We start from the raw sequence: 288,358 nt of genomic DNA on the forward strand, positions 1-288,358 counted from the left end.
TGGCATCTGGAACCGGGACAACTGGCCATTTTCTACTAGTGGTACTGCATTTGCCTAACAATGTGGGGACCCCGACTTACGAGTCGAGATCGCCGAATGAACGTGCTCAGTGATCGCAGAGATCAATGCTCACCGAGCACACATATACTGAATATTAAGAGTCTTACATCCAACATACCGAAATAGTACATAAAATGACAATCAAGGTCAAGTTCACATAGGTAGGGCCTATAAGGCCAAATCACACCGACACATCTACTAGCGGAAATCTTGGGGTTAAGTAGGTGCCCATGCGATGAGCCTACACCAGCATGCATTCTGACTAGGAAGCATCTTAGTTCGCAATTCTGTCTCCGATGACGAATTCTTCTCCAAACTCCGGTCCTTCCATGTTTGGTCAATAACATAACCAGTGGCAAGCGAGTGAGTACTTTGAATGTACTCGCAAACAACCCATGATATAGTAATCCAGTTGGTATGATAACAGGTAATATGCAGTATTGGTGGATAGCAACTTGATTGTAAATAAACATGATCATAGATGGATGTGCAACATAAGCTAGATAATATTTAGAAGAACAAGTTACATATATCATATCCGCTCTGGGCTGAACACTTTGGGTTCACCCAATATTCCAAGTCACCAAACTTGGTCATATCAACTCTTACTCACATAACTCCTTGAACACACACACACACACACACACACACACACACACACACACACACACACACACTCACACTAGGTTTATGCGGAAACGACTGGACGTAGTTTAAGCAGGATTACCCAACTATCCTTGACCGTGGACACGACTATTCGAATAGTTTTACACTATGCAGAGGTTGTACGCTGTACCCACGAGATCTGGGAAACTTCCGTGTCATCCATGACTCGCGGTATATAACACACTCGAGGTAAGTACCCAATCAATGCCTTTCCCCTGACGATACTAGACAAAGATTACCACTATATTGGTACCCAACCCACATGATGTACGTCTTACGAGCACCGATTCTGGACAGTACCATCCATGCGGGGACCAACGGTGTGCCCGGAACACGTAAAAACGGCATAGTCGACCTACGTGGTACGACCCCGTCACGAGAGTGACCACATATCACTCCCGCCACTAGTAATGTGGCTCTTTGCTAGCACCCACCAAATAATCAACAAAGCCCCGTCCCATAAAGGGGTAACATGGTCGCACATGTAAGGTTGGGACGGTCGGTACATCATAAATCTAATATTGTTTCTGAAATCACTCACACCAAAATATTTCCCAGTGCACCACTTCTCCACAAGTGATCACCTAACTCATCATCATGCTAGGGCATTAGTGGCACCCGACGGGGCATCTCCAGTATGCGTAGCACTACTATTTATTTGTCAACATAATATTGGTGTGACCCTCTGTAGCGTCTAATATGCGATCCTTTCCGATTTAGGGAACGAGGCCCTGAATTAGAAAGAAGCGCATCTAAGCGTTTCGCAAGCACGGTAACATAGCACATACATAATAATAGTAGAATGACAATAAGGGATTCAACTGCCATCTCATAAATATATCAGAGCTACATCACGCATCCAAACAAGGTAGTTCCGCTACGGACTACAAAACATGAGAAATGACTATGCTACCCTGCATGCTTGCCCACGATCACGACCACGCCTCAGTCTTCTGGATAGTTCACGTATAGGCGGTCGTTCTCCTCATCGTACTGCCACGCCAGCTGTGTGCCGTCGGGATCACCTGTCTTGGGGGTACCTGAACCTGTTCGGGTTTTGAAGGAATCTATGAGCCACGGGGACTCATCAATCTATGACCTCAGTGCCAGAACTAGTCAAGTTATTAGGTTAGGAAGGTGGAGTATTTAGGTTGCAGCATCCTAAGCATCTATGGTGGCTAACTTACGTAGAACATATATTGGGGGTGGTCTATACTAGCGGTCGATGATTAGCTGATCACTAAGTGATCCTGAACACCTACTTACGTCAATCATAACCCCATCGTGTTCCTGATCGAAGAGAGGTCTTCGAAGGGGACAGTCACGGTTACGCACACAGTTGGCAATTTTATTAGAGTTATGTTTAAGTTATCTATAACCGGATGTTAACAAATATTCCAAGTTGCCACATAACCACGGGCATGGCTTTCCAAAAGATTAAACCCTGCAGGGTGCTCCAACTAGTCCATCACAAACGGTCACGGGCCATAAAGTAATCCTCTATCACGAATCTCGTGATCTCGTCGGATTCCTTAGAGGAAAACCTCAACTCTGGGAAAACCAAAGCTTCACCGGGATTCCTATACGCAAGATATATCGCTAAGGTAAGACAAGACTAGAAGGACCTCCCGTTGTGTAGACGACCACGATAAGAGTCGCGTATCTCAGTCTCAGGACACGACGGATGAGCTACACGCACGATGGCCTGATAGAAATCACTCAAGTTGCCCTGAGTTGGCCCCGAACAGTGCTCAGTTTGGACCAACACTCATGAGGAGCACTGGCCCAGGTTATTGATTAATTCCTCGGGGTAGCTATTCCCTATGCAGATTATTATTAAGTGATTAGAAAATTAACACCAATGTTGGTTCGTGTCGGACAAGTCTTAACACTACACAATTTATCAAGGGGGTCCCCATAACAACCCCGAACATGTTAGGAGCGATCATTATGGAATCAAACACTGGTAGCCGGTAACTATGGCGGAAATATCGGAACAAAACACCCGGAAAAAGGCTAGGCCTTCCGTTATTTACCAAGTATATAGGTGCATAAATTTAATAACAAATTTAACATAATGATATCAAGCTCATGTTATCACGTGAGATAAAGCACCTGCAACTAGCAACGCTAACGTTAGAAGCTTAGCAAAGCCTACTTGGCCATTCAAGATTTGCTAGCAGGGGAAAAGTGTTTGGGTTTCATGGCAATATCAGGAGGCAATTATTTTAGTGCTAGGTAGCGATCATATGACGAAGAAACGTGAATCTAGCAAAACAAGTCTAGAGATGGAATCAAGGTCATATCATTTTGCCTGTGATGTCCTCACCTTGGAACTGCTCTTGTTCGTCCTGCACGTACTCTCCCGGATCCACGTACTCGTTCTCTGATCCCGGTGCTACCCAACATAAAAATAGCATCCAATGAACAATATCACCACAAGATGCAACAAACACATGATGCATGAGATGAAAATGAACATGCATCTCTATTCTAGTCACCAGCACAAGCATGAGAAGAAAATACAAGTTCCTGGACAGAACTGCACTCTAAGCTATCTTGACATGCATTAGGATGACATGAACAGATGCGTCACGTGAAAATGATGCAAAAACATATAAAGATCATTGCAAACGGAGGTACGGATCAACGGGATACAATGAAACAAGAAATGAAGTCTACATGTCAAATCCATCACAACACACACCAATGGCATAACTCTGGTATTCCCAGGTTGCCAAGACACAAAACAAACAAACATGGATGGGGTGGTGCAAGGAATATCACCACACCATCATCTATGCACTCACAAGCATCAAAACATCAAAACTATACAATCTGCCATAAACAACATCATAGCCTTTTGAGAGCTACATGCAAAGCACCTACAACCACCCAAACATGCCAAATAGGATATGTGGCAGAAGCTAATCAAAAGTACTACAAGCACAACCAAAAAGATAATTCAAAGGAGTTTCACCGACAAAGTTACACAACTGCTAACTTGGCCAAAAGGTGTAAAAATTCCAGATTCTCACTAGCTGTTTATGCTCTGAAGCATTTTGACAGCACCCAAAACAATATCTACAGGACTCCAAATGGAATGAAAATTTACAAAGAGCTAGACAAACACAAAAGCTACAACTTCCCAGTTGATAGCAAGGGCTGATTCCCAACACATGGACCTCTACAAGCACAACAACAGGAGAAGAAAATATGAGCAAATTCTCACACTTGGTGAAAATCACAGATTTTCACTAAACTGGAGTTCCAGCCACATGCCTACTTTGACTAGGCACAACTTGCAGACATGAACTAGCAAGCATGAAACAAAACCAACATGCCATAGAGGGGGTCACCCTCTAATGCTACAACAAGGACCCGACCTCTTGGGCTCACTACATCTCATGGAACCAAGCTCCAAACATTGAACAAATCTAAAATATGAAATTCCTAGAAAGTGTTCCAAAGGCAAAACTGACTTCGCCAATGGATTCCTGGGATGATTCTACCCCAAAAACATATATAAAACGTGGGCACTTGCATAGAATAATTGGGCACAAACTAGAAAAGAAAAACTACATGGAATCACATAGAGTGAATAGTGCATCATCACATGTGCTATTCACTAGAACAACACCTACACAAGCACTTGCACACCCTCTCAATTCCAATGGTGACATGAGGGTTTAGACCTCATGCATGTGTTCCATAGCACATCACCATTCCCACACACATACAACAAGCACAAGCATCACAATCACCTACACATGCTAAAAGAATACTCCACTAACTACACACACATCATCTTGCCTCTCTACACTACACATACAAGCACATGTGCTTATCATGGCAAATCATGCCATGACATGTGTGAGACACACACACATGAGCACACACACCTCACACACACACACACTCACACACTTGTTCCTCAAAGGGCACAAGCACATCAGCTCTACATCTTACCACAAGTACCACATACACACACATGCATAATTATACTAGTGCACACCCACAAGCTAGAACACAACCACACATAGTATCTAGCTCACATGGCTCATATGCACAACTTCTAAGCATGATCATCCATCTACATAAGCTAGCAAAATTCTATCACACATGTTGTTTGAGAGCTGAAATTAATACCACAAGAGATGATATAGCACACCCTCCAAACAAAAGAAAACAGCAAGAAATGCAAAAGGAAAAATAAAAATGATTGGGGGGGGGGGGGAGGTACGAACCCTAGACCCCTTGGTCCAATCCATCGACCCATACCACTCTGCTAACATGCACTAGCTCGACAGGGAATGGAAGCCTAGCAAGGTAACTGCTACTGAACCCACATCTTGCTACTGTACCAAAAAACATGAATTAAAAAGGGGGCAAAGCTGGGACTCAAACCCACAAACACTTGCAACTACCCCAACATACAAACCACTGGGCTACACTACGAGATTTGACAGAACACAGGGGTATGACTAGGTGATCTACCACGAGCACCAGATGCTCTGCTCTGAACACAGAGACGCCGGCGGCAGAGAACATCACCGGATCATGGCCTCGCTACTGCTACTACTACGCAAGGGGGAGATCTACTACGGCTACCACTGCGTTGCGAGGGATGCTAGCTGGGCTACATAGCTTACCTTGGGGAATTTGAAGATGGATGGAGATGGAGGGAGGAGTGGCGGCGCAAAGAGGGAGGCGCTAAACCCTAGGGAAAGGGGCACGGACGCCGAGGTTATATGGGGCCTCGATGGGATGGACGGCATTATCTCTCTCGCTCTCTCTCGGAGCACTAACAGAAAGCAAGCGCTGAGGGGGACGCCGTCTGAAGAAGAAGAGGGTCACGCGCCTCGGACGCCGAAGGAAAAGAGAGGAGGGGTGATGGGCCTGCTAGTGGGGGAATCCCACTAGTGGCGCCAGATAGAAGGAAATTAATTCCGTGGGGTTTTCCAAATACAAAATTACCGGAGAAAGGAAATAAAGCAAAGACAAATCTGTTGGGGTTCAAAAGAAAACAAAAATGCCCCTTCTCATAAGGAATTATGACCTATTTGAATAAATTATAAAAGGAATATTTGGAGCAACTAAATATTTACAAAACAATATTATTGGATCTGTTTTTTAATTATTTGCACCATTAAAACACCTTTTCAAAACAGCAAATCCACATCTCATGGAACCACAAAACAATGCTAACACATGGGCATTTTTAAAACAAGGATGGGATAATGGAAACTTGTTCTTGAGATAAATAAGAGGAAGAGGGGTTTGAAGCCTATGCAAACCACATAGTTACCTACTATAAATTGCACCACTCCTCTTATCAACATATACCAAATCACATCACAACTCATATCATCACACACCACAAATGATCACAAGGCAACAACCAAGGACATGAAATGATAGTGATGCATGCATGCAAAGGAAGAACAATGCAAGGTGACACATGAAATCATAACACATAGAAGCTCTCATATCAATGACAAGTAGGACCCACATGGAGAAAGGTTCCAAAAAGGGAAAGATACACTCTTGGGGCATTACAAACTCTCCCACACTACAAAAAGATCTCGCCCCGAGATCTAAGACTGAAAGAACTCCGGAAATTGAGAACGGAGGTGATCCTCGCGTTCCCAAGTAGCCTCTTTATCGGAATGGTGTGACCACTACACTTTGAGAAATTTGACAGTCTTGTTGCAGGTCTTGCGCTCAGTCGCCTCGAGAACCGCAACTGGATGCTCACGATAAGATAGCTCAGGCTGAAAGTCGATGTCTTGAAGTTGAACAGTGCGCTCGGGGCTCTTGAAGCACCTCCGGAGCTGAGAGACATGGAACACATCATGCACATTTGCAAAGTTTGACGGGAGCTCAAGCTGGTACGCAAGGTCGCCTCTCTTGCCCACAACTCTGAACGGACCCACGAAACGAGGCGCAAGCTTGCCTTTGATGCCAAAGCGATGCATACCCTTCATAGGGGATACCTTGAGATAGACGAAGTCATCCAGCTCATAAGACATGTCACGATGCTTGCTATCATAATAGCTCTTCTGACGGGACTGAGCTGCTCTGAGGTTATCACCAATGACCTGACACATCTCCTCAGCTTCTTCTATCAAGTCATTCCCAAGAATCTGGCGCTCGCCGGTCTCGGAACAGTTGAGCGGGGTACGACACTTCCTGCCATAGAGAATTTCAAACAGAGCCTTGCCAGAACTAGCTTGATAACTTTTGTTACACGACAACTTAGCGAAAGGCAGGCAATCCTCCCACTTCATGCCAAAAGAAATAACATAGGCTCTCAGCATATCCTCAAGAACTTGATTGACTCGCTCCACTTGGCCACTAGTCCGAGGATGAAAAGATGTGTTGAAGCGTATCTTCGTGCCCATCGCAGACTAAAAAGAGTCCTAGAACTTGGAAGTGAAGATACTTCCGCGATCCGAAGAAATCATCATAGGCACGCCGTGCAAAGACACTATCCTGGAAGTGTACAACTCTGCAAGCTGAGCTGCCGAAATGGATTCCTTGACTGGAAGAAAATGAACCACTTTACTCAACTTGTCGATGACGACGAAGATGGCATCATTAACCTTCTTGGACTTCGGAAACCCGGTGACGAAATCCATCTCAATGTGATCGAACTTCCACTCGGGAAAGGGCAAAGGATGCAAAAGACCTGCTGGACGTTGATGCTCCACTTTCACCCTTCGACATACATCACATTCATTTACGAACTGAGCAATCTCATGCTTCATGGTAGTCCACCATAAGGTCTGTTTCAAGTCCTGATACATCTTGGAGCTTCCTGGATGTATGGAGAGCAGAGAGTTATGAGCTTCTTCCATGATTACCTTTCTGAGATCACTTTTCAGAACGACAAGACGATCCTCAAAGAACAATGTGTCTCTGGCATCAACACTGAAGCACTTATATTTGGGAAGACTCTTTGCCACGCCAATCTTGACTTTCTTCACCATTGCATCAAGAAGTTGTGCTGCTCGGACCTGATCTTCCAAGGTAGGAGATATCTGAAGGTTTGCAAGAAATCCCTGAGGTACTAACTGAAGGTGAGCTTCCTGAAAGACTCACAAAGGTCAGGCTGGAGAGGTTTCAGAATGAGACTGTTGCAGTACGCCTTCCTGCTCAAGGCATCTGCCATTACATTAGCTTTGCCTGGCGTGTACTCAACACTTGGATTAAAATCTTGGTGCATTTCCACCCAACTAGTTTGCCGAATATTCAGGTTTGGCTGAGTGAAGATGTACTTGAGACTATTGTGATCGGTGAACACTTCAACCTTCCATTCCAACAAGAGGTGTCTCCAAGTCATCAGAGCGTGTACCACAGCTGCTAGCTCGAGATCATGCACAGGATAATTCTTCTCCGCTGGCTTCAACTGCCTAGAGGTATAAGCAACCACTTTCTTCTCTTGCATTAGAACTGCACCAAGACCCTGGAGAGAAGCGTCGCAGAACACCTGGTAAGGCTTGGAATCACCCGGAGCAACCAAGACTGGAGTAGAGGTGAGCTTCTCTTTGAGTGTGTCGAAGGCCAACTGACACTCTGGAGACCAAGCATACTTCACACCTTTCTGAAGAAGACTTGAGAGCGGCTTCGCAATCTTGGAGAAGTTCTCAACGAACCTTCTGCAATAGCTTGCGAGACCGAGAAAGCTTGGAAGCTGCTTCACATTCTGCGGAGGCTCCCATTCAACAATGGCCTGCACCTTTGACGGATCAACTTTGATGCCCTCGGCAGAGATAATGTGACCAAGATAGACGACTTCTTTCAACCAGAACTCACACTTGGAAAACTTGGCATACAATTTGTACTCTCTCACCTTATCAAGCACCAATCTGAGATGTTCTTCATATTCTTCCGCAGTTTTAGAAAAGACCAGAATATCGTGGAGATAAAGCAAGACGAAGTCATTCTTGAACGGAGAGAATATGTAGTTCATCAATCGACAAAATGTCGGAGGAGCATTTGCCAGACCAAAAGACATGACCGTATACTCATACGAGCCAAATTTAGTCGTGAAAGCAGTCTTCGGAATATCCTCTTCGGGAATGCGAATTTGATGATAGCCCATTCTAAGATCGAGCTTGGAGAAAATCTTAGCCCCTTTCAACTGTTCGAACAACTCACTTATGTTCGGAAGTGGATATTTGTTCCTCATTGTCTTCTTGTTCAATGGACGGTAATCGACACAGAACCGGTCCATGCCATCCTTCTTGTTGACAAATGGAACTCCACATCCCCACGGAGACGAGCTCGGTCTGATCAAACCCAAACACTCCTGCTCATCGAGTTGCCTCTTAAGTGCCTTCAATTCTTCTGGACCCAATTTGTATGGCCGTTTGCACACAGGCTCAGTACCTGGTTCAAGCTCAATGAAAAATTCAACTTCTCGGTGCGGAGGCATACCCGACAGCTCTTCTGGAAACATATCTTCATATTCGCAGACCACTGGGACTTGCAAAATAGGATTAATCTCACCCTTTTCATTCAAAGAGAACAGACGGATTGTATCATCGCGCGCCGCGAATGTAATCACGTCCTCCGAAGAGTGGGTAAGCTTCACTTCTTTAGCTTCACAATCAATCGATGCCTTGTTCATGGCCAACCAGTTCATACCAAGGACCAAATCAATGTCGTAATTACCCAAGACAATAGGAGACGCCAGAAAAGAATAACTACCCATCTCGATAGAAACATCCGGAATGACCACATTAGAGCTCATCAACATGCCCGGGGAAACCACACAAAAAGGTTTGTCCAAAGTCTTAGAAACGAAATCATGATTCCATGCAAATGGTCTAGACATGAACGAATGAGAAGCACCAGAATCAAATAACACTCTAGCAGGAATATCCTTAACGAGGAGGTTACCCATGATCACATCTGATGAGTTTTTTGCCTCAGCCGCATTCACCATGTTGACTCGAGCTGACCTGGGGTTGAACTTCGCGAGAGCATTGCTTGGAGGTTTGCCTGGATCAGGAGGCAGCAGACGGAGCTGAGAAGTGCACTTGTTGGCATAGTGACCTTTCTACCCACACTTGTGACAAGTAACATATGTTGGCTGATGGTACTGTGTGTGCGGAGGCCCTTGCTTCGGATGCTGGAATCTCTGCTGAAAGACTGGGTTGGGTGGGAGGGAAGAACCACGGCCACCCGAATGCTTGAACTGCTGTGTGTGCGGAGGAGGAGGAGGAGACACCCAAAACTTCTGTTGCTTCTGAACCACCTGAGCAGAGGAAGAGGAGCTGGAATCTCTGAAGCGCTTCTTAGAATTCTCCACCCTGAGCGAGGCTGTCTCTGCCCTGAGAGCTAAGTTGTAGAACTTATCGAACTCCTCAGGGTCGTGCAAAGCGAGCGTTAACTGCAAATCTTCTTTCAAGCCACCTCTGAACTGATAAATCTTGCTCTTCTTATGAGGGATATCCTGCAAGGCGTATCAGGCTAGCTCGTGGAACTCGACATTGTACTTGTACACAGAGTTAGCACCCTGCTTCAAGCGCTTGAACTTCTCACGCATTTGCTCCACGAAGCTGGACGGAATGTAGTGGGATCTGAAGTCACGGTAGAACTCATCCCAAGTGATCACTCTAGCGCCCCTGGAATCCTTCAACTATTGCCACCAGGTAGATGCTTGCCCCTTCGGCTGGAATGCAGCAAACTTGACCAAATCCTCATGACGAACATTGCTGCATTCAAAATGCTTGTTCATGTCACAGATCCAATCCTCAGCATCAAACGGCTTATCACAGGAAGTGAAGTCTTCGGCTAATTCGATAGGAACTGACTCAGATTAGCAAATTGATTGCCACCATGCTGGAAATTGCCTTGCTGCTTATTACCCCTCTCTTGCAACAACTATAGCAGCATCTGGGTGTTTGCATTTGTAGCAGCCATCACCGCTTGCCAAGCCTCTGCAGGAGGAGGCGGTGGCGGAGGAGGATTCTCCAAAGGAGGCGGTGGTGGCGGCACATCCTCACGCCCTGGATTCTGACGAGTTGGTGGAGCCATCCTGAAGACGGACAACACATTAGCCCACAAAATAAGTTGACTGAATAGCTGAATCAAAATGGCAGGAATATCTGAATAGGAATATTAACAATTGCACTCGAACAAAATAGTAAGAATGCTTCCTCAAAGTGACAGTTGACAAAATTCTGATTAAGACCACTTGCAAACAAGTATGAGCTAGAACTTCTCGGAACAAACATATGATCGAGATTTCATCCGATATCTTCGTGGATAAGGTCGCATGGGCTCGAATTTACAGTAGCCATCCTGTGCAAGATAGAGTACACGACTTACGAAGTATCCCCGAGTCGTAGCGAGCTACAAGGACTCTTTAAGACACAACGAGAACCGCTGTAAGACGACCATGAACAAACATACCAACTGAACATCGAATCCCAACCTCACATCATACATCTGTAGGAAGATTGTCCTATAAGTTACTACTTGATATCCCACCTATGAATTCCCGAAATATCTGGTCATGCAATCTGGTACACGGATACAAGGAGAAATATCACACAACTCCTATACTAACCCATCACCTGTATCACATCCATCAACACATAACCAGAATCTCGGACCTTCATCTACAACAGACCCTCATGATCACAACGATACAAAGTATGGCAGTACTCCCGAACAATCTGCACCAGTACTGGGGACATCGGGGTTATCTCGCCACTACTAGTATTGAAGCAATTACGAATATCCTTCGTTCTTAGATACTCAGAAATCTGAATGATGGCGATGTGCACAAGAATCCCCCGGAGCTCAACTCCCCGGAAGAAATCAAGGAAGACAGGAGGCACCAAGACAGAACTCCGTCACATCGTAATCATATAGATTTCACAAATACTCGCATGATCCTAATTTTTTTTGAGCAAGAAGAGGAGTAGAATTAAGATTTCCTAAGTCAGGAACCTCACCAGAGCATGGAAGAGGAGAAAAAAGAATCCTACTCTCCGATATAACTAAGACTCAAAACATTTAACTAGACTCGACTCGGCCAAGTACGATCACACAAAGGCTCCTATGGTCGTAAGGCTCTCATTACCAACTTGTAACGTCTAAGATGCGATCCTTTCCGATTTAGGGAATGAGGCCCCGGATTGGAAAGAAGCGCATCTAAGCGTTTCGCAAGCACGGTAACATAGCACATACATAATAATAGTAGAATGACAATAAGGGATTCATCTGCCATCTCATAAATATATCAGAGTTACATCACGCATCCAAACAAGGTAGTTCCGCTATGGACTACAAAACATGAGAAATGATTATCCTACCCTGCATGCTTGCCCATGATCACGACCACGCCTCAGTCTTCTGGATAGTTCACGTATAGGCGGTCGTTCTCCTCATCGTACTACCACGCCAGCTGCGTGTCATCGGGATCACCTGTCTTGGGGGTACCTGAACCTGTTAGGGTTTTGAAGGAATCTATGAGCCACGGGAATTCAACAATCTATTACCTCGGTGCCAGAACTAGTCAAGTTATTAGGTAAGGAAGGTGGAGTATTTAGGTTACAACATCCTAAGCATATATGGTGGCAAACTTACGTAGAACATGTATTGGGGGTGGTCTATACTAGCGGTTGATGATTAGCTGATCACTAAGTGATCCTGAACACCTACTTACGTCAATCATAACCCACCGTGTTCCCGATCGAAGAGAGGTCTTCGAAGGGGACAGTCACGGTTACGCACACAGTTGGCAATTTTATTAGTTATGTTTAAGTTATCTATAACCGGATGTTAACAAATATTCCAAGTTGCCACCTAACCGCGGGCACGGCTTTCCGAAAGATTAAACCATGCATGGGTGCTCCAACTAGTCCATCACAAACGGTCACGGGCCACAAAGTAATCCTCTATCACGAACCTCATGATCTCGTCGGACCCCTTAGAGGAAAACCTCAACTCTGGGGAGAACCAAAGCTTCACCGGGATTCCTATGCGCAAGATATATCGCTAAGGTAAGACAAGACTAGCAGGACCTCCCGTCGTGTCGACGACCCCGATAAGAGCCGCGTGTCTCAGTCTCGGGACACAACGGATGAGCTACGTGCACTATGGCCTGATGGAAATCACTCAAGTTGCCCTGAGTTGGCCCCGAACAGTGCTATGTTTGGACCAACACTCATGAGGAGCAATGGCCCGGGTTGTTGATTAATTCCTCGGAGTAGCTAATCCCTGTGCAGATATTACAAAGTGATTAGCAAATTAACACCAATGTTGGGTCCTGCCGGACAAGTCTTAACACTACACGATTTATCAAGGGGGTCCCCATAACAACCCCGAACGTGTTAGGATCGATCATTATGGAATCAAACACCGGTAGCCGGTAACTATGGCGGCAATATCGGAACAAAACACCCGGCAAAAGGCTAGGCCTTCCGTTATTTACCAAGTATATAGGTGCATTAATTTAATAACATATTTAACATAATGATATCAAGCTCATGTTATCACATGAGATAAAGCACCTGCAACTAGCAACGCTAACATTAGAAGCTTAGCAAGGCCTACTTAGCCATTCAAGATTTGCTGGGAGGGGAAAAGTGTTTGGGTTTCATGGCAATATCAGGAGGCAATTATTTCATTGGTAGGCAGCGAGCATATGAGGAAGAAACGTGAATCTAGCAAAACAAGTCTAGAGATGGAATCAAGGTCATATCATCTTGCCTATGATGTCCTCAGCTTGGAACTGCTCTTGTTCGTCCTGCACGTACTCTCCCAGATCCACGTACTCATTCTCCGATCCCAATGATACCCAACATACAAATAGAATCCAATGAACAACATCACCTCAATATGCAACAAACACATGATGCATGAGATGAAAATGAAGATGCATCTCCATTCTAGTCACTAGCACAAGCATGAGAAGAAAATACAAGTTCCTGGACAGAACTGCACTCTAACCTATCTCGACATGCATGAGGATGACATGAACATATGCGTCACGCGAAAACGATACAAAAAAATATAAAGATCGTTGCAAACGGAGCTACGGATCAACGGGAAACAACAAAACAAGAAATGAAGTCCTACGTGTCAAATCCATCACAACACACACCAATGGCATACCTGTGGTATTCCCAGGTTGCCAAGACCCAAAACAAACAAACATCGATGGGGTGGTGCAAGGAATATCACCACACCATCATCTATGCACTCACAAGCATCAAAACATCAAAACTATACAATGTGCCATTGACAGTATCATAGCCTTTTGAGAGCTACATGCAAAGCACCTACAACCACCCAAACATGCCAAATAGGATATGTGGCATAAGCTAATCAAAATTACTACAAGCACAAGCAAAAATATAATTCAAAGGAGTTTCACCCAGAAAGTTACACAACTGCTAACTTGGCCAAAAATATCAGTTTTCAGGGACTTAGTGAAAATTCCACCTTCTCACTAGTTGTTTATGCTCTGAAGCATTTTGACAGCACCCAAAACATTATCTACAGGACTCCAAATGGAAGGAAAATTTACAGAGAGCTAGACAAACACAAAAACTACAACTTCCCAGTTGATAGCAAGGGCTGATTACCAACACATGGACCTCTACAAGCACAACAACATGAGAAGAAAATATGAGCAGATTCTCGGACTTAGTGAAAATCATAGATTTTCACTAAACTGGAATTCCAGCCACATGCCTACTTTGACTAGGCACAACTTGCACACATGAACTACTAAGCATGAAACAAAACCAACATGCCATAAAGGGGGTCACCCTCTAATGCCACAACAAGGAATCAACCTCCTGGGCTCACCACATCTCATGGAACCAAGCTCCAAACATTGAACAAATCTGAAATATGACATTCCCAGAAAGTGTTCCAAAGGCAAAAATGACTTCACCAATGGATTCCTGGGATGATTCTACCCCAAAAACATATATAAATCATGGGCACTTGCATAGAACAATTGGGCACAAACTAGAAAATAAAAACTACATGGAATCACATAGAGTGAATAGTGCATCATCACATGTGCTATTCACTAGAACAACACCTACACAAGCACTTGCACACCCTCGCAAATCCAATGGTGACATGAGGGTTTAGAGCTCATGCATGTGTGCCATAGCACATCACCATTCCCACACACATACAACAAGCACAAGCATCACAATCACCTACACATGCTAAAAGAATACTCCACTAACTACACACACATCATATTGCCTCTCTACACTACACATACAAGCACATGTGCTTATCATGGCACATCATGCCATGACATGTGTGAGACACACACACATGAGCACACACACCTCACACACATCACAAGGAATGTGTGTGTGTGGGGGGGGGGGGAACCCACACACACACTCACACACTTATTCCTCAAAGGGCACAAGCACATCAGCTCTACATCTTACCACAAATACCACATACACACACATGCATAATTATACTAGTGCACACCCACAAGCTAGAACACAACCACACATAGTATCTAGCTCATATGGCTCATATGCACAACTTCTAAGCATGATCATCCATCTACGTAAGCTAGCAAAATTCTATCACACATGCTGTTTGAGAGCTGAAATTAATACCACAAGAGATGATATAGCACACAGCATCACCACACCCTCAAAACAAAAGAAAAAAACAAGAAATGCAAAAGGAAAAATATAAATGATTGGGTGGGGGGGGGGTTTCGAACCCTGGCCCCCCTAGTTCAATCCACCGACCCATACCACTCTGCTAACACGCACTAGCTCGACACGGAATGGAAGCCTAGCAAGGTAACTGCTACTGATCCCACATCTTGCTACGGTGCCGAAAAACATGAATTAAAAAGGGGGCAAAGCTGGGACTCAAACCCACAACCACTTGCAACTACCCCAACATACAAACGACTGGGCTACACTACAAGACTTGACCGAACTGAGGCGTACTACTAGGTGATCTACCACGAGCACCAGATGCTCTGGTCTGAACACAGAGACGCCGGTGGCAGAGAACATCACCGCAGGATGGCCTCGCTACTGCTACTACTACGCGAGGAGGAGATCTACTACGGCTACCACTGCGCTACGAGGGATGCCCTCAGCCACGACGAGCCCGAGCACAACACACAAAACACACATCACACACCTGCATGAACTCCTCTCGGGTCAGAGGTACGACGACGAGCCCTAGGCCGATCTAACGAGGGGGAAGGGAGGAGGATAGCTAGCTCACCTAGGGGAAGGAGAAGGGGGCGCCGATCAGGAAGGAGGCGCCTGGGAGACAACGAGGACGCCCTGACGATGATGGCCTGCTGCAGACCGAAGCAGGGGAAGATGACCAACGGGTGCATGCCGTAGACGAGCTCCTGCTCGTCGGTGAGGTCGCTCCCCAGCCTCACCGAGGATGGGAATGGAGCGCGGGCACCTCTCCCGGGCCCTGGACATGGTGTGCGGCGCCGGAGACGACGGGAGCAGGGTAGACGACGGCGGAGTGCTTCTCTCTCTCTGCTAGATGGGCTACAGAGCTTACCTTGGGGAAGAAGAAGATGGAGGGAGATGGAGGCAGGAGTGGCGGCGCAAAGACAGAGGCGCGAACCCTAGGGAAAGGGGCATGGACGCCGAGGTTATATGGGGCCCCGATGGGATGGACGGTGTTATCTCTCTCGCTCTCTCTCTCGGAGCACTAATGGAAAGCAAGCGCTAAGGGGGACACTGCATGAAGAAAAAGAGGGACGCGCGCCTGGGCTGCCGAAGGAAAAGAGAGGAGGGGTGATGGGCCTGCTAGTGGGGGGAAGCCCACTAGTGGCGCCAGATAGAAGGAAATTAATTCCCTGGGGTTTTCCAAATACAAAATTACCACAGAAAGGAAATAAAGCAAAGACAAATATGTTGGGGTTCAAAACAAAATAAAAATGCCCCTGGTCATAAGGAATTATGACCTATTTGAATAAATTATAAAAGGAATATTTGGAGCAACTAAATATTTACAAAACAATATTATTCGATCTATTTTGTAATTATTTGCACCATTAAAACACCTTTTCAAAATAGAAAATCCACATCTCATGGAACCACAAAATAATGCTAACACATGGGCATTTTTAAAACAAGGATGGGATAAGAGAAACTTGACCTTGAGATAAATAAGAGGAAGAGGGTTTTGAAGCCTATGCAAACCACATAGTTACCTACTAGCAATTGCACCACTCCTCTTATCAACACATAACACATCACATCACAACTCATATTATCACAAACCACAAATGATCACAAGGCAACAACACAAGGACATGAAATGATAGTGATGCATGCATGCAAAGGAAGAAGAATGCAAGGTGACACATGAAATCATAACACATAGAAGCTCTCATATCAATGACAAGTTGGACCCACATGGAGAAAGGTTCCAAAAAGGGAAAGATACACTCTTGGGGCATTACACTCTCATAGGTGGTAGGATCATGCCCAAATGCAAGTGCTCCGAAGGAGCCATCGGTAACATCATATCGATGATTTACCGAATACTCACGATCATATGCAACGGGAATAATTGATCTACTTAGCATGCAACATAATATTTTTCTCAAACATGGTCAAAGGGCTGCTTGCCTTGATCAACTAAGTATCCGGGGTCTTCAGGTTCTTCGAGTCCAACTCCTTTGTCAAACGTGGAATTTATCGTCGTAGTAATAATAACAAAATAAGTAGCTCACTCAAAAACAGAACACAAACTCACTTTAAAAATGTTAACCTATCCTGATAAATCTATATTATAGTTTAAAAAATATTTGTCTCTGGTTTTGGTGAAAAGATTATTTTTAAAATCAATTTAACAGAAGCTAAAGTATTCAAAAAAGCCCTTTAATTATCACTAAACAGAAAATTTGTCATAAAAATTTGTCAATTTTAGAAGAATTGTGGTGGAAAAATAATTAAATTCAATTAAACAACAAATTCTACGAAAATCTTTTATAATAGAAATAAAAAAATGAAAAAGGGCTCAGCACTGGCCTGGCTCGACCTGTGGCTAAGCCGGCCTAGGTGGCCAGCGAGCCAGCCAGCCCAGGCGCGCGCGCCGTGAGGTTCAAACCTCACGCGTGGGCCCCTACTGTTAGCGGCTAAGAGAGGAGAGAGGGAGAGGGATGTGCCACTGACACGTGGGGCACACCTGTCGGGGTCGTGTTCCACGTCTGGACAGAGTGGAGGGGAGGCACGCCGGCGGCGACAACGATGCCCTCAAGCCCCAATGACGACATGAACAGAACCAACACGTTGCCGCCTACCCGCTGGTGGTCGAACAGACGACGAGGAGGCCTTGGGTCACCGGCGTCGAGGTGGCAGCGGCAAAGCCGAATTGGGAGGTGGATGAGGTGGGTGCTACGGGCAGGGATTAGCTCGGGGAAGAGGTGGGGAAACTCCCTGAGCTCACTACAGTAACGAAGGAGGAGAGAGAGGAGCGCGAGAGCTAGCATGTTGCCCGAGATCGACGGAGCTCCGAAGCGGTGGGGCCTCGGTCGATCTCGAGAACCGGAGCTCGCTGTGGTCGACTGGGGTGGCTAGGGGCTCAATTTAGGCTCTGGAGGAGTGAAGTGAGGGTGCTGGACTGAGGGGAAGGCGTATTTATAGGCCCTCGACAGTACACCGGGCGGGAAGCGCCGGTGGTTTCACCGTGGCTCGAAGGAGAAGCAGAGAGGGATCAGGGTCGAAACCAAGGTATTGTGGACATTGTTTAGGAACCCTGTGACTCACTCAGAGGGAGAGAGAGCGAGGAGCACGGGAGTTGCGTGACTGTGTTCTTTTGGCTGGATCTGGCGCGGGCGGCCACGCGTCGCGCCAATCAACAAAAAGCGGGAGGAGGGGGCCCTGAGGCTGCCCTCGTGCAGGAGGGTGTCAGGGATGTGGAGGGGCATTGAGGGGAGGCTTGAACCGGCCGGGGCTAGACACCTTTGTGTCGGCTGTGCCCTGTAGCACACCCAGAGCACTATTTTGGCATGCCACATCATGCTGGTGTGCTCTGGGGTGCTTTGGCCATGTCTGGTCTGTCCTGGGGTGGGGTTAGATGATACCTAGCCGTTTGACAGCTGAGAGACTCACTGCGGGTCAAAGGGAGTGATTAAAGAGATGATGCCAGACTTGAGCCAGGAACTAAAATGGATATTTTGGCTCTTCTTCTTGGAACCAGAGAGGGGCCACTCGTCTGCTGCTGAGGAGTTGTGCCGGTTGCTTCTTCTATGAGTTTGAAGGAAAGTGCATGGGTGTAGAGTGAGGTAAGTGTTGTTTTACTAAGCTGACGGAAGGTGCTCGACAGTTGTTTGGGGTAGCTAGACTTCACCACTGTTGGTGAATGTTAACAAGATTATGTTTGATGCAAAAATAGGATGGTCCACCAAATTTGAGCTTCATTGGACAAGTTTGGCAGTGCAAACTTGAAATCACCCCCAATATGGGCAAATATGCCCCTTCCAAAGGGAATGTGGATAAATTAATCCCTACAAATACCATTTTTAGCAGAGGCTCCTCATTTGGGGTCTTGAGCACTCCTGCAAAGTTTCAAGCCATATGAACAAACTTTGCTATGTAGAGTTGCTTCAACTTGATTCTGGACACATAGGGTTTTAGGATTATTTGGTGAACCAAACCACCTTGGAATGAGGTGAAACTTGGCATGGCCACCAAATATAGCTTGGAAAGGTTGCTGGAATTTTCTGGGAATTTATTAGAAATATTTCCTTTGGAAATATTTCAAAAGGTCAAAACAGACATAATAGGTTTTCAAGGATTTGCTCAATTATTTTGAACATAAATAGGGGTTGAAAATCTTATGTATGGAAAATATATGTCCTCTTAGTTTCTCCAAATTTGTTAGATTTTTCTAAGGAAGGAAAGTAATTTTTTATACAGAAATATCATTTCTCGCCTCAGAAATGCACATGCAAATAAAATAGGAAAATATTTTGTAAAATATTTATTTTATGATTTTGGGGAGTTAAAATAGTTCTAAAACCATATTACCATCTTTGGGTGAAGGCACTCCCTTGTCATCACGGACTTGTAGTGCAACCCAAAGCAAGGCCTTGAAATAGTCCAAAATGAGAAAAAGGTTTATATGAAATAGTCATGTCATAAAAACTATTTTTGGGGGTCCCTCAATCAATCATACACATAATCAATGACAATCATGGCACTCATAGCATTTGTTTAAATAGTTTTAATAAATTCAGATTTTGAAACTACAGTTGAAGTGAGATAAAAACAGGGTGTGACAAATAACTAATAAAATAGCATAGGGACTTCCCGGACCCCATGGATAATTAATCAACAACCCGGGCAAAGCTCCTCATGAGTGTTGGTCTAAACTAGAGGACTGTGCGGGGCCACCCCGGGGCAACTCGGGTGATGTCTATCAGGCCGTGTACAATAGCTTATCCGGTCATGGCTTGAGAACAAGATAAACGGCTCCTATCGCGTTTGTCGATACGTCGGGCGGCCTTGCTGGATTTCTTTTAACTTCTATGAAATATCTCGTCCGAGGGATTCTGAGGATACTTTGGGTATCTCGAGGTTGAGGTTTTCCAATAGGAACCCGAGGAGATCATGGGTTATCCGTGCTTGACATTATTCCGACGCAGCGTGTGGTAGTTTGTGATGGACTAGTTCGAGCACCCCTGCAATGTTAAATCTTTCGAAAATCCATGCCCACGGTTATGTGGAGAACTTTAACATCCGGTTCTAGATAACTTGAATTAAACTTAATTAAATTAGGCGAACTGTGTGTGTAATCTTGACTGTCTCTTCTAGTGAGTTCTGCATCCGGAGGAGGACACGGTGGGGTTATGTTTAACATAAGTAGGTGTTCAGGATCATTCATTTGATCAACAGTAGTTCACGTCCATTTATGTGTAGATCACCCCCCTCTTATTCTTGTACTCGTAAGTTAGCCACTGAAATAAATGCTTAGTTGCTTGTTGCAGCCTCACCACTTAACCATACCTCACCCATTCAGCTTTGCTAGTCTTGATACCTTTGGAAATGAGATTGGTGAGTCCTTGTGGCTCACAGATTACTACAATAATAGTTACAGGTATAGGTAAAGCGATAACTTCACGTGAGCGCGATGATTATGCAATTTGGAGTTTCTTCTTCTTCTTCTTCATCGATCTAGGATGGGTTCCACGCCGGCAGCGTGGGATAGCAAGGATGGACGTCGTTCTTCTACTGTTTGTTTTTGTCTGTAGTTAGACTCTGCTCATCTTCATGGTGATCGAATGTATTGTTGTATTGTGTTGTTCATGTTGTAGCTTGTGGCGAGTGTAAGCCAATTCCATATACTCATCCCTTCAATATGTGTACTTGTAACGATATCCATTCTTGCAAAATGACGAGATGCTCTTCTATCACTGTCGAGGCCCTCATCCCAAAAATAAGGATAGTATCGTATCTTGGGCATTACACGGACCCTCTGAGATTCATATATGGTCTCACCAAAAAGCCTACAATTGCCACATTTTGTACAAGTTGATGAAACCGAGTTCTTACTTCGGTTACACCGAGTTGGGCAATAATGGTCTAACAGTTAGATTTTTGGAGATTCCTATATATACCCCTCCACCAACCACTCATCCACAGTGGAATCACCCAGAACGAATCAACACTTTCCCCATACATTTTTATGAGAGATAGACACCTACTCATATGTTGAAATCAGATATTCCATTCCTACCATATGAATATTGATTTCTAGTCTCCCCAAGTTGCTTTCCACCCAATCAATCTCTTCTACCGAAGCCAAATCTGTGAAAGAGTGATTGAGTGTTGAGACAATATTTTGAAGCACAAGAGAAAGGAGTTCATCATGCCACCACATCTATTACCTTTTGGAGAGTGGTGTCTCCTAGATTGGTTAGGTGTCACTTGGGAGCCTCCAACTTCATGTGGAGTTGAACCAAGAAGTTTGTAAGGGCAATGAGATTGCCTACTTCGTGAAGATCTACCCCGAGTGAGGCCAGTGCTTCATGGACGTAAGCCATGATGGAATAGACAAGGGTGCTTCTCCATGGACCCTTCATGAGTTGACCCCTCCGTGGACTCTCGCAGCCATTACCCTTGGTGGGTTAAAGTCTCCATCAACACAGAGTACGATAGCACCACCTATTAGAACCACGCCAAAAATCTCCATGTCAATCTTTCCATATGATCATCCTATCCCTACCCTCTACTTAGATGTGCATGTCTTTACTTTCCGCTGCTATACTCTTCGACTTGCATGTGTAGGGTTTTCTTGAATTGCTACAATTGCTAAAACTTGCCCATGACTAAATTTATGAAAAGTCTATGTTTTTGTTGGTTTAACTAGTATAATCACCCCCCCTCTAGACATACTTCAGATCCTACCAACAACAATGTTGGGGATACCCCACGGTATGACCTGGCCAAGGTATGACCGGCAGGTAAGTGCCGGTCATAACCAGAGTCATTATATGGGCCCTAGAAGCCCTGAAGTTCAAGGCCTAAGAGGCGGGTCATTAAAGAAGTTTGACTCATGGACCAGTACTTGACGGACCGGCTCAAGGAGGGGGTCGTAAGGAATTTCCCTTACTTAAAAGGCAAGGAAAGTAGAAGTATACTAGGACATGGGTTGTACTATGACCGGTATTCTACTGTAACCTCCGGGCCTCAACCTATACATATAAAGGGGAGCCCCTGAGGGAGAGGGATCAGGTAAGAATTCCTCGAGAGCTAGGTTAGTGATTCCACACCCTTGTAATCGAGATCATCATCATCAATAACATACAACCAGGACGTAGGCTTTTACCTCCCTCAGAGGGGCCGAACCTGGGTAAACCCTTGTCTCTCGTTCCGATCAACCCATCCGAGAAACCACCTAGTTGTGATGCCTCCGAGATATAGTCCTCACGCAAGGCCATCTGCCATGACACAACCATGACAGTTGGCGCCCACCATGTGCTAGCACACAATGGTGTTGAGTTCTTGAGGGATCTCTCCCAGGGATCAAGGGATACACTTTCGTCTGGATGACAAAGAGTCATCGCAACAAACTCTACATCGACCATTTAGGCTGGGATCCCGAGGCTGGCACAATTGAGTATAGGTATTGGGCCCCCTTCGACAAGATCCATGTTTTCATAGGCAAGATCGGTGAATCAAGACCAGAGGTGGACATCTGCACCGACATCATCGAGGCGGCTTGATGCAATCGACTCGGCTGGGTTCAAGCTAGTCGGAGTCATATATTTGTCGGCTTCACTCTAGGGGCCAACCTCGTAGATAACTCTAGGACAAGCGGAAACATTCTCATCTATTCTCACAGCGAGTCTTCGGCTAGATACACCAAGTCAATCAGCCCACTTCTCGATGGTAGGCTTGGGGCCTACCCCGATGATGAGACTGCTAGGGAGTCACTGGAGCCGGCTCGGCAAGCCGCCATCTACATGGCAGGGACCACAACGACTATCAACTCAATGACGGCTGGTGCAGCAAATAGTCTTGACGCCTTGGCCCTAGCTACAAATGCGGACAAGTCAAGTAAAAAACTAGCTCAAGCTATGACCAACTTGATGACCGAGATGACGAAACTTTTAGAAACACGAGTAACCACGAAGAATCAGGATGAACGCAACATAGAGTTAACCAAGATTCACGTGCATATGGCTAAAGTTGAGGAGGAAATCAACGTCGAGAAAACTCTTATGCAGAGTTACAGGCTCACATCCACAATGAGGCCGAACGATTGAAGGCACAAGCTTGGCAGCTAGGCCATCGTCGAGACGCCTCGGAGGCAGTTCATCGGAGGAGCCATGAAAGCCGCCTAACCACTAATCTCGAGCTAACATGTTTGTTCAATACCCCGCAACATAGGCCGGGGACCGGACAACCATGCGTGGATCAACTTCGTCAACCGGCTCAGCAGCACGAGCCCGCTTATGGATTCTTGAAAATGGCTAACCAGATTTTTGATTATGGATTTCGGTTGCACCGAATGCAATGTTGTTGGCACCGGGATGCTAGGGTTTGGCATGGGACATGTGTGGTGGAAAACTCGGTATGGCCGAATAGAAAGTTGGTGCCACCGAATTTTTGACTTTGTGGATTTTGATAGAATATTTGTGGGATAATTTCATGAGTATTTATGGTGGCTATCTCTAAGAACTTGAGCAACCAGATCATCATAGTGACCTCATCCCCTTTCGATGGTATTGGCTTTCCTATGGACTCAAATGTGATTTCTCACAAAATATAAAATGTAGAGTCTTCAGGATTGTTGCCAATAGATGTTCCTTGCATCTAGGGGTTCTCCTTAGAATCCATAGCTAATGCATCTTTGAACTTTTCTTGAAATAAACTAGAAAAAATCATTACTTCAATGACACATATGTTGTTATTAATTACCAAAACCACCTTATGGAGAAATTGTGCTTCAAATCTCCCCCATTTTAGTAATTGATATCAACATATAGATTAAATCTTTGAGATAAGATATAATCAAAGAATAGCATTGTCGCTTCGAGAAATATGTGAAAGCAAGATCTCCCCCTAAATTTGTGCATTATTTTAAATTTGTGTTTGAATACAAATGCACAATCAATTAGGATCATGGGTCACTCTTCCATGTCGAATACAATTTGGTGGTGAAAATAAGTGATATGAATTAATAGTAATGGACATAACACCAAACAAATGAGTGAATGATCACCATATGGATAGATCAAAGGATATGAAATAGTACCATCAACAATCAAAGTGTATGATCAAATACAATAAAGTTAAAAACATCCAAAAGAACAAATGTTTTTGAAAACCCAAGAGATTAATAAAAAATGCACTCTCTCTCGAAGCCCTATTGATCTAAACATTTCTCACCCTTTAACAACAAGCTACCAAAAAGTTCAAAGGTCTAGAACTAAGCATCGCTCTGGGCTCGATCTCCTCTGGTAGCAGTTGATGGAGTCGACATGAGATCATCGGTGAAGGCTTCAACAGATGTCCTCTAAGGTGGTGGTGTAGACACTGGAGGTGCAGGAGCTGGTGGAGCTGATGCTTGGGGTGATGATGACGGTATGGATTCCGAAACTGTCACTGTTGTAGATCTGGCCTGGGTCCTGGACCGAGTGGTAGTCGGGAGAGGCATATCATCATCAGAACTGATGGAGCTAGGAGTGTGCACTACATCAACTTCATGCTTCAACTGAATGATAGTTGTTCTCAACTCTGTAACCTTTGTATCCAGCTCATGGAATTTGGTTTCCATGATCCTATGAAGACTCTTCTGATTCAGCAAGATGTCTGTAATGGTCTTCTCCATCCCTTGGAGGGTGCTGATATGAAATATCATTTGATCCTCTCTAGTCCTCAAGTGTGGAGCTCTAGCTGCTCTAGCTTCCTCTGCCTCTGCCTCAACATGTATTTGTGCCCGTGATGTAGCTGAACTGGGATGGCTGGGGTCCATCACAACTTCATTATCTTCAGAGTCTGGCTGGAGTGGTAGGTATTGACAATCAAGAAGATATAAATTCTTCCCAATCTTGGAATTGATCAACATCTGAATGTGTGGTGCAAATCCACATGATCTCTTCTGATCAGCAGCAGTCCTTTTGGTTGTCTCAACAATCAGGTCCATTACCCTAATCGTGGTGTGGGTGTCAAAATGGTGCAACAAGTTTGTAGAATACCCCCTAATCATCTTATCATCACTTGATTTCGGCATCAAGTTGTACCTCATAATGGTGTTGGTGGTGGGTATTATTGCTTGCACGAAATAGACAGAGAAAAGCTTGTGAGTCTTCAGGTACTTCTAGGGCACTTGGTTATACATGTTGGCAATTGCATTGTGATTCATCTTGGCCTCAGTATAAACATCAAAGTCACGCTCTAGTGCCTTTCCTACACCTAAGATGCTTGCCCACTCCTCCATTATTGATTGATATTTGTTGCCTTCACTCATCCATACAATCCTACCATCAGGATAAAAGTGTGTTGAGGAGTAGAATTGCATGATCATCTCGTCGTTCCAGGATGTCATATTCTTGCCAACAAAATTTTCAATGTCGATGGCTCTGAACTTTTCACACACATGAGGGAAGTTATCCTCATATCGTTGGACTCTTGTCCAATAGCACTTACTCATAGAAATCCTCCTGCACCTTTGTATGGAAGCGAGTATCGACGAGCGTAAGGATTAGCTGCTTTCCAGTTTCTGAGCCCTTGATCCTTCATCTCTTTCATATTTTCTTCCACGGGGTGTTCATCGTTGTGCTTTGGCGAGTGAGTTCGCACCTTCCTCAAAACGGTAAGATCTTCCTATTCTGGAGCAACATCTCTAGATGCACAACCATTGTTCTTTTCTGCTATATGTATATCTCTTGTAGTCATTTTGGGTTTAGGAGCTATAGGCTTCTTAGCCTTTAGAGCAGTAGTCTTGGACTTAGTTGCAGGCTTGTTGGTCATAGAATCTCCCATTAAATTCTTCTTATTGGAAGTAGGTGGATTAGCACGTACCTCGTCCTATTCTTCCTCGGCTTCTGCTGGATATTCATACATGGAGGTTGGCCTTCCAACAACATGCAGAACCCTCTTCTCGAATCTCTTCTGTCCTGGCTTCTTAGCTAGCTTGGAGGTTTTAGCATCCACTAGAGACTTAGCAACTCTAGCTGTCTCAGGGGCTCTCACTTCATCAGGATTGGCGTACTCCTTTCTCACAATTTTATTGGAAGTGACTTTCTCCTTCTACTTGTTAGAAGTGAATTCCTCAGGAATGAAATCAACAACTTATTCATATGAGTTTAGCCTCTTCCTGGACCTGGTAGCTTCCTTGGGCAGATCATAAGAGTTGGGAGATCCTGGATCAGAATCACTACTCTCACGACTAGTGTGTGAGTCCACTTCGATGCTCTGCTCTCTCCAAGCATTCTCACTATCTTTAGACCTTGACATGCTGACAAGCTGACAAGTAGACCCTGTGAATTGATATAGAATAGTAGGACTGGATGAGCATGACAAAACACAAACGTATTAAAAAATTTGGACACAAAATTTTAGTCGTAAGTATGAGTTATGTGCGTTTTGGTCCCACCGAGTTGCAAAAATTGGAGCCTCAGAGACTAACCATCTCCTTAATAGAAAATTGACCATACTTTTTGGTTGTACCGAAAAGAGAAACTCTGGTCCACCAAGAAGGTTCTCAGAAGCCCGAATCCATGAATCCATGACACCGATCAAAATCCACTCGGTAACTCTAAGACGCACAAAGCAGAGACCTAACCCGAATTTTTTTCGTTCGTCTAATCTACAAGTTTCGTTTTGTGGTTGAAATCAATCTCAAACAATGGCACGATGAAGAACAAATCCTAATGCGCATGATTTGAAAAGTAGGAGAGCAATAGGGGCAGGATCTTTACCCTAACTTGGTGATGATCTCCTATGACGGCGACAACACGTGAGATTGCAGTCGACGACAAGGACTCCTATGGTGAGGGAGCGCGAGAGATGAAGGGCGATGACCTAGAGATACGAGCATGGCAGTAGTGGCTTGAAGTAGGCAAGAATTAAAGGGTAATTTCAAAAGTCGGGTCCACTAGGTATATATATCCACACGCTGTCGGTGACACCGATTCGGTAATTTTGGTGCCATTGAGTTTCTTGACTACCTAGGTCAAATAAACTCAGTGAGGCCGAGATTGCAAAGTCGGTTGTACCCAGGTTAAAATAGCAAATCAAACCTAGAGCTTCGGTGGGATAGAGTTTGTGTAGTTGGTCACACCGAGTGGCACATGGGAAGTTTTGGAAGTTAGCTCTCTCGTAAGATGGATGTCTGAGTGCTCCTTACACAGAGTGTCTGAGGAGTGCTTCCTCAAATTTTGTGATGAAGAATGAATAGAATTTGAGATGAGAAAGGATAGATAGTTAGAGAGGGGTACTTAGGCAGTCTTCTATATCCCATTGGCCAGAGAAAATGAAATACGAAATAATAAAAATTGGATATCCTCGAATGAGCAAAAATATCCATACCAACATGCTGACACAATAAGATGTCAAATAAAATATGGCAAACATGCACAACCACTCTAGTATCTACCAAGCACTTTGGCGATGATGAAGTAATCTATTTATGAGTATATTGACTCAGGAGCCAAGGAAGAATAGTTGATCATATGTTATACTCATTGTTTAAGCACAATTGGGGTTGCCACTTTTACATAAATATTCCAATATGTGCACAACTTAAAAGATGATTTAACTCAAGTCTTAGTGTAAATCTCCCCCTTGATGTGACATCCCCCCTAAGAAGGTCAAACTAACCTTGGGTTTTGTCCTATAAGACTTCATGTACGTGTAGTAGTGGTGGATGCTCATTGTTGGCGAAAATCATCTTGAGTTGGGAGCTATCCTTGTGTTTCATACTCTTCTCACCTACATGGGTTAGTCCCAGACAAGGAATAAGTACATGGATATCTATGGACGTGGATTGAAGTGCTTATGATATGGTGTCCATTGATACATTAATTCCCTTGTCCCTTGCTTACCTTTGGGGGAATGTCTGAGTCCTTGAACTAATGCATATGGTTGAAGTTGATTGCAAATAGTTCTTGCCAAAATGAATATGAGTGAATTTGATTGGCACAGTCACCCCTCAAGAGCTTCTCTAGTTTTTCTTCTTAGGGAAATTGATAAGGATCCTTGGAGTTAAGGTAGCGCTTGATGAAGTAAAGCTAGTGGTGGCCCTGGGAATTCACTTGACCATGGCTTGGGATTCATCTTAAAATGAGTCAATCTCCTCTTGAAGCTTATCCTTTCCCTTGAGCTTGCAGTCTTGTGGTGGAGGGTCATCTTGAGCATTTGTTCCCTTGGGGAGAGTAGGATCATACTTCTCCTTCTGGGGAGCAAACTTCGGGTTGGGGCATTCACGTTGTCCCATTCAACTCCATTGGCATTGAAGTAGCTAATGCCTTGTTTCTTCCGATATCATCCTTGCTTGCGTTCAATCTACTCGAATTTCCTACTTCTGGCAAGAGTCTTGAAGACATCTCTCTCTATTATTCCTTTCAATAAATCATTTTCTTTCTCAAGTGTAACTTGGTAAGAGAATCATTAGTGGAATCAAGAGAGTAACTAGTAACAACATCATTAGATTTAGCATTAGAGTTGTTATTTCTATATGAGGAAACTTTATTGACTTTGCTACTAGTTTGCTTGGATTTAACTTGTGGAACAAAAGTTGTCAAGAGGAATCATTTGGCCAGATAAGAAGAACTCTGCTTTCGAAGATCATCATTGATTGCTTTTAGAAACTCATGCTCTTGCTCAAAATTTAGCTTCTCGAAGCATAGCATCTCATGAGTTCTTGCAAGATCTCTATGATCTTCTAGAGTAGATTCATCGGATAACTTAAGAGTATTTAATTATTTAGCTAGACACTCAATCTCCTCCTTCTCATTATCACATGACTTATCTTGACTAGCATGGTTATCATCAAGTTCATTTGCATTGTTATCACTAGTTTATCAAAGGTCAAGTCATCATCTCCATGTAAGTCATCCTCATCACTACTAAAGTAAAACTATTCCGGGTGTGTTACCTTGGGGCCTTTAGCCATGAAGCAGTATCAAATCCCTTCATTTGGTCAATCAAATATGTCATTGGAGTTGGAGGATAGGAGTGCAAGACCGGGAACACCTTCATCTTGACTATAGTCAGAGTTGGAGTGGTAGCTTCTCTCCAATTGGTTGTCGTACCCGGAGCCGGATACCCATTCACCAACATGAGATTGATGTCTTATTCTTGAGTGGCTCTTTGTGTACTTGTCCTTGTTCTTTGATTCCTTGCTTCTCTGGGAGGGTCTTCCTTCATAACGATCTTCTCTACTCCTTGTCTCTCTTCGAGGTGACTCATCTCTTGAGCTTGTCTTCTAGGCGACTCTTCTCCTCTTTTGTGGGGGGGGGGGGGGGAGCACTCATTGGAGTAATGTTTGGGCCTTCCAAAATTGTAGCAGTTTCGTTCACGACTAGATGAACGCTTCTATTCATATCTTGAATTGGATCTTCTCTCTTTGCCTCTACTCTTGTATAACTTGTTGAATTTCTTGACCATGTGGCTTATCTCTTCATTGATGACAAGGTTATCATTTGAAGTAGAGGGAGTATCAATTGAGGCTTCGTAAGCACAGCTTGACTTGTTATGAAGCTCTACTTTGTCCTTGAGTGACATTTCATGAGCAACAACCCTTCGAATGACCTCTATTGGCTTGAGATCTTTGTAGTTTGGCATTATTTGGACCAATTTCCACACGGTGACGTATGTTCCATCCAAGGCTCTAAGGATCTTCTTGATGATGAATTTGTCGGTCATCTCTTCGCTTCCTAAGCCGGCAATCTCATTTGTGATGAGGGCAAGCCTAGAGTACATCTCAATGACTCCTTCACCATCCTTCCTCTTGAACTCGTCAAACTGACTTTGTAGCACATCGAAATTAGATTCCTTGACGGGTTCGGTACCTTCGTGCATATGAACCAAAGTATCCCAAATTTCCTTTGCATTATCAAGACGACTAATCTTGTTGAACTATTTGGGGGATAGGTAGTTGAATAGAATGTCGCATGCTTGAGCGTTGGCTTGCAACATCTTCAATTCTTCCGTGATCGCTTCACGATACGATTCACTTCCATCTCCAAAGAATTCACCTTGCAAACAAACACGAACAACATCCCAAATGGTGGGGTCATGACTAAGAATATGCATTTTCATCTTATGCTTCCAACTAGCAAAGTTTGTACTCTCAAAAATGGACCTCTACATTGGTAATTTCCCTCACTAGACGCCATACTCTCCTAGGTTGTGAAACCAATGCAATGGAGACCAATGCTCTAATACCACTTGTAGGATGTGAAGTATGTCTAGCGGGGTGTGTGTGATTAGATTACTTGACCAAATGAAAACCTATTCCTTTTCCCTATTTTAGTTGTGGGGAAGTTTTAGAAATTGTAGTAAGTCAAGCACACTCTACATATGCAAGTTTAAGAGTATAGCAGCAGAAACTAAAGACATGCATATGTAAATAGAGGGTAGGGAGAGGAAGATCAAACACAAAGATTGACACGGCGATTTTTGTCGTGGTTCCGATAGGTGGTGGTATCGTACGTCCATGTTGATAGAGACTTCAACCCACATAGGATAATGGCCACGCGATTCCATGGAGGGATCAACCCACTAAGGGTCCATGGAGAAGTGACTTTGTCTATTCCATCACGGCTTACGTCCACGAAGGACTAGCCTCACTTGAGGTAGATCTTCGCAAAGTAGGCGATCTCCTTGCCCTTACAAATTTCTTGGTTCAACTCCACAACACGAAGTAGGAGGCTCCCAAGCGACACCTAAGCAATCTAGGAGACACCAATCTCCAAAAGGTAATAGAAGCGGTAGTCAAGCTGGGCATTCGGTAAACCAAAATTTTAGTTATACCATTCAGTTTGTGTCCAAATTCGGTTAGCTAAACTATAAACCGAAAAAAGCAAGTCAAACTTGCTAACCGATAGTTCGGTTAACCGATTAATTAGGTTCAATTTTCGGTTTATACCAACCACTTCTTACAAGTAAGAGCGCAGCAGCGAGCGCTCCCCCTATAAGTTATCAACACCCCCACTTTATTATATATCACCCAACGCCTTGTCCCCTGACCACATCAAGTAGAGTGGGACTTCAAAATATGCCAATGTTGTGCTGCACACTCCACTGAGTGGATAGAAGTACTCGTTTTTGTGTTCGGCCTGTTCATTAGTGAAGGACCCAACTAACAGAATGACAGGATGCGTTACATTGGGTCGTTCGTACGCGTGTGGCTGGACGTGCGTACGCTGCCACCAACGTTTGGCGATACACGCGAGAGCGTAAGTACAATACGAGTCATGCGGGAACTAGCTGCTTTGGTTTTTTGTTTTGATTATCGGTTTAACACCAAAACAACCGATTTAAATTTGGTTATTAAATGTAAAAACCAAATTTAATTGTGGCAGCATAAAAAACCAACAATTCGGTTTATTCGGTTTCGGCATCGGTTCGGTATTCGGTTGATTGGTTTTTATGCCCACCCTATGCGATAGTACGGTGAACTCCTTGCTCTTGTGCTTCAAAAGATAGTCTCCTCAACACTCAATCATTCTGTCATAGATTTGGCTTGGGTAGAATAGATTGATTCGGTGGGAAGCAATTTGGGGAGGCTAGAAATTATGATTCAAATGGTAGGATTGGAATATGTTGATCTCAACACATGAGTAGGTGGCACTCTCTTAGAAAAATGGATATGTGAAGTGTGTGTGTGTGTTGTGAGTGCTTCCGCTGTGAATGAGAGGTCGTGGATGGCTATATATAGGCATCTCCAAAAATCCAACCGTTAAAACATTATTACCCAACTCAATGAAACAAAAGTAAAATTCGGTGGCACCAACTAGTGCAAAATGTGGGAACTTTTGTCTTTTTGGTGAGACCGATATATAAATCTTGGTGTTACTCACATGGGTGTCCTAGGAAATTACCTAATCTTGATGAGACCAATTTCCAAAACTCGAAAATCCGATTCTTGAAAATGGCTAACGAGAAAGTTGGTCACTCATTCTGGTTGCACTGAATGTAATGTTGTTGGAACAGATATGCTAGGGTTTGACATGGGATTTGTGTGGTGGAAACTCGGTAGGGCTGAATGGAAAGTTGGTGCCACCGAATTTTGGACTTTGTGGATTTTGACAGAATAGTTGTGGCAGAATTTCATTAGTATTTTTGGTGGCTATCTCTAAGCAGTTGAGCAACCACATCATATAGTCACTTCATCCCCTTTTAATAGTATTGGCTTTCCTATGGACTCAAATTTGATTTCTCACAAAATATAAAAGGTAGAGCCTTCAAGCTTATTGACAATAGATGTTCCTTGCGTCTAGGGGTTCTCCTCATAATCCTTAGCCAATGCATCTTTGAACTTATCTTGAAATATACTATATAGAATCATTAGTTCAATGACACATATGTTGTTACAAATTACCAAAACCACCTCAGGGAGAAGTTGTGCTTTCATCACCGTCATCGCAGGTCATTTTTAGGGTTACCAGGTTGGTCATACTGATCGTCGACTCAATGAGGCCGCCGATGCTTTGTCACGCCTAGACTCTTAGCGTAAGCAGGCCCCCCCCCCCAATTTGTTCCTTGATGTCCTTCATAACGCCTCAGTCAAATTGCCATTAGAAGAAGATATAGTTATTCCTGACCCGGAGGCAAAACTCACTACTGTAGGATGGTCCAAAGACAACACAAAATTCAGAGATCCTTCCACGAAACTGTGTCCGATCCATCAATCGCAAACGGAATAGTTCAAGCTCCGCTGCCAATGACATGAACTGTGTGCAATGGAGGATCCATCAAATATGATTCAGAAAAGAGATGTGTGAGCGATACGTGGCATACAGTTGGTTCTTAGGAACTGTTTGTGATTAGCAGAGATTACACAAACGGTTCAAAAAACACATATGTGTGTGAAGTACTCCATACAGTTCACTCACATAAACCATTTGCGTTGATCCAAAAGAACACAAAAAAGTTAGCATAAGAAGGTTTGTGTCATACCCAACAAATAGTTAATTCATCAGAATTTATGTGCGAAGACCAATAATAACCAAAAAGATACATCTAGACAAGCTGTGTGTGTTGTGGGCACACAATTTCTTCTAAACATTTGCATGAGATTTAATTTGCTTTGTTTCCACAACATCTATGCCATGTCTACAGAACACCAACATTATTGTTGGATAACCAACTGTAGGGCCTCTCGGACCGGGGGTATCCAGGCTCGTCTGCCTGCATGCCCGGGCGCAACTCATGCCAATGGCCGAATGGGGTCCATCCTCACACCGTATGACCAAAGCCCTCATGGGGGACTCGCCTCACTAGGTTTGGAAATATGCCCTAGAGGCAATAATAAAAAGGTTATTGTCATATTTGTTCATGCTATAATTGTATTAACAGGAAATCGTAATACATGTGTGAATAAATAGATCACAATGTGTCCCTAGCATGCCTCTAGTTTGCTAGCTCGTTGATCAATAGATGATCAGGGTTTCATGATCATGGACATTGGATGTCATTGATAACGGGATCACATCATTAGGAGAATGATGTGATGGACAAGACCCAATCCTAAGCATAACACTAGATCGTGTTGTTCGTATTCTAAAGCTTTTCTAATGTCAAGTATCTTTTCCTTCGACCGTGAGATTGTGTAACTCCCGAATACCGTAGGAGTGCTTTGGGTGTATCAAACGTCACAACGTAACTGGGTGACTATAAAGGTGCACTACGGGTATCTACGAAAGTATGTGTTGGGTTGGTACAAATCGAGATCGGGATTTGTCACTCCGTGTCACGCAGAGGTATCTCTGGGCCCACTCGGTAGAACATCATCATAATGAGCTCAATGTGACTAAGGAGTTAGTCACTGGATGATATTCTACGGAATGAATAAAGAGACTTGTCGGTAACGAGATTGAACAAGGTATAGGGATACCGACGATCGAATCTCGGGCAAGTTCTATACCGGTAGACAAAGGGAATTGTATACGGGATTGATTGAATCCTTGACATCGTGGTTCATGCGATGAGATCATCGTGGAACATATGGGAACCACCATGGGTATCCAGATCCCGCTGATGGTTATTGGCCGGAGAGGTGTCTCGGTCATGTCTGCATGCCTCCCGAACCTGTAGTGTGTACACACTAAAGGTTCGATGACGCTAGGTTATAGGGAATTGTTGTACGAGTTTACCGAAGGTTGTCCGGAGTCCCGGATGTTACAAGGAGCTCCGGAATGGTCCGGAGATAAAGATTGATATATAGGATGGATGGGTTTGGACGCCGGAAATGTTTCGGGCACCACCGGCAACGTGCCGGGACCACTGGAAGGGTTCCGAGGGGCCCACCGGGAGGGGCCACCAGCCCCGGGAGGTTACATGGGCCAAGTGTGAGAGGGAACCAGCCCCTAGGTGGGCTGGTGCGCCCCCCAAACCCAGCCCAAGGCGCACAAGAGGGAAAGGAGGGGAAACCCTAGGCGCTGGTGGGCCTAAGGCCCACCTAGGGGTGCGCTGCTATCCCACCGACAACAGCGCCAGAAATTGACACGTTGACAGAGGCTGGGCTTGCGTTGGTTTTTCCCTTGAAGAGGAAAGGGTGATGCAGCACAGGAGCAGTAATTATTTCCCTCAATTTGAGAACCAAGGTATCGATCCAGAAGGAGGGTCTCGTCAAGTCCAGCGTACCTGCGCAAACACAAACAAGCTTGCACCCAACGCTTCAAAGGGGTTGTCAATCCCTTCAAGATTGTTTGCAAAGTGAGATCTGAAGGCGGAAATTGCAATGAAGTAAAAAGTGTAAGGCTGAAAATATGGTGTGGAGTAGACCCTGGGGGCCATAGTGTTCACTAGAGGCTTCTCTCAAAATAGCAACTATTACGGTGGGTGAACAAATTACTGTCGAGCAATTGATAGAACCACGCAAAGTCATGACGATATCTAAGGCAAGGATCATGCATATAGGCATCACGCCCGAGACAAGTAGACCGATACTTTCCGCATCTACTACTATTACTCCACACATCGACCGCTATCCAGCATGCATCTAGTGTATTGAGTTCATGACGAACAGAGTAACACTTTAAGCAAGATGACATGATGTAGAGGGATAATCTCAAACCAATGATGAAAAGCCCATCTTTTTACCCTTGATGGCAACAACACGATGCGTTCCTCGCTAACCCTTCTATCACTGGGTGAGGTCACCGCACGGTATGAACCCAAAACCAAGCACTTCTCCGATTGCAAGAATCATAGATCTAGTTGGCCATACAAAACCCACAACTCGAAGAGAATTACAAGGATATGAAACCATGCATAAGAGAGATCAGAAGAAACTCAAATAAGATTCATAGATAATCTGATCATAAATCCACAATTCATCGGATTTCGACAAACACACCACAAAAGAACATTACATCGGATAGATCTCCATGAAGATCATGGAGAACTTTGTATTGAAGATTCAAGAGAGAGAAGAAGCCATCTAGTTACTGGCTATGGACCCGTAGGTCTATGGTGAGCTACTCACACATCATCGGAGAGGTCATGGTGTTGATGAAGAAGCCCTCCGTGTCCGAATCCCCCCTCTGGCAGGGCACCAGAACGTGCCCCAGATGGGATCTTGCGGAGATAGAAGCTTGCGGCAACGGAAAAGTACTTTCGATGATCTCCTGATTTTTTTTGGAATTTATGGGAATATATAGGCGAAAGTCCTAGGGCAAAGGGCGTCCAGGGGGCCCACAAGCCAAGATGGCGAGCCCCCCTGGCCGCGGGGTGGGGGCTTGTGGGGCCCCTGGGGCTCCGCTGCCTTGGCTCCCAAGCTCCCCGATCTTCTTCCGTTCCAAAAAAAATCTTTTCGGGGATTTTCTTCCGTTTGGACTCCGTTACAAAATCTCCTCTAAAAGGGGTCAAAAACATGGAAAAAACATGAACTGGCACTTGGCATCGAGTTAATAAGTTAGTCCCAAAAAAGATATAAAAGGCATGCTAAACATCCAAAGTTTGACAAGATAATAGCATGAAACCACCAAAAATTATAGATACGTTGGAGACGTATCAAGCATCCCCAAGCTTAACTCCTGCTCGTCCTCGAGTAGGGAAGTGATAAAGAATGAATTTTTGATGTGGAATGCTACCTAGCATAGTTTTCCTTTGCAACTTCTTTCACGTGACATGAATGTTCAGATCCGTAAGATTCAAAACAATAGTTTGCTATTGACATGAAAACAGTAATACTTCAAGCAAACTAGAAAAGTAACCATGAACTTTGAAAATAACAAGGCCAAAGAAAGTTATCCCTACAAAATCATATAGTCTGGCTATGCTCCATCATCCTCACACAACTAATGTAAATCATGCACAACCCCGGAATTGGCCAAGTAATTGTTTTCGCACTCTTACTTTCTCAAACTTTTTATAACTATCACGCAATACATGAGCGCGAGCCATGGATATAGCATTGTAGGTGGAATAGAGTGTGGTGGTGGTTGTGAGACAAAAAGGAGGAGATGGTCCCATTGACTCGGCGTACCAATAGGCTATGGAGATGCCCATTAATAGATATCAATGTGAATGAGTAGGGATTGCCATACAAAGGATGCACTAGAGCTATAAGTATGTGAAAGCTCAAAAGGAAAACTAGTGGGTGTGCATCCAACTTGCTTGTTCACGAAGACCTAGGGCAATTTTGAGGAAGCCCATCATTGGAATATACAAGCCAAGTTATAAAATGAAGATTCCCACTAGCAGAAGGTAGTGATAAAGCAAGAAGCTCTCAATCATGAAGAACATGATGCTAACGTGAAGCACAAGTGTGGAAAAAGATAGTAGCATTGTCCCTTCTCTCTTTTTCTCTCTTTTCTTTTTTTCATTTGGGCTCTTAGGCCTCTTTTTTCTTTTCTTTTCTTTTCTCTTTTTTTTGTTTTTGGTCTCTTTGGCCTCTTTTTTATTATTATTTCCTCACATGGGACAATGCTCTAATAATGATGATCATCACACTTTTATTTACTCACAGCTCAAAGATCACAATGATGATGACTCCATAGGAAATGCCTCCGGCAGTGTACCGGGATGTGCAACGATCTAGCATGGCGTATGACGTTGAAACATCTCGCTAGCTATCTTACGATCATGCAATGGCAATATGAGAGTGACGACCCAAGTCATGAGACGGAACGGTGGGAGTTGCATGGCAATATATCTCGGAATGGATATGAAAATGCCATAGTAGGTAGATATGGTGGCTGTTTTGAGGAAGGAATTTGGTGGGTTTCTGCACCGGCGAGAATTGCGCGGTACTAGAGAGGCTAGAAATGGTGGAAGGTGAAAGTGCATCTATACCATGGGCTCATATTAGTCATGAAGAACTCACATACTTATTGCGAAAGTTTTTATTAGTAATCGAAACAAAGTGCTAAACGCATACTCCTAGGGGAAAGGTTGGTAGGTGTAAAGCATCGCGCGATCCCGACCTCAACACAAAGGATGACAATCAATAGATCAATTATGCTCCGACTTCCTAACATAGTGTTTCACCATACGTGCATGGTACGGGAATTACTAACTTCAACACAAGTATTTCTAGATTCACAACACCTTACTAACATAACTCTTAATATTACCAAATCCACGTCTCAAAACTAATTGAGAGGAATCAAAAACTTCTCTTTCTACTCAATGCACATGAAGATGGAGGTTTTTGCATCCTCTTTGGGTAGCTAGCAAATTTGGGACTACTTTCATAGCATAAGCCAACTACCAAGTCACGCACCGCCGTGCTCTAAAGATATAAGTGAAGCAGAAGAGCAAAAGTGTCTAGCTCAAAAGATATAAGTGAAGCACTAGAGCAAAAGTATCTAGCTCAAAAGATATAAGTGAAGGACTATGAGCATTCTCGAAAAATCACGATGAGTGCATGTCTCTCTCTCTCAAAAAGGTGCGCGGCCAGGATGATTGTGACACAACAAAAAGAAAAGACTCCTAAGATACAAGACGCTCCAAGCAAAACACATATCATGTGGTGAATAAAAATATAGCTCCAAGTAATGTTACCGATGGATTGAAGATGAAAGAGGGGATGCCTTTCCGGGGCATCCCCAAGCTTAGGATTTTTGGTGTCCTTGAATTTGTCTTGGGATGCCTTGGGCATCCCCAAGCTTGAGCTCTTTCCACTCCTTATCTCTTTGTCCATGAGAACATCACCCAAAACTTGAAAACTTCACAACACAAAACTTAAACAGAAACTTGTGATAACATTAGTACAAGAAAACAAACTACCACTTCTTTTGGTACTGTAGCAAACATGAATTCCATATATATTGATGATGGGCTAATGTATTCTCACTTTTTCATGGCTAGTACCCCCCGATACTAACCATAGTTTCATCAAAACAAGCAACCAACTCAACAAAAACAGAATCTGTCAAAAACAGACCAGTCTGTAGCAATCTGTATACTTCGTATACTTGTGGTTCCTCAAAAAATCGGAAACATTACGACGGTATGGGAAAAACGCATATGAATCAGCAGCAAAAAGAATCAACTCAAAATCTCTTTCTGAATAAAAATGAAAAATCATCTCATGAGCAAAAAAATTCTGTCTTTTTCCAGCAGGATCAAACAACCATTACCAAGGCTAGTCATAAAGGCTTTGCTTGGCTCAAACAAAAAACAAACACAAAAAACACAATCACAACAGAATTATGAAAGTGTGGATGCAACAAAATAGAAAGCAAAAGATAAATTGATTGGGTTGCCTCCCAACAAGCACTATTGTTTAACGCCCTTAGCTAGGCATAGAAGGGACAGAATCACGTATCGTCGTCTTTGGTGCTCAAACCATAAGTGGCCCTCATCATGGATTCATAAGACAATCTTATTTTCTTTCTAGGAAACTGTTCCATGCCCTTCCTTAAAGGAATTGACATCTAATATTCCCTTCCTTCATATCGATGATAGCACCGATAGTCCTTAGGAAAGGTCTACAAAGAATAATGGGGCATGTAGGATTGCAATCAATGTCAAGCACAATGAAATCCACAGGTACATAGTTCCTATTTGCAATAATAAGAACATAATTGATCCTTCCCATGGGTTTCTTGACCGTAGAATCAACAAGATGCAAATTAAGAGAACACTCTTCAATCTCATTAAAACCCAGAACATCACATAAAGACTTTGGAATCGCAGAAACACCAGGACCAAAATCACACAAAGCATTGCACTCATAGTTTTTGATTTTGATTTTGATGGTAGGTTCCCACTCATCATGAAGCTTTCTAGGGATAGAGACTTCCAATTCATTTTTTTCTTCAAGAGATTTTATCATAGCTTCGACGATATGATCGGTAAGGCTTTTTTTTGGCTATAAGCGTGTGGAGAGTTTAACATGGATTGCATCAAAGAAATGCATTCAATCAAGGAGCAACTATCATAATTGAATTCCTTGAAATCCACGGTAGTAATTTCATTACTACTCAAAGTTTTAACGTCTTCTACTCCACTTTTAATGCTTTTAGCATCAAGATAGATGGACTCCGAATGATTGGGGCACTTTTCAACCAAAGTGGATTCATATCCAGACCCATAATCATTAGGTTTGACACAAGAAAACAAAGATTCAATGGGAGTCACACCAAGCACTTTAAGACCTTCGTGATTCTCATCACGAGAAGACATCTTTTTAAGCCATTCATGTCTAGCACGAATTTGGGCGGTTCTTTCTTGGCTCTCAATCATGGAAACACGCATAGATTTCAAAGTTTCATCCATGTTGATTTTGGGAGGAGCACGTCTAACTTTCAAAACATCAACATCACAAGAAATTCTATCCATGCTCTTAGTCAAATCGTCAATTTTGAATAGTTTTTCCTCTATGGATGCATTGAAAATCTTTTGAGAGTTGATGAACTCTTTGATATTACTCTCTAGACCAGAGGGTAATCTATTGTAATTTCCATGAGTATTGTTGTAGGAAGTGCCAAAGTTATTAGATGAGTTACTAGGAAAAGGCCTAGGAACATAGTTTCCTCTAAAGGCATTGTTGTTGCCAAAGTTATTCCTACCAACAAAATTAACGTCCAAGCTAGCGTTGCTACTCTCAATCAAAGAAGACAAAGGCATATCATTAGGATCCAAAGGAGAACTTCTACTAAAAACCAAATTCATCAACTCATCCATCTTAGCACTCAATTAGTTAAGTTCTTCTATAGCGTGTACCTTCTTACTAGTAGGTGACCTTTCAGTGTGCCATTGAGAGTAGTTTGTCATGATGTTGTCTAAGAGCTTTGTTGCTTCCCCTAACGTGATTTCCATGAATGTTCCACCTGATACGGAGTCCAAGATATTTCTAGAAGCGAAATTCAAGCCAGCGTAAAAGATTTGAATACTCATCCAAAGACTCAAGCCATGGGCGGGACAATTTCTAATCATTAATTTCATTCTCTCCCAAGCTTGTGCAACATGTTCACGATCAAGTTGATTGAAATTCATGATATCATTACGGAGAGAGATGCTCTTAGCCGGCGGAAAATACTTGGATATATAAGCATCTTTGCACTTATCCCAAGAATCGATACTATTTTTGGGCAAAGAAGAAAACCAAGTTTTTGCGTGATCTTGCAACGAGAAAGGAAAAAGATTCAATTTAATCACGTCATTATCCACATATTTTTTCTTTTGCATATCGCAAAACTCAATGAAGGTATTGAGATGGGATGCGGCATCATCACTAGGAAGGCCAGAGAATTGCTCTTTCATAACAAGATTCAGCAAAGCGGCATTTATTTCGTATGACTCCGCTCTAGTGGCGGGAGCAATCGGAGTACTATTAAAATCATTATTATTAGTATTCGAGAAGTCACAAAGTTTGGTCTTTTCGTTCATGGTGACTTCAGCAAGGAAGCAAGCACAGAAGGAAACAAAGAGCAGGCGAGAAAAAGGGCGAACAAAAGGGCGAACGAAAAGGCGAACGAAAAAGGCAAATTGGTGAAGTGGGGGAGAGGAAAACGAGAGGCAACTGGCAAACAAAGTAAATGCAAGAGATGAGTTTGCGACACCTACTTGGATGAGTTCTTGACTTGATCTTCCTCCCCGGCAACAGCGCCAGAAATTCTTCTGCTATCCCACCGACAACAGCGCCAGAAATTGACACGTTGACAGAGGCTGGGCTTGCGTTGGTTCTTCCCTTGAAGAGGAAAGGGTGATGGAGCACAGGAGCAGTAAGTATTTCCCTCAGTTTGAGAACCAAGTTATCAATCCAGAAGGTGGGCCTCGTCAAGTCCAGAATACCTGCGCAAACACAAACAAGCTTGCACCCAACGCTTCAAAGGGGTTGTCAATCCCTTCAAGATTGTTTGCAAAGTGAGATCTGAAGGCGGAAAGTGCAACGAAGTAAAAAGTGTAAGGCTGAAAATATGGTGTGGAGTAGACCCTGGGGGCCATAGTGTTCACTAGAGGCTTCTCTCAAAATAGCAAGTATTTCGGTGGGTGAACAAATTACTGTCGAGCAATTGATAGAACCGCGCAAAGTCATGACGATATCTAAGGCAATGATCATGCATATAGGCATCATGTACGATACAAGTAGACCGATACTTTCTGCATCTACTACTATTACTCCACACATCGACCACTATCCAGCATGCATCTAGTGTATTGAGTTCATGCCGAACAGAGTAACGCTTTAAGCAAGATGATATGATGTAGAGGGAAAATCTCAAACTAATGATGAAACCCCCATCTTTTTACCCTTGATGGCAACAACACCATGCGTGCCTCACTACCCCTTCTGTCACTGAGTGAGGTCACCGCACGGTATGAACCCAAAACCAAGCACTTCTCCCATTGCAAGAATCATAGATCTAGTTGGCCAGACAAAACCCACAACTCGAAGAGAATTACAAGGATATGAAATCATGCATCAGAGAGATAAAAAGAAACTCAAATAAGATTCATAGATAATCTGATCATAAATCCACAATTCATCGGATCTCGACAAACACACTGCAAAAGAAGATTACATCGGATAGATCTCCATGAAGATCATGGAGAACTTTGTATTGAAGATCCAAGAGAGAGAAGAAGCCATCTAGTTACTAGCTATGGACCTGTAGGTCTATGGTGAACTACTCACGCATCATCGGAGAGGTCATGGTGTTGATGAAGAAGCCCTCCGTGTCTGAATCCCCCTCCAGCAGAGCACCAGATCGTGCCACAGATGGGATCTTGCGGAGACAGAAGCTTGCGGCGGCGGAAAAGTACTTTCGATGATCTCCTGATTTTTTTTGGAATTTATGGGAATATATAGGCGAAAGTCCTAGGGGAAAGGGCGTCCAGGGGGTCCACAAGCCTGGATGGCGTGGCCCCCCTGGCCACGGGGTGGGGGCTTGTGGGGCCCCTAGGGCTCCCCTGCCTTGGCTCCCAAGCTCCACGATCTTCTTTCGTTCCAAAAAAAATCTTTTCGGGGATTTTCTTCCGTTTGGACTGCGTTTCAAAATCTCCTCTGAAAGGGGTCAAAAACATGGAAAAAACAGGAACTAGCACTTGGCACTGAGTTAATAAGTTAGTCCCAAAAAATATATAAAAGGCATGCAAAACATCCAAAGTTTGACAAGATAATAGCATGAAACCATCAAAATTTATAGATACGTTGGAGACATATCATGCGCCAACCCCTCCCTTGCCGTGGCCGCCGCCCTAGCCTCCCATCTGGGTGCTGCCGCACCCCTTAGGGGTGGGAACCCTAAGGGCTGCACCTCCCTCCCCTTCCCCCTATATATAGTGGAGTTTTTGGCCTTTGGAGACACGCAATTATTTCTCTCTTGGCGCAGCCCTACTTCTCCTCTCCCTCTACTCCCACGTGCTTGGCGAAGCCTTGCCGGGAGACCTCGTAGCTCCACCGCCACCACGCCGTCGTGCTGCCGGAGCTCTTCCCCAACCTCTGCCTCCTCCTTGCTAGTTCAAGGTGTGGGGGACGTCACCGGGTTGCACGTGTGTTGAACGCGGAGGTGCCGTGGTTCGGCACTAGATCAGAATCACACCGCGATCTGAATCGCAGCGAGTACGACTCCATCAACCGTGTTCTAGCAACGCTTCTGCTTAGAGATCTTCAAAGGCACAAAGATGCTCTCACCCCTCTCTCGTTGTTGGTTTCTCCATAGGAAGTTCCGTGTATGGCGTAGGAATTTTTAAGTTTTTGCTACGTTACCCAACAGTGGCATCCAAGGCAGGTTTTCTATGCGTAGATTCTTAGCAAGAGTAGAACACAAAGGTTGTGGGCGCTGATTTTTGTCAATTGCTTACCACTACTAGTCTTATTCCTTTCTGGCGGTATTGTGGGATGAAGCGGCCTGGACCGACATTACACGTACGATTACGTGAGACAGGTTCCACCGCCTGACATACACATGGTGCATAAGGTGGCTAGCGGGTGTGTGTCTCTCCTACTCTAGTCAGATTGGATTTGATGAAAAGGGTCCTTAAGAAGGGTAAATAGCTTTTGCATATCAATGTTGTGGCTGTCACGTAGGTAAGAAGGCGTTCTTGCTAGAAACCCGAATCAGCCACGTAAAACTTGCAACAACAATTAGAGGACGTCTAACTTGTCTTTGCAGGGTATGACATGTGATGTGATATGGCCAAAGGATGTGATGTTACATGTGTGATGTATGACATGATCATGTTCTTGTAATAGGATTCACGACTTGCATGCCGATGAGTATGACAACCGGCAGGAGCCATAGGATTTGTCTTAATTTATTGTATGAGATGCAACGCCATGTGTTTACTACTTTTACTTCATTGCTAACTGTTAGCTGTAGTAGTAGTAATAGTTGGCTTACAACTTCACAGAGACACAATGATGGAGATCATGGTGTCACACCGGTGACGATGATGATCATGTGATGCTCGAAGATGAAAATCGAAGGAGCAAAGATGATGATGGCCATATCATGTCACTATATGATTGCAAGTGATGTTTATCATGATTTTCATCTTATTGCTTAGAATGACGGTAGCATAATACGATGATCCCTCATAAAATTTCGAGAATGTATTCCCCTAAGTGTGCATCATTGCGAAGGATCGTTGTCTCGAAGCACCACGTGATGATCGGGTGTGATAGATTCTAACGTTCGCATACAACGGGTGTAAGCCAAATTTACACACGCGAAACACTTAGGTTGACTCGACGAGCCTAGCATGTACATACATGGCCTCGAATACGAGAGACCGAAAGGTCGAACATGAGCCGTATGGTTGATGCGATCAGCATGGAGATGCTCACCATCGACGACTAGTCCGTCTCACGTGATGATCACACACGGGTTAGTCGACATGGATCATGTAACACTTAGATGACTATAGGGATGTCGATTTAAGTGGGAGTTCATACATAATTTTATTAGATGAACTTAATTATCATGAACTTAGTCTAAAAGTTGTCTTTACAAATATTGTAGATCCAATGGCCAACGCACCCGTCAACCTCAATTTCAACGCGTTCCTAGAGAAAAATAAGCTGAAAGATGATGGTAGCAACTATGCGGACTGGGTCCGTAACTTGAAGCTCATCCTCATTGCATCCAAGAAGGCCTATGTCGTTTATGCGCCGCTAGGTGACCCTCCTGTTCCCGTTGCAGCCCAAGACGTTCAGAATGTGTGGCAGACGCGGAGTGATGACTACTCTCTGGTTAGGTGTGGCATGCTATACAGTTTAGAACCGGGGCTCCAAAGGTGTTTTGAGCAACACAGAGCGTATGCTATGTTCTAGGAGCTGAAACTAGTTTTTCAAGCTCATGCCCGGGTCGAGAGATATGAAGTCTCCGACAAGTTCTTTAGCTGTAAGATGGAGGAGAACAGTTATGTTAGTGAGCATATACTCAGAATGTCTAGGCTGCACGGTCGTCTGACTCAGCTTGGAGTCGAACTTCCGGATGATGTTGTAATTGACAGAAACGTCCACTCTCTCCCACCAAGCTACAAGGGTTTTGTGTTGAACTACAACATGCAAGGGATGGAGAAGACCATTCCCGAGTTGTACTCGATGCTGAAATCTGCACAAGTAGAAATCAAGAAAGAGCATCAAGTGTTGATGGTCAGTAAGACCACTAGTTTCAAAAAGGGCAAGGGTAAGAAGAACTTCAAGAAAGACGGCAAAGTTGTTGCCACACCCAGTAAGCCAGTTGCCGGGAAGAAGAAAAAGAATGGACCCAAGCTTGAGACTGAGTGCTACTATTGCAAGGGAATCGTTCACTGGAAGCGAAATTGCCCCAAGTACTTAGCGGATAAGAAGGCCGACAAAGTCAAATTATGTATGATGTACAAGTTATTGATGTGTACCATACCGGCGCTCGTAGTAGCTCCTAGGTATTTGATACCGGTGTTATTGCTCACATTTGCAACTCAAAGCAGGAACTGCGGAATAAAGGAGGCTGGCTAAGGACGAGGTGACGATGCGCATCGGGAATGGTTCCAAGGTCGATGTGATCGCCGTTGGCACGCTACCTCTACATCTACCTTCGGGTTTAGTTTTAAACCTTAATAATTTTTATTTAGTACCAGCTTTGAGCATGAACATTGTACCAGGTTCTGGCTTAATGCGAGACGGCTACTCATTTAAGTGAGATAATAATGGTTGTTCTATTTATATGAGTGATATGTTCTATGGTCATGCTCCATTGGTGAATCGTTTATTCTTGATGAATCTCGATCGTGATGTTACACATATTCATAGTGTGAATACCAAAAGATGTAAGGTTGATAATGATAGTCCCACATACTTGTGGCACTGCCGCCTTGGTTATATCGGTGTCAAGCGCATGAAGAAACTCCATACTGATGGACTGTTAGAGTCTCTTGATTTTGAATCCTTTGACACATGCGAACCGTGCCTCATGGGCAAGATAACTAAGACTCCGTTCCCAGGAGTAATGGAGCGCGCAACCGAGTTATTGGAAATAAGACATACTGATGTATGTGGTCCAATGAACGTTGAAGCTCGCGGTGGCTATCATTATGTTCTCGCTCTCACTGATGATTTGAGTAGGTATGGATATACATACTTGATGAAGCACAAGTGTGAAACATTTGAAAAGTTCAAAGAATTTCAGAGTGAGGTTGAGAATCAACGTGACAAGAAAATAAAGTGTCTACGATCTGATCGTGGAGGAGAATATTTGAGTCACGAGTTTGGCACACACCTAAGGAAATGTGGAATTGTTTCACAACTGACGCCGCCTGGCACACCGCAACGTAACGGAGTGTCTCAACGTCGTAATCACACTTTATTAGATATGGTGTGACCTGTGATGTCTCTTACCGACTTACCGCTATCATTCTGGGGATACGCATTGGAAACTGCAGCATTCACTTTAAATAGGGCACCGTCTAAATCTTTTGAGACGACACCGTATGAATTATGGTTTGGCAAGAAACCTAAGCTATCGTTTCTAAAAGTTTGAGGCTGCGATGCTTATGTGAAGAAACTTCAACCAGAAAAGCTCGAACCCAAAGCGGAGAAATGCGTATTCATAGGATACCCTATGGAAACTATTGGGTATACCTTCTATCTTAGATCTTAAGGTAAAATCTTTGTTGCCAAGAACGGATCCTTTCTAGGGAAAGAGTTTCACTCGAAAGAAGTAAGTGGGAGAAAAGTAGAACTTGATGAGGTAATTGTACCTCCTCCCGAACCGGAGAGTAGCGCAACACGGGAGAATGTTCCTATGGCGCCTACGCCAACTGAAGAGGAAGTTAATGATGATAATCATGAAGCTTCGGATCAAGTTGCTACTGAACAACGAAGGTCCACAAGGGTAGGTTCCGCACCAGAGTGGTACGGCGACCCTGTGATGGAGATCATGTTGTTAGACAACGGTGAACCTTCGAACTATGAAAAAGCAATGGCGGGCCCGGATTCCAACAAATGGCTTGAGGCCATGAAATCCGAGATAGGATCCATGTATGAGAAAAAAGTATGGACTTTGGTGGACTTGCTCGATGATCAGCGAGCCATAGAAAATAAATGGATCTTCAAGAAGAAGACTGACGCAAACGGTAATGTGACCGTTTATAAAGCTCGACTTGTCGCAAAGGGTTTTTGACAAATTCAAGGAGTTGACTACGGCGATACTTTCTCTCCCGTAGCGAAGTTGAAGTCAGTCCGAATCATGTTAGCAATTGCCGCTTTTCATGATTATGAAATTTGGCAAATGGACGTCAAAACAGCATTCCTTAACGGGTATCTTAAGGAAGAGTTGTATATGATGCAACCAGAAGGTTTTGTCGATCCTAAGAGTGCTAACAAGGTATGCAAGCATCAGAGCTTCATTTATGGGCTGGTGCAAGCATCTCGGAGTTGGAACATTTCGTTTAATGAGGTGATTAAAGTGTTTGGGTTCATATAGGTTTATGGAGAAGCCTGTGTGTACAAGAAAGTGAGTGGGAGCTCTGTAGATTTTCTCTTACTATATGTGGATGACATATTATTGATGGGGTATGATATAGAGTTATTGGAGAGCATAAAGGCCTACTTGAATAAGAGTATTTCAATGAAGGACCTTGGAGAAGCTGCATACATATTAGGCATCAAGATCTATTGAGCTAGATCGAGACACCTCATAGGTCTTTCACAAAGTACATACCTTGACAAGATATTGAAGAAGTTCAATATGGAAAACTCGAAGAAGGGGTTCTTGCCAGTTTTTCAAGGTATGAGATTGAGTAAGACTCAATCACCGACCACGGCAGCAGATAGAGAGAAGATGAGTACTGTCCCCTACGCTTCAGCCGTGGGCTCTCTAATGTATGCCATGCTGTGTAACAAACCTGATATAAACCTTGCCATAAGTTTGGTAGGGAGGTACCAAAGTGATCTCGTATGGAACATTTGACAGAGGTAAAGAATATCCTTAAGTACCTGAAAAGGACTAAGGAGATGTTTCTCGTTTATGGAGGTGACGAAGAGCTCGTCGTAAAGGGTTACGCCGATGCTAGCTTCAACACAGATCTGGATGATTCTATGTCACAAACCGGGTACGTGTATGTTCTGAATGGTGGGGCAGTGAGCTGGTGTAGCAGCAAGCTAGACGTCGTGGCAGCATCTACATGTAAAGCGGAGTACATAGCTGCTTTGGAAGCAGCTCATGAAGGGATCTGGATGAAGGAGTTCATCATCGACCTCGGAGTGGTTCCAAGCGCGTTAGGTCTGATGACACTCTTCTGTGATAACACTGGAGCAATTGCCATAGCCAAGGAGCCCAGATTTCACAGGAAGACCAAGCACATCCAACGCCGCTACAACTCCATCCAGGACCAGGTCAAGAGAGGAGTCATAGATATTTGTAAAGTACACACGGATCTGAATATTGCAGACCCGTTGACTAAACCTATTCTACGAGCAAAACTTGATCAACACCATAATGCTATGGGTGTTCGATTCATCACAATGTAACTAGATTATTGACTCTAGTGCAAGTGGGAGACTGTTGGAAATATGCCCTAGAGGCAATAATAAAATGGTTATTGTCATATTTCCTTGTTCATGATAATCGTCTATTGTTCATGCTATAATTGTATTAGCAGGAAACAGTAATACACGTGTGAATAAATAGATCACAATGTGTCCCTAGCAAGCCTCTAGTTGGCTAGGTCGTTGATCAATAGATGATCATGGTTTCCTGATCATGGACATCGGATGTCATTAATAACGGGATCACATCATTAGGAGAATGATGTGATGGACAAGACCCAATCCTAAGCATAGCACTAGATCGTGTTGTTCGTATGCTAAAGCTTTTCTAATGTCAAGTTTCTTTTTCTTCGACCGTGAGATTGTGCAACTCCCAGATACCGTAGGAGTGCTTTGGGTGTATCAAACGTCACACCATAACTGGGTGATTATAAAGGTGCACTACGTGTATCTCCGAAAGTATCTGTTAGGTTGGTATGAATCGAGATCGGGATTTGTCACTCCGTGTGACGGAAAGGTATCTTTGGGCCCACTCGGTAGAACATCATCATAATGAGCTCAATGTGACTAAGGAGTTAGTCACGGGATGATGTGCTACCGAACGAGTAAAGAGACTTGTCGGTAACGAGATTGAACAAGGTATAGGGATACCGACGATCGAATCTCGGGCAAGTTCTATACCTATAGACAAAGGGAATTATATAAGGGATTGATTGAATCCTTGAAATCGTGGTTCATCCGATGAGATCATCGTGGAACATGTGGGAACCACCATGGGTATCCAGACCGTGCTGATGGTTATTGGCCAGAGAGGTGTCTCGGTCATGTCTGCGTGCCTCCCGAACCCGTAGGGTCTACAAACTACAGGTTCGATGAGACTAGGGTTATAGGGAATTGTTGTACGAGGTTACCGAAGGTTGTTAGGAGTCCTGGTTGAGCTCCCGGACGTCACGAGGAGCTCCGGAATGGTCCGGAGGTAAAGATTGATATATATGATTGTTGGGTTTGGACGCCGGAAATGTTTCGGGTACCACCGACAACGTGCCGGGACCAACGGAAGGGTTCGAGGGGTCCCACCGGGAGGGGCCACCAGCCCCGGGAGGATACATGGGCCAAGTGTGAGAGGGACCAGTCCCTAGGTGGGCTGTTGCACCCCCCACACCCAGCCCAAGGCGCACAAGAGGGGAAGGAGGGGAAACCCTAGGCGCTGGTGGGCCTAAGGCCCACCTAGAGGTGCGCCAACCCCTCCCTTTCCCTGGCCGCCGCCATAGCCTCCCATATGGGGGCTACCACACTCCTTAGGGGTGGGAACCCTAAGGGCTACGCCTCCCTCCCCTTCCCCTATATATAGTGGAGGTTTTGGCCTTTGGAGACACGCACTTATTTCTCTCTCGATGCAGGCCTGCTTCTCCTCTCCCTCTTCTCCCACGATGCTTGGCGAAGACCTGCCGGGAGACCTCGTAGCTCCAACGCCACCACGACGTCGTGCTGCCGGAGCTATTCCCCAACCTCTCCCTCCTCCTTGCTGGTTCAAGGAGCGGGAGACGTCACGGGGGTGCACGTGTGTTGAACGCGGAGGTGTCGTGGTTCGGCACTAGATCGGAATAACACCGCGATCTGAATCGCAGCGAGTACGACTCCATCAACCGCGTTCTAGCAACGCTTCCGCTTAGCGATCTTGAAAGGTACGAAGATGCTCTCACCCCTCTCTCGTTGCTGGTTTCTCCATAGGAAGCTCCATGTATGGCGTAGGAAAATTTTGAATTTTCGCTACGTTACCCAACACTAGGTGGATCCACGTGGACGTCGTCGCATCAAGCCCCGCGTCGCGAGGAGGCCTCCCAGGGCTGCCCTCAAGGCTCTCTCGGGGTGGATCAATTAAGGGTGGCTTGGCAGGTCGGACGATCCTACGGTATTATGTGGGTGACGCGAGCATCACCACGCAACGCTAGGAGGCATGCATGCGAGCGCGGATGAGGAGGCTTTCCCTTTTCGTGCTAAGGGAACACGGCCTCCGCCAGTTCCCAAAGTGCTCCCTAAAGTATTTCCACTTTGGTGCAAGAACACCGGTACCAGAGGATCGTGAGGGAAGGAGATTATTCCCGAGCCCAGAAATCCGCCACCACAGTAGCTTTAGCACGCGGAGACATGTTTTGCTAGGATAGGCTACGATCCTGTCCCCCTTCAAACTGGTCGTTGTGGCAACTCTTCCTGCCTTGTGTCAGTATAAGGGAGGGAAAGCCAGCACCGTAGAAAATGGAGAGACCCCAAGTATTCCCTGGGACGGTCAACCAATAAGAACAAGCAGGAGTAGGTTGTTACACTGCGAGGTGGCCCGAACCTGGGTAAATTGTCGTGTCCACCATTCTCCTTCCTCAGCCCGAGCACACCTTGTGCACCCCATAGTTCAAATGTTATAGTGTCCCCGGTGCCCTGAATATGCCAATTGGCGTGCTAGGTAGGGGTGCACTGTGACTCTTCAGCTTCATCCCAGCTCCTTGTCTGCCCACTTAATGGTCGACGTACGTCGTGTTCATGCTGAGCGCCGAGTGGCCCGTGTCGCCTACACCATGTCGGTCGGCCACACTAGCCGCCACTCTGTCAGTGAGGCGACTGATGCCGCTGGTGACCCCATTGTCCGCGAACAACAAGATTCTTCTTTCCACCCTTCCGTGCAGTGAGACGGCCACACCTGCATCGATTCCTCGACAAATGCCTGCCCCGAGCATGTGAACGTGCAAGCTGGGCTGCTCATGGTGCAAGAGCCGCTTCACTATGGCCCGGTAAACCCCCGCTACGAGCCTCGCTGGGCCATATCACCGAGCTCATCACGACCGCTGGGAGGCACCAACACCCTCCCGCTCGCTTCGCCCTCCTGCATTCCACATCGGAGACGTGGCCCATGGACCTCCTCCGCCACCACCCTTTCGCAATGACCCGATCGAACCACGTCGCGACGCCCACCGCTCAATCAGCACGAGAGAGCCCTTCCATGGGCCCAAGATGAGGTCAACTACCGGGTCGTCCTTGAACAACAACGCTGGTGTCAGGACAAGATCGTCTAAGATGTCGCGGTGGCCGGGTGCTAGAACAGGGCCGCACTCGCTCGTGGCATCCGCTTGGGTGGCGTGGGCTGTCGGGTGTTCATCCACGAGCTGTGCCAGGTGGTTTGGCCCATCAAGTTCAAGCCTGAGGTGCCCCCGCACTGTGATGGCGTCCCCGACTCCATGGCTCTATGCCCTTAGCATCGAGGCGGCCGACAACGACGACAAGGTTGTTGCTAACTAGTTCCCCATGGCCCTCGAGGACGACGTGTGCTCGTGGCTCAAGAACGTGCCAGAGGAATCTATCTCCTCGTGGAGAAAGCTCTCTGAGAAGTTCATCGCCAACTTCAAGGGCATGCACAACCACCCCTTCTCTGCCAATGACCTGTGACGCGTGAAGCAACGCCCGGTGAAGACCTTGCGCAAGTACATCCAGCGCTTTAGCCATGTGCACATCAACATTCCACGCGCCTCGGACAAAGCCATCATCATGGCATTATCCAATGGTGTCACAGACGTTCGGTTTTGCGAGAAACTTGCTTTTGACAACAATTTGAGCACCATCCTGTAGCTATTCAACATCGCTAACAAGTGCGCCAAGACCGAAGAAGGCCGCCTGTTCATCCATGACAACCCCGATAGAACGCGTGATGACAACAAGCCCAAGGTCAAGGAGGTCAATCACAAGGGCCCTGCGATGCTCCTGGCAGAGCCTAAACAAAAGCATGGTTGTGACCAGGACATCCCCGAGAAGGACCACCGTCCGCTCCGTGCCTTCCACAACACGCACACTCACATCACTGAGGACTACCTGGAGCTCATGGCCCTCAACAATGAGCGTGCCACCCAGAGCCCACACCACAACGACCGCGGTACCGGTTGTGGCGGCGGCTGCGGAGGCGGCAAGTGGGGCAGCCGTTATGGTAACCCTCGTTAGGCCTTGTGTGAGCAGCCTCACGAGGATGCTTGGCATGATCGCCCTCGCGAGGAAGCCTGACACGAACGGCCATGCGAGGCATGCCCCCCCAAGACAACGCGACTCTTCCATCACTGCCGCTGCCTCCCAGGAGGGCCGACAACAACCGGCGTGAAGAGGAGACCGGGGGTTATCAGGAGCCCAGTGCTAGAGCCTGCATCCTTGGTGGAGCCCGCACCCTTGCGTCGAACCTCCTGTCAGCATTAAAACCAACATATCTCTGGTAGATAGTCCCTAACAGTAGACCTGGGATCGACGGGTTGCAGGAAAGAAGGAGAGACAATATTTACCCAGGTGAGCCCTCTTGAGGAGGTGAAACCCTATGTCCCGCTTGATTATATTGATGGGCAATGATGGTTAGAGAGTTGACCTACCTCGAGATCGTATGAGCTAAAACCATAGATGAGATAACCTGCCTATATGCATAAGAACCTTTGGTTTATATAAACACTAGGGTTTGTAGGGTTACATGTTACCGACCTTAGCCGGGATAGATGGCCGAACTGGTCCTCTCGACTTGGAGTGGACGTCTAGTCTTCGGAGCTTTCCATCTCGATTACGAAGTTGCCAAACAATCCGGTCTTTTGTGATGCAGCCCACATGGTCGGCCCATAGGGGATAACCCGACCACCTGATGACCCCTTAATCGAGAACTCCCTCAGTAGCCCCCGAACTCGCCTTCAACGCCGATGTGTATGGTCTTCGGAAGCCGGACACTTAGAATAATCAAATTGCACAATGAGTTCCTCTTATGTTCGACTGGCATCGGTTTAGTCGCTCCAATGGCACCATGTTCTAAAAACAAGCGTATTTAAACCTAAAGGCTTAAAGTCCTAGAGGTGAACAGTCCCTTATTTGACAATTCTTCTGACGAAAAGTCGCTATAATTAATAATGAGAAAAACTCGAATCGCGGCTAGAGGCCACTTTCGCTGGGACATGTTTTATCTACAAAGAGATAGTGTCCCGCATTTTAAGGTATTCGAATAACGACCCGGGCCAGTCACGCATGCTCAACGATGCGGTCGTTTTGGGAAGTGGCGGAGCCAATGGTGGAGTAAGAGGAAACCCTTTGTTTTACGACCTGCCATAAAAAAGAGAGAAAAGATCCAAAGCCCACCACATGCATTCCAAACTCGACTCCCTCTCCTTCCAAGCTTGATCGCCCAGATCCATTTCATTTCCCGCCCTTTCCAGCCGTTCCCTTCTCCAAGATCAGCAATGGCCGGCTCGGGCTCTTAGGGCACATGAGACATCTCCTGCATCTCTGATGGGCACAACGAGGAGCTGAAGTGTCGTGGCTATCTTGCGACCGACATCGCCCATCGAGCACCCGATAAGGGCTAGGTGGCACCTACACCAAGGCCTATGATTGGGTGGTGTTCGTCCCCCACTTCCTTCGGGGGTTGGGCTTCCCGCTTCACCACTTTGTTAGGGGTTTGTTGTTTCATTATGGGTTAGATTTCCACGATCTTCCCTCGAATTATGGCATGCATGTTTCCACCTTTATCACTGTTTGTGAGGTCTTCCTGCGGGTTCATCCGCACTTCGGCATTTGGCTTAAAGTTTTCAATGTTAAACCAAAGTCGGTCAGCAGTTAGCATGCCGACTGTGGTAAGAAAAATTTCTCGCGTGCCATGGATGGGGGCCACCTTGATCGACACCATCAAGGGTTGGCAGAAGGAGTGGTTCTACATCACAGAGCCACAAGAAGCAAAATGGGAAATGCCCGACGCATTTAGATCTGGACCCCACGTGAGTCTAACCTCATGGGTTAAGAAGGGCCTAGACTGGGGCTCGGCTTCGTATGTGAAACTGCTGCTAAAGCGCGTCAAGTAGATGGTGGCGACGAACATGCAGCTCACAGACATAGGTCAGGTCATGCTCCATCGCCGCATCCTTCCCTGCCAGCGCTGAGATAACACGATGTGGTATTACAAGCCCATCGACCCCTAGGTGGTGCAAGAGTTCTACCGCACCACCCATGAGAACTTGTGGCGGATACTACTCAAGCCGCAACAGAAGTGGCCGACCGAGGATGAAGACATCGTCTTGGATGTCGGGACCCCCCCTTTGGATTTACGTCCAAGCACTCATACTTACTTAAAGTTCTCGTTTGATTGAAAGCCTTACTATATCTCCTAACCTCCATGTAGGATTGGCTGGCCCTGGCCGAGAACATAGACGACCCAGCTCCCCTGCCCGAGGAACCTCAGTCAACCCTGCTGAGCTTGATGCTAGTAGTGGCACTGTACACGACGCTAAAAAATAAGAAGAAGGAGACCCGCGGGGGTCTCCGTTCGAGGGATCCGCTAGATACCAAGTCCGGTGATGACCCACAAGTATAGGGGATCTATCATAGTCCTTTTGATAAGTAAGAGTGTTGAACCCAACGAGGAGCAGAAGGATCTGACAAGTGCTTTTCAGCAAGGTAAAATCTGCAAGCACTGAAATTATCGGTAACAAGTAGTTGGGTGGTGAGATGATTCGTAGCAAGTAGCAAGTGACAAAAGTAACAACGGTGCAGCAAAGTGGCCCAATCCCTTTTGTGGCAAGGGACAAGCCTTGACAAAGTCTTATAGGAGGAAAAACGCTCCCGAGGACACACGGGAATTTCTGTCATGCTAGTTTTCATCATGTTCATATGATTCACGTTCGTTACTTCGATAGTTTGATATGTGGGTGGACCGGCGCTTGGGTACTGCCCTTACTTGGACAAGCATCCCACTTATGATCAACCCCTCTCGCAAGCATCCGCAACTACGAAAGAAGAATTAAGACAAAGTCTAACCATAGCATTAAACTAGTGGATCCAAATCAGCCCCTTACGAAGCAACACATAAACTAGGGTTTAAGCTTTTGTCACTCTAGCAACCCATCATCTACTTACTACTTCCCAATGCCTTCCTCTAGGCCCAAATAATCGTGAAGTGTTATGTAGTCTACGTTCACATAACACCACTAGAGGAAAAAGAACATACAACATATCAAATTACTGAACGAATACAAAATTCACATGACTACTATTAGCATGACTTATCCCATGTCCTCAGGAACAAAAGTAAATACTCACAAAGCATAATCATATTCATGACCAGAGAGGTAATGAGTAGCATCAAGGATCTATACATAAACTCTTCCACCAAGTAATCCAACTAGCATCAACTACAAAGAGTAATTAACACTACTAGCAACCTTACAAGTACCAATCGGAGTCGCGAGACAGAGATTGGTTACAAGAGATGAACTAGGGTTTGGATATGAGATGGTGCTGATGAATATGGTGATGGTGATGGTGACGAGTCCCCTCTGATGAGAGGAGTGTTGGTGATGAAGATGGCGACGATTTCCGCCTCCGGGAGGGAAGTTTCCCCGGCAGGATTGTCCTGTTAGAGCTCTAGATTGCTTCTCCTCAAGTCCCGCCTTGTGGCGTCGGCGAATCCTCGAAAAATCCTCCTCCTGATTTTTTATGGAACAAAACCCTTCATATAGTAGAAGAGGGGGGCCAGTGGGCCAGCAGGGAGCCCACAAGCCCCCTAGGCGCGCCTAGGGGGGTGGCCGCGCCTACGAGGCTTGTGGCCCCCTGGTTGCGTTCCTCTAACACATCTTTGTCCCAGTATTTTTTATATATTCGCAAAAAATCCACGTTGATTTTCACGGCTTTCGGAGTTGCGCAGAATAGGCATCTCAAACTTGCTCCTTTTTCAGGCCAGAATTCCAGCTGTGGGCATTCTCCCTCTTCATGTAAACCTTGCAAAATAATAGAGAAAAGGCATAAGTATTGTACCGTGAAGTAAAATAACTGCCCAAAAAGCAATAAATATGAACATGAAAGCATGATGCAAAATGGACGTATCAACTCCACCAAGCTTAGACCTTGCTTGTCCTCAAGCGAAAGCCGAGCTCACTAAATATGCCCACATGTTTAGGGAGAGAGGTGTCGACAAAACAAGAGACGAACATGCAGGCATCATGATCATGATCTGAACAACAATACCAACATATAATCTCTCATGCTAAAGTGACAGTTCCTTCAGAAAGTAAATCATGGATCAAGAACCTTACCGGGGAGTAACAACCGATAGTCTTTAGTCAATGAAGCAATTGCAATTTATCACAACATCAGAAAGAGTCAAATAAGAGCTTGTAAAGCAAATCCACATACTCAATCATCTTTTCGTTCTCTACAATTGCTACAACTCACTTGGTACTCATGAGATCAAAGTTTCAGCTGGACACAGAGAAAGATAGGCGCTTATAGATTTGCCTCCCAACCATTTACCTCAAGGGTAATGTCAACAATAATAATTCATGAATGCCTACCTCCAAGTTGACATATGAATATAGATCTTTCCCTAGCATATGACGTTAACCAAGATAAAGGCGAAACAAGGAATTGGTGAAGATCACCATGACTCTTTCAAGGTCAAAAAGTAAAGGTACGAGATAGGCCCTTCTTAGAGGGAAGCAGAGGTTGTCTTGCGCTTTTGAGGTTTAGATGCGTGTCCTCTTAGTGCGAAGGAATGTCACTTTATATTGCCTCCTGTGATAAAGAAATTTATTATGCAGTTTGTCGCTTTTATGTCTTCCTCATCACAGGTTCGTACAAAGCTTATTTTCAACACACTAATAGATCATACATGTTAGGGAGCAATTTTTATTGCTTGGACCGATGACAACTTACTTGAGGGATCTCATTCAATCCATAGGTAGGTGTGGTGGACTCTCATGGCAAAACTAGGTTGAAGGTTTATGGATGCACAAGTAGTATCTCTACTTGGTGCGGGAGTTTTGTCTAATATGATGTGGACGTAATCATCACATGCTAAGGGATCTCTAGTCATATAACATTGTTCGGAACCAAGAAAACACAATTCATTATGTTGTCTTCCTTGTCCAACATCTACTTCTAGGCATGCAATAGTTTAGTGAGTGTTCACAATCATAGATGGTGTCAAAGATGATATATTTATATGTGAACCTCTCCTTCTTTATCATTTCCTATTAATTGCAACAATGACCAAGGTCTACGTTTGTCTACCCTCAAGAAGTTTCAATCAACATTCTTTTTATATGTGAAGCCATCCGTTCCCATAAGATCATTACATGATCTTTCGTGCTTTTGTTCTTTTCTCACTCTTTTGATCATGGCAAGAGGCAAAGCCCTCAACTAAGACACTCTTTATTATATGGCTCATGAGCTAGAATACATCAGGGGTGACACAAAGTAGAACTCAAGCCTAAAACAATAAGACCTTTATTCTACTAGGGAAAGATAAAACTGAAAAGGAACAAACTAAAACAAAGATAAAGGCAAAAGATGTGATGGTGATACGATACCGGGGCAACTCCCCCAAGCTTGGCACAAGCCAAGGGGATTGACCATACCCATGCTCAGTTGTCTTCCTTTGGAGCTGATGGTGGTGGAGTTGTTGCAGAGGTCTTGAGCTTGTTTAATTTCCACTTGAGCATAATATTCTGCTCCCTCAGATCATTATTTTCCTCTTCAAGCTTCAACACCCTTTGGCATAATTCCTGCTTACTCTCCTGCAAGAAATGAGAAGGGATAAACAAAGTCTTAGGCTTATTCCTTGAGTCAGGGAGGCTCGACTTCTTGAACTCCACATGGGTGTCTCCAGGTGGAGGTAGAGGAGCCTCCTCTTCATCGGAACTTGTTTCTTCCTTCCCCTTGGGATCATAATCTTCTTCCTCATCAGTGGTACATCCATAAGGATCCAAGTCCCCATAGACCTTGGGGTTAGCAAGGTAATCGGCCACATAGCTCTCCCCCTCTGAATCTTGAGAAGACATCTTGCCCTAAATCTGCGGCACAAAACAGGCTCGAAACGAAAATAGAGGAAATCTGCATGATATGAGGGTCAGACCTTACGGGAGAATATATAATGATTTTTTCAGACCAAAAGGAGTATTCCGCACGAAAATGGAGTCCCGGAGGCGCACGAGGTGCCCACAAGCCCCCCAGGCGCGGCCAGGGGGTTGGCCCGCGCCTGGCAGGCTTGTCGCCTCCTCGTGCGCTTTCTCGATTACTTCGAATTTTTCTATTGTTTCAAATATTCCAAAAAGGAGAAAAATTTCCTACTGGATCACATACCTCTTCATTTTCGGAGTCTGAAACAGGCTGATAAATATCCCTTAGGTATTCCTCCGGAGTTATGGTATTGATGATATTGCTTTCAACATTTATGGGAGTACCTGAGATATAATGGTTGATTCTATGCCCATTTACAACTCTCAGACAATTACCTTCCGTGTTGTTGATCTTGATAGCACCGGAACGATATACTTCCTCAACAATATAGGGACCTTGCCATTTAGAGAGAAGCTTGCCTGCAAAAAATTTTAAACGAGAATTATATAGCAAGACATAATCACCTACATTTAACTCACGCTTTTGTATCATCTTATCATGCCACCTCTTAATCTTTTCTTTGAACAACTTGTCATTCTCATATGCCTGAGTTCTCCATTCATCAAGCGAGCTAATATCAAATAACCTCTTCTCACCAGCAAGTTTGAAATCAAAGTTTAGCTCTTTGATTGCCCAATAAGCTTTATGCTCTAGCTCAAGAGGTAAATGACATGCTTTACCGTACACCATTTTGTACGGAGACATGCCCATGGGATTCTTATAGGCAGTTTTATAAGCCCACAGTGCGTCATCGAGCTTCTTAGACCAATTCTTTCTAGACTTGTTGACAGTCTTTTGCAGAATCAGTTTAATCTTTCTATTGCTTAGCTCTACTTGACCACTGGACTAAGGGTGATAGGAATACACAATTCTATGGTTGACATCGTACTTAGCAAGCGTTTTATGGAAAGCACCATGAATGAAATGTGAACCACCGTCGGTCATTAGATATCTTGGGACTCCAAATCTAGGAAAAATAACATCTTTTAAGCATCCTGATAGAAGTGTTGTGATCAGCACTACTAGTGGGGATAGCTTCTACCCACTTAGTGACGTAATCAACAACAACTAGGATATGAGTATACCCGTTGGATTTTGGAAAAGGTCCCATATAATAAAAGCCCCAAACATCAAATGGTTCAATGACAAGTGAATAATTCATAGGCATTTCCTGACGTTTACCGATATTACCTATTCTTTTACATTCGTCATAAGACAAGACAAACTTATGGGCATCCTTGAAGAGAGTGGGCCAATAGAAACCTGATTTCAATACCTTGTGTGCAATTCAATCTCCCGCATGGTGTCCTCCATAGGCCTCAGAGTGACACTTCTGTAGGATCTGTCCTTGTTCATGTTCAGGTACACAACGTCTAATAACACCATCTACTCCTTCCTTATAAAGGTGAGGATCATCCCAAAAGTAATGTCTCAAGTCAAAGAAGGATTTCCTCTTTTGTTGGTATGTGAAATTAGGTGGTATATATTTGGCAACGATATAGTTTGCATAAGCAGCATACAACGGTGCACTACGTGAAGTATTGATGACATTCAATTGCTCATTGGGAAAGCTATCATTAATAGGTTGTGGGTCATAAAGAACTTTCTCCAACCTAGACAAGTTATCTGCTACGGGGTTATCAGCACCCTTCCTATCGACAGCGTGCAAATCAAACTCTTGTAGCAAGAGAACCAATCTGATAAGTCTAGGTTTAGCATCTTTCTTCTCCATGAGGTACTTAATAGCAGCGTGATCAGTGTGAATAGTGACTTTGGAATCAACTATGTAAGACCTGAACTTTTCACATGCAAACACGACTGCTAAGAACTCCTTTTCCGTAGTGGCATAGTTTCTTTGGGCACTGTCTAGAGTTTTACTAGCGTAGTGAATAACATTCAACTTCTTGTCAACTCTTTGCCCTAGGACAACACCAACAACATAATCACTAGCATCACACATGATTTCAACAGATAAGTTCCAATCAGGTGGTTGAACAATAGGTGCAGTTATCAAAGCCTTCTTAAGTATTTCGAAGGCTTCCTCACAATCTTCGTCAAAGACAAAAGGAATATCCTTTTGCAAGAGATTGGTAAGAGGCCTAGAAATCTTAGAGAAGTCCTTAATGAACCTTCTATAGACACCAGCATGATCAAGGAAACTTCTTATACCTTTGATATCTATGGGGTATGGCATTTTATCGATTGCATCACCCTTAGCCTTATCGACTTCAATACCTCTTTCAGAAATTTTATGTCCTAAGACGATGCCTTCATTAACCATAAAGTGGCACTTCTCCCAAGTCAAGACAAGGTTGGTGTCTTTACATCTCTGCAAGACCCGATCAAGGTTGCTGAGGCAATCATCAAAGGAAGACCCGTAAACAGAGAAGTCATCCATGAAAACCTCAACAATCTTTTCACAAAAGTCAGAGAATATAGCCATCATACATCTTTGAAAAGTGGCAGGTGCATTACATAAGCCAGAAGGCATACGTCTATAAGCAAAGGTGCTGAAAGGGCAAGTGAAAGTGGTTTTCTCCTGATCAGATTGTGCAACTGGTATTTGGGAGAAACCAGAATAACCGTCTAGAAAGCAAAAGTGTGTGTGTTTAGACATTCTTTCTAGCATTTGGTCGATAAAAGGCAAAGGCTAATGATCTTTCCTAGTGGCTTTATTCAATTTCCTAAAATCGATCACCATCCTATAGCCAGTAAAAATCCTTTGTGGCAGCAATTCATCCTTATCATTAGGGACAACGGTAATGCCTCCCTTCTTAGGGACGCAATGCACCGGACTCACCCAATCACTATGAGCAACAAGATAGATAATACCCGCTTCCAGGAGCTTGAGTATATATTTTCTTACTCACACTTTCATATTAGGATTTAATCTCCTTTTATGATCAACAAATGGTTTAGAATCAGGATCACTTTTAATCTTGTGCTCGCATAGAGTGAGACTAATGCCCTTAAGATCATCAAGAGTATATCCAATAGCGGCACGGTGCTTTCTCAGATTTTTTAGTAACTTATTTAATTCATGCTCTGAGAGGCTAGCACTAATAATAACAGTATATATCTCTTTTTCATCAAGATAAGCATACTTAAGAGTATCAGGAAACTGATTAAGCTCGAACACAGGATCACCCTTTTGTGGGGGTGGATCCCCAAGCAGTTCAACAGGCAAATTATTCTTATGGATAGGATATTGTTCTAAGACAACTCTATCTATCTCATCCCTTTCATCCATATGCATATGATTTTCATGCTCAAGAAAGTATTGCTCTAAAGGATCAGTAGGAGGCATGTCAATAGAAGCTAAGGAAATAGTTTCATCCTTACTAGGCAGCTCTTTTTCATGAGGTTGTCTACCAAACTTAGAGAAATTGAACTCGTGTGACACACCTTCAAAGCCAACAGTGACAATTTGCTTCTCACAGTCAATATGAGCATTGTCGGTATTGAGAAAGGGTCTGCCAAATATGATGGGACAAAAGCTATCTTGGGTGGTAGCAAGAACGAGGAAATCAGGAGGATACTTCGTTTTACCACACAAGACTTCAACATCCCTAACAATTCCCACAGGGCAGATAATGTCTCTATTGGCAAGCTGAATTGTGACATCAATAGGCTTTATCTCAGCAGGTGCAATCTCGAATTTGATTTCATCATATAAGGATTGAGGTATTGCACTAATACTAGCACCCACGTCACATAGACCATGATAACAATGATCTCCTATCTTAACGGAAATAACAGGCGTGCCAACAGCAGGCCTATGTTTGTCTCTAGCGTGAGGTTTAGCAATTCTAGCAGCATCTTCACAGAAGTGAATATTATGTCCCTCAACATCATCGGACAGGAGATCTTTGATAATAGCAATGCTAGGTTCAACTCTAATTTTCTCAGGGGGTGTAGGTGTTCTAATGTAGCCTCTACGTATAACAGTTGAAGGTTTAGATTGATCCTTTATCCTAACAGGGAAAGGTGGTTTCTCAATGTAAGCACTGGGAACAATAGGATCATTATAGGCAATGACTTTCTCTTCAACTGGATTGGGTTTAACTACATTGACTTCTAAAGTAGGATGATATTTAAACCACTTCTCTTTGGGGAGATCAATATGAGAAGCAAATGATTCACACAATGAAGCTACTATCTCAGAGTCAAGTCCATACTTAGCGCTAAGATCACAAAAAAGTATTTGTTTCAACAAAAGATTTAACGCAATCAAACTTGAAATTCATACTTGATTCCTTACCTTCTTCAAGCTCCCAATCTTCAAAGTTGCATTTAATTCTCTCCAATAAATTCCATTTGAAGTCAATACCTCTCTTCATAAAAGAACCGGTACAAGAAGTGTCAAGCATGGTGCGATCATCATGAGAAAGCCGAGCATAGAAGTTCTGAATGATGATTTCTCTCGAGAGCTCATGATTCGGGCATGAATATAACATTGATTTAAGCCTCCCCCAAGCTTGAGCGATGCTTTCTTTGTCACCAGGCCAAAAATTATAAATATAATTCCGATCACGATGTACTAGATGCATAGGATAAAACTTTTGATGAAATTCCAATTTCAACCGATTGTAGTTCCATGATCCAGTATCATCACATAGCCTATACCATGTCAACGCCTTATCCTTCAAAGATAAAGGAAAGATCTTCTTCTTGGCCTCATCCTCGGGCAAACCTGCAGGCTTAAATAAACCACAAACATCATCTACATAGATTAGATGCAAATCTAGGTGTGATGTTCCATCTCCTGTAAAAGGATTAGCTAGCAGTTTCTGAAGCATACGCGATGGAAATTCAATGCAAATATTTTCAGTAGGTGCAGCAGGTTGAGGTGAAAATATTTGTGCTTCCATTCGAGGTGAAGATACATAGCATTAAATTTCAGAATAAGCCCCACAAAGGTTTAGTTTCCATAGTGACAAGTGACAATAAATTTCAGCACACTATATGAATGTTTCCTTACAAATTTCCACGTACCAACGGTGCTTCACTCCCCAGCAATATATCGTAGTCCTTTCGATAAGTAAGAGTGTCGAACCCAACGAGGAGCAGAAGGATCTGACAAGTGGTTTTCAGTAAGGTAAAATCTGCAACACTGAAATTATCGGTAACAAGTAGTTGTGTGGTTAGATGATTCGTAGCAAGTGGAAAGTAACAAAAGTAACAACGATGCAGCAAAGTGGCCCAATCCCTTTTGTATCTAGGGACAAGCCTTGCCAAAGTCTTATAGGAGGAAAAACACTCCCGAGGACACACGGGAATTTCTGTCATGCTAGTTTTCATCATGTTCATATGATTCACGTTCGTTACTTCGATAGTTTGATATGTGGGTGGACCGGCGCTTGGGTACTGCCCTTACTTGGACAAGCATCCCACTTATGATCAACCCCTCTCGCAAGCATCCGCAACTACGAAAGAAGAATTAAGACAAAGTCTAACCATAGCATTAAACTAGTGGATCCAAATCAGCCCCTTACGAAGAAACACATAAACTAGGGTTTAAGCTTCTGTCACTCTATCAACCCATCATCTACTTACTACTTCCCAATGCCTTCCTCTAGGCCCAAATAATCGTGAAGTGTTATGTAGTCGACGTTCACATAACACCACTAGAGGAAAAAGAACATACAACACATCAAATTACTGAACGAATACCAAATTCACATGACTACTATTAGCATGACTTATCCCATGTCCTCAGGAACAAAAGTAAATACTCACAAAGCATAATCATATTCATGACCAGAGAGGTAATGAGTAGCATCAAGGATCTGTACATAAACTCTTCCACCAAGTAATCCAACTAGCATCAACTACAAAGAGTAATTAACACTACTAGCAACCTTACAAGTACCAATCGGAGTCGCGAGGCGGAGATTGGTTACAAGAGATGAACTAGGGTTTGGAGATGAGATGGTGCTGATGAAGATGTTGATGGTGATGAGTCCCCTCCGATGAGAGGAGTGTTGGTGATGACGATGGCGATGATTTCCCCCTCCGAGAGGGAAGTTTCCCCGGCAGGATCGTCCTGCCGGAGCTCTAGATTGGTTCTGCTCAAGTTCCGCCTCGTGGCGGCGGCGAATCCTCGAAAAAGCCTCCTCCTGATTTTTTTTGGAACAAAACCCTTCATATAGCAGAAGAGGGGGGCCAGTGGACCAGCAGGGAGCCCACAAGCCCCCTAGGCGCGGCCAGGGGGGGTGGCCGCGCCTACCACGCTTGTGGCCCCCTGGTTGCGCTCCTCTGGCACTTCTTCGACCCAATATTTTTTATATATTCCCAAAAAAATCCACGTTGATTTTCACGGCTTTGTGAGTTGCGTAGAATAGGCATCTCAAATTTGTTCCTTTTTGAGGCCAGAATTCCAGCTGCCGGCATTCTCCCTCTTCATGTAAACCTTGCAAAATAAGAGAGAAAAGTCATAAGTATTGCACCGTGCAATGAAATAACAGCCCAAAAAGCAATAAATATCAACATTAAAGCATGATGCAAAATGGACGTATCATCCAGCAACACCCATGCCTCCTCCACCCACGAGGGGGAGGATGCAGAAGATGAGGGAGAGAAGGACTCCCTCTACACGAGGAAGTGGGAGGCGCCAAAGGGGGCAGAGGAGGGGCTATCTCCTCGGGCTTCGAAGAGACCTGGTAAGAACAAGGTTGCCATGCTCGGCGCTGGCCCGGACTCTGATGATGAGCTCGGAGCCTTCTAGTTGATTCTTCGCCGAATCCCTAGTGTCAAGCCCCCGACCCGAAGGTACAAAATCCAATTCTTAATTTAAAAGAATTACACCGGGTTTTTAATTAATAATGAGAAATGAGCCATTCTCTGCATAGCCCTGTCCGAAGACTTCCGATGGACCAGGTGTCATAGGAGGGTTCAATGCTTGTCGAGCTGGCAGAGAGGAGGAACACGTCCCACAATACCCCTCCATGGGCCCCGGATGAGGTCGCCGAAGTGATGTCCCATCAGGCCCCGCAGACCAGCGCCGAGGTGGTGATGGTTGTGGTGCGTACATTAGATGCCGAGGACCGGGTGGTCCCGGCCGAAGTTGATACACCAGCTTCCGAAGACATGGAGGGCCTGGCTCACGTTGATAAACTGGCCATCGAAGAATGGGAGATCTTGGCCGAGGTCCATGCCTCGGTCACCGGGGCCCAAGAGATTGGTTCCCTCCCACAAGTGGAGAGGGGAACAAGATTCCCTCCGAGCTTTTCCCGAAGAAAGCTTCCGGGAGCCCTGATATTCCGGTGTCTTTGGTGCCGCCTCCAGTGCCGCCCACAACAGAGCAGGCTATGGCTGGGTTGCCGGCCATGATGGAGGACGCCTTGACCAGATCCTCCATTTCGTCCGGGATATTACTCACGATTTGACCCGACCCATCATTTAGCGGCTCATAAAAGGCGTCGTGTTTACCAGGTCAACCGAAACGGCATGGTCCAAGGCCTATTGTGCAAGCCAGTGCAAGGCGGCTCAAGGAGAAGTCCCAAGAGGAGGAGGAATTCCCTCCAGGAGAAGCAAGACCTGGATTAGGATTCCACAGAAACTACTCCTAGTCATAGTAGGACATTATGTAAACCTACCCCTTCAACCTATACAAGAAGGGCAGGGCACCCCAAGAGGGACAAGTTAATTTAGGTCTAAACAAGACAAATCATGAGATATACAAATTAGACACCCTTGAGATTAGAGGTAGCGATTCCACACCCTTGTATTCAAGATCATCATCTTCATCAATGAAACACAAGCAGGGTAGGCTTTTACCTGCATCAAAGGGGGCGAACCAGGGCAAAGTCGCGTCTCTCGATTCCGCCGAACCCCTCTCAAGCCGCCACATAGTGCGATGTACTCACACCTAAGTCCTTCACGAGGACATCTGCCATTACAAAGCCACGACGGTTGGCGCCCATCATGGGGCCTATCGCAGTGGTATCGTGTTCTTGTAGAAAGATCGTTTAGGGATCGAGAAGATCCTGATTCGTCGGATAAATAAGAGCCGACAGAGAAGGATCTGCATCCAATTTCGAGTTCATTAGTTATGGGCTCCGAGTTCATTCGTTGAGATTGAAACAAGTTTCACACGCAATACAAATCATATGAGAGAGTTTTTGAGTAGAGAACGTAATATACGAGAGATCACGAGGCTCAACACCGGCTCAGCTCCTCGCACCTACTCGCTGCACCTCTGTTGGAAGATTATGCAAGTTCATGATTAATACCATTAAATAATTCATGACTAAAACAGAATATAGCATGAAATACTCTAACAATCTGGTAGAGCAACTGAACATGCACAACATCACCACGCAAGAAGCAGCAACTACATCGATCAACATAAACAGATTACGAGTAACGTACTGTTCGTTCGCTGCAGCAGGAGCGACTGTCTTGACGATGATGTTGGTGATGATCCTTTGTTGATGGTGATGAAGACGATGATAAGTAGCACCGCCTGACTTGGATGGTAGACGACCCGTCGTGACGAATTTGAGCAGTCGCGCAAAGCGTTTCCCGGTGCAGGATCGCAAAGACGAACGGTTCCAGAGACCTGCTCTCTCGCACGCCGATGGACGCCGGCGTTCGAGATGAGGTAGACTACGATGGCGGCGCAAGTTGTGAGACGAGACAAAACCCTGGATGATTTCGGTGTACCTTTGGCTGACCATGGTAACCAGTATATATAGGAGGACCAAGGTCGGTTCCGTGTCGCGACCACGTCTAAAACCGACTTGGTTTCCTAGTCGTATATTTACTGGACAAGAAATTCTCAACTTGTGCACCAAGACATAAAAAAAATAAAACGGCAAATGGAAGCCGCACCCTTGCAAGGCTACAGACCGGAATTAGGTGGACCATTCACGCGCATGTCACACGTACGCGCCGCCCTGCCCTGCCCGGCCAGGCCAGGCGAGCGAGTGCGCGCGTGTGGTTCTCTCCTTTCTCTTCTCAACACACACTTAGAGTGGTGAGGAGAACTCACTATATAAAGAGGTCCAACTCTTCCTCCACTAGCGGCATGGGACTAAACTTTAGCACCACCACACCAACACTTGCCATTTTATTCATGGGCTGAATTTGAGATTTTAGAATTTGTCGATGGGCCAAGCCCATTAATTCTAACAACCCCCACCAGGTCTCAAATACACATTTAGAGATTTGCCTTTTCTCTCCACTTGTTTAATATACTAGTATTTCAACAGACACTGTTAAGTTGAACTCCTGTCTAGAACTTTAAGCTATATCCATCCACAACTTGACAATGGACTATGCCTTGAATTGCTAGTTTTGTGTGAACATGTTTCACTCAAAGTCTTAACCAGGACCTGGCTGCTAGTAGTCTACCCCGTGGGTTGGAGCATATACGTCGTACTCCCTAGTCTCTTCATGAGCTTACTAGAGATAACCCAAATCTCCTAGGTTGCGACGTTTTACAATCGGAGCTCATATAGGTGTGTTCTTTCAAGATCGCTCTGTAGGACAACATCTTTGCTATAATTGCCAACAGAATCACATTAAGGCATGTTGCCAACCTGCCTTACAACACTTAAGCCTTACAGTTCTGAGAGTTTTGCATCTTGACTTAGAGATGGTCACTTATTACTCTCCTCTGATAACCAATAGCTTGTTCTTCCCAGGTCCTAATTCATGGGATCTCCGATCACAAAGGTTGGGTTAATACTATGGTGTCATGTCTATGGGTCTCATACCCATCTCCCTCGATGCAATATCTATCACATTTCGTGATAGTCCCTTTGTAAAAGGATCTGCCAGGTTTTTGTCCGTTTGAATATACGTAACAGTTATTACTCCGGAGTTTCTCAACTTCGTGACAAATTTCAAATGTCTCTTCACGTGTCGTGATAACTTTGCGTTATCCTTAGAATTATTTACTTTAGCAATAACCGTTTGGTTGTCACAATTCATGAGAATAGCCGGTACGGGTTTTTTAACCACATGCAAGTCCATCAAGAGTTCACGCAGCCATTCTGCCTCTACAGTGGCTGTGTCTAAAGCTGTTAGTTCTGCTTCCATAGTTGACCTTGTCAATATGGTTTGCTTGCAAGACCTCCATGACACCGCACTGCCTCCATGAGTAAACACATACCCACTTGTAGCGTAGAGTACATCAACATTAGAGATCCAATTTGAATCACTATATCCTTCTAGCACAGCGGGGTGCCATGAATAGTGAATTCCATAACTCTAGTGCATGCCAATGATCATTACCCGGGTTGGACATGAACCTACTCAGTTTTCTAACAGCAAAAGAGATGTCTGGTCTTGTAGGGCTAGCTAGGTACATGAGTGAACCGACAACTTGAGAGTATCTTAATTGATCTCTCGTTTCTTTCTTGTTCTTTCTCAGTGTCACGCTGAGATCATAAGGTGTTGAAGAAGGCTTGCTATCCAGAAAGCCGAAATGGCTCAAGACCTTCTAAACATAGTGAGATTGCGTTAGAGTAAGCCCACTCTCATCCTTAATAATTTTGATGTTTAGGATCACATCGGCTTCTCCCAGATCTTTCATGTCAAAACTCTTTGATTGGAAAGACTTTACCTCATTGATCGCAACAATGTTTGTACCAAAGAGCACTATATCATCCACATACAAACATAGTATCACACTATTGCCTCCACCATGATGATAGTAAACACACCTATCAACCTCATTAATGACAAATCCCGCAGAAGTTAAAGTTCTTTCAAACTTCTCATGCCATTGCTTAGGTGCTTGTTTCAGACCATACAAAGATTTTAGCAACTTGGACACCTTTTTCTCTTCTCCTTTTACCACAAACCCATCAGGTTGATCCATATAAATTCCCTCTTCCAACTCTCCATTTAGGAAAGCTGTCTTTACATCCATTTGATGAATGATCAAACCATAAGAGACAACGAGGGAAAGTAGCACCCGAATGGTGGTCATTCTAGCAATAGGTGTATAGGTGTCAAAGGTATATTCGCCTTATTTCTGAGTGTAGCCCTTGGCCACAAATCGGGCCTTGTACTTATCAATAGTACCATCAGGCCTTAACTACTTTTTGAACACCCATTTACAACCCACAGGTTGACAACCATAAGGTCGTTCAGTTAACCCCAAGTTCCATTAGAAAGAATTGAGTCCATCTCATTATGAACAACTTCTTTCCAATCATCTACATCCTGAGACACATATGCCTCTTCAATAGAATTAGGAGTATCATCCACAAGGTATACAATGAAATCATCACCAAAGGATTTTGCAACCCTTCGTCTCTTGCTCCTTATAGGAGCTTCATGGTTATCCTTCTCACGGACTTCCTCGGGTGTTTGTTCAAAATAATCATTAAATGTACTAGAATTAGAATTTAACTTAGAAGAAAATCTAGCAGTGCTATGCATATCTTTCATAGAAACATATTCTCAAAAAATGCTGCATCACAAGATTCCGTTATAGTATCTACATGCATATCACGAACCTCAGATCTAACTACTAAAAATCTATAAGCAATGCTCCGCTGAGCATAACCCAGAAAAACACAATCCACTGTCTTTGGTGTAAGTTTGCGTTTCTTGGGGATAGGAATATTGACCTTTGCCAAACATCCCCAAGTGCGCAAATAAAGTGATGGTTTTCTCCTAACCCACACTTCATAAGGGGTTTTCTCTTTATTTTTGTTAGGAACTCTATTCAGGACATGCCATACAGTCAACAAAGCCTCCCCCACCATGCTTTAGATAAACCAACATTGTGTACCATGGCGTTCACCGAGTCAGTCAACATGCGGTTTTTCCTCTCGGAAATCCCGTTTGATTGGGGAGAATAGGGAGGCGTCCTATCATGAATGATACCTTGTTCCTAACAAAATTCATCAAAAACTTTGGGAAAATATTCTCCACCACGATCCGAGCTAAGATGCTTGATCTTTCTCTCTAGTTGATTTTCAACTTCAGCTTTATCGATCTTAAAGTAATCGAGAGCTTCCTCTTTAGTTTGCAACAAATAAACATAGCAAAATCTAGTCGCATCATCAATCAAAGTCATGAAATATCTCTTTACACCTTTTGTCTACACACCATTTATCTCACATAGATCAGAATGTATGAGTTCTAGAGGTGCCAAGTTTATCTCTTCGGCAGCCGTGTGAGGCTTTCTAGGTTGCTTCGATTGCACACAACTATGGCACTTAGAACCTATGGAAAGTGTGAAATTAGGAATTTAACTCATACTTGATAGACGAGACATTAAACCAAAATTAATATGACATAAACGAGAATGCCAAACACTTGTATCATCATTAATACTACCACAAATTTGGTTTACTGAATTATTGCAAAAATCTGAAAGGGAAAAGCGGAACAAGCCTCCGCACGCATAGCCTTTGCCTATAAATTGTCCAAACCTGGACAATATTACTTTATTTGACTCTAAAACTACCTTAAACCCATATCGACGTAGAAGGGAGCCGATAACTAGATTCTGGTTCATAGTAGGGACATGCTACAGGTTCCTTAATTGAACGATCTTTCTCGAAGTAAACTTCAGATCCACCGTGCCAATGCCACGAACAAAAGCATGCGACCCATTCCCCATTAGGATGGAAGAATCCCTTGCGACCTGATAAGAAGTAAACAAAGAGACGTCAGCACACACATGAACGTTAGCTCCTGAATCAATCCACCATGAAGATGAATGAAATACCGAAAGCAAAATATGTAAATTACCATACCCATCAGTATTGCTAGCGGTCACCATGTTCACTGTCTTGGACCTGGTTTTCCCTCTGCAGTCTGCACGTTCTGGGCATTTCTTGGAAAAGTGTCCGAGCTTCCACATGTGTAGCACTCTAGCTCAGCCTTGTTGAACTTCTTCTTCTTGAAGGTAGTAGTCTTTATAGGCTTGTGCTTTCCTTTGTTCTTGTTTTGTGGGAACCTTTGTACCATGTTGGCAGTAGATTGAATCTCGCCTCCTTTCTCAGTAGTGTCTTTAGCCCAAGCTTTCTCTTCAACATCAAGAGATGCAATCAGATTTTCAACTGATATCTCCTGTCTCTTATGTTTCAGAGAAGTGGCAAAGTTTCTCCATGAAGGATGCAACTTTGCAATCATGCACCAAACCTCAAATTTATCGGGTGGATCACACTTAAAGAGTTCTAGTTCAATCACAATACACTCTATCTCATGAGCTTGTTCAACCACAAAACGGTTATTCACCATCTTGTAGTCGTGAAAATTCTTGATAATGTACAGTTCACTGCCAGGATCTGTAGCATCGAATTAAGCCTTCAGTGCATCGCACATCGTCTTTCCATCTTGTATGTGCATGTACACATCACACAGACGGTTAGCAAGAACACTCAAAACGCATCACACAAACATAGTGTTGGCTTCCCGGAATTTTCTCTGATCTTCATCAGAAGCTCCATCTGGCATGCCGACACTAACATGGAAAACTTTCAGAGCATTAAGCCAGAGCGTGGTTCTCACTTCCCACCTCTTAAAGTGCACACCGGTAAACTTATCCGACTGCAGTGCATCAGCAAATCCAGCCATAGTTAACTCAGGAAATTGCCTACAATTAGGTTTTTGGATTGTTGGAAGATTAGGCAAGTTCATGATTAATTCCACTAAATAACTCATGACTAAAACAAAAAATAGCATGCAATACTCTAGCAATCGGACAGAGCAACTGAACATGCACAACATCACCGCGCAAGAAGCAGCAACTACAACGATCAACATAAACAGATTACGAGTAATGTACTGTTTGTTAGTTGCAGTAGGAGCGACTGTGCTGACGATGATGTTGGTGATGATCCTTTGTTGATGAAGATGAGTACCACCGCCCGACTTGGATGGTAGACGACCCGTGGTGACGAATTTGAGCTGTCGCGCAAAGCGCTTTCCAAAAACCTAATTCGTCCTCTCCCGGTGCAGGATCGCAAAGACGAACGGTTCCGGAGACCTACTCTCTCACACGCTGATGCACGCCGGCGTTCAAGATGAGGTAGACTACGATGGCGGCGCAAGTCGTGAGACGAGGCAAAACCCTAGATGTTTTCGCTGTATCTTTGGCCGACCACGGTAAGCAGTATATATAGGAGGACCAAGGTCGGTTCCATTTCGCGACCACGTCTCAAACCGACTTGGTTTCCAAGTCGTATACTTACCGGACAAGAAATTCTCAACTTGTATGTCAAGAGATAAAAAAAATAAAACGGCAAAAGGAAGCCGCGCCCCCGCAAGGCATCGGACCGGAATTCGGTGGACCATTCACGCGCATGTCGCACGTACGCGCCGCCCTGCACGTCCAGGCGAGGCAAGTGCACGCACGCGTGTGGTTCTCTCCTTTCTCTTCTCAACACACATTTAGACTCGTGGGGAGAACTCATTGTATAAAGAGGTCCAACTCTTCCATCACTAGCGGCATGAGACTAAACTTTAGCACTACCACACCACCACTTGCCATTTTATTTATGGGCTCGATTTGAAATTTTAGAATTTATAGGTGTACCAAACCCATTAATTCTAACAACCTTCACAACCCCACACTGAGATCTACATTCAGTAGTCAAACAAGGAAGACCAAGCCCCAATACTAGACGGACCAGGTCAAGTCAACCAAGGCACATGAATTATAGTGTCCCTAGTCTCCCCTAATAATAAAGCGCGCAACGCTTCTGTCGTCCGTCGTCGATCAATTTGCAGAAAATCCCTCGCAGTTTTAGGTAATTAACCCGCAGTCCAATTTTAAGTCACAACAAACCGTTTTCCATCATTTTGCATCAAAGCCCTCACAGTTTTAGATAATCAACCCGCAGTCCACCTTTTAGTCACAGCCGAACCTTTTTTTTTTGTATTTTTCATAAAACTCCGTGATGTTTTAGGTAATCAACCTATCCTCCCTATTTAAGTCAGCCGAAATGTCTTAAAAAAAGACCCTGACTTTTTAGTTAGTCAATCCATATTTTATCTAAAACAAAATTATCCATATCTTTTAAACCGTAACTCCGATTTTAACATGTTATATATGAAATTTGATTGAAAAAATGTGTAGAATCTAAATAGGATGTTATTTTTAGCTGTTGAATACTTCTTAAATATTATTTTTAATGCAAACTTAATATGTAGTGCACGGTACTTTTTTTTCTCTCTTTCCGGCGACCATACGAATTGCAATAAACATCCATTAAATTAAAACCAAATTGAGAGGAAAGAAAACATCGTTAACCACACATGCACACCTTTGAAAAATCTCGTGGGGAGAAACAACAAATTTTCATCTTATTTCGAATGACTGTACATTGAAACGCGTTTTCATTGTTCCGTTGCAACGCACGGGTTTTTTGCTAGTATATTAGAAAAAGAGCTCGCTTTTTAAACAACAACTTGGCCTGGAGTCGGCCTCGACCTGCCGTGTCTGTCGCTGTCACCGCGCCTCGTGCTACGCTCCTCCACTGCCGTGGTCACCACGGCCGGTTTCACCTGGCCCGCGAGCAGCCGCCGGCTCCCCCGTGCGTAGAACCTCCTCCACTTGATAATCATCATCTAGCTGATTCTCATCTGTATCATCCAAACTGAAGCGTGTGCTGTTGGAGGCAGGCACACTGTCCTCCATTTCTTTTCCAGGAGATTCCAAAGCATTATTTGTCCCGATGTTTGGTACAGATGCAGGTTAATCAGAAGGCTGATAATCGCCATCAGTTTCATCATCTACCTTATGATGACCGCCTTTAGTAGTAAACTATGAGCTATAAACTTTGGTATGAACTTGCGCAGTCTGAACTATGGCATTTGTTGCGGCAACATGTTCAGGGCTGGCATCTTCAGAGTGGGTGACAACCTCATGCTCCGACATGATATCATTCACATCAGAGTCGGCATTGCGAACTTCAACACGAGTATCTTCTGCTTATGCATGCTTTACCAGACGAACTGCTCGCTGGAATCCAGCCAAGCGAGGAAGTGTAATATGGCTCTCCTCTCGAGCGCCCCTCCGTGCACTCCGCCCCTCCCACCCACCCCCCTGGCCGGCGGCTGAACCACGGCCTCCGGCACTCTGGCCACCTCCAGTGCCACACCTCCGGCGCCCCATGCCTTCGTCGACCGAGTCTCCGGCCGCGTGCTACCCTACATAGCGCTTCGTGCCCATCTGGAGGACTCGCTCGACTCGTTTGTGGATCAGATCTCAGGCAGGATCTTCCCATGTGTCGCGTTGAATGCGCAGGAGGAGGACGCTACCAGCCTTGCCCGCGCTGCAGTCCCTCCGGGTACCTCTCCTAGGCTGGTTCGGCCTGCGCTGCTGGTGACGGAGGTGTCCCAGGCGCCATCTTGGGCGGAGGTGGCTGCCTCGGGCCAGCCGCGGCTTCTCTCCATTATTATCGCCCCTGCTGCAAATGCGCCGGCCTCTGTGTCCCGTCAGCCACGCGCATGGAGGGCGAGGCTCACCGAGCCTGTTTCTTCTGTTTCTCCGTCTGCCGTCCCTGGACGCCCCCGTTCTAGGGGCGTTGCTGGCGAGGGAGGCTGGGAGATTGCGATCTCTCGGCATGTGCGTCGTCAGGCCAGGGGACAGGCATTTCCTTCACCGCAGCGGCCTCAGGTTGCACTAATCTCCAAGGAGCGCGGCTCTGCCGCTGCCATTGCATTCAAGAGGAGATTCGGTAATCGCTGCTTTCGTTGCCTTGCTAGTTCGCACAAGTTCTTTGAATGCCGTGATCCCTTTGTTTGCTACTCTTGCAAGAAAGCGGGGCACCGGGAGCGGTCTTGCCCAAGTCGTTTCCCCCCCAACCCCATGGCCAACGCTCTTCCTCTGCTTGCTCGAAGGACGGCTGTGCCACCCCATAAGCCTCCACCACTTCCCTGCGTCGCCAGTCCCTTTCTGCCCCATGCGACCCGCCGAGCTGCGCTCAGCGGACAGCTTCACCTTGGCTCTCTGCCGCGGCGGCCATGGTCCTGGTCCCAGGAGCGGCTCTGCAGCAACCGGCGAAATCAAGCTGTATGGTGGTCAGCACGCCTGTGATGGAAGAGGAGGCGTACCGCCTGAGGACAACGACACTGCTGCTTACAGCTGCGTCCGACTACTCAGGCATCACCCCTGAGATGGTGGCTGAAGCAGTGGAGCGGAGCCATTGCTTCCGCTTCGGCGATATCGAGGTAGCGCCCCGCTTTCCTGAGGACTTCATTCTCAGTCTTGCGGAGCGTTTCCAGAGGGATCTTGTGTTCGAAGCCCGGTATGTTGAGGTCGCTGGAGTGAAGTTTCAGCTGCGTCCTTGGTTCCCACCTCTAGGTGGCCACAAGATTTGGCGGTACTATTGCCGGGTGGCTATTGACAGGTTGTTGCTTGACACGTCTCCATCGTATCTATTTTTCCAAACTCTTTTGCCCTTGTTTTGGACTCTAATTTGCATGATTTGAATGGAACTAACCTAGACTGATGCTGTTTTCAGCAGAATTGCCTTGGTGTTATTTTTGTGCAGAAATCAAAGTTCTCCAAACATCCTGAAAATTTACGGGCAGCAGTTTTGGAAAATATCAAAAATATCTGCACCAAGTTCCACCTGAGGGGGTGGGCAAGTGGGCCACAAGCCCGTGCTCCGCCACCACCCCCCTCGTGGTGGTGGGCAGGCTTGTGGGGCCCACAGGCACCTGCCGCCCCCAACTCCAGCTCTATAAGTTGCCTTTCGTCCTAGAAAAAAATAAAAAGAGAAGTTTTCGTCGCGTTTTCGATACGGAGGCGCCGCCACCTCCTGTTCTTCATCTGGAGGGCAGATCTGCAGTCTGTCTTGGGCTCCGGAGAGGGGAAATCGTCGCCATCGTCATCATCAACCTTCTTCCCTCTCCAATTCCATGAAGCTCTTCGTCATTCTTGAGTAATCTATTCGTAGGCTCGCTGGGCGGTGATGAGTAGGATGAGATTGATGTTTCAAAAGGGATCCCTAGCAATGGCGCAGGAATGCTTCTGATGTCCGTTATGCTGCTGTACAAAAGACCTTCCAGTGGCGCCAGAAATGGGCACGTTGACAACACCAGGAATCCTTCTGCGTTGGTGTTTCCTCGAAGCGGAGAGGATGATGTAGGACAGCGGAGGTAAGTGTTTCCCTCAGTTTGAGAACCAATGTATCAATCCGCCAGAGGAGTATCTCAAGATCCTGCACAAACACAAAAGCTTGCGCCCAACGCTATGATGGGGTTGTCAATCCCTTATAGATTGTTTGCCAAGTGAGAACTGAAAGCAACAAAGTAACAAAGCAAAGTAAAAGCGGAGTTGTAAACGATGGATGTGAATAGACCCGGGGGTCGTAGTGTTTACTAGTGGATGCTCTCACGAAAGCAAGTAGACGGTGTGTGAACAAATTACTGTCGAGCAATTGATAGAACTGTGCAGAGTCGTGACGATATCTATGCAATGATTATTTCTATAGGCATCACATCCGAAACAAGTAGACCGATACTTTCTGCATCTACTACTATTACTCCACACGTCGACCGCTATCCAGCATGCATCTAGTGTATTACGTCCGTAAGAACAGAGTAACGCCTTAAGCAAGATGACATGATGTAGAGGGATAATCTCAAACCAATGATTAAAACCCCATCTTTTTACCCTTGATGGAAACTGCTTGATGTGTGCCTTGCTGCCCCTACTGTCACTGGGAAAGGTCATGACATGGCAGAAGCCAGAACCAAGCACTTCTCCCAGTGCAAGAATCATAGATCTAGTTGGCCAAACAAAACCCAAGACTCAGAGAGACTTACAAGGATATCAAATCATGCATATAAGAAATCAGCAAAGACTAAAATATATATCATAGATAATCTGATCCCAAGTCCACAATTCATTGGATCTCGACAAACACACCGCCAAAGAAGATGACATCGGATAGATCTCCATGAAGATCATGGAGAACTTTGTATTGAAGATCCAAGAGAGAGAAGAAGCCATCTAGCTACTAACTACGGACCCGTAGGTCTGAAGTGAACTACTCACGAGTCATTGGAGGGGCGATGATGATGATGAAGAAGCCCTCCAACTCCAAAGTCCCCTCCGGCAGGGCGCCGGGAAGGGTCTCCAGATGAGATATCGAGGAAACGGAAGCTTGCGGTGGCAGAAAAGTATTTTCGAGGCTCCCCTGATTTTTTGCGGAATATTTGGGAATTTATATGCCAAAGACCTTGGTCAGGGGGCGGCCAGGGAGGGCACAAGCCCGCCCACCGCCGCCTCCCCCTGGTGGCAGAGTGGGGGCTTGTGGGCTCCCTGGAACCCACCTGGCTTGGCCTAAGAGCCCCTGGACTTCTTCCGTTCGGGAAAAAATCATTTCGGGGTTTTTCTTCCGTTTGGACTCCGTTCCAAAATCAGATCTGAAAAGAGTCAAAAACACGGAAAAACAGGAACTTACACTTGGCACTGAATTAATATGTTAGTCCCAAAAAGATATAAAAAGGTACGTAAAACATACAAAGAAGGCAAGATAACAGAGTGAAACCATCAAAAATTATAGATACGTTTGAGACGTATCAGAGATCTATCATGTAATCGAGTTAGTTTTGACGGGGATTGATCCGTAGTATCCACTATGTTCTGAGATTGATGTTGCTACTACTTTGCCATGCTTAATGCTTGTCACTAGGGCCCAAGTGCCATGATTTCAGACCTGAAATTGTTATGTTGTCACCAATATATGCGTGTTTTACATCTGATCTTGCAAGTTGTAGTTACCTACTATGTGTTATGATCCGGCAACCCCGGAGTGACAATAACCGGAACCACTCCCGGTGATGACCATAGTTTGAGGAGTTCATGTGTTCACCAAGTCCTAATGCGTTGGTCCGGTTCTTTATTAAAAGGAGAACATTAATATCCCGTAGTTTCCTTTTGGACCCCGCTTCCATGGGAGGGATGGACAATAGATGTCATGCAAGTTCTTTTCCCTAAGCACGTATGACGACACACGGAATGCATGCCTACATCACATTGATGAACGGGAGCTAGCCACATATCTCTCCGTGTTATAGTTGTTGCATGATGAATATCATCCAAACAAATCACCGACCCATTGCCTACGAGGTTGTCCTTCTGTTGCTACAGCTGTTACTTGTCTTGCTCTGCTGCTGCTACTACTATTGCTACTGTTGTTACTTCTTTTGCTCTGCTGCTCCTACTACTGTTGCTACTGCTATTACTTGTCTTGCTCTGCTGCTGCTACTACTGTTGCTACTGCTGTTACTTGTCTTGCTCTGCTGCTACTGTTGCTACTACTGTCGCTTGCTATTGTTGCTACTTGCTACTGCTATCACTACTGGTGTTCCTTGCCGCCGCTACTTTGCTGTTACTACTGTGCTTGCAGATACTAATCTTTTAGGTGTGGTTGAATCTGACAAATTCAGCTGCTAATACTTGAGAGTATACTCTCACCTCCCGACTGGTAAACCAACAAATTGGGTCGAATACTCCACCCTCGAAAACTGCTGCGAACCCACGCGTTGGTGGGCCATCAACAACATTCTTCTAGTTTCATTGCCGAGGAGTGCTAGCAGCATTCTTCTGGTGCCGTTGCAGGAGAAGGTTCGTTATCATAAGCATTCGTCTAGCTAACACTAGAGATTGAAGGATCAGCACTTTTCTAGCGCCATTGTCGGGGAAGCACAGCTGATGTCTGGGACTGGGACGATGTGCAGCAGGTTATTGGTCAAAACTGCAAGCTCGATCTTATTGAGCGTCAATCAACCACTAGGAGGAACCGGTCTGCTCTATTTGTCTGGGTGTGGACATGGAACCCGAGCATGATTCCCAGAGCATCAGACCTTACGGTGCTCAGTAGGCCGGACTGCGTTAGGTCCAGGGAGTCGCTGCCAGAGGGCGCGCCGGTGGAGAAAGGTAAGGATGGACCGTTCTTCCTGGTGCTGATCCACCTGGATGAGGTCAAGGACTACACACCCCAGCCAGAGAGTGACGAGGGTGGCGAGTGGCCTCGAATCAACCGTTTCAGATATTGGCGTTTGGGCGTCAAGGATGGAGAGAGCAAAGGACGGGCGGCGGCGTCAGCTGCGTCTTTCCACTCAGGTAGAAGAAGAGACGAGGACAGGGATGAGGGGGATGCGCGCCGAAAGCATGGAAAGTGGGGAGGTGTTCGGCAGCGCTTGTGGCAGCGGATGCATGATCAAACGCAGTGTCGCGACACGGCGTCTTTCAACCCAGCGCCGCGACAGCGCACACGCCATGGAGAGGCGTCGAACAACGCTCCTACTTACTTGGTATGTATGGGTGGCAGGGCCGCCTCCTCTCTGAAGGCGCCCCTCACGATGGGGGGGTTGTGAACGATAAGAGGCTGCCGGCAAATGATGTCATGCATCAAGGGTCTGGAGGGCAAGAAGGAGAGCAACGCTCGGACGATGGGGTCAGCGATGCCTATAGTTCGGCCGCATCTCAACCGGAGGACCTGAATCCCATTCCAAACCTACAACTGGCAGCTAATGAAGCGACGGAGCTCAGCCACGCCATTAGCTCTACGGACATGTTTTTTCCCCTCAACCTTCGGACCGGTCCGACCGGTTTCTTGTGCCATCGCATCGCCACGAGGCACAGGGCTCGGCTGGAAACGCTATAGATCAACAAGTCTGTGCTGGCAACCTTATGGGACAAAATTCGGGCCCATCTGACATGCTATCAATTGTCTCTAAGGATGGGCAGCAAGGTTTTGACCCCTGGACCTGTTTTGCCACAGATCCTCCGGAAGTTGATGCTGCTTTGATCCCCTTTGCTTCACCACCCGCCCGCAATCATGAGCTGCCGCTTCTGCCCCCATGTCTGGATCAGTCAGCAACTACAGGCCGGGAGTTTCAGCCTCCGAGATCCCCACAGCAGGCGAGTTTCTGGGAAATTCTGCTTTTCCCTTTGAGCCTTTCTGTCTATCTAGCTGGGCCGCGGCTCAGGTCAATTTTCCCTTGTTGGACGCGCCATGGGTTGCACCTCTAGGAGGAGCTTTCGAGCTGGGAGCTTTCAGGAGCAGCTTCTCACCATTCCCAGAGCCTGCTCTCGGCAGGTTTGGAGGGGTGGAATATGTTCCACCAGGGTGGCAATCCATGGAGGAGCAGCGCGCTAGGAAGGCGCTGGCTGAGGCCAACTTATCTGGTCCGGGGTTGATCTCGGCTATCACTAAGAAGGTCCATGGGCTGCACATTGCTGAGCAGCAGCGGTTCATTGGAAAGATTGTGGCTATTCTTTCATCCTCCATCCTTGGCCCCCCTCAAGCCGGCTTGGTATCTTCCTCCAGGAGACTCAAGCAGCGCCAAGCGGGAGCTGTCAAGGCCACCCGTCAGAGCCCAAGGCTACAGCATCTCCGCTCCATCCTATCATCGTCTAGATGGGCCCAGGCAGAGATCAGCGTTAGGCTTGGTTTCATCAACCGGCCGGAGGAGTTCTGTGATGACACTCTGCTCACATACCTGCATTTCTTCCATGCTCCGATGCCCGATGAGAACGTCGCGAAGCTGGCTGAGATCGCGGGACTTTCGTCGCCATCTCACTTGCGCTTGCCTGACTCCAAGTTGCAGGCTGTCCTGGAGGAGTTGGCGGGCCACGCCATCTGAGCAGCGCTGCTGTGCTGGCGATGTTTCGTTGTTTTCCATGTTTCCCATGAATTGTTGTCTACTTGATTGTTGGTTGATTGTACGTGAGCGCCTAGAGGCTGCTCGGAGGGTCTACAAGCCCCTCATGTATCGTTCCTTCTTTGGGTTATCTATGCCCAGACCTAGCTTTGTAGTGTACTGCTTGTTTGATGAGTAATGCCTTATCTATTGCTTCCTGGAATGCGCGTGGCTTGAATAATCGAGCGCGTCGGCCCGCTGTTCGCGCCATGGTTGAACAATGGTCCTGCTCAATAATCTATTTGCAGGAATCCAAACTCCATGCCGTCGAAAGAGCAGACCTTGATGAGATTGTTGGGCTGGCTTTCGACTGCCACGCCGCTCTTAACGCCGACGGCACACGCGGAGGGATCTTGCTTTGTTGGCGTTCAGCGGTATTCTTGGCCTCAACAATCACATTCTGAGCATTCTCTATTACTGCGACCTTCTCCCCTACTGGAGCTAGCTGTCCATGGTCGCTGACTGCAGTCTATGGGCCACATGGCGATGGACGGAAGCAACTCTTTCTAAATGAGCTTGCCGATGTTCACAGCGGCACGACTCGGCCTTGGACTGTCATCGGAGACTTCAATATGATCGCTGACCCGAGGGACAAAAACAATGACCGAATGTGCCGTCGCTAGATGAACAAATTCCGCTCCGCCCTTAATAGGTCTTGCCTGCATGAGCTCCCGTTGATCGGTCGCAAGTTCACCTGGAGCAATGAGCAAAGATCGCCGACCCTTGTGCGTCTAGACCGGGCGTTCTCTAACGTGGAGTGGGAACTTCTGTTCCCGGCTGCTAAGCTGCTGCCCCAAGCTTTATCTATTTTAGATCACTGCCCATTGCTTTTACGCAATGACGTGATCTGGAAAAGAATAAACGGTTTAGATATGAAGCTTATTGGGAGCACATTGATGGTTTCACAGAGCTGGTTAGCCAATCCTGGGCGGTGCCGGTGTTCGCAAGATGTCCTTTGGCTACGCTGAGCACTAAGCTCTGGCGACTAAGTAGGCAGCTACGCAACAGGAGCAAACACAAGGTAGGTGACATAAAGCGCCAGTCGCACCTGGTCAGTGAGATGACTCTGCAGCTCGATGCTGCCCAGGATCACAGGAGCCTTTTTGCGGCGGAATGTGACCTGCGCTCGAAGCTGAAAGAGAGAGCGTTGGGACTGGCCGTGCTGCTTAAAATTAAGCTTCGTCAGAGGAGTAGGGTGCTTTGGCTAAAAGCTCGCGATGCAAACACTTGTTTTTTTCAAAGCAAAGCAAATGCGAGGAACAACCGCAACACGATTCATGTGTTATACGGCCCGGATGGGGTGGTTTCTAATAATTAGGATATGACCGAGCTGGTTCGGAATCATTTCTTCAGCATCTTCGGCCAGACTTCCAGGACTACGGCCTCATTAGACTGGGACGAGTTGGATCTGAATTGGGTCGACCTGTCTGACATTGATGATGAATTCACCTTGGAGGAAATTCGACAAACCATTAATGATTTGCTTTCGGACAAGGCGACGGGACCCGATGGTTTCTCGGGTGGTTTCTATAAGCGTTGCTGGGATACTATCAAGCTAGATGTGCTCGTAGCTTTTTATCAACTGCACCGGCTGGATAGCAGAGGAATGGCCCAAGTCAACAGAGCGTTCATTGTGCTAATCCCCAAGAAGCACGGGGCTGAGAGCTTATCGGATTTTCTCCCTATCTCCCTGGTGCATAGCATCATAAATTTTTTTCACTAAGCTTCTTGCTAGGCGCTTGACGCCAAAGCTAGCCGCCCTGATTGACCACTGCCAGAGTGCTTTTATTCAGACTCGAAGCATCCAGGAGAACTATGTTTATGTGCAAAACACAACCAAATATCTGCATAAGTCTAAGAAACCGTCCATCCTTCTAAAGCTTGATATTGCGAAGGCTTTTGACTTCGTCTCTTGGGAGTATATTTCGGACATGCTTCGGGAGAGAGGATTTAGTCAACGTTGGCGCAACTGGATCGCCATGTTGCTGAGCTCCTCTTCTTCTAGGGTGCTCATCAATGGTCAACAATCGGATAGTGTGCTGCATAGGAAGGGTCTTAGGCAAGGGGATCCAATCTCCCCTTTCCTCTTCATTCTTGCGATGGACCCTCTTCAGCGAATGATGAGTCTGGCGACGGATGAGGGCGTCCTCTCGAGGCTCCCTGGTAGGAGGAAACTTATGCGTTGCTCTTTCTATGCGGATGATGTCGCAATGTTCATCAACCCAACTCAGCAAGATGTGCGCATGATCAAATTGTTGCTTGATTGTTTTGCCTCAGTCTCTGGCCTTCACATGAATGCCGCCAAGAGCGTGGCCTTGCCAATTCGATGTGCTAATCTTAGGCTTTCGCACATTCTTGCCCCGTTTGGCATCCCGGTATTGCCTCTCTCGCTAAGAGGTCTGACTAAGGTCGATCTGGAACCCCTAGTCCTCAAGTTTGGAAACCGTTTATCGGGTTGGAAAGGCAGAATGATGGAAAAAAGCGGAAGACTAGTGCTACTAAAATGTAATCTGGCCGCCCTGGCAGTTTATCTAATGACGGTGCACCGCATCCTGTCTGGGGTTCTCAAGCAAATAACAAAACTTTGTCGTGCCTGGCTGTGGAATGGAGATAGTTCATGTAATGGAGGACAATGCAGGGTGGCCTGGAGCACTGTATGTCGACCAAAGAACCTGGGCGGGCTTGGTGTACTCGACTTTGGCAAATTTGGTATTGCCTTGAGGCTTCGGTGGCTATGGCTGGCTTGGAAAGATGCGCAAAGGCCATGGGCTGAAGGCAGGCTGCCATGTAGCACCAAGGAGAATGACCTGTTCTCCATGTCAACTTCCATTTCCTTGGGTGATGGCGCTAGAGCCAGCTTCTGGAATGACTCATGGCTGCAGAGGAAGTGCCCAAAGGTGCTAGCGCCAGCGTTGTACAAGATATCAATGAACAAACGCCGTTCGGTGAAGGACGCGCTCGCAAACACGACATGGCTGGCTGACCTGCAAAGGGGCCTTACTGAGCAGATGATCGACGAACTTGCTAATATGGCAACGCTGTTGGATGATGTGGAGCTACAACATGACCAGCCTGATGAGACTGTATGGCACTTCTCCAAGGATGGGACCTACTCTGCTAAGTCTGCATATCTGTTGCAATTTGAGGGGGCGACCTTTTTTGATGGTTATCATCTAGTCTGGGGCGCGTGGGCCACTGCCAAATGCAGATTTTTTGTCTGGACTGCTCTCCTGGGAAAAGTGCTTACTGTCGATGACCTTCTACGGTGCAAACGGGTCAATAACTACTTCTGTCCACTTTGTATGCGGAACCTTGAGACCACCTTCCACCTTCTCGTGGACTGCTCTTGGTCCAGACATATTTGGGGCACCATTGCGACAAGGACTAGTTTGCCTTCTCTTGATTTGGCAACATGGAATGATGACTCCGATCTTAACAGTTGGTTGAGCAACAGATGTAGTTTAGCTACGACGGATAGAAGGAAGGCTACTCTTACAGTACTGCATCTGGTCCGATGGGAAATTTGACGGGAGAGGAACCGGCGTCTCTTCAACAATCTAGAAAAACCAAGGGATGTTTTCCTTACCAAAGTTAATGATGAAATTCAACACTGGAATATGACAGGAGTAGGCATCCCATTTGATCCTTGCTGAGCGGGGAGAGCATTGCACTTGTCTGTGCTGTTTCTTTTTTCTCTCTTTTTTTCTGCTCCTTTTTACGCCCTATTTGGCTGTTTTTCTCTTTGTTTCTCTGGTTGACCCATGCAGGTCTGTCTTCGACTATTCCTGTATGTGCTTCTGTATGTGTTATCCCCTCTGATCAATTAATTCGGTAATCCATTACCGACATTCGAAAAAAAGTATCTTCTACTTGAGTAGAACTCACCACATGAAGCAATTCAGTAGCCTCGAAATTGCGAGTTCCACATATCCAACCAACTTGTCTAGGGTCAGAACACGCTAGGACTTGGCAAAAATTGCTACTGCTGCTGCTAATTACGAAGACCAGTGCCACAAATATGTCTATTACACGTGAAGTTTGAAGAAAAGGACAAAACGGAAAGACTGCAGGCATTGTCCGCATCCAAATGCATGGCTGCCTGTTGCGTCCACCAAGATCATCTGCAGTTTCTATCATAGATTAGATCACTTTGGAGCAAGACTGACAGAGCCGATAGCAATTTATACGCAAGACAAAAATCTATATAAACAATAGCCGTTGCAGCCCAGAGGAACAATGAACGCCTCCCATACCAGCGGACAGACCTAATAAAGATATCAGGTGTTATCTTTTCCATCTATTTTTTAGACATATTTTTTTGTTTGAAAACAATTACTGTTTCTGTAATATCTTTTATGCAGGACAATTGTCTATTATAAAAATAGTATTATACCACGGATATGGAGCGTGCGCGAGCATCATTTTGTGATAGTTTTTCATCCGTGTTGCGATGCTCGGTGGACAAATGTGTCTGCGCCGGTTTTCTACACCTCGACTCGCCTCGAGTCACCGCGCTGGCTCCGCGCGCCTCGCCTCGCCATCTCACACCTCGCCGCTTTGTCCAGCCGGGCGTTCGAGCCGTCACCGCATCAGGTGATATTTGTCCAGTCTATTTTATTGGCATGTATTCATTTTTTCCAAAGGACAATTACTCTGGTATGTAATATTTTTACGTAGGGCAATTGTTCAAAGCAAAAGTCACGCTATACCGCAGACACATGGTTCTGCACACGATTCGCGTATCCGTGCTGCTGACCTCCAATTCCGCCGACGTTTTTAGCCGCCGTCCCCGTGGTCCCGTCTACATCAACGCCGCGGCCGGCTCGCATGTCGTCAATTGTTGGCAACATTGCGGCCGACTCTGTCGACCACGCGGGCATCGAACGGTGCGGCGACCCTCGCAAGCACATCAACTCGCCAGGGTTGCATCCGCCCGTATAAGCTGCCCAATTGACCCCCGCAAGCCGCCGCCCCAACGGACCAGTTCACATCAACACGTCGGGGCCGCGCATGCTCGCTCGAACCGCCCGATAGACACGTGCAATCCACCGCCCGTGTGCCCTCGTTTATATCAAATATGTCAGAAGCCATCTGACTTCAGTCATGAAAAATACCAGGTGCTATCCGCCTTATTTATTTTATCAGTATAATCTCTATTTTGAGAACACTTACTTTGACTGCAATATTTTTCTGCGCAGGACAAATGCTCACCACGAGGGTGATATAATATTGTGGATATGTAGCTCCCACCAATATTATCATACCCTAGTATCCATCCACAACATATTTTCCAACGGACGCGTGCAAGACACCGCCCGCGTAGTACGATCTACATCAACTCGAAGCGGCTGAATCGCCATCCGCACCGGCTTACAACGCCTTCATCAAAACTATATGTCCACGCTGATTTTAAAACACCGCAGATGACTTCCACTTCTATATTAACACGCTGGAGCCACGCCTACTCGCTCAAGCCATGCTACGAACGAACACAAGACGCCCCCGCGGCCCATCTCCAACAACTTTGAAGCAAAGGAAAAGCGATACATTCTACTTCGACATATGATAAGAAGAGCTGACATGAAGGAAATATACGTGGAGAAGCTATAATTTGAGCCGGCCAAACATTGAGCCGGTAATTCAAAAGCCAAGTTGCAAAGAAAGAAAAATGGCCCTGGAGAAGACAAGAGAACCAGATCAAATGAGAATAAGAAAGCACGGGCCAGGAGGCATATGAATTCAATTTGGCCACGACATTTGCCAAAGAAATATGATGAGCATCACAACGACCATCAACTCGCCACATCATCCACAGTTTCAAATATCAGCATTCAGTTGTCAACTTTACACCGGCTTATGCTATGACCAAGTATGAAGACTCTCAAGCCGCATCCATGACTCGACTTAAGATTCGGGGGCTGCACAGTCAAGGATCAACAGATTTGGCTATTTTCAAAATTCAAGAAATTCGAGATATTACACGGAGGACAACTCGGAAACCTAAGGCTGCTGCCTTATGGGTGAATAATTAAAGGTTTGCAAAGAAGTTCAGCTGCCACAACACGTTGTTCAATCATGGGTATCCTGTTTTATTGGATTATCATATCATGTTCAATGGAAATAAGATGGCTTACCTGGGTACTACCGGTCCTCAGGTTGTTTAGGAGTAATAGCACTGTCTTTTGAAATCCTATGCCAGTCCTTTCTATTGATCATAGGTCACTTGGGGGCTTCTAACTCATTGAGTTTAGCTTTCTTACCCTCTTGACCGGCAAAGACGCCCCCAAATGATCAAACATATCAGTACGCTTTGGTGAGACTCCGAACCTGGTGATTCCATGTACTCTTGACTGATCAATCCATTGTGGACCCTGAATCAGCGAGGTTATTACATGGGTATGTCACGTGAGCACCGACATATTGAAATCAAGGATAAACCATGGGTTATTATGCCCGCTTCTTTGAAGAAAGACTTGATTTCGAAAACGGGTCTAATTTTATCGTGTCTTGCTGAGCCGGCTTATTATCATTACTTTATTATTATTATTACGACATGCTACCATACACATACACTGTGACAGCCCCAATGCTTTTCCTTCCTTCTTTGTAACTCCTTTCTATATTTGTCAACCTTGTGATGGAATGTGATGGATGAGAGACTTGGTGATGTTGCCATTTCATGTGCATCATGCATAGCATTTATTCTTTTCGTTCTTGTTGGATCTTGTGTGGTGGTTCCACTTGATGGTGTGGTGATTGCATGTGTGTTGTGATCTTGTGCATGAGAATGGGTGCATGAAAGCCCATTCAAAAACCCTTGTTGCACCATGATTCAAAACCCTCCCTATTCAAATATTGTGCTACATGTGTTTTCAACTTGTTTTAAAAATACAATAAAATTGTTACACCTCTCCTCTCAATTTTTGTGAGTGGTTTAGTGGTGCTTTTTATTTTTCCATGGCTCGTGTCATTTGGATTTTCTTTCAAAACAGATTAGGTTATTGTTAAAGTATTCTTTTTTACTTTCACCAAAATTAGTTAAACATTTTTTTATTAAATAGGTATATTGTCCCTTGCAAAGCATTTTTTATTTTAATTATAAAAACCTTCCTATTTTTTGTGAAATTATATGGTTGGGCTGGCTTTATATAGAAGAAAAAAACTTTCTTTTGGTTTGAGTAAAGAATGAGGGCACTGGGCCAGTTTCCTCCCCATGGCCCATTCCCTCAGCCAGTAAGGCCCGACGTGCGATCGTCTCCCTCCTCTCGCTGTCGTCAGCTGTACGAACAGAGTGTTGGAAATATGCCCTAAAGGCAATAATGAATTGGTTATTATCATATTTCCTTGTTCATGATAATTATTTATTATCGATGCTATAATTGCATTGATTGAAAACTCAAATACATGTGTGGATACATAGACAAAACACTGTCCCTAGTAAGCCTCTGGTTGACTAGCTCGTTGATCAAAGATGGTTAAGGTTTCCTAGCCATAGACAAGTGTTATCACTTTATAACAGGATCACATCATTAGGAGAATGATGTGATGGACAAGACCCAAACTATAAATGTAGGATATGATCGTGTCAATTTATTGATACTGTTTTCTGCATGTCAATGTATCCGTTCCTATGACCATGAGATCATGCAACTCCCGGACACCAGAGAAATACCTTGTGTGTATCAAACGTCGCAACGTAACTCGGTGACTATAAAGTTGATCTACAGGTATCACCGAAGGTGTCTGTTGGGTTGGCGTGAATCGAGACTGGGATTTGTCACTCCGTATGACGGAGAGGTATCTCGGGGCCCACTTGGTAATACAACATCACAATAAGCCTTTCAAGCAATGTGACTAAGGAGTTAGGCAGGAGATCTTGTATTACGGAACGAGTAAAGAGACTTGCTGATAACGAGATTGAACTGGGTATAGAGATACCGACGATCGAATCTTCGGCATGTAACATACCGAAGGACAAAGGGAACAACATACGGGATTAACTGAATCCTTGATACAGAGGTTCAACCGATAAAGATCTTCATAGAATATGTAGGATCCAATATGGGCATCCAGGTCCCGCTATTGGTTATTGACCGTAGAGGTGTCTCGTTCATGTCTGCATAGTTTTCGAACCCACACGGTCTGTACACACTCAAGGTTCGGTGACGTTTCAGTATAGTTGAGTTATAGTTGTTGATAACCGAAAGTTGTTTGGAGTCCCGGATGAGATCCCGAATGTCACGAGGAGCTCCAGAATGGTTCGTAGGTAAAGGCTGATATATAGGAAGTCCTGTTTCGGTCACCGTAAAAGTTTTGGGGTCATCGGTAGTGTACCGGGAGTGCCGGAAGGGTACATGGGACCATCAGGAGGGGTGTCACACCACGAGGGGCCTTATGGGCTGTGGGAGGATACAAACCAGCCCCTAGTGGGCTGATATAAGCTCCCACTAAGGCCCATGAGGTTTGAGAGGCAAAAAACTCAAAGGTGGAAAAGGTGGAAAGGGTTTGCAAGTGGAAAGGAGGAATCCTACTCCTAGTAGGATTGGAGTAGGACTCCTCCACCTCCAATTTCAGCCAAACCTTGAGGGTTTGAATCTGCCTCCTCCCCTCCCTCCCTCCTATATATACTAGAGGTATTGAGGGTTTTTGAGACACAGAAAAACAGCCACATGCTGCCCTCTCTCTCTAGATCTGTTTCTCCTTTAGTCTAGTTTCAGCGGTGCTTAGGCGAAGCCCTGCTGGAATAGCTCCACCACCACCACCACTATGCCGCCGTGCTGGAGAACTCATCTACCTCTTCGCCCCTCTTGCTGGATCAACCAGGCGGAGATCTTCATTGAGCTTTACGTGTGCTCACCGCGGAGGTGCCGTCCGTTCGGCACTAGATCGGGATGGATCGTGATGGGAACGCGGGACGGATCATGATGAGATCGCGGGACGGGCTGCGATTTGGATCGCGAAGATGTTCGATTACAACAACTGCATTATATACGCTTCCGCTTAGCAATCTACAAGGGTATGTAGATGCACTCTCCCCTCTCGTAGATGTTCATCACCATGTATAGGTATTGCGTGTGCGTAGGATTTTTTTTGTTTCCCATGCGATGTTCCACAACAGTGGCATCATTAGCTAGGTTCATGCGTATATGATATCTCAAGTAGAACACAAAGGAGTTTGTGGGCGTTGATGTTCAATTTTATGCCCTCCTTAGTCTTTTCTTAATTTAGTGGTATTGTTGGATTGAAGCGGCCCGAACCAACTTTACTCGTACGCTTACGAGAGACCGGTTTTATAGACTGACATGCAACTTGTTGCAAAAAGATGACTGGTGGGTGTCTGTTTCTTCAACTTTAGTTGAATTGGATTTGACCGAGGCGGTCCTTGTAGAAGGTTAAATAGCAATTTTCATATCACCGTTGTGGGTTTGCGTAAATAAGATGCGATAATTCTAGGTAGCCATAGCAGCCACGTAAAAATTGCAACAACAAATTAGAGGACGTCTAAGTTGTTTTTGCAGGGTATGCATGTGATGTGATATGGCCAAAGACATGATATGATATATTGGATGTATGAGATGATCATGTTGTAATTGTTAAATATCGACTTGTACTTAGATGCTATGGCAACCAGCAGGAACCATAGGGTTGTCTTTAAACTAACACTTGTGCTTGCAGATGCTTTTACTATATCGCTAGGTAGTAGATTTAGTAGTAATAGCATAGATAGCACGACAACCTCGATTGCAACACGACGATGGAGATCCTGGTGCGGCGCCGGTGACGATGGAGATCATGCCGGTGGTTTGGTGATGGAGATCAAGAATCACAAGTTCATGGCCATATCATGTCACTTATGATTTGCATGTGATGTTAATCCTTTTATGCACCTTATTTTTCTTAGGACGACGGTAGCATTATAAGGTGATCCCTCACTAAAATTTCAAGATGAAATTGTATTCTCCCCAACTGTGCACCGTTGCGACAGTCCTTTGTTTCGGGACACCACGTGATGATGAGGTGTGATAGACTCAACGTTCACATACAACGGGTGCAAAACAGTTGCACACGCAGAACACTCGGGTTAAACTTCATGAGCCTAGCATGTACAAACATGGACTCGGAACACAAGAGTCCAAAAGGTCGAGCATGAATCATATAGTTCATATGATCAACATGGAGATGTTCACCACTGAAACTATACTCAACTAACATGATGATCGGACTTGAGTTAGTGGATTTGGCTCATGCGCTACTCGAATGACTAGAGGGATATCTATTTGAGTGGGAGTTTATCAGTAATATGATTAGCTAAACTCTATTATCATGAACATAGTCCAAATGTCTTTGAAAATTATGTTGTAGCTTGCACTATAGCTCTACTGTTTTGATATGTTCCTAGAGAAAATTTAGTTGAAAGATGATAGTAGCAATTATTCGGACTGGGTCCGTAAACTGAGGATTGTCCTCGTTGCTGCACAGAAGGCTTATGTCCTTAATGCACCTTTCAGTGTGCTAAACCCAGAGCGTCGTCTGTAGATGTTGCGAACATCTGACATACACGTTTTTGATGACTAGATGATAGTTCAGTGCGCAATGCTTAAATGACTTAGAAGTAAGGCGCCAAAGACGTTATGAACGTCACGAGACATATGAGATGTTCTAAGAGATGAAACCTTGGACATGATTCTTTGCCTACAAAGTAAGGGAGAAAAGCTCAATCGTTGAGTATGTGCTCAGATTGTGTGGGTGCTACAATCGCTTGAATCGAGTGGGAGTTGATCTTGCAAATAAGATAGTGATTGGCATAGTTCTCCAAAGTCACTGCCACCAAGGTATAGAGCTTCGTGATGAACTATAACATGCTAGGGATATAATTGAAGATCCTTGAGCTATTTGCGATATTTGACATCGCTGATGACACACAAGTATAGGGGATCAATCGTAATCCTTTCGATAAGTAAGAGTGTCGAACCCAACGAGGAGCAGAAGGATATGACAAGTGGTTTTCAGCAAGGTAAAATCTGCAGGCACTGAAATTGTCGGTAACAAGTGATTGTGTGGTGAGATGATTCGTAGCAAGCAACAAGTAACAAAAGTAGCAACGGTGCAGCAAAGTGGCCCAATCCCTTTTGTAGAAAGGGACAAGCCTGGACAAAGTCTTATAGGAGGAAAAACGCTCCCGAGGACACCCGGGAATTTCTGTCATGCTAGTTTTCATCATGTTCATATGATTTGCGTTCGTTACTTTGATAGTTTGATATGTGGGTGGACCGACACTTGGGTACTGCCCTTACTTGGACAAGCATCCCACTTATGATTAACCCCTCTCGCAAGCATCCGCAACTACGAAAGAAGAATTAAGACAAAGTCTAACTATAGCATTAAACTAGTGGATTCAAATCATCGCCTTACGAAGCAACGCATAAACTAGGGTTCAAACTTCTGTCACTCTAGCAACCCATCATCTACTTACTACTTCCCAATGCCTTCCTCTAGGCCCAAATAATGGTGAAGTGTTATGTAGTCGACGTTCACATAACACCACTATAGGAAAAACAACAAACAACACATCAAATTACCGAACGAATACCAAATTCACATGACTACTTTTAGCATGAGTTATCCCATGTCCTCAGGAACAAAAGTAACTACTGAAAAAGCATAATCATAATCATGACCAGAGAGGTAATGAGTGGCATCAAGGATCTGAACATAAACTCTTCCACCGAACAATCCAACTAGCATCAACTACAAAGAGTAATCAACACCACTAGCAACCTTACAAGTACCAATCGGAGTCGTGAGACAGAGATTGGTTACAAGAGATGAACTAGGGTTTGGAGATGAGATGGTGCTGATGAAGATGTTGATGGTGAGGAGTCCCCTCCGATGAGAGGAGTGTTGGTGATGACGATGGCGACGATTTCCCCCTCCGGGAGGGAAGTTTCCCCGGCAGGATCGTTCTACTGGAGCTCTAGATTGGTTCTGCTCAAGTTCCGCCGCGTGGCGGCGGTGAATCCACGAAAAAGCTCCTCCTTGATTTTCTTTCCAGACAAAACCCTTCATATAGCAAAAGAGGGGGGCAAGTGGGCCAGCAGGTTTCCCACAAGCCCTCATGGCGCGACCTGGGTGGGTGGCCACGCCGTGCAGGGTTGTGGCCAACCCCTGGCGCCCCTCTGGCGCTTCTTCGGCCCAGTATTTTTTATAAATCCGGAAAAAAATCCTCGTTGATTTTTACGGCGTTTGGAGTTGCGCAGAATAGGTATCTCAAACTTGCTCCACTTTCAGGCCAGAATTCCAGTTGCCGGTATTCTCCCTCTTCATGTAAACCTTGCAGAATAAGAGAGAAAAGGCATAAGAATTGTACCGTGAAGTGAAATAACAGCCCAAGAAGCGATAAATATCAACATGAAAACATGATGCAAAATGGACGTATCAACTCCCCCAAGCTTAGACCTCGCTTGTCCTCAAGCGAAAGCCTAGCTCAATAAATATGTTCACATGTTTAGGTAGAGAGGTGTCGACAAAACAAGATACGAACATGCATGCATCATGATCATGATCAGAACAACAATACCAACATATAATCTCTCATTCTAAAGTGATAATTCCTTTACAAAGTAAAGCATGGATCACGAACCTTACCAAGAAGTAAGAACCGATAGCCTTTAGTCATTGAAGGAACTGCAATTTATCACAACATCAGAAAGAGTCAAATAAGAGCTTGTAAAGCAAATCCACATACTCAATCATTCTTTCGTTCTCTATAATTGCTACAACTCACGTGGTACTCATGAGATCAAAGTTTTAGCTAGACACAAAGAAAGATAGGGGCTTATAGTTTCGTCTCCCAACTACATACCTCAGGGGTAATCTCAACAATAATAATTCGTGAATACTTACCTTCAAGTTGACATACGAATATAGATCTTTCCCAAGCATATGACGTTAGCCAAGATAAAGGCGAGATAGGGAATTGGTGAAGATCACCATGACTCTTTCAAGGGCAAAAAGTAAAGGTACAAGATAGGCCGTTCGTAGAGGGAAGCAGAGGTTGTCATGCACTTTTGAGGTTTGGATGCGTGTCCTCTTAGTGCGGAGGAACGTCCCTTTATATTGCCTCCTGTGATAAAGAACTTTGTTATGCAGTCTGTCGCTTTTTTATCTTCCTCATCACAGGTTCGTACAAAGCTTATTTTCCACAAACTAATAGATCATACATATTAGAGAGCAATTTTTATTGCTTGCACCGGTGACAACTTACTTGAGGGATCTTATTCAATCCATAGGTAGGTATGGTGGACACTCATGGAAAAACTGGGTTGATGGTTTATGGATGCACAAGTAGTATCTCTACTTAGTGCGGGAGTTTTGGCTAATATGAGGTGGAAGCAATCGTCACATGCCAAGGGATATCTAATCATATAACATTGTTCGGAACCAAGCAAACACAAATCATTATGTTGTCTTCCTTGTCGAACAACTACTTCTAGGCATGCAGTAGTTTAGTGAGTGTTCACAATCATAGGTGGTGTGAGAGATGATATATTTATATGTGAACCTCTCCTTATTTATCACTTCCTGTTAATTGCAACCATGAGCAAGGTCTACGTTTGCCTACCGTCAACAAGTATCAATCCTCATTCTTTTTATATGTGAAGCCATCACTTCCCATAAGATCATTACATGATCTTTCATGCTTTTGTTCTATTCTCACTCTTTTGATCATGGCAGGAGGCAAAGCTCTTCAACTAAGACACTCTTTATTATATGGCTCACGAGCTCGAATACATCGGGGGTGACACAAAGCAAAACTCAAGACTAAAACACTAAGACTTTTAGTCTACTACAGAAAGAGAAAACTGAAAAGGAAAACTAAAACAAAGGTAAAGGCAAAAGATGTGATGGTGATACGATATATGGTAACTCGCCCAAGCTTGGCACAGGCCAAGGTGATTGCCCATACCAATGCTCAGTTGTCTTCCTTTGGTGGAGGTGGAGGAGTTGTTGCAACATGAGTTTGATCCTCCGCCTTCCAAGGCATAGGTGCTCCATCATGGAAAGATGAATGAGTCTTCGGAATCCTCAAATCTGCAGCCAACCGTATTGATTTCAATCTATACTCATACTCACAATTTTGGTTCTGCAGGTAATAGATCTGGGCCTGGAGTTGATCAATCCTGTCATAGAGCCTGGAGAGGTGCTTCCCAATGTCATTGGCATCAATCATGTGCTTGCTGGTGAACTCCATGAGCATGATGTGGTTGGCGTTGAGTCCATGCTCCACCATCCCTTGGCACTTGAAGACTTTTTTGCTCCACTGCTTCGAGCCTCGTCTCCATGCTTCTGGTCTTCTTGGGCCCCTCAACATCACGGATGTGCAACATCCCCTCATGCATCTCGATAGATTGAGGGTGTTGCAGCACTCCTGTGAGGTAGGGATTGATGACCTTCTCAAAGATCTTGTCATTCGGAGCTTTTGGGGAAGTCATAGCGATCTAGATCTACAACAAAAACAGGATCGAAACGAAAAACAAAGGAAATCTGCGTGATGCAGGGGTCAGACCAAATGGGAGTATATATATTGATTTTTTCCAGACCAGAAGGAGTACCCCGCACAAAAACATAGTCCGGGAGGCACACGAGGTGGCCGCAAGCCCCCCAGGCGCGGCCAGGGGGTGGGCCCATGCCTGGCAGGCTTGTCGCCTCCTCGCGCGCTTTCCGGACTACTTCCGATTTTTCTATTTTTTCAAATATTCCAAAACGGAGAAAAATTCCTACTGGAAAAGTTTTGGAGTCTGTTTTCTTACTGAATCACATACCTCTTCGTTTTTCGAGTCTGAAACAAGCTGATGAATATCCCTTAGGTATTCTTCCGGAGTTATGGTATTGATAATATTGCTTTCAACATTTATGGGAGTACCTGAGATATAATGCTTGATTCTCTGCCCATCTACAACTCTCGGACAATTACCTTCCGTGTTGTTGATCTTGATAGCACCGGAACGATATACTTCCTGAACAACATAGGGACCTTCCCATTTAGAGAGAAGCTTGCCTGCAAAGAGTCTTAAACGAGAGTTATATAGCAATACATAATCACCTACATTGAACTCACACTTTTGTATCCTCTTATCATGCCACCCCTTAACCTTTTCTTTGAATAACTTGGCATTCTCATATGCCTAAGTTCTCCATTCATCAAGCGAGCTAATATCAAATAACCTCTTCTCACCGGCAAGTTTGAAATCAAAGTTGAGCTCTTTGATTGCCCAATAAGCTTTATGCTCTAGCTCAAGAGGTAAATGACATGCTTTGCCGTACACCAATTTGTACGAAGAGATGCCCATGGGATTCTTATAGGCAGTCCTATAGGCCCACCGTGCATCATCGAGCTTCTTAGACCAATTCTTTCTAGACCTGTTGACAATCTTTTGTAGAATCAGTTTAATCTCTCTATTTCTTAGCTCTACTTGACCACTGGAATGAGGGTGATAGGGAGATGCAATTCTATGGTTGACATCGTACTTAGCAAGCGTTTTACGGAAAGCACCATGAATGAAATGTGAACCACCGTCGGTCATTAGATATATAGGGACTCCAAATCTAGGGAAATAACTTCTTTAAGCATCCTGATAGAAGTGTTGTGATCAACACTACTAGTGGGGATAACTTCTACCCACTTAGTGACATAATCAACAACAACTAGGATATGAGTATACCCGTTGGATTTTGGAAAAAGGTCCCATATAATCAAAGCCCCATACATCAAATGGTTCAATGACAAGTGAATAGTTCATAGGCATTTCTGACGTTTGCCAATATTACCTATTCTTTGACATTCGTCACAAGACAAGACAAACTTACGGGCATCCTCGAAAAGAGTGGGCCAATAGAAACCTGATTGCAATACCTTGTGTGCAGTTCTATCTCCCGCATGGTGTCCTCCGTAGGCCTCAGAGTGACACTTCTGTAGGATCTATCCCTGTTCATGTTCAGGTACACAACGTCTAATAACACCATCTACTCCTTCCTTATAAAGGTGAGGATCATCCCAAAAGTAGTGTCTCAAGTCAAAGAAGAATTTCTTCTTTTGCTGGTATGAGAAACTACGTGGTATATATTTGGCAACGATATAGTTTGCATAATCAGTATACCACGGTGTACTACGTGAAGCATTGATGACATTCAATTGCTCGTGGGGAAAGCTATCATCAATATGTTGTGGGTTATCAAGAACGTTCTCCAACCTAGACAAGTTATCTGCTACAGGGTTAGCAACACCCTTTCTGTCAACAACGTGCAAATCAAACTCTTGTAGCAAGAGAACTCATATGATAAGTCTACGTTTAGCGTCTTTCTTCTCCATGAGGTACTTAATAGCAGCATGATTAGTGTGAATAGTGACTTTGTAATCAACTATGTAAGACCTGAACTTTTCACATGCAAACACGACTGCTAAAAATTCCTTCTCCGTAGTAGCATAGTTTCTCTGGGCACTGTCTAGAGTTTTACTAGCATAGTGAATAACATTCAACTTCTTATCGACTCTTTGCCCTAGAACAGCACCAACAGCATAATCACTAGCATCACACATGATTTCAAAAGGTAAGTTCCAATCAGGTGGTTCAACAACAGATGCAGTTATCAAAGCCCTCTTAGGTATTTTGAAGGCTTCCTCACAATCATTGTCAAAAACAAAAGGAATATCCTTTTGCAAGAGATTGGTAAGAGGCCTAGAAATCTTAGAGAAGTCTTTAATGAACCTTCTATAGAAACCAGCATGACCAAGGAAACTTCTTATAGCTTTTATATATGTGGGGTATGGCATTCTCTCGATTGCATCAACCTTAGCTTTATCGACTTCAATACCTCTTTCGGAAATTTTATGTCCTAAGACGATGCCTTCATTAACCATAAAGTGGTACTTCTCCCAATTCAAGACAAGATTGGTGTCTTTACATCTCTGTAAGACTCGATCAAGGTTGCTGAGGCAATCATCAAAGGAAGACCCGTAAACTGAAAAGTCATCCATGAAAACTTCGACATTCTTTTCACAAAAGTCAGAGAATATAGCCATCATACATCTTTGAAAGGTGGCAGGTGCATTACATAAGCCAAAAGGCATACATCTATAAGCAAAGGTACTGAAAGGGCAGGTGAAAGTGGTTTTCTCCTCATCAGATTTTGCAACTGGTATTTGGGAGAAACCAGAATAACCGTCTAGAAAGTAGAAGTGTGTGTGTTTAGACAGCGTTTCTAGCATTTCGTCGATAAAAGGCACATGGTAATGATCTTTCCTAGTGGCCTTATTCAATTTCCTAAAATCGATCACCATCCTATAGCCAGTAATAATTCTTTGTGGGATCAATTCATCCTTATCATTAGGGACAACGGTAATGCCTCCCTTCTTAGGGACACAGTGCACCGGACTCACCAAATCGCTATGAGCAACAGGATAGATAATACCCGCTTCTAGGAGCTTTAGTATTTCTTTTCTTACTACTTCTTTCATCTTAGGATTCAATCTCCTTTGATGATCAACAACTGGTTTGAAATCAGGATCAGTCTTAATCTTGTGCTGGCATGGAGTGGGACTAATGCCCTTAAGATCATCAAGAATATATCCAATAGTAGCACAGTGCTTCCTCAGAGTTTTTAGTCACTTCTTTTCTTCATGCTTTGAGAGGCTAGCACTAATAATAACAGGATATATCTCTTTTTCATCTAGATAAGCATACTTAAGAGTATCTGGCAACTGTTTAAGCTCGAACATAGGATCACCCTTTGGTGGGGATGGATCTCCAAGCAGTTCAACATGCAGATTATTCTTAAGGATAGGATATTGTTCTAAGACAACTCTATCTATCTCATCCCTTTCATCCATATGGATATCATTTTCATGCTCAACCAAGTATTGCTCTAAGGGATCAGTAGGAGGCACGACAATAGAAGCTAGGGCAATAGTTTCATCCCTACTAGGCAACTCTTTTTCATGAGGTTGTCTACCAAACTTGGAGAAATGGAACTCGTGTGACACACCTTCAAAGCCAACAGTGACAGTTTGCTTCTCACAGTCAATATGAGCATTGACGGTATTGAGGAAGGGTCTGCCAAATATGATGGGACAAAAGCTATCTTGTGCAGTAGCAAGAACGAGGAAATCAGCAGGATACTTCGTTTTACCACACAAGACTTCAACATCCATAACAATTACCATAGGGCAGATAGTATCTCTATTGGGAAGCTGAACAGTGACATCAATAGGCTCTATCTCAACAGGTGCAATCTCATCTTTGATTTCATCGTATAAGGATTGAGGTATTGCACTAACACTAGCACCCACATCACATAAACCATGATAACAATGATCTCCCATCTTAACAGGAACCACATGCATGCCAACAACAAGCCTATGTTTGTCTCTAACGTCAGGTTTGGCAATTCTAGCAGAATCTTTGATAATAGCAATGCTAGGTTAAACTCTAATTTGCTCAGGGGGTGTAGGTGTTCTAATATAGCCTCTACGTATCATAGTTGAAGCTTTAGAATGATCCTTTATCCTAATAGGGAAAGGTGGTTTCTCAATGTAAGCACTGGGAACCAGAGGATCATTATAGGCAATGACTTTCTCTTCAACTGGAGTGGGTTTAACTAAATTGAATTCTAAAGGAGGATGATATTTAAACCACTTCTCTTTGGGGAGATCAATATGAGCAGCAAAGGATTCACAAAATGAAGCTACTATCTCAGAGTCAAGTCCATACTTAGCGCCAAAGTCACAAAAAGTATTTGTCTCAACAAAGGATTTAACGCAATCAAACGTGAAATTCATACCTGACTCCTTACCTTCTTCAAGCTCACAATCTTCAGAGTTGCGTTTAATTCTCTCCAATAATTCCATTTGAAGTCAATATCTCTCTTCATAAAAGAACCGGTACAAGAAGTGTCAAGCATGGTGCGATCATCATGAGAAAGCCGAGCATAGAAGTTCTGAATGATAATTTCTCTCGAGAGCTCATGATTGGGGAATGAATATAGCATTGATTTAAGCCTCCCCCAAGCTTGAGCGATGCTTTCTCTGTCATGAGGCCAAAAATTATAAATATAATTCCGATCACGATGTACTAAATGCATAGGATAAAACTTTTGATGAAATTCCAATTTCAACAGATTGTAGTCCCATCATACAGTATCATCACATAGCCTATACCATGTCAACGCCTTATCCTTCAAAGATAAAGGAAATACCTTATTCTTGACCTCATCCTCGGGCAAACCTGCAAGCTTAAATAAACCACAAACTTCATCTACATAGATTAGATGCAAATCTGGATTTGATGTTCCATCTCGTGTAAAAGGATTAGCCAGCAGTTTCTCGAGCATACCCAAAGGAAATTCAAAGAAAATATTTTCAGTAGGTGTAGAAGGTTGAGGAGCAACTCTTTGTGCTTCCGTTCGAGGTGAAGATACCCTGAACAAGCCCCTCAAAGGATTAGTATCCATAGTGACAAGTGACAATAAATTTCAGCACACTATATGAATGTTTCCTTACCAAGTTCCACTTACCAAAGGCGCTTCACTCCCCGGCAATGGCGCCAGAAAAGAGTCTTGATGACCCAAAAATATAGGGGATCAATCGTAGTCCTTCTGATAAGTAAGAGTGTCGAACCCAACGAGGAGCAGAAGGATCTGACAAGTGGTTTTCAACAAGGTAAAATCTGCACACACTGAAATAGTCGGTAACCAGTGATTGTGTGGTGAGATGATTCGTAGCAAGAAACAAGAAACAAAAGTAGCAACGGTGCAGCAAAGTGGCCCAATACCTTTTGCAGAAAGGGACAAGCCTGGAAAAAATATTATAGGAGGAAAAGCGCTCCCGAGGAAACACGGGAATTTTTGTCATGCTAGTTTTCATCATGTTCATATGATTCGCGTTCGTTACTTTGATAGTTTGATATGCGGGTGGACCAGTGCTTGGGTATTGCCCTTACTTGGACAAGCATCCCACTTTTGATTAACTTCTCTTGCAAGCATCCGCAACTATGAAAGAAGAATTAAGACAAAGTCTAACCATAGCATTAAACTAGTGGATCCAAATCAGCCCCTTATGAAGCAACACATAAACTATGGTTTAAGCTTCTGTCACTCTAGCAACCCATCATCTACTTACTACTTCCCAATGCCTTCCTCTAGGCCCAAATAATGGTGAAGTGTTATGTAGTCGACGTTCACATAACACCACCAGAGGAAAAACAACATACAACACATCAAATTACCGAACGAATACGAAATTCACATGACTATTATTAGCATGACTTATCCCATGTCCTCAGGAACAAAAGTAACTACTCACAAAGCATAATCATATTCATGACCAGAGAGGTAATTAGTAGCATCAAGGATCTGAACATAAACTCTTCCACCAAACAATCCAACTAGCATCAACTACAAAGAGTAATCAACACTACTAGCAACCTTACAAGTACCAATCGGAGTCGCGAGATGAAGACTGGTTACAACAGATCAACTAGGGTTTGGAGACGAAACCCTTCATATAGCAGAAGAGGGGGGCAAGTGGGCCAGGTGGTTGCCCACAAGCCCTCATGGCGCGGCCTGGGGGTGGCCTCGCCGTGAAGGATTGTGGGCAACCCCTGGCGCCCCTCTAGCGCTTCTTCGTCCTAGTATTTTTTATAAATCCGGAAAAAAAATCCTCGTTGATTTTTCTGGCATTTGGAGTTGCACAGAATAGGTATCTCAAACTTTCTTCACTTTCAGGCCAGAATTCCAGTTGCCGGTATTCTCCCTCTTCATGTAAACCTTGCAAAATAAGAGAGAAAAGGCATAAGAATTGTACCGTGAAGTGAAATAACAGCATAAGAAGCGATAAATATCAACATGAAAACATGATGCAAAATGGACGTATCAATCGCGAAGGTAGAAATCAAGTAGGAGCATCCAGTTATGATGGTTAGGGGAACCACTAGTTTCGAGAAGGGTAAGCGTTAAACGGGATGCTTTTTGAAATGGCAAACCAGTTGCCACTCTAGTAAATAAACCCAAGGTTGAACCCAAACCCGAAACTAAGTGCTTCTATTATGAGGGGAACAATCACTGAAGCGGAATTAACCTAGTTACTTGGTAGATGAGAAGGTTGGCAAAGTCGACAAAAGTATATTGGATATACATGATTTTGATGTGTACTTTACTAGTACTCCTAGTAGCACCGGGGTATTAGATACCGGTTTAGGTTGCTATGTTTTAGTAACTCTAAATAAAAGCTACGGAATAAACAGATACTAGCTAAAGGCGAGGTGACGATGTGTTGGAAGTGTTTCAAAGGTTGATGTGATCAACATCGCACGCTCCCTCTGCCATGGTGATTAGTGTTGAACCTAAATAAATGTTATTTGGTATTTGCATTCAGCATGAACATGATTGGATTATGTTTATTGCAATACGGGTATTCATTTAAGTTAGAGATTTTTTTTTTCTGTTTACATGAATAATACCTTCAATTGTCATGCATCAATATGAATGGTTCATTGAATCTCGATCCTAGTGATACACATGTTCATAATATTGACGCCAAAAGATGCAAAGTAGTAATGATAGTACCACTTACTTGTAGCACTGACACTTGAGTCATATTGGTGTAAAACGCATGAAGAAGCTCCATGCTAATGGCTCTTTGGACTCACTTGTTTTTGAATCGTTTGAGACATACAAACCATCCCTATTGGTGTAAATGCATGAAGAAACTCCATGCAGATGGATCATTGGACTCACTTGATTTCAAATCACTTGAGACATGCAAATCATTCCACATGGGCAAGATGACTGAAGGCCTCGTTTTCCATTGAGATGGAACAAGAAAGTAACATTTTGGAAGTAATGCATTTTGATGTATGCAGTCCAATGAGTGTTGAGGCACGCAGTGGATATCATTATTTTCTTACTTCACAAATGATTTGAGTAGATACTGGTATATTTATTTGATGAAACACAAGACTGAATTATTGAAAGATTCAAGCAATTTCAGAGTGAAGTTGAAGATCGTCGTGACAAGAGGACAATATGTTTACGACGTGATCGTGGAGGTAAATATCTGAGTTGCGAGTTTGGTATACATTAAAGACAATGTGAAAATTGTTTCACACCTAATGCCACCTGGAATACCATAGTGTGATGGTGTGTCTGAACGTCGTAGATGCACCCTATTAGATATGGTGCATATTATGATGTCTCTTATCGAATTACCACAATCGTTTTGGGGTTATGCATTGGAGACAACAACATTCACTTTAATAGGGCACCACATAGTTCCGTTGAGATGACACAATATGAACTATGGTTTGGAGAAACCTAAGCTCTCGTTTCTTGAAAGTTTGGGGCTATGATGCTTATGTCCAAAGGCTTTGTCGTGATAAGATTTAAGCCAAAGCGGATAAATGCATCTTCATAAGATACCCAAAATAGTTGGGTACACCTCCTATCTCAGATCCAGAAGTGCAATGACTAAGATGCGGTCCTTTTCGATTTAGGGAACGGGGCCCCGAATTGGAAAGAAGCGCATCTAATCGTTTCGCAAGCATGGTAACATAGCACATACATAATAATAGAATGACAATTAGGGATTCAACTGCCATCTCATAAATAAATCAGAATTTACATCACGCATTTATTCAAACAAGGTAGTTCCGCTACGGACTACAAAACATGAGAAATGACTATGCTACCCTACATGCCTGCCCACGATCACGTCCAAGCCTCAGTCTTCTGGATAGTTCACGTACAAGCGGTCGGTCTCCTCATCGTACTGCCACGCCAGCTGCGTGTCGTCGGATCACCTGTGTCAGGGGTACCTATACCCATTGGTGTGTTCAAGTAATCCGTGAGTCTCGGGGTCTCAGCAATCTATGACCTTGGTGCCAGAACTAGTCAAGTTATTAGGTAAGGAAGGTTCAATGTTTAGGTTACAACATCCTAATCATATATGGTGGCTAACTTACGTAGAACATGTATTGAAGGTGGTCTATACTATCGGTCGATAACAAGCTGATCACTAAGTGATCCTGTTCACCTACTTACGTCAATCATAACCCCACCGTGTTCCCAATCGAAGAGAGGTCTTCGAAGGGGACAGTCACGGTTACGCACACACTTGGCAATTTTATTAGATCATGTTCAAGTTATCTATAACCGGATGTTAAGAAATATTCCAAGTTGCCACATAACCGCGGGCAGGGCTTTCCGAAAGATTAAACCCTGCAGGGGTGCTCCAACTAGTCCATCACAAACGGTCACGGGCCGCAAAGTAATCCTCTATCACGAATCTCGTGATCTCGTCGGATTCCTTAGAGGAAAACCTCAACTCCGGGGAGAACCAAAGCTTCACGGGGATTCCTTTACGCAAGATATGTCGCTAAGGTAATACAAGACTAGCAGGACCTCCCGGTGTGTCGAAGACCCTGATAAGAGTCGCGTATCTCAGTCTCAGGACAACACCGTCTATGCATAGTGGACAATGACCAAACCGCAAGTTTCCCCGAGGTGGTATTGCCGACTGCTAGGTGGGTGGACCAACACTCATGAGGAGCATTGGCCCGGGTTGTTGATTAATTCCTCGGGGTAGCTATTCCCTATGCAGATTATTATTAAGTGATTAGCAAATTAAAACCAATGCTGGGTCCTGCCGGACAAGTCTTAACACTACACGATTTATCAAGGGGGTCCCCATAACAACCCCGAACGTGTTAGGAGCAATCAGTTATGGAATCAAACACCGGTAGCCGATAACTATGGCGGCAATAACGAAACAAAACACCCCGCAAAAGGCTAGGCCTTCCGTTATTTACCAAGTATATAGGTGCATTAATTAAATAACAGATTTAACATAATGATATCAAACTCATGTTATCACATGAGACAAATGCACCTGCAACTAGCAACGCTAACATTAGTAGCTGAGCAAGCGTACTTAGCCATTCAAGATTTGCTAGGAAGGGATAAGTGTTTGGGTTTCATGGCAATATCAGGAGGCATTTATTTCAGTTGTAGGCAGCGAGCATATGACAAACCAAACGTAATCTAGCATAACAAGTCTAGAGATGGAATCAAGGTCATATCATCTTGCCTGTGATGTCGTCACTTTGGAACTGCTCTTGTTTGTCCTGCACGTACTCTCCCGGATCCACGTACTCGTTCTCCAATCCCGGTGCTACCCAACATAGAAATAGCACCCAATCAACAACAACACAACAATATGCAACAAGCACCTGATGCATGAGATGAAAATGTAGCATGCATCTCTATTCTAGTCACTAGAACAAGCAAGAGAAGTAAATACAAGTTCCTGGACAGAACTGTACCCTAAGCTATCTGGATGAGATGAACATATGCGTCACATGAAAACGAAGCAAAAACATATAAAGAACGTAACAATCGGAGCTACGGATCAACGGGAAACAACGAAACAAGAAATGAAGTCCTATGTATCCAAAATCATCACAACACCCTCCAATGGCATACTCCTGGTGTTCCCAGGTTGCCATATCACAAAACAAACAAATATGGATGGGGTGGTGCAAAGAATATCACCACACCATCATTTAAGCACTCACAAGCATCAAAACATCAAAACTATTCAATCTGCCACAAACAGCAACATAGCAGTTTGAGGGCTTCATGCGAAGCACCTACAACCACCCAAATATGCCAAATACGATATGTGGCAGAAGCTATTCAAAAGCTCTACAAGCACAAGCAAAAAGATAATACAAAGGAGTTTCACACAGAAAGTTACACAGCTACTAACTTGGCCAAAAATATCAGTTTTCAGGGACATGGTGAAAATTCCAGATCCTCACTAGCTGTTTATGGTCTGAAGCATTTAGACAACACCCAAAACATTATCTACACGATTCCAAATGGAATGAAAATTGACAAGGAGCTAGAAAAACACAAAAGCTACAACTTCCCAGTTGACAGGAAAGGCTGATTCCGAACACATGAACTTCCCCAAGCACAATAACAAGAGAAGAAAATATAAACATATTCTCAGACATAGTGAAAATCTCAGATTTTCACTAATCTGGAATTTCAGTCACATGCCTACTTTGACTAGGCACAACTTGCACATATGAATTCCTAAGCATGAAACAAAACCAAGATGCTATAGAGGGGATCACCCTCTACCTCCACAACAAGGAATCAACCTCTTGGGCTCGCCACATCACATGGAACCAAGCTCTAAACATGGAACAAAAATGAAATATGACATTCCCATAAGGTGTTCTAAAGTGGAAAATAAACCCACCATTGGATTCCTGGGATGATTCTACCCCAAAAACATATATAATACCTATGTACTTGCATAGAACAAAAGAGCACAAAGTTAAGAAGAAGATTAGCATGGAATCACATAGAGTGAATAGTGCATCATCACATGTGCTTCCACTAGCTCATCACTTGTACATGCTCTTGGACATGCCCAAAACACCAATGGTGCACATGAGGTGTAGACCTCATGCTCATGTGCCTTAGCACACCACCACACACCACATATATCAAGCACCACATATAATAACACCTACCATGCTAGTTATCACACACATCTTAGCTTCACGCACATATGCACTTCTACACCTACACATATAAACTTGCACAAGTGCTTATCAAGGCACTCATGCCTTGGGCATGGGTGTGACACACACACACATGCTCACACACACACAAGGTATGTGGGGGGGGAACCCCCACACACACATACACCACACTCACATCATAGTGCACAAGATCATCACACAAGAGGATAAGAAGCACACACACATGCATCACTAGGCTAGTGCAAAACTCACATATACATGGATGGAGACACACATCTCCACATAAAAACCTAGTGCATACGACACATAAACATGATCTAGCTCACACTACGCTACATTAGATTACAAATACCTACACATGTTAGCATATTCTAGGAACAACTATTGTTGTACTAAATCTAGCATAACAAAACTTGCCTCACAAGAAGCTGCAGCACAATATTTCAAGCAAAAGAACACATCAAAAGAGAAACAAGGAAAAAAATAAAATGGCTTGGGGGGATCGAACCCAAGACCCTTTGGGTCACTACAGCAACTAGCACCACTCTGCTACTACTTTTCTGCTTGACAGAACAGGGAAGCAAGCTAGGTGAGCCACCCTTCTATGCTACTATGCCGAAATAAAATAACACAAAAGGGGGTGGAAACGCTGGGATTCGAACCCACGATGCGCCAGAACAACACAAGACTTGCTACCACTACGCTGCACTATGGAACTTGACAGAACCGAGGGGAATAACAAGGAAACCTACAGGAACCGCCCTGCTCCGCCTGCTAACAGAAACGACGACGGTGCAACGCACCGGAGCATGCCTACTTGACTATTGCTGCTCTACGTGAGAGGGATCACCTACAGCTACCTGCAACTACCACGTGGGACGCCGATCCCCTGACCACGACGAGCCCGAGCAACACACAAGAACTACACACACGAACTGGCCATCCTCTTTTCTGATCAGAGAAGCACGGCGTCAAACCCTACGTGTAGACTACCGAGGGGAAGGGAGGAGGAGCTAGGCTCACCTAGGGGGAGAATAAGCGGCGATCCGATCGGAGAGATGCGCCTGAAGAAGAACGGAGACGATCTGAAGAAGATGACGACGCGCTGTGGAGAACCGAAGCAGGGGAAGAAGACCGTCGGGAATGCGCCATTGACGTGGAGCTGCCCGTCGGTGTGGTCGCTCCCATGCCTCACCGAGGACGGGAATGGAGCGCGGGAACCTTTCCCGAGCCCTCGGACATGCTGGCCGGCGCTGGAGACGAGGGACGCGCCGGTTCGATGGTGGCGCACTTCTCTCTCTCTGCTAGATGGAACTACACAGCTTCCCTTGGGGGAGGCAGAGAGATGGAGGGAGGAGTGGCGGCGCTAGATGGGGAAGCGCGGAACCCTAGGCCAAGGGGGCACGCACGCCGAGGGTTATATGAGGGCCTCGACGTCCGTGATCCTCACGGTGTCGCTCTCTATCTCACTTGAGTCTGACGGAAAATGAGCTGCAGCAAAAATGCCGTCAGGAGAAAGAAGAAACAGCGCGCCTGGGCTGCTGTGGGGAACACAGAGGAGGACTCGGCCTCGGGAGGGAGAAGTAGGCCCAGGTTGGCGCCTAATAGGAGGAAAAGAACCCACTGGGGTTTCTTATCTAAACCCAACACACACAAAAGAAATAAATGCCCAAGCCAACTATTGAAGCTAAAAAAAATAAAGCAACATACCCCTAGTCATGAGGAATTAAGACCCACTTAAATAAAATAGAAAATAAATATTTGGAGCAATTAATTATTTACAAAACAACATTTATATAATCTGTTTTGTGAATATTTGCACGTCTAGTCTATAGTTTCAAAACAGCAAACTCACATCCTCATAATCACCACAATATATACTAAATCATGGACATTTTAAAACAGGGAAGAAGCAAAAGAATATTTGGGCTTGAGATAAAAGAGAGGGAGAATGTTTTGAAACCCTAGTGCAAACCAACTTAGATACTTCCTACTTCAAGAAACACCCACTTCATTATCTATCATCAACACATCACCCCACATGTCATCACACCAACACATATGATCACAAGGCAACAAACAAAAGACATGGAATGATAGTGATGCATGCATGCAAAGGAAAACAAATCAATGTGACACACATGAAATAACACATGCATGGCTCTCATTGGAATGACAAGGTGGACCCACATACAAGAAGGTTCCAAAAATGGCAAAGTACACTCTTGAGGCATTACAAGAAGCAAAGTGTTTGTTTCAGAAAACGGGTCCTTTCTCGAGAAAGAGTTTCTCTCAAAAGAATTTAGTGGGACGATGGAGGAACTTGATGAGGTTATTGAACCAACACTTCAACCAGAGAGTAGAAGGGCGCAGGAAGCTGTTCCTGTGGTGCCTACGCCACTTGAAGTTGAAGCCAATGATGGTGATCATGAAGCTTCAGATCAAGATACTACCAAACCTCGTAGGTTGACAAGGATCCACGCTACTATAGAATGGTGCGGTAATCCTATCTTGGAGGTCATGTTGCTGGACAACAATGATCCTACGAGCTACAGAGAAGCGATGGTGGGGCCGGATTCCGACAAATGGCTGGAGGACATGAAATCCGAGAGAGGATCCATGTATGAAAACAAAGTGTGGACTTTGGAAGAACTACTTGATGTTCGTAAGACTATTAAGTACATATGGATCTTGACAAGAAGATATACAATGATGGTGAAAGTCATCATTTAAGAAAGTTCGACTTGTTGTAAAGAGGTTTCCGACAAGTTCAAGGAGTTGACTGCGATGAGACTTTCTCACTCGTGGCGATGCTAAAAGTCTGTTGGAAGTATGTTAGCAGTTGTTGCATCTTGCAGATGGATGTCAAAACATTGTTTCCTCGACGGGTTCCTTGAGGAAATGTTGTATGTGATACAACCAGAAGGTTTTGTTGATCCTAAGGATGCTAACAAGTATGTACGCTCCAGTGATCCATCTAAGGACTGGAGTAAGCATCATGAAGTTGGATATGCGCTTTGATGTGATGATCAAAGCTTTTGGGTTTATAAAAAGTTTGTGAGGAACTTGTATTTCCAAGGAAGTGAGTGGGATCACTATAGAATTTCTGATGAGTATATGTGGTTGACATATTGCTGATCAGAAATGATGTAGAATTTCAGGAAAGCATATAGGGTTGTTTGAAAAGGTATTTTCGAAGGAAAACCTGGATTAAGCTACTTGCACATTGAGCATCATGATATATAGAGATAGATGAAGACGCTTGATAAAACTTTCAATGAAATGCATGCCTTGACAAGTTTTTGAAGGAGTTCAAAATAGATCGGCAAAGAATGAGTTCTTGGCTGTTTGTAAGGTTTGAATTTGAGTAAGACTCAAATCCCGAGCATGGAAGATGAAAGATAAAGGATGAAGGTCGTCCCCTATGCATTAGCCATAGGCTCTATAGTATGCTATGTTGTATACCGCACCTGATGGATAGTATGCCATAGGCTCCTTGAATTTGTCAAGGGGTACGAACGTGATCCACGAACGGATTAATGGATAGCGGTCAAAAGTTATCCTTAGTAACTAGTGGACTAAGGAAATTTTTCTCGATTATGGAGGTGTTAAAAGAGATTGTCATAAAGGGTTACGCCGATGCAAGCTTTGACACTAATCCGGAAAACTCTGAGTAGTAAACCTAATTCGTATAGTGGAGCAGTCATTTGGAATAGTTCCAAAATGGCACGTTGGTAGCAGCACCTACAGAATGACATAGAGATTTGTAAAGCACACTCAGATCTGAAAGGTTCAGGCTCGTTGACTAAAATCTCTCTCACAAGCAAGACATGATCAAACACGAGAATTGTATGGGTGTTAGATTCATCAAAATCACATAGTGATGTGAACTAGATTATTGACTCTAGTGCAAGTGGGAGGCTTTTGGAAATATGCACTAGAGGCAATAATAAATTGGTTATTATTATATTTCCTTGTTCATGATAATCGTTTATTATCCATGCCATAATTGTATTGATTGGAAACACAAATACATGTGTGGATACATAGATAAAACACTGTCCCTAGTAAGCCTCTAGTTGACTAGCACGTTGATCAAAGATGGCTAAGATTTCATAGCCATAGACAAGTGTTGTCACTTGATAACGGGATCACATCGTTAGGAGAATGATGTGATGGACAAGACCCAAACTGTAAATGTAGCATATGATCGCGTGAGTTTATTGAAACTGTTTTCTGCATGTCAATGTATTTGTTCCTATGAACACAAGATGATGCAACTCCCGAACACCGGAGGAATACCTTGTGTATATCAAACATCGCAATGTAACTGGGTGACTATAAAGGTGCTCTACAGGTAACTCCAAAGGTGTCTGGTGGGTTGGCGTGAATCGATACTGGGATTTGTCACTCCGTATGACGGAGAGGTATCTCAGGGCCCACTCGGTAATACAACATCACAATAAGCCTTGCAAAAAATGTGACTAAGGATTTAGCCACGAGATCTTGTATTACGGAACGAGTAAAGAGACTTGCCAATAACAAGATTGAACTAGGTATAGAGATACCGACGATAAAATCTCACGCAAGTAACATACCGGAGGACAAAGAGAACAACATACGAGATTAACTGAATCCTTGACATAGACGTTCAACCGATAAAGATCTTCATAGAATATGTAGGAGCCAATATGGGCATCCAAGTCCCACTATTAGTTATTTAAAATAAAGGTGTCTCGGTCATGTCTTCATAGTTCTCGAACCCGCAGGGTCTGCACACCTAAGGTTCAGTGACGTTTCGGTATAGTTGAGTTGTAGGTGTTGGTAACCGAAAGTTGTTCTAAGTACCGGATGAGATCTCGGACGTCACGAGCACCTCCGGAATGGTCCAGAGGTAAAGATTGATATACAGGAAGTCCTCTTTTGGTCATCCGAAAAGTTTCGGGCTAATCGGTAGTGTACCGCGAGTGCCGGGATGGTACCAGGGACCATCGGGATGGGTGTCACGCCCCGAGGGTCCTTATGAGCTGTGGGAGGATACAAACCAGCCCCTAGTGGGCTGATATAAGCTTCCACTAAGGCCATGAGGTTTGAGAGGAAAAAAACCAAAGGTGGAAAAGGTGGAAAGGGTTTCCAAGTGGAAAGGATGAATCAAACGCCTAGTAGGATTGGAGTAGGCCTCCTCCACATCCAATTTCGGCAAACCTTGAGGGTTTTAGGCTGCCTCCTCCCCTCCCTCCCTCCTATATATACTAGAGGTATTGAGGGTTTTTGAGACACACAAAACAGCCACGTGCTGCCCTCTCTCTCTAGATATGTTTCTCCTCTAGTCTAGTTTCAGTGGTGCTTAGGTGAAGCCCTGTTGGAATAGCTCCACCACCACCACCACCATGCCGTCGTGCTAGATAACTCATCTACCTCTTTGCCCCTCTTGCTGGATCACGAAGGCGGAAATCGTCATTGAGTTGTATGTGTGCTGACCGCGGAGGTGCCGTCCATTCGGCACTAGATTGGGATGGATCGTGAGGGGATCGCGGGACGGATCGTGATGAGATCGCGAGACGGGCTGCGATTTGGATCACGAAGATGTTCCACTACATGAATCGTGTTATATATGCTTTCGCTTAGCGATCTACAAGGGTATGTAGATGCACTTTCCCCTCTCGTAGATGATCATCACCATTGATAGGTATTGCGTGTGCGTGGTATTGAGTGTGCGTAGTAATTTTTTTGTTTCCCATGTGATGTTCCACAACACACAGGAGCACCGCCGATCCCTCCCCTCCTTGATCGGGCGGCTCCAAGCGCGCTCCCCGAGGCAATTTTAGCAGGCCCCCGTTCACGTAAGTTTCCACCTCGCACGCCGCTTCCGGCTCGCCATGCTCCGGCTGGAGGTGTCCTCCAATTCAAGGTAGTGTCCAGGCATCATCTTCAACCCCTTCGTCCACGTGGATCAATGCTGGAGGTCCCCCGCTTCTTCTTCCTCTTCATCCGCACCGTGTCGACGTGCGTAGCTCCTTCCCCGACCCTGTCTTCTTCTCTATCGCGCGAATCCCAAGCTTCCGAAGATTCAGACCTGCCTCGGGTCACCTCTAGCTCGACCCCTTCCTCCAAACCATGTCATAGGTGAGGGAGGTAAACTCTTCTCCCTAATCCCCTTCGCCCTTGCGTCATCTTGCCCCGGGCTGCTTAGTTCAGTGCCTGCCATGGCAGCACCCCCGTAGCTCCGGTTAAGATCGTGGATCTTCTGTCAGGTGTTTGTCGTGTCGTCGTAGTGCCCTCCAGGGCCTAGCATTGTGTGTGTAGCTCCTGTAAGGTGCTCTAGCGCTTTGGTTCGGCCGCCTTCACGCCGCGCTTGCTTTCCTGTCGTGTAGGTCCGGCATGACCGAGGCCCGGCAAGCTCGTTGTGCCCCGTGTGTGGCTCCTCCCTCGTAGAGTTAGCGTCGGGAATGGGTTCCCCAAGGGAGCAGCAACCCTCGCAGGTGATCGCCTCCTCCATTGATAGCTGGAGTGCTCGCCGGCGTTGTATCCAGCTTCTCTGTCTGAGGAGGGAGATAGCTGCTCCGTCAGCTAATCTGATTGTCGAGTCCCTACTAAGCAGATGCATCCTCACTAGCGTAGTGGTTTGTCTCAGGGGGAAGGACCGTGAGTTCTTGGGTTCGAGTCCCGCCTGCGCCCTTTTGTTTTTCGGTGTTATATTCAGTTGCGAGGCTAGCTTACCTTGTCTAGGGCCTCTGTTAGATCAGCTAACGAGTGCTACCCCGGTGGGTAAGGACCATGGGTTCGAGTACCGCTTGCACCTTTTTGTTTTTCGGTGTTATATTCAGTTGCGAGGCTAGCTTACCTTGTCTAGGGCCTCTGTTAGATCAGCTAACGAGTGCTAGCCCAGTGATCAGTGTGTGTGTGTGTGTGTCTGTGTAGTTGAGGTCAGGGGTTCGATCCCCCTGCACCTATTTTTGTGGGCATATTTCTTCAGGTGTGTACTGTGTAGTTGCAGGTTGTGTGTTTTGTGTGTGTGGACGAGAGTGGGCAACAGGGGCCCACATGTCATCTAGTGAGGGGGACCTGGCCACTACCAGGTGGGTCCCCCTCCTTATCATATTTCCTGCCATTTTTTATTGGTTGTGTATTTATTTGTGTTAAGTAGGAATAACTCCATTTCTGGAAATGTCCAGATATGGACTTGCCAAATTGGGCAGACCCAAGAAGATCCCTGTTCTGAATATGTTGTAGTTAGATATGTGATAGTTTTTCTTTCATTGTTTGTGGTGTTTTTCTGAATGCATAATGGGCAGTATGATATATGGATCTGGGGTAGAAAATCCCAAGGAATCCAATGGTGTTACTGGTTTTTGGTTTTCAGCATTTCTGTAGAAAATCCCAATGAATCCAATGGTGTTGTCGGTTTCTGATTTTGAGCATTTCTGTAGAAAATCCCCTTGTGGTGAGGTAGCAATAGTTTTACTGCATAGGGTGGTTCATGTGCATGGTTAGAGGTTGTGCTTTCTTGCATCATTATGTCTGTGGCATCATCGTCCTTCTGGTATTTATTTCCTACTTGTTTTCTTTTGGGTAGGTACTGGGACCGAGAACAAGTTCGAAGAGTCCGGTGATTTCGTGCAGGAAGACCAGGATCAGTTCCACTATGAAGAAATCACAAGCAAGATGATCGTGACCTTGAAACCATTTCTAGGTTTGTTATGCTTAGTGTTACGTTTCCTTCGTTACATCTCCGTTGCCTACCACATGAGATATAGGCCATCAAACATTGCCATGAAACCTCAATCACCTCCCCTCCTAGGACATATTGTTTGGCCAAGTTAGGCTTGCTCAACCACTAATTGTTAGTGTTGCTAGTTGCATGTGCCAGCTCGTCCATGTGATAACATGGGCAATTTGATATCATCATATGTAATTTCTATTTAATTAATGCACCTATATACTTGGTAAATAACGGAAGGACTATCCTTTTGCCGGGTGATTTGTTCCATTGTTGCTGCCTTAGTTTCGGTTACCGGTGTTTTATTCCAAAACTGAGCACTCCTAACACGTTCAAGGTTCTTGTGGGGACCCCCTCGACAAATTGTTTAGTGTTAAGACTTCTATGGCAAGACCCAACTTTGGTGTTAATTTTCAAATAACTTAATAATAAATAGCACAGGGAATATCTACCTTTAGGATTTAATGAACAACTCGGGCCAATGCTCCTCACGAGTGTTGGTCCAACCCAGAGCAGCTTATTAAGGCTCCCCGGGGCAACTCGGTGTTTTGGCGTGGTAACCATCGCTCATCCGTCGTGTCCTGAGAACGAGATACGCGGCTCCTATCGGGATCGACACGTCGGGAGGTCTTGCCGTACTTGTCTGACCTTAGCGATATATCTTGCACATTGGGATTCCGGTGAGACTTTGGGTCTTCTCAGAGTTGAGGTTTTCCTCTAAGGAATCCAACGAGATCACGAGTTTTTTGGTAGAGGATTACTATGCGGCCTGTGCTAATTTGTGATGGTCTAGTTGGAGCACCCCTGCATGGTTTAATCTTTTAGAAAGCCGTGCCCATGGTTTTGTGGCAAACATGGATATTTTGTTAACATCCGGTTCTAGACAACTTAAAGTAATTCAAATAAAACTTGCCAACTGAGTGTGTAACCGTGACTGTTTCTTTCAGAGCTCCTTCTATGATCGAGAAAACTATGGGGTTATGAATGACGTAAGTAGGTGTTCAGGAACACTTAGTGATCATTCTAGTCTTCGACCGTCTTACGTAGACCACCACATGTTAATTTGTTCTCTATAAGATAGCCACCATATATGCTTAGCATGCTGTAAACTCAAACACATAACCTACCTCACCCATTTAACTTGGTTAGACTCGATACCAAGGTCATGGGATTGCTGAGTCCTCATGGCTCACAGTTTACTACAAACACCCATATGTACAGGTACCCCATATGTTGGAGTTCCCACTAATAACTAGCTGAGGTGGGAGTTCGACGAGGACAGTGGCAGGATGTATGTGTCTTATCCCGAGGACTAGAGGTGTATGGTCGTGATCGTGAGATTAGCAAGATGGGATAGCATATTTTGCTCTTTATCTTGTCAGTAGTTGGACCTTGTCTTATGTATGAATAATGAATGCTTGTGTGGATTGTAATTTAGCATGTGGCGAGTGTAAGATGAATCTTATACTCATCTCTCCATTTATGTAATGGCATTGTTAATCTACAAGCGAAATGCTTAGATGCGACCCTTTCCCCTTTTGAGGCCTCGCACGCAAGTAAGGAAAGTGTCGCATCTTGGTCGTTACAAGTTGGTAATCAGAGCCTTACAACCATAGGAGCCTTTGTGTGATCGAACTTGGCCGAGTCGAGTCTAGCAAAAAATATTTTGAGTCTTAGTTATAACGGAGAGTAGGTTTCTTTTTTCTTCTCTTCTATGCTCTGGTGAGGTTCATGACTTAGGAAACTTGAATTCTACTCCTCTTCTTGCTCAAACATTTTTTAGGATCACGCGGATATTTTTGGAATCTATATGATACCGATGTGACAGAGTTCTGTCTTGGTGCCTCCTGCTGTGTTCATTTTATTCCGGGGAGTTTAGCTCCAGTGAATTCTTGAGCACATCGTTATCATTCAGATTTCTTAGTATCTCAGGACGAAGGATGTTCGAAATTGCTTCAATACTAGTAGTAGCGAGAGCAGTCTGGCTTCCCCAGTACTGGTACAGATAGGTCCGGATGTATCGCCATACTTACTATCGTTGTGATTACGAGGATCTGCGATAGATGAAGTTCCGAGATTTGGGTTATGTGTCGAAGGATGTGATACACTGGACGGGTTAGTATAGGAGTTGAGTGATATATTACTCCTTGTGTTCGTGGACCAGATTGCATGACCAGAAATTTCGAGAGTTCTTAGGTGGGAAATCAGGTAGTACTTATAGGACAATCTTCTAGCAGATGCATGATGTGAGGTTGGGATTCGACATTCAGTGGATTTGTTTGTTCTCAGTCATCTTACAGCGGTTCTCGCTGTGTCTTAAAGAGTCCTTGTAGCTTGCTACGACTCGGGGACGCTTCGTATGTCGTGTGCACTGCCTTGTACATGATGGCTACTGTAGGATCGAGCCCATGCGATCATATCCACGAAGATATCGGATGGAATCTCTATTATACATTTCTTCCGAGCAATCCTAGCTCATACTTGGTTTTCGAGTGGCTTTGAATCAGATGTTGTCGGCAGTTACTTTGAGGAAGCATTCTTACTAATTATTGTTCGAATGCAATTGCTAAGTATTCTTGTTCAGATATTTCTGTCAGTTGATTCAACTTAATCTTCGAATGTTAATCTCTAGTCTAACGTGTTGTCCATCTTGAGGATGGCTCCACCAACTCACCAGAACCCGGGTCGTGAGAGTGCCGATCCTCCACCACCCCCTCCTCCGACAGAGGCATGGCAAGTGGTGCTGGATGCAACAAATGCAAACACTCTGATGTTACTTCAGTTGTTGCAAGACAGGAACAAGCAGCAGCAGGGCAATTTCAACTATGGTGGACATCAGTTTGCAACTCTGAATCAATTCCTGGCAAACCAGCTCTAGTCGGTCATGTCTTGTGACCAGCCATTCGATGCTGATGACTGGATGCGTGACATGAACAAGCACTTCGAGTGTAGTAATGTGCGGCCAGAGGACTTCATCAAGTTTGCAACTTTTCATCTCAAGGGTCAAGCAGTAGAATTGTGGCAATAGTTGAAGGACTTTAGAGGCGACATAATGATCAACTGGGATGATTTCTGCAGGTATTTCAGGGCTCACTATATTCCATTTTGCTTTATGGAAGAGATGCGTGAGAAGTTCAGATGCTTGAAGGAAGGAGGATCTTTTGTGTACAAATACAAAGCCGAGTTCCATGAGATGGCTCGTTATGCTAAATAGGACATCCTAGATCAAAAGAGCAAGATTTATCAATTTAGTGGTGGTGTGAAGGAAGACTTGCAGTTGGCCCTTGCCTTGCACATCCCGATGAGTTCGATAAGTTCTACAATTTGGCTCTCAGGGCGGAAGCGGCTTTGCTCAAAGTGGAGAACCCAAGGAAGCGTTTCAGAGATTCCAGTTCCTTGTCCTCAACTCAGGTGGTCCAGAAGAAGCAAAAATCTTGGGTGTCTCCTCCTCCTCGGCAGATTCAGCAGTTCAAGCAGTCAGGTGGTCATGGTTCTTCCCACCAACCCGACCCAGCTTTCCAATAGAGGTTTCAGAAGAAGAAGCAAGGGAATCCCCAAGTGCAATTCCGTCCACTGTCACAGGTGACTTGTCACAAGTGTGGGCACAAGGGTCACTAATCTAACAAGTGCACCACCCAGCAACGTCTTTCGCCTCCTCCTCCAGTCAAGCCTCCAGGAAATGCTATGGTGAAGTTCAATCCAAAGTCTGCGAGAGTAAATATGGTGAATGCAGCAGAAGCAGAAAACTCCTCTCACGTGATCATGGGTAATCTCTTAGTTAATGATATTCCTGCAAAGGTTTCATTTGATTCTGGTGCATCGCGTTCATTCATTTCAATGCTTTTTGTTGCTAAGCATGACATTCCCGCAATTTACTTGGATAATCCTTTCCACGTGGTATCTCCAGAGATGCGAAGGAGTCCTCATATGGTGGTTCCCGATTTCTCTGTCAAGATGGGTGACTATTCCTTCGGAGCTTCTCTACTTGTCCTTGGCAAGTCTGATATTGATTTGATCCTTAGGATGGATTGGCTGGCTATGAACAAGGAATTTCTTGATTGTCAAGCAAAAGAAGTCAAGCTAACTCATCCTTCGGAGGACGTGATTATCTTCACTTCGCGTGATGACAAGATCCGTTTGTTTTCCTTGAATGAGAAGGGTGAGATCTCTCCAATTTCTGAAGTCCGAGTGGTTTGTTAGTATGAAGATGTCTTTCCGCAAGAACTGCCAGGAATGTCTCTGCACCGGGCCATTGAGTTCGTAGTCGAGCTTGAACCGGAACTAAACCAGTATGCAAGCGGCCATATAAACTGGGTCCAGAAGAGCTGAAAGAGTTGAAGAAGGAGATGGATGAGCAAGAGCGTTCGGGTCTGATCATACCAAGCTCATATCCTTGGGGTTGTGGATTTCTTTTTGTCAAGAAGAAGGATGGAATGGACCGACTCTATTCGATTACCGTCAATTGAATAAGAAGACGATCAGCAACAAGTATCCACTTCCCAACATCAATGAATTGTTTGAGCAATTAAAAAGGGCGAAGATTTTCTCTAATCTTGATCTCCAGATGGGCTATCATTCGATTCACATTCGTGAAGAAGACATTCCCAAGACTTCTTTCATGACAAGCTTTGGCTCTTATGAGTACACAATGATGTCTTTTGGTCTCGCCAATGCTCCGCCGACCTTCTGTCGGATGATGAATTATACTTCTCCCCATTCAAGAATGAATTTATCTTGCTGTATCTTGATGACATTCTGGTCTTTCCTGAAACTAAGGAAGAGCATGAATAACATCTCCGGCTTGTGCTTGATAAGCTAAGAGAGCATAAGTTCTATGCCAAGTTTTCCAAATGTGAGTTCTGGTTGAAGGAAGTTGTGTACCTTCGGAACATCATCTCTGCCGAGGGCATCAAAGTTGATCCGTCCAAGGTGCACGCCATTGTCGAGTGGGAACCTCTTCAAAATGTGAAGCAACTTCGAAGCTTTCTCGGGCTTGCAAGCTATTGCAGAAGATTCGTTGAGAATTTCTCCAAGATTGCTAAGCCTCTATCAAGATTTCTCTAGAAGAGTGTGAAGTTTGTCTGGTCTCCAGAGTGTCAGCTGGCCTTCGGCACACTCAAAGAGAAGGTCACTTCTACTCCAGTCTTGACTCCTCCTGATGATTCCAAGCCTTATCAAGTGTTCTGTGATGCCTCTCTTCAAGGTCTTGGTGCAGTTCTGATGCAAGAGAAGAAAGCGATAGCTTATAACTCGAGGCAGTTGACGCCAAGTCAAAAGAATTACCCCGCTCACGATCTTGATTTGGCGGCACTGGTACATGTTGTGATGACTTGGAGACATGTCTTTTTGGGCAGACAGGTTGAGGTCTACACCGATCACAAGAGTCTCAAATACATCTTCACCCAGCCTAGTCTCAATATTTGGCAAACTCGTTGGGTGGAAATGATCCAATATTATAATCCGAGCATTGACTACACTCCACGCAAAGCTAATGTCATTGCAGATGCTTTGAGAAGAAAGGCTTACTGCAACAGTCTCATTTTGTATCCTCCCCAGCCTGATCTTTGTGAATCTTTCAGGAAGCTGAACCTTCAGTTAGTACCTCAGTGATTTCTTGCTAATCTCCAGATTTCTTCTACCTTGGAAGACCAAGTCTGACAATCTCAACTTCTTGATGTGACGGTGAAGAAAGTTAAGATTGTCTTGGCAAAGAGCATTCCAAAATATAAGTTCTTCCGTGTTGCTGACAGAGATACCTTGTTCTTCGAGGACCGCCTTGTTGTTGCGAAAGGAGAGCTCCGGAAAGTTATCATGGATGAAGCCCATAATTCCCTTCTCTCTATACAACCAAGAAGTTCCAAAATGTATAAGGATCTCAAGCAGACCTTGTGGTGGACTCGCATGAAACATGAAATTGCTCAGTTCATGAACTCGTGTGATGTGTGTCGCAGAGTGAATGCGGAGCATCAACGTCCATCAGGTCTTATGCATCCCTTGACTATACCCGAGTGGAATTTCGATCATGTGGAGATGGATTTTGTCACCGGGTTTCCGAAGTCCAAGAAAGGCAACGATGCCATCTTCTTCATCATCGACAAGTTGACCAAAGTTGCTTATTTCCTACCGGGCAAATAGTCTATCTCGGCAGCTCAGATGGCAGAGTTGTATACATCAAGGATAGTCTCGTTGCACGGTGTTCCTATGCTCATTTCTTAAGATCGTGGAAACATCCTTACTTCCAAGTTCTGGGATTCCTTTCAGACTATGATGGGTACTAAGATCCGTTTTAGTACGGCTTTCCATCCTCAGACAAGTGGGCAAGTTGAGAGAGTCAATCAGATCCTTGAAGATATGCTCAGAGCTTGTGTGATTTCTTTTGGCATGAAGTGGGAAGATTGCCTACCATTTGCCGAGTTCTCATACAGCAATTGCTTTCAAGCAAGCTCAGGCAAGGCCCCATTAGAGATGCTATATGGCAGGAAGTGTCGTACCCAGCTCAATTGGTCAAAGACGGGTCAGCGTCAGATTCTTGGGAATGACATGATTGCTAAAGCAGAAGAAATGTGCCGTGTCATTCATGATAATCTCAAAGCAGCATAGTCCCGTCAGAAGAGCTACTACGATAGCAAGCATCATGACATGACTTTTCAGCTCAATGATTTTGTGTATCTCAAAGTGTCTCCCATGAGGGGCACGCAATGCTTTGACATCAAAGGAAAGATCGCTCCTCGCTTTGTTGGTCCTTTCGGAATTATTGGCAAGATAGGTGGTATTGCATATCAGTTAGAGCTTCCGTCCAACTTCTCAAATGTGCATGATGTGTTTCACGTCTCTCAGCTCCGTAGATGCTTCATGACTCCCGAGCGCACAGTTGATCTCCAGGATATCGAACTCTAGCCCGACCTAACCTACCATGAGCATCCCATAGCAATACTTGAAGAGACCGAGTGCAAGACGAGCAATAAATCAATCAAGTTCCTCAAAGTGCAATGGTCACATCATTCAGTCAAAGAAGCCACTTGGGAGCGCGAGGACCACCTCCATTTCGAGTACCCATTATTCTTCCAGTCATACATCTCGGATCGAGATCCTCTTGTAGTGTGGGAGAGTTGTGACAGCTCCAATGCATTTCCTTCCTTCTTTGTAACTCCTTTCCATATTTGGCAACCTTGTGATGCAATGTGATGGATCATAGACTTGGTGATGTTGTCATTTCATGTGCATCATGCATAGCTTTAATTCCTTTTATTCTTGTTTGATCTTGTGTGGTGGTGCCACTTGGTGGTTTGGTGATTGCATGTTTGTTGTGATCTTGTGCATGAGAATGGGTGCATCAAAGCCCATTCAAAAACTCTTGTTGCACCATGATACAAAAACCCCCCTATTCAAATATTGTGTGACATGTGTTTTCAACTTGTTTTAAAAATCCAATAAAAATGTTCCACCTCTCCTCTCAATTTTTGTGAGTGGTTTAGTGGGGCTCTTTTATTTGTCCCAAGCTCTTGTCATTTGGCTTTTCTTCCAAAACAAATTAGGTTATTGGTAAAGTATTCTTTTTTACTTTGACCAAAATTAGTTAAACCTTTTTTTTATTAAATGGGTATATTATTCCTTGCAAAGTTTTTTTATTTTAATTTTAAAACCCTTCCTATTTGGTGTGGAATTATATGGTTGGGTTGTCTTTATATAGAAGAAAGAAAGCTTTCTTTTGGTTTGAGTAAAGAGAGAGGGCGGTGGGCCAATTTACTCCCCGTGGCCCATTCCCTCAACCACTAACACCCAACGCATGATCATCTCCCTCCTCTCGCTGTCGTCAGCTGTACGAACAGAGGAGCACCACCATCCCTCCCCTCCTCAATCGGGCGGCTCCAAGCGCGCTCCTCGAGGCTAATTTAGCAGGCCCCGCCCTGCCCTCAACCCTAGGGTACCATTCCTCCCCTCCTCTCGCATGTGCGCCACTCAGGTAAGCTTCCAACTCGCGCGCCGCTTCCTGCTTGCCATGCTCCGACCGAAGGTGTCCTCCAACTCAATGTAGCATCCAAGCGTCGTCTACAACCCCTTCGTCCTCGTGGATCGATGCCGGAGGTCCCCCTGTGTCTTCTTCCTCTTAATCCGCACCACGTCGACACACGTAGCTCCTTCCCTGACCCCGTCTTCTTCTCTATCACGCGGATCCGAAGCTCCCCAAGATCCAACCTGCCATGGGTCACCTCTAGCTTGACCCCTTCCTCCGAACCATGTCCTGGGCGAGGGAGGTAAACTCTACTTCCTGATCCCCTTCGCCCTTGCCTCATCTTGCCCCGGGTTGCATAGTTCAGTGCTTGCCATGGCCGCGCCCCCGTAGCTCCAGCCATAGTTACCATGTTTCCTATATGGTGGGAACGAGGAACGGGAACGGGGCACGAGAGTCGGAGGCTCGAAAAAATAGGGTACAACAGGGGTATACATCTCTAGAACGATTTTTCTAAAGCGGAAACGGGATCCAATCAATTCCGGTACGATGAATCTGGTATGGTACCATGGAACAAGGAACGTGAATCTTTACTAGAGGGGAGCAACTGGCTGGGAGGGAGAGGGACCAGGGGAGTACTTATACAGGCAACTGGTTGCGTTGTTGATCCATGAAGACTAAAATAAATCGTCTCCTTCCCAAGGGAGAATTTATTAACAGCCTTGGAGTAGTTGGAGAGCAGAACGAGGAGTTATTTGGGGGAGTGGCAAAGAACGAGGCAGAGAGTAAAACGAGGAGTTCATGATTGATATGGCTGAACTTTTTCTTACTCGATCGACTCAAGAACCAAGACTGTCGAGTCGCCGAAACTCAATCGACGATCCGGCTGCGAAAACGCGAATCCGCATCGAATCTTACCGAATCGACCCTCGTTCCCGAATCTGATTCTGGGTCAATGAATCCGGGTCGAGGGACGGACCACCATTCCCCCTTTCCGGCTACTATGGGTCCAGCTAAGATGGTTGATCCTCTGTCAGGTGTTTGTCATGTCCTCGCAGTGATCTACAGGTCCTAGCGTTGTGTGTGTAGCTCCTGTTAGGTGCGCTAGCGCGTTGTATCTCCCTCCTTTGCACCACGCTTCTTTCCTGTCGTGCAGGTCCGCCTTGACCGAGGCCCGACAAGATCGTTCTGTCCCGTGTGTGGCTCCTCCCCCGTAGAGTTAGCGTCGGGAATGGGTTCCCTAAGGGAACCGCAACCCTCGTAGGTGATCGCGTCCTCCATTGATAGCCGGAGTGCTCATCGGCGTTGTCCCCAGCTTCTCTGTCTGCGAAGGAGGGAGATAGCTGCTCTGTCAGCTAATCTGACTGCCGAGTCCCAACTGAGCTGTTTGCCTCAGGGGGAAGGACCGTGAGTTCGTGGGTTCGAGTCCCGCCTGCGCCCTTTTGTTTTTTGGTGTTATATTCAGTTGCTAGGCTAGCTTACCTTGTCTAGGGCCTCTCTTAGATCAGCTAACGAGTGCTAGCCAGTGGTCAGTGTGTGTGTGTGTGTGTGTGTGTAGTTGAGGTCAGTGGTTCGATCCCACCTGCACCTATTTTTGTGGGCATATTTCTTCAGGTGTGTACTGTGCAGTTGCAGGTTGTGTGTGTTATGTGTGTGGATGACAGTGGGCCATACGGGCCCATATGCCATCTAGTGTGGGGGCCCTAGCCACTTCAAGGTGGGTCGCCCTCCTTATCAAATTTCCTGTCATTTTTTATTGGTAGTGTATTTATTTGTGTTAAATAGGAATAATTCCATTTCTGGAAATGTCCAGATATGGACTTGCCAAACTAGGCACACCCAAGAATAGCCATGTTCTGAATATGTTGTAGTTAGATGTGTGATTGTTGTTCTTTCATTGTTTGTGATGTTTTTCTGAATGCAACATGGGTAGTATGATATATGGATTTGGGGTAGAAAATCCCAAGGAATCCAATGGTGGTACTGGTTTTTGGTTTTGAGCATTTATGTAGAAAATCCCACTGAATCCAATGGTGTTGTTGGTTTCCGATTTTGAGCATTTCTGTAGAAAGTCCCCTTGTGGTGAGGTGGCAATAGTTTTATCAGTGTAGGGTGGTTCATGTGCATGGTTAGCGGTTGTGCTTGCTTGAATCATTATGTGCGTGGCATCATCTTCCTGCTGGTATTTATTTCCTGCTTGTTTTCTTTTGGGTAGCTACTGGGAGCGGAAACGAGTTCAAAGAGTCCGGTGAGTTCGTGCAGGAAGATCAGGATCAGTTCCAGTATGAAGAAATCACAGGCGAGATGAACTTGACCTTGACACCGTTTCTAGCTTTGTTATGCTTAGTGTTACTTTCCTTCATTACATCTCCGCTGCCTACCACATATTGTTTGGCTAAGTTAGGCTTGCTCAACCACTAATTGTTAGCGTTGCTAGTTGCTGGTGCCAGCTCGTCCATGTGATAACATGGGCAATTTGATATCATCATATTTAATTGCTATTTAATTAATGCAGCTATATACTTGGTAAATAACGAAAGGCCTAGCCTTTTGTCGGGTGATTTGTTCCGTTGTTGCCGCCTTAGTTTCGGCTACCGGTGTTTTATTCCAAAACTGAGCGCTGCTACCACGTTCGGGGTTGTTATGGGGACCCCCTCGATAAATCGTTTAGGGTTAAGACTTGTCCGACAGGACCCAACTTTGTTATTAATTTGCTAATAACTTAATAATAAAATCATAGGGAATTGCTACCCTGAGGATTTAATCAACAACCCAGGCCAGTGTTGCTCATGAGTGTTGGTCCAACCCAGAGCAGCTTATTAATGCTCCGTGGGGCAACTCGGTGTTTTCGCGTGGTAACAATCTATCATCCGTCATGTCCTCAGAAGGAGATACGCGACTGCTATCGGGATCGTCGACACGTCGGGAGGTCTTGCCGGACTTGTCTTACCTTTGTGATATATCTTGTGCATTGGAATTCCGGTGATACTTTGGGTCTTCTCAGAGTTGAGGTTTTCCTCTAAGGAATCCGACGAGATCACGAGTTTCGTGGTAGAGGATTACTATGCGGCGTGTGGTAATTTGTGATGGACTAGTTGGAGCCCCCTACAGGGTTTAATCTTTCAGAAAGCCATGCCCGCGGTTATGTGGCAAACATTGGTATTTTGTTAACATCCGGTTCTAGACAACTTAAAGTAGTTCAAATAAAACTTGCCAACTGAGTGCGTAACCATGACTGTATCTTTTAGAGCTCTTTCTTTGATCGAGAACATGGTGGGGTTATGAATGAAGTAAGTAGGTGTTCAGGATCACTTAGTTATCATTCTAGTCTTCGACCGTCTTACGTAGACCACGACATATTAATTATGTTCTTCGTAAGATAGCCACCATATATGCTTAGTATGCTGCAAACTCAAACAGTTAACCTACCATACCCATTTAACTTGGTTAGATTGCTGAGGTCATGAGATTGCTGAGTCCTCGTGGCTCACAGTTTACTACAAACACCCACAGGTACAGGTACCCCAGATGCAGGAGTTCGCGATGATAACCAGCTTACTACAAACACCCATAGGTACAGGTACCCCAGATGCAGGAGTTCGCGATGATAACCAGCTGAGGTGGGAGTTCAACGAGGATAGTGGCAGGCTGTATGTCTTATCCCGAGGACTAGAGGCGTATGGTCGTGATCGTGGGACTAGCAAGATGGGATAGGAAATTTTGCCCTTTATCTTGTCCGTAGTCGGACCCTGTTTGATGTATGAATAATGAATGCTTGTGTGGATTGTAATTTAGCATGTTGCGAGTGTAAGCCAAATCTTATACTCATCTCTCTATTTATGTAATGGCATTGTTATCCTACTTGCGAAACGCTTAGATGCGACCCTTTCCCATTTTGAGGCCTCTCCCCCAAATAAGGAAAGTGTTGCATCTTGGTCGTTATATACACAATCCTGCATTGCATCATGCATCATACGTGCATATCATGCCGGTCTTCAAACCGGGTTACAACATAAACTTCTCTAGGAACAAATAAGTCTTTGAGAGTCAAAACTAGACGGATTTTTATCATGGTTTATCATATCCAGTATTAAAAAGTTGGGATTTCTTTCAAATCAGCTCAGGAGAAATAAATAATCTCGAAAATCTAGTCTCTCACATATTCTTGAGCTGGTATATTGCATATTTTTGAGCTGGCCCATAACTTATAATGTCGGGTCAATTAACTGACCGGCTCATGGATTTCCTCAACATGTGTTGTGTAGTAACTACAACACTTATGAATTTCTCAAGCATACATTTGCCGGGTTGCACTACAAACCACGAGCAGGAATTTCATCTCAAGGAAAATGGCATTATTCCAGGATATTGGTGCAAACGATAAAATACCGGGTTACATTACATCCACGGTTAATGATTCATTCAAATCAGACTAATATTAGTTCCAGAGGATTTTCGAAGTACATTATTCTTACAGAGTCCCAAATCGCTGCAGGCATACGACCTAGCTCTTAGGGGCTACATTATTCAAATCAGAATTACATTGACTATGAAAGTCTCGTATCACAGCAAGCATGCACCACAACCCTTGGGGGCTACATCATATGATGTTTCTATTTTCATAAAGGAGTACATGCAAGTCCTGACTCGCTGTAGACAGACAACCCGACACTTGGTGGCTACAATGCTGAGATCAAATCTCTAAAAGTCCCAAGTCACTCAGGCATACGACCTCGCACTTGGGGGCTACAACATTCAGTTGTTTAAAAATTATGAGGTCCAAATTGAAGACCCGGCCCTTCACATACTCATGAGCCGGCCATTGGGGGATACGCATGAAATTCAAGACATTCATATGATCTCATATCTTGCGAATAAGACGGCAGCCCGGATTTTCCCAAGCTAACTATCTACATCCAAAAAAAAGATCAAAAGTCCCAAGTTCTTGCAAGAAAAAAAACAACCCGACACTTGGCGGCTACACCATCACAAGATTCCTAAGTATAACACAATTACAAGTCCCACACTGCTGTTGGCAAAACAATCCGACACTTGGGGGCTACACCGACAAAATATTTTTCCTACCCGAAGTGCCAGATCATCATGATCTGATAAACTCGAAGCTTGGGGGCTGTAGATAATGTGGAGATAAAAAAAGAGAGAAAGGAAGAATATCCTCAAGCAATCAATTTTAAAGTGGAGCTGAAGCATCGAAAAACTGGCTCAACATATTTCTATCTAGCTGAAACATTGAAAGACCGACTCAGCATCACACGAATTTCTTTATTACAAATAATTTTATCAAATCCACCATAGAGCGGTTGTTTGACTTGGCATCACCAAAAATCATGACCCAACATTTTCAAGGAACATGCAAACAGTCGATCACAATTATGGATCTTCAAACACTATGCCTGACGCACAGGCCAGTCAGCTTATCATCGAACTCGCCGGGTTGCAGGAATCATCCACTGGTTGGACAGCATTACGACCTCCCAAGCCGTCCTGATTTTGGAGAAACATTGCCACTTCCAGTCGCTAATCCTCAAGCTTAGTCGCCTAAAATGGAAGACTCAAGATTTGGGCGATATCATGGATGTTCTGACGAGGTATGCTGAGTCAGACGACATGAAGGATCCCAGCTCGGATGAGGAGAAAGTTGGCAAGAACAAGAAAGGTGAAGGTGGCAAGAGCAATCAGCAAGGTGGAAACCGTGAAGGTCAAAAATAATAAACAGAAGCAGCCTAAGGGCGGGTCAGAATATGTGGCTAATACCAATACTTGGTTCAACAACTAGTGCCGTTTTGGAGGAGCTTACAATGGGAATAAGCCATGCAATTATGAGGAAACATACAAGGCACCTTGCCCAAAAAGTATTGTACCCAAGACAAGCCATCTACTCACTCGTGGGAGAATTTTTATAGTACACATGAGTAAATGGTGGAGAACATCTGGGTCAGTATGGCCAAACCGGCTCACAAGGCGGTTCTTCTAGCAGATTCTAAGGATCAGGTCTCAATGAACTAGGTGGCTCACCATCGGGTTTTCAGCACCAATGAAACAATGGCAATGGGCAGCATCTTGCTCATGGGAATCAACATCATAACAATCAATCTGAGTTTTAGTGCAATCCTAAAGCAGGTGGACAATGGTCAATACCACATTCTCATCACCAACACTTGCAAACAAAAACTAGAACTAGAAAGCAAAGAGCCATCAGTATGGTCGAACCGACAGTCCCTAGAAACCTCAACTAGTCTAAGTAACCAATCAGTTTGAGGAGAGAAGAGCACCCTACCCACGTAGATAACCCAGGAGATCTAGCCTTGGTAGTGGCGCCCCACTATTTTTATCAAAACAAAGCATTAGAGGCTGAGTTTCCAACATATGGGTGTTTTATTCCCAATATTTCATTGCAAAGGATATTGACCAACAAGATGATTATGATGACGAATAAAAAGAAACCAAGATTTTCGAAGAGCTACTCCATTAAAATAAGCAAGCCAAGAAGCAAGTCCGTCCCTTAACATATTTTTTTTTCTTATTTAAGGAGCTTACCATGAATAAATTCAAGCTAACGTGGGGGCTAATGTTGGGGATATTACTCACGGTTTGACGCGACCAGGAATATGACCCGACCCATCATTTGGCGGGGCCGAACCTGGGTAAACTTGTGTCTCTCGATTCCGCCCAACTCCTATCAAGCCGCCACATAGTGCGATGGCCTCACACCTAAATCTTTCAGGAGGACATCTGGCGTGACAAAACCACGACAATTGCCGAAGAACATCGCACCCTTATGGATGCGGTTTCGCAGAGTATTCAGTTTGTTAACAGCATACTGAGTGAGGCCTTCAATGGCTTGCGGGCGGGTTTTAAGGTAAGCCGTGTAATGTTTTAAATTTTACTTATAAGGTCTTATGAACCTCATGGGTAAGTTTGACAAGCTTATCCGTGGCTCAAAATAACTCCTAGGCATAAACAATTACCCAGAGATTTTTCAGTTATAACGGCTTGCTGGAGTAATTCTGACCAAAGTGCCTTGCATGCCGATTACTTAGAGTCTTTAAAGTTCGTAATTCTATCGTGCATGCCACATCCTCCGCCTCTGATGCCAACACTTTGGAGATAGTCGAGCTGAACCGGAAAGTGAAGCTTTCCGACGAAGAGCTCAGTCGCGTGAATGTTCAGCTCGATGAAAGCAGGGTAAGTTTCAAGAAGTGCTGTAAAAAATATTACTGCACTTAGTAAACAAGAACGGTCCTTGTCGTGGTTTTGTCACGGAAATGTCCTCGTGAAAGGACTTAGTGAAGGAGCCATCGCACCTTGGTGGCGACCCAAAGGGCGTGAGTGTCGGGGGGATAACCTCGGGGTAGGCTCATCGAGCCTACTCCTTTGCCTTCGGCCAAGAAGGAACAACAAGAACCATTCTGTGAAGACCAAGTCCCCCTCGCTGGCTAGGGAGCATCTGCCGGCTAGGGGCAAGACACAAAGGATAAAGCACTCACCCTGGTGCGCTCCTCCAGATATTCCAGGTGAGCACGACTGAACACCGCTGAGCACGACACCTGGGGTCAACGTGAGGCGCTCGGCGTTGGCCATGCGCCAAGTCTTCATGGGCCGACTCTGGAGCCGGCTCCTCGAGTAGACGGACGACAATTGGTCACGATGATGGCGCCAACTTTAGGTGGCTGGTTGGTGGCTGGCTCCATCGATGCCCCAGTCGGCGTCGTCTCCGCAACAGGGGGAGGATCGGCCACGTTCGGTGCGTCATGGCCATCTCTGGCGCCTCCAGGTTCAGCTTCGGCGCGTCGGCCGCAGCCTCGGCCTCCGGCGTGTCAAGGATCACCTCGAGGTCCCCAGGCGCGGAGGCGTCCGGTTCGGACGGCTTGGCTGCCTCGGCCCTCTGGGTATGCCTCGGGGCTACCTCGCTAGCTGGCTCCTCCACGTGAGCACACGTGGAGGGGTCATGTCTAGCCTTCGTACGTTTCTCCCTAGGCTCCTCAGCCCGACTGGGCTGAGATTGGCCTGCGTCCATCTTCTTCGCCTCCTCCTCCCAGCAACGGGTGGACTGATTGTCAAGGGCCTTCTGGGCAGCCAAAATTGCTTCCCAGCTGGCCCGTTCGGCGTCGGAGGTAGTTTCTTCCTCCATGTCTTGTGCCTCCATGCAAGGCCTGATTTGAGGAGCCCATCCTCATCCAACAAAACAAAAAGAGGGCAGCAAAGGATCCTTACCCCACCACGAAGGGCACCTCCTTCCTGAGGGCGCCGACTCGATGCTTCTTGGTGCCGCCTGCTCGCCCTCCGGTTGGAGGCCCAGGCGCGAAACGTTTGGAGGCCGGCTTGGAAGCTGTGGCACCCTTGCCCTTGTTCCTGGCCGCCTCGCCAGGCGCGGCCGTCTCGCCGGCATGATGGTGGCCTCGGGTCATCGGAGGGCTGGTGACTTCCTCCACCCCTTCGGCACCCTCCCCAAAGGCTGCATAATACGAAGATGGTGGCGTCTCGTCATCATCCATCCGATCAACAATAGGAGGCCTCAGGTGCTCACCAGATGGCTCGGAGCCTTCCGACTCCAACGCCTCCTCGGAGACGGCGTCCCGAATCTCGATCATCCCCTTGTCTTCATTCTCCGAGGGGTCTGACATCTCCACGTATGGAGCCAGTGGGGTGAGCTCTTGCAGCTGCCCAAATAGCTGATAGAACAACAATTGGTGGACGGCTCAAACAAGAAGAAACATCAGTTTCAAAACACAGAAGCAAATACCAGATTCGGAGGGCACTTACCATCAGGGGAGGTTGGTTCCTATCGTAACGGACCAGCCCGCACTCCCAGTCTTCTCCCTCATCCATGTTGGCGGAGGAGATCGGGTTCACGTTCTTCGCCACAACCCCAAGGAGGAAATTCTTGGTGCAGAGCCGGCAAGGATCGTGTCGGCCACTCATCTGACATATCAGATGAGGTCGTCTCTGTAGATGCATGATCCGGCGCGTCATCATGGTGGTAAGCAGGTCGCGGCCCACGAGGCCGCGGTTCTTCAAGCTGTCGAGGTAGGCGCCTATCTGCGCCACCTCGGGAACCGGCTTGGGGACCTTGGCTTACCAGTTCTTCTTCGCCATCGGAGGCTCGATGGCGAAGAGGGGCATGTTGAGGGCGTCGTGGGTGGGGCTGGCATTCTTCATGTAGAAGAAGCCCCTCTGCCACTGCTTGATGCAGTCCTGGATCGACATCTGGGGGAAGCCGCACTTCGTCCGGTAATGCACAAGTGTCGCGCCGCACGGGGTCATCGGACGAGGGCCATCGAGCTTCTCCAACTCAGCCTTGTCCATCTTCTTGGATTGCTGCTTGAAGAAGAGCAAGCTCTGCCAGACATCGAGGCGGCGCTCCATCCCCAGGAACCCCTCGCAAAGGACAACGAACGAGGAAAGCTGGAGGATGGCGTTCGGCGCTAGATGATGCAGCTGTAAGCCGAAGAAGGTGAGGAAGTTGTTGAAGAAGGCGATCGCCGGAAGCCCTACTGTCGGGGGGATAACCCCGGGGTAGGCTCATCGAGCCTACTCCTTTGCCTTCGGCCAAGAAGGAACAACAAGAACCATTCTGTAAAGACCAAGTCCCCCTGGACGTCTAGGGAGAATTTGCTGGCTGGGGGCGAGACGGCCAACTCTCTATCCGGCTAGGAAGCACTTGCTGGCTAGAGGCAAGATGGCTACCTCTCCCTGGCCGCCTAGGCCAAGCCAGCCGGCTAGAGGCGAGGCGGCCGTGCCAGGGCCGGCTAGTCAAGCAGGCTAGCCGGCCAGGGATCACCAGTCACATCAGACCGTAGGTCATGAAGAGACCCTACGGTTAAAGGTGGCTACCGTCATCAAAGGTACTGTATCGGGGTGCATAGTAGGTGCAAGCGTCAGTGGCCACGTCGCTGACCTCCTCGGCTCCGATCCATCACACTTCAAAGTGTCGCCCCATCAAACTCCCACTCCATTACTGCACTCGGCGTGGGAACAGTGGAGACGGCCATACTTCCTGCCCATGACGATCCTCGCTGGACGACGCCGGACGTACCACACGTGTCCTGCGTCGACCTTACGCAAGAGCCTTATTTGTTGGCCGGCGGGTCCCACAGCAAGACGGGACCTCGCAACCGGCGGGCCTCTCCAGTGAACCCGTGGGCTCCCTGGCCAGCCGGCGAGGCTGCCAGCCGGGTCCCACTCTTGTACCTTTTATCCATATTGTAGGTCGGTGGGTTCGTCTATAAAACCCCCCGGCCCTCCTCCATGCAGAGGGTCGGTCGACTCAACACACACACCAACCACATAGGAGAGGCAGACGCCAGCCGGCAGCTCCTTCTTCCTCCTCCGCAATACAACTCCAGGAGCACTTTGTAGTCCCATTCATACCTCATACACTCCGGCAGGATTAGGGGTGTTATCTCTATGGAGAGCCCTGAACATGGGTACATCGTGCGTTCCATGCTTGTACCAACCTCGTTCCCAGCGCCCTCCGGTGCCACTTTGGGTCCCACCATCTTTATCCTGCCCATGGCTTATGTTGTGAGTTAACACCGACAATGAGCGGAAGCGAGACTCATATTTACCCAGGTTCGGCCCCTCGTGTGGGGGTAAAAGCCTACGTCCTGCTTTGTATATATTGATGGAGGATTCGATTACAAGGAGGGCGTAACTCGCCTGACCTAGCTCCCAATGATTTCTAACTTGATCTATCTATTCCAGAGACTCGCCTTTATATATAGGTCGAGGCCCTAGGGTTCACAAAAGTCCTAGCCACGTTACAGATCGTGGGCTTCCATATCTCTAAGTCGTCGTGGTTTCCAAGCCTGGAAACCTCCTTGGCGGCTTATCTTCTTCATCAGTCCTGAACCGCCATATGGTTCATGGGCCCTTGGGCCGAGGCTTGCACTAACCATGTATGAGTTGCCCCTTCGATGACCCTGCCCAATTAGGGCGGGTTGCACCGCAGGTAATATCCCCAACATTAGGCCCTACATTGACTTGAATTTATTCATGCCAATGAACTCCCATGCTCACTCTGGGTGACTCATACTACTTCCAACCTTTGGTAAATGACAAGCCGTCATCTCTCACACATTGTGTGAGCCGCCAAGTTAGTTATTGATGACATCACCTTTTCCCACCTTTTCCGGGATTCATTAACATAATTGCCCAATCGATCTTTTTCATTTTCACCCTATTATCCCGAAAATCCAGACGCCATCATTGCTGGTTTTCAATCCGTCGCCTCTATTCCTGCGCATGCCGTTTCGTTTCCAGCTCCATGCCTTTATATAACCACAGGGGGAATGGGGGCGCCGTTACCTACCCCCACTTCATCTCTTTGACAACTTTGTCTTCCTCGCACTCGCACTTCGGCCTCCTCGCCGTTCCCGAAGCTCCGTCGCCGGCCAACGCGGTCCGGATGTCCCCAGGTCGGTCAAAGGCGCGGCCTCCGTCGCGGATCCTCCGCAGCCATCTCCTGGAATCGCCTTCCTCTTTCAGGTAAACGTCTTTCCTCCATTTAGGGTTAGACTTCGGATCTCCATGTTCTTCCAGGCCAGCATCGGAATGCGATGAACGCCTCTTTATCTTGGATCCATCCAATATGTTTATTGTAGATCCTTCGTAGTAATAAATAATGGTAGTTTCACCGCATCACCTGGCCACTTTAGTGCTTACTTCACAGATCCGTAGATCATCCCTGTCGCACTCTTGTGTTCATAGCTTTCGTAATTTTGACAGGCATTATTTTTTAATTTGATCCACCCGTAGATCCGGAAGTTATTGCTCCCTTTTAGAAACATGTTTTATCCTTCTTCCGAGAATATCCCTAAGGAAAAAAAACCCTTCCACCATGGCGAGTTAGTATATTCCCGTACGTACGCCTTTGATTACTGAATTGGCGAGTCATAATATCCCTGTAGATATGCCTTTGATTACTGAATTGGTGAGTCATAATATCCCTGTAGATACGCCTTTGATTATCCAACTGGCGGGTTACCAATTACGTGGTTTCTAAGAAACCACCTTGTTCCTTCCTTTTGTAGTCATGGGCAATATCTCGAAATGCAACTGGTGACCAACCAAAGTCAACGACGCATATCTTGAAAAATATGTTAAGGCTGGTTATCTTGACCCTAAGGAAGTCGTTGGCTGGCGAACCGCCCCACGCGAGGCGACTCCCCACCCTGCCGAGGGGGAGGTTGTTGTTTTTGTTGATCACCTTGAACGAGGCTTCAAGCCTCCCAGGTAAAAGTTTTTCAGAGACATTTCGCACTTCCTCAATCTTCACGCTCAAGACTTGTGGCCAAATTCTATCAGCAACCTCTGCCAATTCCAGGTGTTTTGCGAGGCTTATCTGCAGATAGAACCCTTAGTGCTGCTGTTTAGGAATTTCTTCTATTTGAAACGCGAGACCGAATTTACGAGCGGGCCCTACTTGGAACTTGGGGGGTTAACATCCAACGACGTCGCGAATGCGGGTTCCCACCTGTCACTCTACCAAACCATCCCTAAGGATGGGCAGAGTCTTGGTTCTACTACCGTAACACGTCTTGACCCGACGAGAACCCACTTCCGGGTTACAGAGACAAACGCTTGCCCATGGATTTCAAGTTGCCAGAGAAACTTACTGAAGAAGAACAGTCAACCTTCATCCCTGCTTTCACCTAGCTAAGGTCTTCGACCAACAGTGGGCTTACTGGGATTGACCTAATCCGCTGTTGGGTAGAGTGGAGGGTTCTGCCTCTGAGTCGCCGTGATGGCCTGATGTGTGAGAAGGATGGTAGCTTGAACCACCCCAATGTTTCTTCCATACAAGACTTGCTGAAGAAGACATTGTCGAAATGGTGAAGAAGTTAACTAGAGAGCCTGTGGAGAACTGCGCCAAGATTGGGCTCAAGCCTTTCTTCCTCTCCAACCCGGCTCCTGCGGTAACAACCTAAGTCGCCTCCTTTTATTCTTTCAATATATTCACCAATGTTCCAGATTTGAACTTGTCATTCTATCAATCAGCAAGGATCAGATTTTAGTCTCGAAGGCCAATGGTGACTGTCGAGAAAACAACTAAGCCGCCTCCTAAGAAGAAAAACAAGAGCAAGGGAAAAGCCGCCGCCAAGAAGTCATCTGTCGTTGGCGAGTCTCGAGCCGGCGAAGAACAATCAGAGGTAAAAAGTTACCCTTTTGTTTGTCATCACTATATTCCGACTTATGCTTATGCCCCTTGCCTTTGTGCATAAGATGATGACTATGAAAGCCAAGATGACGTTGTCGAGGTAATTTATATTTCTTCCGACTCAACTTCTTCTTCTCCCAAGCCGGCCAGGCGGATCTTTGCAAAAGTTCCCATGTCTCACCCAAATGCTCATCTAGACCCTGATTTCCTTTTCAAGAAGGCGAGGTATACCCCCGAACGTCAGAACCGAAGCCATTGCGGCGACATAGTTTCTGGGTTACCCGAGAAGACAACTGTTCGAAAACGGCAAAGTGAGGTATACCCCTGCTAACACCTTTCCCTTCATGCGAAAAATGTTGCTCGTAGTTCGTTCACTCCTTGAACTCTTGTCCATGAGGTTTCTCCTCCTTGATCCGGCGAATCAGCAATGTCGGCTCTCCCCCCAATGATTCGTGTTCGGGGGTAAGTTCCTTTACTAACCATTTTCCTTCCCAATACTGATATATGTCCTAACTTTGATGTCTTTTCATCTCAGAGCACAAGCAAAGAAACGAAAAACTGACGACTTGCCTTCTGCTTCTAAAGAAGCAGAGGTGTTTGATATGAGCACCTCTGTCCCAGAACTTGACGAAGACCCAGTGGCGACTCATGAAGACCCATCGGATGATTATCCTGATGTCTAGACTGATCCTCCAAGCCCTCTTAAAGAGGTCACTGAAAATGTTAACCCACCAAGTTCTTCCAAGGCGGCTGAAGACCTAGATACCATAGTTGTTACTGGTACTGGCTACTCTAAGCCTTCAACAATGGTGTTAACAAAACATGCATCCAAAGAGACCCACTCTTCTGTAGAGAAAGACATCACCAAGCTGAAACTTCCCAATTATGAGAAGCTTGAATTTGAGCAACTCTACTTTGGCTTGGTAAGTCGCCTGGAAACAAGCTATGAAATGGAGAAGAGCTTGGCTAACATGATGCGGATCAAACATGAGGTACGTCCTTTCTTATTTGTATTTCCACCCATTAGCCTTCCAGAAGACTAGTTTTCTTTGATGAATTGTGTTCATTGCATTATCTGGGAGACCCAATACTACCCATAGCCCCCAAGGGCCGGGTCATTTTTTGAAAGAAGACCCAAAGGCGGTTTTAGCTTACTCAGCATGTATTCGGTTCTTCAAAAACAATTTGATCTTCTTATGATCGGAAAATGATGTCCGGTATGGCTGAGTGAGCCATGTAATAATCTTTAGGTTTCAGGGAAACAATCTTCCACCCATGCCTTATGCTTGATAGTTCTGATTTGTCATCCTTTTTTGTGAATCATGAATCGCCTTTCCCAATCTTTATGCTTGATAGTTTGGAAGTGTCATAGTTTGACAAAAAAATTCTTCAACCTGTTTACCGGGGAAAACATCATAAGCTGATTCAATGAGTCGCGGCAAGTTATAAACCAGCCGAGTGGGTCATGGCGAGTTATAACCAAGGAGCCGGCTCAGTGAGTCGCGACGAGTCATAAAAATGTTTTACGAAGCCTTGCGGTAGTGCTACAAAGATAGTCATAAAAATTTGTAGGCTCGATGAGTTACGACAGGATAGGACGATTTTGCAAAACTCTAGTGCTACCCCAAGAAGGCTTTTGCAACAGCCCAAGTTATTTTAGACCGTCTGATTAGGCACGAGTCAAGTTTCAGTGAAGCAGGTTCAGGGAACCAATGGTTTATCTATTTTCCATGTGTGGCTCTGGCCGGTACCTTTCATGTTTTAACCAAGGCGAGTTCAGTGTCCAAAAAGCGGATTGACTCGCCAAGAGTACATGGGTCCATAGGGCGACTCGTCCGACACGTAGTCTAGTATAACCATTTGAAATGCGGTATTTTTTCGCTAATCAAGAGGGTATTCAGGCTGAACTCAGTGAGTGGAAGCCCCCAACTGACCTATGATTAGGGAAAAAACCAGACATAGAATTGCAGAAGCGTATCCGATCTTACGGCAAAACGACTTGGGAGCTAGTAGCCCCCAAGTAAGCCGGCTTAGTTCTCAAAATCATATAATGCGCCCATGTTTGAACCGTGCAACATGGCAACTTTGGTCCTCTTTGGCTTACCAGTACCAAGTTTTGAAATAAGTGCAGCATGGCGACTTATGCTCTTTGGTACTGATAGCGTCCATGCTTGGACGGCTTATGGAACAATAAAGGCTCATGCTTTCAAGAAGCTGAAACGACAAAGGACCCCGAAGTTCGTGGGTGCCAGCTTTATTGCTTTATAAACAAGAGATTACAAACTTGAGATTGTAAAAAATAAAGGAGCTCACGGCTCTAGGTGTAGTAAGGCCGCAAGTGGGCGACATTCCAGGGGCGAGTTGTCTCAACCTGTGTCATTGGCCTATCAGGGAAAAGATCCACCAAGTAGTATGAACCATTCCGAAGATTCTTGCTAATGACAAACGGTCCTTCCCATGGCGGTGATAACTTATGCATACCAGTGTGGTCTTGAATCAACCGTTGCAAGTCTTGTTGATAGATCGCCGATCGTGATGCATCCAAGTCTCGCTCTTCCTCCAAAGCATCCAACGAGTCTTGACATGCTAACTTGTTGTCCTGTTCCACATAAGCGGCGACTCATGGTGAAACGTGTCTGATGTCACTTGGCAATACTACCTCTGCCCCGTAGACCAGGAAAAAAAGGAGTAAAACCCGTAGAGCGATTTGGGTGGTTCTGATGCTCCATAAAACTGAGGGCAGTTCTTCAACCCAACACCCCAGGGTACGCTCCAGAGGTACCATAAGTCGGGGCTTGATTCCTCGCAATATTTCTTGATTTTCCCTCTCCGCGTGTCCATTAGATTGGGGGTGTGCAACTGCAGAAACGTCAAGCGAGATATGCTACCTTCCGCAAAATTCTTGCATTGTGCCTTTTGATAGATTAGTACCGTTATTAGTAATGATATTATGAGGGTATCCGAAACGAAAGATCAACTTTTTTAGGAACTTGACTGTCGTGTGTGCATCACAGCTACTAACCGGCTCTGCTTCAACCCACTTGGTAAACTTGGCCACCACCACCAATAGGTGGGTCTTTTTGTTGGACGACATCTTGATTGGAATCATCCGTAAATCCTCAGCCGGCACACGCATCTGGCGCCCATATTTTTGCAACCATCACATCGGCGAACTATGTCTTCAGCATCCGCATGAACTGTCAGCCAATAAAACCCATGCCTAAAAGCTTTGGACACCAGGGAGCGTGACACGGCATGATGTCCACAGTCACCTGCATGAATCTCATTGAGAATCCCACACCCTTCTTCGTAAGAGACGCTCCTTCGAAATACTCCTGAAGTGATTCTCTTATGCAACTCGCCGTTTTGTATGACCATGGACTTGCATCGACGGACAATTTGGCGAGCCAACAACTCATCCGTGGGTAACTCGCCTCATGCTAGATAAGCCATGTAGGGAACTGCCCAATCCATGGTAGCACGGAGGGCCGCCACAAGTTTAGACTCAAGGTCTGGCACCGCCAAATCCTCTTCTGAAGGCAACCTTACCGATGGGTTATGCAACACATCCAAAAATACATTAGGGTGGACCGGTTTATGTTGTGAACCGAGACGTGAAAGAGCATCTGCCGCTTCATTAAGTCAACGATCAAATGTGATCCACCTGATAACCATGAAAATGACCCGCCACGTTCGACACAGCCCGCCTGTAAGCCGCCATAAAGGGATAACTGGAATCCCAAATGTCGGAAACCTGTTGTGCTACTAGATCTGAGTCGCCCAAGCATCTGACTCGGGTGGGATTCATCTCTTTGGCGAGTCGCAACCCATGGAGCAAGGCTTCATATTCCGCCACATTGTTTGTACATGGAAACATAACATAATTTGTCACCTTGAGGCGAAGTCAACACCACGCCAGACCCCAAGCCTTCCAGCTCCCTAGACCCGTCGAAATAGATGGTCCAGTAAGTATGATCAGGCCTATCTTCTGGAATCTGCAACTCGGTCCAATCGTTGATGAAATCCACTAATGCTTGGGACTATATGGCCGTACGAGGGGTATATCGCACATGGTGAGGTCCTAACTCGATGGCCCATTTAGCGATCCGTCCAGTCGCCTCTCAATTTTGTATGATATCACCAAGGGGGCAGAACTAACCACATTGATAGGATGCTCTTGAAAGTAGTGTTTCAACTTCCTTCTCCCCATAAACACCCCAAAGACCAGCTTCTGCCAATGTGGATAGCGCTGTTTGGAGAGGGTTAGGACTTTGCTGATAAAATACACTGGTCGTTGAACCGGATATTTCTTTCCTTCTTCTTTACGCTCAACGACCACTGCCATGCTCACCGCTTTAGAATTGGCCGTGATGTACAAGAGCATGGATTCTTTGTTAGTCAGAGCAGCCAACACGTGCGACTTAGCTAGTTGTTGCTTTAGGCCTTCGAAGGTTTGTTGGCTTCATCCCTCCACACAAAGCGATCAGTTTTCTTGAGCAACTGATAGAGAGGGATGGCTTTCTCCCCAAGGCGACTTATAAAATGACTTAGAGCCGCGACGAGACCCGCCATGCGCTGAACCTGATTGATATTGGTCGGCTTACCTAATGAAGTACTTGCTTCAATTTTATCCGGGTTAGCTTCAATGCCTCGTTCTGACACCAGAAAACCCAATAATTTTCCTGCGGGAACAACAAAAACATACTTGGTAGGATTAAGCCTCATCTGGTACACGCGCAAATTGTAAAAAGTCTCCCTTAAATCTTCCAAAAGTGACTCCTTTTTCTGGGATCTGACTATGATATCATCAACATAGGCACGAACATTGCATCCAGTCTGACCATGCAAGCAATTCTGGATGCAACGTTGATAAGTCTCCCCCGTGCTCTTGAGCCCGAACGGCGTAGACACGTAACAGAAGGCTCCAAAGGGGGTTACGAAGGACGTTTTCTGCTGTTCTGCCACAACCATCTTGATCTGGTGATATCCTGAGTAAGCATCCAAAAAACACAAACGCTCGCAACCCGCCGTCGAGTCAATGATTTGATCAATGCGGGAAGGGCCAAGGGATCTTTTGGACATGCTCTATTGAGGTCGGTGTATTCGATGCACATGCGGAAGGTGTCATTCTTTTTGAGCACCAGGACCGGGTTAGCCAACCATTCAGGATGAAAACCCTCGATGATAAATCTGGCGGCCAAAAGCCGGGCGACTTCCTCTTCAATTGCCTTACGTCGTTCTTCGTTAAACCAGCGAAGATACTGCCGATCCGGCTTTATTTTGGGGTCAGTAATAAGATGGTGCTCAGCGAATTCTCTCGGCACACCCGACATGTCTGAAGGTTTCCATGTGAAGATGTCCCGATTCTCACGGATGAATTCGATGAACGAGCTTTCCTATTTGGGATCCACACCCGTCCCAATGGTGAACTGCTTGGTTGATTCGCTTGGCGTGAAGTCTATCACCTTTGTGTCATCCGTGGGTTTAAACTTGAGGGGCGTCTCCGAGTCAATTGTTGCTCTCTTGAGCGGTGTCATATCCGCCGGGTCAACATTGGCTTGGTGAAACTTGAGCTCCTCGGCCGCGCAAGCCGTCTCGGCATAAGCTGCGTCTCCTTCCTCGCATTCTTGGGCTATTTTCCTGTCCCCATTGATTGTGATGGGCCCCCTGGGACCAGGCATTTTGATCTTGAGGTAAACGTTACATGGGCGGGCCATGAACTCAGCATAAGCCAACCTTCCAGACAATGCATGGTAAGGGCTCTTGATTTTGACCACCTCCAACATGAGGGGCTCGCTCCTATAATTGGACTCTGTACCAAAAGCTACGTTAAGTTTGATCTGCCCAACGGGGTATGCCAACTTACGTGGAACGATACCATGAAAAACCATGGAAGATGGCATCAAGTCTTTCTCTGAGAAATTCAGCCTTCGAAAGGTATCCAAATATAAGATGTTTATGATGCTGCCACCATCCATAAGGACTTCGGAAAGGGTGTAACCTCCGACTTGGGGAGCCACGACCAAACCTAAGTCGCCAGGGTTATCAACTCGGGGCGGGTGATCTTCCCTACTCCAGGTGATGGGCTGCTGAGACCAATGGAGGTACCTAGGGAGCGCTGGCTCAACCACGCTGAAAGTTCTATGTTTCACCTTTTGGTTCCGTTTGCAAGTGCTAGTGGTGAACACAAGATACTGTCCACTGTTCAACTGCTTAGGATTATTCTGAAAGCCGCCATTATCATCCTTTTGTTGGGGATCTCCTTGCAGGGGTGGTCGCTGAAACACGCCCTATGGGTTGTACCGCTGTTGATTGCGAACTTGTATTGTCCAGTATTAGACTGTGACCTGCCCTACGGGCCCGGGTTTGGGAACCCACCGAACGGGTCTCGTTGAGGCCCGGGTGTGTTGAATTGTTCCTGTCGCCCGCCTTGATCACCTCCTTGACCTTTCTTAAGCGCCTCATCTCGGAACTCTTGTATCACGTAACAATCCTCCCAAGAGTGGGTAGACGGTCCTTCGGCGGTGGTGTGCTGCGGGCAGGGGCCTTTGAGCATCTCTTGATAATTGCGTGACTTCTTCCTGCTAAAGCCTCGTTTATTCTGGCGCTGGTTCCCATTGTCGGCGTTTGTATTGCCGACAAAGTCTGTGGCATCGTCTTGTTGTCTCCTCTTACTTTGCCCGGCGTGGTTGTTGTTGACCCGCCCCTGGAACTGGGAGTGACCCTTGGATGACTTGTTTCTCCTGGCGGTGCTAACGTTCTCATCATCTTCCCCTGGGTCCTGAGTGTCATCTGACTCGGCATACCGGGTGAGGGTGTCCATCAACTCGCTATGTCCTGCACCTTACGCTTGAGGAGCCCAAGCTTCAGTACCAAAGGCTCGTAATGGCAATTTTTCTCCAGAATTAGCACTGCCTGAGCCGCCGAAATGCCCTCCGACGAATGAATGACCTTTGCAACTCGCCATGTCCAATGATGGGCCCACTTGTCCGGTCGTTGGACGTAGTGTTGTAAGTCGACGATGGTCATTGGGTGTTTGCAAGTCCCTCAGAAATTCTTGATGAACCGTTCCTTCAACACTGCCCAAGTCTTGATGGAGTTAGGCGACAAGTTTTTCAGCCATGTGCGCGCTGTTCCTTCAAGCATCATTGAAAGTGCGTTATATCTACTAGAGGGGGGTGAATAGGAGATTTTTAGAATTTCATCACTGAGGAAATTCCTTTTGAGGAAATTTCTCACCGATGACTAACTTTCAGCGGAAACAACAAAGGACCAGGGGTGCAAAGTATCACTAGGACAGTTTTCAAGATGAGGAATGAAAAATAGTTTGCATAGTATGCAGGCACAGAGAAAGCAGGTGAGGATTAACTCGCGTGAAGAATTTGAGGTTGAGGAATTTCAGAGAAACTCTTGAGCAATTTCTTCAAACAGTGATAATGAAAATCTTGAGCATACAATATTGAGGAATTGAATGAGTTGAAGAATTAGAACTCGTATCACAGTGAAGACATTGGTTGATGACCCAGTTCCAACTGCTGTGACAGTTGTACGTCTGGTTTGGAGCGGCTTGGCATTGAAACCAGAGGATACACAGTCCCTACCGTATTCTCCTTGAGATAGGGACACACAGTCCTCACCCAATACTCATGGCAAGTCTTCAGGGCAGACTTCCAAACCCTCACAAACTTAGTCACCCGGCAATCCACAATTGACTGCTGGATTGCTCTAGACCATGACGCCTAACCGTCTCGAGGATGCACAGTCCTCAAAGGTTAATGGCTTCAGTCCCACACAAGAAAAAAATTCTTCAGTGATGCTCAATCACTTGGTTTTTGATTTGTGGTTTGGTGTTTGGGGTATTTCCTCACTTATGATTTACTCTCAAAGACTCTAAGGAATTTGGGTTGCTCTTATGACAAGTGTCAGTTTCTAACGGAGCAGTCAACCAGCTAATGGTTGTGGGGGCGGCTATTTATAGCCTGGGAGCATCCCGACGTGATTTGACATTAATGTCCTGAAATAATATGACCGTTGGTGTGGATAAGATCAGTGATGTGGCGCGAATTGCGGTAACGGTCGGGACCCTCAACTGTGAGAGTCCTCATGTCTCTCTTATTCCTCACTTGAGGCTTTTGGTAGGATTAGGCTTGGGTTGAGCATCATGAGGAAATTCATTTCGAAGTGTTACCTCGACCCCCTTTAACAGGATGGTGTTCCTATGAATCAAGAATGATTTTCTTCAAGATACACCGAATTCCTCATCTTCAAGATCTCCATGAGGAATGTCAATTTGGTCGCAATTTGCTCGCGATCAAAGTCTTCAGCAGAAGACAAATTTCTTCAGCCGAAGATATACATTTTTAGGGGTTGATATTCATTGAATATTTCAAACTCCTCAGCGACTTATAGATCCTGTGTACACTCATGAACACATTAGATACTTAACCTATAAGTCATCAAACCACCAAAATCACTAAGGGGCACTAGATGCACTTACAATCTCCCCCTTTTTGGTGGTTGATGACAATTAGGTTAAGTCTTCAACGGGGATAAAAATATGAGTTGTAGATACTCATTTAAGGAATTTGAAATCAAGATATAGAGAGACTCCCCCTGAAGATGTGCATATCTTGAGGATTTTGCTTTTGACAACAAATGCACATTGATGATTTATATCATGGAGATCTCCCACTGAGTCTTGTAAATCATGCATACATATGACATATACTATGAAGAATTTGAGAATGCATGATGACAAATGGTATCTGGCGAATTTCAGCATGCATGCATTAATATTTTGATGAATAAGCATGCGAAGAATAAACGTTCAAAAGCGTCAGAGTACCATCGGGCTTAAGTTACAACTCATCACATAAAACACTTCAGAAGAACCAAGAGTTTGTAACTTAATAAAGTTCATAAGCCCCAAAATATATCTCGCGTGAAGACTAACTCTTAGATTTCTCCCCCTTTGTCATCAAGTGACGAAAAGGGACAAACTGAGGACTAATTCCCCTTGAAGACTTTCACTTCTTGGGAGTTGAGGAAGACGCATGAGGATTCTTGGGTGCGGACTTCTTCCTTGGACCAGTGGCAGTATCTTCTTAGTCTTCATCAGGTTCTGCAGTGTGGAATGATGAAAATGAACTGTTCTCAAGGTCTAGAACTGGAATTGGCTTGAATTTCTTCTTTGGTGGCCACGACTAGTCAAAGTCCTGTGTAAACTCCAATTCATCAAGTTCTTCTTGAGTCTTCAAATGAGCCAGTGTGGCCCAGGAGCGATCAAAAACCTCATGAAGATAGTGGTGATTAATCTTCACTGCATTCTGAGTTTCATTGAGGGTTTTCACAATGGCACCGAATTGGCGTTTGACCCATTTGTTATTGCGATCGACCTTCTCATGAAGACTGAGGAGTAGCTCTCTTTTAGTCATCACCCTTGGGGTAACTGGGCTAGGCGGCTCTTGAGTTTTAGTATCATCCCATGAAGAATATACATCTAGTTCAGGAAAATGGCCATCAAGGGACCGACTTCCTTCATCGATCAGAGGCTTTCCTTTTCCATCAACTGGCTCAAAAGTCTTCTTGTTGACTCTGATCGGAGGCATATATCCAATGTGATTATTGAAATCAGCATGCTAGTTGATGCCTGACCTGCGTCTGATGAACCTCATGATCCATGGAGCCTAAATCTTCAGGTCGAAGGGTGACATAGCATTGTCAGCCAGAGTCCTCGGGAAGAAGTCGTGAAGGTTTATGGGGATGCCATGGATGATGTTGATAAGTATATTCTTCATGATGCCTACAACATCTTCTTCATCATCATGGCCCTTGATTGGAGCAATGACACTGCACAGAATCCTGTAGATAGTCCTGGGTTCATACTTCAGATCTTGGACCAGGAAAGTCGTTCTTGGTGGTTGATCCTTGGCCAAAGGCTTCATGAGGACTTCCATCAGCTTATTTGGCAGCTCCCGTTCATCATACATCTTCACAACATGTTCTGAAGGAATTGACACCATATGTACTCGCAGCAGCTCATTCGCAGGGGCCTTGTAGTGTGTGTGTTGCGTCATCCAATCCAGCACCCAAGTGTTACTATCTGTTGGATCTCTAGAGATCTGCAAAGTTGCATACAATTGAAGAACGATGTCATTGTTCCAATAACATATATCAGTGCAAAGTGGCAGTAGTCCGGCTTCATGAAGAACGTTAAGGACTGGGGCATAGCAAGGAATTTCTTCTAACTCAACATGAGAAATATGCATGTGCTGAAATATTTTGTTTCTTATATAGAGCACAAATGCATAGTAGTTGAGCTGAGTAGTTGTCCAAAACTTCATGTGCCTGATGCGAAGTTGTCATAAGGATTGTCGCCGAAGAAATACATACGTTCTTCATAGAACGCTTCCTTCCGAAATGTTGGCCTCTTTAAGAAGGGCTGATTTTGCATAGGTTGAAGATTTTGCTGCTTCTCTTGAGGAGAGCCGACCATGGCAGTCTCCGTGTTGACAACCACAATAGCAGTTTCTGTATTTGGCGCAAGAGCATTTTCTTCAGCATGATCCTCAGGTTGAGGAATTTCATCAGCATGTGCCTCAGGTTGAGGGTTTTGCTGAGGGTGAGGATTTTCTTCAGCCTGAGCCTCAGGTTGAGGGTCTTGCTCAGGATTAGGATTATCCTCGGGCTGAGGATCCTCTCCTTGGTTTTCCTCAGGTTGAGGAATTTTCTTGGAGGAGGAACCAAATTCTTTAGCTATTGCAGCTGATCCTTGAGCAGGTTCCTCAGGAGGAATGAATGTGTGAGGAATATCATCAATTTGAATTTCCTCATCTGTTTGTTCCCCAGACTCAGCAGTTTTCATTTCCTCATCAGTCAGATGCTCCTTATCTTCGCTTTCAAAGGGAATCATAGTGTAGGATGGAGCAATCTTGAGAGGCACATCATCCAAAGGAGCATTTTCATCAAGAGATTTGAGGCGCTTGGCCTCCGATGATTCTGGTTTTGAAGAAGCTTTTCTTTTCTTTGCTTCTTTTTCTGCAGCCCTGGTTTTCTTCATGTCTGATGCAGACAGAGTTATTTTCTCCACCTTTGAGGATTTTGGTGACGGCATATTCTCTTCAGGAGGCGGAGCAGTATCCGTCCTGGCTGTTTCCTCAGCTGAAGCATTTTCATAAGCTGGAGCGGAGTCATCAACTGGCTTAGATGCATCAGCTAGAATATCCTTAGCTATTTCGTCAATAGCTGATGCATCCGCACGACTTTCTTGAGGCATTTCCTCAGCAGGGGTTGCTTGTTTTTCCTATTCCTCTCTGTGTTGAACAGATTACCTAGGCTCAGACTACTCAGGCTGCTGTGGTTTTGCTGGAGGAGCAGCCTTCTTGTTGTAGTCATCAACTGCATTGGTTGCAAACTTGATGAAATTGGTCTTGAGACTTCGATGATTAGATAGTTTGGTATACTTGTCAGTCAAAGTCTTCAGTTCTGCCTGGGTTGACACACAACCTTTGCTTGTTTGGCTTGTGTCTCCTTCCATTTGGTCTCATTGATAAATGTGGCCACCATATGGCTGATACCCGGGGGAAGCTTCAGGTCATCAATGGGAGTGTTAGGGTCATCATACCAGACATTGATTTAGTCCAACAGAACTTTTGGGTCCATTGCAAGAGGAATGGCGCTGCCTGAAGCTCGAGCGAGCCGTTCCTGCTTGTTTCTGATGATGGCTTGTAGTGTTTGATCATCATATTAATCACTTCCTTCTGATGCAGAAGGGACTTTGATGACTTTGCTTGGGCTGGGTCTGTTTCCTCTTCTAGCAGTCATCTTAGTCTTCAACAGTGTTGGTGAAGACTTTGTATTTGAGCTCGTGGCAGACGGAATAGAGGAGTTGGAGATAGTAGGCTGTAACTTCACAATCTGCTTGTGTTTAGGCTTTGAAGCCTTTGTGGTTGTTGAGGTTTTTGGCGCAGACGCAGGCGCAGGCGCAGCCTTCTGAAGCAATTTCTCTTGAGGCTTTGAAGCCTTTGATTTCTGTGGCACAGGCTTCACTTGAGGAATGGCCGTGCCTGAAGTTTCAGCAGCAGAGGAGGTGGCTGTAGCACCAGCGGCAGATTCTTCATTGAATTTCCTCACAACAGCTTATGCTTGCTTCTGAAGCTTTGACAAGTGTTTGTCGTTTTCCTCATGATAATCATCAATAGTCTTGAGGCTTGAAGGATGAGCATTCTGATGATCCTCGAGAGGAGACCTTTTGCCAGGTGGATTAAGAGGGAATTTCTTGGCGTAGTTTGTAGTGACGAAGCGGTATTCCTTCCACTCCTTAGCCCACCGGCGTTCTATCTTTTGGAGCCGGATTTTCCTCTTAGCCATCGGTTCTTGCTCATCTGGTGTGCAATAGTCCAAGTATATATCCTCAGGGATATCAATGGCAGTTTTTTGTTCGAGTTTCTTGCCACCATTTTGCTTCCTGTCATCTTCCATTTTCTTTAGCTGAGGAATTTGAGCTCTTGAGGATTCTGATGACACTAGCAAATTTTCTTCATGAAACGCTGCAAATGACTTAAGTTGATGAGAACCTAGAGATTCATCAGCTGACATTTTTGTACCTGTGAACAGAGTATAGGTGCAAGGAATTTGGAGACGTCATATGCGTTCTCAGATTTGGAGAAATTGAAAAAATTTAAAGTTGAGGAATTTGACCAGTGTGTTGAGGAATTTGTCTAAGCACTTTGATCTTGGGTTCCAGAGTTCTACAGATTCGAAAATTTGCACAATTGAGGAATCACGAGCAGAATTTTAGTTGCTTAGTGAAATTCATCAAGTGTTTGAGGAATAAGCAGTGTTTGAGGAATAGAGACTAATAGACACTGAGGAAAAATAGATTCCATGAATCTAAGGTAAAATAGAAGATTGAAAGGGACTGCAAAAATAGGATTTTATTTACCCTATACATCAAGCACGAAGAACAGAAGAAGTAGGAGTAGATGCTCTTCGGTGCGAGTCCACTGCATCCTAACTTGGCGACAGAAGACGGCTACGGCGGCGGCGAACGAAGATGTTCCGGTTCCGGCGTGATTTCGAAGATGGAGAGGTCGAGGAAGTGAAGCTTTTCCTCGCAGGCGACGAAACTTCTAGCGGTGGCGCTAGGTCTTTGCTCTAGAGAAGAGAAGGTCGAGAGAGAACGAAGAGTTTTGACTAGAGGGGGTAAGAACGTATTTGTAGCTCAGGTGAAAACTGTTCGGCCGAGTCCTTCGGACCGAACTGCCCTTGCCATTTCGTCTCCGCATGACACGTGTAGCCAGAGATTAAATCGGTGGGTATCATGCTTATCTGATCGTGGGAAGTGGGGTTCAGTTACTGTGTAACAATATAAGAATCATTTTTGAGGATTGGAGGATTTTGTTGCAAAATCATCAGCTGACAAGGACGCAGTGAGGATTTTGAACAAAGTTTCAAGTAGAACGCATATGAAGAATGGAATATACTCGGTGAGAAAAGCATAAGAGGAAGTAGGGTCCGATCACATTCACTTAGATGAAATATCAAGTTGAAGAATTAGCTATAAGTGAATGTTGTTGAGGACTTTGAAATCAGAGTATATATATATATATATATATATATATATATATATATATATATATATATATGACTAGGCAAATGTAAATCATCAAGAGTTTTGAAGTATTTGGCTTACTTGAGGATTTTGTGACAAAGCGTCAGGATGATGAATTTCAGCTTTGAAGAAAATCAACTTTGAAGAAACACATCTTTGAACAACAAAAACTTTGAAGAAAATCAACTTGAGGAAAAACAACTTTGAAGAAATTCAATCTTGAGGAATTTCAAAGTTGGTGGTGGCGTGACCCACCGTATAAGAATGATGATTTCATGCACCGCGTACAATTGTCGTAGGGCCCTCAGAACCAAATTCTTCATTAATTTCCTCACACTAAGAGTGATATTCTTCATTGGTTGAAGAAAATCGATACTTCGTATGTTGCACATCTAAGTCATCAATTTTGCATAAGTGTTAGGATGTGTGCATGTTTTTACAAAACATTTGAAGATTCTAAGATATTTACCTCACACCGCAACTTGCAAAACCTTTTCTTATCCAAGGGCTTAGTGAAAATATCTGCTAGTTGATCGTTTGTCTTCACATGGTCGATGAGGATATTGCCCTTGAGGGCATGGTCCCGAAAAATATGATGACAAATATGGATGTGCTTAGTCTTCAAATGTTGTACTGGGTTGCATGCAATCTTTATTGCATTCTCATTGTCACAGTAGAGAGGCACATTCTTCATGTTGATGCCGTAGTCCTTGAGGGTTTGCTTCATGCATAGCAATTGAGCACAGCGTGAACCAGCAGCAATGTACTCAGCTTCGGTAGTGGAGAGGGAAACGCAGTTCAGCTTGTTTGAGGACCAACAGACTAATGATCTTCCGAGGAAATGACAAGTGCCAGAAGTTGACTTGCGATCCACATGGTCACCAGCATAGTCAGAATCAGAATATCCCACAAGATGAAGGTTTGAGCCCTTGGGGTACCATAATCCTAGTGTTGGTGTGTGAGCTAAGTATCGAAGAATATGCTTCACAGCCTAATGGTGTGATTCCGGTTTTTGTTGAAAATGTGCACACATGCAAACACTAAGCATTACATTTGGCCTAGATGCACACAAATACAGTAAAGAGCCAATCATGGAGCGATATACCTGCTGATCGAATTCGTTACCATTTTCGTCAATGCAGAGGTGGTTGTTGGTAGGCATGGGAGTCTTGGCGCCTTTGCATTCATGCATGTCGAATTTCCTCAGAACATCCTTGAGGTATTTCTCGTGTGATATGAAGATGCCATTGCGTTGTTGACGAATTTGAAGACCTAAGAAGAATTTCAGCTCCCCTATCATAGACATCTTCTATTCCTCGCTCATCATGTAAGGAAATTCATCAGTGTAACGTCTGTTAGTATAGCCAAATATGATGTCATCGACATATATCTGGCACACAAATAGTTCATTATTATAGGATTTTGTGAAAAGAGTTGGGTCGAGTGAACCAGGTTTGAAGCCTTTCTTCATGAGGAATTCCTTCAATGTATCATACCATTCCCGAGGGGCTTGCTTGAGACCCTAGAGCGCCTTTTTGAGTCTGAAGACTTTGTGTGGATTCTTTGGATCCTCAAAACCTCGGGGCTGAGCAACATATACTTCTTCCTCAAGTTTACCATTGAGGAATGCACTTTTCACTTCCATTTGATATAAAATAATGTTATGATGATAGCATAAGCAAGTAGTATTCGAATAGCTTCAAGTCTAGCAACAGGTGCAAAAGTTTCATCAAAATCAATTCCTTCAACTAGTGTGTAGCCTTGGGCTTCAAGTCGTGCCTTATTCCTCACCATTTGACCATCCTCATTTTTCTTGTTTCGGAAAATCCACTTGGTGCCGATGATATTTTGCTTGCGAGGATCTGGTCTTTTGACGAGCTCCCACACGTCATTTAGCTTGAATTGAAGAAGTTCGTCTTGCATGGCTTGAATCCACTCAGGTTCCATGAAAGCCTCAGCTACTTTTGAAGGTTCTGTGATAGACACAAAGGAAGAATGCCCTCAAAAGTTAACTAAGTGTGAAGCTTTTGAGCGAATGAGAAGACCTATCGCATTGATGTCATCGAGGATTTTGACAAGTTCTACTTCATTTGCAATCCTCGGATGAGCTGGTTGAGGATTTCGTATGGGCTGAGGAATTTGTTCTGGAGCAATTTCCTCAGGAGCATCTTCTTGATTTTCATCAGTACTGGGAATGATTTCTTCAGCAATTTCCTCAGTAGGAACAATGTCTTCAGTAGCTTTGAGATTTATTGCTTCCTCAGGAGATCGCTTATCTGGATCAGGAGGCAATTGCTCTCTTTGCGAGCCATTAGTTTCATCGAACCGCACATCTATAGTTTCAACAACCTTGTTGTGATAGGTGTTGAAGAGTCTATAGGTGTGCGAGTCCTTTTCGTAACCAAGCATAAAATCCTCATGTGCCTTAGGTGGAAACTTTGAGCTATGGTGAGGATCTCTAATCCAGCATTTTGAACCGAAGACTTTGACATAACTTACATTGGGCTTCTTGTCAGTGAGGAGTTCATATGAGGTTTTCTTGAGGAATTTGTGAAGATATACCCTGTTGATGATATGGCAAGCACTGTTGATTGCTTCAGGCCAGAAACGACGAGGAGTCTGATATTCTTCAAGCATGGTTCGTGCCATCTCAACCAGAATCATGTTCTTTCTTTCGACGATGCCATTCTGTTGAGGAGTATAAGGAGCCGAAAATTCGTGAGTAATACCAAGTTCATCAAGATAATTATCAAGACCAGTGTTTTTGAATTATGTTCCATTACCACTCCTAATGTGTTTGATCTTGATGCCGAAGTTCGTCGAGAACCTTGAGGAAAATCGTTTGAAGACTTGCCGCACTTCAGTTTTATACAGAATGATATGCACCCATGTGTATCTGGAATAATCATCAACTTTGAAAAAGCCATATAAAGATGCAACATTTGTTAGAGTGGCATAATGAGTAGGTCCCAATAGATCCATGTGAAGCAAGTCAAATGGACGAGTAGTGGTCATGATAGTCTTCGAGGGGTGTTTGGATGTGGTCATTTTTCCAGACTCACAAGCACCGCAGAGGTGGTCCTTGAGGAATTTGACTGATTCGATGCCAATGCCATGCTTCTTCTTCGCGAGCGTGTGCAAATTCCTCATGCCTACATGACCAAGTCTTCGATGCCACAGCCACCCTTCTGAGGTTTTTGCTAGTAAGCAAGTGGCTGGTTAAGGACCTGTAGACAAATCAACAATATATAAATCCCCTCTTCTAACACCTTCGGAGACTTTGGATTTGTCAGATTCCGTGATGACAACACATCTATATTTTCCAAAGATAACAACCATATCAAGATCACAAAGCAATGAGACTGACATGATGTTAAACCCAAGGGATTCAACAAGCATCACTTTGTCCATGTGCCTGTCCTTGGAAATAGCCACTTTGCCAAGTCCCAATACCTTGCTTTTACCTTTGTCAGCATAAGTGATTTGCTTTAGGGGTGATGGAGTTAGTGGCGTATTCATCATCAAGCTTTTGTCACCAGTCATGTGATGTATGCAGCCACTATCAAGAACCCACTCAGTACTCTTGGGTTTGTCATCCTGTAGATGAATTAGTACAACTTACCATCCAATATGCTTCAGACTTGAAGAATATTATATTAATTTCATCAGATAGGAATATCATCATAAACAGAAATTATGAGGACGTGTAAAATGTTTTTCATTTCATCAATGTTAGCTTGCATCCTAAAAAGCATTTTCCTTAGGTCTCCAGCAAATTCTTCAGATGATGATTTTCATCTGGAGACCTGACCTGCAGAAGTGATCAGTTCAATTCCTTCACCACCCACATCTGAATGGGTGGTAAAGAGTTCATCATTCTGCGAGCACGGTATGATAAATGGGGCATTGAAGCTAATGCACTTCTCTTTCCAGTAGGGGGATTATAGTACTCAAATGAATATGCACATAATTTATTTGAGGATTTATGGACATAATGATTTGAAGAATAATGCTCATATTCGTATTCCTTGTAATTTCCTTGCATGTTAGAAGCATTAGCACGAGTACGAGCATAGTTTTGACTAGTTGAGGATTTTGATCCTCTTGAAGACTTTGGTCTTCCTGAGGTATTTTATCTGGGGTTCAAATTCTTCACAGGTGGTATCATGAGGACATTCACGCGAAGATTTTAAAGGCAACTTTTGGGGACCCAGATTTTCCTCAGGGTGGTCCATTCCTGTAGTTAGTTCCAACATATCGAGCAAATACTTCACCAGATTGATTTTTGAATAGTTTGTAGTTGGAGTGGATTGACTCATCTGAGGAATAGGAAAATTCACACGCAAAGCCTATTAGATTGGATGGATCAACAAGAGGCCCTTTAGCAGCAACCCATGAGGTTTTGGGATACTTCTCACGTTTCCAGTATGATCCATCAGCATTCAGTTTCCTCTCAAAGGCAATTCCTTCTTTCCCCGGGTTCCTGTTCAAAATCTTCTTTTTGAGCACATCACAAAGTGTTTGGTGCCCTTTGAGACTTTTGTACATGCCTGTCACATACAATTCCTTCAGCCCTGCATTTTTATGAGTAACATTTGTGGTTTCCTCAAGTGAGGAATTTGATATCACATGAGCAGTTGAAGAATTTGTAGCAATAGAAGCATTTGACGATTCTGGTGAAGAATTAGGAGTGTCACGTTCAATGCATTTAAGACATGGTGGAATGAATTCAACTTGAGCAGTACTGATATGTTGAGTAAGCAATGAGTCATTTTCCATACGAAGATCATCATGAGAAATCCTCAGCTTCTCAAGATCAAGTTTCCTTTGAAGAAATTCATAGGGAAGTTTCTCATGATCACTGAGGAGTGTGCCATGACGATCTTGAAGATTATCAAATCTGGACTGAAGACTTTTCATATCTTAAGTGAGTATTTGGGTAAGATTCATTTCATCATTCAATAGGTGTAAGACTGCTTCTATCTAGCAGTTTCTAAAGCATTTCGAGTGTAGTTTGTTGTTTAGTAGCAATGAAAGCAAGTTTACTGTAACTGGGTTTTTTATAATCATCACGTTCACAGTCACTTGAATCAGAGAAGGAAGTATCATTCAGTACCTTCGAACCTTTTGCGATGAAGCAATAGGTTGGAGAGAAGTCATCAACATAGTGATCAGTGTGGATGGTGTTATCATTTTCATCAAGGTTGAACATTGACTTGCTGATGAATGTAGTTGCAAGTTCAAGACTAGCCTATCCAGATTCTAAGTTTTCATCAGAATTCTCCTCTTCATCACATTCCTCGGATTCTGCCTCAGAATCCATTTCCTTGACAATAAGTACCCAGCCTTCCTAAAACTAGTCTTCTTGTGTGATGAGGACTTTGAGGATGAGGATTTTGAAGATTTCTTCTTTTTCTTCGAGTCATCAGAACTTTCATCCTTGTATTTATTCTTCTTTGATTCCTTCACCCAACAAGGACAATCAATAATGTAGTGACCTGATTTCTTGCATTTGTGGCAGGTTCTTTTCTTGTAGTCCTCAGATGAAGATTCTGATTTCCTCATATCTCTTCCTGAAGATTTACCAAACTGACCACGTCTTGTAAACTTCTGGAATTTCCTCAGGAGCATTGCAAGCTCCTGTCCAAATTCTTTAGGATCATCAATGCTACCATCCGAGTCTTCTTCTTTGGATGAGGAAATTGCTTTGGCCTTCAGTGGACGAGGTATAGAATAGCTTGGTCCATATAGATCTCTCATTTCTTCTTGTTGGAATTTATGAGTATTGAGTCTTTTGAGTATATCAGCAGGATCAAGCACCTAGTAGTCTGGTCTTTCTTGAATCATCAGAACTAAAGTATCAAATGAAGAATCCAAAGATCTTAGCAGTTTCTTCACAACATGATGGTCAGTAATGTCTCGAGCTCCCAGTGCTTGCAGTTCATTTGATATGTCAGTGAGGCGATCAAAGGTATCTAGGCAGCTTTCACTGTCAAGCCTCTTGAAGCGATTGAAGAGATTGCGAGGAACATCAACATGAGAGTCACGCTGGGTTGATACTCCTTCATTTACTTTGGACAGCCTTTCCCAGATTAGTTTTGCTGAGCCCAAAGTGCTCACTCTGCCATACTGACCTTTGCTCAGATGGCCACAAATGATATTCTTCGCTTGAGAATCAAGTTGCTTGAATTTCTTCACATCAGCGGCAGAGATAGTAGCAGTAATGATAGGGACACCATGTTCCACAATATACCAGAGATCATTGTCAATAGCTTGTAGATGCATCTGCATCTTGGTCTTCCAGAAGGGAAAGCCTTTCCTTCAAAAGTTGGACATCCTGCAGTAACCTTGATCATGCCTGCAGTCGACATAACTAAAACACGAGGTGGTTAAACCAAAATTACAGAGAACAAGGGAGTACCTTCCTCTGATACCAATTGAAAGTGCGTTATATCGACTAGAGGGGGGGTGAATAGGAGGTTTTAGAATTTCATCAATGAGGAAATTCATTTTGAGGAAATTTCTCACTGATGACTAACTTGCAGCGGAAACAACAAAGGATCAGGGGTGCAAAGTATCACTACAGCAGTTTTCAAGATGAGGAATGAAACACAGTTTGCACAGTATGCAGGCACAGCGAAAGAAGGTGAGGATTAACTCGCGTGAAGACTTTGAGGTTGAGGAATTTCAGGGAAAGTCTTCAGCAAATTCTTCAAACAGTGACAATGAAAATCTTCAGCATACAATATTTAGGAATTGAAAGAGTTGAAGAATTAAAACCCACATCACAGTGAAGACATTGGTTGATGCCACAGTTCCAACTGTTGTGATAGTTGTACGTCTGGTTTGGAGCAGCTTGGTATTGAAACCAAAGAAGACACAGTCCCTAAAGTATTCTCCTTGAGCTAAGGCCACACAGTCCTCGCCCAACACTCGTGGTAAGTCTTCAGGTAAGACTTCCAAACCTTCACAAACTTTGTCACCCGGCGATCAACAATTGACTGCTGGATTGCTCTAGACCATGATGCCTAACCGTCTGGAGGATGCACAGTCTCAAAGGTAAAAGGCTTCAGTCCTACCCAGGAACAAATTCTTCAATCATGCTCAACCAGATGGTTTTTGGTTTGTGGTTTGGTGTTTGGAGTATTTCCTCACTGATGATTTACTCTCGAAAACATTGAGGAATATGGGTTACTCTTCTGATAAGTGTCAGTTTCTAATGGAGCATCCAACCAGCTAATGGTTGTGGGGGGCAACTATTTCTAGCCTGGGAGCATCCCGACATGATTTGACATTAATGCCCTTAAATAATATGACCGTTGGTGTGGATAAGATCAGTGGTGTGGCACGAATTGCGGTAACGGTCGGGACTCTCAACTGTGAGAGTCCTCATGTCTCTATTATTCCTCACCTGAGGCTTTTGGTAGGTTAAGGCTTGGGTTGAGCATCATGAGGAAATTCATTCGAAGTGTTACCTCGACCCCATTAACAGTACGGTGTTCCTATGACTCAAGAGTGAAGAAAATAAAACAGAAAGAATAAATCTTCATGCTTCAAAGTCTTCAGATTGATTTTCTTCAGGACACACCGAATTTCTCATCTTCAAGATCTTCATGAGGAATATCAATTTCATCGCAATTTCCTCGTGATGAAAGTCTTCAGCAAAATACCAATTTCTTCAGCCGAAGATATACATTTTTAGGGGTCGATATTCATCGAATATTTCAAACTCCTCAGCGACTTATAGATCATGTGCACACTCATGAACACATTAGATACTTTGCCTATAAGTCTTCAAACCACCAAAAACACTAAGGGGCAATAGATGCACTTACAATCATGGTAAAATACTTGGCACAAACCGCCTCATTCACATCGAGCATGTCCATTCCAAGCTCGTAACTCTCGATCCATGACCGTGGCTCGAGATCTGGTATGTAATTGGGTAGCTTCCTCAGTCCCTTGAAATCCTTTGGCATTCTCTCATTGCGGAGAGCGGGCATGAGACAGGGCACCCCGACGTGCCTGCCGTCTGTATCGATCAATGCGGGAGGGGTCTCGGTATAAGCCGGATAGCCTTGACCCGCCGCCACCGCCGTCTCCATCAGGCGGGCGGCTCGCGTTGCATCCAAAAAGTCTTGGGCTCGAGTATCGTGCATCCAGGGCGGGTTGGTCTGCGGTGGACGCCGTTGCTCACTGGTCACCGCGGGCTGATCCTCATGGCGACTCCTGGTGTGACTCACCTAGGGTGTAGAGTGTAGCCGGTCACGGCTGTGCGAATATTGCGCATGTTGGACCACTGCCGTTTTCAGCATCTCGATGGCGTTTCTCGCCTCCACTTCGGCCAGGAAGTTTCCATAAATTGGGAGGGACTCCAAGTGGCGGGTTTCCACCAGCGCGTTATCCACGGGATTCGAGAAGTGGCCCCGTGGTGTCTGTGTTGGGGATATTACCTGTGGGTAACACGCCCTTAATGGGCCAGGTCACCAAAGGGGCGACTCACCTTTGATTACATGTCCAGTGGCCCAGGAGTCGTAGTGCGGTTCAAAAGACCATGTGGATGACGGAACGTCAAGGAAGCTCCTGGTCGTGGCGAACACGGCGACTTAGAGATAAGGGAAACTACCAAGTGCAGGACGGCAGGACTTTGTAAACCCTAGGGCCTCGACCTGTATATAAAGGCGAGTCCCAGGGAAAGGTTAGGCGAGTTAGAGAGAATCAAGAGCTAGGTCAGGCGAGTTATGCCCTCCTTGTAATCGAAACCACCTTTAATCTACACAAAGCAGGACGTAGGCTTTTACCTCCTCACGAGGGGCCGAACCTGGGTAAATCTGAGTCTTGCTTTCGCTCACCCCCTTTGAGTCGCCACCAAGGTGCGATGGCTCCATCTTTAAGTCCTTTCATTAGGACATCTGTCGTGATAAAATGACGACAGTTGGCGCCCAACATGGGGCTTGCGCACGGTGGAGTTGAGTTTTCAAAGGGAGACCTATCAGGGTTAGAAAGCTATGCGGTCGACATCATGACTAAGAGCCACCGCGGGAAGTACTTCATCGACAACTCGCTATGGGAATCGGAGGCTGATTCCGTCGAATCTGGCTACCGAGTCCCCTTCGGCATGAGCAACATATTCATCGGCATGATCGGGACGCCTGTTCCTAAGGCGGACACCTCCACCGACATCGTCAAGCCGGCCAGGTACGTCCACCCCGTTACATGAAAGATCAAGAGCCGCCAGGTTTTCGTCGGCTTTCCACAGGGAGGCGACGCGCAAGAAGAAGAGGTGGGCCATGAGATCACCCATGTCAATTTCGACGGCGTGTCATCCATGGGCAAGACGGCGCCGATCCACCCTCCTGAGGAAGGACAGCTCAGAGGGCTATCACTAGCGATGGATCCCGAAGTCCTCGAGAGATCTCGCCGGAAAATTGCCATCTACATGGCGGGGTCAGCCCAGCCTCCTCAGAATCCGACTGACAACAACGAGACCAGAGGGACATCCAAGCCTCGAGCACAAACCATGACGGAGCTAGCAGCGGAGATAGCCAGCCTTATGGCAACCACGGTTACATCTGAAAATCAGGAGTCGGTCAATGCCGAGCTAGCCAAACTGTGGGAGGCAATGGCCAAAGCACAACGTGACATGGAAGCAGAAGCCACCAGGATCGAGACACAGCAAGCTCCTGTCGCCGCAGAGACCGATCGGCTAAACACCGAAGGCTGGCGGCTCGAGATACAGCAGCGTGTGTCTGACGCCGTCCATCAAAGGAGACACGGTGGGCGCGTCCCGGCCGACTTACACCCAACTCGCCTCTTTCACACTCCGCGCACCCCCGGGGTGGGTCCTGATCGGCCTCTGCAAACCGCCCCAAGGGGAGGAACGATTCCACCACCCAATTTGCCGACAGTCCAGCCCATGGACGCCCATACGACTAGATTCCAAACACCACGGGGTCACTTCTCAAAGCCCGTCGACAACGTGCTGGCTGCAACCCGCCACCTGGAGTCTCTTCTGATTTACGGAAACACCCCGGCCGAGATGGAAGCTAGAAACGCCATCGAGATGCTGAAAACGGTCGTGGTTCAGCACGCGCAGTATTCCCATAGCCTTGATTGGCTCCACTCTACGCCTCAGGCGAGTCACACCAGAAGTCGCCACAAGGATTTCCCCGCAGTAACCAGTGGGACGCGGCGGCTCCCCGAACATGATCTGCTTGGGATGCCCGACACATGAGCCTAGGATATTTTGGACGCAGCGCGGGCCGCGCGGCACATGGAGCCAACAGCCATGGCGGGTCAAGCCTACCCGGCCTACATACCACCGTCGCCCGCGCCCCTGGACGGTGGGGGCAAACACATTGGAGTGTCATGTCTCGCGCTGGCTTTGCGCAACGCGCCATGCCGAAGGACTTTGAAGGGCCCAGAAGGTTCCCAACTACTCGCCGGATCTCGAGCCCGGATCATGGATCGAGAGCTATGAACTCGCGATGGATATGCTGGAAGTTAGCGAGGCGGTCTGCGTGAAGTACTTCACCATGATGCTTGAAGGGACGGCACACACTTGGTTGAAAATCCTACCGCCCAATTCCATGAACACTTGGGCGGAACTGAAGGAGCGCTTCATCGAGAACTTCAGAGGGACATGCAAGCGCCCAATGACTATCGTCGACTTACAACACTGCATTCAGCGGCCGGATGAGTCGGCCCACCACTGGACCCGGTGAGTCGTGGAAGTCATTCATTCATCGGAAGGTATTTCGGCGGCTCAGGCGGTGTTGATCTTGGAGAAAAATTGCCATTACGAGCCTCTGGTGCTGAAACACGGGAGACATAAGCGAGAGGTACAAGACATGGGCGAGCTAATGGATGCCCTTACGAGACACGTTGAGTCGGATGACACCTAGGATCCTGGAGAGGGCGACGACAAGATTTGAGTTGCCCGCAAGGGCGAGTTACAAAAATGCCAATCCTAGTTTCAGAACCGGGGCAATAACCACCATGGTGGGCATGGCAAGAAGCGGCAACAGGAAGGTCGCATGGAATTTGTTGCTAATACTAATACTGGCAACGCAAAACCAGGTCAGAAGAAACGGGGCCTCAGTGGGAAGAAACCGCGTAACTACCATGAAATGCTTAAAGGTCCGTGCCCGCAGCACGCCACGGCCGATGGACCGGCGACTCACTCATCGGAGGATTGCTATGTGATGCAAGAGTTCCAGGACGAGGCAATCAAAAGGAGTCAAGGCAGTGAGCAGGGCCAGCGGCAGGAGCAACCTAGCGCGTCCGGGTCGCGACAAGTCTCATTCGGGGTTTCCCCAACCAAGGACCACACGGCGGGTCGCATCACAATGCCGGTCAATACCAAGTTGATAACCAGCAGTACCACCCACCGGGAATATTCCAACAACCCCCCCCCCCAGGAGGACCGGGGCGGGTTCCATAATAACCCCAAACAGTTGAACAGCGGGCAGTACCACGTGTTCACCACCAACAGCTGTAAACGGGATCACAAGGTAAAGCACAGAACTTTCGTAGCTGAACCGGCGCTCCCTCGGTACCTTCACTGGTCAGAGCAACCCGTAACATGGAGCCGGGAAGACAATCCACCCCGATTCGACAACCCTGGTGACTTAGCCCTGGTCGTGGCTCCCCAAGTTGGAGGATACACCCTCTCCAAAGTCCTTCTGGACGGGGGCAACAGCATCAACATCCTGTACTTCGACACTTTCCGGCGGATAAACCTCCTCGAGAAGGACCTGATGCCATCATCCACGGTTCTCCATGGTATTGTGCCTGGTAAGTCGGCGTATCCCATTGGGTGGGTCAAGCTTAATGTTGACTTTGGCACGGAATCGAACTACATGAGCGAGTCTCTCTTGTTCGAGGTAGTCAAGATCAAGAGCTCCTATCATGCGCTGGTTGGACGACCAGCTTACGCCAAGTTCATGGCCCGCCCGTGCTATGTTTATCTCAAGATCAAGATGCCTGGACCCAAAGGTCCCATCACTGTCCACGGCGACAGGAAAATAGCCCAAGAGTGCGAAGAAGGAAATGCGGCCTATGCCGAGACAGCTTGCGCGGTCGAGGAGCTTAAATTTCACCAATCCCACGTCGATCCGGCAGACATGACGCCGCTCAAAAGGCCAACCAGCGGACGACACCAAGGTCATTGATTTTACGCCAGGCGACTCCACCAAGCAGTTCACTACTGGGGTGGGTCTTGACCCTAAATAGGAAAGCGCGCTCATCGAATTCATCTGTGAGAATCGTGACATCTTTGCATGGAAACCTTCTGACATGCCGGGTGTGCCGAGAGAATTCGCTGAGCACTATCTCAATACTGACCCCAAAGTTAAGCCGGTACGGCAGTACTTCCGCGGGTTTAACGAAGAACGTCGTAAGGCGATTGGAGAAGAAGTAGCCCGAATCCTTGCCGCCAGGTTCATCATCGAGGTTTTTCACCCATAATGGTTAGCTAACCCGGTCATGGTACTCAAGAAGAATGGCACTTTCCGCATGTGCACTGATTACACGGATCTTAATAGAGCCTGCCCAAAGGATCCCTTCGCCCTTCCTCGCATCGATCAAATTATAGATTCGACGGCGGGTTGCGAGCGTCTGTGTTTCTTGGATGCTTACTCGGGATACCACCAGATAAAAATGGCGGTGGAGGATCAGGAGAAGACGTTCTTCATAACCCCGTTCGGAGCTTTCTGTTACGTGTCCATTCCGTTTGTGCTCCAGAGCGCAGGGGCGACTTACCAGCATTGCATTCAAAACACCTTGCACAGCCAGATAGGCTATAACGTTCATGCTTACGTGGACGACATCGTTGCCAGATCTCACCGCAAGGAGTCGCTTCTGGAGGATCTCAGAGAAACATTCGACAACCTACGTGTTTACCAGATGAGGCTTGACCCCACCAAGTGCGTATTTGGTGTTCCGGCGGGGAAGCTATTGGGTTTCTTGGTGTCAGAACGAGGAATCGAGGCCAACCTGGAAAAGATTGAAGCAATTACTTCGCATGGGAAGCCAGCCAACATTAACCAAGTACAGCGCATGGCGGGTCGAATCGCGGCCTTGAGTTGTTGCATAAGTCGCCTTGGGGAGAAGGCCACCCCTCTGTACCAGTTGCTCAAGAAGACCGATCGTTTCGGATGGACAGATGAGGCCAACGACGCCTTCGAAGCCTTGAAGCGGCAATTAGCTAACCCGCCAGTGCTGGCGGCTCCGGCAAACAAAGAACCTATGCTCCTGTACATTGTGGCCAACTCCAAAGCAGTCAGCATGGTAGTAGTGGTACAACGAAAGGAGGAAGGGAAGGAATACCCTGTCCAAAGACAAGTGTAGTTCATCAGTGAGGTCCTTACCCTCTCCAAGCAACGTTACCCGCATTGGCAAAAGCTGGTTTTTGGGGTATTCATGGCGAGTCGAAAGTTGAAACATTACTTTCAGGAACACCCGATCACGGTCATCAGCTCTGCCCCCCTCGGCGACATCATACAGAACCGAGAGGCCAATGGACGGATTGCCAAGTGGGCCATCGATCTTGGTCCCCATCAGGTGCGGTATACGCCTCGGACAGCTATCAATTCTCAAGCGCTCATGGACTTCATCAATGATTGTACCGAGTTACAAATCCCTGAGGAAAGACCAGATCTTACATATTGTACCATCTATTTTGACGGATCCAGATAGTTGGAAGGCTCGGGGGCTGGCGTGGTGATAACTTCGCCTCACGGTGACAAGTTTTGCTATGTCCACCTACTCATGTTCCCATGTACTAACAATGCAGCAGAATAGGAAGCTTTGCTTCATGGTTTGCGACTCACCAAGGAGATGAATCTCAAGAGAGTGAGATGCTTGGGCGATTCCGATCTGGTGGCGCAGCAGATTTCTGGCACCTGGGATTCACGAGACTCTTTGATGGCGGCTTACAGACGGGCCGTGTCAGATGTGGCGGATCAATTTAGTGGCTATCAAGTGGATCACATTGATCGACGGCTTAACGAAGCAGCGGACGCTCTTTCCCGCCTTGGTTCACAGCGTAAGCCAGTTCCTCCCAATGTCTTTTTGGATATATTGTATAACCCTTCAGTAAAACTGCCTTCGGAAGAAGACCTGGCGGTACCAGACCCCGTATCTCAATTCGTGGCGGCTCTTCACGCTACTACGGACTGGGCGATTCCCTACATGGCGTATCTCACCAGAGGCGAGTTACCTGCCGACGAGCTGCTAGCTCACCAAGTTGTCCGCTGGTGCAAATCTATGGTCATACACAATGGCGAGTTACATAAGCGAAGCACCTCAGGGGTATTTCAAAGATGCGTTTCTTTTGAGGAAGGATGTATGATCCTCAATGAGATTCATGCGGGCGACTGTGGTCATCATGCTGGATCCTGATCCTTGGTTTCTAAAGCCTTCAGGCATGGGTTTTATTGGTTGACGGCTCACGCAGATGCGGAGGAGATTGTCCGCCGATGTGATGGCTACCAAAAGTTTGGACGTCAGCTGCATGTACCGGCTCAGGAATTGCGGATGATACCAATCACTTGGCCGTTTGCAGTATGGGGGCTCGATAAATGTCTTCTAATTAAAAGACTCATCTGTTGGTGGTGGTTGACAAATTTACCAAATGGGTGGAAGCAGAACCTGTTAGTAGTTGTGACGCTGATACAGCCGTTAAATTCTTGAAGAAGCTAATTTTCCGGTTCGGATATCCACATAGTATCATTACAGACAATGGTACAAACCTATCCAAAGGTGCAATGCAAGAGTTCTGCTCACGAGAGCATATCCGACTTGATGTTTCCGCGGTGGCACATCCCGAGTCTAATGGACAGGCAGAGAGGGCGAATCAGGAAATATTACGAGGGATCAAGCCTCGACTTATGGTACCTTGGGAACGCACGCCAGGACGTTGGGTCGAGGAGTTGCCATCAGTTCTGTGGAGTATCAGGACGACTCCAAACCGCTCCACGGGTTTTACCCCTTTCTTTCTGATCTACGGGGTGGAGGTAGTGTTACCAAGTGACATCAAACATGATTCCCCACGAGTCGCCGCTTACGTGGAGCAGGACAACGAGTTAGCACGACAAGACTCGCTGGACACCTTGGAGGAGGAACGTGACTTGTCCGCGTCACGGTCGGCAATTTACCAATAGGATTTATGCCCTTATCATAGCCACCGGGTCAAGAGCCGAGCTTTCCAAGAAGGCGACTTAGTGCTTCGTTTGATTCAAGATCATACCAGTATGCACAAGCTGTTACCTCCATGGGAGGGACCGTTTGTCGTCAGCAAGAATCTTGGGAACGGCTCATACTATTTGATGGATCTTCGTTCAGATCGGCCAACTACGGAGGTTGAGACAACTCGCCCCTGGAACATAGCCCATCTGCGACCTTACTATACATAGAGCCATTAGCTCCCTTTCTTTCTTTTATCAAGTTTTTTTGTAATCCTAATTATTAAAGCAATAAAGCCGGCACCCACGAATTTTGGGGTCCTTTGCCGTTTCAGCTTTTGAAAGCATGAGTCTTTATTGTTCTATAAGTCGCCATGCTATACTTATTTCAAAACTGGATACTGGTAAGCCAAAGAGGACCAAAGTTGCCACGTCGCACGGTTAAAACATAGGCGCCTTATATGGTTTTTGAGAACTAAACCAGCTTACTTGGGGGCTAATAGTCCACAAGTCGTTTTGCAGTAAGACCGTATACGCTTCTGTAATCCTAAGCCTGGTTTCTTCCTAAACCGTAGGCCACTTGGGGGCTTCCACTCATTGAGTTCAGCCTGAATACCCTCTTGGCTAGTGAACAATTACCGCATTAGAAATGGTTATACTGGACTATGTGTTGAACAAGTCTCCACATGGACCTATGTACTCAAGGCGAGTCAATCCGTTATTTGGACCCTGAACTCGTCTTGGTTAAAACATAAAGGATACCGGCCAGAGTCACACATGGAAAATAGAGAAACCATCAGTTCATTGAACCTGCTTCATAGAAGCTTGACTCGCGCCTGATCAGCCGGTCTAAAACAACGAGGCTTTTTTGCAAAAAACTTCCTAAGGGTAACACTAGAGTTATGCAGACTCATCTTATCCTATCGAAACTCATTGAGTCGATAAATTATTCCTTTGAACTAGTTTTGATTATAACTCGCCCTGGTTCATATTTTTTCCTTAACCCGAAGGCTGATTTATCTCTTGCCATGATTCAGGGGGCTGGTTTATTTCTGGAGATGCACTTTCTTAAATAAGCTACTGTTTTCCTAACATATGAGGACAAATTTGGAGCCATTTCTTGGTTTATGAACAAGTTGCAGGTGAGTCATGCATAGAATTCAAGGACTACAAATAGTTCTATCCAAAAGATAATACGGTATGTTTGGTGTTACACACACACCAGCAAGATAATTACATGGCTCGCATGGCCCGAATGGGTATCATTCCCCAACAAAGGAAGGATCCATGGGCGAGTCAGGCCGCCGCCGAGTCGCCTTGCCTTGAGATTTCTCCGCCTTCAATTCGAAGTCGCCTAGCTTCCAGTTACACTTGGACAAGGCGATGAACTCGTCTTCCTCAGCCAGGAAGTGAGGCAGGTCCAAGTCAAGATTAAAAGGATTCCTGGGGCGGCTGGGAACCAGGCTAGCAATTTGATATGAAGGAGGCGTCACCTTCTTTTTGTTTTCATCATAGGCGGCTTGATACATCTTCAAGTCCAAACTGGTCGCCAGTTGAGTCGTCGCAGAGCGAGATTCTATGATGTTCCGCTGATAATCCACCTTGGTGAATTCTGACCCATCGACCTTCTGCTCAGGGTAGCCGGCGACTATTTCCCCGGTTTTAAGCTCCGGGGCGTACGCTAGGCACCGACTCAGGGTGTTCAACACTCCCGTTCGGGTGGTCGATCTCTTTAATTCTTGTATTTGGGGAGGCAGCGTGGACAAGAAGCAAAGCATTTGCTTGTTGGTCATTGTTGGTCCCTTACTGCCCATCACTGCCTTGATTGATAACACGCCTCCGGTGTACAGCTGTTCAACAAAGGTGTATATGGCTCTCAATTTAAGCAGGCAGTCGTCTTGCAGATTGACAGCTGGAGCACCTGCAAAAGGGAAATAAGTATTTGGTAATTTTTCATCCCAACCTGGTTAGTTAAAAGAGTTCAACGATCAAGCTTACCAAAGATGGCGACTGTCATATTGAACACATGCTTTTTTAAGCCAGTCAGCTCCTCTTGGGCGGCTTCTAGTTTCTCTTATGCTTGCTCAGCGCGCTTCAATATGGCGGCTTGGTCAGCATTGGCTTTTTTCTCAAACTTTTTCTGGTCAGCCTTCATTTTTCTAAATCGACCTGCAGCAAGCGGAATTTTGCCTCCAACTCGGAGTAAGCATCCTGTTGACCAGCCAATTTTTTCTTTAAGTCGGCTACCGCCGCCTCACTCTTGGCCATAGACTACTGCACATAATAATTGGGGAGACAAGTCTCAGAACTTTTGCAAGAAATACTCCTAACACTTGGGGGCTAATGCATGATTTTTTATCAAAAGTCATACCACATACAAGACCCGGCTCATCTTCTAAAAAGACGACCCGACCCTTGGTGGCTACAGGTTGCAGTTTTCTAATGCAAGACCCGACTCATCTTCTAAAAAGATGACCCGACCCTTCGGCGCTGCAGGTTGCAGTTTTCGAATGCAAGACCCGGCTCATCTTCTAAAAAGATGACCCGGCCCTTGGGGGCTACAGGTTGCAGTTTTCTAATGCAAGACCCGGCTCATCTTCTAAAAATATGACCCAGCCCTTGGGGGCTACTGGTTGCAGTTTTCTAATGCAAGACCCAGCTCATCTTCTAAAATATGACCCGACCCTTGGGGGCTACAGCTTGCAGTTTTCTAATGCAAGACCCGGCTCATCTTCTAAAAAGATGACCCGACCCTTGGGGGCTACAGGTTGCAGTTTTCTAATGTAAGGACCCGACTCATCTTCTAAAACGATGTCCCGGCCCTTGGTGGCTACACGCTGACGTTTTTAATTCAAGACCCGGCTCATCTTCTGAAAAGATGACTCGGCCCTTGGGGGCTACAGGTTGAAGTTTTTTAAAGCTCCGGCTCATCTTCTGACAAGATGACCCGGCCCTTGGGAGGCTAATGAGTATAGGAAAATACATACACATACCTCGTGTTTGGTCCTTATAAGGCAGAGTAGGATTTTGTTCAGCTCAAAATCCTTCTCCAGGTGACTTGTGAAGCCAGAGCAAAGCTGGTCGAATTCCAGCTTCTCGTATTCGGGGAGTCTGAGGGGTCTGCGTCGCCATCAGGGGAAAGGAGACGTACCTTCGAAGTATGTTTGGAAAGGTCGGCCCTTGGGGGAGTAGAGAAGCCAACGCCGGTAACCACGACGTCTGGATCGTCGGCCTCCTTGAGAGGGCATGGCGGGTTACTCTGGCCAGCGGTCTCCTTCAAAATGATGGGCGAGTCATCCCGGGCGTCGGGCATATCGCCTGCAGGAATGTCGCAAGCCGCCTTTTGCTCTTCTTCAGCCTCAGGAACAGAGGTGCCCGTGCCTAAGGCGTCAGATGGTTGGTGTCCAGAAGGAGAGTCGCCGGTTTTTCTATTCTTCCCTTGTGCCCTGCGACGAAAGCACCAAGGTTGAAAGCACATGTCATTGTTTAGAAAAATTGGGTTAACAAAGAAGACTTACCCTTGTACACGAATCATCGGCGGGAGAGCAGAGATGGCCGAGTTGCCAGATGTGAGAGGAGAAGTCTGACAGGACAAAGAGTTGAAGTTCACAAAACATGGCGGGTTACATTTCACATGGCTAAAGATATAACAAAACAAAGATGTACCTCACTAGTCCGTTTCCGATCGGTTGTCTTCTCGGGCAGTCCAGTGATCAAGTCGCGAGAGCGACTACTGGTCTTGCGAGAGGGGGTGAATCTTGCTTTCTTGAAAAGGAAACTAGGGTCCATATAAGCATGAGGATGAGACATGGGCACTTGTCCACAGATCCGCCTGGCTGGTCTAGGGGAAGAAGAAGGTGAGTCGGAAGAAATGGAAATTACCTCAACAGCATCATTTTGCTCTCATCATCGTCGCCCTACATGTAAGGATATATGGCATATGCTTAAGTCGGAACATATAGGGAAGGGACAAGGAAAAAGCCTTACCTCAGAATGTGCCTCGTCTGCATGAGAGTCGCCAACAAAAGATGAATCTTTTGTGACGGTTTTCTTGTTGCTCACCGTTTTCTTCTTCTTGGTTGGCAACTTGGTGGACTTTGGGGCGATAGTTTTTGGGCCCCCCCGCCAAAACACATCGGTTTTCTGATAGACAGAGGCATGTCTTTAACCACAAACGATTGTTAAGTATAAACAAGACAAGTGGCGGCTTAGATTCTTACTGGTGGCACCGAGTTGGCACGTCAGAAGCCTTTAAGGCCGATCTTGGCGCATTCTTACAGAGACTCACTGGTCAGCTTCTTAGTGACTCCGACGATTTCGCTCTCTGAGAGTTGGCGGCGACTGGCGCCCTGTGGATGGTCTAAAGTACCATCATACTCATACATCAACCTATCGCGGCGGCTTAAGGGAGGGATATTCCATTCTATCCAGCAGCGGAATAGGTCGATCCCGATGAGCCCATTGTTGTTCAGGAATTTCAGATCTGAAAAGAGCGGGATGAACTCCGACTCTTCTTCTTTAGTGAGCTTGTCAGGGAATTTGAAATCCATAGGCAAGCGGTCTGCTCTAAAACCCGGAAGAGGGTTCTCGCGTGGTGGAGAAGTATTTTGGCAGTAGAACCATGCCTCGGCCCATCCTTTGGGATGGCTCGGCAAAAGAACTGCCGAGAACCCACACTCGCAACGTCTGTGGACGTTGACTCCTCCAAGCTCATGATTGGGACCATTGGGGAACTCGGTCTAGCGGTTTAGGTGGAAGAAGTTCTAGAACATGGGGATCATGGGTTCTCTCTGCAAATACACTTCACAGAAGACCTGGAACTGGCGTAAATTGTTGATGGAATTGGGTCCTAGGTCTTGAGGACGGAGGTTGTGGAAGTGCAGGACGTCTCGGAAAAACTTTGACCCAAGCGGCTTGAATCCATGCTCAAGGTAATCAGTGAAGATCACCACTTCTCCTAGAGCAGGGTTGGAAATCAACTCGCCCAGGGCGGTTCTCCAACCAATAGTTTCCTTACTGTCAAGGAGACAAGCCTTACCGTATTTCTCGAGCGTGGCGTCGTCAACTTTGGTTGGCAACCAAACACACCTCGTGATGGCCATAACTACAAAAAATGGAGTACGGGGCGACTCAGCAAAAAATTAGAGTGTATTCTAACCCGCTGGTACGGACCCGTGATGTTCACAAAGGGTTTGTTGACCCAGCAAAATATTCTAACCCGCTAGTACGGGCCTATGGTGCTCAAAAAGGGTTTGATAACTCACCAAACGGTTGACGTGCATCATAGCCCGTTATCTGGGCGATCTACGAGTATATCTTCGGGGGTTGTTCTAACTCGCCCTCTAGACTGGGAGAAAGGGCATCCTGGCTACAATAATGAAACTAAGTCGCTATGAAGGTTGAAGTTAAAAGGCGACTCTCAGATGTGTTATTTTCCTTAGAGCTATCCTCAATGGGTGAATAAACATGTTTCTACAGACAGACGGTAAATTATGGATCTACGGACAGAGTAAAATAAGAAGATATCGCCTGAAGTAATGGCGATGAACTACGCATATAGTACAAACTACAGTGTTGGTCAACAGAACATGGGTTTGAACTAACGGGAGGACGTGATTAAACTGGCCGACGCCTGTTGCTATCTAAAGCTAATCGCTGGAGCAGTGAGCAAATCTAAAGCAGTTCGAAGTGTTCATCCTGTTATGAAGATGCTCACAAATGAAGTGCGGTCATGGCGTTCTCGGTCTAGACCTAAGAGGAGAAGGTGTGTACCTGTCAACAGAAGATCGCCGCCAGGAGCGAACGATCGGAGCTTCGTGTTCCTTGCCGCCCGGAGAGTCGCGGTCGATGGAGAAAGACTCCGAGAGCCGGGGACGACGCCGGGGTTCTGGAGCTCGAAGACGGTGCTCGGATATCGATGCGCAGAGATGAAGAGCACGGGGAAGATGAAGACGAAGATGAGATGGGGGTTGGTGACAAGGTTTCTCTCCCCCCCATTTTTCTCACTATTTAAAGGGGAGGAATGGGAAACGAGGCTTCCAAGGCGGAGATCGAGGCGACAAGTCAGTAAACGCAATGATGGCGCCTAGATTTTAGGGATAAGAAATTATGGGCGAAAGATTTGCTGACAGTTACATTGTTTTGGGACTGGAGCCGAGGAGATGATGCGACAACCTTTAATACTATATGGCGACTCAGTTTAAGTACCAGGGATGGCGTCTCAAGGTTTGCCGGAGGCCGCAAATGTGGAGAGTCACCCCAAATTGGATGGGTTTATTGACATGAATGAATTCATGACAATCTGGGGCCTAATGTTGGGGATATTACCTGTGGGTAACCCGCCCTTAATGGGTCGGGTCACCAAAGGGGCGACTCACCTTTTATTAGATGTCAAGTGGCCCAGGAGTCGTAGGCCGGTTCAAAAGACCATGTGGATGATGGAACGTCAAGGAAGCTCCTGGTCGTGGGGAACACGGCGACTTAGAGATAAGGGAAACCACCAAGAGTAGGATGGCAGGACTTTGTAAACCCTAGGGCCTCGACCTGTATATAAAGGCGAGTTAGAGAGAATCGAGAGCTAGGTCGGGCGAGTTACGCCCTCCTTTTAATCGAAACCACCATTAATCTACACAAAGCAGGACGTAGGCTTTTACCTCCTCACGAGGGGCCGAGCCTGGGTAAATCTGAGTCTCGCTTTCGCTCACACCCTTTGAGTCGCCACCAAGGTGCGATGGCTCCATCTTTAAGTCCTTTCATGAGGACATCTGCCATGATAAAACCACGACAGTCTGGAAGCGAGGTGCGTTGGCCTCTGTTGGCTGAGGTGGTGGCTGGTTAGGCGGTGGTTGAACCGGACCCTCCCGTAGAGCGGCCTGCCAAGGCCGACCGGGTCCCATCCCGGGAGTGTGCGGGGTGTCGAAGAGGCAAGTCGGATGTAGATCGGACGGGAGGCGACAATGATGCCTCCTGTGGTGAATAGCATCGGACGCACGCTGATGTGGCTCGAGCCGCCAGCCTTCGGTGTTCAGTCGCTCTGTCTTCGCGGTGATCCGGGCATGCTGTGCCGCCATCCTGGCGGCTTCCGCTTCCACGTCCCGCTGAGTCTTGGCCATCTCCTCCCTTAGCTTCGCCAGTTCAGCATTGATCGTTTCCTGATTCTCCGTTGTTACATCAATTGCCATGAGTTTGGTGATTTCCGCCGCCAAGTCTGCCATAACTTGAACCGGAGCTTTTGAGGACCCGCCAGTCTCATTGTGGCCCGCCTGGTTAGGCTGAGCTGGTGCCGCCTCCACCATGTAGATGGCGACTTGTCGATGGGGTCGTGCAAAGTCCTTGGAGTTTGTCGCCCGTGGGAACCCTGCGAGTTGTCCCTCGTAGAGAGGGTGGATTGAATCTGTGTCGCCCATGGATGACTCATTGTCAGAGTTGACGGGGGTGATCTCCTGGATCTCCGGTTCAACCTGTAAGATGTCTCCCTGCATGAAGCCGACCAAAACGTGGCGTCTCCTGTCCTGGCGTATGGTGGGGTGGGCGTACGGGGCCAGCTCGACGATGTCGGTGGAGGTGTCCGGCTCAGGTACGGGCGCCCCAAACATGCCGACGAAGACGTGGATCTTGCCGAAGGGGACCCTGTAACCAGATTCCACTAAATTGGCTTCAGGCCCCCACTGCGAGTTGTCGATGTAGTATTTTCCACGGCGGCTTTTCGTCATGATGCCGACCACATAGCTTCGTGACCCTGGAAGGGCTCCCTTTGAGAACTCAACTCCACCGTGGACTAGCCCGGTGGGCGCCAACTATCGTGGTTTTGTCACGGCAGATGTCGTCGTGAAAGGACTTAGTGAATGAGCCATCGCACCTTGGTGGCGACTCAAAGGGGGTGACCGGAAACGAGACTCAGATTTACCCAGGTTTGGCCCCTCGTGTGGAGGTAAAAGCCTACGTCCTGCTTTGTGTATATTGATGGAGGATTCGATTACAAGGAGGGCGTAACTCGCCTGACCTAGATCTCAATGATTTCTAACTTGATCTATCTACCCAAAGACTCGCCTTTATATATAGGTCGAGGTCGTAGGGTTTACAAAAGTCCTAGCCACGTTAAAGATCGTGGTCTTCCATATCTCTAAGTCGCCATGGTATCCAAGCCTGGAAAACTCCTTGGCGGCTTATCTTCTTCATCAATCCCGAACCGCCATCTGGTTCATGGGCCCTTGGGTCGAGGCTTGCACTAACCATGTATGAGTCGCCCCTTCGATGACCCGGCCCAATTAGGGCTGGTTGCACCGCAGGTAATATCCCCAACAGTCCTGATTTTTAATATCTAACCACGTGATATTGATTTGGTCAATTGCTCAGGACAGAGAGTTCGAAAAACTCAAGGCCGAACTAGAGTAGGTCAAGAAGGAAGCCGCTGCTCACAAGGTGGCGGCCGAATAGGTAGCTGCCGAGCTTATCTCGCTCAAGGTTGATAGTAGCAAGCATGAGGCCAGCATGGCAGAGATTCAACAGGAGCTACAAGAGGCCAGCTCTAAGTGTGAGGCCTTGGAGCAAAATTCTCGGTAGCAGATGAACGAGCTCTCCATGCTGTCCACCGAGCTGAAATCAGAGCGGGTGGACAGGAGGTTATTTGAAGAAGACGTGCACCAGGCCAAGCTGATGGCAAATGGTAACCATAATTATTGCAATGTCCCTTTGGTGGAAACAGGTATACCTTTCTTACGCGGATATGGCGTTCCTGAGACGCCTTCACGCACCTCGCGTAGAGTATGGTGAAAGAAACCAAGCACTACTCAACCCATGACGGGGATGTTGAGCAGAGGCTTTTCTGGGCTCAGTTTCAGACTCCTGAGCCTAACCCAGTCTGAGCTATCAGATGAAACAACTCATGGAGCTGCATAGGATGGCGGAGCCGGCCATGAAGGATCTATGTGTCCAACTGTGGCATACCGAGCCTCTGTCGAGGAGCTACTTCAGCTTAGTGCAGAAGTTGGTTGATGTTGTGCCCAGATCGAGGTCCTGAAGCATTCTGTATGCATAGAAGCAGCTTGGATGGGCTTTCAAAGGACGATGGTGCATTTTCCAGGGGTGAAGCCCATTACGATGGCGACCGCACCTCTGCCTGCCGGGAAGGAGCACAGACGCCCCGAGCTATATTTACCCTCTACAACGGAGGTTTCTCGGGTTATAGAAGCGCAATGCTCAAAAGATGTACTCTTTGAGTGAATGTATTGTCATATGCCTCCGAACTACTTATATTTATGATGCTAGTCTTTGAATAGGATGCATTTGTGTATTATTTTGGCTTTTGGCTGTTTTAATCTGAAAGTTACTAGTCGTTGGCTTCAGGCCCCCAAGTACAGACTACTCGGGGCATTCCATTGTCAGTACTATTACACTCAGCCGATGTGTCGGTGCCTGAAAGTGGTAGTCTGTGACGGAAATGAGGCAATCATAAATGCCGCTTTATCGCTTTCACTTAGCTTGAGGAGTTTAAATTCGGGGGTTGATCGGAAGCCCCAAGCTTATTAGTGATATACGGATAAGCTGAATTTCGAAATATCTACCATAGGGTCCGCAAAGTTGTGAACCCGCCATGTAACATGGAATAACATCCAACGGTTTTTGTTTTTGTGCTCGGGTTGCCGACTAGGTCTCGCTTATTATGACGGTCAGTTTTCAGCTTTCTCCACTTAGGTATTTTTAGCTAGACTAGCTAGTAATACAATCAAACTGATTCTGTCTTTACCCGTTAGGCGAACTAGCGGAACGAAAGGAGGTAGACACAGGAGCAGGGCAACCCAACTATAGACCCAAGACATAATTTGAAACCGATGCATATAACGCAAAACCCAAGAAACCGGACACTTAGTAAGTAGTCACAAGGTAGTGCTCGGGGTGGTTTTGCCATCAAAACCCCCGGTCTTTTGGCCGATAGCACTTTAGCATGTGTAAAAATGGATTTGACATGTCAGCGCCGATGACTATGAAACATGTGCATACAAAAATAATGTAAAAAGAATTATAAATAATGTATCCGCGGAATTTTTATAACTCGTGGAACCGAGGCAACTGTTATAGGTAACTATCTATTCTTGAGATACGAGTATTCAAAGCAACTTTTTCCCAGTGGCCTTCCATTGGCGGCTTCACGTCCGCCCTATTTTTGGTTGTACTATATCTATTACCCTTGTTAAAGGTGGGGGTACTGTCCTTTGAAGGAAGTTGCTGTCAGCAGGCGGATCTTGAGTAGAGGGTCTTGAGAAGCTATCGATGAAACGGAGAAGCTTGACGTTTAAGGGTTCTAAATGATACCTTGCTTTTTGTGTGTAGAGGTGTTTTGGACCATGGCTTGGTTGAACCGATCGCATGATGCATGGAGGGTGGCTCCCATAGCTTCCCATGGAAGTTTAAGGATTAAATTGTGTCTACGAGGGACATACATTGAAGGTGTTCGGGCCGTGGCGTGGGAGGCGTATCCCTATTTACTCTGAGCCGAAGATGTCTCCGGTAGATCTGATTGAGCTCGGGCTCGCTTGCCTTCCTTCCGCGCCTTGATTGCTGGCCTTTGGCTTGATGTTTCAGTGTCATGTTGGCATTCCTCTACAAGTGTGGCCGTGTGTTAGTCGATACGAAGAGAGTGCTCTGTATTGACGTTGACAGTCATGACTCCCTTAGGTCCGGGCATTTTGAGCTTCATGTAGGCATAGTGGGGTACATCGTGGAAGCGGGCGAAAGTTATGCGGCTGAGCAGTGTGTGGTATTCGCTGCGAAAGGGGACAATGTTGAAAATCAAGTCTTTTCTACAGAAGTTGTCAGGTGAGCCGAACACAACCTCCAGTGTTACCATTCCAGAGTAGTGGGCTTCGACGCCTGGAATCGCTCCCTTAAAGGTAGTGCAACTTGGTTTGATTCGTCATGGGTCTATGCCCATATTTTTCATCATATATGAATAAATCAGATTAAGGCTACTTCCTCCGTCCATGAAGACTCTAGTGAGGTGTACCCATCTACAATGGGATCTAGGACAAGGGCGGCCGACCCTCCCTGACGGATACTGGTTGGATGATCCATGTGGTCGAAGGTGATCGGGTAGGCCGACCATGGATTACATTTTGGTGCTACAAGCTCTATGGTGTATACCTCCCGAAGGGCCTATGTCCTCTCCTTTTTGGGTATATGGGTGACATAGATCATCTTCATGACTTTGACCTCAGGAGGAAACTATTTTTGGCCCCCATTGTTCGATCTGCAGGGCTCCTCGTCGTCTTCGCTTCGTGGGCCTCTATTCTATTCGTCGGCGGCCAGCTTGCGAGCGTGTTTGAACACCCAACAATTACGGTTGGTGTGGGTGGCGGGCTTGTCTTGGGTGCCATGTATATGGAAGGGTCGTTCCATGATTTTGTCCCATAGGTACGGTCCGTCTGTGTTCCCTTTGAAGGGTTTCTTCCACTGTACAGGTTTTCAACTGCGGAATCCAGCATTTAATTACTACCGTGTCGTCGGCATCACCATTACGGTGGCGGTGCTTGTTCTTGTTTTTTCTTGGCTTGTCATTTCTATCCCATAATTCAGAGGTTCCGGGGTCGTCCACATTGTGGCTGCACCGAGTTAGCCAATTATCTTCACCCGCGCAAAAGCAGGTCATGAGGGAAGAAAGAGCGGACATTGTTCTCGACCTATCCTGGTCGAGCTGTCTCGCCAGCCATTCGTCCCATATGTTGTGCCTAAAATAGGCTATTGCTTCAGCATACGGACAATCCATGATTTCATTCTTCTTGTTGAGGAACCAGTTCAAGAATTTGCTGGTTGATTCTCTCGCCTTTTAGATGACGTTGTTTACGTTGGATAAATCCGGTGGCCGAATATAGGTTCCTTGAAAGTAAGATTGTGAAGCCTCCTCGAGGTCTTCCCAGCTTCCAATGGAGTCTTCGGGTAGGTTGTTTAGGCAGTGTCGTGCCGGTCCTTTGAGATTTAGGGGCAAGTATTTTATGGTGTCGAGATCCTCTCCTCTGTCCATATGTATGTGGAGAAGGAAATCTTCTATCCACACGTCGGGGTGTGTTGTCCCATCGTATTGTTCACAATGGGTGAGTGGCGCTTATGATCCGGGCTATGCTGTGCCGTAGATCGGCTCCGGGTTGAGCCTAGTACGGTTCCCTACATGTGCTTTTTTAAGCGACCCGTGATGGTTTGTCGTGCCGTCGAGTGGGGGAGTACCTCCTGGATCCGGATGGATCTGTTGCGACCTGATCAGACATATCGTGGGTCAGGTCTGTCCCCAGGGTGCACATGTTCTTTGCCTTTTCTACGGGGATGCTCAGGTCTATATTCGTTCTCTCCGGCGGCTCTCTCGTTCCCTTGGGGCGGGCGATCAGGTTGGTCATAGTCCATGCGCTGGGGGCGACACGTGTTCTGGGGCCTCGTCGTTGAACTAAGGGAGCAGGCGTCAACACAGGTAGGTTTTCTTTTGGTCCGGCCACTCCGTGATGTATCCCTCTTCGTCTGCTAGGATTTTGGTCCACCCACTATTAATGGTGTCTTGTTCGTCCTACAGCTGCCATTGCTTTGCTTTTAGGCTCTAAGCGGTAGCTATAAGCCACTGTCGGAATTGCTCGTGTCATTCGGGGTCTTCAGGGAATATGAAGTCTTCTGATTCGATGTTGGCTTCATTTTCAACGAGGGGGGAGGGGGAGGTAATCGTCATCATCCGAATTGTTGAGGTCATCGGGATCGGGAGGCTTCCATCACCTTTGATTCTAAGGACGACATCTAGTACACAATGGCTGCGGGCGTGTAGCCTTGCTAGCCATTAGCAATGTCTCGGTCACCAATACCATCATCGACGGAGACCTTCGAGACACTTTCAGGTGCCTTATGATGAGTTAATGCCTACCAGGTCATTTTCAGGAGTGACCAATGGTTCTACTATTCCCCTCACGCAAGTACCCCTCCCTGTGCCCTTCGGTACACGTGACAACTACCATACCGAGCTTATGAACTTCGACGTAGCGCACATCACCCTACCATACAACGCAATCCTCGGGTACCCGGCACTGGCCAAGTTCATGGCGGCAATGCACGATGGTTACAATTTCCTCGCGATGACTAGCGATAGCAATGTCGTCACCATCGCCTGCGATGAAAAGGATGAGGCTCGTTCGCTCGAGCACGCGTACAAGGCTGACGAGCATTCGGTTGGCGAGGGAGATGTTTGGCTCCGCTAGGCGGCGCCCCCAAGGAAGAAGCAGTCGCTATCCGCCCGAGGCACCACCGATGCCAGGATAGCACCGTACGATGCCGGCACCGTGATCTCCATACTCGCGGCCTCCCTCTAGCATAGGAAGGAACGCTCAGCGCCTCCTTCAGGATAGGCTCGGGGCTTTCCATTTGGAAAGAGTTCGATCTAACCAACATGATGATGGAGGTGCTCGGGCAGCACGTGTAGGCGTGCTTCGGTGGACGCCCCCATGAGCGGGAAGTATGTCATCCGCCACTAGGGTCACAAGAGTTCATCGCCTGAGATATCGACAAGCTGTGGGAGGCGCGTGCCATGCGTGGCGAGTGAAGCCCACCATGCTCGACTAGCATGACTGCCACCGCCAAGAGGAATGACCAGGTACGCATGTGCGTCGACGTCTTAGGCCTCAACAGGGACGACTCCTGGGACCCCTTTTGGCCAGCACACACTAGCTTGAGCGGTAGCGCCGTTACCAGGCATGCCTGCATGCCCTTCGGCATGGCAAACCCCGCCACCACCTTCTGAAGGCTAGGGAGGCTTCCAACTATGCCACGCGAGCCAGCGAGCACTGGCTAGCCCTGAAGATCTCAAGCACAGGCTGGCATGAAGCGGAAAGCCTCCACGGTGTGCTACTCAGTGCCCCTACAATGGCTTGATTTCTATGTGAATATTTGGTTGTTGAATTAAGGGCACCCATCGGGTTGCGCTTACACCGAGCCGGCAAGGTTTTTTCCTTATAGTGCCCCACTTTTTGGTTGTGTATCGAACCTAGTTGTCATTCGGTTAAGTTTATCTCAATGCCACCTTAAATCACCACAACCTTTTGACTTCCCCTGTCCGCCTCATGATTGAGGGTTGGGCATGGTGTCTGTGCCCGGGTTTGTCGTGATAGCACTCGCAAATCCAAGGGACTGGCTCTGCCTCACGGGCCAGCCCCCGCATGTGGCACCTCACAAAGTCCCTTGGTGTCTGGCCCTATCGTGGGTTCATCCTAGGTATGTAAGTAAGGGCGCGACCTAATCTACATGCTGCCAGGTTGGTGGCTCTCCTCACGCTCTAAGGAGCTTTCCCTTGAACACTTCGTGGGGATTCGGCATGGCACCTCCACTCAGGTCCTCCCCCAACCGTCGTGCCATGACATCGGGGTGACCACCCGGCGAGCGTCACCCTGGGCTCTTTGATGACGAATGGGGTGTTGTGCTTCGCAAGGCCCCAACGTCATCCCCTCGACATGGGTCATGCGGGTTGGCGATCGCCCCAAGGTGGGGATGCAGGTGGTGTGGTGGCCGTGAAAGAGGCTCGTGGGCCATGAACCCAACACCCTCGAAGTCTCCGCTCGTGACCCTATCACGTAAGAATGAAGTGGGGTTGTACACGCCCCAGAGCCTCCCGAGACGCCACTTCTCGGCCTCGGGAGGACTCTCGCCCACGCCAACAGGAAGCCCCATTCTCCGCGCTGGAGAAAAACAGTCGAACCACGAATATGCCCACACCAAGTGGAAGCCCCATGCTTTGTGCTAGCGGAAAACCGTCGAGCCACGACTATGCCCATACCAAGTGGAAGCCCCATGCTCCGTGCTGGCGGAAAGAGGTCGAACCACGACTATGCCCATACCAAGTGCAAGCCCCATGCTCCTCGGTGGCGGAAAATGGTTGAACCGCAACTATGCCCATGCCAAGTGGAAGCCCCACGCTTCGCTTGGCGAAAAACGGTCAAACCGCGACTATGCCCATGCCAAGTGGAAGCCCCATGTTGTGCGCTGGTGGATGAATCAACTGAGGGCGCCTTACATGCTGAACCAACTCCGGGCGAGGTATGACGTACATGGCTCCTGCCGATGGCATTCCTCCCGTGGATCACGCTTGCCTGCCACCCTTGGGCCCCACATGCGCGGGGGATGGACATGGTGCGAGTGCTCAACCCTGCCCCTTCGCGACGATATCGGTGCTAGGCTCAATCCCTCTGCGACGGTGTCGGGCTCGCACACCACCGCACCAAGTTCCTTGGTGTCTGGTCTCCTCGCGTGGCACCCAAGCGCAGGCTAGCAGGCACACTTCGTTCAGAAAAAAACTTGTGCGCATGAGGATCCTCTTCGGAGAAAATCACCCAGGCGGTCTCGCAAGTCAAGCCCAGAGGATGACAAGTTACTAGCATTGCAGAGCACTGAGAAAGGGGAAAAATATAACAATAAACGGCCACAACACGGAGTGTCCCGACGAATTGGTCTGACGACTTTGCGTGGCTTGATGGGTCCCGGCACCGCAGCCTGGTGCACTAGCGGCAACTAAACCCAGCTTAGGGGCTCGATCCTAGCGACGCAGAGCATTGAGGCAATCTCAGGGAAAGGGACAAACCCAGCAAGGATCGCTAAGAGCAAACTCAGTTTTGGTAGAAATTAACTAAAGGCACATGGGCCACAATACTACTTACACGCCCTCACGGGGCCAACACATTGTTTTGTAGGGAAGGTAGGAAACAAAAACAAAAGGGGTATCGGCCTCAAGCAGTGTCGCCTCCAGGATGCCAGCCCTGTTGCCACCTCTGCCTAGTCCAAGTCCTCCTTCCTGTCGTGGGCACTTGGGAAGACGTCGTGGCCATAGCCCCTGGAGGAAGTGTCTTTGTCGTCGTCATCATCAGAGGAACTATAGCTATTGCTGCCGCTTTCCATGGAGCAACCCAGACGATTGGTGTTTCTCCTAAATATTTTCACAAAGAGCATGGTCGCCTTGTCGAACTTGAAGCAGAGGACGTGGCCCTCCTTCAAGCCGCCAGCGAGGGAGAAAAATTTCCACCCCCTTGCGAGGTACGTGAAGCTAGTAGGGGTGAATGCCGTTGCCACCCAGGAAGGCCCATTGCACCAGCCGTCTGGCTGCAACCACAAGCAAGGGAGTGCGCTCCACCATCTCCATTGCGAAGGATGTGAGAAGGAGAAGCCAGGTGCAAAGCTGGCCACCAATCTCTACGACGAACTCATGGGCCACGTCCGCAGAGTGGGTCCATGACCTGGGCGGTCGGGAGGTTGCACTGTTCCTCTTACCTTGCCCGTAGCCAGCTCACCCCCCGCGCGTGCGTCTGTGGCCTGGGCTTCCCCCTCGAGCGCCCAGGCCAGAGAGGGTCGTCGGCGAGGTGCGCCTCCGCCCCATAGGAGGCACCCTGGGTGCGGTGGCGGACGTGCAGGGACGGCCTCGCCCCCTCGGCCTTTGCTTTCCCCTTCTTGGAGGCCGAGAACCTCCTCATGGGCGCCATTGTCGATGCAGCAATGGGTGGGAAGACACACGAGATCAAGGAAGATGAGATAAAGGGAACCTTTGCTTGCCTATCGATTACAGTTGGCAGAAGACCGACCCGTGCCCCCTTGGCTTCGCTGGGTGCGGGCAAAGCAAGGGAGATAAATGATGGCCCTGCAATGCATGTAGGCTTTACGTCAGCTTGGGCAGTCATCGAGGTGTCATCGGAAGTGGGGGTGTCCCATGTTCCATCGTGCCCCACGAGTCGTGCATGGCCCATCGGCGGTTGGGGCTCACGCTATTTTGGTCGACCACCAGTGAGATCAAGCACATCACGGGCCCGGGGGCTACTTGCGGGCCTCTCGGACCGGGGGTATCGAGTCCCGTTTGCCTGCATGCCTGGGTGCAACTCATGCCAAGGCTCGAACTTGGTTCGTCCTTAGAACATATGACCAAGGCCCATGTGGGGCCCCCCACTCACTAGGTGGATTCCCGTCGACGTCGTCGGGTTTCCGCATCAAGCCCCGCCTCTCGAGGAGGCCTCCTCGGGCTGCCCTCGAGTCTCTCGCGGGGCAGATGTATTAAGGGTGGCTTGGCAGGTCACACAGGCCTTTGGTATCACGTGCGTGACGCTCGCTATGCCAGGCGGCACAAGGAGGCGTGCAGGTGGGAGAAGATGAGGAGGCTTTCCCTTTTCGTGATAAGGGAGAAGGGCTTGTGCCAGTTCCTAGAGTGCTCCTTGAAGTCATTCCTCTTTGGTACAAGAAGACCAGGACAGGAGGGTCGCCAGGGTAGGAGGTCATTCCTGAGCCCGCAAGTGCGTCACGGCATTAGCTTTAGCAGCTGGAGACCACTTTTGCAAGGATAGGCTACGATGATGTCCCCCTTCATATTGGCCGTTGTGGCAACCCTTCCCACCTTGTCTTTTGAAGGGGAAGAGGACTGGGCTAGTATAAGGGAGGGCCGACCGCTACAATAGAAAAGGGAGATACACCATAGTATTCCCTTGCAACGGTCAAGCAATAGGAACAAGCAGGAGTAGGGTCTTACACCGTGAGGTGGCCCAAACCTTGGTAAATTGTTGTGTCCATCGCTCTCGTTCCTCAGCCGGAGGATGTCGGAGCGTTCGGCGAGGTAGTGCTGTAGAGGAAGGTTGAAAAGCTTGCGCACACCAGAGTTCAACCGTTCTTGGGTCCTCGGAGCCCCGAATCTGACACCAACTTTAACATCCCAATTCCGTAAGGGACTGCACAATAGATGCACGCTCCTCAATATAAATTTACAAGAAGTAGACAATCATCAAATCATATTGTTCTTCTAACTGTAGTTGCCGCCACTTCTTTGCTTGTGGCTATCCCTTGTCGTCTGCAGGAAGGAGGCACTTCCTCATGTTAGAGATTCTCTTGTGCATCTCATAGCTTGTGTACGTGTCCTTGGCCGCGTACTTGATGTGTTCTTAACCTAGTTCATCCCCCTTAGCCTTGTGCCAAACATACTTGTCCTTGTCACACTCAACCGTCAAGTCTCTATAGAAACGGTCGAGGATGGCCGCGGCGAGGCCAATGTGGGAGTCCTTATGCTTCCCCTTCTCACCGTCCCAGACCCTCTTCTGACCTTACATTTTGACAAGATTCTCGTAGGAAAAGCTCGAAGTCTTGAGTGCCTTTAGATTATTGGTGGTGTCCATCATTGTGAACCTATAGTCACTACAGGAATCAGAGACTTTGCCGTCTTCCATGGCGGACTGCAAAGGGGAGCACCCCGGATGGCAAAGGCCTTTGCCGTCCGTGTGCAGACGACAAACTACACGGTAAAGAAAAATCCGGTGATGAGGTTCTTTGCCATCTGCCTTGCCCCTGCGGACGGGAAAGTAACTTTTCCATGGCGGGAGGGGGGGAGGCAGATGGCAAGGAACATGGACGGCAGATCCGGGCGCTACAACCGTCAAGTGGTAACGACAGCCTTTGCCGTCTACTGGCCCCACCATCCCTTTGTCGTGTGCCATGGCCACCTTTGTCGTCTTCCATGGCCCCCCTTTGGCGTCCTCCATGGCCCACTTTGCCATCCATGGGCTCACGGCAAAGATGGCAAATAGACCTGGCCTTTAGGGCCTCTACCGTCGGTGGGGGGACGACAAAGAAAATGAAATGCCCCTGTTTATTTTATTTTTTATTATATCCAACATTTTTCATAGGATTATATGATATATATATATACATATATATTTCACAGAAATAATGTTGTTGCCATACTGATAACCATATTAAAATAAGTTTCATCCTTACATACATACATATTATGCAAGTTTCATTCGTACCAAACCATATATTACAATAGTTTCATCCATACATACAAAGTTTCATATCCATATATTACAATAGTTTCATCCATACATATTATCCAAAAAAATACAAGTAACCTAAGCACTTCATCAATCCAAGCTTCCGTGAAGCGAATGTAATCTGCAAAATGGGAAATAAGAAAATTAGAAGAAGAAGACTAGATGAAGAAGAGAAGTAAGCTAGGTATAGCTCATTTTTGATGCAATATGCCATTTTGCAGCTAATTTGCCATTTTTCATGAAATAGGCCATTTTAGACCTAACTAAGGTAATTATAGGCCATTTAATAGCTAAGTTAGGTACAATAGGTCATTTTGTAGATACGTAAGTTATTATGTCATTTAGGAGAGAACTTAGCTAAGTACAGATCATTTTTTATTAAATAGGCCATTTTGGAGCTAATTTAGCTTAATACGTCATCTAGGACGAAACTAAGCTAAGTATATGTCATTTTAGAGCTACTTAGGTAAAAATAGGTCATTTAGGAGCTAACTATGCTTATTAAGCCATTTTGGAGCTAACTAAGCTAATTATAGGCCATTTAATATCTAAGTTAGGTACAATAGGTCATTTGTAACTACGTAAGCTTATTATGTCATTTAGGAGAGAACTTAGCTAAGTATAGGTCATTTTCTTTTCTTAAATATGCCATTTTGGAGCTAATTTAGCTTACTACGTCATCTACGAGGAAGCTAAGCTTAGTATATGTTGTTTTACAGCTACTTAGGTAAAAATAGGTCATTTAGGAGCTAACTATGGTTATTAAGCCATTTGGAGCTAACTAAGCTAATTATAGGCCATTCAATATCTAAGTTATGTAAAATAGGTCATTTTGTAGCTAGGTAAGCTTATTATATCATTTAGGAGAGAACTTAGCTAAGTATAGGACATTTTTTTATTACATAGGCTATTTTTGAGCTAATTTAGCTTACTACGTCATCTAGGAGGAAACTACGCTAAGTATATGTTATTTTAGAGCTACTTAGGTAAAAATTGATCATTTAGGAGCTAACTATGCTTATTAAGCCATTTTGGAGCTAACTAAGCTACTTATAGGCCATTTAATAGATCAGTTATGTACAATAGGTCATTTTGGAGTTAGGTAAGCTTATTATGTCATTTAGGAGATAACTTAGCTAAGTATAGGTCATTTTTTTATTAAATAGGCCATTTTGGAGCTAATTAAGCTTACTACGTCATCTAGAAGGAAATTAAGCTAAGTATATGTCGTTTTAGAGATACTTAGGTAAAAATAGATGATTTAGGACCTAACTATGCTTATTATGCCATTTTGAAGCTAACTAAGCTAATTATAGGCCATTTAATAGCTAAGTTAGGTACAATAGGTCATTTTGGAGCTAGGTAAGCTTATTATGTCATTTAGGAGAGAACTTAGCTAAGTATATGTCATTTTTATTAAATAGGTCATTTTGGAGCTGATTAAGTTGACTACGTCATCTAGGACAAAGCGAAGCTAACTATGCTTACTATGCCATTTTGAAGCTAACTAAGGTAATTATAGGCCATTTAATAGCTAAGTTAGGTACAATAGGTCATTTTGGAGCTAGGTAAGCTTATTATGTCATTTGGGAGAGAACATGCTAGGTATAGGTCATTTTTTATTAAATAGGTTACTTTGGAGCTAGTTAAGCTTACTACGTCATTTAGGAGGAAACTAAGCTAAGTATATGTCATTTAGAGCTACTTAGGTAAAAATAGGCCATTTAGGAGCTAACTATGCTTATTATGCCATTTTGGAGATAACTAAGCTAATTATAGGCCATTTAACAGCTAAGTTAGGTACAATAGGTCATTTTGGAGCTAGGTAAGCTTATTATATCATTTAGGAGAATACTTAGCTAAGTATATGTCACTTTTTTATTAAATAGGCCATTTTGGAGCTAATTAAGCTTACTACGTGATCTAGGAGGAAACTAGGCTAACCATATGTCATTTTAGAGCTACTTAGATAAAAATAGGTCATTTAGGAGCTAACTATGCTTATTATGTCATTTTGGATCTAACTAAGCTAATTATCTCATTTAGGAGGAATCTAAGGTAAGTATAGGTCATTCTAGAGCTAACTTTGGTAAAATATGTCATTTTGGAGCTAAGGTAAGGTAAGTAAACATCATTATGTGGTTGTTAAGCAAAACACTAGAAAAAACATACCATTCTCATCAACATGGCGGTGAAGCATGGTTGCTCTGGCATGTTTCACTTGGAGAAGGCTGCCCTGGAGAAGCTCCACTGTAGAAGGGTCGTGCGATGCCTTTCGGGAGATATTCTTCACCAAACATCGTTTGGAATGTGTCATTAGCATGATGACACTCAAAACATCACTACATTGAAATGAAACTCACCGTCCCTGCCATGTTAATGATTGGTATCCCCGGAGGGACATGGCTGGTCTTCTCGCACATAGACTGTACATTTTGTTTCGACAAGTCAGACTTTTTAGTTATTAATGAAACGAACATTAAAATGCAAGATTTGAAAAATATGAAGAAGAATTACCACTAATAGCTCGTACATGGCCATGTTAGACGCATCATTCCGTTCTCTCTCCGCCTCGAACAACACAATCGGCCTCTCCTCCATCTCCTTCATCTCCTTATCCTTCGCCGCCAAAAGCGCATGTGTTGCCTCTCTCTCTTTCAGAATAGCAGTCTGCAACACAACTCATTGTTAGCACTGTAATCGTATTGGTTCGCACACACAACGTAATGCGGAAATATAGTTGAGTCCATTAATCTAACCTCGATGGCGAGTTCGACTCATCGTGGACAAGGTGTTATCTTAGGACACGAGCTCATTTGGCATGCCTTTATATGCCGAAGAGTACTAGGACAACGTATAAGGCCGTCTCCAATGGCGATCGAGCCATGGAGCCTCCCATTGCTAGCTATCATCACCAGCTCTGGATCAATAGGCCCATGGCTCGGGTTAAAGTCCTCCCCTTTCCCCACCTTCCCGTGATCTCTATACTTCACGAGGTTTTGGTGGGAGGACATGTTGGTGAAGTTTTCACGATGATCGAGGTCAGACTCAGAGAATGCCTTGACCTTCTTGTACAAGGCAGTATGGGCCATCGCATAGAGGTCGTACATCCGTGGCACCTCCGTCTTATTGTGACGCGCCTAAAAGAGAGAGAGAGGAAAAATGTATTAGTAAAGGGCTCAAGCTATCATTAAGAATGAATTGCATGAGTCATGAAGAAAACCACATACCCAGTTCTCACCAAACCCATTTAAGTTGACGCTCCATTGATGGTGTGGCACACCAAACATTTTGCCACGCCTCTCCCTGGCATTGTTGTGGATGGCCTCACACTTTTCGGAGCACCACTGATCCACCAAGGCCACCCAAAAATCCATCTTTTTCACACACCATCTCGGGGGCACCTAAGTTAATAAAGAGAAATTTGAGAGCTACACGTAAGAATAAAATCAAGGAAACTAACTACAAGGCCTTAATATATAATATGTAATTACCTTCATGTAATGCTCCTTCTCCATCTTAGAATCGCGGCACTTCGCCTTATCCTTCCTAATATGCCGCGAGGCGTAGTAGTCTTGAACAACCTGCACCCGAGCCTCGTGTCAAAAACTTTGAAGTAGGTGGCGGCATTCGGTTTCGATAACCTTTGCCACGTCCTCCTCATACCCCTCCTCACAACTGTAGAAGGTCTGTAAACGAGACAACACCGATTAGTACAATAACTAGATATTGTTTATTTTTAATTGTGTAAAGGAGGAATTACCTAGAACTGTCTGATCACCATGTCGGCCCTCATGTGGCATAAAACAACATCGATCTCCACCTCGGGCGGGGCCGGGGCACCCAAGTAGTGCTCCCACGTCATTCCTACCTATCGACCCCGACCGGGCAACAAAACAAACCCCGGGAAGTTTTGCCGGCAAAGCACACCAAGGACGTTGTTGGGCCTGTGGACACCCTTGGCAACAATCCAACCTGTGCAATATGACAAATTAAAGCCAAAACATTAGATATTTGAGAAAACATGAAGGCAAAAGGTTAAATAAGAGTAAATTAACTTACTTGTCCCCATTTGGCTTAATCGGCCACCTCTGCTCGCGGGTCGCCTGCGCGAGCGGGAGCCCCGTACTACCATGCTGGTAGACGGTGGCCCCCTCACCCAACTCCTCGTCGCTATCAGCATGGCCACTCGGCTCCGGCTGACCCAGATCAGTCCAGGAATCCCACTGGGTCTCTAGGGATGTACCCTCATAACTTCTTTGTTCCAGAGTCTCCTGGAACGAAGCCTCTAGGACACGAGTCTCGTGGTTCGAAGGCTCGTCGACCTGAGGCTCGTGAACCAGAGACCATGTAGCCTCCACCTTAGATGAGTCCACCAGAGCAGTCATGTGCTTAGGTGAATCAGCTTCGTGTGGCGGCGAAGACGCCGTGGCAGCCACCCTACCTCTCCCGCGGCCATGTGTACCTTTAGTAGCTCTCGGCTTCCTGGGGGGTCGACCTCCTCTCATGTGGACCGCAAGAGTGGAAGAAGCGGACACTCCATGCAGAGTAGAGAGCAACGCTCTCCGAAGAGGCGAGGTAGGAATGGAAGTACCCATCCCACCACCCGTCGACGAAGAAGGAGCCGCGGAGTGCTTTCGACCCTTTCCCACGATCTTTCAACACCTGCCGTGACAAAGAGTAAATGAAATTAGTACAACATAAATACCAATATGAGTAATAAAATATATATAATTAAAGTGTATCATCATCATAAATACCAACATGACTAACAAAAATTGAATACCTAACATGAACTAAAAATTTATATATGTATATAATAATAGTTGAATACCTGACATGAAGTAATAACAATCTTGATCGTCTATACATGCTTCCGGGTCAATAAATGCATCATGATCATCAGTATCATCAATAAATGTAGCAACATCATCACTATCAGGAAGGACATGTGGAAGGCCTCCATTACGTAATCGGTCAAGAAGTGACAGGTCATCCGCAGCAGTAACACCTTTTTCTTCTGTCTCTTCCTATTCTAGCTCAGGGGTTAAGACGGATTCACTATCGCTGTCTACTTCAATGTTCTGGGGTGAAGTAGAGCGGTTCTTGAAACATTTTTTGGACATACGTGTTTCTTGGAAGAATTCTCCTTCATAGGTGTTTGGGTTAATGTGAGGTTCGTAATCCTCTTCATTGAGGGTAGGTGGTCTAAAACGTGGCGGCACTTCATAAATGACATCCCAAGCTTTCAGATTTGGATCCGTTTGGTAGGCCCACGGTAGATAGAAAACTTGTGTCGCCTGTTGAGCCATAATATAGACATCGGGAATATCTAAATGGGTGCTTTGGTTAATTTCGACTAGTCGTATATGTTCATGAGTCCTTCTAGTCTCCCTCGGCTCAAACCAATAACACTTGAAGACTACGACGGTCGGTGGGTTTTCACCATAGAATAGAAGTTCATAAATTGCTTCAACTCTTCCATAATATTCGGTACCTCCTTCACCGATAGCAGAGACGGAACAATTTGTAGTATTTAGGTCGGACATAGATAGCTCTTTGCCAAATGTACGAATGTGATACCCGTTGATGTTGTATTTGTCAAATGAACGGACCTTATAATCAAAACCATTAGCGACTTGTGTCAACTCGGTGTCCATAGACTCTGCATCAGCCTACAAGTTTAATACAGAAGAATGGAGGCATTAGCCGCAAATTAGACCAAGAAATCAAATGGCGCATTAAAGGTAAATTAATTACCCTTTGTTTGAACCAAGAGATGAAACCGGGATAGTCGCCTCCATGCTTTGCCAAAAGCTCATACTCTTCGTCGGAATCCTTTTCGATGACCGCTCCATCCAAGAATTCGGTGACGTATCGACTATATCAAATATTCGGGAATAAGAGTAGTTCAAAGGAATTAGAAGTTGTGCAACAATAATTTACCGAGAACTTACTCGATGTACAGCCGCAGTTCTGTTAGGTTGTTTAAGATATACAATGAAATGGTCCACCATTCTTCGACATCCAATGATTTCCCTTTCGAAGCACCTGCTAGTGAGAGCTTCCCTTTGAATAGGCTGAGGTTGGATCGACCTTTTTTAGGATCGCCATCATTGTACTGAGGCTTCAAGTTATGCTAATGATGATTTTTAGCTTCGTAGTGTGCTGTCACAAAGTTTGCCGCCTCCTCAGTAATGAATGCCTTGGCCATTGATGCTTCAATTCTACATTTATTTTTACATTTAGCTCGAAGCGTCTTCTGCATCCTTTATGTTGAGAAGCACCAACTATTTTGAACGGGACCCCCAATCTTGCCTCGGTCGGGAGATGCAAAATCAAATGCTGCATTGGATTAAAGAAGCCAGGTGGAAAGATCCTTTCTAATTTGTAGGTCAACTCCGCCGCCAACTATTCCATTTCATCTACCACGCTAGGCGATAGTTCTTTCACACAAGAGTACTATCCATTCATCCACATGGATAAAGACACACAACATCAGTGGCATTACCCGCTCAATCCATATGTGCCAATCATAACTCTTGAGACCAAATATTTTCAATTTATCAAGACTCGCTCCCCTCTTTAGATTCGCAGCATACCCATCAGGGAACATCAGCCACATTTTCACCCACAATAGCATTTCCCTCGTAGCTGGCCATTCAAGATTGAACCATGCCTTTGGCTTCGCTACGCTTTGTTTTCCTTTCCGTTGTCGCAAGTTTTGTAATGGTCTATCACATAGAGCCTCCTAGTCAATTCTAGCCTTAGGATTATCCTTTGACTTCCCCTCTATGCCGAACAATGTACCAAAAATGGCCTCCGCAATATTCTTTTCAGTGTGCATCACCTCGATGTTGTGTGGGTAAATGAGGTCTTCGAAGTAAGGCAGATCCCATAAGCATGACTTGTGAGTCCAGGCGTGTTGTGTATTATACCCTTTGAAATACCCTGGACGTAAAGGATCAGGCTCGAGAGCGTTTAAGTGATGAAGCGTCTGGTGGCCTGTCAATGCAGCTGGTGTGGTATTTTTGACAACTCTACCTTTGATGAAAATCTTCTTGTCTTTTCTGAACTTATGGTCAGGATCCACGAACTTTTCATGCATGTCGAAGCAAGAAAACTTGTGACCTGCCTGCAGCCAACGGAAATCAAGAGCTGCATTGCATGTGGTGCACGGGAACCTTCCATGCACACACTAGCCAACGAATAGCGCTTACGCCGGATAGTCATGCGTCGAGTACATGTACCACACATGCATTTTGATGTTTGTTTGCTAGCAGCGTCGTATGTCTTGATCCCATTATCCTAGGCTTCTTGCAATTCATCCTTAAGCGGCTGCATGTACACATTCATATTCTTCCCCGGATAGTTGGGCCCTGGAATTATCAATGTCAGGAAAATGTTCTTTCTTTTCATAATATCTCCGGGGGGGATTGAGTGGAATGACAAAAACATGCCAACAACTGTATTGTGCTGCCATCATACCATACACATTGAATGCTTCCGTGCAGATGGAAACTCGAGGATGCCTTGGATCTACCAATTTATCCTCATGTAATGCATCGAAGTTCTTCCACGCAAAAGCATCTGAAGTGTGTACCAACATCTTGTTCCCATTTGCATCTAGTTCGGTTCTTTTGCCCAATTTGTGCCATGTCATCTGTTTGGCCGTCTCTTCGACCATGAAAAGACGTTGAAGTCTTGGTACGATTGGCACATACCAAAGAACACTAATGGGGATTTTGGTCTGAATCTTCTCACCCATACCGTTTTCTACCACAATATACCTAGAAGAATTTCAAACGGGGCAGTAGGTCAAGGCCGCATACTCAAGCCTAAACAAAGGCACATCCATTCTCACGGGCATGTATCTTCTCATAGGGCATCTTAAGTACACGGTGGATTTTCTCTGACTGGTACAGGTTTGCAGGCAGTACATGGCCTTTGGGTAGAGAGCGTCCAAATATTGTCATCATCGCGTCGTATCATTCTCTGCTTAGGTTGAATTGAGCCTTCAGAGCCATTAATTGCGCGATGGCATCCAACTGACAAAGCTTACTGTGCTCATGGAGAGGAAGTTTTGAAGACTCCAACATTTCACAGAAGGCCTTTGTAGATTCCTCCATCTCATCGTCCAAATCCCAAGCATCATAAAAGTCTTGCACAATGTCTTCGATCCCGGTACCATGCTCGTCGGTGCGACGACTGACATCCTCAGTTGTGGCACGTTGGTCAGACTCACCATGAAAAGTCCACACTGTATAGTTAGGTGTAAAACCCCACTTCTGCAGGTGTTTACCCATTTCAAACACTATATGCTTTTTCCATTTGTCGTAGTTGCGACAAGGGCAATATGTTTTTGCTGGCCATTTGCAAATGCGGCTCTCACAAACCCCCTGGTTTTGTTAACCATTCATTGGTCATGTCTTTCTGACTAGGGTGACTTGTGTACATCCAAGCACGATCACTCATCTTGCCTACCTATGGACACACAAGAAATATATATATATATATATAATTCATCATCTATATTCATCTGCTAATCAAGTTTATCAGTTTTATTACGTCCATGCAACCTACACGCTAATAGGTAGAGATAGATCCTAATCCCATCGGAGTATGTGTAGATTGGGTTCATTTTCCCATGCTCTGCTCCAGATCCGACGCATAATTTCGGCAGCACCTCCCCATTGTTCCCCTGATACACGTCTCGGCAATAAGCAGAGAGGATGTGTACCCGGAGAACAACAGGGAGCCAGTGAAGAAATTCCGCACCGGATCCGGAGCAGAGCATACGGGAAAACAAACCCAATCTACCCATGGATAATGTTGCACAATTCGAATGGATGGCGGTTATAAATATGCAAAGACATGCATATTCATAGATGCCTCCCTTTCGAACAGGAGACACATACTGGTCACGCATACTGATGATTGAAGGAACCTATAGCTAGCAAGTTTCATCGGCATGAAGACCGGAATAGAGCAAATTAACGGGGTATGAGGAGAAGTCATTTGCGCTCACCAACAAACGCAGGGGCAGAGCTCGTCCAACGCACGGGGAGGTCGTCGAACAACTACACATTGAAATTCACCATATCAACACAAATATGATGTTTTTATAACATAATCGGAAAACATGTGACCTAACTCATAATTTACAAAACTTTGACCCGTCGGCCTCTGGAAGGCCGAAAAGCACTGATACGTCCATTTTGCATCATGTTTTCATGTTTATACTTATCGCTTCTTGGGCTATTATTTCACTTCACGGTACAATACTTATGCCTTTTCTCTCTTATTTTGCAAGGTTTACATGAAGAGGGAGAATGCCGGCAGCTGGAATTCTGGCCTGAAAATGGAGCATGTTTGAGATACCTATTCTGCGCAACTCCAAACGCCGTAAAAATCAAAAAGGATTTTTTTCACGATTTATAAAAAATACTGGGCCGAAGAAGTGCCAAAGGGGCGCCAATAGGTGGCCACAAGCCTGCTAGGCGCGGCCACCCCCCTGGTCGCGCCTAGGAGGCTTGTGGGCACCCAGCTGGCCCTCTGGCTCCCCCTTTTGGCTACAAGAAGGGTTTCGTCCAAAAAAAAAAACAGGAGGTGGCTTTTCGGAGGATTCCCCGCCGCCACGAGGCGGAACTTCAGCAGAACCAATCTAGAACTTGGCAGGACGATCCTGTCGGGGAAACTTCCCTCCCTGAGGGGGAAATCGTCGCCATCGTCATCACCAACACTCCTCTCATCGGAGGGGACTCATCACCATCAACATCTTCATTAGCACCATCTCATTTGCAAACCCTAGTTCATCACTTGGAACCAATCTCCATCTCGCGACTCCGATTGGTACTTGTAAGGTTGCTAGTAGTGTTAATTACTCTTTGTAATTGATGCTAGTTGGATTACTTGGTGGAAGAGTTTATGTTCAGATCCTTGATGCTACTCATTACCTCTCTGGTCATGAATATGATTATGCTTTGTGACTAGTTACTTTTGTTCCTGAGGACATGGGATAAGTCATGCTAATAGTAGTCATGTGAATTTGGTGTTCGTTCGGTATTTTGATGTGTTGTATGTTGTTTTTCCTCTAGTGGTGTTATCTGAACGTCGACTACACAACACTTCACCATTATTTGGGCCTAGAGGAAGGCATTGGGAAGTATTAAGTAGATGATGGGTTGCTAGAGTGACATAAGCTTAAACCCTAGTTTATGCGTTGCTTCGTAAGGGGCTGATTTGGATCCACTAGTTTAATGCTATGGTTAGACTTTGTCTTAATTCTTCTTTCATAGTTGCGGATGCTTGCGACAGGGGTTAATCATAAGTGGGATGCTTGTCCAAGTAAGGGCAGTACCCAAGCGTCAGTCCACCCACATATCATACTATCAAAGTAACGAACGCGAATCATATGAACATGGTGAAAACTAGCATGACAGAAATTCCCGCGTGTCATCGGGAGCGTTTTTCCTCCTATAAGACTTTGTCCAGGCTTGTCCCTTGATACAAAAGGGATTGGGCCACTTTGCTGCACCGTTGCTACTTTTTTTACTTGTTGCTTGCTACAAATCATCTCACCACGCGATCACTTGTTACTGATAATTTCAGTGCTTGCAGATTTTACCTTGCTGAAAACCACTTGTAGAATCCTTTTGCTCCTCGTTGGGTTCGACACTCTTACTTATAGAAAGGACTACGATTGATCCCCTATACTTGTGGGTCATAAATACTCTTTTCTAGCGCCGTTGCCGGGGAGTGAAGCGCCTTTGGTAAGTGGAACTTGGTAAGGAAACATTCATATAGTGTGCTGAAATTTATTGTCACTTGTCATTATGGATACTAATCCTTTGAGGGGCTTGTTCGGGGTATCTTCACCTCGAACAGAAGCACAAAGAGTTTCTGCTCAACCTGCTGCACCTACTAAAAATATTTCCTTTTAATTTCCTTCGAGTATGCTTGAGAAACTGCTGGCTAATCCTTTTACAGGAGATGGAACATCACATCCAAACTTGCATCTAATCTTTGTAGATGAAGTTTGTGGTTTATTTAAGCTTGCAGGTTTTCCCGAGGATGAGGTCAAGAAGAAGGTCTTTCCTTTATCTTTGAAGGATAAGGCATTGACATGGTATAGGCTATGTGATGATACTGGATCATGGGACTACAATTGGTTGAAATTGGAATTTCATCAAAAGTTTTATCCTATGCATTTAGTACATTGTGATTGGAATTATATTTATAATTTTTGGCCTCGTGACAAAGAAAGCATCACTCAAGCTGGGGAAGGCTTAAATCAATGTTTTATTCATGCCCCAACCATGAGCTCTCAAGAGAAATTATCATTCAGAACTTCTATGCTCGGCTTTCTCATGGTGATCGCACCATGCTTGACACTTCTTGTACCGGTTCTTTTATGAAGAGAGATATTGACTTCCAATGGAATTTATTGGCGAGAATTAAACGCAACTCTGAAGATTGGGATCTTGAACAAGGTAAGGAGTCAGGTATGAATTTGAAGTTTGATTGCGTTAAATCCTTTGTTGAAACAAATACTTTTTGTGACTTTAGCGCTAAGTATGGACTTGACTCTGAGATAGTAGCTTCACTGTGTGAATCTTTTGCCGCTTATATTGATCTCCCCAAAGAGAAGTGGTTTAAATATCATCCTCCTTCAGAAGTCAATGTAGTTAAACCCACTCCAGTTGAAGAGAAAGTCATTACCTATAATGATCCTATTGTTCCCAGTGCTTACATTCAGAAACCACCTTTCCATGTTAGGATAAAGGATCATTCTACAGCTTCAACTGTGATACGTAGAGGCTACATTAGAACACCTAAGCCCCCTGAGAAAATTAGAGTCGAACCTAGCATTGCTATTAACAAAGATCTTTTGTCCGATGATGTTGAGGGACATAATATTCACTTCTATAAAGATGCTGCTAGAGTTGCTAAACCTCACGCTAGAGACAAACATAGGCATGTTGTTGGCATGCGTGTTGTTTCTGTTAAGATAGGAGATCATTGTTATCATGGTATATGTGATGTGGGTGCTAGTGTTAGTGCAATACCTCAATCCTTATGTGATGAAATCAAAGACGAGATTGCACCTATTGAGATAGAGCCTATTGATGTCACTATTCATCTTGCCAATAGAGATACTATCTGCCCTGTGGGAATTGTTAGGTATGTTGAAGTCTTGTGCGGTAAAACGAGGTATCCTGTTGATTTCCTCGTTCTTGCTACCGCACAAGATAGCTTTTGTCCCGTCATATTTGGTAGACCTTTTCTCAATACCGTCAATGCTCATATTGACTGTGAGAAGCAAACTGTCACTGTTGGCTTTGAAGGTGTGTCACATGAGTTCAATTTCTCCAAGTTTGGTAGACAACCTCATGAAAAGGAGTTGCCTAGTAAGGATGAAACTATTGCCTTAGCTTCTATTGTTGTGCCTCCTACTGATCCCTTAGAGCCATACTTGCTTGAGCATTAAAATAACATGCATATGGATGAAAGGGATGAGATAGATAGAGTTGTCTTAGAACAATATCCTATCCTTAAGAATAACTCGCCTCATGAACTGCTTGGGGATCCACCCCCACCAAAGGGTGATCCTGTGTTCGAGCTTAAATAGTTGCCATATACTCTTAAGTATGCTTATCTTGATGAAAAAGAGATATATCCTGTTATTATTAGTGTTAGCCTCTTAGAGCATGAAGAAAATAAGTTACTAAAAACTCTGAGGAAGCATCGTGCTGCTATTGGATATACTCTTGATGATCTTAAGGGCATTAGGCCCACTCTATGCCAGCACAAAATCAACACTGATCCTGATTCCAAACCAGTTGCTGATCATCAAAGGAGATTGAATCCTAAGATGAAAGAGGTAGTAAGAAAAGAAATACTAAAGCTCGTGGAAGCATGTATTATCTATCCTGTTGCTCATAGAGATTGGGTGAGTCCGGTGCATTGCGTCCCTAAGAAGGGAGGCATTACCGTTGTCCCTAATGATAAGGATGAATTGATCCCACGGAGAATTATTACTGGCTATAGAATGGTGATCGATTTTAGGAAATTGAATAAATCCACTAGAAAAGATCATTACCCTTTGCCTTTTATCGACCAAATGCTAGAAAGACTATCTAAACAAACACACTTCTGCTTTCTAGACGGTTATTCTGGTTTCTCCCAAATACCAATTGCACAATCTGATCAGGAGAAAACCACATTCACCTGCCCTTTCATTACCTTTTCTTATAGACGTATGCCTTTTGGCTTATGTAATGCGCCTTCCACCTTTCAAACATGTATGATGGCTATATTCTCTGACTTTTGTGAAAAGATTGTCGAGGTTTCCATGGATGACTTCTGCGTTTACGGGTCTTCTTTTGATGATTGCCTCAGCAACCTTGATCGAGTCTCGCAGAGATGTAAAGACACCAATCTTGTCTTGAATTGGGAGAAGTGCCACTTTATGGTTAATGAAGGCATGATCTTAGGACATAACATTTCTGAAAGAGCTTTTGAAGTCGATAAGGCTAAGGTTGATGCAATCGAGAAAATGCCATACCCCACAGATATCAAAGGTATAAGAAGTTTCCTTGGTCATGCTGGTTTCTATAGAAGGTTCATTAAATACTTCTCTAAGATTTCTAGGCCTCTTACGAATCTCTTGCAAAAGGATATTCCTTTTGTTTTTTACGATGAATGTGAGGAAGCCTTCAAAATGCTTAAGAAGGCTTTGATAACTGCACCTATTGTTCAACCACCTGATTGGAACCTACCTTTTGAGATCATGTGTGATGCTAGTGATTATGCTGTTGGTGTTGTTCTAGGGCAAAGAGTTGATAATAAGTTGAATGTTATTCACTATGATAGTAAAACTCTAGACAGTGCCCAAAGAAACTATGCTACTACAGAAAAGGAATTTTTAGCAGTCGTGTGTTGCATGTGAAAAGTTCACGTCTTACATAGTTGATTCCAAAGTCACTATTCACACTGATCATGCTGCTATTAAGCACCTCATGGAGAAGAAAGACACTAAACCTAGACTTATCAGATGGGTTCTCTTGCTACAAGAATTTGATTTGCACGTTGTCGACAGGAAGGGTGCTCATAACCGAGTAGCAGATAACTTGTCTAGGTTGGAGAACGTTCTTGATGACCCACAACCTATTGATGATAGCTTTCTCGATGAGCAATTGAATGTCAACAATGCTTCATGTAGTGCACCGTGGTATGCTGATTATGCAAACTATATCATCGCCAAATATATACCAGCTAGTTTCACATACGAGCAAAAGAAGAAATTCTTCTTTGACTTGAGACAGTACTTTTGGGATGATCCTCACCTTTATAAGGAAGGAGTAGATGGTGTTATTAGACGTTGTGTACCTGAACATGAACAGGGACATATCCTACAGAAGTGTCTCTTCGAGGCCTACGGAGAACACCATGCGGGAGATAGAACTGCACACTAGGTATTGCAATCAGGTTTCTATTGGCCCACTTTCTTTAAGGATGCCCGTAAGTTTGTCTTGTCTTGTGAGGAATGTCAAAGAGTAGGTAATATCGGTAAACATCAGGAATTGCCTATGAACTATTCACTTGTCATTGAACCATTTGATGTCTGGCGCTTTGATTATATGGGACCTTTTCCAAAATCCAACAGGTATACTCATATCCTAGTTGCTATTGATTACCTCACTAAGTGGGTAGAAGCTATCCCCACTAGCAGTGCTGATCACAATACCTCTATCAGGATGCTTACAGAAGTTATTTTCCCTAGATTTGGAGTCCCTAGATATCTAATGACCAACGGTTGTTCACATTTCATTCATGGTGCTTTCCGTAAAACGCTTGCTAAGTACGATGTCAACCATAGAATTGCGTCTCCCTATCACCCTCTATCCAGTGGTCAAGTAGAGCTAAGCAATAGAGAGATTAAACTAATTCTGCAAAAGACTGCCAACAGGTCTAGAAAGAATTGGTCTAAGAAGCTCGATGATGCACTGTGGGGTTATAGAAATGCTTATAAGAATCCCATGGGCATGTCTCCGTACAAAATGGTGTACGGTAAAGCATGTCCTTTACCTCTTGAGCTAGAGCATGAAGCTTATTGGGCAATCAAAGAGCTCAACTTTCATTTCAAACTTGCCGGTGAGAACAGGTTATTTGACATTAGCTCGCTTGATGAATGGACAACTCAGGCATATGAGAATGCCAAGTTGTTCAAAGAGAAGGTTAAGAGGTGGCATTATATGAGGATACAAAAGCGTGAGTTAAGTGTAGGTGATTATGTCTTGCTATATAACTCTCGTTTAAGATTTTTTGCAGGCAAGCTTCTCTCTAAATGGAAGGTCCCTATATTGTTGAGGAAGTATACGTTCCGATGCTATCAAGATCAACAACACGGAAGATAATTGTCCAGGAGTGGTAAATGGGCAGAGAATCAAGCATTATATCTCAGGGACTCCCATAAATGTTGAAAGCAATATCATCAATACCATAACTCCGGAAGAATACCTAAGGGACATTTATCAGCCTCTTTCAGACTCCGAAAACAAAGAGGTATGTGATTCGGTAAGAAAACAGACTCTAAAACTTTTCCAGTATGAATTTTCCTCCGTTTTGGAATATTTGCAAAAATAGAAAAATTGGAAGTTGTCTGAAAAGCGCGTGAGGAGGCGACAAGCCTGCCAGGCGCGGGCCGACCCCCTGGCCGCGCCTGGGGGCTTGTGGCCACCTCGTGTGCCTCCCGGACTCCGTTTTCGTGTGGAGTACTCCTTCTGGTCTGGGAAAAATCATTATATATTCTCCCATAAGGTCTGACCCTTGTATCACGCAGATTCTCTGTATTTTCGTTTCGAGCCTTATTTCTGCCGCATATTTAGGGCAAGATGTCTTCTAAAGATTCAGAGGGGAGAGCTATGTGGCATATTACCTTGCCAACACCAAGGTCTATGGGGACATGGACACTTATGGCTGGACCACTGATGAGGAAGAAGATTACGATCCCAAGGAGAAAGAACAAACAAGTTCCGATGAAGACGAGGCTCCTCTACCTCAACCTGGACGCACGCATGTGGAGTTCAAGAAGTCGAGCCTCCTTGACTCAAGGAAGAAGCCTAAGACTTTGTTTATCCCTTCTCGCTTCTTGCAGGAGAGTAGGCAGGAATTATGCCAAAGGGTGTTGAATCTTGAAGAGGAAAATGATGATGTGAGGGAGCAGAATTTTATGCTCAAGTGGAAATTAAACAAGCTCAAGACCTCTTCAACAACACCACCACCATCACCTCCAAAGGAAAACAACTAAGCATGGGTATGGGCAATCCCCTTGGCTTGTGCCAAGCTTGGGGGAGTTGCCCCGGTATCGTATCACTATCACATCTTTTGCCTTTACCTTTGTTTTAGTTTGTTCCTTTTCAGTTTTCTCTTTCTCTAGTAGATTAAAAGTCTTAGTGTTTTAGTCTTGAGTTTTGCTTTGTGTCACCCCCGATGTATTTGAGCTCGTGAGCCATATAATAAAGAGTGTCTTTGTTGAAGGGCTTTGCCTCATGGCATGATCAAAAGAGTGATAAAAGAACAAAAGCATGAAAGATCGTGTAACGGTCTTATGGGAAGTGATGGTTTCACACATAAAAAGAATGATGATTGAAACTTGTTGAGGGTAGAAAAACGTAGACCTTGGTCATTGTTGCAATTAATAGGAAGTGATAAAGAAGGAGAGGTTCACATATAAATATATCATCTTGGTTCCGAACAATGTTATATGATTAGAGATCCCTTAGCATGTGACGATTGCTTCCACCTCATATTAGCCGAAACTCCCGCACCAAGTAGAGATACTACTTGTGCACCCATAAACCTTCAACCCAGTTTTGCCATGAGAGTCCACCATACCTACACATGGTTTGAATAAGATCCCTCAAGTAAGTTTTCATCGGTGCAAGCAATAAAAATTGCTCCCTAATATGCATGATCTATTAGTGTGGAAAATAAGCTTTGTACGAACCTCTGATGAGGAAGACATAAAAGTGAGAGACTCAATAATAAAGTTCTTTATCACAGGAGGCAATATAAAGTGACGTTCTCCACACTAAGAGGACATGCATCCAAACCTCAAAAGCTCATGAGAACCTCTGCTTCCCTGTGTGAAGGGCCTATCTTGTACCTTTAGTTTTTGTCCTTGAAAGAGTCATGGTGATCTTCACCAATACCTTGTTTCGCCTTTATCTTGGCTAACGTCATATGCTTGGGAAAGATCTATATTCATATGTCAACTTGGAAGTAAGTATTCATGAATTATTATTGTTGACATTACCCTTGAGATAATGGTTGGGAGGCGAAACTATAAGCCCCTATCTTTCTCTGTGTCCAGCTGAAACTTTGATCTCATGAGTACCACGTGAGTTGTAGCAATTGTAGAGAATGAAAAGATGATTGAGTACGTGGATTTGCTTTAAAAGCTCTTATTTGACTCTTTTCTGATGTTGTGATAAATTGCAATTGCTTCAATGACTAAAGGCTATCGGTTGTTACTTCTCGGTAAGGTTCTTGATCCATGATTTACTTTGTGAAGGAAATTTCACTTTAGCATGAGAGATGATATGTTGATATTGTTGTTCTGATCATGATCATGATGCCTGCATGTTCCTATCTTGTTTTGTCGACACCTGCATGTTCCTAAACATGTGGACATATTTATTGAGCTTGCGGGAGTTGATACGTCCATTTTGCATCATGTTTTCATGTTGATATTTATCGCTTCTTGGGCTATTATTTCACTTCACGGTACAATACTTATGTCTTTTCTCTCTTATTTTGCAAGGTTTACATGAAAAGGGAGAATGCCGGCAGCTGGTATTCTGGCCTGGAAATGGAGCAAGTTTGAGATACCTATTCTGCGCAACTCCAAATGACGTAAAACTCAACGAGGATTTTTTCGAGATTTATAAAAAATACTAGGCCGAAGAAGTGCCAGAGGGGCGCCAGCAGGTGGCCACAAGCCTGCTAGGCACGGCCACCCCCTTGCCGCTCCTAGGGTGCTTGTGGGCACCCAGCTGGCCTTCTGGCTCCCCCCTTTGGCTACAAGAAGGGTTTCGTCTGGAAAAAATCACGAGGAGGCTTTTCGGAGGATTCGCCGCTGCCACGAGGCGGTACTAGAGCAGAACCAATGTAGAGCTCCGGCAAGACGATCCTGCCGGGGAAACTTCCCTCCCGGAGGGGGAAATTGTCGCCATCGTCATCACCAACACTCCTCTCATCGGAGGGGACTCATCACCATCAACATCTTCATTAGCACCATCTCATCTCCAAACCCTAGTTCATCACTTGTAAACAATCTCCGTCTCGCGACTCTGATTGGTACTTCTAAGGTTGCTAGTAGTCTTAATTACTCTTTGTAGTTGATGCTAGTTGGATTACTTGGTGGAAGAGTTTATGTTCAGATCCTTGATGCTACTCATTAACTCTCTGGTCATGAATATGATTATGCTTTGTGAGTAGTTACTTTTGTTCCCGAGGACATGGGTAAGTCATGCTAATAGTAGTCATGTGAATTTGGTGTTCGTTTAGTATTTTGATGTGTTGTATGTTGTTTTTCCTCTAGTGCTGTTATCTGAACGTCGACTACATAACACTTCAACATTATTTGGGCCTAGAGGAAGGTATTGGGAAGTAGTAAGTAGATGATGGGTTGCTAGAGTGACAGAAGCTTAAACCCTAGTTTATGCGTTGCTTCGTAGGGGGCAGATTTGGATCCACTACTTTAATGCTATGGTTAGACTTTGTCTTAATTCTTCTTTCGTAGTTGCGGATGCTTGCGAGAGGGGTTAATCATAAGTGGGATTCTTGTCCAAGTAAGGGTAGTAATCAAGCGCCGGTCCAGCCACATATCAAACTATCAAAGTAACGAACGTGAATCAAATGAACATGATGAAAACTAGCATGACAGAAATCCCCGTGTGTCCTCGGGAGCGTTTTTCCTCCTATAAGACTCTGTCCAGGCTTGTCCCTTGCTACAAAAGGGATTGGGCCACTTTGCTGCACCGTTTCTACTTTTGTTACTTGTTGCTTGCTACGAATCATCTCACCACACAATCACTTGTTACCGATAATTTCAGTGCTTGCAGATTTTACCTTGCTGAAAACCACTTGTCAGATCCTTCTGCTCCTCGTTGGGTTCGACACTCTTACTTATCAAAAGGACTACGATTGATCCCCTATACTTGTGGGCCATCAAGACTCTTTTCTGGCGCCGTTGCTGGGTAGTGAAGCGCCTTTGGTAAGTGAAACTTGGTAAGGAAACATTCATATATTGTGCTGAAATTTATTGTCACTTGTCACTATGGATACTAATCCTTTGAGGGGATTTTTCGGGGTATCTTCACCTCGAACGGAAGCACAAAGAGTTGCTCCTCAACCTGCTGCACCTACTGAAAATATTTGCTTTGAATTTCATTCGGGTATGCTTGAGAAACTGCTGGCTAATCCTTTTATAGGAGATGGAACATCACATCCAGATTTGCATCTAATCTATGTAGATGAAGTTTGTGGTTTCTTTAAGCTTGCAGGTTTACCCGAGGATGAGGTCTAGAAGAAGGTCTTTCCTTTATCTTTGAAGGATAAGGCGTTGACATGGTATAGGCTATGTGATGATACTAGATCATGGGACTATAATCGATTGAAATTGGAATTTCATCAAAAGTTTTATCCTATGCATTTAGTACATCGTGATCGGAATTATATTTATAAGTTTTGGCCTTGTGACAGAGTAAGTATCGCTCAAGCTTGGGGAGGCTTAAATCAATGTTATATTCATGCCCAACCATGACCTCTCGAGAGAAATTATCATTTAGAACTTCTATGCTCGGCGAGGGTGGCCGAAGGAGGGGGGAAGCCACGGGGAGGGGGGCAGGAGTGGCCAGCGGCGTCGGGGGCGGGTGAGGGGAGGGGGCAGTGTAGGAGTGGTCGGCGGCGGGGTGGTGGTGGATCTCGGGGTGGGTGAGGGGTGGGGCGGCGCAGGACTGGCCGGCGGCGGGGTGAGGAGAGGGGGCGGCGCAGGAGGGCGGTGATGGGAGGGGCGGCGCAGGAGTGGCCGGCGGCGGGGGAGTGGTCGATGCACGAGTGGCAGGCGTGAGGGGGGAGAGAGAGAGTGGGGGCAGTGCGGGGTGAACGATTGTTATAGGCACGTCCCCTTTGCGGTCTGCCCTGAGACGGCAAAGGCCAGGCGGACGGCAAAGAGCCCGTCAGTTGGACGTGGCCACGCCCAAGTTCCAGTGGGACCCATCTTCCCCTTTGTCGTCTGCCCTAGGGCTCTTTGCCATCCGCTGGTAGAAGACAATGGTCTGGCCAATTGCAAATAGTCTGTTTGCCATCAATTAGCCCTTTACCGTCTGCTTTAGGTCAGCTGACGGCAAAGAGTTTCTTCGCCATCAGCCAGGAGATGGCAAAGAACTGGCTGATGGAAAATTACTGGATTCCAGTAGTGAATTGGAGTTGTTGAGAAACCTGGAAAATCGCTCGCAAGGCCTTGTGCATAGGCATTATTTGTAGACGAATACGTGATGTCGCATGTGTAACTAGGCAACGACAACCATGTGATCATGCCCGACATGATTGTCGGTGTACTCGAGGTCGAAGCCGACCACTTTGTAATTTCCATTCTCATCAAGAAGATGCTCCGACGTGTTGATGGAGTTCTCCATAAAAACCAGGTTGTTGGTGTACACCACCGAGAGGTCCATCTTCCTGATGTAGTTGTCCACTTTGACAATAATGGCGAACTCCCACTCGGCATCGACAACCTCCATTGGATCCGTGTGGGAAGGTTGAAGTGATGAAGAGATGTGCATCCTATCTCTATTATTTGTTGTTGCGGGTGTTCTTCTTGTGTTGTGTGGCACGATCGAAAGTTCAAAGAGATGAAGGTAAATGGTCGCGGAAATAAATGGGTAGGCGCCAGACGTCCTAGAATTTTGGCACATTCGGATGGCAGTTTTTGTAGTGCTTAACTGCATGGCGGCACACGTATAACTGCGTGGTGCCGCTGGGTGCTGCACAACCGCATGCATATGGTGCCCTAAACATGCAGGGACGCCGGCAGAGCGCATGCACACGGACGCGAGCAGAGCGTGCGTCCGATACACTCATTTTGCATCATGAATTACTATAGATATTTGTGTTGATCCTGTCCATTATCCATCATTATCATAAAATTCCTATGTCTTTTCTCTCCGAATATGCAAGGTACATCACTCAGAGGGAACTATCTGGAAACTAGAATTCCAGATCGGAAAACCGAGAAAAATGAAAGAAAAATCAACTTGCTCCAAATGGTCTAAAAGTTTACGGAGAATTATTCTCGAATATTTAAGAATTTCTCGGCCAAAAATATTCCGGAGAGGGGCCACCAGCTAGGCACAAGCCAACAGGGCGCACCCCCTTGTCGCGCCCTGATGGCTTGTGGGGCCCTAGCTGCCGCTCTAGAGACCATCTTCTCCTATATGGTGTGTTTTACCCTAGAAAAAATCATAAGTAATCTTTCGGGATGAAGCGCCACCGTCTCGAGGCGGAAACCTTGGCAGAGGCCCTTTTTTCTCTGATGGAGAGATACTGCCTCGGGAGTTCCTCTCCAAGAGGGGGAATTCAAAGCCATCGGCATGACCAACGTTTCCTCCTTCATGGTAGGACCAATACTCATCAATATGTTCACCTGCACCATCTCATCTTCAACCCTAGTTCATAACGTGTATTCAATCTTTGTCTACCAACCTCAGATTGGCACCTATGGGTTACTAGGTGTGTTGATTACATCTTGTAGTTGATGCTTGCTGGATTACTTGGTGGAAGATATTATTTTCAGATCCTTCATTATTATTATTATACCTCTCATATTGAACATGTTGTTGATGTGTGACTAGTAGTTATAGTTCTTGAGGACATGGAAGAAGTCTTGTTATGAGTAATTATGTAAAGATGGTATTCATTCGATATTTCGATGATATGGACGTTGTTACTTCTCTTAGTGGTGTCATGTAAATTTCGACTACACGACACTTCACCATATTATGGGCCTAAGTGAAGTCATTGTGTAGTAACAAATAGAGGATGGGTTGCGAGAGTGATAGAAGCTTAAACCCCACTTTATCCATTGCTTCATAAGGGGTTGATTTGGAGCCACATGTTTCATGCTATGGTTAGATTATTCTTAATTCTTCTTTCGTAGTTGTGGATACTTGTGTGAGTTGGTAATCATAAGTAGGTTGTTAGTTCAAGTGTAACGCCGAAGATGTGATCCTATCCTTATTTTGGCATGAGGGCCTTGATAGGGATAGAAGCGCATCTCCTCGTTTTGCAAGAATGGATATCATTACATATACATGTAAAGAAGAGATGAGTATATGGAATTGGCTTACACTCGCCACAAGCTAGTCATGAACATATCAATACAAACATACATTCAATCACCATTCAGAAGAGCAGGGTTCGACTACAAACAAAATCAAACAAAAAAAAAACGTCCATCCTAGCTGTCCGAGGCAGCCAACGTGGAACCCATCCTAGATCGAAGAAGAAGAAGAAGAAACTCCAAATAGAACAATCATCATGCTCAGGTCAAAGTATCGCTTTACCTGTACCTGCAACTGTTTTTGTATTAATCTGTGAGCCACAGGGACTCATCAATCTCATTTCCAAAGGTATCAAGACTAGCAAAGCTTAATGGGTGAGGTATGGTTAAGTGGTGAGGCTGTAACAAGCACTAAGCATTTATTTGAGTGGCTAACTTATGAGTACAAGAATAAGAGGGGGTGATCTACGCATAAACTGTCGTGAACACATAATGGCCAAGAAATGGTCCTGACCACCTACTTACGAGTCAGACGTAACCCCACCGTTGTCCTCTCTCGGATTCAGATCTCATGAGAAGAGACAATCACGATTACGCACATAGTTGGCATATTTTAATTGAGTTTACTTCAAGTTTGTTATGACCGAGTGTTAAACAAAGAATCCAAGTTTCCACATAACCGTGGGCACTAGGACTGGGCATTCGGTGTAAACTAAAAAATCGGTTTCTACCATTCAATTTTTCTACAAATTCGGTTTGTAAAGTTAAAAACGAAAAATACCATCCCAAAATGGACAACCAAAAATCCTTGTAACCGAGTATTTCGGTTTGGTTTTCTATTTCTACCAGATTAGTCGAATATACGGGCATAGCTTCTTTCCACCTGCACTTCTATATAGGCTAGTTATCGACCTCGTTCTGTGCGGCTAGCCGAGGTGGTACTAAAAAAACCAGCAGCACCTCGTGGGAATCACAAGCAGGCTAGAATGCATGCACGTGGTCGGCCCATGGTTAAAGAAAGTGAGGTCCCACTTTGCATTTTTTAATAGTGTCCAAGTTTTCTACTGGCCGTGTATGTGCTAGTGAATGGCTACATTGAGGCCTTGCCTATTATAAAAAAGAACTGCAATATCAAGGCGTTCAACTATGTGTGGAGGCTGTGTACAGAAGGATGGACAATGCCTACTCCACACTTCTTTAATGTTTGCATACACACTTTTATCTCAAGCATGAGCAGAGTTTGGTTTCATTTCAGCTAACCGAATAATAAACCGAATAATCCGACTTACTTCGGCTAGTACAAGGAGATACCGAATTTTCCTCTACTACTGATAAAAACCAAAAATTCGGTTTTTTCGGTTTTATTTTCGGTCTGGAGTTATGCTCGTCGGTTTTTATGCCCAGGCCTAGACGGCATAGCTATCCAAAATATTTAACCATGCACGGGTGCTCTCAACTCATCCATCACAAACTAGCCATGAGCTGCATGGAAAACCTGAACCACGAAAAACCTGTAATCTCCACGGAATCAAGTAGGAAAACCTCAACCTCGAGATAGCCCAAAGTATCCTCGGAAACCCGTGCACAAGACATTCGAGAAAGGTAAAATAAATCTAGCAATACAGGCCAATCTGTCGACGAACCTAATAGGAGTTGCGTATCTTGTTCTCAGGACATAACAAATGACCGACCCGTACGGGGACGTGATAGAAATCCCCTAGTTGCCCGTGGGTGGTCCCGCATAGTGCTCTAGTTTGTACGAACACTCATGAGGAGCACTAGCCCCGGGGATTAATAATTATCCATGGGGGTCTACGGCTCCCTATGGAAATTTGTTAGTTATTTGGAAAATGTATTACCAATGTTGGGCCTTGCCAGAAAAGTTTTATCCCAAAACGAAAATGAAGGGGGTCCCCATAATAACCCCAAGCATGTTAAGAGCTCTAAATATGGAACATAACACCGATGCACAAGTAACTAGGGCGGCAAAGGTGGAACCAGACACCAAGCTACAAGGCGAAGCCTTCCAGATTTTACCAAGTGTATAGATGAATTAAATTAAATAGCAATAATATTGTGATATATCAAGGAATCCATGTTGTTAGATGGAAAATAACTTGCACCTGCAACTAGCAATGCTATAAGAAGGGCCGAGCAAGCGGTGACATACACAAACATAGGTTTGCTGGGATGTGGAGGGGTTAGAGGCTTTTCATGGCAATGTTGGGAGGCTTGACATAACAGGTGGCAGGAGGGAGACATAGCGATAGAAATGAGACAACTAGCATAGCCATGATAGTAGTGGTATCTAGGACAATGATCATCTTGCCTGAGATCCTACATGGAAAAAATAACGAATCCATGAAGTAGACAAACCAACATAGTCGAACGAATCCTCACACTCCGAAGCGGTTTCGGAACTCTATCGAGAAGAAACGAACCAGAAACAAACAATCAACACACTATAAACACCACAACATATACCCGGCATGATGCGCAAACAAATATGATGCATGTCCGGTACAAATATGCAGGGAATGACAATCACAATAAAAAATACTACACATTAAGTGAAGCTCAATATGCAACGATTGTGTATTGATGAAACTACATGATCAAATCATTTAGTTCACTCTCGTTTAGGTACTCATCAATGTTGAATGTTATTAACCATGGGTGGTCATGGCATAAGGTGAAGATCGAATAAAGCAATTTTAAATGGAGAAGGAGGACACAAATATAACAAAATAATAACTCTCCAAATTTAACAGAAATGCAGTTAATGTTTTCTAACTAAACAATCATTTTAAATGTTGTTAATCATGGAAAGAGGTGAAGCATGAACAACTACATCATCTAGGCATTTTAAATGAGGCCCGAAATAACAAATAAGAATTCCAGGTAGTCCCCATATGTAATTTTTGAATTTTCTACTATTCTGCCCTATTCAAAATTTTATTGTTATTAAACAAAAAAATAAATGTCATCCTGTTATTATACACATTATTTCTAAGTACGTTACATATATGGATCATTTGCATTGGAGCTACGGTTGATTAGATATGAAATAAATCATTTTATCATGGTGTTAGAAAATTTATATGCAACCAACAATTAAATGTTTTTACATGGATGTGGATGACATGATTAAATCGATGTAATTTGATAACATATAAGCATATGATATGATATGGAGTATTTGTCGCCATGGCGGAAGAATTGGGTGCCACAACAATGAAAACGAAAACATGCTACGACAACAATCCGGTTCCGATAACTCAATGAGATACATGTGCAAACGAATTGCGGGCAAGAGTATGCCATGCCAAAGAATGATGGGGTGATCCCGGTTACCGGGTTCCCATGTGTCGGAGGCATGAATATCAGGGTACCACTGTAACGTCCAAGATGCAACACTTTCCTTATTTGGGGCGAGTCCTCAAAAGGGGTAAGGGGCGCATCTAAGGGTTTTGCAAGAACAGTAAACATTGCAATACATACAAGAAGAGATGAGTATATGAGTTCGCTTACACTCGCCAAAAAATAAATGACAATCTACTCAACATTTATTCAAGCATTCATAAGGCAGGGTCGGACTACAGACAAGATAAACAACAAAAGCAATGTTCCTGCCTCACTAGGCCCATGATCACGACCAAGGACCTTTAGTCATCAGGGTACGTCACGTACATATGGCCACTGTCCTTGTCAAACTTCCACTTCAGCTGAATAGCCTCGAAAACATCTGGATCTGCTTCACCTGTGCCTGCGGCGTGGTTGTAGTAATCTGTGAGCCACAAGGATTCAGCAATCTCAAGACCATGATAGCGAGTCTAACTAAGTTATTGGGTAAGCATGGGGTATGTGTTTGAGTTTGTAGTAGCAATAAGTATATATGGTGGCTAACTTACGAAGAACAAGTAATTTAGTGGTCTACGCATGATGTTCGTGACTAAGAATAATCACTCAGTGATCCTGAACACCTACTTACGTCAGTCATACACCCACTGTGTTCTCAATGAGAGAAGGAACTCTGAGGGAAACAATGACGTTTACACACACAGTTGGTAGGTTTTTATTTAAGTTAATTCAAGTTATCTAGAACCGGATGTTAACAAAGTTTCCATGTTTGCCACATAACAACGGGCATGGCTTTCCAAAAGATTTAACCCTGCAAGGGTGGTCCAACTAAGCCATCACAAATTTCCATAGGCCACATAGAAATCCTTGACCACAAAACTCGTGATCTCATCCGATTCCTTAGTGGAAAACCTCAACTCCGAGATAACCCAAAGTATCATCGGAATCCCGATGCACAAGATATATAGTTAAGGTAAGAACGAGTCCAGCAAGACCACCCGACAGGGAGACAACCCCAATAAGAGTCGCGTATCCTAGTCTTAGGACACATCGGATAAGCTACGCGTGCGAGGCCTGATAGAAATCACCCAAGTTGCCCTGGGTTGGCCCCGTACAATGCTCTGGGTTGGACCAACACGCATGCGGAGCATTGGCCCGGGTTGTTGATTAATTTTCCTCGGGGTACGTATTCCCTACGATTTTATTAGTAAGTTATTAGAAAATGTAACACCAAAGTCGGGTCTTGCCAGACAAGCCTTAACACTAAATGATTTACCGAGGTGGTCCCCATAACAACCCCGAACGTGTTAGGAGCGCTCATTAAGGAATAAAACACCGGTAGCCGAAACTAGGGCGGAAAAAGCAGAACAAATCACCAAGAAAAAGGCCATGCCTTCCACCTTTACCAAGTATATAGGTGCATTAATTAAATAGCATTAAATAAGATGGTAATAAAATTTCCTACGTTATCACATGGACCAGCTTGCACCTGCAACTAGCAATAATATAATATGGTTGAGCAATCACTAACTTAGCCATTCAATGTTTGCTAGGAGGTGAAGGGTTAGAAGTTTCATGGCAATGTTTGGAGGCTCATTATCAGGTGGTAGGTAGCGATAAGTAATGATGAAAATGATTCAATTAGGCATAACAAAGCTAGAAACGGTGTCAAGGTCACTATCTTCTTGCCTGTGAGATCTTCAGACTAGAACTGCTCTTGATCTTCCTGAACACACTCAACGGAATCCTCGAACTCCTTCTCCACTCCTGTTGCTACCCAAAAGAAATAGGCCTCCAATAAACACCAGCAAGTGACAATGCTACAAACCATATGATGCATGTGTGGCATGAAAGGAAGCATGCCATTGCTATACTAGTCATCTTTCATGCATTACTTGAGTTATTGATATTCTGGACATAACCTCAAGTTAAGTTATTTATACACGCATTATCATTGAAGGAATGTATTCATCATGATAAAACGGTCCAAAAACATATAAAGAACGTTGCGAACCAAGTTACGGAACTCTCGAAAACTACAAAACAAGATACGGAAACCTACGGAGACAAAACAACAATATACCAGATGCTATGGGAATCCACTTGGCATTCCAAGGTTTCCATTGGACTAATTACAAATTTCCAGGTGGAAATAGAGCTAAACATCATTAAAATCCATCAAGCATGGCTCACACAAAGGCCAATACGAAATAGCACACAATCTGTCCACTATCAACATCTTACCACTTTGCACAAAATGAATATAGTAGCTACAGTAATATAACACATGGAAACAAAGCTATCAAACTGTAATATAACAACCAACCAATACCTAATTCACTAGGAGAAAGCATTTGTGGCTACCAACCTCTAAACATGGAAAAAATCATAACAGTTCAGGACTTCGTGAAAATCACAAATTGTCACTCGCAGTTTATAACCTGAAGCATTTTGACATCAACAAAATAGTATGCTAAAGCCAACCCAAATGGAATGTAATTTAATAGAGTGATTGAGGATCCAAAATTCTACAAATTACTAGTTCATATCTTGGGCCAAATCCCCATAGAAAACTTACTAGCATCAAAGTAACACGACAAGAAAATAATCACAAAATCTCAGAATTAGTCAAAATCACAGATTTTGACTAGATGCAATTTTCATCGCATAACAACTTTGACAATGAATAAAACTATGATGCAAGGTCCTACTGACAAACTTGTGGCACAAAGTTGTAGAGGGGTTCAATCAATACAATTCATGCCATTGGTGCAAACATCAAGGATCAACACATCCATGGGAACCATCAACACAAGAGGGGAAGAAAATTAACATCTCCAACACTTAGTAAAATTCTAGCATGTCAAACTGCAACAATTCCTTAGCTACTTAACAACAAGGTATCAACATATCTACAATATTATCATGGCAATCAAAATTACACGGGCCTAGTACCCACAAAATACTAACACTTTCATGTTGACACAAACTCCAAAGCATGCACAGAATAAATACTACAAAATTCACAAAATGCCACCTCATCACAAAATGACAGTTGTGTAAACTTTGTCAAAAGTGAAATCCAATGCCACCATTGGATTCGTTGGATCTTTCTACCCCGAAATCATATATCACACTCATATATATCAATGGACAAAACGGTCACAAAATAGAAAAATAAATGTAGCTCAATACCCATATGACTTATAAGTCAAATCACTACCCAAAACATCATATGCCAGATCTGACAATTTCCAATTCTGGACACTTTCCAAAATTGTCAATTCCTACAACATCAGAATAACACACAAAAACAACTAACAGGGGGGTCCCACTGGTCATAGACACCAGGGCCCCAAGAGTGAGACATGTGGGTCGTGTGACCCACTGTCAGCGGCTACCATATAGTAGGAAAAAGGGGGGTTCAATTCTGTCGGGGGGGGGGGGGGGTCGAACCCTCGACCTGTGGCTGCAGCGCAAGCGTGCAACCACTGCTCTATGAAGGGGATATCTACATAGAGGGGGGATCCACTGTTCTTAAACACACTAAAGGGACGCGATGCACCGCCGACAGAACTATGGTGAGACACGGTGGCTACGGCACGCTGGCGGCTCTACTTCGAGGGAGATCACTCGCGAGAGATGCGGCAGGCATGGGGAACTCGTTTTCGTGGTTAACGACAACAGTCAACGTAGTAGCAAAGCGCTCGAGCTCGAGTTGCTGCTCGTCTCGGGCACGACAGCGACAAACAATAACTGCACTACGCACAATGCGGCGAGGGGTTCTACGTGACTACCTAGACGTCAAAGCAGCGGCACGGGCGATCGGTGCTCACTAGAGATACGGGGGCGCTGATGTGGTCGGGGCCGAAGCAGGGCAGTGGCTCTCGCATGCGCGACGAAGTCGAGGAGAAAGTCGATGCTGGTGACGTGATCACCGCGTCCTAGTGCCGGAAATCGAACGCGGGGATGACCCTCGACCTCCTGGACATCTCTGATGGAGGGTGGAAGGCAACCGATAGCAACGGCGACAAGGGGGAGGGTAACGACTTGCTGCTCCTTCTCTCCAAACTTTCGGTCTTGCAGAGACTTACCTCCAGGGGGAAGGAGAGATGGAGAGGCAGAAGAGAGGGAAGGTGGTGGCGGCTTGGAGGAACCCTAGGAGGGGTGCGGACACGGAGGGCGTTAAATAGACCAGGGCACAGGACGGCCTCACCACATTGGGCTTGGCGGGGGCCTTGCTCACTCTCTGTGTGAGAGGGAGCTGGAACGGGGAGGAAGAACGCGACGCGTTGGGTTGCTGGAAGGTGGGTCTGCGCGGTGCCAAGCTGGAAAGGGGAGCGAGCGGGGAGGCTGCAGGCTGCTCTTCTGTGCTGGGTTGCCCCTTGCTCTCTCTCTCTCTCCCTCTCTCAAAATAAAACAACAAGGAATTCCTATCTGTTTTCAAAAACTTCTGCAACAAAATTCAATCCCCACTAGTTTTGAAAAGAGGAGGAGGAAAAGAAAGTATATTTGAACTCCCAAAATTTCCCTCTGTTATATAAAAATAGAATTGGGATTTTCAGAGCCAAAAAAATAAATACCTTTTAAATACCTTAAGGCACTGGTTTTATGAAACCACCATAAGAAAACCCCACAAAATCCTAAGTGATACACTCGCAAATCCTACTAGAATATTAGGGGAAGATGCAACAATTTTATTTGGCCAAAACAGAAACTTTTTTTTCACAGTTCCTAATAAAACTTGAAAATGAGGGTTTTTCCCTAGTTGAAGAAACCAAGGGTTTGCATCGTTTTGAAATCAAAACAATGGGTTTTGTAAGTAGGGATAGTAGCCCAGACTACTTGCACACACTTCTGTCGGGGAACGTTGCATGGGAAACAAAAATTTCCCTACGCACACGAACACCTATCATGGTGATGTTCATCTATGAGAGGGAGATTGGATCCACATACCCTTTTAGATTGCTAAGCGGCAAGCGTTAAGAAACGCGGTTGATGTAGTGGTACAACTTCGTGATTCAAATCATCGTTGTCCCACGATCCGTTCCGATCTAGAGCCGAACGGACAACACCTCCGCGTTCAGCACACATACATCTCGATGATGATCTCCGCCTTCTTGATCTAGCAAGAGAGATGGGGAAGTAGATGAGTTCTCCAGCACCATGACGGCGCGCCGCTGGTGGTGATGATCTACTCCTGCAGGGCTCCGCCCGAGCTCCGCAGAAATCCGATCTAGAGGAAGAACTATGTGGTATAGGTTTGAGTTGCACGTGGCAAAGTTGTGTGTCAAAAGCCCTAAAACCACCAATATATATAAGGAGGAGGGGAGGGACTAGCCTTGGGGCTCAAGGGAGCCCCAATGGTGCTGGCCGAAGGGAGGAGGTGGACTCCCACGCCAATTCGGTTTGGGGGAAGGAGTCCACTCCTTCCTTCCCACCTCCCTCTTTCCTTTTTTTTCTTTCCTTTGGTATTTTCTCTTGTGGCGCCATAGCCCTCTTGACTGGCCTCACCAGCCCACTAAGGGCTGGTGCGCCACCCTAGGGCTACTGGGCTCACTCCCGGGTGAGTGGGCCCCTCCCGGTGAATACTCGAAACCCATTCGTCGCTCCCGGTACACTGCCGGTAATGCCCGAAATCTTTCCGGTGACCAAATGAAACTATCCTATATATCAATCTTAGTTTCTGGACCATTCTGGAAACCCTCGCGACGGCTGTGATCTCATTCGAACAACCTTTAGTCACCAACACATATAACTCAACTATATTAAAAGGCACCGAACCTTAAGTGTGCAGACCCTGCGGGTTCGAGAACTATGCGGACATGACACGAGACACTCCTCATTCAATATACAATAGCGGACCTAGATGTCCATATTGGATCCTACATATTCTACGAAGATCTTATCAGTTTAATCTCTATGTCAAGGATTCATATAATCCCGTATACTATTCCCTTTGTCCTTCGGTATGTTACTTGCCCGAGATTCGATCGTCGGTATCTCTATGCCTAGTTCAATCTCGTTACCGGCAAGGCTCTTTACTCGTTTCGTAATACAAGATCCCTTTACTAACTCTTTAGGCACATTGCTTGCAAGGCTTATTGTGATGTTGTACTACCGAGTGGGCCCCGAGATACCTCTCCGTCACACGGAGTGACAAATCCCAGTCTTGATCCATGCCAACCCAACATACACCTTTGGAGATACCTGTAGAGCATCTTTGTAGTCACCCCATTACGTTGCGATGTTTGATAACCCACAAGGTATTCCTCCGGTGTCCGGGAGTTGCATGATCTCATGGTCATACGAACTAACACATTGACATGCAAAAAACAGTAACAATAAACTGACACGATCATATGCTACGTTTATAGTTTGGGTCTTGTCTGTCACATCATTCTCCTAATGATGTGATCCTGTTATCAAGTGACAACACTTGTCTATGGTTAGGAAACCTTAACCATATTTTGATAAATGAGCTAGTCAACTAGAGGCTCACTAGGGACAGTGTGTTGTCTATGTATCCACACATGTATTTGGTTTCCAATCAATACAATTCTAGCATGAATAATAAACGATTATTATGAACAAGGAAATATAATAATAACTAATTTAATATTGCCTCTAGGGCATATTTCCAAGAACTTTACCACAACTCACATAGCACATCACACAACAAACAAGCAAGATGAACCACAAGACAACATGATGAGATGGTATGATGCCCTGATGCCAAGATGCAACAAAGAGGAAAGCAAAACTCATCTCATTTTAACCACAACATGCCAAGTTGGAAGGTTTCATACATGGGATTGGTTACAAAAAAGTAAATGGATGCACTCGGGCTGCTACAACCTCCAACTAACATGGCATCTATGAACTGAACAACATCGCATCTCATACATCACAAACATTCATTCATGGGCAGTCAACTCGGTGTTATACCTTCGAAGTGTGCATTTTCAGGGCAGATTGAGTCAAGGCGGTGTAGATGTTCAAGGTTCATCGCGGACGTCGCAGAAGTAATGGTACATGACAATAGTAGTTGTTTGTCTGACAGTCTTGGGCGACAGTAGTGGTACACGACAGATGTAGTTGTTTGTTTGACGGTATTGGCCGACAATAGTGGTACACGTGGTCTTGTCGAGTCCACTGGTGGTAGTCGTACACCCGAACAGTGGTTTGCTAGGGCGTTGATCTTGCGGGTCTTGCTGAACTATGAGGGTACTTGGTGAAAAGAATCCACAAATTGGTCTTGATGTTGCTGGTCCAATGGTTCTTGGCAACGATGAAACAGGGTAGCGGTTAAGTGGTGCACGGGACGACATGATCCAAAGGTAACAAAGCCATAGATGTGTCTTGATGCGGCGTATCAGAGAGGCCTTGGCGTAGCGAGATAAGGAGGTTGTGCAGGTTCCGGGTGTGCTGAAGCTCATGCACACGGCCACAGGGGCGGCGAGGCGCGGCATGCAAAGCAAGGTGGAGCGTGGCCCTCACAGGGAGGCGGTGATGCGGCGCGGGACAATGCAGTCTAGGCACTCGGCGGGGCAAGCTGAGGGGCATCTGGCTCCGATGGATCTGATCGAGGCGGAGGTTGGGAATGGGATGGCGAGGCAAAGCCTTGGTGGCTAAGAGGTGCTGATTGGCGCGACAACGATCCGGCCTACTCCAGCGAGGAAGATGGCCGGCGTGGGCGACGCTCAGGCGGCGATATAACGCCCAAGATGCGATCCTATCTCTATTTTGGCACGAAGGGCTCGACAGGGATAGAAGCGCATCTCGTCGTTTCGCAAGAACGGATATCGTTATAGTACATGTACTAAAGAGAAGAGTATATGGAATTGGCTTACACTCGCCACAAGCTATATTAGAGTTACATCAGTACAATACATAAATATCACGAAGAAGAGCAGGGTCCGACTACGGACGAAAACAAACGAGAAAAGAACGACGTACATCCTTGCTATCACAGGTTGTCGTCCTGGAACCCATCCTAGATCGAAGAAGAAGAAGAATAAGAAACTCCAAATGAACAATGATCGCGCTCTCGTCAAGAAACCTTTACCTGTACCTGCAACTGGTATTGTAGTAATCAGTGAACCACGCCGGACTCAGCAATCTCATTTCCAAAGGTATCAAGACTAGCAAAGCTAGGCATGGTAAAGTGGTGAGGCCGCATCAAGCGACTAAGCATTTGTCTCAGGTGGCTAACTTACAAGTACAAAAATGAAGAGGGGGATGATATACGCATAGCAGACGTGAACTAGTGATGATGAAATGAATGATCCTGAACACCTACTTATGTCAGACATAACCCCACCATGTCCTAGATCGGAGAAGGAACTCGCGAAAGAGACAGTCATCGTTAGGCACTCAGTTGGCATATTTTAATTAAGTTAACTTCAAGTTATCTAGAACCGAATGTTAAACAAAGTTTCCACGTTGCCACATAACCGCGGGCACGACTTTCCAAAAGATTTAACCCTGTAGGGGTGCTCCAACTAGTCCATCGCAAACTACCACACACTGCGACGGAATGACCTTTATCAGGGAAACCCGTGATCTCCTCGGATCCCTATTGGAAAACCTCAACCTCGAGTTAGCTCAAAGCATCCTCGGAATGCCTCGCACAAGACGCTCGATAAAGGTAAAACAATTCCAGCAAGGACGCCCGACCTGCCGACAATCCCGATAGGAGCCGTGTATCTCGTTTTCAGCGAACAATTGGATGAGCGGAGTGTACAGTGGCCTGATAGAAATCACCCGAGTTGCCCCGGGTTGGCCCCGCACACGACTCTGTTTTGGACCAACACCATCAACACTAGCCCTCCCTGTATTATGTTGAATTACTCCTCGGGTAGCGCTAACTCCCTATGTTTTTCAGTATTAACAGAATTATTATGTTGGGCAAATATAATACCAACGTTGGGCCTTGCCAGATGAGCTTTATCCTAAAACAAGAATCTAGGGGGTCCCCATAACAACCCCAAGCATGTTAGCAGCACTCATTTATGGAACATCACACCGGTAGCCGACACTAAGGGGGCAAAGGTGGAACAAAACGCCAGGCTAGAAAGGCCAAGCCTTCCACCTTTTACCAAGTATATAGGTGCTTTAAGTTAAATAGAAATTATATGGTGATATAACAAGGAACCCATGTTATCACATGGAAGCAACTGCACCTGCAACTAGCAACAATAACACATGGTTAAGCAAGCGGTAATATAGCCAATCATTGGTTTGCTAGGTTGTGAAGAGGTTGAAGGTTTTCATGGCAATGTTGAGAGGCTGATTTTTAACAAGTCGTAGGCAGCGAGACGTAACGATAGAAACAATAAAACTATCATGGCAATGATAGTAATGGTATCTGGTGAAATGGTCAACTTGCCTCAGATCCCGCTTGGAAGAAGAACGACTCCGTGAAGCAGAATAACCGATGTAGTCGAACGGGTCCACACTTTCCGACACGCTTGCGGAACTCTATCAAGACGAAGCAAGCCGAAAACAAGAATCAACACACGTATTCACCATTCGATGCACAACACAAATGATGCATGAGCGGTTACATTTATGCACGGTATGACAAGGCAATTCACACAATAAAACACTACACATTAAAGTGAAGTTCAACATGCAACGAGTTGCATATCGACGAAACTCCACCTTTAATTATTTAGTTCACTTCCGATTATTTACACGGCAATATAAAATGTTGGTTGAACATGGCAAGAGGTGCAGCGTAATTAAGCTACCTATCTAGGCATTTAAATGAGGTCGGAAATGACATATAGCATCTCTGAGATGACCCCACGCATTAAATTAGAATTAAGTCCAGATCTGAACTAACACGTTTCAATATTTTTTAAACAGCAAAATAAGTAGGTTCACGTGATTCTATGCGTCGTTGTAGTCCATTTACATATATGGAACATCTCCAACGGAGGTACGGTTCAAAAGATACGAACACCGCAAGATATGATGGCATGAATGCAATATATATGCAATGACAGCCACAAGCATCCCAAAAAATCGAAAGAACAAGATAATATGAACCTACACGAGATTCTAAACAAGTTTCAAATAGTACACGATCAAAATGGAGCAACGGTTCAACAAATACAAGCTACGCAAGAAATAGTCATAATCTAAAATGGCATTTTCTACACCCCAAAACTACAAGCTACATAAATCTAAAATGATCAAACAAGGCATGAGCCAGTAGTAGTTAAGATGCACTTCAACCCCCTACTAATAACATCTAGCATAGCAAGATGCATCACTAAGAAAAGAACTCACAAAATGACATATCACACATAGTTTCACAGTTAGAGAAAATAACAGTTTTTGACAGTGCAGTTTTCGATCTGAAGGCATATTGATAGCAGAAAAACTATATGCTACAGGGCACCGAATGACATGAAAATTCGCAAAATGCTAGATAATCTTAAGGACTAGAACTAACTCCATTGGACCAACCCTGAAGGAGCTATAGATCAGTAGAAAAACTCATGGTAAGACAACAACAATATATTACAGATTTCAGACTTAGAAATATTTCAGCATCTACAAATCAGCATTATTTTTCTAGCACGTTGACAACAAACAAACAACACCTAAACATGCATTTCTAAGGCAACAAAAATTACCAGGGGCTAGCCTACACATCCAAGAGCATACCACTAGTTCACAACTAATTCATATCATGCACGGAATAAATCCCACGAAATAAACAAAAGGGCATCCTGGCAAAATATCACGCGCACTAACTTACTCGAAAGACAAAACTAAATGCATACTTAAATTCTAAGGATTTGTCTACCCCGAAAACATATATATTATGTGGTGTTCGAAAAATAAACTAGCACCACACATATATGTGAGAATATGTCCTAAACACGACATAGCAAACTAGCGACAGAGCCTACATATAAAAATACAAGCAACTACTCTAAAATACATGGAAAGGGTCCCGAATAACATGAACATTTTATCTACGGGATTTGAACAATTCGAACACGCGCAAAAACAAATACAGGATATCTAACATATTAGGACAGCACACAAATCTAGGCAAACGGCAAGTCAAAGTACTCCAACCATGCATGCAAGTTGTAAAATCATAATCTACGCGAAAATCTACACGAGTTACATATATAATACATCGCGATTCGACACACGGTTTGAAATCTACGGGCATTTGAAAATATGCACTTTTCTAAAAATAAATAAATCCGAAAACGTAAAAAAATTCTGACAGGCCGAAACTATCCTATCGGGCCTAACAGAGGCATGGGCACAACTTAGTTACACAATGCACATGCATGATTTAGAGGGCTGGCAGGAGGGCTCACCTCGCTTCCTCTTGGGCCGGTCTGGCGGGACGAGGGAGCTAGGTCGGGAGGACCTGGGCCGGCTCTGGCCCAGGAGCAGGTTGACGAGGGGGTTCATCCCCCGATCTCGATCGGGACCGACGGGATGAGGCGGCGGCGACGGCCTGTGGCACTCCGGCGGCGCGGCTGTCGATGGAGGATTGGGGCCTGGCGGCGATGGAGGCCGACTGATGGCGCGGCTGCCGGCGGAGGACAGCGGGGCATGGCGGCGAGACGAACACAGGCGGCGGCGGCTGCTGCCTACGGTGGCTCTGGCCGGCGAGCAAGCTCTGGGGCGGGCTGGGGCGGCTGGAGGAGATGGGGCAAAGGCACCGCAGGTGCACGGCAGCGCGGCGCCAGGGCACGGGGGCGCTCTGTGCTGCGGGAGCTCAACAGCGGGGGCGATGGCTGCAGGCGCCGGCTGCGTGAGCAACGACACGCATGGGAGGAGAGGAGCAGCTCGGGGGCGGCACGATCCGGCCTTGGGCGGGCCCCGGATGGGCTTCGACAGGCCTTGCATGCTCGTGGGAGGAGAGAGAGAATGCAGTGGTGGCTAGGGTTAGGAGGGGCGTGGGATTCGAGGTGGAAGAAGGGTTTGGGTCTAGATTAGGTAGGCTAGTTGTCTATTTATAGACACGGGCTAGGGTTAGCAGTTTTTCGCCCCGGTTTCAACCGCACGATCTAAATCGGACGGTCTCGAACCGGGGACGGGATAAGTGGCTGTGTAGAGTAGGCTAGCTGGAGATGAGAGGGAAAATGGGCACCCGACATCATATTTTTAAAACACCGAAAAACGTCCGACGAATAACCGAAGACGGTGCTGCTTCGGTCGACTGTTCGGGTACCAGACGGACTCTGATTGCGACGAAAATTAGCAAGCGGCCTACCTATATCTAAATAAGACCGCATGCCAAGTTTCAACCCAATCAGACAAAGTTTTATACATGGTTTTAAAAACAAGGTTTTGACGATGCCACGGGAGCATGCGTGTGTGGTTGGTCTCAAAACGGGCAACGACGAGAAACAGACAGAACCGGCAACTACTAACGGATGCAAGTTTGAAAACTGGCGGCAACGGAGTTCCCATGGAATGCAGATGATGCGCATGATGCTATTATGAATGTGGCAAACAAATAATAACACAACGACAACAGAAAAGAGGGGAATCTTCTGGAGCGTCGGTCTCGGGCTATCACAACTCTCCTACTCTACAAGAGGATCTCGACCCGAGATCCAAGAATGAAAGGGGAAGAGGAAGAGAAAGAGCAAGAGGTAAAACTTAATTGCTTCTTTGACAAACAAGTGAAAACAACGATCCTTCGAGGTTGCAAAGAGATGAGGAATTATATGAGAAACAAGTAAGAATTCAATCAAAATTTCGGCAGCAATTCGGCAGGAAAAGAGGACAAAATTCGATAAGTTTGGAGAAATAGACAAGATTCACAACAAACAACTAAATTTAACAATTGAACAATATGATCTTGAAAATACAAAATGATAGACTAAAGAGAGCAACATCACAAGGCCTCCTTTAGAAAAAATAGAATCTAGCTATTGGCAAGAAAAGAACATAGAAGAAATTGAGAACTACTACCACAAGAATATTGAAGAACACCTTGAGAATGAAGAGATCTTGAGCCGCCTAACAGGTACTGAATGAGGCACCGGAATACTTGGGAGACGAACGAAGAGACAACAATTGAGAAGAATTTGTGAACGAAAGTTGAAAGCTGAGAACGACGGAATCTTTTGAACTGATGGCCTTCGGAGGATCAAGAATGAAAACAACTCAGAAAAGCACCGAATAGCAAGAAAGAGATTCTCATGATTGGGAATAATTCAAGATGATGCCACAAAGCTGAAATGATAGGAAAATGGACTAAGATTTGAGAGAAACACTCCTTCGGTCTTCCAAGCTGAAAATGATGAGGAGAACACCACCAAGTATAACTGAGACACTCCGGAATAATGAAGAATGAAAGGTTGAGCCAAATATGACAATTAAATCAAATTGATCTTGGAGAAGAGATATGACTGATGGAATTCATACTTACATCATAGTTGAAAAGAATTAAGGATCTTCGGAAAGATTACAAGAGCCAGATAAGATCATGGGAAAAACCTGTGGGTTATGGGCCCACTCAAAGAAACCACCGATGAAAAGATTGCTCAGAAAGAGAGATATTGCACCGGTACAAATGAAAACAAGATGAGGTGAGGCCCTCAAAATAATTGAAAGGATTGAAAACAAGAAACTTCTGAGATATCTTCAACACTACAGATAGAAAAGAGAGGAATGAATAAACAAGATAGGCTGATAAGAATTTCCAACATAGGAAAGAATTTGAAAGATGAAAAAGATACGATGACACGGATAACTGAATTGAATTCACCGAAAAAGATAACAAGACTGAATAAAGATGAACACGAAGCTCGTGAGAATCTTCACAATGAATCACCGGATAGGACACGAAAGAAAACATAGCGAAAGACACTTGGATGAAAATTGAATCATTGAGGAAAAGGGTGGGAGGGTGGGGAAAACAAAGACCACTTGGGACAGATGAGAAGAACTCCAGAAAGAAATGAGAGATTGATATTGCAAAATTGGAGAGGATTGAATTCACTAAAGAGAAGCACACCGGTTGGAAAAGAATTGACAAGACAACTTCGGTTGAAACAATTGATAAGATAATTGATTGAGCAAAAGAATTTGCATTCCCATAAATATATGGGAAGACTTCTGGGAAAGATGTGAAATCACCATTTGACATCAAAGAAACTCGAATTACCAGACCCCAACAAAACAAAGGGGTGAGGCTTATGAAACAAGCCAGAACAAATTCATGAGAGAGATTCCTTCCGATATTTTCGTAGATGAGGCTCGCACGGGCTCTATCCGACAGTAGCCATCATTTACAAGGCAGTGCACACGACATACGAAGCGTCCCGATCCGTAGCAAGGTACAAGTACTCTTTAAGACACAACGAGAATCACTTTAAAACGACCGTGAACAAACAAATCCACTAGATGTCGAACCCCAATCTAACATCATGCATTGTTGGAATATTGTCCTATAAATAACTACTTGAATTCCCACCTAAGAACTCCCGAAATTTTCTTGTCATGCAATATGGTCCACGGATACAAGGAGTAATATATCACTGAACTCCTATACTAACCCGTCCGGTGTATCACATTCGTCAACACATAACCAGAATCTCGGAACTTCATCTATCTCAGACCCTCGTAATCACAACGATACTAAGTGTGGCGATACATCCGGAACTCTCTACACCAGTACTGGGGAAGCCGGACTCCTCTCGCCACAACTAGTATTGAATCAATTTTGAACATCCTTCGTCCTGAGATACTAAGAAATCTGAATGATAGCGATGTGCTCAAGAATCCCCTCGAGCTCAAGTCCTCGGAAGAAATCAAGTCAGACAGGAGGCACCAAGACATAACTCCTTCACATCAACATCATATAGATTCCAACAATATCCGCGTGATCCTAAAAAAATTTGAGTGAGAAAAGGGGTAGAATTTAAATTATTACGTCAAGATTTCTCACCAGAGCATAGAAGAGGAGAAAAAAGAATCCTACTCTCCGATATATAACTAGACTCAAAGCAGTTTTTCACTAGACTCGACTCGGCCAAGTTCGATCAATCAAGGGGGCTCCTAGGTCGATACTGCTCTGATACCAACTTGTAACGCCCAAGATGCAATCGTATCCTTATTTTGGCATGAAGGCCTCGACAGGGATAGAAGCGCATCTCGTCGTTTCGCAATGGATATCGTTACAGTACATGTACTGAAGAGAAGAGTACATGGAATTGGCTTACACTCGCCACAAGCTATATCAGAGTCACATCAGTACAATACATAAATATCACGAAGAAGAGAAGGGTCTGACTAAGGACGAAAACAAACGAGAAAAGAACGACGTCCATCCTTGCTATCCTAGGCTGCCGGCCTGGCACCCATCCTAGATCGATGAAGAAGAACAAGAAGAAACTCCAAATGAACAATAATCGCGCTCACGTCAAGTAACCTTTGCCCGTACTTGCAACTGGTGTTGTAGTAATCTGTGAGCCACACGGGACTCAGCAATCTCATTTCCAAAGGTATGAAGACTAGCAAAGCTTAATGGGTGAGGCATGGTAAAGTGGTGAGGCTGCAACAAGCGACTTAGAATTTATCTGAGGTGGCTAATTTACGAGTAGAAAAATGAAGAGGCGGGCGATCTAACCATAGCGGACGTGAACTACTAATGATCAAATGACTGATCCAGAACACCTACTTATGTCAGACATAACCCCACAGTGTCCCCGATCGGAGAAGGAACTTGCGAAACTGACAATCACGGTTATGCACTCAGTTGGAATATTTTAATTAAGTTAACTTCAAGTTAACTAGAACCGGATGTTAAACAAAGTTTCCACGTTGCGACATAACCGCGGGCACGGGTTTCTGAAAGATTTAACCCTGCAGGGGTGCTCCAACTAGTCCATCGCAAACTACCACACGCTGTGATGGAATGACCTATATCACGGAAACCCGTGATCTCCTCGGATCCCTATTGGAAAACCTCAACCCCGAGTTAGCTCAAAGCATCCTCGGAATCCCTCGCACAAGATGCTCGATAAAGGTAAAACAAGTCCAGCAAGGCCGCCCGACGTGCCAATATAGTACAATGGCCTGAAAGAAATCACCCAAGTTGCCCCGGGTTGGCCCCGCACACGACTCTGTTTTGAACCAGCACCTTCAGCACTGGCCCTCCCTGTATTATGTTGAATTACTCCTCGGGTAGCACTAACTCCCTATGTTTTTCAGTATTAACAGAATTATTATGTTGGGCCAATATAGTATCATTGTTGGGCCTTGCCAAATGAGCTTTGTCCTAAAACGAGAATCTAGGGGGTTCCCATAACAACCCCAAGCATGTTAGGAGCGCTCATTTATGGAACATAACACCGGTAGCCAAAACTAAGGGGGCAAAGGTGGAACAAAACACCACGCTAGAAAGGCCGAGCCTTCCACCTTTTACCAAGTATATAGGTGCATTAATTTAAATAGCAATTTGAAAGGATCGATATGGTTAACTAGAGGGGGGTGAATAGACAACGACCACTTTTTAATTAATCTTAGCAAGTTAAGGTAAACAACATATGGGTTCACAAATATTACGACAATGAGGTGAACCGTAATGAAGCTAACAACGAGAGCTACTAAGACAAGTAAGATATAGTCCGCAACATAAGCATACACAAAGTAAAGGATAGAGATAACCACAAGTGGAACCGATGAAGACGAGGATGTGTTACCGAAGTTCCTTCCCTTTGACAGGAAGTACGTTTCCCTTGGAGCGGTGTGGAGGCACAATGCTCCCCAATAAGCCACTAAGGCCACCGTATTCTCCTCACGCCCTCGCACGATGCAAGGTACCGTGATTCCACTATAGGTGCCCTTGAAGGCGGCGACTGAACCTTTACAAACAAGGTTGGGGCAAACTCCACACAAAGCTTGGAGGCTCCCAACAAGACCACGAAGCTTCACCACAATGGAATATGGCTTCGAGGTGACCTCAACCGTCTAGGATGCTCAAACACCCAAGAGTAACAAGATCCGCAAGGGATTGGTGGGGGAATCAACTTTTCTCTTGGTGGAAGTGTGGATCTAGGCCTTCTCAACCAATCCCTAAAGAATCAACAAGTTTGATTGGCTAGGGAGAGAGATCGGGCACTTTTGAGCTTAGGGAGCAACAATGGACCTTGGGGAGGTAAGAGATGAGGTTCCACAGCTAGAAGAACCCTTTATATAGTGGGGGAAAAATCCAACCGTTTTCCCACTCTCTGCCCGAGCTCCACCGGTACTACGGCTGGCTGCAGCGGTACTACCGCTGGCACTCCAGCGATACTACCGCTGACCAGGGGCGGTACTACCGCTGATCAGGGGCGGTACTACCGCTGACTAGCGGTACTACCGCTGGCATTCTAGCGGTACTACCGCTGGGCCCCGGGTAGTGCAAAAGCACTACCACCGCTAAGAAAGTCTTCGCAAAAAGGTCCGTCCACGAACAGCCGCCAGGCAGGCGGTACTAAGCTCCTGGAGCGGTAATACCGCTGACCAGGGGCGGTAGTACCGCTGACCAGGGGCGGTAGTACCGCTGCAGCCAGCGGTAGTACCGCTGGCTGCAGCGGTACTACCGCTAGCATTCCAGCGGTACTACCGCTGGGGACCATTTTGTAAGGAGGAAAGAAACACAGTGGCGGGGGCCGCTCCAAAGATGAAGGTAAGGGAAAATATGTGAAGTGTGCGTGCGCAAAGATAGATTCCACCCAAACCTTTCCACTACGGTTCCCCTCTTAATAGTACGGCTTTCCTATGACTCAAATAAATAGAATCGTAGAGAGCGTCGTGCTTCCGTTCCATGAATGAGGAGGCGAGTCGTCTTGTGTCGTTGACGTGTGTTATCTGAAACCTTAACACACACGGTTAGTCCTTTACGGTACTGTCATCAATCACCAAAATTACTTAGGCATAAACTATGCCCCAACAATCTCCCCCTTTTTGGTGAATTGATGACAATACCGGATTTGCACAGAGAATAATATGAGAACAAAAAGATAGAGATATATGACAATACGGGGCATATGACTCACATCATATGATGGAAATAAATCTCACATAAGTTCATGTCTCACAAACGAAAGAAAACCAAGTTCGAAGCAAACCACAAAAGAAAACAAAGCAAAGAAAATTTCGACTCTGAAAGCAAGTAAATCCAGCTCCTAGACTCTCTCCCCCTTTGGCACAAGACACCAAAAAGGGGCACACCTAACGCCATAGGTGTTTACTCCTCATCCTCAGCATCGCCAGACTCGTTGGTACCCTCCTGATCGTCCTGCTCCTCCTCTTCCTCCTCAGCGCCAGACCACTGTTACCCTTGAGCCCGCATCCAAGTAGCCTCTGGAGTGATGTCGTCCTCTGATCCGCTGGAGATGTCAACATCAAGAGTCCTTAGGACACGATTGTGCCTCTGGAGGCTCTCCTTCTGAGCCACGTGTGCCTGGTACTGGCCCTTGGCCTGCATACAGAATAGGGTCTTCATCTTATCCTGCAGTTTGATGGCCCAAGATGGCATGGCAGAAGAGCGAGACTGAGAGGCGGTTCCTCTGTCAGCAGCAGTCTCTGTGTCAGTATCCATGTGCTGAGAGGAAGTTGATGGGTTGGCCCATTTATCCTTGACGCGAAGCTTGACACGGTTGTGCACAATGTAGTCAGACTGAATGTAGAGCTCCTCCTGCGGATAAGTATCTTGCCACTTCTGACGAATATAAGCGAACAAATAGGGCCCGTAGATGGGAACCTTACGCATTATGTTGCAGTTCCAGAGCTCCGTGAACATCACATCAGAAATATCAAGAGGGGCAGACTCCTTAGTCATAGCCTCCTCACAGAGCAGCAGCATCTCAGCCAAAGAGCCATGAACCTCGTCGAAGTTACCAATGCGAGGGAAGAGGGTGTTGCGGAAGATCCGATGCATGATGCCCAAATGCTTGGGGAGCACACCCTTCCTCATGTAGAGTTGCTGCAGTCTGTCCTTGGCTGGGGGCCTATCAGTGGGGGCTGCAGCATGAGGACGCGACCCAAGTGGAGTGTCAGCCCCCTAGCACTCAACCTTGAGGAATGCCATGAATTCACGCCAGGTACCTGTCATCTTCTTAGTCCGAGTCATCCATACCATAGAGCGCTCTTCATCAGGAGAGAAGTGGACCGTGACATAGAACTGGGCAACAACAGTGGGGTCAAAATCCGTCCTGAAAGTGATGATGTCCTTGATGCCCAGTTTGTCAATCAGAGAGAGGGCATCACCAAAATAGTCCAGGTTCCGCTGAAGATGAGCAAGGTCAATCCACTGAACGGGGACATAGTTCTTCTTGAAATGCAAGACAATATCACGGTAGATCCTGCAGTGATCCTTTGCCCAAACATGGTCAACATTCTTGATCACAGCCCTCTCTTTGAGATAATGGTTCTGAGTGCGGAACCGCAGAAAGTCCTTGGGGGGCATTGTGCGGACATTGATCCCCTTGTCCTTGTTCGCGGTCTTTTTGAAGGACTACTTTTTGGGTTGCAGACCTGAAGTGGCAGACCCCTCTAGAGCCTCTGGGTTGCGATAGTGCTTTGACTGCGTGTCCCGTGGGGGGTTCGAACGGCGAGAACCACCTGTGACACAAAACACACAGCGAAAAGAAGTGACAAAAAGAGTCAAGGCAATGAACTAGAAAAAGCAGAAAAATAAACATGCATTGCCAAGCACATGAAAAGAATGCACAGTGAATCCTCCTCGTGGTAGTACTGCTACCCCTGGCGGTAGTACCACTGGGGTCCTAGCGGTAGTACCGCTACCCCTGGTGGTAGTACCGCTGGTGGTCCTAGCGGTAGTACCGCTACCCCTGGCGGTAGTACCGCGGGGGGTCCTAGCGGTAGTACCGCTACCCCTCGCGGTAGTAACGCTGGGGTTTGATTTTCTTATCTGACAAACAAAATAGACCTCATGCATAGGGCTACACGATTTTTACGAGGGGCATGGGCTGGATATGAACATTAAGAGCTCCACCACATCCCTACTCACATGAGGATCACAGGTATCACCGAAATAAGTACATGCCTAGGGAAGAGAGAGCAAGTTTTAGATCTAATCCAAACATAGTTCAAGTGCTTGATCTAAAACAAGTAAATCCTAGGGCATGGCAAAATAATCGGCAACGATTCATAGGACCTACACTCCCCTCAAATATCTCCTTCATGCCATCCAAGAACAAGGCACAAGATCAAAGACATGGATTCAATCCCCTAATGCTCCTAACCCTAGAACAAGAACATCAACCAATAGAAGAAGGGGAGGAGCTTCACCGGGATTCATGGCCCTTGGAGGAGGAAGGAGAAGTGGAGCAACCCCTCCAATTCAACGGCGAGAAGGAGCTCCACGAAATGAGATCAAAACAGGGGGATTTCGGGCTAGGGGAGGGAGGAGCCGCGAGGAAGAAGAAAGAGCGTGGGAAAAACGGGCTCCCCCTCCTTTATATAGCCCAAGGGGTACGGGCCAGCTGTAGTATCATTGTGGACCTAGCGGTAGTACCACTGGATGCAGCGTTAGTACCGCTGGGATCCTGGCGGTAGTACCGCTCCCCCTGGCGGTAGTATCGCTCCCCCTTGAGACAGCCCTAAAAATTTCCTAGCAGGTCGTGTTAGATGGGAATCCTGGCGGTACTACCGCCATCCCTAGCGTTAGTACTGCTGGGGTCCTGGCGGTAGTACCGCTACCCCTAGCAGTAGTACCGCTGGGGTCCTGGCGGTAGTACCGCTACCCCTGGCGGTAGTACCGCTGCAAATGTCACAACGCGGTCTAGGATAAGAGAAGAACTTGGGCAAATGACAAGTAAGTAAAAAAAGGATAGCATCCTAGAAATATGTACTGACTTGTCTTTGTATATCCTTTCTTCTATACAAAAGAAAGGTGGGAGGGGCGGTGGCCGAGGCCACCTATGTTTGAGACAATGGTATGACACCGCGAAGAATTATCCTTGGGTTCATGACCAATGCTCGTCTTTGAAGCACAAGTGCCATTTGACAATGGCTAAAGTGAAAGACTAGATTGATTTATGCATAATGGGGGGAGGGAAAGTTCATTGAGAGAACAACACTCCCCCTATGTCCATGCCTACATCTAGACCAAGATGGAATGCAAAGTGAGGTGCAACATGCCTAGTTTTAATCCACATTACTTGAATCAATGATATTGAGCTCATGCCTTAACTCCCGGAACCTTGCTTCATCTAGAGGCTTAGTGAAAATATCTGCAAGTTGCTCTTCAGTGTGGATGAAGTGAACCTCAATATCACGTAGCTTGATATGTTCACGAATGAAGTGATGGCGAATATCAATATGTTTGGTTTTGCTATGTTGCACTGGGTTGAGGGAAATCTTGATAGCACTTTGATTGTCACAAAGAAGCGGCACTTTGTCACAAGTGACACCATAATCCTTTAAAGTTTGCCTCATCCATAGCAATTGTGCACAACAACTTGCAACTGCCACATACTCAGCTTCGGTGGATGATAAGGAGACGCAATTCTGCTTCTTTGACGACCAACTTACCAATGAGCGACCAAGGAATTGGCATCCTCCAGACGTTGACTTCCTCTCCACACAATCTCCTGCCCAATCTGAGTCAGAATAGCCAATTAGACTGAAGCTTGCTCATTTGGGATACCAAAGGCCAAAGTTTGGGGTATGAGCCAAATATCGAAAGATTCGCTTAACAGCCATGTAGTGACTTTCTTTTGGTGCGGATTGAAACCGTGCACATATCCCTACACTCAACATAATATCCGGTCTAGATGCACAAAGGTAAAGGAGGGATCCAATCATGGAGCGATATACCTTTTGATCCACTTCTTTACCATTGGGATCACTGTCAAGCTTGCATCTTGTTGGCATGGGGAACTTGACCGGTTTGACATCTTCGAGCTCGAACCGTTTGAGCATGTCTTGAGTGTACTTGGCTTGTTTGATGAATGTCCCTTCTAGACCTTGTTTAATCTCGAACCCGAGGAAGAACTTCCACTCTCCCATCATGGACATCTCAAACTTCTCAGTCATTAGTGCAGCAAATTCTTCATTGAAGGAAATGTTAGGAGAGCCAAAGATAATATCATCAACATATAGTTGGCATATGAACAAATCCCCTTTAACCCTCTTAGTAAAAAGAGTGGGATCTATCTTCCCAATTTCAAACCCACGATCTTGTAACAACTCAGTAAGATACTCATACCACGTGCGTGGGGCTTGTTTAAGGCCATAGAGTGACTTATTAAGTTTGTACACATGATTGGGGAGCTTGGGATGTTCGAATCCCGGGGGTTGTTTGACATAGGCCAACTCATTTAAAGGACCATTAAGAAAGGCACTTTTCACATCCATTTGTTGTAATTTGAAGTTATGATGAGAAGCAAATGCAAGAAACATGCGAATAGATTCTAGACGAGCAACAGGGGCAAAGGTTTCACCATAGTCGATACCCTCGACTTGGGAGTAGCCTTGAGCCACCAATCTTGCCTTGTTTCGAATCACAATCCCATTGGCATCTTGCTTGTTCTTTAATATCCATTTGGCCCCGATGACATTATGTTCCTCCGTTGGCCTAGGCACTAAATCCCAGACTTGGTTGCGCTCGAAGTTGTTAAGTTCTTCGTGCATGGCCATAAGCCAATCCTCATCATCGAGCGCTTCCTGTACCTGTTGAGGTTCACAATACGAAACAAACGCGTGATGCTCACAATAATTCCAAATCTGTTGACGGGTGGATACTCCCCTTTTTAAACTGCCAAGTACATTCTTCATAAGATGTGACTTGACTCTCAGCTTGTTTGCAATCTTGGTTGCTCGACGCTCCAAGAGATCTTCATTAGATAACGGGGGAGCATCGACTTGTTTACTTTGCTTGCCCTTGCGTTTTAAGCCGGTTGTTGGTGCTCCAGAAGGGAATTGTGAGACAGTCTCCTGATCATCTTGTCCTTCGACTTCAGCAGGTTCACTAGTTTGTTCTTGTATTTGTGGTTGCTCTTGATCTTGATCTTGTGCTTCTACTTGGTCTGGATCTCGGGGTTGCACTTGATCTTGATCATGAGCAGGTTCGGAGTCTTGGGGTAGTGCTTGAATATCCTGAGACACATCATCATTGTTGGGCAATTTATCTTGACCTCGACCTTGTTTATTTTGTTGAGAGTCTTCTCTTTGTTCATCGGAAGCGTGTGGGGCCTGTGGTGGTGATGGCTCCACTCGAGTAGAGCATTGTCCTTCTCCTTCGGCCACAAGGGGTTCCTCAATAGGGAGTATTTGACCAATCCCCATTCTTCTTATGGCTTGGGGAGGTATTTCATCACCTACATCACACAGACCACTTTGCTCCACTTGGGAGCCATTCTTTTCATCAAACTCTACGTTACACGTCTCCTCAATTAGTCCAGTGGACTTGTTGAGGACACGGTAAGCATGAGAGTTTGTAGCATAACCAACAAAGATACCCTCATGTGCTCTAGAATCAAATTTACCTAACCGTGCACCTTTCTTGAGAATGAAACACTTACAACCGAATACCCGGAAGTCCTTGAGATTGGGTTTGTTTCCAGTTAGAATCTCATACGGAGTCTTATTCAAGCCTTTGCGGATATAGAGCCGATTGGATGCATGACATGCTGTGTTGATGGCCTCTGCCCAGAAGTTATATGGAGATTTGAATTCTGCCATCATTGTCCTTGCAGCGTCTATCAAGGTCCGGTTCTTCCTTTCTGCCACGCCGTTTTGTTGAGGGGTATATGGTGCAGAGTATTGGTGTTTTATTACCTCATCACCTAGAAACTCATCCATGGTGTAGTTCTTGAACTCGGTGCCGTTGTCACTTCTAATCATCAAGATCTTTGCTTCATGTTGGCGTTGCGCTTCATTAGCAAAGTTGATGACCGTTTGTTGAGTCTCACTCTTCTTTTTAAAGAAATATACCGAGGTATATCTTGAGTAGTCGTCAACAATCACTAAGCAATACTTTCTGCCTCCAAGACTATCAAATGATGGAGGACCAAACAGATCCATATGGAGAAGTTCCAATGGCCTCTTAGTGTAGATAAGAGTCGTTGGACGATGAGCAGTTTCATGAATCTTTCCTTCAATGCAGGCACTGCAAACACGATATTTAGCAAAACTCACATTTGTTAGTCCGCGAATACGGTCCCCTGTCAGAAGGCTTTGCAAAGATCTCATATTGACATGAGCTAAATGGCGATGCCAAAGCCAGCCCACATCAACTTTAGCCATGAAACATGTCGCAGTCTTAGTCTGTCGCTTTGAGAAGTTCACCACATAAAGACCATTTTCGACATATCCAACATAGGCTACTTTAAGAGTCTTTCTCCTCAGGAGGAGCACAGTATCAAGATTAAATAAAGTGGAAAAACCCATAATTGCGAGTTGACGAACCGAAAGTAAATTGTAGGCAAGTGACTCAACAAGCATGACCTTCTTAATAGATAAATCTTGAGGGACGACCAGCTTACCAAATTGCAATACCTTTGACGAGGATGCATCGGAGAATTGGACATGGGTGGGCATAGATGGAGAAGGATGCACATCCACCGCTAAGTCCTTGCTTCCGGTCCTATGATTTGTTGCTCCACTATCGAGCAACCATGACACCCCACCGGAAGCAAACTCCTGCAATAGATCAAGGCTTGGTTTTAGGTACCCATTTTTTAATGGGTCCTTTCATGTTAGAGACAAGGGTCTTAGGAACCCAGATAGCCCATTCAATATCCTCATCGTAGGAACCAACAAATCTGGCATAAACATGCCCATCACTAGCACAACATAAGACATAGGAAGAATTGAGTTTGCCAGCTGTGTTAGTACGAATGGTTTTGCCCTTCTTGAGGTTTCCATAGTCCACCTTGTTCCTGTTCGCCTTCTGAGTCCCATCACCCTCTTTGACAAAGATTTCCATGAGGGTGGGAGATTGTTTGTTCCTGTTCCTCCTTTTACCTTTTGACTTGGAGGTAAGTCCAAGTCCCTCCTTTCCTACAACACCCTTTTGAGTGCTCAAGAGGTCGTTTAGACTCTTCTCTCCTTGTATGCATGCCACAAGGCCCTTCTCAAGTTTCTCCTTGAACTTGGCATTTTCCTCCACAAGATGTACATGCTCACAACAGGGGTTAGTTGCACAAGCATTATCAATTAACACAAAGGGAGGGCAAGTAGAGATCTCCTTGGTAAGCTTTGCTTGGAGTTGATCATGAGACTCTTTTAGAGAAAATGAACACCTTTCAAGACCTTGTGGGCCTTGTCAAGTGTGTCAAACTCCTCATTGAGTCTGTCATGGCCAACCTCAAGAGCATACTTTTCAGACTTAAGCATACGAGTAAGAACAACATCATGATCTAGTTTCTTTTGCATTTTAGCGCAGTCATCGTTATATGACTCCTCAAGAGCCAAACGAAGAGTGCGCTCCTTTTCTAGAGCATTAGATAATTCAGCAATTTCATCGGCATAGTCACGACTGTGTCCCTGAAGCTCGGAGATGGTCTCCTCATGAGACTCAATGAGGTCAGTGGCCTCACCCAGTTGTTCCAAGAGAGCAACAAAGTGCTTCTTGGGTTCTCCCTTAATAGTGCACAGAAACTTGTCAAGATCATGCTCATTAAGTTCCCCAACATCATTATCTTCAACACAATTTAACAATGAAGGGGCGGAAGTAATGTTGGTCTTAATGATGTGTGTTACCTGATTGATACCTTTTGCCATGAAGCACTTGGTGATGTGGTTCTCGTTGGGGGCGTTGAAGAGAGACACCTTCTGGGGAGGTGTAGTGGCAATAGAAACAGTTGTCGTTGCCACTGTATCATCATCATCATCATCATCGGGAGGGTACTCTTCGAGGGCCACCATCCCTTTTGGGTGAGGTTTCTTCACAAAGTTGTTCTTGATTGGAAATGATTTGGTTTTGTCTTTGCGAATGAGCTTGCCTCCGTTGTCTTCTCTTTTCTCATAGGGACATTCGGCCACGAAGTGACTCACGTTACCACAGTTATAACATGTATTACTCGTTGTTTGGGTTTGAATCCACTCGAGTTTTCTTGGTGAAGGAGGGTATTGAGTTCCTCTTGTTGCCCCAAAATTGCCTTGATGCAAGAGCCATGTGCTCATGATAGGCATACTTTGTTTCTTCAGGGCAGCCCTCCTCTTCCTCATCTTCTTCTTCTTCTTCAAGCATTGCTTTTGCTTTAAATGCAAGGTTGGGTGAAGTTGTCTTTGATCGAACACGAGCAAGTGCATAGTCGGCTGTTTCGTTCATGATTGACATTGCAATGAATTCATCCAACACCTCACTGGAAGACAAGGAGTGGAAGTCTGGCCGCTGACGAATGACAGATGACATGGCTTTGTTGAAAGGCATGATGGCTTTAAGGAACTTGCGCTTGACCCATGTATCATCCACATCCTTGCTCCCATGATCCTTGAGTGCCACAGCAATAGCAGTCACCCTCCGATAGAGATCACGAGGGTCCTCGTCTTCCTTCATCACAAACTCATCGGCCTTATCAAGTATCACTTCATAGTTGGATCGTTGAATGCTTGAGCTTCCCTTGTACAACACCATAATATGCTCCCAACAATCCTTGGCCAAAGTGAAGGGACGCAAGTGAGGAAGATCTTCAGGTGGCACTGCAGACTGGAGGATAAACAAAGTGGAGTGATTGTATTGATTGTCTGCATCTTCTCTTGGAGTGAGGTTGCTTGGATCATGGGGATAATATCCTTGCTCGATGATTCTCCACAAGTTTGTTGAGCTGTGATTCAAATGAGACTTAATAGAAAATACCCACTTAGCAAAGTCACCTTTCACAAGCTTAGGAGGAGGACCAACAGGATTAAGACGTGGTGCGGGAACGGATCCTCCATAGACCATGGGGGGTGAAACTGAGGCATATGCTCCAGTCCCATCCTTTTCGTGAGATGAGGGAGGTTGCATACCCCGAATCGGAAACGGTGGGTTTAACCACTATATCCGGTTCGGGTGAACTTTTAAATCCCTCAATTAACTCTTTAAGCATGGTCTTGACCTTGTTCGTCAAGGACGTCTTGAGAGCGGCCATAGCCGTATTCAAGTCGTCCCTTGTGATGGAAGTCAAGTCCATGGCCTTGGGTTGCCCGTGGTTAATTCCCTCTTCGCCTTCCATACTCTTCGGGTGGTTAAACCCTTAATAAAGAGACGTGGCTCTGATACGAATTGAAAGGATCGATATGGTTGACTAGAGGGGGGTGAATAGACAACGACCACTTTTTAATTAATCTTAGCAAGTTAAGGTAAACAACATATGGCTTCACAAATATTACGACAATGAGGTGAACCCTAATGAAGCTAACAACGAGAGCTACTAAGACAAGTAAGATATAGTCTGCAACATAAGCATACACAAAGTAAAGGATAGAGATAATCACAAGTGGAACCGATGGAGACGAGGATGTGTTACCGAAGTTCCTTCCCTTTGACAGGAAGTACATCTCCGTTGGAGCTGTGTGGAGGCACAATACTCCCCAATAAGCCACTAAGGCCACCGTATTCTCCTCACGCCCTCGCACGATGCAAGGTACCGTGATTCCACTATAGGTGCCCTTGAAGGCAGCGACCGAACCTTTACAAACAAGGTTGGGGAAAACTCCACACAAAGCTTGGAGGCTCCCAACAAGACCACGAAGCTTCACCACAATGGAATATGGCTTCGAGGTGACCTCAACCGTCTAGGATGCTCAAACACCCAAGAGTAACAAGATCCGCAAGGGATTGGTGGGGGAATCAACTTTTCTCTAGGTGGAAGTGTGGATCTAGGCCTTCTCAACCAATCCATAAAGAATCAACAAGTTTGATTGGCTAGGGAGAGAGATCGGGCACTTTTGAGCTTAGGGAGCAACAATGGAGCTTGGGGAGGTAAGAGATGAGGTTCCACAGCTAGAAGAACCCTTTATATAGTGGGGGAAAAATCCAACCGTTTTCCCACTCTCTGCCCGAGCTCCAGCGGTACTACCGCTGGCACTCCAGCGGTACTACCGCTGACCAGGTGCGGTACTACCGTTGGTTGCAGCGGTACTACCGCTGGCATTCTAGCGGTACTACCGCTGGCCCCAGCGGTACTACCGCTGGGCCCCGGGTAGTGCAAAAGCACTACCACCGCCAAGAAAGTCTTCGCAAAAAGGTCCGTCCGGGAACAACCGCTAGGCAGGCGGTACTAAGCTCCTGGAGCGGTACTACCGCTGACCAGGCGCGGTACTACCGCTAGCCAGTGGTACTCCCGCCAGCCAGCGGTACTACCGCTAGCATTCCAACGGTACTACCGCTGGGGCCAGCGGTACTACGGCTGGGGCCCATTTTGTAAGGAGGAAAGAAACACAGTGGCGGGGGCCGCTCCAAAGATGAAGGTAAGGGAAAGTATGTGAAGTGTGCGCATGCAAAGATAGATTCCACCCAAACCTTTCCACTACGGTTCCCCTCTTAATAGTACGGCTTTCTTATGAATCAAATAAAGATAATCGTAGAGAGCGCCGTGCTTCCGTTCCATGAATGAGGAGGCGAGTCGTTGACGTGTGTTATCTGAAACCTTAACACACACGGTTAGTCCTTTATGGTACTGTCATCAATCACCAAAATTACTTAGGCATAAACTATGCCCCAACACAATTATATTGTGATATAACAAGGAACCCATGTTATCACATGGAAGCAACTGCACCTGCAACTAGCAACACTAACACATGGTTAAGCAAGCGGTAATATAGCCAGTAAGTGGTTTGCTAGGTTGTGAACATGTTGATGGTTTTCATGGCAATGTTGAGAGGCTGATATTTAACAGGTGGTAGGCAGCAATACATAATGATAGAAATGATAAAACTAGCATGGCAATGATAGTAATGGTATCTGGGAAAATGGTCATCTTGCATGAGATCCCGCTTGGAAGAAGAACGACTCCATGAAGCAGACGAACCGATGTAGTCGAACTGGTCCTCACTTTCCGACACGCTTGCGGAACTCTATCGAGACGAAGCAAGCCGGAAACAAGAATCAACACACGATATTATGCACGGTATGACATGGCAATTCACACAATCAAACACTACACATTAAGTGAAGTTCAATATGCAACGAGTTGCATATCAACGAAACTCCACCTTTAATTATTTAGTTCATTTCCAATTATTTACATGGCAATATTAAATGTTGGTTAAACATGTCAAGAGGTGCAGCATAATTACGCTACATATCTAGGCATTTAAATGAGGTCGGAAACGACATATAGCATCTCTGAGATGACCCCACACGTTAAATTAGAATTATGTCCAGATCTGAACTAACATGTTTAATATTTGTTAAACAGCTAAATATATAGGTTCACGTGATTCTACACGTCGTTCTAGTCCATTTACATATATGGAACATCTCCAATGGAGCTACGGTTCAAAAGATACGAACACCGCAAGATATGATAGCATGAATGCAATATGTATGCAATGACAACCACAAGCATCCCAAAACATCCAAATAGTAAGATATTATGAACCAACATGATATTCTAAACAAGTTTCATATAGGACACTATTAAAACGGAGCAATGGTTCAACAAATACAAGCTACGCAAGAAATAGTCATAATCTGCCAAAAACAGCAACATGGCATTTTCTACACGCCAAAACAACAAGCTACATAAATAAAAAATTCTCAAACAATGCATGCGGCAGTAGTAGTAAAGATGCACATCAACCCCCTACTAATAACATCTAGCATAGCAACATGCATCACTAAGAAAAGAAATTACAAAATGGCATCTCAAACACAGTTTCAGACTTAGACAAAATAACAGTTTTTGACAGTGCAGTTTTTGATCTGAAGGCATATTGACAGCAGCAAAACTATATGCTACAGGGCACCGAATGACATGAAAATTCACAACATGCTATAGAATATTAAGGACTACAACTAACTCCATTGCACCAACCACAAAGGAGCTATAGATCACTAGCAAAACTCATGGTAAGACAGCAACAAAATATTACAGATTTCAGACTTAGAAATATTTCAGCATCTACAAATCAGCACTACTTTTCTAGCATGTTGACAACAAGGAAACAACACCTAAACATGGATTTATAAGGCAACCAAAAATACCAGGGGCTAGCCTACACATCCAAGAGCATATCTCTAGTTCACAATTAATTCATATCATGCACAGAATAAATCCCACGAAATAAACAAAAGGGCATCATAGAAAAATATCACGCGCACTAACTTACTCGAAAGACAAAACTAAATGCACAGTTAAATTCAATGGATTTTTCTACACCACAAACATATATATTATGTGGGGTTCGAAAAATAAACTAGCGCGACACATATATGCGAGAATATGTCCTAAACATGACATAGCAAACTAGCGAGGGAACCTACATGTAAAAATGCAAACAACTACTCTAAAATACATGGAAAATGATCCCGAACAACATGAACATTTTATCTATGGGATTTGAGCAATCCGAACACGTGCAAAAATAAATACGGGATATCTAATATATTAGGACAGCATGCAAATCTAAGAAAATGGCGAGTCAAACTACTCCAACCATGCATGCAAGTTGTAAAATCATAATCTACGTGAAAATCTACATGAGTTACATATATAATACATCGCGATCCGACACATGGTTTGAAATCTACGAGCATTCGAAAATATGCACTTTTCTGAAAATAAATAAATCCGCAAACATAAAAAAAATCTAACGGGCCGAAACTATCCTATCGGGCCTAACACAGGCATGGGCACAACTTAGTTACACAACGCACATGCGCGATTTAGAGGGCTGGCAGGAGGTCTCACCTCGCTTCCTCTTGGGCCGGCCTCGCGGGACGAGGGAGCTGGGCCGGGAGGAGCTGGGCTGGCTCTGGCCAAGGGGGCTCGTCCCCTGATCCCGATCGGGACCGATGGGATAAGGCGGTGCCGACGGCCTGCGGTACTCCGGCGGTGCAATTGCCGGCAGAGGACGGCGGGGCCTGGCAGCGAGGGAGGCCGAGGGTCGGCGCGGCTGCCGGCGGAGGACGGCGGGGCCTGCACTACAAGGAATATGCTAATACACTACACTATTTTTTCGTCGCTACATCGTTACAATTTTTAATTTACGATGATCTCATGACGAAAAACCCAAGCGTCGAAAACGGAGCGTCATAAATTAACAGCGGTGACGTTTTGATCAAAATCGCCGTAACTTTTACGACGGTTCCTGGATTGTCGTAATCTTTACGACGATCCTAAATCGTCGTTGGCAATCAAAACCCAATCCTACGTGGCAATCCTATGTGGCAAAATTACGACGAAATCAAAACGTCATCGTTGAAATCAGCTCAACACATTTCAGTTGATCACATGGGCTGGTTTTAGTTTTTTGCGCTTTTTCTTATTGGGCTTCTTTTTGGGCCTTAGCCTATTTACAGCCACTTTAGTATTTTTTTGAATTTTTTTATCATTATAATTTGGGCCCTGGCCTTTTAATGCCCAAATACATTTGATCCGGTTTCAGTTTTGGCCTTTTTTCATTTTTGAATTCATCAACTTTATCTTTCTTTTATGTTGTTAATGGATCTATAAATAACAACCCATACAACTTCGAAGCCCATACACATAAATCTGAGCCCATAGAACTTTGAAGCCCATACACATAAATCTGAAGCATCTCAGCTCACATCACAAAGTTTGAAGCACAACCAAATTCTGATAATATATAGCCCACACCATAAATCTGTAGCACAACCACAAATTTCAGCCCACACCATAAGTCTGTAGCACACAAGAGTTATCAAGTGCACAAGAACTGCTACCAAAATCTAATTCCAAGATCTGTTATCATGTAATGCTACCAAAACCTAATATCAAAACCACCTTGTTCCCTGTTTTGGCTCCAAGTAGCGCCATCAGCAGAGCGTACTTCGCATCGTTTTCTTCCGCCTTCTTGACCAGCAGCTCATACGACTTGTCGCGTTCGATGCAGATTCAGCTTCAGCTGCCTTCCTCTTCATGACATCCATCTATTCACGCATGACTTCACTTCGTTGATGCGACATCTCAAGCTGCTCTTGTAGATCCAACACACGAGCATTGACAGTAGCATTTGACTTGCTGGACTTGTCAGTAGAGTTTGGCTGCAGACCAACATTCTTCAAGAATTTGCTTGATGGGCGATGCTTGTTCAGAACTTCCGCAACAACTGAAAGAGAAGACTTTCACTCTTTGCCTTCTTGTAGAGGAGTAGTCATCTTCTCTTCCATCTCAGATTGAAAGATAATGAATGCATTGAGAAACAGTTTAAATCCATGAGAAAGAAAGCAAAATAAGCGCCTAACACTGAGGAAAGCATGTAACGACAATACTTATACAGAAACTAAGATAGGAACATAAGCAGACATACTTATGCTTCCAGAAACTTCATAAAACCAGAAACTAATGAAATAATGAAACTACATACAGAAACTACTTATATAGAAACTACTTATACGGAAATTAATGAAGAATAATGCTACACGTATGCTTCCATAAACTAAGATAGGAACATGCTTTCCTCTAATCAAGCATGTATCAGCAATACTTGTTTCATGTTAATAGAACCAGGGAGAGGAGTATGTATCATCACATAAAAAGTGTGGTATTCCATATTCAGATAAGCCGAGAAATCAAGATATTTTAGACTCATCCATATACTGGTTGTTATTTTACTGGTTGTTATTTTAGACTCAGCAAACTACATGTATAATCATGTATCAGCACAGAGCAGGATAATAATACAAAGTTAAACAGGCATTTTCCTGGTTGTTTCAACAAAATGCTGGTCACAAAAGGAGTTGATGCATATACTACTTATAGTGGCTCATCCATAAACAAATCCATGTTTTTAACTCCTAGAGCATACAATGGTATAGCACATGAGGCCAGAAACAAATCCAAGGAAGATTACTTACTATAGCAACTTGAACATCCTCCGAGAATCCATGTTTGGTGCTGTTGTGTGTCGCCTTGAAAATGTTGAATGCAGACAACACTTCACCCTTTCTTTGCTCTTGCTGAAATGTTTTTCAACAACAACCCAACCATTAGCTTTTGCAACAAATTAATGCTTATGTCTAAAGGAAAACAACTAAAGGAACAATAGTGTTGATCTTACAGTTGCATGCACATGAGCAACATAGCATCTTGAACCAGTTTTCTGTGCAAACTTGACTTTTGTTCGATTAACCTTGTTATTGGCACATGTCTCCTACATATGTTCACATCAGATCATCATTTCCATACAATAAAAAAAATCACATAGTTTGCATGGGCAAGGTAAAGCAACATTCAAGCATTTACATACCTTGTGTCTTGGAGTTGACCAGAGCTCGACCAGCCTTTGCCATTCAGTATTCATTATGTCAGAAAAAGGGGACTTGATGCTAACCTTGCTTGCTTTGACATTGTCAAAGTAGTCCTTCTTGACATGATGGCGTTTGTTCCTCAACGAATTCTTCAAGATATGAGTGCATGCATACTCAATGACACTTGATTCCGCGTCTATCTCAAAATTTGTCTACAAAGGCAGAAAACAAGATGAGTACCAATATTAACCATCATATGAGATATATAATAACAGGGAATAAAGACCACATTCAGCAACAAGATAGTTAGCTTACAGATACTTTTCCTGTATAATTCTCCACAAGACATGGGTTCCTTTTATACTCCTTGAAGTGAGGAAGCAGTGGCATATGAGCTCTCACAATGAGGCCACGCTCATATGCTAGCTTTGCAGCCTACACAGGCTTCTGTGTACGCCTCATCCCTTCACCTATTTCAATTCTTACCTTTGCTCCCATTGCACGTGTCAACTTCTCTAGCCCTTTGCCATTCCTATAACTCTTGACCACATCAACAACGCCTGAAAAGGATACATTCAAACATTAGTCGAGACTAGTAGTCACCTATACATGCATTGCTTACATTTAGAAAATGAACTAGTAAGAAAAGAAAACTAGATGAACATGCCTTCATCACCCATTTGCTGCTCAGGTTCTCTAGAAAGGACTACCAACTTCAACGCATGGTCATGATTGCTGACCACAGAAGGTGCGACAGGGCTGAGGTGCATGCACATCCTGCTTCCTTCTTCCATGGAGGCCAACTCATCATCAGTTCGCAATGGTCCTTGACCCTTGTGTAGTAGGCTCTTGTCAACATCCTCCCTTACTTTCTGCGTAGTGAATCTAGCCACAACTGGTTCATCAGGTATCAGAAGCCTCTTTGATCCTTCTGGAGATAGAGCTAACACCCTTCCTGGAGCCATTGGACTAGATGTTTCTGAAACTTTCCTCCTGTTTCTATTAGCACACTTCTTCCTAGAAACCTGCAGGGTGTCATATAAAATGCAAGGACGGTAGAATTAGATCACAAAAAAATTCTGCAATGTACCAAAAAAGAAAGCACACAACATACAACTCCCACCCCAAACAAGATAGAGTTTGCACCTTTCCTTTATTCTTCACTAATTTGTCATCAACATCCTCTCCACCAATAACTTCATCATCTTTAGGGTTGTAGTCTGAGCTTCCAGCTTGTGTTATGGCAGATGTCGATTCATCACAAGTAGCTGCACTACCGTCTTCACCTGCATTTGACTTCCTAATCATGGATACTATCTCAACAATACCTAGCGATTGGAACATGCGGTTGTTCCTCATCATAGTTCTAGCCCTAATCTTCTCGATCTCAGTCAGGGGATGTTCTTTACATGAATAAGAAAACATAACCATTAGATGAATGGTTGAAATGCATAGGGAAGCAAGACAACTCAAACAACTAAGGTATCCTATAAGATCTTAGTTTTATTTAATCCTAGTACATTAATGGCACAAGCAAAATATAAACCAATTGTTTGGACTAAAACAATACATTCCAATTACCAGATTACAAGCATGAGCTAGGCACATAGACACACCCAGGCGCCACATCCTATATTTTGTGTGAAACTTACAAACAAACAGTATTGCACCCCAATGTCCCATGCATCCTGGTAGCTTAACATGGCTGATAAAACAAGCAATACAATAAGTAGCAAGTTTTATACTAGACGACAGCTGCTTCGTCCTTGTCATGGCTGATCTCGAGGGGATGTAGGCTGATCTCGAGGGGTTGTATATGTGCCGATTGTGCTGATGGTATCAAGTTGCCCTAATAGCTTGCAAAACAGAACAAACACGAATGAGATACAATGGGGATAAAGTAGAATGATCCTCCAATGAACTAATATTTTATCAATCAATTTCACAAACAAAACCACCATAAACAGGGCCAAGAACTCAACAGATTCAATTAATATCTAGGAAGAAGCACTTATATAACAAGCTTATACAACAGGGCCAATCAAGCTTGATGCAATAACTTGCTAGTGATGCCGTACAAAATATCGTTTAAAGTAAAAGATGAGTTACTAACAATAGAATATTTACATTAATAGTTAATAACAAACCAATAACCATATACACTTTCTTTAGATTAACTAAAACTACCAGCCGACCATCGATAACCCACAAGTGTAGGGGATCGCAACAGTTTTCGAGGGTAGAGTATTCAACCCAAATTTATTGATTTGACACAAGGGGAAGTGAAAGAATATTCTCAAGTATTAGCAGCTGAGTTGTCAATTCAACCACACCTGAAAGATTATTGTCTAAAAACAAAGTATCAGTAGCAAAGTGGTATGATAACAACGGTGGCAGAAAAGGGTCTGTTGATGGCAGACTATTCCTAACTAGTTGTATCAATGGCGCCAGAAAATAGCACGTTGACGGGGAACTATTCTTGAGAATAATGCTTCCCCGGATAGGGCTCTAGAGAAGTGTTGCAGCAAGTAACAACAAAGTAGCAAGTAACAGCAGAGTAACAACAGTAGCAAGGAACAGCAGTAGTGACAGCAGCAGGAAGTAACAGCAGTAGTGACAGAAGTAGCAGCAAAGTAACGTAGCAAGGACCAGTAGTAAAAGACTCGTAGGCAGTGGATCGGTGATGGATGAGTATGCCGGATGTCATTCATCATATAATAGCTATAACACGGAGAGATATGTAACTAACTCCTGTTCGTCAATCTAATGTAGGCATGTATTCCGTATGTAGTCATACGTGCTTAGGGAAAAGAACTTGCATGACACCTATTGTCCATCCCTCCCGTGGCAGCGGGGTCCTAATGGAAACTACGGGATATTAAGGTTCTCCTTTTAATAAAGAACCGGACCAACGCATTAACACTTGGTGAATACATGAACTCCTCATACTATGGTCATCTCCGGGAGTGGTTCTGGCTATTGTCACTCCGGGGTTGCCGGGTCATAACACATAGTAGGTGACTACAACTTGCAAGATAGGATCTAAAACACACATATATTCGCGACAACATAATAGGTTCAAATCTGAAATCATGGCACTCGGGCCCTAGTCACAAGCATTAAGCATGGCAAAGTAGTAGCAACATCAATCTCAGAACATAGCGGATACTAGGGATCAATCCCCGTCAAAACTAACTCGAGTACATGATAGATCTCATCCAACTCATCATCGTCCAGCAAGCCTATGATAAGATTACTCACGAACAGTGAAGAGCATCATGGAATTGGCGATGGACTAAGGTTGATGATGATGATGGAAACGATTTCCCCTCTTTGGAGCCCAGAACGGACTCCGGATCTGCCCTCCATAAGAAGAACAGGAGGTGGCGGTGCCTCCGTATCGTAATACACAATGAATCCTTCTCCCTGATTTTTTTTCGGGCGAACCGGAATATATACAGCTGAGTTTGGGGGCGGTGGAGCCTCGTGGGCCCCACAAGCCCTCAAGGCGCGGCCAGGGCGGTGGCTGCGACCCCTGGGCTTGTGGCCCACTGGCTCACCTCCTCCGGTGTATCTATGCGCAGTTATGTTTCATTAATTCCAGAAAAATTCCCCGTAAATTTTCAGGCCATTCCGAGAACTTTTATTTCTGCACACAAACAACACCATGTTAATTCTGCTGAAAATGGCGTTAGTACGGGTTAGTTCCGTTCAAATCATGCAAATTGGAATCCAAAACAAGGGCAAAAGGTTTCGAAAAAGTAGATACGACGAAGACGTATCAACCACCCACATGACCACTTGCTTCAGATCCACAATTGTGTTCAGATCGACAAGAATTAGTAGATGCACAAATCAAAACCTTTAAAAACAAATTACTCCTAGTATTTTATTATTTACAAGGTGATGAGCACTCGCAATGAGCACTACCGTATACAGCAAAGACTACCATATAAGTTCAGAACTTTACATAAGTTTTCCACACCATAAATTTTACAGAATCACAACTAACAGAAATTAGGGAAGTGAGATAACCACAATATCACACGGTCACAACAGATTGACTCCAAATCTTGGCACCTGTAATGGAATAAGAAATATTACTAAGTACGCAGCTGCAACATGTCCACAAACAATTTGTTTGAGAATTATTATTAAGCATTCAGGGAATAAAATTGCTGGCACTTGGAATGAAATACTTAACCCTGCTTTCATATATGTTTATGTTTGATATCTTTTGTTTCTGTAGATGAAAACTCAGTGCAACACTGTGTGATTGTAGAAAAATAATCAAGTACAACATAGTAATCCACAAAAGTATAGTTTCATGCAGACACAAAAATCCATCCAAAAAAGCCTACTAGTACTCCATATATACTTTCCCCGGTCCAATACTGAAAGGCATGCCAATGGACAATGGAGCACTTCTAATTAAGAAGCATATTCATCATAAATTCTGTGTATATTACAGTGCAATTATGATATATATAGTACACCTTGAATTCATCAACAATCAGTCCAATTATGGAGCATGTAATGGAAGCAGGCAACAGAAACGATAACATATGGATCATGTAATGCCTATGTGCTCAAGATTAAAGTAGACAAGATAAGACGATCGACAAAAGATATCACCACACAAGTAACTGAACACACAACACAACAAGCAAGCAATTATCGTAGTAACAGTTATGTGCTGAAGATATCCATCCACCAATGGAAGCATGCGATGGCTATATATGTGCTGAAGATTGCAGTAGACAAGATCCCAAGATGATCAACCGAAGATATCACCAGAACTAATTAACTGAACACATAACTCAGCAAGCAAAAAACTAATTAACTGAGAACATAACATTGCAATCACAACATCTGGAAACGAAACAAAGCCTGCAAAATTAACTTCCCAAAACATAGCCAAATAGTGTTGCTGCATGTCTGCATTACGTCTGCGGTGTGCATCATCGTACTGAAACTGAGATTCCTCCAAAAAAGGAAACTGGGATGCATAAGACAGAGACGGAGCGAAGAACGGAGAGCAGGGGCAGAAAGAAGAGAAAGGAATAAGGCGGAGTGAGGAATTCAGTGATGTTCTAACGACTATCTTTCCTAAATTCCGACCCAGAACAATTCTACAACATATTTCCCTAAGATGCTCGCTATTTTTGTTTCGTCCAAAACTCTGTAGCACTTCCGGTTCTCCTAATCCTTCTCTAATCTAATCTACTGGTCGTTAGTTTATTCATTCACTATTGCATTGCATTGCATTGGTTGCACTACTTACCTAGCAATACTGCATTACTGAGTCAGCATTCGTATTCTTATTATTATCATTCTTGTGCTGGATGAATGAACGAATGAATGAATTAGCACTGTCACTGCCAGGCCATTACAAGCAAGCATACCTCATCACAGCCACCACCCTGACAACTAATTAATCACACTCGACCTACCTACCTTGTATCCCCTACTGATTTGATTTTGATTTTGATTTCGTCCACATCAGCCGCAAATCATAACTGCTTATGTTTCAGTTGCAGTGCTCATTGTTGATTCATATTCATGTGCAGCAAAGGACATGAAATGGGATGAGAGCATCCATGATGATCATCATCATCGTACTGGTGCTACTGCCTACCACCTAGGCTAGGATCGCTAGCATAGCATGGCAGCCCATTCCCATGTGGCAGACACCAACCACCTTCAGCTAACAACTCACCCATGCCAACCCCACCCCAGCTCTGCTCCCAGCTTCACAACAAACTCAAAAGCAGCAGCAGCAGCCGGCCTCAGGTTCGCCGAGATCACACTGCCCAATGGCGACGTTTACTCCGACACGTTGTCGTTACAGCAGGCGCCCGAGGGCACGGGCCTCATTGGAAAAGGCTAACCCTGTTAGATGAGAAAATCATCACAGCACCAGCTCAAGTTCCACAGACACAAGAACATCTCTCCTTCGCTTCCTTGGAGAGGAAGACTCCTCATCCCCCAGCCTAACCCTAACGCCATGACCGTGACCCTAACCCTAACGCCATGAGCCTGACCCTAACCCTAATGCTATCAGCCTGACCCTAACCCATACGCCTTGACCCTAACCTTAACCCTAACGCCATGACCCAAACCCTAACCCTAACGCCATGACCCTAATCAAGAGCTGAAGGCTGAGAGACCAACCGAGAGAAGACCGGGGAAGATCTTGAGGAAGAAGGTGTCGCCATCGACGAGAGCCGCTCTGCGCGTCGTCGCCATCGATGAGAGCCGCTCCACATGTCGTCGCCGTCGTCAGTAGCCGCCCCGCGTCGTCTCCCTGCAAAGTCATGAGCCATCGACGAGAGCCGCTCCGCGCGTCGTCGCCGTCGTCGCGCGTCATTGCGAGCCGTCCGTTTGGGGAAAGTGGAGAGGCAAATGGGGAAAGTGGAGAGGGGAATGGGGTTTGGCCGCGGGTGGAGAGGGGAATGGGGTTTGGCCGCGGGTGGATGGTTTTTTTCGGGAGGAAACAATATTTTTTTGGCCGTGGGTTTTGGCCGGTGGAGGGATTTGGCCGCGCGCACGAGGGGTGCCGGTTTTGGCGCGTGGAAATAAGTTTCGGCGGCGCGCGCGAGGGGCGCGGGATTTGGCGCGTGGGAAGCGAAATTTTCTCTTTTTTGATAAGAATTGGAGGGAATTTTGCCATGTTATTTTTTAGATAGTTTTTATGTAAAATATTACAATCTTAAATATTGCGAAAAAAAGGTTTAGTGCTAGTTTGGTAATTTAGTATTTTCAAATCCATAGTAATTTAAAACCTTAGTAATTTAAATCCATAATAATTTTAGACATGGTATTTTTAAAATTGTGGTATTTATTCAAAGGAACCATTGTATTAAGAAATCCATAGTTTGCTATGAATGCCAAAGGTTACGAATGCTATGAATGATAGCCTGTTGGCTCCCTACTCAGAGAAAGATATCTCGGATGCCCTTCTTCAAATTGGACCGATGAAGTCCCCCGTGAAGGCGGTGCAACTGTTCTTTACAACGGGATTGATGCCGAAAGGGGTTTCTGACACCTCCATCGTGTCGATTCCCAAAGTCCAGCACCCCTCCTCCCTGAACGATTTCCGACCTATCTCATTATGCAATGTAATTTATAAGATAGTCACAAAGTGCATGTTGAATCGTCTTCAACCATTTCTTACATAGCTTATTTCTAAGAATCAAAGCGCATTCATCCCGGGAAGATTGATCTATGATAATTCCATTATCGTCTTCTAGTGCAAACATCATATTGAAACAGGGGCTGGAAGCAATGATTTTTGCGTCTCCAAGTTGTTGTTTTTGTTGTTGTCGTTGTTGTTGTTGTCGTTGGTGTCGTTGGTGTTGTTGTTGTTGTTGTTGTGGTTGTTGTTGTTGTTGTTGGTGGTGGTGGTGGTGGTGGTGGTGGTGTTGTCGTTGTTGTCGTTGTTGTTGTTGTCGTTGTTGTTGTTGTCGTTATCGTTGTTGTTGTTGTTGTTTCTGTTGTTGTTGTTGTGGTTGTTGTTGTTGTTGTTCTCGTTCTTGTTGTCGTTCTTGTTGTCGTCGTTGTTGTTGTTGTTGTCGTCGTTGTTGTTGTCGTTGTTGCTGTCGTTGTTGTTGTCGTTATCGTTGTCGTTGTTGTTGTTGTTTTTGTCGTTGTTTTTGTCATTGTTGTTGTTGTTGTCGTAGTTGTCATTGTTGTTGTTGTTGTTGTTGTCGTTGTTGTTGTTGTTGTTGTTGTTGTCGTTGTTGTCGTTGTTGTTCTTGTTGTTATTGTTGTTGTTGTTGTTGTTGTTGTGGTGGTGGTGGTGGTTGTTGTTGTTGTTGTTGTTGTTGTTGATGTTGTGGTTGTTGTTGTTGTTGTTGTAGTCGTTGTTGTTGTCATTGTTGTTGTCATTGTCGTTGTCGTTGTTGTTGTCGTTGTCGTTGTCGTTGTTGTTGTCGTTGTTGCTGTCGTTGTTGTTGTCGTTGTCGTTGTTGTTGTTGTTGTTGTTGTTGAAGAGGTGAAGGGTATTGCAAGTAACTCAACAGGAGTTTTCCGTGTGTGATGATCTCACCAAAATGATGTGTCGGTATTGGTGGGGAGTGGAGAACGATAGAAGGAAAATGGCATGGTCTGCTTGGGACGAGCTAATTCTCCCAAAGTCACTACATTCTGGGATAGGAGGGCCTATAACCAAGCGCTACTAGCCAAGCAAGCATGGCGTGTTTTGACGACACCACATTCTTTGTGTGCTAGACTCCTTCGAGCGAAATACTACCCACATGGTAGTTAAGTTGACACAGTATTTGCTGGAAATGCATCGGCAGTGTGGAGAGGAATTGAGCATGGATTAACTCTTGTGAATAAAGGTATGTTATGGCATGTTGGCAACGGTGCTGCTATCCGGGTTTGGAGAGATCCATGTATCCCTCGAGGCCCGCCGTTCATAGCCATCACTCCCAAGAGGAATTGTCGGCTCAACAGAGTCAGCGACTTCCTCGATGATCGCGGCTACTGGAAGGTGGAGCTGCTTCAACAACATTTTTGGCAGCCGGATGTGGACTCCATCCTCAAAATCAGAACATCTCCGAGAGTTCGTGAGGATTTCATATCCTGGTCCTGGGAGAGATCAGGTGTGTTGACAGTTAAAAGCGCATACCATGTGGCAATGACAAACCACTACGACCAGCTCTGCCCAAGTTCCTCCAGTGCTAGTCCCTTGGGTGACAGAACGATCTGGCGGCTAGTATGGAATGCTGAGGTTCCCCCAAACTCAAGAATTTTGCTTGGCAAGTGGCATCTGGTACTCTTCCTACGGACGGTGAAAAAAGGATACGACATTTTGATCTGAATGGGTATTGCGTGCTTTGTGACACGGAGCAGGAATCATCCTTTCATGCACTCTTTTCCTGTCGAAATGCAGCTACCCTTTGGGACTTGATGCAGACTCAATGGCCTCTTCTGAATAGATCTTCGATCAAGTGGATAGGAACTGAACTGCTTGGCAAATGGCCTTTTCCAGTACGTACATGATCATATTGGCGGTTGTCATGTAGGTTGCCACATACAGACGAGATTGTTACGAGTATGCAAGTCCGACTTTGTTTTGGCAGTGAGTTGCAACAACCACTAGAAGTGCGAAATACCCCTTTTTATAGATGGTGCGGCACCAGCACCTCTTCATGACACCATGTTTTGACAGCTCAGACCATGCTTGAAAACCGAGAGATCACCACCTTGAGAATCATCCCACTCTCTGTTTCTACCCGGTCGATTAAATCTCGTTTCCACATTGTCAAAGTACCTTAACCAAAATGTCAAGCACTCATTGACGATATATGCTTCGGCAATGGATCCCTCCGGTCTGGTCATGTTTCGCACATACCACTTCAGTTTAAGAAGCCTTCTTTCGAATGGGTACATCCAGCCGTATTGTACAGGTCCTCTAAGCATTGCCTCTTGAGGTAAATGGATGGCCAAATGAACCATAACAGTGAAGAAAGATGGAGGGAAAATCTCTCCGGCTTGGAATGGATAATTGGGATTTCTTTTTCAAGTCTTTTCAGAACATCTAGCGTCAGTGTTTTGCAGCACAAATCTTTAAAGAAATTCCCTAGCTCAGCAACCGCTTCATATATTTCCTTATCCATCAAACCTCGGAGTCCCGCCGGTAAAATTCTTTGGAGCAGGATATGACAATCATGTGTTTTCAGGCCTTGAAGCTTGCATCGATCACGAGAAACACATTTTGCTAGGTTCGCGGCGTACCCATCTGGAAATCTCACATTCATTATATATTCACAGAATGCAAGCTTTTCTTCTTTACTCATCGTATACCATGCTTCTGGCATTTCAAATGACTCTCCGTCTTCAGAAGGCGGTAGGTGCAAATCTTCTCTTATGCCCATGTCTTCCAAATCTAGCCTGGAGTTAACCATGTCGTTTGTCTTTCCTTCAATATTCAGAAATGTCCCTAGCAGATTCTCACATATGTTTTTCTCGATGTGCATAACATCGAGATTATGCGTGAACTTTAGGTGTTTCCACTACGGGAGGTCCCACAGAATAGACCTCCGGTCCCAACATTGACCCTGCTGACGCTTTCTTTTCTTTCCATGCTTTCCTGGTCTCACATCTTTGACCTTGTCAAGTTGCTTCTCAAGCTCTTCTTGAGTGAATTGTGTTGGCTTGTCGCGAGTTTCAGTCTAGCCGTTAAAATCCTTGCGTTTCCGCCAAGGATGGTTGCGACTAAGAAAACGGCGGTGCCCAGTAAAGCATATCTTGCTCCTTATTCTCTTTGAGCAAGGGTCCTTGTCACAACAAACACATGCTTGATACGCCCCTGTGGTCCTCCTCGATAAAGTGTGCAGCGCCGGGTAATCATGGATGCACCATAAGATCGCAACACGTAGATTGAACTTTTCGGGACTTCTGGCATCATACGTAAGTACACCCTTCCCTAGCAGGAGCAGTTCATCTACGAGGGGCTCCATAAAGACATCAAAATCCTTGCCGAGAGAATTTGGACCCGGAATCAGCAACACCATCATGACGTTGGACTGATCCATACATGCCAATGGTGGAAGGTTGTATGGAATCACAAATACAGGCCACATACTATAGGATTTGCTCATATTTCCAAATGGATTTTAACAATCACTAGCAATGCCAAGTCTAAAGTTCCTTGGATCAGCGGCAAATTCTTTATCTAATTTGTCCAACTCTTTCCATGCCTCCCCGTCAGCTGCATGGCTGAGTTCACAATCCACGGCTTTCCGATTTAGCTTGTGCCATTGTACCTCCTCCGATTGTTTCTTCGAAATAAACATCCTCTGTAGCCTTGGAATCAAAGGAAAGTGCCTTCATAACTTCACCGGTATCCGCTTCTTCCATCAACATTTTTCCACCTAGAGGCATTACATTTTGGACACTCGTCGTAGTGGGCAAACTGCTTCCGAAACAAGACACAGTTATTCGAGTAGCCATGGATTGAAATATAGCCAAGTACCAATCTCCTGATTATACTCAATCCTTCATCATAAGATTTGAGAATTTCGCTATCTGGATATTGCAAGGTCATGATACAGAGAAATCCGTTGAATTGAACATTGGTCATCCAGTAGAAAGACTTGGCGTGAAGTAACTTCACGGTGAAGGATAATTTGGACAATCTACCACCATCACTAGATGGGCGCTTTGCCTCCTCTAACAGCTCGGAAAAGATTGTCTTCTGTCGATCAACTTGTGGTTCTGAATTGTAGAAATCCTTTAACAACTCAGGAATTCTGTCATCTTCATTTCCACCCTCCTCAAAACCAGCACCCGCTGGCGGATCATCTTGTACAAAATCAATGCCTTCATCAACATGGTGTGGGTCTGCATCAGGTTCAGGTTTAGGTTCAGCATGTAAAGGTTCTACATGATAGACCCACCGATCATATATGCTTGCCATCCCATAAATCAAAAGATGAGCCTCTACAGTTCCTTGAGGTTGTTGTGCATGGTTGAGACAACTCCGACATGGGCAAAGAACATTAGCATCCTCGGCAGCACTTCTGTGAACAAATTGCATAAATTCTTCGAGTCCTTTTGTATGTTCAGCGGAAAACCTTCTAACTCCTTCAATCCAGCTCATGTCCATCTGCCAAAGACCAAAAAATGCTGCAACTTAGCATCAATCAAAGCTCAGAGACCAACATTAGCTAGCAAAAAGCAAACCAAACCTAGATAAATCATCAGTCAGCGCAAACCAAACCAATCTGCCAAAGATCACGCGCTCGATCTCTACTCCAACACCGCCGCCGCACCCGATTCACCCTACCTTAGCCCCGCCGCCACCGACGAGGACGACGACCTCCTCCACCCCACCCCGGCCTGTCTCCCATCGGCGCCGGCGTCGGTGCCCCCAACCTCTCCCCTTCTCGATCTTGATCCGGTCAGGTGGCATGCAGATCAGCCACTGCCTACACCTCTATCCAAACCAACCGCCGCTGAACACCCACCGTTGTCCTCGACCAGCATGATCAGTCAACCCCCCGTCCCCACCCAAATCGAACCTTCACTGAGACGGCAATGGCAGCGTCGGCGAGCCCTGGCGATGACATGGACGTCGAGGTGGCGGCCTTCCTGGCGTCCTGCGCAGCCTCCTAGTACGGCGTCGCCGAGGCCCTGCTCGACCGCCTCGATGCCCCGCCTCCCGTGCAGCCGCACGGCGCCTCCTCGGAGCCGTGCACCGCCGCCTCGCGGATCCCGCCGCCGGACAAGACTGTCTCCGCTGCGTCTTCAACTTCCGCATCATCCCCGACGACCCGCGCCTACAACAACAAGGTCTTCTCCTCCCTCCCTCCCTTGGCCACTAGTCGATTTATCCCAAGATCATTCGGTGAAATTCACAGACAGAATTATCTGGGTTTCTTTGTTTTTCTTTTGAGGGATGATTTATCCACCAAAAGTTTACCAAGTAGTAATACTACTGTATACTGTCTATTGGGAAACTTATTCTACTAATTTCTTTCTTTTTCGCGGAAGCAATCCGGACTAAGAATGATGAACATCATTAATATGTTGTATGTACTATGTACTATGTAGAATTGTGAATGCAGATAGTTCACAGTTGGTGATCTTTGTAAATTGTGACTTACCATATCTCCTTGGGTGAAGCAATCAAGAAATTTTCTTTATAGGCTTCCATGTGTTCTGACATTCTAGACTTGTTTCAGGAGAAACAGACAAGTATTTCCCCCTGGCTATTTATAGCCTGAATTCATCTCTTTGGCTATTGAGATTCACATCTAATCAATGTCAAGTATTATCTCTGTCCCAAAATGATTGTCTTAGATTTGTTGATACGGATGTATTTAACACTAAAACGCTTCTAGATACATCCATATCTAGACAAATCTAAGACAAAATTTTTGGGACGGAGAGGGTATATTTTACATCGTAGTGATTTGGTGTATGCAATAATCATATTATGTTAGCAATGGAACATAGTTCGTCACAATTTCTTTCCTTCAGGTTCAGAATTACGAGCATAACCTCAGTATCTAGATGTAGATGTTCCTCTGAATTATCCAGGAGTGCTCCTTCTTCCTTAAAGTAGACAAAATAGTCACATTGTTATAGAAGGTACTACCTTCGTCTCATAATATAAGATGTTATTACAACAGATATACTCGCATATTGGTTGTAATAGCATCTTATATTATGGGACAGAGGGAGTAATGTTGAACATTTGAGCAAGAAGATGTCATCGCTGCATATGCAGTTTCCAACACTTCTATAGTTCTATTATTCTTAATCAACAAGGTCGGGATATAACAAATTGCAATAAGTGATTATTTCAGAAGCTCAGAATATAAAGGATCTTATTTGTATTGCATACAGTGGGACCGAGTATCTCCTCTGGTGTGGCTAACTGAGTATGTGTGCTCATGGGCCACCTTCCTGTGTTCAAGGCACATCGTTCTCAGGGTGCCTGCTCAGGTTCTTCTTCATCTTCAAGAAATGCCACCAGGAGAGATAGTCCCTGGCTGGTCTAGCATTTATAGGTCTGATTGAGTGTTATTACTAGGTTTCCATTTCCATGGACTTGTTATGGTTTATGGTCCATGGTTCAGTCTTGAGCAGGCGCTCATGCTTGGGTGTGTGGGTGCTGATGTCACAGGTTTGTGGGTGCGTATGCGGGTTGTATTTACTGTTACAAAAACATGTTAATAATAACAGTTTATAAATCATGCGACATCTTTGTAAAACTCTTTCCTTCGATTTGCAGTGAGCTCAAGGAAATCTTCATGGGTGAATCTTACTCCCCAAGACACAGAACGGCCAGACCTAACAAATGCACGTGTGGTAGTTACTGGAGGCAGAGGTTTGAAGAGCACCGAGAATTTCAAATTGTTGGCACAGCTAGCAGAGAAACTTGGCGCAGCAGGTTTGTGCTTTTACCTGATTGTCCATTGAACCTAGTTGACAACGAACCTGTGAAGGCCAGGCCTCATGTGAAATCCATTCCTGTTTTACATTTTTTGTTCCTTGTGCAGTGGGTGCGACCAGAGCTGCCGTCGATGCAGGATATGTGCCGAATGCATGTCGGACGTAGGTCTGGAGCACGATGCATAGATGCGGATGAAATGACGCCAGAGCAGCTAATCACAGAGGAGAAGCTAAGTATGATACTGAATGTTGCTGATATGAGACTATAATTAACTGAATTCCGTCGTCAAGTGAATCAGGGACACGATGTCTAAGGGTCCAAATGCTAGACTTATTATACATAGCAGGGTCCAAATGCTAGACTTATTATACATAGCCGGGTCCAAATGCTAGAATGATAAGAGATGTTTGTATGTACTGTTGGCATGTCCTTTGATTCAACACAAGAAGCATAACAAAGTAAATCATCTTTTTTATTGCGGACAATAGCTGAATAAATCTGCTCTAGTCTGTAGCAGGTGTAGCAGTACAGTTCATATTAGGCTCCAAAAATTTCCAACTCAGGGAAGGAGGAGACATGAGCTCAAATTGTTAATGGCATGTAGGAACAATTTGAAAAATGTCATCACCAGTACGATATTGCCATTTTGTGGAGGAAAAAAAATCATTGGCCTTTGTTTATAAGTTTATTTATCAACCTGAAAGTGAAAAGAAGCCCTCTTTGAACAGCACAGTTAATATGGTTTGTTGCCATTTTGAACTCCTTTGCATTTTGCTCTGACTATATCTTCATGCACCATTCTTTGGTTGAACTTTTAAAATAGAAGCTTAGCTTTGCCATTAATGTTTTATTAGGTACTCAATATGCTGGAATAAATCTGGTTTGCATGATCAAAGTTATTTTAGGAACAACTGGGAGGAAACAAGGCACATCTTCGAAGGCAGCATCCTTACCCTCCACCGAGTCATTGCTCTGCAAGTAAGAGAGTTCCCTTTCTCATTCCTAGCATTCTGAAGTCCTGATGTAAGCCTGGCAAAATATCTGTGTTTTGATGGCAGGATAAGATTGACAGAGGCCTTCATATCACTTGAACATCCATTAGCCACAAAATTTTGTCACGAGAAGATTGCTTATCGTGCAACTAAGGTATTTCATCCTATACTGTACGGTTTTTAATTAGTCCGATGGATAATGAGTTGAAGCCATAGAGCTGGATTACATTAAATGATTTCTGATTCTTTGTGAGCAATGATTGTGAATACAATAAGTGAAGGTTTAAGATGTCTCATCTCTGTTGCAGGATATGGCTTGTGAGTACCAGCAGATGCTAGAGCTTCTTAGAAAGGCCCCATTTTTTGGTAGATGGCGTGCTAAGCCAGGATCCGTTGATTCGTTTACAGTTTCACGGTGATGACCAGATCTTGAGGTTTTATGCTGCGTCGCAGAGGCTGGTTCTTGAAGTTTCTTGATTTCACCACAATTTTAGCAGTTTTGTGTACCAGCTCTTTCAGCTTATTCGTAGCATGTGTGCTTCTGCACAATACTGAAGTTTTGAACAGTGGTAGCCTGTAACAAACCTATAAAGCCCTATGATGTTTGGCACCATGAGGTGTTTATATGGATCGGTAACTCTGTAACTCTTATTATTTTAATTGTTGGAGAGGAAAAGAAAAGTAGAAGGAATTGGCATACAATAAATATGTTAACCCTGCGATGTCTGGTCATCACCATGAGCTATACTAATGGAACACATGGGAGGCATACTAATGGCGCACCTGGGAGGCATAGTAATGGCGCATCTGGGAGGCATACTAATGGCGCACCTGGGAGGCACACTAATGGCGCACCTGGGAGGCATACTAATGGCGCAACTGGGAGGCATACTAATGGCGCACCTGGGAGGCATACTAATGGCGCACCTGGAGCTATACTAATGGCGCACTGCCTGGTGCGCCATTAGTATATCAGATACTAATGGCGCACCTGTGGTGTGCCATTAGTAAAAAATTCTAATGGCGTGATGCTAGTGGCGCACTTATAGTGCGCCATTAGTAGCCAAAATAGGTGCGCCACTAGCAGGCCTTTTTCTAGTAGTGTATGTATGTGCTATATTATCGTGCATGCGAAACGCTTAGATGCGCGTCTTTCCATTTTGGGGCCTCGTTCCCTAAATCGGAAAGGACCGCATATTAGTCGTTACAAGTTGGTATCAGAGCCTTACGACCATAGGAGCCTTTGTGTGATCGTACTTGGCCTAGTCGAGTCTAGTTAAATGTTTTGAGTCTAGTTATATCGGAGTGTATGATTCTTTTTTCTCCTCTTCCATGCTCTGGTGAGGTTTCCGACTTAGGAAATCTTAATTCTGCTCCTCTTCTTGCTCAAAAAAAATTTAGGATCACGCGGGTATTTTTAAAATCTATATGATATCGATGTGACGGAGTTTTGTCTTGGTGCCTCCTGTTTGCCTTGATTTCTTCCGGGGAGTTGAGCTCCAGGGGATCCTTGTGCACATCGCCATCATTCATATTTCTGAGTATCTTAGAACGAAGGATGTTCGTAATTGCTTCAATACTAGTAGTGGCGAGATAACCCCGATGTCCCTAGTACTGGTGCAGATTGTTCGGGAGTACTGCCATACTTTGTATCATTGTGATCACGAGGGTCTGTTGTAGATGAAGGTCCGAGATTCTGGTTATGTGTTGACGGATGTGATACAAAAAAAATCTTTTGTTTCCCGGATAGAGAGAGAGACTGAAGTAGCCTAGCTCGGCAACCTTTGCCTTCATGGGCCCAACAACAGTTTGACCCAACCTCAGCGTAGACCAACCGAGCTCCACGAGCAAGCGTCGTATCCCTCCTCTATGGCCAAGCATGCAGATGCGCCACATCGATGGTTGATTAATTTGACGGCCGTCCGGCGCCCTAGGCCTCTATATAGCGTGTCCCTGGTGTCCTAGAGTATTCCATCGACCCATTCCTCCCCTCACCTTGACGGGCTCCTGCTTTGGTAAGTCTCTACGCACCACGCCGTCGATGCGCCCACCATGCTCCAGCCGAGAAAGAGCTCGAGCTCGGGGTGACTCCGACGCTCTAGCACTGCGGTAGGCTTCCTCCTCTTCATACTCTTCTTCCTCGACGTCTCGGGGAGCTCCAGGACGCAGATCGACCTTGACCCCGAGCCCGTCTTCCTTGTCGTTTCGAACCAAGATCATCGCTTCGATCCATCACCGCCCACGTCATCTCCAGCTCGTCTCTAAACTTTAATCCCGTTGCTAGAACAAATACACCTAGCTGAATAATAGGGCCGATAGCGTGCGGATGTTCACGCTCAAGCCTCTCTGAACTTCGTTGTGTTTTTTCGCTTTCAGTTAGCGTCGCTAGCGCCGCCGGACCGCGTCATGGGATGGCATGATGATGTGCGGGAATGGCGGCGATGTAGAGCCCTTGCGCTTGACGAGGATCGTGGGATGGCATGATTGTCTACTGGGCGAGATGCGTGGGTATTAAGTTTCCTTTCGTAATCAGTGAGCCGAGTGCTCTGGTCAATAACAGAACAACAGAAAAGCTACAGTGATAGCGGCGCAAAACCCTATCTGTCAGTTAGACCCTTCCTCCTCCTCCCACGTTCGATCCTATGTCGTCGACATTCCGGTGCAGCTCGGCAACAACAAGTGGCATCAGAGCGTCGGTGGTGTTCGATCCATCCTGGGCGCCGGCGGTGTCTGATCCGTCGGAGAGATGGCCGAAAGCAAGAAGAGGAACAAGACACGGCGGAGGCCGCAGCTTTGGACAAGACCGTGGCGCGTCTCTCCATTGTGGAGGGATCGAGGGTGCATGTCGTCAAGCTCATCGTTCATGGCGGCGGTGGTGGAGCACCTCCGATGATGCTCACCCGCACCAACTACACCGACTGGGCCATGATTACAAAGCTTCAGCTGCAGGCTGATGAGCTGTGGCAGGTGGTGGAAACTGGTCACGGCACGGACCGTGATGACAGGCGAGCCATGATCGCTCTCCTCAAGGGAGTACCGCCGGAATTCATGTGCATCCTGGGCGCAAAGGCCACGGCCAAGCAGGCGTGGGATACTCTGAAGACCATGCACGTCCGATATGAGCGCGTGCGAGAGGCCAAGGCGCACACTCGCCGATCCGAGTACGAGGCACTCCGGTACAAGGACAGCAAAGGGATCGAGTTGTATGTAATGCGACTCAGAACGATCATCGATGAGGTGGAAGCTCTCGGTGATCCGGTTGACGAACACAAGGCAATGCTCAAGGTGTTGCGTACTGTCCCACGGCCGTATCGGGACATGGCCGTGGCTATCGAGTCTCTTGTGGATACTAAACTGCTCTCTCTCGAGGAACTGTGCGGTCGGCTCCTCGTCATCAATGAGCGCGAGCGCGAGGAGACACCAGCGCGTGCCGCACAATTTCCCTTCACTGCCGACGAGTGGCGAGCGCGCGAGAACCTGCTCGACCAGGCTGGTGGATCCTCAGGTACTAGAGATCGATGCGGACGTGGAAATGGCAAGCCTAACGACATCCAAGGTGCGGGTGGCCGTGGCCAAGGAGGTGGCCCTGGCAACGGTGGCCGGGCGACGACCAAGCGCAAGTGAAACTGTCCCTATTGTGGCATTCCAGGGCATTGGCTGAAGGAGTGTCGCAAAAGGGAAAGGGACCAACGCGAGCAGCCGGAACAGCAGGCGAACGTCGCATAGGTTGACGTGGAGCAGCCAGGTCTGCTCCTCGCCACCTACATGGTGACTAGCATAGACTGCGTGGACATCGACACACCTTGAGCAGGCATGGAGATCTTCCTCAATGAGGCACAAGTCGTGCCGACGGCAATAGATGATGACCGCTGGTACCTTGACACTGGTGCCAACAACCACATGACAGGGCGGCGCGACATGATCTCGGAGCTAGATCATTCGGTGCGAGGTACAGTGTGCTTCAGCGATGGCTTTTTCATACAAATCTGTGGGCGTGGTGTCGTGCTGTTCACATGCAGCAATGGCGTACAACGAGCACTAGCCGATGTCTACTACATCCCGAAGTTGCGCACAAGCATCATCAGTCTCAGACAACTTGATGAGAATGGGTGGAAACCCATGATCGAAGGTGGCCAGCTCTATTTGTATGACAGGCAAAAGATGTTGCTGACACAGGTGCGGCGGATGAGCAACCAGCTCTATGCCGTGGGTCTGAAATTGGCAGCACCCGTGTGCCTACTGTTCGGAGTCAAGGACGAGGCCTGGAGGTGGCACGCCAGGTATGGTCACCTACACTTCCGCGCCCTACATGAGCTCGGAGCAAGGGGCATGGTACGCGGGATGCCAACGATTGCGCACCCTCACCAGTTCTGCAGGGGCTGCACCGTCGGGAAGATGCACCACACGCCCTTCCCGCGCTCATCATCGTATCGTGCAGAGCAAAGACGAAGCCTTCCAATACTTCAAGAAGATCAAGGCCCGAGCCGAAGTGGAGAGCCAATCCAGGCTCCGGGCGTTCCGCATAGACAGAGGTGGTGAGTTCACCTCCTCCGAATTCAACATCTACTGTGAGGAGTTGGGGATTTAGAGGAACACAACGACACCGTACTCTCCCCAGCAGAACGGAGTCGTCGAGCGTCAGAACCAATCAGTGGTGGAGATGGCACGCATCCTGATCAAGGCGATGGACGTGCCCAACACGTTCTGGGGTGAGGCTGTGCACACTGCGGTTCACATCCTGAACCGATCGCCGACGAGGAGCTTGCAAGGCATCACCCCATACGAAGCTAGGCGCAAGAAGAAGCTTGCAGTGGATTACTTCCGCACCTTCGGGTGTCTGGCACACGTGAAGCTCGTCGGACCCGGCGTCACCAAGCTTGCGGACAGGTCGTGCCCGGGCATTTTCTTGGCTACGAGCCTGGCACAAAGGGCTATCAGGTGTACGATCCAGTCGGCAAGTGTCTGTATATCACGTGCGATGTACGCTTTGAAGTGGATAAGCGTTGGGACTGGAGCAAGGACGTCGAAGACTCTGAACTCGCTTGTCAGAGGGAGCTCACGGTGGTGTACTCCGATGGGGGTGTGCCCATGACGACGACGTACACTGTGTTTGCAGGGCCAGAGACATCACCGGACTCACCAGCAACAATGATGCCAGACTCACTTGTTGAGCTGGTACAGTGAGCAGGCTCATCTGCCAGGGGCACGGATATGAGTACTCTTGCCGGCTCCGACACTCCATCGCCCTCCACTCCATCCCCAATCGACACACACGGGTGGGTGTCCGCACCCAGCGGAGAGACATTCGACTCAGAGGGGGTGCCGCTGCACTACAATACTGTCGAGCACCTCATCGATCACGCTCCTGCTCGCACTCTTGAGTACAGTGGGTTGTGCCTGCATTGAGTGAGCTGGCGTGGCGTGCTTCTATGGAAGCGGAGATGGAGTCGATTCGCGACAATGACACCTGGAAGCTTGCACTACTCCCTGACGGCCACCGTGCTACTGGACTGAAATGGGTGTATAAGGTAAAGAGGGATCCAGCAGGCAATGTGGTGAAACAGAAACCTCGTCTCATCGCAAAAGGCTATGCCCAGAGGTAGGGGATCGATTTTGATGAAGTTTTTGCCCTGGTGGCACGGTTGGAGACAGTAAGGCTGTTGCTTGCTGTCGCCGCACATCAGAGCTGGAGCATGCATCACATGGATGTTCGTTAGGCCTTCCTCAACAGCAATCTTGAGGAGGACGTATAAGTGCATCAGTCGGCCGGATTCATCGACGACGACAATGTGCACAAGGTACTGAAGCTCCACAAGGCACTATATGGACTTCGGCAGGCCCCGCGAGCTTGGAATTCTAAAGTGGACACGACGCTCCAGTCACTGCGTTTGCGCGATGCAGGCTGAATCATGCCCTGTATCGACGCGGGAGAAGCTAGGACTACCTGTTAGTGGGGGTGCACGTAGATGACTTGATCATCACGGGCACCACTGACAGCGCCATCGAGAGTTTGAAGACTCAGATGCACGAGCTTTTCCAGATGAGCGATCTCGGTTTGCTAAGCTATTACCTGGGCATCAAAGTGAAACAAGAACAAGGTAAGATCACAGTGTGTCAGTCTAGCTATGCAGCGAAGATCCTTGAAGACGAAGGCATGAGGGAATGCAACCCTAGCTTCGTGCCCATGGAGAATCGCCTGAAGGTTGGAAAGAACTATGGTAAAGTTGTTGATGCGACCAGGTATCGCAGTGTCATCGGGAGCTTGCGGTATTTGGTCAATACGCACCCTGATATAGCATATGCAGTGGCAGTTGCGAGCAGGTTCATGGAGGCACCTGGAAAGCAACACTGGGCAGTGGTTAGACAGATCGTCAGGTATATATGAGAGACTCTAGGTTATGGCTGCACTTACAAGGCAGGAGGAGGAACCTCCCTGACAGGGTTCAGCGATAGTGACCACGCCGGTGATTTAACACACAGGAAGAGTACAACAGGTATAGCTTTCTTCCTAAGTCCAAGCATCATCACTTGGTGCTCACAGAAGCAGAAGATCGTGGCTATAGCCTCTTGTGAGGCTGAATACATAGCTGCAGCAACAGCAGCAACACATGCCGTCTGGTTGAGCCGACTCGTTGCAGAAATGCTAGGAAAAGATGAGCAGAAGGTGAAGCTCAAGGTGGACAACTGATCTGCGATTGAGCTGAGCAAGAATCTCGTGCACCATAAGTGGAGCAAGCATATTGACCTGAGGTATCACTACATCAGGGGGTGTGTTGAAGAAAGCAAAGTGGAGGTCGAGCATGTTCCAACTGATGATCAATTAGGAGACATACTAATGAAAGCTCTTGGGCGTGCTAAGTTCACACAGCTCTGGTGCAGGCTTGTTATCATTCAAGTGAAGGAAGAGCAACAGGATTAGGGGGTGATTTGAATTGTAATCCCGTTGCTAGAACGGATACACCTAGCTGAATAATAGGGCTGGTAGTGTGCGGATGTTCACGCCCGAGCCTCTGTGAACTTCATTCCATTTTTTTGCTTTCAGTTAGCATAGCTAGCATCGCCGGACAGCGTCATGGGATGGCATGATGATCTGTGGGAATGGCGGCTATGTAGAGGCATCGCGCTTGACCAGGATCGTGGGATGGCATGATCGTCTACTGGGTGAGATGCATGGGTATTAAGTTTCCTTTTGTAATCAGCGAGCCGAGTGCTCTGATCAATAATAGAACAACAGAAAAGCTGCAGTGATAGCGGCGCAAAACCCTCTGTGTCAGTTAGACCCTTCCTCCTCCTCCCACCTTCGATCCTACGCCATCGACGTTCCGGCGCAGCTCGGCAACAACAGTCTCCAGCCCTTTCTTCATCTCCGTCACACCCTAGCTAAGCTGGGCGTCCTTGCATGGCCTTCCCGTCACCGCTCATTAGGCGTGCGTCGTGCAGCGCCCGTGCCAACTCGCCGTGCTCCCGCTCTACTACATATTTGTGTTCTTTTGTATTGTTGCTGCATGTGCCCGTAGCCACATCGTCCTGAGCCTCGGCTTCCGGTTGCGCACGCACCTGCCTAGCACACACTCGGGCAAGATCCTTGCTTTCCCTCACACCTCCCTCTGCCGCTGCCGCCTTGTTCGTCATCCCCGAGCTTGTTGACGTATAATGTGCTGCCTAGTCTCTTCCATCAGATCTGTCTTTTGGTTGCATTGGCTAGAGCATGCACTTCTACATGGTATCAGAGCCAAGAGGTCTTGAGTTCAAGACCCGGCTGGCGCAATTAAATTGCAACCCACATTCGGTCCATGTTTAGGTCTGAGGGATCCACACGTGAGGGCGAGTGTTGACGTATAATGTGCTGCCTAGTCTCTTCCATCAGATGGGTCTTTTGGTTGCATTGGCTAGAGCATGCACTTCGACACAGCTGAGCTCAAGCTCCTCGCCTCTGTGCGCTATAGAACCCCGCAGCCCCGAGAATGGAATCCTCGGCGTATCTCGCACCCCCGCTGGTAGCCCTTAGTTGGTGTCATCGGCTCCTCGCTCGCTAGGGACACTGTCGCACTTCGTGTCTTAGGGAAGAAGAAAGGAGCCAGCTTTGTCTCTTTATAAGCCGAAAACCCCATCCTCTAGCAAGTGTCGAGTCATAGCCCAGTGGTTGTGGCCCCGATGTTTCAACGAGGAGTCGCATGTTCGAATCGATCCCAGCCCCCCGTTTTGTTTTCCCTGTGATTAATCATGTACGTATGACAGTGGGCCTGAGGACCCACTTGTCATCCTCTGGAGGCCCGGTGAGACTGCCAGTGGCCCCACTTTTGTTTTATCTCTCTGTTTTCATAGTACTCCATTTTAGGTAAGTGCCAGATTCTGTCATGTTTGTTTCTGGCAGTTTCAAATTTTGGGATATGCCAATTATGGCATATTGTATTTATGTTATAAGAGGTCTTGGTGAATTTTGAATTGCAATTGGGTGAGATTTTCCTAGAGTAACATATGGGTATGATATATGAATTTGGGGGAGAAAAGTCCAAGAAATCCAGTGGTGATATTAGTTTTGTATTCTGAGAAATTTAGTCAAAATTATATTTTGTGCTAAGACGTCATTTTGTTAATTTCGTGTGAATTAATCCTTGCACCCTTTGTTGAACTTATAAACATAAAAGTGTAGTGTGTAGGGAATACTAGGCCCTGGTATTTTTCAATGCCATGAAAAGTTTGTGTATTTGTGGGTTTCTTGATATGAATATGCCATCCCAATATGGTTGTTTTTGAGATAGGTTGATGTATGACCAAGTGTGAAAACTATTTGAAGTTGCTATGTTGCCATGATGATTGCCACGCATCTACAAGTTCTTTGTGTTGGTACTTTTGTGTAATTTAAAGAGCTTGTTTCCCTCTGTCTAATGGTGACATCACTTTGCAAAATAGGTTTTGCATCTTAGCTATTCTTCCTGTCAAACATGCCATGTGGATGTAAATTGCTGTGAATTCACTTTGGGAAAATTGACAAAGTCTGAGAATTTTCTATTACCATCATGCCATGTTTAGATGATGTTATCATGTTTTCTGTGCAGTTTTAGCTCATGCTTAGTGGGAGTGACTTGTAGTAGTTGTTGCCCTCTATGACCATGTTAAGTTTCATGACATGAACTCTGCTCTAGAGTAGAGTTTTATTGCTGTCTGTATCTTGTTTTGTGAGTTCCGAGAGATCCGTAGATCGGGTTGTGACGTTCTTTATATGCATTTGCACCGTTTTCTCATGAAGCATCAATTTTTCCCATGTTCATGCATGACCAAATAACAAATCTGAAGGTTCTTTCCAGAATGGTAACAACCATATAAATGCATGGGAAAGATGACTAGTGTAGCATTGCCATGCTTCTCCCATACCATACTCATGTATAATGTTGTTTGAAGCATTGTGCCTTTTTGTGTATTCATTGGATTTGTACTTTCTTGGGTTTCATCGGGTGCTTAGAATGAGTACGAGATCCCGTGAAGAACGTTCCTCAAGAGCAAGAGGCTTACCTCTCAGAAGAAGTGCCACGCAAGATGACCGTGACCTTGATATCGTTTTTAATTTTGTTCTGCTTGGTTGTCTCATTTCCATCGCTATTTGTTCCTGCTTACCACCTGAATATCAAGCCCCAAAACATTGCCATAAAAATCCGCTAACCCTACATATCCTAGCAAACATTGATTGGCTAATATAGCGCTAGGTGTAAGCAGCTTATACCATTGCTACTCCCTTTTCTCAAAATAACTGTCTCAACTTTGTACTAGTTCTAGTACAAAGTTTTACTAAGCTTGAGACACTTATTTCGGGAAGGAGGGAGTACTATATAATGTAATGCCCATATATACTTGGTGAAGGCAGAAGTCTTGGCCTTTTGCTTCGTGTTTTTACGCTTTTGCTGCCCTAGTTCCGGTTACCAGTGTTATGGTTCATATTGAGCGCTCCTAATACGCTTGGGGTTGTTATGCGGACCCCCTTGATAATTTGTTTGGAGATAAGATTCCTCAGGCAAGGCCCGACATTGGTGTTAAATTTTCTAAACAACTTAATCAAAATGCATAGAGAATAGCTACCTTGTGAATCTTAATCAATAACTCGGTCGAGTGCTCCTCATCGATGTTGGTCCAAACCGGGCGATGTCCAGCACCCCCTAGTCACCGGGGGTTTCAGCCAACCTGAGGTTTGCCCATCTGGTAGTGCCCTGAAAAAAAGATACGCGTGGATCCTATTGGGATTTGGCTTGTCGGGCGGTCTTGCTGTAATTGTATTACTCTTAGTGAATGTGTTGTGCACTGGGATATCAGTGATACTTCGGGTATCACGAGGTTAAGGTTTTCTCTCTAGGGCAGCTTGTGATAGTTTCTGATGGACTAGTTGGAGCATCCCTGCAGGGTTAATATCTTTTGGAAAGCTGTGGCCATGGTTGTGTGGCAACATGGAAGTTGTTTTAACATTTGGTTGTAGAGAACTAGAAGTAAACTTAATTAAAATATCCAACTGTGTGAGTAACCGTGACTGTCTCTTTCGTGAGCTTCGTCTTTGACTGAGGACATGGTGGGGTTATGACTGAAGTAAGAAGGTGTTCAGGATCATTTCTTGATCAAGCTAGCTCATGACCGTTATGCACAAACCACTCCACTATAAATTATGTTCTCGTAAGTTAGCCACCAAATATGCTTAGTGTTGTTGCAACCTCAACACTTAACATTACCTCACCCAATAACTTAATTAGTCCTCATATCCTATATGACCATTTTGCATCATGCTTTCATATCAATATTTATTGCATTATGGGCTGTTAATACACATTATGGTATGATACTTACGCCTTTTCTCTCTTATTTTACAAGGTTTACATGAACATGGAGAATTCCGGTAGTTGGAATTTTTGACTGGAAAAGGAGCAAATCTGAGAGACCTATTATTCACATCTCCAAAAGTCCTAAAAAGTGACGGAGAATTGTTTTGGAATATATAAAAAAGTTGGGCGAAAGGAATACTGGAGGGGACCCACCAGGAGGTCACAAGCCAGCGGGTGCGACCTACCCCTGGTCGCGCCCTGCAAGCTTATGGGCCCCTTGTCAGGCCTCCGGTGCCCATATTCCTCTATATGAAGGGTTTTGACCTTAAACAATCAGGAGAGAGCTTTCGGAACGAAGCACGGACGTCTCGAGACGTAACTTCGACAGAACAAATCCAGAGCTCCAGCGGAGCTATTCCACCGGGGAAATTTCCCTTCTAGAGGGGGAAATCAAAGCCATCATATTCACCAACGATCCTCTCATCGAGAGGGGGCAATCTCCATCAACATCTTCAACAACACCATCTCCTCTCCAAACCCTAGTTCATCTCTTGTATCCGATCTTTGTCTCAAAACCTAAGATTGGTACCCGTGGATTGCTAGTAGTGTTGATTACTCCTTGTAGTTGATGCTAGTTGGATTATTTGGTGGAAGATTACTCCTTGTAGCTTAATGATTATTAATACTCCTGTGATTATGAACATGAATATGCTTTGTGAGTAGTTACGTTTGTTCTTGAGGACATGGGATAAGTCTTGTTATAAGTAATCATGTGAATTTGGTATTCGTTTGATATTTTATTATGTATGTTGTCTCTCCTCTAGTGGTGTCATGTGAACGTCGACTACTTGACACATCACCATTATTTGGGCTTAGATTAAGGCATTGGGAAGTAAAAATTAATGATGAGTTGCTAGAGTGACATAAGCTTAAACCCTAGTTTATGCGTTGCTTCGTAAGGGGCTGATTTGGATCCATATGTTTCAAGATATGGTTAGATTTATCTTAATTCTTCTTTCATAGTTCCGGATGCTTGCGAGAGAGGTTAATCATAAGTGGGTGTTTTTACAAGTAAGGGCAGCACCCAAGCACCAGCCACCCACATATCAAATTATCAAAGTAACGAACGTGAATCATATGAGCATGATGAAAATCAGCTTCACATAAATTCCCATGTGTCCTCGGGAGCGCTTTTCTTTATATAAGAGTTTGTCCAGGCTTGTCATTTGCTACAAAAAGGATTGGTACACCTTGCTGCACCTTTTTTACATTTTGTTTTACTTGCTCTACCCGTTACGAATTACCTTATCACAAAACTATTTGTTACAGATAATTTCAGTGCTTGCAGGGAATACCTTACTAAAAACCGCTTGTCATTTCCTTCTGCTCCTCATTGGGTTCGACACTCTTACGTATTGAGAGGACTACTATAGATCCCCTACACTTGTGGGTCATCAAGATTCTTTTCTGGCGCCGTTGCCGGGGAGTGATGCGCCTTTGGTGAGTGGAACTTGGAAAGGAAAAATTTATATACTATGCTGAAATTTACTGTCACTTATCACTATGGAAAATAATCCTTTGAGGGGCTTGTTCGGGGTATCTTCACCCTCACTGTAAGCACAAAGATATGCTCCTCGATATGCTGCACCTACTGAAAATATTTATTATGAAATTCCTTTGGGTATGAGAGAAAAACTGCTAGCTAATCCTTATGCAGGAGATGGAACACTACATCCTCATTTGCATCTAATCTATGTGGATGAGGTTTGTGGATTATTTAAGCTTGTAGGTCTGCTAGAGGATGATGTCAAGAAGAAGTTCTTTCCTTTATCTTTGAAGGAAAAGGCATTGACATGGTATATGCTATGTGATTATATTGGATCATGGAATTACAAATGATTGAAATTGGGATTTCATCAGAAATTTTATCGTATGCATATGGTTCATCGTGATCGAAATTATATTTATATTTTTTGGCCTCGTGAAGGAGAAAGAATCGCTCAAGCTTGCGGGAGGCTTAAGTCAATGTTATATTTATGCCCCAATCACGAGCTCCTGAGAGAAATTATTATTCATAATTTTTATGATCGGCTCTCTCGTAATGATCAATCCATGCTCGACACTTCCTGTGTTGTTTCCTTTATGAAGAAAGATATTGAATTCAAATGGGACTTATTGGAAAAATTAAACGCAACTGTGAAGATTGGTAACTCGATGAAGGTAATGAGCCAGATATAAGCCTTAAGTGTGATTGTGTTAAATCATTTATATACACCGATGCTTTTCGTGATTTTAACACTAAATATGGACTTGACTCTGAGGTAGTACCTTCATTCTCTGAATCTTTTGCTACTCATGTTGATCTCCCCAAGGAGAAGTGGTATAAATATCATCCTCCCCTTGAAGTTAAATTGGTTGAACCTATTAAAGTTGAAGAAGAAACTATTATTTATAATGCTGATCCTCTTATTCCTACTACTTATATTGAGAAACCACCCTTTCCTGGTAGGATAAAGGAACATGTTAAAGCTTCAACTATGGTTCGCAAGAGTTCTAGTACAACACCTATACCTATTGAACAAATTATTGTTGAACCTAATATTGCTGTGGTTAAAGATATCTTGGTTTATAATATTGATGGGCATGTCATTTATTCTGTGATGAAGCTGCTAGAATTGCTAGACCTGATACTAAAGGTAAACTTAGACCTGTTGTTGGCGTGCTTGTTGTTTCTGTGAAAATAGGAGATCATTGTTATCATGGCTTATGTGATATGGATGCTAGTGTGAGTGCAATTCCCTTGACCTTATACCAAGAAATTATTAATGATATTGCACCAGCCGAATTAGAGGAAATTGATGCAACCATCAAGCTTGATAATAGAGATACTACTTCACCAATTGGGATTGTTAGAGATGTTGAAGTCTTGTGTGGGAAAATAAAGTATCCTACTACTTTTATTGTTCTTGGTTCCCCACAAGACGATTATTGTCCCATTATATTTGGTAGATCCTTCTTGAATACTGTTAATGCTAGGATTTATTGTGAATAAGAAACGACTACTCTAAGTTTTGGGGATGTATCTTATCAATTCAATTTCTCTCAATTTCGTAGGCAACCCCTTGATAAAGAATTGCCTAGTAAAGATGAAATTATTGGTCTCACTTCTATCGTTGTGCCTCCTACTGATCCCTTAGAACAATATTTGCTACACCACGAAAATGATATGTATATGAATGAAAGGAATGAAATAGATAAGATTTTCTTTGATCAGAAGCCTATTTTGAAACATAACCTGCCCGTTGAAATACTCGGGGATCCTCCTCCACCTAAGGGTGATCTTGTGTTTGATGTTAAACAATAACCTCATACTCTGAAGTATGCTTATCTTGATGAAAAAGAAATATATCTTGTTATTATTACTGCTAACCTTTTAGAGTGTGAATAAAAGGTAATATTGAAAACTCTAAGTAAGCACCATGTTGCTATTGGATATACTCTTGATGATCTTAAGGGCATTAGCCCCACTCTATGTCAGCACAAAATCAATATGGAGCCTGATGCTAAACCACTTGTTGATCACCAACGACAATTAAATCCTAAAATGAACTAAGTGGTAAGAAATGAAATACTAAAGCTTCTGGAGGTAGGTATAATTTATCCTATTACTGATAGTAGATGGGTTAGTCCCGTATATTGTGTCCCTAGAAAGGGAGGTATTACCGTTGTTCCTAATGATAAAGATGAATTGATCCCGCAAAGAATTGTTACAGGATATAGAATAGTAATTGATTTCAAGAAATTAAATAAGGCTACTAGGAAAAATCATTATCCTCTACCTTATATTGATCAAATGATCGAAAGACTATCCAAACATACACATTTTTGCTTTCTAGATGGTTACTCTCGCTTCTCTTAAATACCTGTATCAAAAAAGGATCAAGTGAAGACCACTTTTACTTGCCCTTTCAGTACCTTTGCTTATAGACATATGCCTTTCAGTTTATGCAATGCACCTGCTACCTTTCAAAGATGTATGATGGCTATATTCTCTGACTTTTGTGAAAATATTGTTGAGGTTTTCATGGATGATTTTTCCGTTTACTGAACTTCTTTTAATGATTGCTTAAGCAACCTTGATCGAGTTTTCCAGAGATGTGAAGAAACTAATCTTGTCTTGAATTGGGAGAAGTGCCACTTTATGGTTAATGAAGGCATTATCTTGGGACACAAAATCTCCGAAAGAGGTATTGAAGTTGATAAAGCAAAAGTTGATGCTATTGAAAAAATGATGTGTCCAACATATATCAAAGGTATAAGAAGTTTCCTTGATCATGTTCGTTTCCATAGGAGATTTAATAAAGACTTATCTAAATTTCTAAGCCTCTCACTATTTTTTTGCAAAAGGATGTTCCATTCGTTTTTGATGATGATTGTGTAGAAGCATTTGAAATTCTTAAGAAAGCCTTGATCACTGCACCTGTTGTTCAACCACCTGATTGGAACCTACCCTTTGAAATTATGCGTGATGCTAGTGATTATGTTGTTGGTGTTGTTGTAGGACAAAGAGTTGATAAGAAATTAAATGTCATCCATTATGCTAGTAAAACTCTAGACAGTGATCAAAGAAACTACGCTACAATTGAAAAGAAATTTTTAGCAGTAGTGTATGCTAGCGATAAGTTTAGACCTTTTATTGTTGATTCCAAAATAAATGTTCACACTGATCACAGTGCTATTAAGTACCTTATGGAAATGAAAGATGCTAAACCAAGACTTATTAGATTGGTTCTTCCGCTACAAGAATTTGATCTGCATATTATTGATAGAAAGGGCGCTGATAACCCCGTATCGGATAACTTGTCTAGATTAGAGAATATTCTTGATGACCCACTACCTATTGATGATAGCTTCCCTGATGAAAAATAGCTGTCATAAATGATTCACACAATGCTCCTTGGTATGTTGATTATAGTAACTACATCGTTGCTAAATTTATACCGCCTAGCTTCACGTACCAAGAAAACAAAAAGTTCTTCTATGATTTAAGACATTACTTTTGGGACGATCCACACCTTTATAAAGAAGGAGTAGATGGTATTATTATATGTTGTATACCTGAGCATGAACAGGGACAGATCCTACACAAGTGTCACTCCGAGGCCTACGGAGGACATCACAGTGGAGACAGAACTGCACACAAGGTATTACAATCTGGTTTTTATTGGCCTACTCTCTTCAAGGATTCTCGTAAGTTTGTCTTGTATTGTGATGAATGTCAAAGAATTAGTAATATTAGTAGACGTCAGGAAATGCCTATGAATTACTCTCTAGTTATAGAACCATTTGATGTTGTGGGGGTTTTGATTATATGGGACCTTTTCCAAAATCCGACGGGTATACTCATATTCTAGTTGTTGTTGATTATGTTACTAAGTGGGTAGAAGCTATTCCAACTAGTAGTGCTGATCATAACACTTCTATTAAAATGCTGAAAGAAGTTATTTTCCCTAGATTTGGAGTCCCTATATATTTAATGACTGATGGTGGTTCACACTTTATTCATGGAGCTTTCGGTAAATTGCTTGCTAGGTATGATGTTAATCATAGAATTGCATATCCTTATCATCCCCAGTCTAGTGGACAAGTAGAATTAAGCAATAGAGAAATTAAATTGGTCTTGCAAAAGACCGTTAATAGATCTAGAAAGAATTTGTCTAAGAAACTTGATGATGCATTACGGGCTTATAGAACCGCTTACAAAAACCCTATGGGTATGTCTCCGTATAAAATGGTTTATGGTAAAGAATGGGACTTACCTCTAGAGCTAGAACATAAAGCTTATTGGGCAATTAAAGACCTTAACTATGATTCCAAACTTGGTGGTGAGAAGAGGTTATTTGACATGATCTCACTTGATTAATGGAGAACCCACGCCTATGAGAATGCTAAGTTGTTTAAAGAAAAGGTAAAGAGATGGCATGATAGAAGGATACAAAAGCGTGAATTCAATGTAGGTGATCATGTCTTGCTATACAACTCTCATTTAAGATTTTTTGCAGGAAAACATCTATCTAAATGGTAAGGGCCTTACATTGTCAAGGAGGTATATCGTTCCGGTGCCATCAAGATCAACAACGCCGAAGGCACAAATCCGAAGGTGGTAAATGGAAAAAGAATCGAACATTATATCTGAGGTACTCCCATAAATGTCGAAACTAATATTATCAATACAATAACTCCGGAAAAGTACATTAGGGAGACGTATCAGAATTTTTCGGACTCCGAAAAGGAATAGGTATGTGTTACGGTAAGCAAACCGACTACAAAAGCTTTTCAATGGCAATTGTTAGTAGTTTTGGAATATTAGAAAAATAGAAAATTTTAAAGTAGTCTGAAGCGTGCACGAGGAGGCGACAAGCCAGGAGGGCGCATCCTACCCCCTAGGCGCGCCCTACAGGCTTGTGGCCACCCCGTGCACCCTCCAAACTCCGTTTTCTTGTGGAATAGTCCTCCGGGTCGGCAAAATTAATTATATAATCTCCTGAAGGTTTTGACCTCCGTATCACGACAATATCTCCTATTTTCGTTTCGAGCTCTTTGTGTAACACATTTAGATCAACATGACGTCTGAAAGGACTCTAAAGGTCAAGTTCTTTGAGAGGGTCATCAACCCCTACCTTGCGGCGGTGCTGCAACAACCTCAAACCATTGAGATGCATGAGGGGTTGCTGCACATCTGCGACATTGAGGGGCCAAAGAACTCCAAAAGTGTGTACACAAGGTTTGAAGCGATGGAGCAACAAGTCTTCAAGTGCCAAGGGATGGTGGAACGAGGACTTAATGCAAATCACCTGTTGATCGCGGAGTTTACCCATAAGCACAAGCTAGACGCCAAGGACCTCTGGGATCACGTCTTCAATATTTACGAGAAAATCGAGCACCTGCAAGTCCAGGTCTATGACCTGCAAAACCAAAACTGTGAGTATGAAAAAAATTTAAGAAAATGAGTTTGGATGCAGGTTTGAGGATTCCAGAGACTAGTTCATCTTTTGACGATGGTGAGCCCGTGCTTTCGAAGACGGAGGACAAACCATCAACCTCACCAACAACTCCAACATCACTACCTCCGAAGAAAGACAACTAAACACATTGGTATGGGCACTCCCCTTGGCTTGTGCCAAGCTTGGGGGACGTGCCCCGGTGTCATATCACCATCACACCTTTTACTTTTTTTTGTTTTTCCTCGTTCGATCCTTTTGGTTATATCTTGATCTAGTAGAATAATAGTGTGATCTAGTTTTATGTTTTTCTTTTTGTTCCCCTATGTAAGCAAGTCCGCGAGTTATATAATAAAGAGTAGTTTTGAGTTGAGGGCTTTGCTTGCTTGTTATGATATTGAGAGAAAAGGAAATAAAAAGAAGTACAGAATAAATAAAAAGATCATAGATAATGATCTTATGGGAGTGATGACTTCACATATGAAAAGTATGTCGATTGAAATTTGTTGTGAGTTGACAAACAAAGCTATTGGTCATTGTTGCAATTAGAAGGAAGTAATAAAGAAAGCGAGGTTCACATATAAATATATTATCTTAGATATTTTTTGTGATTGTGAGAACTCACTAAAATATTATATGTTAAAAGGTTGATGCTGGACAAGGAACACAACATAATGGGTTATGTTTGCTTATTTCTGAATAGAAGTTATATTGTTGTAGATCCTTCAACATGTGTCGCTTGCTTCCACCTCTTATTAGCCAAAAACTCCTGCACCAAGTAGAGATACTACTTGTGTATCCAAAAACCTTTAACCCAGTTTTGCCTTCAGAGTCCACCATACCTACCTATGGATTGAGTAAGATCCTTCAAGTAAGTTGTCATCGGTGCAAGCAATAAAAATTTCTCTTTAAATATGTGTGATTTATTAGTGCGATGAAAATTAACTTTATACGAACTTTTGACATAGAAGAAATAAAAGCGACACACTCCATAATAAAGTTCTTTATCACAAGGGGCAATATAAAGTTATGTTCTTTTGCATGACAACCTCTGCTTCCCTCTGCGAAGGGCCTATCTATTACCTTTACTTGCTAGTACTTAACTTTCTATAAGATACGTGGTGATCTTCACCATTTCCTTTATTTCGCCTTTATCTTTTGGCAAGCATCATGTGTTGGGGAATGATCTCGACAAATATATCCACTCGGATGTGGGTGATCATTAGTTATTATTGTTGACATTACTCTTGAGGTAAATAGTTGGGAGGCAAAGTTATAAGCCCCTATCTTTCTCTGTGTTCGATTGAAGCTTTGACCTCATAGGTACCACATGAGTGTTAGCAATTATGAAAGACCATAAGATGATTGATTATGTGGATTTGCTTTACAAGCTCTTATATATACTCTTTCCTACGTTGCAATAAATCGGAATTGATTCAATGACTGAAATCATAGTTTGTTAGTTAGCAATAGAGTTCTTGATTCATATTTTACCTTGTGAATGAATTGTTACTCTAGCATAAGATAATCTATGTCAATGTCTGTTTGTGTTCTAAAGATAACCGTGAAGCCTTCATGTCCGTATTTTATTTTATCGACACCTCTATCTCTAAACATGTTGGCATATTTATCGATCTCGGCTTTCGCTTGAGGACAAGCGAGGTCTAAGCTTGGCGGAGTTGATACGTCCATTTTGTATCATGCTTTTATATCAATATTTATTGCATTATGGGCTGTTAATACACATTATGGTACAATACTTATGCCTTTTCTCTCTTATTTTACAAGGTTTACATGAAGAGGGAGAATGCCGACAGTTGGAATTCTGGAATGGAAAAGGAGCAAATCTGAGAGACCTATTCTGCACAGATCCAAAAGTCATGAAAAGTTACGGAGAATTGTTTTCGATTATATAAAAAATATTGGGCAAAAGGAATACCGGAGGGGACCCACTCGGAGGTCACAAGCCAGGAGGCGCGACCTACCCACCTTGCCGCAACCTGCAGGCTTGTGGGCCCCCTGGCAGGCCTCTGATGCCCAGCTTCCGCTATATGAAGAGTTTTGACCTGCAAAAAATCAGGAGAGAGCTTTTGGGTCAAAGCGCCGCCATCTCGAGGTGGAATTTCAACACAACCAATCTAGAGCTCCGACGGAGCTATTCCGCCGGTGAAACTTCCCTCCCCGGGGGACAAATAAAAGCCATCGTCATCACCAACGATCCTCTCATCGAGAGGGGGTCAATCTCCACCAAAATATTCATCATCACCATCTCCCATCCAATGTTCATCTCTTGTAACCGATATTTGTCTTAAAACCTCAGATTGGTACATGTGGGTTGATAGTAGTGTTGATTACTCCTTGTAGTTTATGCTAGTTGGTTTATTTGATCGAAGATTAAATGTGCAGATCCTTAATGATTATTAATACTCCTCTGATTATGAACATGAATATGATTTGTGAGTAGTTACGTTTGTTCTCGAGGACACGGGATAAGTCTTGTATAAGTAATCATGTGGATTTGGTATTCGTTTGATATTTTGATAAGATGTATGTTGTCTCTCCTCTAGTGGTGTCATGTGAACATCGACTACATCACACTTCACCATTATTTGAGCCTAGAGGAAGGCATTGGGAAGTAATAAGTAGATGATGGGTTGATAGAGTGACATAAGCTTAAGCCCTAGTTTAGGTGCTGCTTCATAATGGGCTGATTTGGATCCATATGTTTCATGCTATGGTTAGATTTATCTTAATTCTTCTTTGAAGTTGCGGATGCTTGTGAGAGAGGTTAATCATAAGTGGGATGTTTGTCCAAGTAAGGGCAGCAACCAAGCACCGGTCCACCCACATATCAAATTATCAATGTAACGAACGTGAATCATATGAGCACGATGAAAACTAGCTTGACATAAACTCCCATGTGTCCTCGGGAGCGCTTTTCTTTATATAAGAGTTTGTCCAGGCTTGTCCTTTGCTACAAAAAGGATTGGGCCACCTTACTTCACCTGTGTTACATTTTTACTTGCTACCCGTTATAAATTACCTTATCACAAAACTATCTATTACCGATAATTTCAGTGCTCGCAGAGAATACCTTACTGAAAACCGCTTCTCATTTCCTTCTGCTCCTCGTTGGGTTCGACAAACTTACTTATTGAAAGGACTATGATTGATCCCCTACACTTGTGGGTCATCAGTGTCATGGTCACAATATTGCTAAGTCCCCATGGCTCATAGATTACGACAACACCACAGGTCCAGGTACCACAGATCCACAGGTGTTTGACGCTTCGCAACTTTAGTTGGAGTTCGAGAAAGGCAGTGGGCATATGTACGTCACGTACCACAACGAGTAGAGGACCTTGGTCGTCCCCTGGGCTAGCGAGACAGAATCATTGTTTTTTATCGTTTGTTTTTGTCCATAGATGGACCCTGTCTTATGGACGATTGAAATAATGTTGCGTGACTTGTAATTTAACATGTGGCGAGTGTAAGCCAATCCATATACCCATCTATTGATAAATGTATCTGCAATGACCTCTGAACTTGTGAAACGCCAAGATGCGCCTCTATCCATATTATGGCCTCATCCCAAATATGGATAGTGCCGCATCTTGGATGTTACAAGTTGGCAACCGGAGCCATACGACCATAGTAGCCTTTACTTAATCGAACTTGGATGATTTGAGTCTAGTGAAAAACTATTTTGAGTCTAGCTATATTGGAGAGTAGGATCTTTTTACTCCTCTTCCTGCTCTGTTGAGGTTTACGAGTTAGGAATATTAATTATACTCCTCTTATTGCTCAATTTTTCTTAGGATCACGTGAGTATTTTTGGAATCTATATGCTACCGATTGGACGTAGTTCTGACTTGGTGCCTCCTGTCTCACTTGATTTCTTTCGAGGAGTTGAGCTCTAGGGGATTCTTGGCACATCGTTATCATTTAGCTTCCTTAGTACCTTAGGACACGGACATCAAATCTCATATTTTTAGAGCATATTTCTCCATATGTGGTTCTGGTAATTCATGACAGTCCCTATGGACTAGTGATTGCCTTAAGTTATATTCGAAGGATTTGTCCATAGGCACTTCTTGAAGTCCATCTCTTTATTTCAAGGAGTTTATATGATGACCAAGGTGGTATTAAATGTATTATCCAAAGATTGGTCATAATGACACAAGGCTGATCAAGACTAAGAAAAGAGTAAATCAAGATGATCAGAACACAAAGTGTACAAGATGTACCGAGAGGGATCAAGTGATCCCATTGTATGGTAAGCATTGTCCATAACACTTTTGCGTATTAACCCATGGTCTTCGCGAGAGTTCTATGTGGGTTTAGGTGTGTCTCCATGGGTCTGCATCAAGAGGAAGATCTCATTCAACACATGAAGGATGACATCAAGTGGTGATCATCATCAAGATTGTGGTGTTCAAGATCAAGTGGAGCATCACGAAGATATCATGCTTGAAGCTTGCCGTCCATTGTGGTGGCAATGGATTTGTGAAGATGTGCTGAAGAGTGGCTCACCCATAGTGAGTATGGGGGAGCAATAAACTGGTCTTCATCAAACCAATGAAATCAAGAAAGGTGGTCCATCTTGAGGAAGCAAAGATCATCGTCATCTAGCTCAAGAGGACTAGGTGTAAGGTATAGGTTTGCCCTTGATAGGTTTTCTATTTTAGGGTAGATTGTCGTTCTGTCAAGGGCGGCTCTCAAGTGAGTAGCTTGATCGGATCGTTTGTTGAGTGCTCAAACCATTTGCATCCTTGCATCATATTTCTTTGTTCTTGGTTGGTGTTTCCCTTTGTGAGCTTTAGAGCTTATGGTCATCTTCATGACAAGCTCGAGTTCATCGAAAACGGAGTCCATATGCATCTTCTATGATGTTTTCAATGTCGGAACTTTATGCCGGTTCTTCATTCACAGAGATCTCACATCTCTATATCATTGGCATTTTCTTAACTGCATATTCTTAAAATTTCCAACAAGCTTGAGTTTGCTTGATTCGGAGTTTGTATGCGAAAGTTTTGGTAGTTTCAGTAACCAACGGTAGTACCGCTCCTGGTACGAGCGGGAGTACGGCTGCTGGAGTGGTAGTACCACTCCTTGAGAGGTAGTATCGCTCCCAAAGCGGTAGTAGTTTTTTACTACCGCTCCCGGGCGGTAGTACCGCTACCTCGGACGTTCTAGGAGCGGTAGTTCCGCTCCTTGCAGCGGTAGTACCACTCCGGTCGGGCTGTGAGTGGGGGTAACGGTTGGATTCTTTCCCCCACTATATAAAGGAGGTCATCTTCCCCATTGGACCTAATCTATCCGTTAAGCTCGTGTTCTTCCTCAAATTATTCTTTCTAGTTCTTGTGGGAAAAGAGAGAGGAGATCTAGATCCACATCTCCACGAATCACTTTCTCCTCTATGTGAGGCGAACCCCTCGGATCTTGATCTTGGAGTTCTTTGTGAGCGCCTTGTTCTTCCTCTCATATTTCTTCATAGCTTTTGTTGTTGTGAAGGGATTTGAGTCTGAGGGACTTGACCACTTCGTGTGTTCTTGCCATTGCATTAGTTGCATCAGTTTGAGTTCTCCACGGTGATACATGGAAGTGCGAAGTTGAGAACCTTATTACCCTTGGGTACTTGGTAACCCTAGAAGCTTGGTGGTGCCTCGGAGCTCAATCATTGTCGTGTAAAGTCCCGGGCAAGCGTCGGGGTCTGCAATTAAGTTGTGGAAATTGCCCCGAGCATTGTGGTCACCTCGACGCCATATGCCACTGTGGTCAAGGTTCATGGTGTTCTCGGGAGCCTCCAATTAAGTTGGGGGGATTGACCGAACCTTGTTTGTACGGGTTCGGTAACCGCCATCAAGGGTCCCTTAGTGGAATCACGACATCTTGCATTGTGCAAGGGCGTGAGGAGATTACGGTGGCCTTAGTGGCATCTTGGGGAGCCTTTTGCCTCCACACCGCTCCAAACGGAGATTAGCTTTCGCAAGGGTGTGAACTTCGGGATACATCGTCGCCTCCGCGTGCCTCGGTTATCTCTTACCCGAACCCTTTACTTATGCACTTTACTTTGTGATAGCCATATTTTTTCTTGTCATATATCTTGCTATCACTTGTTGTTTATCTTCCTTAGCATATGTTGTTGGTGCACTTAGGTGAGCCTAGTTGTTTTAGGTTTTGTGCTTGACAAATTAAACGTTAGTTTTATTCCGCATTTTCTCAAGCCTAAACTGTAATTATTTTAAAGCGCCTATTCACCCCCCCCCCTCTAGGCGACATCCACGTCCTTTCACATATATACTTTTCTTGGTGGCAAATGGTGTTGTCACTATTCCCCAGTACTGGTGGAGGTAGCGTGGATGATCTACTGAGTTTGGTATCATTGTGTTTTCGAAGGTCTGAGGTAGATGAATTTGCGGAACTTCTCGGATGTTTGTTGATAGTTGTGGGAAAGGTGTAGCTGATTACACTAAGTAAGTTTCCGGGCCCACAACCTATTAGCATAACCAAGAAATATTTCAGAAGTTCTCAGGTGGGAATTCAAGTATACACATAGGGAAAAATTCTTTCATCGGATATATGTGGGATATACATTTGTTCCAAGCAATTCTAGCTCAAACTTGTCAATTGCAAGTGGCTTTCGAATCTTCTCATGTCGTCACTAATTTCATGGAAGCGTTCTTACTAATTCTAACTTTAATGTAAATTGCTAAGACTTTACATTGCAATATTTCAAGCCTTTGATTCAGCTTATTAGCTCCATCTCTCATCGGTGATCTAATATTCATGTACGTCTCCAGGATGGCTTCGGCAACTCGCTAGAATTTGGGTCGTGATGGACAGCAGGCAGACCCTCCGCCATCCCCTCATCCTCCTCAAGAAGCGTGACAATCTTTGATGGTTGCGACCAATGCAAACACTAAGATTTTACTTCAAATGATGCAAGAAAGGAACCAAGGCCAGCAAGGGAATTTCAACAACTAGCATCAGTTTGCTTCTCTCAATCAATTCGTGGAAAATCAGCCCAAGTCCTTCCCTTGTATTGACCATCCATTTGATGCGGATGATTGGATACGTGACATGACCAGGCATTTTTAGTGCACAAATGTCAGGCCTCAAGACTATGTGAAATTTGCTACTTTCTAGCTGAAGGGTCACGGAGCAGAATGGTGGCAGCAACTCAACAATCCGAGAGGTGACGGTTTGATCAGTTGGGATGACTTTTGCTGTGATTTCAGACCCATCATATTCTGACAAGCGTTGTTGAGGGCAGGCGTGACAAGTTCAGCAGTGTGAAGCAAGGAAGCTCGTCTGTTTATCAATATAACATTGAATTCTGGAACCTTTCCTGTTATGCCAAGAAGGATGTTCCAGATGAGAAGAGCAAGAGCTATCAACTCAGAGGTGGTCTCAAGGAAGATCTGAAGCTTTCTCTTGCCCGTTAGTTCTTCAACCTCCATCTCACGGCTGAGTCAGCTTTGCTCAGGGTTGAGAGTTCAAGAAAGCGCTTCAGAGACTCTCATTCGTCTTCATCCTCGTCTCATATTGTTCCAAAGAACGAGAGGTTTTTGGTTCCTCCTCCACCTTGTGAGCCTCAACATTTCAAGTAGAACGGTGGTCGTTGATCTTTCCACCCACTTAACCCAGGTTTCCAGCAGAAGTCTCAGCCGCCTAACTCGTGAGCTCCCCCAGCTCACTTCCATCCACTGTCAGAGGTGACTTGGCACAAGTCTGGTCAGAACGGCCGCTACTCTAACAAGTTTACAAATCAGCGACGTCTTCTTCCTCCTCCTCCAATCAGGCCCCAGGAAATGCAATGGTGAACCATAATGGAGAAGTTAGCAAGAGTGAACATGATCAATGCAGCTCAAGCAGAGGACTCCCGAGATGTCCTGCAAAGGTTTTATTTGACATTGGTGCATCACATTCCTTCATACCTAAGCCTTATGCAACCAAACATCATCTGCATCATGAGCAGTTACCTAGGTCTTTGTTAGTGGTTTCCCCGGGATTATTTAGGCATGCAAAGATGGTAGTTCCAGATGTCTCTGTCAAGATGGAGAGATATTATTTTCTAGCCTCTACAATTGTTCTCGGCAATTCTGATATTGTTCTTATTCTTCGCATGGATTTTTTGGCGATGAACAAGGCTTTTGTCGATTGTGAAGCCAAAGAAGTTAAATTGACTCATCCTTCAGAATACGTGATCATTTTCGTTGCTCGAGATGACATGATTCATCTATTTTCTCTAATTGAGAAGGGTGAAATCCCAACATTTCTCAAGTTCCGGTTGTCTGTGAGTATGAAGGTGTCTTTCCACAAGAATTGCCAGGGATGCCTCCTCACCAGGAAGTAAAGTTTGTGGTTGAACTCGAGCCTGGATCTGAACCGGTTTGCAAGCGTCCTTATAAACTTGGTCACAGAGAGCTGAAAGAGTTGAAGAAGCAGCTAGATGAAAAAGAACGTCTGAGTCTGATCAGACTAAGTTCTTCTCCTTGGGGTTGTGGTGTTCTTTTTGTGAATAAGAAAGATGGCATGTATCGGATTTGTGTCGATTACTGGCCATCGAATAAGAAGATAATCAGAAGCACGTATCCACTTCCCAACAGCAATGAATTGTTTGAACAGTTGAAAAGGGCCAAGATTTTTGCCAAGGTTGAGATTTGGATGTGCTATCATCAAATACGCATTCTTGAAAAAGATATTCCCAAGACTTCTTTCAGGACAAGCTTTAGCTCTTATGAGAACACATGGATGACTTTTGGTCTTGCCAATGCTCCTCTGACTTTTGCTCGCATGATGAATTATGTCTTCTCCCCTTCAAGAATGAATTTGTCTTGGTGTATATTGATGACATTCTAGTATTCTCCGAGACTAAGGAAGAACATACAGAACATCTTCGCCTTGTGCTTGATAATCTAAGAGAGCATAATTTCTATGCTAAGTTCTCAAAATGTGAATTTTGGCTCAAAGAAGTGGTGTACCTTGGGCATATCATCTCTGGCGAGGGCATCAAGGTGGATCCTGAAAAGTTTCAAGCCATTGTGAAGTGGGAGCCTCCTCAGAAGCTCAAGAAGTTTCGAAGCTTTCTCGGGCTTGGAGGCTATTGTAGAAGATTAGTTTAGAACTTCTTTAAGATTGCTAAGCCTTTGTCCAACCTTCTTCAAAAGAGCATAAAATATGTCTGGACTCCATAGTGTGATTTGGCTTTCAATACACTCAAGGAGAGGCTCACCTCAGCTCTGGTTCTAACTCCTCCTTGTGTGATGCATCTCTTCAGGTCCTTGGTGGTCTTCTCATGCAAGATAACAAAGTGGTACTTTATACCTCTAGGCAGTTGAATCCAAGTGAGAAAAACTAACCCACTCACAATCTTGAGTTCGCGGTAGTTGTCCATATTTTGTAACTTGGAGACACCTCTTGTTGGGAAGATAGGTTGAAGTATACACCGACCACAGGAATTTGAAATATGTCTTCACTCAACTGAATCTCAATATTCGTCAAACACGTTGGGTGGAGATGAACCAAGATTACAATCCAAGCATTGACTATGCTTTGAGCAGAAAGGCTTACTGCAATAGTCTCATTCTCAAGCCATTCCAGCCAGATCTCTGTGAGTCTTTCAAGAAGCTTACCTTCAAGTAGTTCAACGTGGATTCTTGCCAACCTCCAGATTACTCTTACCTATGAAGACCAAGTCCGCCAAGCTGAACTTTCTTGATGCTATGGTGAACAAAGTGAAGATAGGCTTGGCAAAGTGCATTCCAAAGTCTAAGTTCTTCTGTGTTGATGACCAATACACTTTGTTCTTCGAGGACTGCCTTGTGGTTCCAAAAGGAGAGCTCAGAAAAGTTATCATGGATGAAGCCCACAACTCTCTCCTCTCGATACATCCAGGCAGTTCTAAGATGTATCAGGATCCAAAGCAGACCTTCTGCTGGACTCGCATAAAGCATGAGATTGCTCAGTTTGTGAACGAGTGCGTTGTGTGTCACTAAATGAAGGAGGAACATCAATGTGCAACAGGTCTTCTTCATCCTTTGCCTATACCCGAGAGGTAATTCGATCATGTGGATATGGATTTTCTCACTGGGTTTCCTGACTCCAAGAAGGGCAATGGTTCCATCTTTGTGGTCATCGACAGGCTGACTAAAGTTGCCCACTTCCTTCCGGTCAAAGAATCTAAGTTCGCAGCTCAACTGGAAAAGCTGGACACTTCAATGATAGTTTCTGTGCATGGTGTTCCTAAGCTTATTTTTTTAGATCGAGGAAGCATCTTTACTTCCAAGTCCTTGGATTCCTTCTAGACTGCAATGGGCACCAAGGTCTGGTTCAGTAATGCCTTCTATCCTTCGACAAGTGGTCAAGTCGAGAGAGTCAATCAAATTCTTGAAGACATGCTTCGAGCGTGTGTTATCTCTTTCGTCATGAAGTGGGAAGACTACCTCCCGTTTGCTAAATTCTCCAACAACAATAGCTTTCAACCAAGTTCACGCAAGGCCTTGTTCGATATTATCTATGGTAGGAAGTGTCATACCACACTCAATTGGTCTGAAAGTGGTGAGCGTCAAATTGTTGGGAATGACATGATCACTGAAGTAGAAGAAATGTGTCATGTCATTCGGGACGATCTCAAAGCTTCTTAATAGCGTCAGAAGAGTTCTATGATAGCAAATATCGTTACTTGGCTTTCCAGATCAATGATTTTGTCTATCTTTGAGTATGTACCATGAAGTGTACTTAGAGTTTTGGCATCAAAGGAAAGCTTGCTCCATGGTTTGTGGGTCCTTTCAAGATTGTTGGCAAAAGAGGGGACCTTGCTTATCAACTAGAGGTTCCTCCCAATTTCTCAATGTGCATGAGGTCTTTCAAGTATCTCAGCTCCAGAAGTGTTTCAAGACTCCTGAGTGCACCATTGACTTCGAAGACATTGATCCCCAGCTAGACCTATCTTATCATGAGCATCGAGTTGCTATTCTCTAAGAGACCAAGCACAAGAATTGCAACAAGTCTGTCAAATTCCTCAAAGTTAAATGGTCACACCATTACGATAAAGAAGCCACTTGGGAATGCGAGGACATTCTTCATTCTGAAAATTGTACGTTCTTTCAATCCTAGATCTTGGGGCGAGATCGTCTTGTAGTGTGGGAGAGTTGTAACAACACAAGTGAACCCTTGCCATCTTTGTAATATGTTTGATGGGGTTATAGTCCGAGGGTAGGGTCATAGGCCTGCCCTAAAGGTCCAACCCAAGGACTACCCCTCATAAAGGACAAAGCCCTTAGTCAGTTCTGACTGAACTAAGGAGTTCCCTTCATCCAGTCGGTAACAGATCCTCGACCGTCCAGTCGAAGATTAGCATTCGGAGTCTATCAAACTAATCGACTGGATTCCACTCTGTGCATCGTAACCCCCTGGAGGGAAACGGTCATACGTTTCTATGTGCCTTAATTAGCATTTAAGACGTACGTTATCTGTAACGTAGACATTTATTCGCCACTACTCCACCCCTGTGCACCGAACCGTTGTGGAGGGCAGCGCACTCTATATAAGCCACCCTCCCCCTCTGGTGGAGGGGTTAGCAATTCACTGTATTCGGTATTCCACTCGACAACAAGCTCCCTGAGCACTGAGATGTAGGGCTATTACCTCCACCGTAGAGGGGCCTGAACTCATACAATCTCGCCGTAGCTAAGGCTCTGCCCATACCTTTCGTACCCTACACATCTACTGTTAGGCTTATACCCACGACAGTAAGCGCCCACCGTGGGGCAGGCGTCTAAGCGACTTCCGGCGAGTTTGCGACTAAATCACTTCGTCATGTCGTCCGGTGGAGATTCGAGCATGGGTCACAAGATCCTCTTCGGCGCTCTCTCCTTCATCGTTGACGATTCGGCATGTCTTTGGGACGCCCCTCTCGACGTCGAGGCGCTTCCCCGTCGCGGGGCTACGCACTTTCGTGCCGGCGCCCGCAGCATTCTTCTTCTCCAGCAGTCGGCTCCGGTGTCGACCTACACCGCCATCACGCGCCGCAGCAAGCGGTCCCGCCATCCGCGGCTACAGCGTTGGGTGCAACACGCACAGGCGTTCCAGAACGCGTCTTCACAAGTGGCGGTTCTAGAGTCAGTTGTGGTTGCCCCGCCGTCCCAGCGCTCGGGCTCGGTTCCGACCGAGTTTCCTTCCGAGTACGCGGGTCGCGGGCGTGCAGCAGAAGTACACATGGCCAATTCCCATGAAGATCCCCGTCAAGCTGGCCGGAACGAGCACGAGATCGGCGAAACGTCCGGCGCGCGTCGTCCGCCTTGCCGTTCTGCCAGTCGGCACACTAGGCGGAGCAACGTGGAGTTCTTCCGCACACCCCTCCTCAACTTGGCCGCAGCTGCCAAGATAGCCGATTCCCTTCAGCCGACTGATTCAGAGGCTGGCAGGGGGATCGAGCAAATCCGCGCCCTGTTGCACACGGCGCAGCAGCAAAATTCGGCGGTCTCCCAGTCGCACAACAGGATCTACAATAGTTATGTTCATGCGAATATGCATCGGTCAGTTCATAGCCCTGGTTCTCATCAACGACACAGAGGAGGCAGTCGTTCCATAAATCCCGAAGATCGTCGCCGTTCACGCACCCCTCCGCGAGGTGGGCCCTACGGGCCCCGACATCATGATGATCGGCGTTCAGTCGGTTGCACTTACGACCCAAGGCCCGACGTGAGAGGGCATATCACCCAGCGGAGGGTCGACAGGGGCCGAGCCCACCACGATGGTTACGATATTGACCGTCCGAGTGGAAGCAGGACCATCGTTTTTGGTCCCGAGTGTTTCAGTCGAGCCATCCGTTCGGCTGACATCCCTCCCAACTTCCGATTGGCGACGGGAATTAGCAAGTTTACAGGAGAGTCCAAGCCAGAAACATGGCTGGATGATTACTGAGTAGCAGTCCAGATCGGAGGAGGAGACGACCATGTTGCCATGAAGCACCTCCCTCTGATGCTCGACGGCTTGGCGCGAGCGTGGCTGAACCAGTTGGCCCCCTCAAGTATCTATAGCTGGGCAGATCTGGCCCGAGTGTTCATCAGG

Source organism: Hordeum vulgare, chromosome 7H (assembly GCF_904849725.1).
Source record: "Hordeum vulgare subsp. vulgare chromosome 7H, MorexV3_pseudomolecules_assembly, whole genome shotgun sequence".
Lineage (NCBI taxonomy): Eukaryota > Viridiplantae > Streptophyta > Magnoliopsida > Poales > Poaceae > Hordeum > Hordeum vulgare.